We start from the raw sequence: 288358 nt of genomic DNA on the forward strand, positions 1-288358 counted from the left end.
GATCCAAGTGTTCATAAGAGTGAATGATATGTTTAGTGACTTCTAGAATATTAAGGTGGTTATCAAAATGATAATCTCACCCCGGAAGAGTATGTTTCTACCACAGAATTAGGAAGGGCATGACACAAGGTAGTATCCTGAACTTCAAGAACATTAAAAAGGTTCTAAGACACTATAAAGAAATGAATGGGGCAGTTGGCATGTTACTGATCCTTATCAAAAAAATTTTTGCTTAAATAAAAGAGTGGTACATCTACTTTTTTGCAACACTCTATAAAAGGAATAAGAAGAGACTCCGAGTTGAATCTGAAGCGTAAGTTCCTACAACTAGTAACCTCAGTTATCTAAGAGCAAAAATACTGATGTGTAGATCATGCAGATTGGACTGGAAATCCTCGCAGGTACATGTTGAAGTATTCAAACTTCAATTTATACGTTTCCCTCTGTTTTTAAGAAAATTTATCAAGATGAGATCAAAATGCAGGCTGTGGCATGGACAAGTGATTAACCTAACCTATGTGTGTTGTTATTAGTAATCGTTTATGAGCTTCGTAAAATCTGCATTAAAATTTACATGAGCTGCTTCGGAGCTCTTTTGGCAAAATTCATTTCATTGTTTTTGAACCTTAATTTTGCTAAGGGGTATATTAGAGTTGAAAATTGGACAAAATTTGATTAAAATATAAAAATCACAATAGCTGACAATATGTTGTAGTCATTTTTGACATTAAAACAGCAGCACTTATGATTAATCTCAAAATATTTTAGAATAAAATGCGATTCTTCTTCTGTATGCACCCATGGCTTATAAATGTGTTTGTACCACATATTACTTGTGGTTATTCAGTCCATGCTACCCATTGTGCTGCTTTAATGAGGGAGGAAAAAGTTTTAGACACATATCTCGCTCTATGGCTTTTAAAGCATTCCACATACCGAAAATGAAAGATATTAGTGTTTGCTTAGCAGAAAGTGCAAAGTGAAATTAGAATTTGGTAGAATTAGTAGAGTAATGTGCATTTGCTTGAGATTTAAAAGGAACCTTCATACGATGTTTGCGTTTTAATCACTCAAAATTAATTCAATATCAACTTGAGCACCAGAAATGTCTATAGATTTTCGATGTGTTGCGACGTCTACTTCCCGTAGATATCAGCTATTATTTATTCCTATTCAAAAAATAGTATTAATGAAACATTTATCTGTATATTAAGAATTAACAAACTATAGAATTGTTGAGGATATACTTTGAATTCTGCTAAAACAAAATATCTTTGCTGTCAGGTTAACCACCATGTACTGCAAATGAGTTTAAGGAATCTCATATCATTACAGCTTTTCATCTTTTGTTAACCAATGCAGTATAAGACATTGAGCCTACACTGTGTATTAAGGAAGTGTTATCACCTGAAGTACCATAAACTCCTGAATCTAGATCAACAAAAGCATTAATGTATTCTACAAATTATCTTAAAGTTACTCATCATTAAGTTTAGGAAACCTCTTTTTTTAAATAAGTTTTTTGACTTGCAAACAGCATCTTTATGTTGTATAATCAAGTCGAGTCGACCTATAGCTAATAATAATACTCCAATTTTGATCATTATAGGCAGAATATTTCTTGGGATGTCGTACTACATAGTTTTCCTTAGAATCTTGCAGCAATTCGCTTTCTTTTATTATTAATTCTGTTACTGCTAAAAGTGCTCTCACTCGAGTTGATTCCTCTGCTCCAATTATTATTTCAAGATATTTCATGTGAAATTTATACCAATATGCCTAAGATGTTTTGAAGTCTTTCTGGCCTTGATTTGAATCTATATAAATCGTCAACGATTAATGGAAATGGCTTCCTTAACATTGATACCTCTTTATTGATTTTGATTTTTGGACATTAAAAAATGGACTGGACAAAATTTAGTGTAAAACAATTGAAAAAAAATATTTTCTTCGATCATTGCAAAAAATCAGCAAAAATAGAATCTGTGAAAATAACATTGATACCCCTTTCCATATGAAATGGACTTAACAATCTTTAGTGAGACTATGGATTTGATAAAGAACGTTGAAATATTTTCTTTAATCATAGCATAGAATCTATGGAAATTGAAGTAATTAAAGGTGAGCATTTGGAGGTGATTATTGATAAGAAATACATACGTTAAACAAAATATTCCAATGAAATAAGAACAAGATGATTCGTTACAGCTTCTGAGGAGCAAACACATTTAGTTCAAGTTTTTTGAGAAAGATATTTTCCTGGAAACACTTATTAACTAAGTCCTACGCTGTAAATCGATATAAGTATCAAGGTAAATTATAAAAAGAAATTATAATGCTATTTAATACACTTTACAAAATGATCCCTATCGTCTACTCCATCTACCATATCCTGAGTTGACTTTTTACATTAACTTTGTCAAATGCATCATTCCCAGAGGATGGAAAGAAAGAGAGAGAGAGATGAAACATCGAATGGACTGGCTTTTTAGCATGTGCGGGCATTTTGAAAAGAGTTTCAGTATGAGAGGTTCTCGCTCTCTCTCTCTCTCTCTTCTTCTTTCACCGGGTCCACTTCAATTAGTTATAATGTGATTTGGCTCCGAGAAAAGACTTCGTTATGTTTTGATGAGGCTGACCATTCTTTTCGTCAAGGATACGTCGATAAAACCAGGACTGGACTAATCCATTTTATGGTTTACGATCTGAGTAATTTTTGAGAATTTGAAAATTTCGTCAAAGGTAGAAATGAATCAATTAGCAAAATTTCACAAGCCTATAAATAATTAATAAAATTTCAAATGTGTATCGGAACTAATTTAAAGATGAATGAATAGACAAAAAGGAGTTTCTTGGAGAAAAAAGCATTTCCGTAACATCTAACAGCTAGAATAGAAAGCAAACAATAAATTCGTTTCAACTTTTCTTATGCTAGCGCCCAGAATTCATCACTGCGGCACGCCGCTATATATATTCTTCATATGACTATTTTGGGAGTTGTCAAATCTAATATGGCTTGGTCCATATAACAGATTTTTCTATGTGGTGCTTCGTTCACTCTGCAATACAGAAACACGCAGAATGAAGCAGTTGCTTCGCTCGCTCACATTGAAACGATCGCAAATTACTAATAATATAGAGTTATGGAACCAAAAAATACGAAATTTACTACTAAAGCAATAACACTACCGTTACTTCTATAAAGGGAAATACATGGAAGATATGGGATGACATTGAGGGGTTATTTCTCAGGCTTCATAATTTAGCAATGATCAAACTTTTCATTTCAAAATTTGTCTCAAAAAAATTAATACATACTTGTTCTCTGTTAAAATAAAATGATGATTATTCTATAAAAATTTAATGAAGTAGTGTCTACTAAACATCGATATATAGTTCTTATAACGTAAAAGGAAGTGGACTTCTTAATAAAACACCACGCAGTCATCCCAAAGAGACACTTCTGTATGTTTGGTGGAGTATACTTGGAATTGTTCATTTGAATGTGCTGCAACCTGGACAAAATAATATTGAAAATGATATTGAAACGTATCCGGCCATGGCTAACAGAAAAAGCGTTATTTTGGATCACGACAATACCGTGTAAGACGAACCTTGGAAAAAATCAATTGTAGTTACAGATTTTCGTTTATTTTGATACCTACATTTTCTTATTGGTGAAAAATTGTCATCTCGAGATATTTAACTCAATTTAATCGATATTTATCGGTTTACCATTGGAAATTTGCACAAGATGTTGTTCATAATGAATATTGTCAACACGTTGACTGCCAACTATAAAATTTTATCCCACCGAGAAATTTTTTTCAAATAATACAACTAAGAAATCAACATTTTTTCAAAAACCTACATTTTGTGTACCTTTCAGTAGTAAATTTGTATTTAAATTAGTATTTTTAATAATTCAGTGCGGTTAAATAAAATTATGGAAATTACCTTGGTAGTCAACGTGTTAAAAAGTTGAACGTGCTGAAAATTTGTTCGTTTGAAATTAATTTAAGAGCGTGACATTACTTTTCGGTCTCCCTTTGTATATTAATCTGTATCGAAGCTGTATTAGAACACTATTTTTATACCAAAAAGCTAATACTGTAGCACAGATATTATTTTATATTTTTCTATCACCGCGTTACATTGAATTGTTAGACAAAGCAAATTAATACCTTCGGGAGATCGATAAAATATAACTAATAGCCATCGTGAATTATGGATAAGGTTCGTAGACAGACCATTTGAACTACGAACGAATATCCATGTGAACTACCGAGTGTTAGTCGAACAACTCCTCACGCAACTACAGTTTATAGTATCTATTTGGCAGGGGCAGTGCTTGAATTATTTTCCGATTCCAAATATAGTACTTTGAAAACGATTTTTTGCCATAAATAAGATGATAATAAACTTTCTTAGTTTGAATTATTAGCAACTAGAGAATACAATTTATTTTTTTTACATGTCATCTGCATTATGTTAACATACTCTTAATTTTAAGTTTTCTTTCAATAAATCCATAATATCCATAATAAGAGAATAGCGGCGACAACGAAGTGGGTCAAATGTAGAAATTACGAGATAATACAAATAACAAAACAAGGGCTTTTAATGAGAAAAATAAATTGAAAACTACTAAATTGGTATGGACATATCCTCAAAATGAAACCAGATCGACTTACAAGAAAAGTGATGGAAGTAAGAAGTACCAATAAGAGAAGAAAAGGTAGACCGAGATTATAAATAAAAGATAAGAAAGGAAAAGCTCTAATTGGAATAAAGAATATAGCAGAAGACGGGATAGATTGAAAACATTGGGTCAAAAGGAAGGTTAGTTATATCCTAGATACCAACCATTCTTTTTTTAATTACGTGACGATTGAATTTTTAATCAAACTATGCTTTTCATCGGCTCTATTGTTCGATCACATAGTGATTGACATTTCAACCTATCTCCGCACTTTATCAGCACTACTGATCACGTAATGATTGACATTTCTACCTTTCTCCGCTCTTTATCAGCACTTTTTTTGGCGTGGCTGAAAAAATCATATCCTAGATACCAACCTATCTTTATTTGAACATTTTATGATTAAATTTTCGATTAAACCACCCTCTTCATCAGAACTATTATTTCATCACGTAATTATTGACATTTCGGCCCAACTCCGCTCTTTATCAGCAGTATTATTTGATCACGTAATGATTGACATTTCCATCTATTTCTCTTTTTATCAAAACTACGATTTGATCACGTAATGATTGATATTTCGACCTAACTAGGCCCTTTATCAGCAGTATTATTTGATCACGTAATGATTGACATTTCGACCTAACTTCTCTTTTTATCAGAACAACTATTTGATCACGTAATGATTGATATTTCGACCTAACTTGGCCCTTTATCAGCAGTATTATTTGATCACGTAATGATTGACATTTTGACCTAACTAGGCCCTTTATCAGCAGTATTATTTGATCACGTAATGATTGACATTTCGACCTAACTTCTCTTTTTATCAGAACAACTATTTGATCACGTAATGATTGATATTTCGACCTAACTTGGCCCTTTATCAGCAGTATTATTTGATCACGTAATGATTGACATTTCGACCTAACTAGGCCCTTTATCAGCAGTATTATTTGATCACGTAATGATTGACATTTCGGCCCAACTCCGCTCTTTATCAGCAGTATTATATGATCACGTAATGATTGACATTTCCACCTATTTCTCTTTTTATCAAAACTACGATTTGATCACGTAATGATTGATATTTCGACCTAACTAGGTCCTTTATCAGCAGTATTATTTGATCACGTAATGATTGACATTTCGACCTAACTAGGCCCTTTATCAGCAGTATTATTTGATCACGTAATGATTGACATTTCGACCTAACTTCTCTTTTTATCAGAACTACGATTTGATCACGTAATTATTGTCATTTCGACCTAGCTTGGCCTTTTATCAACAGTACTATTTGATGACGTAATGATTTACATTTCGAACTATCTTCGCTCTTTATAAGTACTTTTTTGGCACAGTTTTAGGAATTAGATCCTAGATACCGAACGGTCGTTATTTGAACACGTGATGTTTTAAAACTTCGTATTTCTACATCTGTTTCTGGTAACCACAATATGTTTTCACTAAAGTTCATTCATTTTATGGTTATTTCATTTATTATCCAATATTAAATTGATGATCATAATATTTCTGGGAAGAGTACTTAAATTCGGTTTAAATAGAAGTTTGGAACTATATAAATCATTAAACAACACTAAAAAATATGCATGCAAGGTAAAATTTGAAAATTAAGTGCAGTAAAATCAAACTATTAATTTTAATTACGGTTTTAAATCACCATGTATCTCTAAATCAGTGAGGTTTCAATTTATATGCTAATAAGAAAGTAGCATGCTATGTTAGAGTTGAATTCCTTTTTCCAAAAACATTGAAACGTGTAGGAAATTAGAAATCAGTAATTTTATTGATAATAATTGTATTAATTGTAATGTGCTTGTATATAATTGAAACTATTTAAATTTACATTTATAGTAACTAATTATTTATACGAAAAATTATGTAGGGATCTTACATCACAAATCAACATACTTATAGTTGAACGATTCTAAAGCAAATGAATAAGAAACATAATATATACCCCTTAGTATACATCCCTCGGGACTGTTCAACGATAGCACAACTTTGTCAAAAGCCATGATAAAAGCTTACAGATCATGTAAACATAGAGGCCATTCAGTTCATTGACAACACCAAGAAAATAAAAAGTCAATTCAATAATTCAGTGCCCTTGTAAATCAAAGTATAGTGCATAGTGTTAATTCTATTAGAGTCTCAAAAACTACTACTTAGTGCCTAAAGAACTATTATTGAGTAAGACTCAATAATAGTAAGTCAAATGAACAGATTAAGTTTCGCAATATCATAAAAAGCTTACTAAGCTTCAATGTATAGAAAAAACCGGTCCACATGGTTTGAATTGGTTACTGGAAAGTCGAGGATCATTATCAAGCTTTTTTTAAGATCGCCTAAACGCGACCTTTCCAGATTTAGTCTCCTGATTCTAAAATACAGCTATGTTCTATATTTTCATGAGGTATCAAAATGAATCCTCTATATAGTTGTACAGTCTAGTACCACCTTAACGTGGAGTCGTTTTCCACCCTTTGTTTTTGTTTTGGCAATCTTAACTTCGAGTTTCGCTACACCTTTTGGAATTAACGCATCTTATTGACCAGCTATCCTTACTAGCTTTGAGTTAACCTCTACAGAGTGCCTTCTACTCTGCTTAGCTGTTTTCCATATAATAATGAATAACCGCTTCCTTAGTTAGGGTTATTGGAAAAGCTACACCTTGTTCCTAAGCTTTCCGTCATCATTAAACGTAGGTTATCGGTGGCTCTCTTGAGGGAACGTACATAAACCACGTAGCTCATTCAAGAGGAGTGGGGATAAGTTCAAATACTAAGCCACGTAACGGGGAAAGACGTGAGAGGAAAGCCACGTAATTTTGTTTTGATGAAATTTTGTTGAAGAAAATGATTTCATTTGGCACAAAAATGCTAATTTTTCAGGAACAATCGTGAAAACATTGTTTAAAATATAATAAACTGCTAATAAATTAATTTATTTGAGACGTACATAAATTTTTTGTTAGTTAAGTAATATTTACTAGTAGCTAGCTAGTGTTTATTGAAATTTAATAGATTGTATTTTATGAATTATCTATCAATGATTACTAAATATTCAATCGTACGATGTAGAAGATTGTTCATTAAGCGTAAACAAAACCAAGTAGTATCGGGCAGTGTAGAGGGGTCATGGAAAAGGCTACGTGCCGGGGGGACAGGTTCCAAAGGAACTATAATGAGTCTACGTGGTTTCTGGACGCTCCCTGTATGTTGCTGTTGCTGCTCTATTATGACCTTTGCGGTACTCAAAGAAGCTAGTTTTGATAGCTCCATAGTTTAGAACACGCCGACCCTAAAGTTATTATTGGTCTGACTAAGCCTATATGCCATTTTCGAAGTGATTTTTTGTCTACATTTCAGATCCGTATTCAGAATTGATCTATCACAACTAGATTAGAAAATATTTATTTTATATTTTATATATTTCTTGCCGTTGAGCTAGCATTGAACTTAATATTCAGTATAAAAATCGGGAACTCCAATTTGTAGTTGAAAGGCATATTTTCATTAATAAAAATTAGAAACTGAAACAGAGAAAGTATTTTTCTGCAATATTGAAATATGCAAATCGTTACAAAGTCGTACGCTTGAAATGCTGGAGGTTCAGTTGATTATTTCATTCAAGATCCTCACACTTGCAACTTTATCGGTTTTATTTATTGCGTGTAAGTTGTAATTCTATAAGACAAATGAGCTCCTGGCCCACCATCGCATGGGTGCTCTTTTCTATCTATCAGACTCCAAATTAGATTTTGTCTTATTCACTTTACCTAGCTTTGTTATTTTCATGTTGAAACTGCTCACAAATTATTGAATAAAATTTGAGGTTAGGAAATTGCTTTCTTTTGCTAATGGAATTTTTTTTGGTGGCAACTATAATGCAATGGCAAGACACTTGGTAGCTCTTGGTAGCCAGCCAACCTCAGTATGCAGAAATAAACGAGTAGAAACTTACTGTTCCTCACATAAGTAAGATCAAAGAATTGCTTTAAAACTTTTAGGCAGTATATTAAAAAATTGATATGATCTAAGTCATATTTTTGGTTGCAAAAAGCTATCTATACATTACGCTCTGAATGGATCAGTAGATCTTGTTTAGCAAGCTATAGAACCACGATGACGATAAACTGTAATGATGAGTTAGTTGCAATGGAATAGCTTCTAGGGGTAAACAAACATTTTATAGCCTCTGAATATGTAAAGCAGTTCGTGGTACATATTTTCAGTTGAAGAAATAATCTGTTGTTTTACATGGTACGTCTTTGGTAATCCCTATTTTAAATGAATGTTCCTGTATAAGACGCGGTCACTGCTGGATCCAGTACAAAACACAATCACAAAATGTCTTGTTGTGAAAATAATGGTGTATACAACGAGGTAATAAAACCAAAGAAATGAATTAAATTCTTTTTATTGTGAAATGCACACAGAATGAAAGTTCGTTATAGAAATATTTTTGAGCAAATCATTTTTGTGTATATAAAGGGAACCAAGGTGAGGAAGTTAGTTTATTACAGTTCAGGAAAGGATTTTGCTTTATTGCACACAATTTAAGTTTTAACGAAGTAAACATTGTATGAGAACGTAAGTTCCTTCGATAACAGAGGATACGACACAATATCTAATATTCATTAAATAACAATGATAATAACAACAATAATATATTCAAACAATTATTTTAAATAGAATAAAAAGCCAATTATTTCAAATAAAAGTGACATTTTATGTAGTTTGTTGCAAACAATCACAGTTCTAATGGAGTGAAATTTGTATCATAATGTGAGATTATTTAATATAAGAGGTTACGACATATACTGTACAGCAAAAAATCTATTATAAGGCCGAATCATACGGATCAACTCATAAGAAACTCATTCCTGACACAAATCACTAACAAATGTTGCAATGAGTAACAACGTTTGTACGCGTCAGTTTAAGAAACTCGACCTGTTGATACCTGTCAACCGCCTCTCAAAGGTTTCAATGGATGAGGGTAAATTTGTATTCAATCTGATCACAACACAAGTTTTTTACTTCAACAGGTTTGTAATTCGTCTTCATTTTATTTATTTTCACCCCTTTTTGATTTCTTGGATCTATATTTGTTATTTTTCTTCACGTGAAACGCAAGCATAAGAAGATAAACCCTTTAATACACTTAATTCGAGTGATGCCTGCCGTTTCGAGATGCCTGAGGATTTTGGTCTTGAGATTCTATAGGTTAAAGTGTTCGGGAAAGACGTGATTGGTAGCTGATTCCACAAGCTTGCATTTTTTCAAAGAATGGAGTCCCGATAAATTGACGTTCTGGGCTTCTACAGGCGAATTCTGTTTATGAGCTGTCTGTCGAGTAGGTTTTGCAAATACTACTCTAGATAGGCTTATGTTGGACAACTCGGGAGAGTATTTCCCGTGGTAGTCAGGTCAGCGTTGAAAAAAAGAATAAAGAAAGTGGATACAACTGAGTCTCATCAAAAATGAAATCGACTACGCTCTTATACACAATAATCGATCGTCTAAAGAGTTGTATTATTTCTTAAGACAAAACTCAGCTTTATTTAGTTTTAAAGGGCACACCTAGTGTGAAATTTTCAAAAAAAATCGATTCATATTTCGATAGGTTATACCTTTAAAAATAACATACTAAAATTTTAAATCGATATCTTAAATAGTTTTTGAGTTACAGACATTTAAAAGAGCAGCCGCTCGGCAATTGCTTGGCATTGGGTACGGGACATACCATCATTTTATCTTTTCTGAAACAGCATTTTTCGAATTTGCTGGAGTGATTACTCGGAGACAAATGATCCGATCGCTATCAATGACCCTCCAGTTTTTTGATCTGATCAAAAATCGAATTTTGGCAGACCAATAACGACCAAAATTTTGGGTAAAGTTTAACTATTTTTTTGTCAATTTTTGATTTTTTTGTTTGCCTGAGGGTCATCATACAGACAATATGTTTTAGTTTAACGAGAATTTTTTTTTGTTACGTTTTATTAACGGAGAAGGCTGCAATCACTCCTGCAGTGGAGGACCTTTATTGGCGCCGTCGGAGATCGCGTGTCATTTTAAAAGTATTTAATATTTTCTTTCAAAAATTTTACTATGTATTCTCAAAACATGTATAGATATATCTTCAAAATTTTGAAACGATTGATTCTCTAGTTTTTTTTTCAATTCCCAAAAATACCTGTGATATTAATCAATTTGATGAATATTTATCTGCTCACGTTATATGTGGGAATCTAATAAATGATAGGAACAAAGACAAAAAGTTGAGCTATACTGAAAATACTTAAATTCGTTTTCACACAAATTATCGAACATATTGATTGCATTTGATTTTTAAACTTTGATATAAGGTCGAATTATATAACAGGTTATATCTTACAGAAAAGTATTCATTTGATATTTGAATGAAATGGCAGTATTCGATATTGAATATCGAACCCTATAACAATAATTTTTCTAAATTTTGATATCCTGACATAAACATTCAATATTATTTCAATATTAATTTGAACAGATTTCCAAAAAACCAATATAATTTAAATGTCGATTCACAACATAGAATACGGAGTAGTTTTTGTAGAATTAGAATCTACTTGGGAGAAAGTTTGCACAAGAATTTGTTTCCAAGCGTCAGCTGTTGATAAGTTAGAATAGGGGTTTATATAACAAACAAATATTGTTCTGTTGTGGCTTGTTTACTGCTTATTTCTATTTGCTTATTGTTTGTTTATTTGGACTATCTCTCACTTGCGAAAAAAGAAAGAAAAATCTATCATAACGTCGTATAAAAATATCCGAATGGAGCGATGTTTCAGGAAAAAAAACGAAATTCTGGTGAATAGTTTAAAGAAATTAATTAGCTGCTCCAATTCTGGCTTCAAATATAAGTAGAATACAATCTCTATTAGATTATTATGGGAAGGAGCGCGAAAATCCCAGTTATCAGATATCAATCATATAACTGTTTTTCAAAGAAATATCAATTCAATTCATCTTTAAAAACAAACCTACTCCATGAAATTTCCGTTGGTTTTATGTTATGTATGTATGTTACATTTATTACAACAATTCGGTCATACCAACTCACCAATCTGACCATCTAAATTGAATTGAGTTGGATAACCTTCGATTTTTATCTTTTTCTTTGTATTATAATTTGACACAAATGTTTTTAAACAGATGTAGAGCCAACCTTCCCCTAAGTTGATTTTCATATTCCTACCTGTGCAATTCAAGCTATAATTATAGTACCAGAATCACGAAAGAAGTCTTTTTTATGTTCTCTTAGCCAAAAAATTGATTCAAAGAAGTCATTTTGAATAAGATCCGGTTTTTTGGTGAAAAATTGGCAAAACTGGGAAAAACGTCAACTTTTTCTTTGGAAAAAAATTGAGTCTGTAGAGATAAGTCTCAATCAATTGGTTGTGGTGGAAATTGACTGAAAAAGGGGAAAATTCATTCGTGATTAATTCGACATTCTGTGTCGTGTATTCTGAACACGATGAAAGGGTCAATGCTTGGTGCTAATAACCCCTTAGAAAGAGATGTTGACAGTAAACTAACGCAAACAGGTAATTAGTATCTAATCAATTTTTGGACTCGAGACTATGTGTATCGCCCAATCTGTAGTGAAATTATTCTTCTGGAAAATCTGCTTTTCAAATTCCGCTCTAACATTTCGATTATCACCTACGGGCAGCTGTTATTCTTGTCTTTCGGTTTTATAAATATAGAGTTTCAAGATTTTATACAGATCTTAGTGGTCAATCTACTGTTCCTCATCGATCAATCCATCTGCCAGTAAATAGAAACTAGCATAAATTAATGTGAATGAGCTTCATCTTGTTGGACATAGATGGGATCTTGTTCCAAAATCATCAATTGAATTTTGGCTATAAGCTTTTCAATTTATTCCGTAATAGTTGTATTATATCTAGTTGCTATATAATTTCGAGCTATATAAAGATTTTTGTTTTCTATATCTCATATTAGGAAGTTTTTATATGATTGGTTGGTTTATAACCTATAACTCAATTTCCAACTTAGTTTCTAACATTCAAAAGCATTAATGCTTTCGTGAAAAAGCTTTCCGTTTCATGTATATTATTATAATAACGTCGTAACCTCTATTATATAACAACCTCATGAGAAAAGGGCTTTTTTCCTTCTCTCTTTGCTCGGCTTTCCTAATTTGGACTGAGACTATTACGGAAAAATTTAATTGGGCTTTACGAGGACTTACAAAGATGGCGATTGCTTGTTTGAAATACCCACTTCATTATTTAACCTAAAAAATTATTTCGGAATTGTTTCTTCAGAAATTAAAACAAAAATTTAATTTGCTAGAATGTAAATTATTTGTGTAATTAACAGAGTTTTTTTACCTTTGGAATGAAAAATGATGTTTATTATACAAAAAATAGTGGATGAGTTTGAGAAATATTTACATTTTTCATCTACTTATTGTATTATTTTGTTATTTTTATTAATAAAATATGGAATGAATGTATTCTTTCGCCAAAATAGCAAAGTCGAGCAAAGGAAGAGCTGCGTTTCACATAAACCAGTACTATATATATTCAATAATCATATTTACATGTATTTGAAATGTCACGTTGCTCAACAACATGCAGCCATTTTTTAATAACTGGTGCTCATTGGTATGTTTTATACTCAATCATATAAAATAATATCTTTTCATGATTGTTCAGGTAGGTACATCAAATGTTATTATGCATATATTTCAGCTTATGCGTTCAATTTGAAATTGAGTTTCTGCAGTTTCTTTTCCACCTAATGAACTTGATCATTAGTCAAATCCCCAACGATAACGTTTCCAACTAAAACACTTGTATTTTCAAGAGCATGGGAAATACTCATAATTATGCTAATGCAAGTTCTTCGGAGGAATCAAATTCTATATCAAGGCCATTAAATCACAAAAACAAGATCTGAAACAAACCAAACCCTTTCAAAAATAACTAAAAAATCCTTGGAACTTCTCTCTGTATCTCCCAAAATTTATAAGTTGCTGTAATATTAAGGGAGTTCAATAACTGTTACTTCATAACTTGAAAAATTATTTTTATGCTCAATGATAAATTGAATAATGTATTTCATGCACATTTTCTGAACTAAATAAACTCGATTTTATAATGAAATTTTATAGAATATCACCTAGAGGAAAAACAAACATGACACACTATTACGATGACGATGAACTCAGCACGTTGCGTTGGGTTCCGAGGATGTTTATTCCATTTCTACAAAATCACGTATTTGCTTTGATGAAAATTGTCACTTGTGATCATTACACACCCGATTGAGAGCGTGCAAATAAAGTGTAGAAATAAAGGCGGAGAAAACCTTGCGAAAGCCAAAACTAGGCTATCAGCGGGAGAAGTATTTGCCACGGTTTTTGGGGGTTGGTATCCTACATACAAATTTCTTACATGAACTTTGGACCATCCTTGCAACCTATTATTAGTCTTGGATCAATTTAAGCTTCATAATAGACGCAGATGTAGGAAAACAACGTCAGATATCACAGAGCAGAAAATGCTGAAAATTAACTGAATAACATCATTCGACAAGTGGTTAATACTGAATTTGGAGGTTATTCTACTATTAGCTGCTGAATAACTGGAATAAAATTATGTGAAGATATCAATTACTATATTTTCCTCATTGAATAAAGGTCCAATAATAATTTTTTAAAGAAAATACCAACCAAATACACAATAAATGTAGGGTTCTTCTTCCTGTTTCGTAAGATATTCGTATCTGGTATGTTGCATTGCAAAATGAATTGGAAGGTTCTGCCATAAACGTTCAAAAATTATAAAGAGTGAGTTTTATGTATGGAGCGCCTCAATTATATCCGGAAAAATTTGTACGATTTTTATAAAATTTTATGTATAAGGGTCTGTGACACAACGATTTTCACATTGTTGTCAGATCTTTCCGTTTTCCGAAAAAATAATGAACTTTGATTAGAATGGATCACCCTATATATTTTGTGTTTATAGAAGTCTTTAAGATATACTCATTATTTTTCATATACTGTTTCCCTATACCTAAATGCCATAATTTGGGAGTTATATCTACAATAACAAATTTGACGTTTCAATAAATCATTATTGTTAAAAGTTTATTGAAATCACAATGGATCGTTCATCTGAAAAAGAAAGAATTGATATTTTAATATTAGGATATGGTGATAGGCGTAGAAGTCAAAAAGAAACGTGTAATATCTTTAATATATCAATAAATTTTACGTGATAATAAATTCCATCCATACTAAGTAACGTTGGTTCAAGAGTTTGCCGACTTAATAATGGAAAAATGATACAATCAAAACGATCCAAATTTTTTAAATGTCTTGCGATGAGGTCACTTTATATATTAATAGTAAGTCGGCATAAATGTAGATACTGGTCACGTAACAATCCTCGTGGTTTGTAAATCCCACACCCAATATCCCGAAAAACTGATATATGGACTGGAAAAATATTTGATCCCTTTTTCATTGAGGGTAACTTGAATAGTCCGGCGTATTTAGATTTATTTTAAAATTATTATTATAGTTGGCGCGGAAATTTCCTAATCCAAATAAGTATTTTCAATTACATTTTAAGAAAATTCATTATTAGATATAATAATATCCCAAACGACAATATATGGTGACAACAAGATGGTGCCCCACCTCATTACGCATATGTAGTGAGGCAATACCTAAATAAAGTGATCCCAGAAGGTGGATTGGAAGGCGTATTTTTATCGATTAGCACCCGAGATCACCCGACATGAATCCTATTTCCTGTAGGATCACCTAAAAAACATCGTTTATAAAACAAAGATATACCAATATTCAGGAATTGAAAGATAGGATTTCCACAGGGATAAAAAGAATTGAGCAGTCAGGGATGCTGCAAAAAAGTTTTAAAAATCGCATGGTTTGCTGTATTGAAGAAGATGGACAACATGAAAACATTTTGAGCAATTGCTGTAATAGCATTCACTGTATGTTTTCTAAAATATGTAGTTTTTCTACTTCACAAATGTGGATCTATTTCTAACATGACAGAAACATTTAAAGATTTGTCTTCAGTTGTTGTAGGTTTTCTGAGCCATTATTTGGATAGATATTTTCTTCCACCAGTTTCGTTAAACTGTTTTACTAATTTACTAACATTAACAAACGAGTTTATTCAATCGTAGCCATCTAAATGTACGATATTTATCAAACTTCGTTGGAGATACTCTAAATTTGATCCATTTGACATAACAGAGTTCATTATTTTGCCGGAAAAAGGAAAGATCTGATAACAATGTAGATACCACCATAACACCGGCTGTATCACAAGACCCATGTACACAAAAACTTATAAAAATCGTTCAAGCCGCTTCCGAGATAATTGAGGCGTTCCATACATACAACTTATTCTGTATATCTATCAAAAACACTACCAATATCTCTTTTTCTGTTAGCAACATTGACAAAATAATGATAATAGATACTATCAATTTCTGTTTAAAAATTATTTCAATGGTATTTTTATCTGAGGAGCTATAAGAAATTACCTGTACTAGTTGTATCTACTCAAGGTACTCAACGTGGTTTCAATGTAGTTAAGAAGAATGAAAAAATAAATCAATTATAGCGGAGCACAGCTTGATATTCATGGCGACATTTGTAAGACAACTGTATCGAGTTTCTATTAAAATAACTGAAAGCATGTTGTTGACTACAGTGAATATTCTAATTGAACTGAGAAAATTGGTATTTATCTCATAAACTTAACATTTTTACAGAAACGAACAAAATTCATATATTATTTTATTAAATATCAGTTCTACATTGATTGTTTTGCAAATAACTTGGAGTATCAGGGAATAACTTTTTTATATTTACACTTTAAAAAATTCACATTGAAAGGATTAGCCTGGTGAAACACATTCCTTAACAGTCACATGAACTGAACAGTACGTTTTAAAAATTGATCTTAAAAATGTATGTTTAACAATTATTTGGAGCTTCAATTGTCTCTGTTGTCGGCCAGTTAGTTCATACCTTTCATGGTTTTCTATGGTACTACTCCCAAATATTGAACACCACTACATTAAAAGAAATGATGATAGCAATTTCATTGTCTTTCGAAATCTCTTAATTCTGTATGTAAACTTCTGTAAACTTCTGATATAAACCAGCGAGAACTATGAAAAAATGGATATCAGAAACTTTAACTAAATTCTGTTATCGTCATTATTAATTTATCAAAAGTAGCAAACACCCAAATCCCAGAATTCTTGAACTGATTTGGTTTGGAACGAAAATAAAAAGTGAAAAAGTGCTTTGCACCAAACATACATGAAAGAAAAGTATAAATGTTGATATCTAGCATGAAATATTTCCATCAAATAAGACCATTATTTTTTATTTCATGAGGTTCAAGTGATATAGAAGAAGATAATGTAATAAAAACAATCAAAATATGCCAACAGATTCGTTATAATATAAATTTCTGATAATTTAATGCCTACTATTTAAAAACCAGATTTTATCACAATTCATTGCTTATACCATGGTGTTTGTTGTGTGTTACTCTTATAACAATTGATTTTTCAAGGTGAGTTTCTGCGCGAACATCTAATTGCAGTGTCGCGTCAAGTTTTTAAGAAACTCCGATACACATTTTTCCTCCCATTTAACAGCTAGTAAAATTTTTGTTTGGTACATATATTCACTCCTTGGATTTGACTGACAATCACGGCTTCTAATATGAATGACTTTAAATTGTCTCAGCCGATCAATTCATGCTCATTCAATCAAATTAATTTGTTGTTACTATTCCTTCTTCTAAAACGTAAACTGTTTGCCCACAAACTTCATTAACATTGCAAATAAATGTGTTATTATCAGAACCTCCTGTAGAAAAAATCAGACTTAGGTGTCATCGAAATTCTGAAAATTTTATCATAAATAACTAATTTGTTTGATTCAATTGTGTGTCAGAATCAGCAAGTAACTTCTGAGGATGCCAACCATACAAACAATAACTATTTTCGACGACGGCCTTAAGGCAGCTTGACATGGTGTAAAACAAAATATATTTGATAGAATGAAAAGAAAATGAAAAGTGAAATAAACAAGAAAAAAGTGGTCAATGAATATCTGTCAATAATGATATCAGCTGCTCCTCGTTTTTGGAGCCTGATAAACAGGTGGGTTGCATGAAACAATGAGCTGAGCTTAATCTGCGCATGATTTTGATCATGAAATATTGCGTCTTGCATTGCATTTTACGTTGTATTGCATCATGTCAAGCGGCTTTTCAAAAAATACTCAAACAATTTGTTTGATTTGATATAATTTTGGAAGTGACTAATATGAAGGAATGAGTTTTAACAATATTGTTCTGAAAATTTGTTAACAATATATTACATTTTCTAACACAACTAAGTTGAAATTATTTTTCTAAACGCCACCAGAAGAACCAACAACATTAGTGGATTAATAAATATGCTTCCAATAAAATAAAAATATATGCGAGAAAAATTTTTGCTACTGTCATTTAGTTACCGTTAATAATCTATTTATAATGAAATATGAATTAATTGACCATATTTACATAAATCAATATGTTGATTGGCATATTTCTACGGATTTAAGAATGAAATTAGAATCTGCAAAAAACATTCAAATATATGTTACTCCATGACGACCATGTTAACATTTTTTCTAATATTTCGCATTAATAGTCATCTGAAACAGCTTCACAATACTCATACAGGCTTGAGTATCCGCCATTCTTTCCACATTTTGCCCCTAAACGGTTATCGCATATTTTCAAACCTTGACAAACACTCTCATGGGCTTTAATAAGCCATAATGGACTATATTGAGAAAAGAAAGTTATACTGTTGCCAATATTTAATGTAAACAGGTTGTAGGCGAGTAGAGGACTCAACTTCTACTATCGTAGATTTCACAGATAACAAAATACTAGGAAGATCAACTGCGAGAATTGAGCACAGATGCATTTGTGTGGAGAGTCCAGTTCTCATGGAGATTATTCAGATTATTGGAGATCGAAGCGAAGGTGAAAGGGTGAGAATGGTCGTTTACAAAAGAAGTTGGCACTTTCCATATATAATTAGAGTTTGGTGAAACTATTTATTTAAGAAATAGAGCTCTCTCCGCTTATTAAATTTGAGTAACATTGCTGTCACTAGTTAAGCTGAAGCATTTAGAAAATCTAGCTCCGGAATGGTGTTCTGGCATCATGCCAACCATAGTTCAAATTTTGGAGGTCCTTTCATTATTTTCGAATATAAATAAACGTCATTCGAATAATTTATTGTGGCGATTTTCTTGTTATGTTAGTCTCAAAATTGTTTTCCTTATATCTTTCTCATTGATAAGGATCGCCCGATATTAATTTTGTAACTACAATATATTTTTTTCTTATTCTAATATGCCTTTTTATGTTTCTATATTGATAAATCGTCTAGATTTTAGTTTTCTCTTGATAGAAAATTAGTTCCGAAAAACAAGAAAAAATTGACGTTTCGACCTATTTCGGTCTTCATCAAAATATTATATTAATCAAAAGGTAATCTTTAATGTGAACATAAACATGAAAAATTTTTCTTCAGTTGTTAAATTTCAAAAATATGTAGCAGCTATCAATTAATTTATTCGTTAATTTTATTCAAATGTCTTGAAAGGCTACCTACTATAAAATATAGAATTATACTTTCCATTGACATGTTTTCTTGCGGTTTATAGACAATAATTTAAAAACACAAATGAAATTTGATGATTTAGCAATTATGATGAGAAATAGAATATATAATATTTATATAAAACAACAACATCGTTGAGCGATAGTCAAAGTATTAATTCCCATTTCACCTGATTAATGTTGTAAGCTTATGACGTTGGAAAAACAACTTCAACAATACAATCAAGTTCACGTAAATCTGTAGTTTGGTCTCAGTAGTGCCTTTTTCATTATGTACAATTTGAATTTATTACTAATATTTACACTTTTTTTCCTCACTCGTAGGTATCGCTGTACATGAATATAGAACTTCGTTGTTCTTGAAGATATCTCGCCTGCATTTCCATTGCTGCTGACAGGAATGTATGATGGAAAGAATAGGGGCTATAACTAGAGGGAATGTTAAGATGCGATGTGCCCCCAACATCTGTAAAAGAAATATGTTATTTAATCATTATAAGAAATTCTACTTATAATCTAAAAATACCCGAATTGTATTTTTACGAATTGTTAACCATTGAGTAGAACCGACCCTGGCCTTCAGATGTAGAATCATCCATTTATTCACCCAAACTACATAGACCTACATCATACATTAAAAATTGAAAATGTTCGAAAGTACAATTTAGAAAATATAAGTTCTGATTTCGCAACTCTAAATGCCTATAACTCAGAAACTAGGGGTTGTATGAGAAAAGAGAAATTTTTTTTATATCGCAGCATTATTTTCTAGTCAAATCCAGGAAAAGGGATAAATACTTTCATGAATTATATAAAGCATATTTTAAGCATTAAAATATCTGAATTTGATATTCTTTACTCTATAATGATCTTCTTCGAAAAATTCTATGATAAATGATAATTCTAGTTGTGTAGTTGTATAGTATCTATAGTTCTTTGATAAATATTTATAGAGAAAAAAATTATTTAAAATTCGAAAATTTCGTAGGTAGTTCAAACATTTCAGTAAGGCTGCCATATTTCGTAACATCATAGGTATAAAATAAACACTGAACAAAGTAAATACGACATATTATTAAACTTAAAAATTGAAAATGGTATATAAACCGTGTGAAAATACCACGACTGAAACACCTGGTGAATTCGAGTAAACAACAAAAAAGGTTTGAAAGTATTGGTTGTTTTGACAATCCTGCGATATTCAATTATTTTTGTTGCCAGGATCATTTTAATGTAAGTAAGATTCAAACTTATTTTAATATTTTATTATGCTTTCAATTTTTATTGGATTATGTAATAATGTGAGAACTTAACCTACAAAAGGTTTATTCATATAAATGTTTTATTTATACGTAACCAATAAATAAAAACTGTATTATAACATCACACGCTATGTTGCTAGCAACAATAAACTCATGATCCCAAGGACACAACTGCTCAATGTTTTATTAAACCTATGACAACACAACTCAAAACCAATGATAATCGTTCTCTTATGTAGTTGAAAATTTGAAATTTTTGCGATTTTTAAATGAATATTCAAATATTTAGATTATTTTTTCCGTTTGGTTGAAAATTTCACTTTTTGACATTATTTCATATCAACAACTTATAAAATAAATACTTTTTGAAAAATGGAAGTATCATAATTATTTCGAATATCTTGCACCTGGCACCTTCGCCATATCTAACAAAACGTTTATAATGAACTATTGGCGACACAATGAAAAAACACTTCAAGAAAAAATTTTCCCCTCAAATGTATTCCAACGACGCCTTAAAGGGGAGAATATTTCAAGAAATTCGCGAAATTGACAATCATATGATGAAAAACGTTAACCTAAGAAAAAACAAGTGAAAAAAATAATTCTTTAGGTATAATTGTTATTATGTTTCTTGTAAACTAGAATTTAAAAAAGAAGTGCTGAAAAAATGAAATGGTAACAGTTATTTAGAAAAGAATGAGAAAGTAGTTCTTAATTTATTGAGCGTCTTCATTCTAAAGTGGAATTTCTGGAACCATTGGCGAAATTAATACTGAATACACTACCACTACACCAACACTACACTATCTGACGCGCGTTTCGATAACCAAGATAATCGTCTTCAGAGATTGAAGCTAAACTAAAATCTAATAACTTGACATACCTGTTTTATACTTTATTTTCCACCAATAAACCTTCTTCCGCAAAAATTAATTTGCTTTTTTGCATTCATTCCTTGATTACTAATATATAGAGTGGGCTGTAAGCAATTGGCCCTTTGTCCCTATTTAAGCTACTCTTATATATTATTGGGCAATTCTAAGGATATAATACCAAATTTGCAAAAGAGTGGTATATATGAAATAAGTTATGGTGATTGTGACGGAAAGTATATTGGGCAGACTGAGAGATCCGTTATTGTCCGGTTTAAAGAGCACATGGGTCATTTGAAATATGGAAAGACCAGAAAATCAGGTATTAATAATATAAAATAGTTAAAAAATGTATTCAATAATAAATTATTGGATGCATTTGAAGCTAGATGTAAAGTAACTTAAATAGGGACAAACAGTCAATTCCTTACAGTCCACTCTATAATTTATATAATTTAGTAGTCAAGGAATGAATGTGAAGATTCCATTCCTGGCAAGAGTTTTTTCCCGCTGGAATAAATTTTCGCGGGAGACGGTTTATTGAAAAATATTGTATAAAACAGGTAAGTCAAGTCATTAGATTTTAAATAACTTAGTTATCGTAGCGCGCGTCAGACAGTGTAATTGTGAGTGTTGGTGTAGTGGTGGTGTAAACAGTTTATTCAGTCTCCATATTTCATCATCTTGTTTTACAATGCCCGAGGTTATATATTCTGTTGAACCTATTTTAAGCCTTGTTTTGTAAACCGAAACGTACAACATTATAAAATTATTATAGGAGCTACAATAAGCAGTTTATTGATAACCTTTATTCAAGCATATTCCTCTATAATCACTTCATGTCAAACTATGAACCATTGGCTTAACAGTAAATGTAAATTCAGTTTTAAATAGGAATTTATTCACTATAAACATATCATACACAAAAGAGCAATTCACTTCATTATCCCTTGATTATGTAACATGACTTATTGATCTATTGTTCTAATATTCTCTTCTATACGATCCCATCACAACATATAATAGCTAATTTGACGGAAGCATAACAAATTGGCTTACCTGCATTAATTAGCATTTACTATAACAAGCCAATTAATTAGTCAAATGCCTCAATTTGTTCAAAATCAGCAATCAATAATATGTAATACTGTAAGCCGTAATTTAATTTCATAGTTACTGAGTACTTTTTCATTGATCAATGTAAATGAAATAATATATTCATGATAAATTAGGGTGAAAAGGGTGAAAATGGAGAAAAATAAAGGTCCGAAAACAGGATATATGATTACTAAAAAGAATTTTAACAAAAAAATACAAATAAACATCCCTACAATGAAAAACGAAATCTTTATCTTCACATAAGGCTCGTTAAAAGAAAATTGAACATGATCTGGTGTATATTCAATGGAGCTGAACATCCAGAAGCGCTACAGATTGTAAACTGTGGGTAATAACCTTCAAGCGGAAAGCTTGTAAGGGAGAAGCTATTATACTATTAAAGGAAAGAAGTGAATCAAGCAGAAACTCAATAATCTATACAGATAGATAAACAGCCTTTGGAACAACAAAATCAAAAGTTGTTCCAAGGCACTATCCTGGATCGTGTCAATCAAGTAAGCTTCTGGCTACCGATGGAAATGTTGAGAGATACTATTGGGACAGGAATCAAAGCTAAACAAAAGGAGGAGGAACAATCTGGAAGACCATTAGAAAAGTCACTGGATATTGTACTTCTAAAACAAGATCTTCAGAAATGGAATGTAACTACAGACAACTATTGCAAAGAGTGTAATGGAGAAGAAGAGTAGATTGAGCATTTGCTCTGCTGGTGCCCTGTCATGGCGAAAAAAGTTCTAATGACGAGAAACAACAAGGAATATATTTCATTTGGAATGTTTGAAAAACATGGAAGTGTGCTCAGGTAGTTATATAATTAACTTAGTGAGCTACGATCATATACGAGGATGGTCCCAGAAGTACCTAACCTGACCTAGAGATTGCGGTAGTTACTTGATAAATACCACGAGAATTAACGTTTTTAGTAAATTTGTGAACATTGGTCATCGTTATGTGATATAATACTTATTTATGAATGACGTTGGACTGAAAAGGGAGTACCAACTCCAAAGAAAGCAATGACGGTTTCATCTGCAGGTAAGGTCACGTCGTCGGTTTTTTTGGGATGCGCGTGGGATAATTTTCATTGATTATCTTGAAACAGGAAAAACTAGGCTAAGAAGAAAGTGTTGTTTCGCCAATACAATGCATCAGCTCACACATCTATTATTAATGAATTGAATTGCTACTTCATGCACCTTATTCGCCAGATTTAGCTCTCTCGAATTATTTTCTGTTCCCAGACTTGAAAAAATGGGTATTTTGAACTTATTGAACCTCGCTAAAAAAAGTGTATGGAGCTAAAAGGAGATTACGTTGAAAAATAAACTATTTTTTTCCAAAATTTTTGTTTGTCCTTTGTTGGGTCAGGTATTTCTGGACCATCCTCGTATGTCGGGATTGCCCGAATCAAAAGTATATCCTATTATTCATTCATTTTCTCGATTTTCCTCGAATTAAATAAGGTTTGTCCAAGGCTATTGGAACAAATCTATCCAATTTCTGGCGATCAATCGATCGCTCAGCTCAAGAAACAAGTGAAATTGTCATAAATCCTGTCTTGAGAAAAAAAACTAACACTACTATCATCAACGTGAGTGCCATCGAAAAGTTTTTATTGACATAATCCCGATGTACCCCATGTGAGGTTATCACTGACTCTCTCATTGCCCATTAGCGAGATTGGACCCTCAATTCTCCTCACTCGAATACAGGATCGTACTAAGGATGATTATTAGAATATTTTTATTAAAGAACTGAATATACTGGATAATAGTAATATTTGGAAACTTAAATTATGGAAGAAACATATAAAAACAAAAGTCAAAAACAGAACAGTTTTTTAAGTAAATAGCGTTGTTAAAAAATGGCCAAAACCGCTTCTTCTGAGATAAACCTGTTGTAGGACTTGGAAGATTAGAAGTTTCCTTTTAGGACTACAAAACATCAGATCTCAGATCCTACTGACTATTTACGATGCTAAATTTAAATCAAGTATTGTGTATGTACCTAATATTTTAAAATATTTTGTTTTGTAAAATTAAAAATTCTTGGCGAAGTGGATGCTCAAATTTGCATCTAGTGATTTCGCTTAGTCTCAACATCCACTTGTCACCAAGTTTTTACTTCAGTAATATGATTATCGAGGTACGTCACGAAGAGTCAATTTGGGGAAACCAAAAAACTTCTTACTTAAACCAAGGTCGTCTAGATATCTTCACAAAAAAAAACATAAATCCACTTTTTTGACTATAACAAAAACTTTGTTTTAATTTTTGACTAAAATGCCACTAGCGTATGAACCTCCTCACCTATATGGTTTATTTCGTATTGGTATCTCTCGATATATGGCAATTATACGATAAAACATCGGGTCAGCTTAAAACTGCTTTATAGCCCAACAACAAAATACCGTCATATAATATGGTTTCGTGGCTTCAATTCCTCACCAGAAGGATCTTATATGGCTATAGTATAATATTTCCTCGTGAATCGATAAATCTAGATCTTCTAACAGAAACTGCGTTTTTGAAATCTATTGTGTTCAAACACAAATTCATTAAAAGTGAACAAATAAACTGTAAGTCAGATTTAACGTCAACTTTCGTATCAAATTTTAGCCAGATTCTACATAAACTTTCTATCACGTACTGGTCAGATTCTAGATCAGGTTCATCATCATCTTTATAAATAAAAATGTCGTCTAAAAAACTAATAGTCTATTGAATGTAACATGGTATCGATTATGATATACGTTCTAATACATAGAATAAAATTATTGCCAAGTCTTTTATAATTTCCGCGAGTTGATGGCTAATTTTTAATCTAGATAATTTGGTAGCAAATCATAGAAAGATGCTACGAACATGATATTGATCCAAATATAATAGCTATAGAGTTTTAAAGAAGCTTTTGATAAAAGAATAAAAGAAGCAATTAGTGAAATGAAAATAAACACTAAATTGTTCCATATGGCCATGATGACAATGCAAAAATCTTGTGCTCAAGTTGATATAGCCGGCAAACTTGGTGATCCTTTTGAAATAACATCTGTTGTTAAACAAGGAGATAGTCTTTCAAGTACACGCAGTATACTATACACATAATAGCTAGAAATAAAAAAAGATTTCTGGAACTTTTCAAAGATGTAGAAGGTAAATGCAAAGAGCTCGCCCTAGTTATTAATGAATTAGAACTGTATTTATAAAGATGTCCACATTAGAAGATTGTAGGACGGTGGAAGATTTGATAATAGATGATAAAACTTGTGTGAATTGATTGAAATATCTCGGAAAAAGTATTAACCAAGCACTGTCGTAGAAGAAAGGCTCTTGAGAAACAGATTAATGACAAAAAGAACGAAGTTGAAAATCTACAGGACTCTAGTAAGACCATAAATTATGGTAGATTGGGGGAATACTGGCGAATCCGAAATAATAGAGAAATCGATGAAATATTAGACAATGAAAACATCATCCGGTTCTTTAAGTCTCAGAGGCTGAAATGATTTAGTATGAATTGCAAAATACACAACAGTAGAAATAGAGGCAGACCCTTTTGGATGGATGGACCGATCAAGTTCACGAAGACGAAGACAATATATGTGAGACGATGGTGAAGTTTGGAGACGAATTGTCGCGGAAGATAAGGCTCACACCGATCTCTAGTGCCAATTTGTATGGTAATTTGGTAGAGCTTTGTTCTATTCACGAAGATTTAATAGAGAAAACTATTCACACAAAAAAACACAGTTGTTTCTTCAGTACTACCTACTTGAAGAGCAAATATTACGCACAGTTTTTTAGTATCAGAAAAATTTGGCCAGTTCGACTCTGACTACATTTCGAATCTAGTTTCCCTCTCATACCCACTCACCCAATCCACCATCCAGGACGAAAGAAATTGTTTCCTGTGAGCCTGGAAATGAATTAATGCATTCCAAACATCCATTATTAATCAATCTTAATGTAAATGGTTCCAACTAGAAGCTAATTGTAATTTCAAAATTGGTCCAACGTTCGCTCTTCCCTTCCAATAATAATGAACATAATGGAACATTGTTTTCCTAACGTTACGTGATATTTTAGCGATGTATGTTGTTGTGTTTTTCAAATAATTTTGAATTAATAATGAAAAGCCTTAGATAATCGACATCGACGATATTTATCTTAGAACCAAAACTATTAAGAAGTGGATAATTGATATTGACCGATAGGAGGATTAAAAATCATCATTTCAACTTCAATTTTATGGTCCCCGTCCATGATTAGATGAATTGAATATTAAAAAGCTATAAAGCAATCAGCCATCGTTGCAAAAGAGAATAATTCTAGCTGAAGTAATTTTAAAGAATACAGGGGAATACAAACAATCATTATCCCGTCCGATAACCGAACAGCACTGAAGTGGACAGACTTGCTGAAGTAAGAGCTGACAAAGGGTTCAAACCTTTAGTATTATCAGTTACAGAACAATAGAGAAAGTATTGGAAAATAAGGTAGATAGAGGTTAAAACAGTCACTGAGACAATTTACACGGATTGAGATAGGCAAAGACACTCCCGGGCAACTATAAACAGAAAAAATCTACTGAATGTATCAACCTAAGTGACAACAATCTACGAATACTAACAGAAGTCCTATCGGGGCACTGTCACTTCAATGAACACCTCAAGATGCTAGACAGCACTTTATTCCGGAGAGTAAACGTGCATCTATGGAAGAAGGAAGAAGTCGCGCCAGTTAAAGCGAATGTTACACTGTAAATGGAGAAGGTATTATGTACAGTAGTTTGGGAAATAAGAGCAGTAATTACGGTTGATTTTATTATTGAACAATGCGCAGTATTATAGTAACCGATGAAACCTGTCTACAGAGATATTTCAATTCATAAAACGATATTGTTACAAGCTAGGCTTACGAATTGAGTTTTGAAACACTTTCCTTATAATCCCGATTTGTCGCGATAAGATTATTATTTATTTGGTGCATTGAAAAAGGCATTTGGCAGACTGCGATTCGAAAACAATTCGGAGGATACGTGACAAGCCAAGATATTTTTACGAAAAAGGCATCCCAAAGCTTCCGGTAATGTGGTAAAAATGTGTAGAGTCGGACGGAGACTATCTTGAAAAACTGCGTAAAAACACAGCTTCGTAACGTAAAATTTTTTTATGGTAGAATTCCGATTTATCTTTGTATGTTACCGTTTAAAATTATTCTTTTCTGAACTAAAATTCCTGATGTTGTAACGTCACATATTATTATTATCACTCGCAATAGGAAAAATTTGTAAGGGTAGAATAGGTTTACTGCATTTTGCAGTACAAATTTCGTTGTTTCATGACAAAAAAAAAGATTTCGCATATTAAAACTTATTCATATTATGTACAATATTATTATTTGCGAATAAACCATTTCATCGAAAAATACTCCTCATTTTCATACCAATCCACATTTAAATGAAGACATCGGAGTGAAGGCATCACATCAAACCAACTTGTAACTGTAATGTAACGCGTAAAATGAGAGAAAGAAAAGCATAGCGAAAGTGGAGTAGAATTTTGTAGAAGAGCCGGCTGAGAGATAGATATCCGGAAGAATTCTACAGCATATCAGAGAGGCACTCAACTTAATGAAACGAGTAATCCGAGAGCAGCTCTCCCGCCTAATCCATCTCGATGCATTCCTTTACGTTTTAATATTCATCCCGAAACAGTTGAATCTTGTCAGCGGCGTTGCCACTAAATCTCGTTGTCTCTAACACGAACAAAGTCGTACTTTAATGGATCATCAAAGAAACGCTTAAGTTTAGAATCTTTAGTCAAGTAAACTGTCTCTATTAAGTTATTATATATAAATATGTGAACAAGAAATTGTGAATGTATTAGCTAGACACTGATAATAAATATTTTCTTTTATAAAGTGTACTCACAAAATAACGTAACTTTTATTTCAAATTTTTTTCATAGAAAATATTCGATAAAAGTGTTTAACAATGATTAAGGTCATCTGCAAGTCGATTAGAAGTATATAGCTACTCCAAAATTAGCTATTTATATAAATATTATAACATGTTTTTAGATAGCACACCATCTAGGCATCCACGCTGAGTCTCCTTGTATAATAAATATTCTGACCAATATTCATTCATCAGTTACGAAGTTTCGGTAGTTTGGATTTAACATTATCCGAAATTAGTTTATAATTAAATAATAGCTTTCAATTAAGTGTGTTTAGACATCAGATATTATTTCCCATTATCATTTGAAGAAGGTGTTAATTTTAATAAGGGATTTTCAAAATTAACGAAAGTCAAATTATGGAAACTGTAGTTCAGAGGATTGTAAACGTATCAAAAAATCCTTGAATGTTATGCAAAGTTTTGTACCAAGTCTTTCGGTAAGCGGCAACATAATGAGTTTAATTCTTGTAAAATTTATAATTGTAAAATAATCATGACGAATAAAGCAAAAAGTTGATGCAGATCCTCATTTTACCAATAACATGAATCCACGTTTATATTATTTGCCAAAATTGCATATATTTGAGTGGATGGAGGCGGCAACAAAGAACACAATTAAATTATTGGACCATTTTTTTTTTGTAGATCAATATGACCAAAGTATTTCCATTAATTTCGAAATGTAATATTTCTTGTAATCAATATTGCAGTTGGTAATAAATTTAATGACTTTTGGATTTAATAGGTCACTGAATTAGCAAATTTTAGTGTTTTTACTGAAATTAAGTTTTCCAAGAAAGTTGAATTTTGAGAAGCGACAAAAGAAATTTAGAAAACTCTTGACATCTTGTCAAATAACAAATCAGCATCATGTAAAGCCTTATAGGTGAAGATTTTTTCCAGTGGTGCATCTAATAGTGGGAACAACAAGTCTGTTGATGTATAGCTGCCTCGAAGGACTAGTTTAAAGGGAGGAAGGTTATAGTGTAATTAAAATTCAAGGTAATTATACAGACATCTCCTAAAAATGATAATAAAAAATATCTTGGAGAAATTTATGATTGGTAAGTTGGAGATAAATCTTAAATGGTTTTGTATTTTCTCTCCTATCCAAATAGAAATATTTTGAAATCACTATGAAACTTTGTAATGCTTCTGTAGTTAAAATTTCATCTACAATATCAAATTTAATAAAATTTCTCTGTTCCATTCACAATCCCTCAAATTCTGCATAAATATATAGAAGACTTTTGCAAGAATAGTAACAAATCTACTCATTTAATGTATTTAAGTATTTTTTGATCTGTCCACAATAAAATTGCCCATTGAAAAACCCAATTAACAATAAATAACACAAACGAAACATACGAGGTATATTAATAATAACCATAAGTCCGTCGAAGCTAGTTCTGGGTTGTACGGAGGATGTGAGAGCGTTCTAATGTGTCAGTGGATAAAAACGGCGGATTTCTTATTGACAAATGGCTAGGACATTATGAAGAATCCATCCTTCTCGTAGTAACACGAACGCAACATACGAGGTATGTTTTAGAAGTAACTACTGACACCATTACGGAATCATTTGATCGAGTCTACATCTGCTTGGGTGATTTTGAAATTCTCCCACCTATTGAGAATCCAGCCGACTGCGAAATGCGTTTTCTCAGTACCAAAGATTCAAAGCAACTGACAGTCATCGCCACACAAGTAATGTTTATGGTAAAAGCATTATGAGTGCTGGAATGATGCGAAAATAGGTTAGAACGATAATCAATCATTTCCAATTCGAAGATTTGATGGTAAATTGCAATATTTCATCCAAATCTGGACAATTATCTCTGCGATCTTTATGAAATCGTTGCATTGGTTATCAAATCAAGCATTTTTTGACGAAAGAAAGTTGTCGCACGATATGATAATTACCTTAATATTAATTGAAATCATGTGGAGAAGGAAAATATTTTTTATAACAATTCGAATGTTGTTTTTTATTTAAAAAATGTAAGTACTCGCTTTAAATGCACGCTTATTATCTCAAAGAATTAACTTGTCTACTTACACTGGTTTTTGATAAAAAAGAATGAAAAAAAAAGAAATTGTGAAAAAGTTAAGATAGAAAATGTATAATGAACACAACGTTTATAAGAAAAAACTAAAGAAACGGTATAAATCTATACTAATGCTTGCGGATAGATAAAAGTGACAACATTGCGGGTTTAATATTCATTTAAAAACAGTTGATTCTCGTCTCAGTCGGACTTGGTACTAAACGCCACCTAGACTCACATCCGGAAACAGCACTCACACTAACCACTCGTATGATAGAAGTGTTAATCTCGCTAAGATCGTATTAATAATTTCTCCTTCTTTTTTCACTTTACTGTTTCAATTTCGAGAAGTGGTAGAGTTTTATTTCCCAACCAACTTTTATATTTCCTTATGATATTAAAAAACATTTCAAGTTGCTGGGTACGTCAAAATTTTCATTTATTTAAAAGTAAAAGTCAGTATTCGTATCTAAATTGTACATAAAAATAAACTGAAACAACAATATACATATATTCTTATTACTATTTTCGTATCAACTATAAGAACTTTATATAATTTAAGCAGTCATCCTTTTACAATAAAAATCCTACATAACCACAAACTTCCTCTACCGCTCCTTTTATTTCTAACTTCAAGCTTAAAAGTCAACAGATGTTATTATCTCTAAAACCTTCAGCATAAACTCACACTGTGTCTCTTTCATTAAAACTTCCATTTCAAGAAATAACCATAAGTCCGTGGAAGCTAGCTCTGGGCTGTACGGAGGGTGTGAGAGCGTTACAATATGTCTAGTAGATAAAAACGGCAGATCTATTATTGACAAATGTGCTAGGACATTATGAAGAATCCAACCTTCTCGTACCTGCCGCATACGCGCATTTCTAGCACCTAACCGTTGACTGCTTACTTATAGAAGGGTCCCAACACTTTTGTCCTCATTAATTACACCTTGGATATCAAAAAAGAAAATGAGCATGATGTTCAATCTCAACTACGTGCTACTGCTCTATGTTGTAGAATTTCTGGACAGAACTTTCATAGCCAGTCACTACATTCCTCATACGATTCCGTTCGTTGTTTCAAATGCGCTCTTCTTCTTTTAATGCTTATCCATTAATGGATGTTCGCGACCACATTTTCCATGGCTTCTCTATCTCTAGCGGTATGGATCAATGTCTGAATATCTTGTATACCCGTCCACTGCCTTACGTTCCGCAACCATGACATCCTCTTTCGTCCCAATCCTCCCTTACCTTCAATCTTGCCCTCGACTATCAGCTGAAGGAATTGATATTTATGGCCTCGCATTATATGGCCAAAATATGCAATCTTTCGTTTCTTCACGATGTTAAAGAGTTCACGGTCTTTATTGATACGCCTGAGAATATCAATGGTATCTTCAGGATTCTACGATATACCCACATTTCGAATGACTCTAATTTGTTGATGTTTTTTACCTTGAGGGTACAACCCTCCATCCCGTAAAGAAGCACTGACCAAACGTAGCACCGCACAAGTCTCAGTCTAAGATCAAGATCAAAGTCGGTACATGTAAATACATTTTTAAATTTTATGAATGTACTTCGAGCGCTCAAGAAAATTAAACAACGTAACTTCTTTTGGTCGTTGGTTAACTTTTCTGGTACAAGCTTCCCGCACAAGTTACGTGCCATGAAATTATTGTGAAGAAAATATTAATATTGAGTTTGGCAGCTAACATTACAGCGGACTAACACTTGTAAACGGTAAAAACTGCAGTGTACACTATATTCAGTAGGTACACTAGTCTTCTTTCCCCGACTCATCACCTTCTCTAAGCCGTTTTGTTCATCCATATCCATGAGGAGTTGATAAACATACCTCTCCGTACATTTCTTTCAATTTTTACACGATTGAAGGCTACTTCTCCTCTGATTTTGTTAATATTTTCATCTTCGTTCATTTTCCTCTTCAAGGATTTTACTGACACGCGATCTAGTCAACTCACATAATTATTTAATTAATATTTCAAAAAATATTCATTTATCTTAACAGCCGTGACTCGAGTTCTCATTTCTCGCGATATTCTACTAGATTTCGTAGAATGTCGCGAGACAGGGGTGACTTCGAAACTTATACACATGTGAAACCATAAAATTGACATATTAGTAATCCAAGAATGTATATCATATTTTGTAAGATTATTTCTGTCAGAAAATCATGTTTTAAAAACTATTACGAAGAAGCGGGCAAAGCTGCAAGTGAAACTTTCCATCTGTATACATTTTTACTAATAAATTGCTTTTAGGTTTGCAATTAAAAATATAACCGACGTAGTTAACAGCTATTCACTTTCATTGTAACACAAGTAACGGAGATTAAATAACCAATTTAATGTATTTCTTCAATTATAATGTCTAAGCGAGGTTGCACACGTCGTATATAGCCCAACTAAGATCTAAACTACAGTCTTCAACTTATGAAATCCTCTTTATAAATAAGTTTTTGAAAATAAGCCTGGAAATTCAATATTTTTTCTTCGAAAACCGGTATTCAAAAATACTGAATATTTTTCTGTAACATTCCATTCCATATTAACATCGTGGTGAACAATTTTTTTCCTATAACGGACAAAACTATACGAGCCATTGATTTCGTCAGTCAGCGGAAGCGAGCTTCTACCGCCTCCACTGCACAGATTCTTCGAGATTTATGAATTGGCTTACCTAACAGTATCAATTCAAGCTACGTGCAGGACTCACAACGGCAACACTAGGAATTTTGAAATATCAGAAGCGTACTTTACAGCGTGAATTAATGGAGACGGGAATGTGCCTAATTAATTGGAAAAATCTTTGAATTCAGAATATTACACTTATTCTGTCCAGTTAATATAGTTTTCTTTCAATAATTGGTAAGATTTTCATAAAAAATATACTCAGTGACACTAGTCAAGAATCACACATAAATACCTTGATTTCTTAATCAGTCTTCTACAATAATTAAATGATTACTAAAAGAAATAATGTCATTAACATGTAATCCTATAAAAAATTGTGAATGTGGCAACCTTGTATCGGAATACAGGAAATACTTTTATCACCTTGATCAAAACGTCTTCGCCTTTACTTTACCTTCGCGCCAATGTCTATGGAAAATGGTACAAAGTGAACATCCTCCTTTCTATAGTACCCTCCAAATGTTATTTGGGATGCAAATCTCGTGAATGGGTTAACCACGACAAATCTTTCAGTCTAGCTTACTGGACAAGCACCATATCTCGATCAGAAATATATTGACGTACATCGTCTTTTTTATATAGAATCGTCAATTGTAACAAACGCCCAGCCGCTATACTGTTTTTGAATAATCAGAAGTGGTGATCAGTTATCATAAGCCATAATATCCCGAAGGATCGATTCAAATGTCCTTCAGTAGCAATCATATCGTCCTTTATGGTGGTGTGTTGCCGTTGCACTTGATCGAAACTCGTCAATGAATATGTTATTACGCAAGCCAATACTGGAGCTCTCTTTACTAGCTCAATCGTTGATAATATAAAAAACAAGGAACTGTAGAGTAGAAGATTTATTTTTGTTTCAAAATCATTGGTTGGCAAGTTGATTAATTAAACGACCTCGTTAAGCTGAATCTCCATATTTTTCGAATTTCTCTTACTTAATCTGCATCTGGAGGTGCTGAAGTGCCTATCACAAGGCGTCTTCTTTGTTGCTATGTTTCTTCATCTGCCCATACGAAAGCGTAGTACCAAATTGGTCTCGCAAAGCTGAAGTGCTTATGACATCTCTAATTTTTCATGTCTTGCTTCCTTTACCTGTATCTGACAAAGCTGAAGCTTTCGTTTCGTGCTTATTTTCCTCCATCTACCTGGCCCAACAAAGAAAACACAAAAATTTTGGAAAAAATAAATTCATTTTCCTTCAAGTTCAATACCCTTTCGTAGTGCCACGTTTAAACTCTGCTATCCAATATTTGACTGTTATTATGTCACATAACGGTGATCATGTTTTTCCATGTTTACAAATTCAATGAAAACGTTCACTGCCAAACAACGTGGCGTCTTCAAACTTGAAACATATAATGCATAGATTGTGTACTTTTTAATGCAGTGGTATCTTCCTAGCAACTACCGGCATCCCTAATCAGGCCAGGTACTTCTGGGACCATTCTCGTACAAAAGCGTGGTAACGCAAAGCTGAGGTGCTTATGACTTGGCATCATCTTATGCGTATGTCTTTATCTACATCTGCTGCACTCCTACATTAGTATAGGATAGACCATATCGATCAAGCATAGTTCTACTCCTGTCGAAAATACTACTTACAATTATTCTGACTTCTCGACACATTTTGTTACACTTAATACAGTAAACGAACTCAAAAAAACTAAAATCTGTAATATTCTACGTTACTTTCTTAAGAAAAGAAAAAAATATTTGCGGACTATTGTTAAAGATTGTCGATTTTTCGTTTTCTCTGTATCGTACATTCTTTTATTCTTATTTTCTTGTTTTAACCAATCTATACATTGATATTCCCAAGAAATTTTCATTAGCTTCATATTTTTTGGTACTTATAGTTGTCGTTATCATTTGTCAATCCAGTCCTCGACATATTAGAAGTTCTATTTTCATACCATGAACCATTTCTCTCAATTTCTTTTTTACCGAGTTTATCAACGAGAAACCCAAATTTAGAAAAAGGTATTTATATGAATATCACCTTTTATGCACTCTCTCAATGATATAACATTGTAGGGAATATAGGAGAGCGCCCTGGAGCGAGTTAAACGGTCCCTTCCACCGCCTTCGGGCTGCTTCTAAACCCCCGACATTAATTAGTCCTCAATGCGAGGGAGCCATGAAAGTTTACCAGTTAATTAGGAAGTCGCTACGTACCGCGGGCATTCGCAATTTGCTTTAATTCGCTTTCCGGGTGCGTTCCGAGCGATAGCATCGGGTTTGTCTTCTTCTAAGATTTAGTCTCTTCTTCTGAGAACGATAACTTATCGATAACACCTTAATTCAATGGAAATTTGTCGCCTTTGTTGCGACCCCGTCAACTGAATAGGCTAGATCGGTATAAAGTGCTGCTAAATGTTTGTAATCCATGTAATTAAGTTTCTATATAAATTTTTTTTTGAACTTTCTATGTATTTTCATGTTTCTATGTATTCAACTCAGTATCATTTGTATTTAGATGATACGTTTAGAGACATTCAATCAATTTCTAGTTGCTTTAACCGTCCAGGTGGTTTCCGATGCTGCAATTTCACTGTTGCCCCCGTTGTGTATTTTATTTTTAGCTAATGTAAGCAGCTTGAACTTTTCCAGTGAGCTTCTCCACCTCGTTTAAGTAGTTCGATATTTCTTTATTACTTTGACGAAGCTACCCAGCTTGGCCAATAAAACACTTGGAATCTCTCCTTTAAACCCATTTTTCAAGGTTTGTATGAGGATTCTCTATGGTAATGAGTTTCCTCGCTTCCTGGGTTAGTTTCGTTTTCACAAACAGTACCGTTCTGTCCTGTCCTATCGCATTTATTTGCAATAACCCTAACGCATCGAGAAATGATTCTAATCTATTCGTATCTCCATCATATTCGCTCGACACAATTTGCTAGCAAAATTGGAGAACTCCAAAGCACTCAAAGATATTTTCTCCACATTCTGCCTTCAAATATCTTTGTGTTGATTTGCTGGAAAATTGTAAAGTAGCGGGCAATGACAGTAATTCAAACGAATAATCATTTGGTCTTTTACTACCACCCTCCTCATACGTAAAATACCTGCACATCCAATGCCTGTATCAGATTCCTAAAAATTGAGAAAATATAAAAAATATTAACTTTATATCATATTTGCTGCGGTGTTTAAATTATTCGTTTCAGTATTCTCAATTTATTCCTTACCAAAATTAAAATTGTGAGGCATCTTCCTCTCTGAATATTTTATCAAATCATCTAAAATCAACCCTGTCTCATCATTCCAATTTCGAAACAGTATGTGACACCTATTAATTTGACACGACTGTTTCATTTCGTCCCGGCCTTTCCTCATATCCCTCGGCTTTAGTTTTCTGATTTCATTATTTTTTCATCGAGCTTATCCATCCGACAAGTTAGCAACATATATTTCCAAAATCTAGCCGTCAGAATATTAAATGTAACTGACACATTTAAATCATTCAAACATTGACATTGCATTACGAAACTAGAAAATATTTTCAACGTATATAATTAATTAGTAATCGTTTGAATTAACTGATTATATATTTTTTATAATCAAGCTACCATATTGATAATTTGCATAATTAATTACAGAAGCAGAACGAATCAAAAACAAATGTTTACAAACGGTGCGTTCAAAGGCTTTCGAAAACTAACCAACCATAAACAATTTCAAATAAATTTATATAATAAGGAATATTTTGAAATAAAAAATGTTTTCTAAAATTTGTTATAAAACTTTTCTTACAAAGAAAACGAAAAATTTTCACAATCAGCGAATTGTAAAGAGACCTATGAAACGATGCATATTTTAATTTATTTAATAAATTATAAAGAATACCAATGGAAAATGTACGGCGACCATAGGGTCATCGGTATGTTATTGGGATTGCAAGGTGGTTATACAAAATAATTGTTTTCTTTATTTGTGGTACAGTAGGGCGAAACATCATTATGTAAGAAAATAATGGCCAATTCGGAATGTACATTGAACAAGAGCTGTTGGTGGATCCCAACTACCCATCTACCCCATTTAGACATCAAATTGGGGCTCATGAAAAATTATGTGAAAAAAACCGTGTTGCTTTCCAGTATTTACAAAAAATCTTTCCAAACATTACAGAGGGAAAACTGAAAGAGGGTATATTTGTTGGCACGCGAATCCATTAAATTGTAAAGAGTTCTCAGTTTAAAAACCTTTTATCTGTTAATAAAAAATCTGCTTGTAAGTTATTCAAAATGTTTTTGAGAAATAAGAAATCATTGCCGATTTGATAATGTAACTCATTCCTGGCTTGTGGAGGTCTTGCAGATTTACAAAGTCCATCCAACTATTGTTAGATTCCTTTCAATAACGATGAAAAGATGGCGAACGAAACAACATCTTCAAATCGGTCCAAACTCCCTCAGTACTGACGAAATACCCATTCGTAGGGGAATATACCAGGGCGACTCCTTGAGTCTGTTGTGGTTCTGGCTTGCAATGAATTCCCTGTCTACCATGCTCAATAATACAAAGTACGGATTCAACATTAGAGCTAACAGAGGCACCAACTGTACCATTCCCCATCTTCTTTACATGAACGATATCAAGCTACAGGTAGCAAATAAGCGTCGAATCAATCATCTTCTCGATTTAACAAATCGATTCTCCACCGATATACATATGGAGATTGGACTGTCTAAGTGCAAGACTCTACATATCAAGAAATGTATCATGAACGGAAATGTGCATTTTTCCAACGGAGATATCGTATTGGCGATGAAAAACGGATAAACCTATAAATACCTTGGATTTCAGCAGGCTGAACCCCAAGCAGGCAAAAGCTAGAATCCAGAATCAATACACGAAAAGAATGAAGTCACTTATGAAGTCCGAATTAAATGCAGGCAACTTTAGTCCAGGCCATCATCACCTATACTACGCCTGCTTGAACGTATTCGTTTGGAATCCTGGAGTCGATAAAAACAGAGCTAGAGGTTGACACGAACAATGATGACAAAGAACAACAACAAGGCGGATAAGGATCTGACTTGAATATAGTATTGGACACCGAGAAGCTGGAGCAGTAGTCACGACACGCACTACACGGTAGACATCATTACAACCTCAACCAACCGCATTTTAACAAAGAGTCTTCAAACAGACGGCTTACTAGCGGCAATCTCTTTCCGAAGGCTTCATGATGGCTATCCAGGATCAAGATACTCAATCAAATATAGAAAATGCCAACAAACATCGGAGACCATTCAACATGTTAGCTAATACCGACTATCTACACCGGCATAACCAAGTATGTAACATCATCCGCCAGAAACTATCCAACAAGTACAAGTATATATAAGTACCAGCCGCAGAAGGTGCTCGAAAATGACAATTTTAGACTCTACTACGATAGCTCCATTATCACCGATGGACAAGTGACGAATAACTTGACTTCAGTCCTTCTTCTCGATGTAGCTACTGGCCAAATACGCGGATTTTAATCCTTTTGATACTTTGTATCCGGGATAGGTAAATAATGCCGGCTCTAAGCTGAGTAGTGCACGCGTTTTGAGTAAATCACACAGCAAAGTGGACAAGAGAAATTACAAGAATAAATGTCTTCATATTTGTACGTGAATCTTATTTTAAGTCAGATTTAATGAATCTTATAAACAACGTGCTAAGCTGAAGGTCCAGTTGACTTAAAAATCTATATTTGTGCAGAACATTCCTATTAAAAAATTTAACCAAGCGCCTATGATCAGAATATATATAAAAGAAGCGATCTGCTGTATACAATTTTGAATGTTTTGTGTTCTAAAAGAAAAACCTGAGCAAATTTCTAAAAACGACGTGCGCTTAATTAGCCACCAGTCAAACTTTAATTTTTCATCAAGTGTTTCGCAAATAACCGGGCGAATGGAGTTTAAAGGGGGTGGCGAAGAGTTCCTAGCATGTATAGATTGCGGATTTAGAGGCCTTAGAGGGAGTTTTCGTGTTAACTTTGATTAAATTGCAGCTGGTCGCTGCCGATGCGGGTCAGAAAATTGGTTTGGAATTTTTGAGATAGAATTCGTCGTTGAAAATTATACTGAAGATTTGATACATTGACACAAGTTTCTATTCAGAAAAAGAATCTTTGAAAAATGACAAAATCCCTAGAAAAATATTGTTCCTTTGAACTAGCATCAAATTTAATTTAATTTGGATAAATTTTTGGCAATAACCCGGAATATGAATATTACTCCACTATTTTCCTCATCAAAAAGCTAATAATTGTGTTCCAGAAGTATATTGGTGCTTGAATAAATGTGAAAAATAAATCGGCAAGTACGTGCTTGAAATTTCTGTATCGGGAAATTACATCTTTTATTATTGTACATATTCAAGGGTTGTTAAATAAAGATTTGTATTGTATTTGTACGTTTCATTCCAGATATGTAGAAAAAGTCAAAATCAGTACCTTTGATTGTATCATTAAATTTTAGCAAATTCTATAACAAAAGAGCCTACACAGAATTCATTTTACATTTTTGGCAATTTTGATTATTTTCTAGATTTCTAGTGCTTTAAGAAAGTAGAAACAGTTTTAACTACGTCTAACAAAAATGGAACAAAAAGGCTTTTCTTCAGTATCCACAGAAATTTCTTTTCTTTTTGTTCAAATCTATCAAAAAAGTGGGAAAATTTTCACCGAAAAATTCGGAGTCACTTATAGCGAATGGTTGAAGTTCTATATAATTTCCAAAGCTCTGAATCTAATAAAAAAATTACTCCTTGTAGTCCTAGAATTGATTTTCACTAAATCTGATCGATCAATAAAGCATCTTTAAAAACCTGCAGTGGCTTCTACAGCCCCCATCTTCAAATTTTCATGTTGCTACCATTAATATCGAATTTTTGTTATTTGAAAACTAGTCTTTTGCTTTGTTTTTCTTTTTTTTTTTGGATATGATCTTGTTTTAAAGCTACTACTCTTTCTCATTTCTGGGGTACAGCTCATCTAATAGCTTTATTTACATGATATATTCAATATTTTTAAAATTTCTGAATCTTCTGATAATGTCTTTGAATTTCACAAATTTGTCAATATCATTATTCTTCCGATGATTCCGTGAAGTTTACTTGTACGTATCACAGCGTAAAAAACAATAAAAGTCGATTGAAAGACGATAAATAGCAAGGGATAAATCTCCAATTGAAACATGGAGTAGAGATCGACCACGAAAGAAATGAACTAACAATCTAGAGCCAGGAAGAGAGAGCAGGCGTTAGACCCATTATGGAAGAAAGAAAAAAAAGTAGAAGAATTTTTGATAAACAGCAATCATTCACTTTTCATTCAGCACGAATAATAATTTTCTTAAACCGTTTTAATAGTTCTTCTCTCTACTTCAATTTGTTTTATGCCCTTGGAATCATCTCGTATAATCACCTCTATAATTTACCCCAAAAAAAAAATAATCTAAAACATCTCCTCATAGTTAATTAATTAACTCTAGTAATTATCACGAAACGAATGACCTTTTAAAATGTTCTCACGCACGAGTCCGTCTCTGATTACTACCTTATTTATAGTCACGATCTATATTGCTAATTAAAGTTCTCATTTTCAGCTATCAGAGCTGTCAGAATAGAAACAGTTATTACTTTGAGAAGATCCTCTCGCTTTTTGAACTCGTACTTCAGTTAATTGTCTTTCTCTTTAATTGGGAACACCATCTCATATTACTAGTGCCACCACATGATTTAAAGATGTTCAAAAATAACAGTATGACTTTCTTACTTTTAATACGATTCTACTTATTAATAAAAACATCAAGGGTGCTTTATTTTTTTAAGAAACACTTCGTCACATTAGTTTTTTTCATTTGAGAACGGTATAAATTTGAAAAATTTCTCTATCAAGATGTATATGTACAATACAGTTTGTCCTTTGCTTGTACTTGCTATACAGAATGGCTTTCGTTTATCAACATGTGTCTTTCTTCGTTATGAAACTATCGTATCTGTTTCCAGCCAGAAAATAATCCAATTTGTTCTAACTAGAGCATATTTAGATCCAAGTAACTACAGCTCAATTATTCTTATTGAATCTCTAGCGTTGATGTTATTATTACTTAGCTGGATCATATTTTTGACGTAGGTACATTACATATCAGCTGTTTCGTTTTAAGAATCAAAATCCGCTTCTGATCTACGGAAGAGGACATCATCAGCATTCTATTTTAATTAGTAACTGGCCCACGGCTAGAAGGGAGCCATTAGTACAGGACCGGAGGCTAGTTCTAACAAAAGCGACCAGTGTCTAAAATTGAGCGGTAGAAACAATATAAAGGGTTAAAATGAGTTCAACATGTCTAGCTTTTCCTTATAATATTTGTTTATTTTCCCTTTATACATGAAACAGTAGAGTTGGAGTCTTTTGTATTCGGTTAATACTTGAGGCTATATGAGTTCTATAATTTAGTTTCGTAGTTATAGCACGAAAAGGGAACATATGGTCATACTTTAGATTGAGATATTTTCGAAAACATTCACATTTTATAATAGGTATTTTGAATTATTAAAACAAACAATTCAATAATTCAAATTATAATTTGAAAAGTGAAAAACAACAACAATACGATTTAAAACAGTTTGTAAATGAATAAGGACAGAATTTTTATGACCCAAGAGGTTAACCTCAGAAATTTTATAATTAATTATAAATAATTAGGGTCAAAATTCCACTCCTCTTGTTTCATTGCCTCCGCCAGATGATACTCCAAACTACTGGTGTAGGTTGTGCAACCATGATGCCGTCACCTCTCTGGTCTCTGCTTACTATCCAATTTGCCTTGGAAGATCAAATGGAGAAGACAGTATTTGTCATAAATATGACTTCCTTCTCTTTTCCTAGTTTCTGCATAACTTTCATGTTGGTGCTCCGTCCAGGATTTTTTCAAAATCGATGTATCCACCTTTCGAAAGATTCCAGACAATTTAAAGTTACATCGATTGTGGTACAAGCCTCTACACCAAGTATGTAGCACCTGACTAGTCTGAAGTTCAGTTGTAAAGAAACATCTTTGCTGGTGTATACTTTCATCATGTCTTCAAACGCAGCTCGAGCTCTTTCTATCCGCGATTGTATTTTTGATGCCTGGTTCCATTTCGCGTTTACAGTGGTTCCAAGATATGTATGACCGTTTATCGTTAAACGTACTGGACTTGCTAATAATAATAATAAAATGTTTTGTTTTAGATGTATTCAAAGAAATATCATATTCTTTACTAGTTGCATATATTTTTTGCATAATATTTTGTAGCTCTTCAATGTTATTTCCTATAATTACTGTGTCGTCGGCATAACTAGTGCTGTTGATTGCTCCTCCGTTAATTGTGATCATGGTTCTGCCAGTGCTTTTCTAAATATTTCTTCGGAATAAAAGTTGATTAGGATAAATTTTTCGTGAAAGCTTTAGAGTAATCGATAAAGCATAGCATCTCTGGATGAGAGCTTGTAGGCTAAAGATGGCTTTCTTTGTACCTAGTGGGCTACGAAAACCAAACTGCGTTTCAGGTATGTTTATCACAACAAACCATAGATCAAACATCAGTTAAAACAATTGGTTAATTGAGGTGCATCGTTGCCAAAGTAGACCACGGTAGGTTGGTCAACTGTTTATACAATTATACATATATATATATATATATATATATACAACAATTATAATAAGAGAGCACAAATCAACAGACTAAGCTAGAAATCACTCTTCCACCCGACCTATTCTCCGGATTCAACTCCGAGTGTCTATTTCTTGTTTCCAAATCTTCATAACGTACAGATAATTCAGAAGATTTTAAAAATCATGATGAATCTTTTTTTGTGTAAAGTAATATAATAATTGGAGAAAGTATATACAATTCAAAGTTGCACATACTCAAAACTGAAATAAATTGTTATAAAAAGTCCTGTGTTACAGTCAAAAAGTCAGAGATTTTTGTTCTAGTACATCATCAGTACTAAAATCGGCACTGAATCGAATCTGATAAGCAAGTGTTTACATGCACCGCTTTACCTGATTATATCTGCCTTGTTAAGTCGAGCATTTTTGTTCACAAAACCAACGTCAATTAATTTCAAGTTATGGGAGAAGCTAAATGCCTTAGAACCTTGTAATTGCCGTGTTCCCTTTTCTTCTTGCTTTCAACAATCAGCGCACAAACAAATGAATGCCGCTCTTGTTTTTTGTACGAGTCTTCATTATTTCAAACAAACTTGGCTTAATGAGTTTATTAATTTACTTATTCTACATTGTTCCAATTGATTTGGAAATTTTCATATATTCAGAATGAAACATTAGCCACTAGATGATGAAGTAAGGGCATTAAATTATAATGAAGAATGAATCGACTATCGAAAATTCTATTTAGTCTTCTGTCGAATAAAAATGAGTGCTTAAACCCACAACTAATCTTCGGAATTCCACTGATATAACCGGTGGACGTTTTATATTGTTGAGCTCAAAATAAATTGTGACACGTGAGTGTGATTAGTTTTCTTTGCAATTGATTGGAACATAAACAGTATAATTAACACGTGTAATTGTTCATAAGTTGCGACATGCTTAACAAAGACAAGAGTGCACCAACTTACTTTACAAATTATATAGGGAAAAAGTATTATGCTACAACACACTTGGCCAGGAAGAAGTCCGTGAAAGCCGTTTGAAATATGTCATTGCGGGCATTGATAAGAAATGACTTCCCTAGTATCCAGTGAATTAAATGGTTGTTGGATAAATCTCCATAGTCCTTATGATTGTACCTTAATTACAATTTTTGTTTTCATAACATTTGGAAAACTTTTGAGACTATGACATTTTTTCAATTTTAGAGAAAAACACTACGCATTTGAAAAACTGGTGAATGAGCTAGGTGACACAAATCATTTCTACGATCGTTGTATATGTATTTGTAGTGTAAAAGCTTTATGTTTTTCCTTCCTGGAATCCTACAGGATACTACAGTATCCAATTTCCTGTCAAATAAATCCGAGGAAAAAAACACTCTTACTAACAGCAACAAGCTATCAGCTAGAAATTAATATTTGTAATCCATATTTGCAGCAAAAACATTTGGTTAAAATTAACAAACGGAAATTATTTCATTTTCATGCGCTGAATAATGGAAATCGTTCTATTTTTTTTTTATTCCTGGGTTTCCAATTAATTAATAGACTTCACATTTGGAAAATTCTACAAAATAAACAAAATAGTATTGCTTTAATTAAATGGTTCCAAACGATCTTGGATAGATCTGCATTTATACTGAAAATGACTTGTTGACATTTACCATGCAATGTAATCAATGTCGTTCTTTCAACATCAATTTCCTCGATGACGCACTCGAATTCAAAACTACAGACCAAAACCAGAGGCCGGTCATTGAATATCGTCGCAATTAGGGAAAGTAAACTGTCGAGGGCAAGGATACAAACACTAACGTCACCAAATTTTTTTAAGCAAGGGATATTTTAAGTCTTTAAATAAAACGTATGTCATAAGTAAAATGCGTGGTCTTTAAACAAACTTTCATTGATGTTTAACATCAAGATGTCACTAATAAAACGACCACTCACCTAGGAGTATCTCCTTATAGTTAATAAAAAAAAATTCTTCAATTAAACAAAAATTATTTATATCAAAGCTTTTGCCGAATGCATGCCGAAAAAGCTTTATCAAAAACCTGACTTATTCTGGATTCACGTTATTAGTAGAGGAATTTTTCATCCATATTATCTAATTTATAATCGATAGGATTAAATTTATTCTCTTAAATTTCCGATGTAGAAAACATCGACGTTCGACGTTGGCGTCGAGGCGACGTCACCGACTATCCTAGACCAGTCTGAGCAACGGCAATGGCAAGAGATGCAAATAATTTACATTAGCTTAATTGAACATTAGGTGAAATGAACATTTGGAGAGACCATTAGTGATGGGAAGGAAAACGTGATTAATTAGTTGGCTTCCAGGCACTGAAAAAGACCGTTTCATTTTCGAATAATATCATTATACCGTCCGGACGAGGTATCAGTAGTGAAGTAGGTACAAGGTTGATCGAAAACGATTTTAAATAGTGAGATTCGAATCATGAAAGATGTTGATAAATGATTTACTACCAATTCCTATTCTTGTTTGTTTAGTCTCACAAAAATATTAACTGAATTATAACGTTTTCACTGCTCACAGCTTGCGTCACTTTTGTTGTTATAAAACTACCCACTTCTTTTTGTAAATAATTTTCTTTATAAGATATTTTGTCATATTATTTTTGCGTAGACATATTTACATATTATATTTCATACCTCTTTTGTAGTTTTGTATGTACAGTTTAATTTGTCCTTTTGTTGAACTATTTTTATATAAACAAATTGAATGTTTGGTTTATTTTCTTTTGAGGTTAAGTCTTGGCCTACAAGACGCGAGCATTATTCAAAATTTGCCAGACTTGGTATAACTGGTTGCAGAATTATGTTGCTTCCCCTAAGAAGGTTCGAGCAGCATCTAGTTAACTGTTGACGAATTAAATTATTCGTGCAGTATTTTGTAAATTTTGCGGATATTGATTTTTGGTTGTTCAGTCCGTTGAAAGGTTGTTTTGATGAGTGATTTGTTAGCTGGTGTTTTTGAAATTGAGATATTGTTGCACCTGGCTAGATTGTCGTCATGACGTGTAACCCGATTTTGCTCAAGAAGTCTGCTGCTAACTTCATTCATATTTTCCTTTTGACTGTCAATCGAAGTGGAATTGTTCATTATGGATTTGATGAATTGATATCCAAGAAGAAGTAGATATAAGTTCCCTTCGTTAAAAAGGAAGGTAAGATCCTTTTTTATAAAAGTAGAAATAGTTACTGTCTTATGAACTAGGTTAGGCTCCAAATTATAGACGACCTTTTTTTATTGCATTCAGGAAATATTAAAAAATTTAGTCTTTAAATTGGCGAAATTTTTCACAGATTGTATTTTGTACATTTTTCTTTTTAATTTAATTAGGGACCTAGTTTTGGACATAGGACCTGTATTGGGGTTTTAATTTGGATTTAACGTCAAACTTTGACTCGTGGAACTACCAAGTCCGGGACGATTGACTGAATGAACTTCTTTGATACCTGACCGCATTCCAAGGATGTGGTCCTGTATGTATTCCCCTGATAAGTCTCATGTGTCGTTAAAGGTCAGATCAACTCTTATTAGTTTTTTTCGTAAAATTAATTTCATTATTTCCTTAAACCCAAAACTGATGAGTTTTGCGGGTAACTTTTAAACTGAGTGGCGCCTCATTTGGGATTTGAAAGCATTTCTGTACATATTAAACACAGCAAAATCTTGCAACGAACCCTGACAACACACATTAACATGATAAGCTTAGTCGGAGTCCAAAATTTGACCTTTTAGGTTACAAAATGTAAACAAAATAACCTATGAAATATTCAGGGTGCTCCTCACAAGAGCGGACACAGAGCAGAGGCGTATAGGGGAGCCCAAAATATGACGGAAAAAACTTTTTTACCTAAAAATACTAAATTTGGAAAAAAAATTCAATTACTACATAAACGGAGATTGTCAAATACTAAATAACAATAATTGACAACATGTGATACAAAAAAGCTGCACAATTAAATTATCCATTGTATTAAAATCAAATTTTTCAAATCAAGAGACAGATAAAAACTTAAATGGAATTTTAAGGTTAAGTCGCCCCTAATTAACCTCCCTTCGATCACCTTCTACTTTCTAGAACTTAATGCCCTTAACAGTTTAATATTTTGTACCAAATTTGGTATTCTCAAGTTATGGAGTTGAAAAGAAATTGATTGGTTTTCAATTTTTGACCAAAGTTAGAGACCCTCTGCTCTGCTGGTTTTTATGTGAAACACCCTGTATATTTATCGACTCTGTAACGGCAATCATGATTTGTTAAATGATGTCGAAGAACAGATAATTTCTTATTTCTAAGACCTTTTAGTATGTTTATGTTTCTAAATCGTCTTGATTTTAGGTCTCTTCTGATTTAAAAGGAATTTTTTCAAGACAGGTAAAAATTTGACGTTTCGACTACCTTCAGTCTTTATTCAAATATGTAGTCAAAATGTCAAATTTGTACCTGTGTCGAAAATATTAATTTTAAATCAGAAGAGACCTAAAACCAAGGCGATTTAGAAACAAGAGCAGATAATGTCTCCACGTCGTTTTACTTTTTCTAGTTCTCTTTTTCAGTCACATTTATGGTCTTTAAGTCCTCCAATGCATTATTTTTCCATTTCTATCATGACATTTTTGATTAATCGGAACTCTGTACAGCGAAATTTTTTAAAATATTTCTATTTCTAAGCGTTTCACGTATCAAAACGGCATTTGCTCTTTGCCAAGACATAATATTACCCACCGAATGTATTCTACAGTTACGTATTAATTCCTTGATCTTGTTAACGTGTTAACATTCTTCTATTTATCAATTTCTCATCGTTCCGCGATTAACGTCTATGGAAATGAATGATTTAGTTGCAAAATCCTCACTCAATCCGCATAAATGCCTCTATCTTTCCATTTATCAATCTATCGATCTATCTAATCAGTCTCATATACCCATTTTTTATCATAAGCCTCCCTTTCGATTCCCCATGTTTCCATTTCTTGGAAAAGTTATGTCTATTTGGGACCCTCCAATCCTCTAAACAACGCATCCTCTTTCTTTTTTTTTATTTCCACGGTTGCCAGTCTATTAATGTCTTAAATACGCCCTGTGAATTTCCATGTTAACTCCACCACCCATCTGTTTGTTTTGTTGTTCATATCTCACTTTAATTAGATCTACTAAAATATACTCAATCAAATCAAATATTTTATTGCCTTCCTGATATTTTTGAATAACAGACAAATAGGCATTTGCTTGATGTTTCCCGTTTTTCAATTTATAATCTCCAGCTTCCTTTATAGTTCAAATTTATCCTCTTCATTTATTCCAGGTCATCGCCATCTACTTTCTCCTCCCAAATTTCCTCTTAACTTGCTTCAGTAATTTAGTATCTGTCTTTCTGTACATTTCCAAACCAAACCAATTATCTGACTTTTTATCTTCCACTATGACATGTTTAGCTATTATTATTTTCTCTATTCTAGATATTCCCACTGCTCTACAAATCCATTTCCGTACCCTCTAACATCTTTATCTTCATATCGAGCGGCCACACTTCTAAACTGTATCATGTTATTCTTCGAAAAGGTATTATATCATCTTTTTTATTATCCCTATGTTCTTATACCAGATCCGTCGAACAACCTTTCTTCTATCCGTGTTTCGTTATTCGATTGCTTCATCTAATGATCCATTAATTTATAGTTTCAATCGTGTAGCTAGTTGCTGAATCCTCTGTGCATTATTCATATATCCGCACTCTGGTGACGTCTTTCAAATCAACCGCACCATTAAACTACCGGCTACTGCAGCATTAGATCACCACCATCAACACCGATCTTGAAAACATTCTGAAAAAGATTAAGCTGATTGAGTTTAATGCAGCAAAGACCCAGACTGCTAATTTTACACAAAAACTGGCACTGCAGCTCAAGATTAGATCTGTAGATGAAATTTCACCATCACCACACATTCGTTTATTGGACGTTGAGGCTGGAACCAATATGTCCTATCCATAGGACCACGTAGCCGATTTAGCTTATTCTCTATAAGCTCCAGATTCGTCCATCTTCAGAATATTGCTTACATATTTGGAGCTCGGTTCTCAAACATACTCTGAAGACGCTCGACTCAATACAAAAGACAGCAATACACTGAGTTCATTTGGTTCTATCATTTGCTCTTCCTGTTTAACCCGTCTCTAGTTCAGTGCTATTTCCATCGGGGTCTGTCTCTTCTTTTCCTTGGTTTCGGTTTCCCATATCTGCATCCATTTGTTGCGCATCTAATTATGTCGTTACCTAATTTAATCTAGTATCTTCACCCATAAAATAAATATACTTAATTTTTGTTATTTGACTTGTTGTTATATCTCATACGATTTTAACAATTTCTAGTTATTCTAAATCATATTTTACAATGTTTCTACTATCAACTTATTCGTACGTATGATCAACTTTCTGATGAATTAGATTCTATTTTGATAATTATAATTATATTCCGTAAAATGTTATTTCTCTCTCGAGTTGTATTTAATTTTCAGTTATTTTCCCGAGACACATTCTAATTAGACAGAACATGTGTGATATTTTGATGGGATAATGGAGAATGGAGAGAGAATAACATGGAGGTGCGGTGGAAGGGAAATCCCACAGTGGCTCTTGTATAAGCTTAATACCTATATAATTAATTTTCCTTTTATTAAATTTTAACCAGATGACGTCTCCTAATGAAATGAAAACACTCCGAGTAATTATATAAAAATAAAGTACTCAATCTTCTAATTCGGAAAGCGTCGGTTTTTGTGATAAGGCAGCTTAAATTAAAAATAGTTTCTCCGCATTCATTTCCAGTTTAATTCGCTTCATTTTTTATTTCATTATAAGGATTACGGTAAATTAGAGCTGATTTGTTTGTTTTTTAGTCAACGTACAGTTTAGAAATTAGTTTAGTCTCATTTAATTAATCTTCTTAATATTTAAAACTATCGATTCCGTAAACTTATTCCTCCAATTAAAGAACTTTTCCAAATAAAGGTTTCTTCGATTCGATTTGAGTTGATAACCCCTTTTAGGCTGTAATTTTAGATTTTATTTTTTTATGATTGCTGAAAATCATCTTAATTGTTATTGGAACCACAATTGTACTTAGTAGATAGTATGAAGAAGACCCAGTATACACTTAGGAATAAATATGAAGGTTTAGAAGCCATAAATAACACAATTAATTATCCAAACTTACAAACTTACTTACTGTAAGTTAATGTAGACAAACAGAAAAATAAATAAAAATGAACTACAATTAGTATATAGTCTTTTTTTATATGTATGAAAGAGTAATAAAATGATGGAGCATTCGTAATCCATAGGCGTATCACTTCTTTTAGTACACAGTTAAAATATTTTTTCAAGTTATACGTATTTTCATATGAAATAACATTTGTACGGATATAACGAATATATCGGGTGTAAACTTATATATTCACATTAACCGAAACTGGTAAGGTAAAAAGTCTAATTGTTTTTAAAATATTTCACTTTTCCAAAAGGTATGAAAAACATTGTGTCATACTGGTTATAGATTTGTTTAATTTCTTATTTCTTAGACCTTTTCATATATAAATACATCTGAATGTTCTTAATATTAGGTGTCGTCTATTTTAAAATTAGTTTTTTTAATAATTTTTGGAAGATAAAATTTTACATTTCGACTTTTCTTTAATGCTTTATCAAAATATGATATTGACACAGACAATTTGCGCATTTATATTAATCATTAGATCACTTAAGTCATGAATATCAAAATAAAAATAAAATCAAAATGGAAAATGTTCTAATAGGAAAAATTAATTTTTTCTCTAATCCTTACATCTTAAATATGTAGCAGTACTTGATCCAATTCAAATAATTTTTAGTTTTATAAGAATTTACAAAATAAATTTTCCTTAAATTATTTAGATCTTTTTTATCATTCATAGCTTTTTCGTTTTTTTGAATGTGAACCATTTCTAAAAACCCTCTTTGCCGTGTATTGGATTCTATTCCAATAATTTTTGTATCTTTATGATTGAATTTATATTTTTTGATATTTCAAGGTTCGTTAACGCAGTTTTATTTTTTTAATCTTGTTAATGACCTTTTAGTCTATTTTCTAAATATTGAGAGGTCAGCCCTATGTAGAAAGCGTCAGAATTAGTACAAGGCACTTGATATGTAATATTACTAATTGTGACTTAATATAAATGCGCAAATTGTCAGTGCCAATACCATATTGTGATAAAGACTTCAAGAAAAGTCGAAAAGTCAGATTTTATCTTCCAAAAATTATTAAAAAAACCAATTTTAAAATAGAAATGACCTAAAATCAAGAACATTTAGATGCATTTATACTGGTTATATACGTATAGGCTTCGACTCAGTTCAGGGTATAATCTCAAACCGTGACAAAAATGTCGAAAATTCTTTTCTATTTTCCTTAGAAGTTTTTCTTCACCAAGCGTACGAGGATAGTCCCAGAATCAATTGGCCTAGAGATGGAGGTAGTTGTTTGAAAAATACCACTGTATTAAAAAGTACACAATCTCTAGAGCATATGCTTCCAAGTTGATGAAGCTACGTAGTTTAGTATTTGTTTGGCAGCCATCAATAGTTAACGTTTTCAGTGAATTTGTAATTATGAAAAAAAATTGGTTATCGTTTGTGATACAATACATCCATTTGAAAGGAATTAACCCAACCAATATAAATGAGTAAAGGTAAATTGTTTACCTTAAGTTTCTGAAGACGATAACTTGGTTAAAGAAACGCGCGTCAGACAGTGTAATTTTGAGTGTTGGTGTAGTGGTAATGTCAACAGTATGTTCAGTATGTCACTTGGAAGTATAACTAGGTACTAAGAAAGAGGCGGTTATACTGAAAGACATAAAGAAATTGAGGTGGACAACCGCAAACTAAAATTAAGGGATATAGTAGACAATAAATGGTTTCTGTTGGACGAAATATCTTGATCAAACGCAAGTAATTTTGTTCATTGCTGTATTTGGGTATCTTTCACTGAACAAAACAATAATCAGTCATCGATCTTTTGCCGATTCCATAACTCTGAATGACTTTTACTGTTACATAGAAATAATTTTCTCATACGATCGCTCGTTTCTGAGTTATAGGCCTTCCAAATATATTTTCGAATTTATACATTCGCATATTATGAATTTTCAATGGATGATTACGTATGTCCATGAAGTCTATAATTAATAAATAATTGTACATTACTTGGGAGGCTCATTCCCAATGGTTAACAATCCGTAACTTTTACAGGGACAACCTGAACAGCCTAAAGATATCAAAAACGATTTTGTCAATAAATTTTTTAACAGAAAGGTACTCTTTGTTTAATTTATGGTTTAAGAGATACTCGTATGTAGATTTTTAGATCGTGTACATGTCAAGGAAACAGTTCGTCATAAAGAGACATTCTGAAGAAAATTATCATAAATTGTAATTATTTATTAAAAATACTTACAGGAGATGTTAAAACACAATCAAATATTTCTAATTGAGCTGCATAGTTTCGAACATCGTGTTACTTACACAAGGAAAAAATTGAAATGTAGGAAAATTTAGTTGGTTACAACTTATCAAATAAAAACAAAAAAAAAACTGTATTGAACGTTCGAATTGGGCTCTTTGAACTTATACGCACTTCCGGAGTCTAGGGAGAATATTTCCAGAGTATTCCAAGATCTGCTTAATAGCGTCACAATGGAAGTTTATTCTATAATTTCGTTCATTGTGTTTATACAAGCTGGAGCTCTTCCCCATTTCCTAAATGATGTAAAAAATAGGTCCATTTGCATGAGACCACCAAGTTTTCCCGAATATACTACAGGACTGTTGACGTCACACACTACCATTGTCAGGACAGGTCAGGGATCACTTTCCAAACACAGTTTTAATTGCGATGACGATCGAATATATGTTTAGTGATTTTCTTTGATAAATTTTACAAAAAAATACCTTCTGGCACAAAACATATATTACCATCTTATACAACAGTAAACGTTTCAAGTTAAATAACTTCAAAGAACACACACTACCTCACGAACTTTATTTGGACAGTGAACTATAACAATATGACGGCCGTGACGTCACGCTCCGATAGTCTATTAAATACATTGTATTAATTTTTTGATCGATAGGTATATGAAAAGCTTGGTATATGCGAAACCGGTAAACACACGGAACTAAATGATCGATAGACTATATCACAGCATTATTTTCACGTCATCTAATCGCTCTCAATTTTTTGCAACAAATCTCGGAACACCCTGTATAATACATTCAAGCTTTAATTTTTTTCATAACATTCTGTTACTTGCAATTAAAATGCGAGTCGCAGTCATGCTCTGTACATTATTGAACCTATTGAAATAAAAATGATGGTCAAATTCAAAGCATTGAATTTGGAATTGCACATAATAATTTTTGACCCTTTTTAACCCTGAAAATACAGCTCCAAAGATATAAACGTCAGACAAAGGAGGAAGACATTCGTGAAACTGTAGCCTAATTTTTTCTATTTCAGAGGAAAGAAAACCCTATTTTGGTAACGTGATAAAAATAATTTTCACAATTAGTAGTGGTTCTCTAAAATATACTGAAAACAATCATATTGAAATTCGTTATAGGTTGAAAATAATTAAATATAAGTGAAATGATATCCTTGAAAATAAAGTGGAATCAAAAACAATTCTCTTTGTAAGAGCCAATATGCCTGTAAATTCCAATTCCCAGATTGAATTTGTGAGCATTGAATAATTCAGTAAAGTCCGGTCGCAGAATGAAAGACATCGTCCGTCCGCCCCACACCTCTTCCTTTCTCTTTTCTGGCGAATTCCCCGACAATTTCTTACCCAATTTTCTTATTTCCAATTTGTTGTTTCATCTTGTCGAGTGCCCACTTTATGGATACGTTTGCGATTCGGTCGATCCCTTATTTTTATTATTATCATGATATAAATCTTATAACGTTAGACGTCACGGAATTTGAACTTTGTAAAAACATTTTTCTAATAATCCAGAAAGATGATCTATTCAACATTTTTAGACAAATATCTCATGCTTTATTGGTTATTCGGAATCGAATGGTCGTTATAAAAAATATAAGCTTGAATTTGATTTGAGCACGCAATAATTCATGAGATCCAATCACTTGATATAAGATTTTATAAGCAACAGATGATTTTATCAAAAAGTATTTACACAACACTACTCTTGATAGACTCATACATCGGAATTTTGGACAACAACATAAACAAAATATTTCATCAGCTTATAATGAATTTTTGGCTTAATTTCATCGCTTGGAAAGTAAATGGAAAATGTTTACAATTGGTTTGCATCATATCATCATCATCCTGGGTCATTCAGTGATGAATGTCGAGAAGATTGGCCACAATCGGTTGTCATTCCAAGAAACATCAATGCTGTGCGCAACGTGATTAAAGAAGAACGACGTGTGATTTACTAAGAGAAAGAGGATTCTCTTAGAATATTGTAGACTATAATACAATCGATAATGCATGGATATTTAGGTGTGACCTATACATTAGAAACGAGGCCAGAAACATCTGAAATGAAAAAACTCTTGAAGACCACAGCCACACCATTACACCGAGAAAAAAGCGAAAACGATCATGTGGCATACATATGGGTATCAAAGCGTGAGAAAAAAATAGCAAAACATAAATCTCCAATTGGAACACGGAGTAGAGGTCAAGAAATAAAAAGGTGGAGTGGTAACCTAGAGCCAGGATGAAGAAAGATATCAAAGAAGGAGCAGACTATGGTCCTGTCATGGGAAAAAGAAGAAAAAGATTTAGGTGTGAGAAATATATGTTTCTATTGGACTCAGCATGATAATAAAGCATGTTAATACTAAATATTTGAAGAAATAAGGACCTAATTAATGTCCCATATTCACCCAATTTAGCGCCCAATGACTTTTTTGTTTCCACTGTCAAACAAAAGATGTGCGGACAGCAATTTTCATTACCCCAAGAAGCTATTCAGGGTTTCCAAAACCATGCTCTTGCGATATTAGCTTCAGAGTCGAAAACTAGTTCATTTATGTTTCAGTTTTTGAATAAACTTGAAACGCAACCCTCACATCCATGCAATTATCTACGGTACAGAAAAATTTTCCGGATAACTGGAAATTAAATATGAATATAAATTCAATCTGCCGTCGTGAATTTCAATGAAACCTCCCAAAGAAGTAGAATAAACTCTCACTGGAAATCTACTCTACTGATAGAGATCTCTACTTATAAGAATCGAAATTTAATACTATCAAAACAAGAGGTTTCTGTCTAGCTTATGAGAATGACAATATTTCATGTCCATTATCTTTAGCTATCTTCATTTGTGGGTTGTCTCCTTTTTTAAGTATCTTAAGTACTTCCTTTGTCTTGCTGCTTTCCACTAATTTCACTAAAATCGGTCGGTCTAATCCATTTTTCGGCTTTCCAATTCTTATAATATCATCGATGTCCTATTCTACATCAAGCTTGATGTCTAACGCATTCATTTCTTGTCTAACTTTTTCTAATGTTTCTTCTCATTTCCTCTATCCTGTATTAGATGTTTTCTCTTCATTTCTCGCTGTAGACGAAATTTTGACGTTTTGCTTTTGCACTCCTCCCTTTAGTTCTGTATTTTCTTGGTTTGTTTTTTTCAACACATTGATTACTTCTTCCAGTTTCATCTATACTTTTATTAAGAATTTTGCCATGTTTTTTTCCACTTCAAGTTTATTATTGTTCACTAGTTTAAACAGGATATTCCAGCTCAACCGTTAAATTCGCATTCATTCAGTATTAAAAATCTTTTTTCACACAATTTGACAACGCCGAAAATATTAAAGCTAACCTTAAAATTATTATTTTAAATGCTTTATTGCACCGAAAGCGATAACGTAATTTAATTCCAAATTTGAGATTATTGTAAGAGAAAAACGTATGTATCACTTTGGTATCAAGTTTTTAACTAATATTACCTAGTGTTTTTTATAAAGAAATTTCATTTTTTCAAAGGACTTGTATAACGTTTACTTCCATGAATCGTAGTAACCTGCATGAACAAAAAACGAGGTCTCTAAAACCATTAACAAAGAAAATGAAAAAAGCTACCCACCATATATAACTTTGAAAAATTAATTAGTCATTAAATCGGCCACATTGTACGAAGCGGAGTTTTAAATATGAAAGTTAATTAGCTCGAGATTGATAGTACGATAGGCTTTGGCTTTTATAATCAGATATTCACCTGCATTCGTTTCAGAACCTCACAAAGCTTTTTCGCGTAGTATGGATTTCAATTAAGTATAACGTATAAATAAAAAAAAAGATGATAAAATTTAATGTAATAAAACGGGTGGATACATTCACATATTATATTTTGTACTTAGCTTTTATTGCGTTTGCTTCCTACATATTTCTCTTTCCGAATACCGAAAAAGATTTTTCACATATGTAATGAAAATATTCAATTTCCTTCTTTCAATTATCAATGAGTAATATAGACTCACAAATCCTTAGGGATAATATATCTAAACGCAACAATGATATTGAACTTTTGCATAAATCGACCATCCTCTTTTTGTATTTGACCTTGAGTATTTTCAGATAATTTGTATCAAGGTCTTTCCGTCGACATCGAAAAGCTACACAAATGGAATTCATTGTACCTTTAGCGTAGTAAGTTTGAGAATCCCTAATTTTGTGCTTCACAATTTTCCATGATAATTTGAAAAAAATAATTTGGTTGTAATCTGTGGAAGCTTATTTACAAGAAAGATACGTTCTAATTTCTCATAAAAACACATACTGTAATTGGGTTTGACCTTATACTTTTCAAAGATAAGCGTTTTCTACCTAAAATTAAATTTCTTCATCAACGAGTGTAAGTACAAGAATGTCCTTTTGGTATGTGGAAAATATCTATCGGTTTTCATTTTTAATATGATTTTGTCAAGTGGTGGTTTTTCATTCTTGACAAAATCTTTGTACAAGGATTTTTCTTCTTTAGAAACATCCAATGAATTGTGATCAGGCCTTTCTATTGGAGAAAAGGCCCTGATATAGATACAGGTGTGTTTACGTTTCGTGCGTTGTTTCTCTCTGTATTGAATATTTTTCTGTTGTAGATGTCACACATTAGGATTATTGAATTTACCTTTATATGGCTGAAATTAAGTCTTATCAAAAAATCGTTTTGGAAAATGAGAAATATACACTTCTCTGTCGTGGTGAGGGTCGCTATACTGAACTGACACAACAGAGGTGCTCTACCATCAAATATACAACAAAATTAGATTCTTTACACTGTTTGTGATTCCGCCACTCTAAACTATCACAGCTACAAAAATCTCAGATCCTCTCTAGTAAAACTTGTTCTCTGCAGGGCTGGAACTGGGGTGGTTTGTAGAGAGGTTTTAATATGGTATCCACTGGAATAATGAAGGCAAAACGAACCAAACACATTTTTGAAGAAAATGGTCTCTATTGTTGACCACTCGGTTGGTAAACGGGTTCACCAGGTTAAACGAAAACCTCGCGATATCAACGATAGTGATTCCTTCTCTTCCATTTCATTAAGCGAGTTTGTCTTTAAGCAAATATGACAATAGACTAATAGAAAATGAGCCAACTGTTACTAAATTCTTTCTCGTTATTACTCCACGAATTGTTAGAAGTTTTGGTTGCTGCGAATTTTGTATTGATCTTCTGGTTTCTTGATGACTCAAAAACGGTCGTACCAATTTAACTGAAAATTGATGGGGAGGTAGCTTGGAAATAGGAGAAGGACATGGGATATATTTATCCTGTTTCTATAAGACGTGACATGGTATAACAAAACGCAACTACAGAACAACGAAAAATTTGTAAATCAAAACATCAGTCTAGCCATCTATTTGATAAAAATGGTATAACAAAAGCAACTGACAGCTAAAGGTTATATTTTCTATTAGTTTTTATTAGATTATCGTGCCGATATTATTATTATTAATAATGCCGTTACCAAGACGATCTAATATTTCCAAATAAAACCGTAATGCAACAAGTTTTCGAAAATTTGCGAACGAAAGGACTGGAGAAGAACAAGAAATTGTACATGGAGAGCGCCCCATTAATAGGTCTCGACTTCGTGCTTCCCATTCACAAGAGCAAAGCAAAGCAGCCCTCAACTCGGTTGACAATATGAAATCGTCAAGCATACCTCAGAGATCAATAACAAGATAATTTTCGACGTAACAGAAGAAATTTATGAAGTGCTGATTTGAATCTACCAGCGTTTCGATTCGATTGCAGCACTGCATTCGCATTGGGCCAATATACGTTTTGGCGCATTACGTTTTCCTGAGAACGCGATTTTCACGACGATAAAGAAAGGACAATTCTAAGGTAGGTTCTCATTCCGAAGATCCCGATGATCCCAATCAATTTGAGTTCAAATGATTTCAATTCCCGATCCATCTTACATCCGCCATGACCATTAACAAATTTCAAGACCAATCTTTCAAGGTTTGTGGACTAAATATAGAAAATCCATGTTCCTCCCATGGTTAATAATATGGAGTATGTTCACGGGTCTGAGCACCATCTGCGTTTTTTGTTCTTGCCGATAATAAAACAAAAGATATCATCTATCACGAGGTCAAAGCAGAATCTTTTAAATACTTGATTTTTTTAATTTATATTTATTATTCTAATGAAAAATTGAGCTTAATAGAGTCCAATATCTGCTTATCTATTCTTTCTAAAGCAGAACAAGGTTCACCGGCTTAGCTAGTTTAAAATACATATCAAGATTCTTGCGTTGTTAATGTTGCCATGCAAACTTCTAATAACCAATAGAAAAATATATTAGTATATTCATTAAAATCCGAATAAACAATGCTAGTTAAAATTTTTCTTCAAGCAGGCAGCACAATAAAAAGTAAGAAAAAAATAGCGTTTCAAGGTAAATCGAGTTTAGCAGAGATTTGTGTCAATTAATAGTCTCATTTCCATCTAAGTTTGTACGTAAATTGGCTTCTAGTTTAAATTTATGGCCAAAATGGTCACATTAATTAGAACTGCAACGGTGTAGTGAACAGTGGCGGGACAGTTTTTTAAAATAATTGACTTCAAACTTTTCGTTTGAATTTCGCATGGTTTTCTATTCTATTTGACTAATTTAACCAAATTTCTAGAATTTTTAATCAATAATTTGTCAGTTTTTGTTTCTTATGTGAAACCAAACATATAATTGTAATTATTTGGTAAATAAAGGTGTGTCAGATCAAAAAATCCTTACATTTGTAGACATCTTAGCAAGTAAAGTAGACGCTGAGAATGGGTCCACTTCAAGTATAGAAAATCGTGAATGAAATTTTATGAATAAAATCAAGATCTAAAAAATCGTTTATGGTTCGTCACTTTGTAAACATATGATTAACCAGAGAATCAATTTACGATCACTGTCGGCGTGTTAGAACAGGTATTTTGATTTACAGAAAATCAGAATCAGGCCGAAAAGCAAAAATGAAGAGAGAAGTATTGGTTGAAGCGATTCACGGAGAAATGGGAAACGGTTTTCGAAAATTGGGCAGAAAATTCAAAATCTATAAGAAATATATAGAAAACATTCTAAAAGAACAGAATGTAATCCAGAAATCAAGAGAATCGGCATACAAGTATTCTAAGAAGCAACAAATTGATTAGAAATCAAAACTTTGAAGTCTCAGAGACAGCTATTTTCACCCGATAAAGGTTTGGCAATCATTATCGACCACGAGTTATATTTTACTTTTGAAACGGCAAGAAAGTAAATTCGAATTTGATAAGACATAAAATGTTGAACATGAAAGTGTTGGTATGGTTGACGATATCTTCTCGTAGTCGTTCTTCAGCAAACATTTGTCCTTCTGGAAATTCTGTAACTGCCAAAATATATGAAAAAGAGTATGTTAGATCCAGATACATGCAATTCATAAAGAAAAAGCATCCTGTGGGAAATTTTGCATTCTTGAGTTTTGGCCAGATATGTCAACTGCTCATTATTCGAAAGATGTTATGCAAGCTTTTGCAGAATTGAGTCTAGGAATGTTCCTAAATTGCCTTAACTGAGGTCAATTGAACGTTTTTGACGAAATTTGAAACAAAAGGATGTTTGGTTAGGAAGTAACTACACATGAAGAATTGAAAAAGAAAATTTTGAACAAACTCCGGCAAACGTATTTCATAATTTAATCCAACATTTATAAAATTGGGAAAGCGAGCCGATTGGTTGCTGATTTAGTAATATGAAAGGTGTGTAATTATAGTCTTGTAATCATTTTTTCAAAGAGTGCAAATAATTGAATAAAAACAAACAATTTATACATATTTTTTGTCCCTACACTCTGATGTAGCTTATTTTGATAAAGCATCTTTCACTAGCGAATAACTTTCACCGATAACATAGTTAGATAGGCGATGCGATGTAGTTTCCAATCATTTCTCGTATTCGCAATCTCGAAAAACCCATAAATTACGTCATTGAAATATTTTTTACTAGTTTATTAACTTTCAATCTTAATTTTAACGTCAATTCTGACATGTTTTATGGTTTAGTATTGTTCGATTAATACATCACATAAAAATTAGTACGTGATAAAAACGACTCCAGGTAATTAAGAGAATAATTTATTATATACAAGGTAGTAAGAAAATGATTCATAAGGCCAAATGAAAATAAATTGTTGAATACATTGAAGAGGTAGGGAACGCGCATAAGTGAGAAGTGGCCACAAATACTTCCGACGTGAAATCAATTCACGTGTTAGAGGATTATAATTTTATATTCTTCGTTTTCTCAACGACAAAAATACAATTTCTTCAATATATAAATTGCTCTCAATTTATTTTACCGAAAAAAAACACTGATGAGGAAGCAATAATAAATTGCGAAACAAAGTATCTATCACTTCCGATTATTTCACTACTCTGACTTAATTTGGAATGTTTTTATGCACCTATAAGGCAACTAACAAATTTCATGTTTAGTTTGTCATATTTCCATGGAAAATATCTCGAATTAGTTTACTAAAAACAAAGATAAGGAAGCAATAATAAATTGCAAAACAAAGTATCTATCACTTCCGATTATTTCACTACTCTGATTTCATTTCGAATGTATTTATGCACCTATAAGGCAACTAACAAATTTCATGTTTAGTTTGTCATATTTCCATGGAAAATATCTCGAATTAGTTTACTAAAAACAAAGATGAGGAAGCAATAATAAATTGCAAAACAAAGTACCTGTCACTTGCGATTATTTCACTACTCTGATTTCATTTCGAATGTTTTTATGCACCTATAATGCAACTAACAAATTTCATGTTTAGTTTGTCATATTTCCATGGAAAATATCTCGAATTAGTTTACTAAAAACAAAGATGAGGAAGCAATAATAAATTGCAAAACAAAGTACCTGTCACTTGCGATTATTTCACTACTCTGATTTCATTTCGAATGTTTTTATGCACCTATAATGCAACTAACAAATTTCATGTTTAGTTTGTCATATTTCTATGAAAAATATCTCGAATTAGTTTACTAAAAACAAAGATGAGGAAGCAATAATAAATTGCAAAACAAAGTATCTATCACTTCCGATTATTTCACTACTCTGATTTCATTTCGAATGTATTTATGCACCTATAAGGCAACTAACAAATTTCATGTTTAGTTTGTCATATTTCCATGGAAAATATCTCGAATTAGTTTACTAAAAACAAAGATGAGGAAGCAATAATAAATTGCAAAACAAAGTACCTGTCACTTGCGATTATTTCACTACTCTGATTTCATTTCGAATGTTTTTATGCACCTATAATGCAACTAACAAATTTCATGTTTAGTTTGTCATATTTCCATGGAAAATATCTCGAATTAGTTTACTAAAAACAAAGATGAGGAAGCAATAATAAATTGCAAAACAAAGTACCTGTCACTTGCGATTATTTCACTACTCTGATTTCATTTCGAATGTTTTTATGCACCTATAATGCAACTAACAAATTTCATGTTTAGTTTGTCATATTTCTATGAAAAATATCTCGAATTAGTTTACTAAAAACAAAGATGAGGAAGCAATAATAAATTGCAAAACAAAGTATCTATCACTTCCGATTATTTCACTACTCTGATTTCATTTCGAATGTATTTATGCACCTATAAGGCAACTAACAAATTTCATGTTTAGTTTGTCATATTTCTATGAAAAATATCTCGAATTAGTTTACTAAAAACAAAGATGAGGAAGCAATAATAAATTGCAAAACAAAGTATCTATCACTTGCGATTATTTCACTACTCTGATTTCATTTTGAATGTTTTTATGCACCTATAAGGCAACTAACAAATTTCATGTTTAGTTTGTTATATTTCTATGAAAAATATCTCGAATTAGTTTACTCAAAACACAGATGAGGAAGCAATAACAAATTGCAAAACAAAGTATCTATCACTTGCGATTATTTCACTACTCTGATTTCATTTCGAATGTTTTTATGCACCTATAAGGCAACTAACAAATTTCATGTTTAGTTTACCATATTTTTATAAAAAATATTAGCGATAGTTTAGTATTGTAACCTAACCTAACAATAGTGTTTTGTATAGTGAAATTAGTTAATTTGTTTATAGTTTAGCAAATATTATCAAATATATTTCCTCCGCCATATTCTAATTTATAGACTCAACATAAGATATAATTTATTGAGAAAGTTTTTCAATAAAAAATTATGAAAACCTAAACGCCCAAGAAAAGAAAATTTAATTAATCAATTAGCTTTGTGCAAGTGTTGGCTAGTCTTCTTTGAAATATGATTTCCATCAATCAAAAGTGTATAGGAATGACCACAACACAGATTAAATAATAACTTGGTCAAGACGCAAAAGGAAATTAACTTTTGACTTTGATGTAAGACCCTCAGTTCAGTTCAATATCCCTCTGACGATTTATAATGTCACTCTTTTCTAGAAATGGACGGAGAAAAAAGCAAGAGGGAAATAAAGTTATTATGGTTCGTTCGGATATAACTGCTTTTTGATCGAGAAAGAAGTTATTTGTAAAAAAAATATTGAAAATTCCAGGTTTATCGATTTTTGATATAAAAGAGAATATAATAAAATTCCCAAATAATTACAAAGTAATTTAATGATAATTTTATCCCCCATGTGAAGTTTAAACTTCAAACGGCAGTTTAAACTACGGATATTGACTTTTTCACGTTTTATAGATGACCAACTACGATTTAAACGTTACCGGCGATCCGGGGGTAATTTAAACTTCAGTTTAATGATAAAAAAGATGCACAGTGGGGTCGAATGGTCAAATAACGGAAAATATTCAATATTTCGATAACGGCTTAATACAGAAACCTCATTCGACTCGGAGCAAAAAAATAGTTCAAGTTAAACTATTTTTATTGAAATTTAAAAACTGATAAGGAATTGAAAGACTACAGGCAAGATAAAAATTTCTGAAATTTTCGTTATAGGTTGTTGCAACAAGTATTTGGAGTGTATATATGAATTAAATAATGCTTACATTCAAAAATTCAATGAAGCTTCAAAACCGGAGACTTTTGTCTGTGATAAAACTAAAGATTCAAAATCAAATGTTAGTAAATTTGAAAAAAACTCACGATTTCGAATTCAAGGAAATTATATTAACAGTTTCTTAGTTACATCACTGATTTACGGATAGTTTTTCATTGGTTGGGGTTTAATGTTCGTAATAAAAAGATCCGAAGTCTTCACTAGCTTGTGGCACACGTCTTCGTCGGTAGATATGCGAAACATTTTCCACAACATTCTGGTTTTGAAAATTGTGTTATCTTTATTCCTACTTTCTTGTGACTATTTCGACAATATTCCGGCTAGGAGAATCGATTTCCTCGCGGTTCCAGTACCATAAAACAAAATGTTATGCACCGTGGATGGCACGTAGTACCATGGATTTTTCTCAATAGCAATGTCTGTTTCTTCTGAGAAGAGCTGGAATTTTTTTAGATCATTGCATTTCTATTTATGATTTTCACTAGAAGTGTACTATGCAAGCCAATTGGGTGACCAAGATAGAGCAACAAACAAAGCCGTACTCTGACATTTTTTTTCTTTGCCTTCTTATGATCGTATAGGGAGATAAAAGCAGATGATTTTTGTTCTCATATGTTTACTTTAACACGTCTAATTTGAAAAGTGATCTTCCTCATTTTTGTTCTCAATGGTTATTCAAAATTCGTAATTTATAAAGTTATAAAGCGCTCTAATTTTTTGTTGCTCTGTGTGACTTATCAAAGAGTAGTTGACCAACGTAGAGGAGGGAAAAATTTCTTTCTCCCTTTTTTTACAATCATATATCACACATTTAGAGTAGTGTGTAATTAGGTCAAAGTTACATTATTCTGACAGTGGGCCTAAATTATTGGGAATACCTTTAAAATAGGGAAAAAATTCGGTTGTCCCTAGATCCTGTAGCTCAAATAGTGTCAGAATCACAAAGTAGATTATCGAAATCAGCCCTTTCAAGAATCGATTCGTCCCGCTCTAGCACCATTGTGCAATGTGAGTACAGGGTGAAAATAACAAAAAAGTTTTGTCCAAGATTTCCAGACCAGAAGATTTCCAAGTACTATTAAGTATCACAAACAGTTCAAAAAATCCTTAAAACCATAAAATGCATCTCTATTATATCCAAATACATGAAGAGTTACTTCAACGTGACTTTGTAAGATTTCGTGAATATATCAAATTTGATCGCCAGATAAATTTGTATGATTTGGTGCTTTTTGCAAATGAGTAAAGTTTTTATAAACATTGATGTGTCTCAATCTGCAATACCCAATAGAAATGGTCATTGAATCCTTGGGGTGGAATGATAGATGATCAGACGATAGGACCATCTTTGATGAAAGAGTACCTGAAGCGGTTTGTTAAAATTTTCTTCAAAATCACCTGCCAGTTTCATTAGTTCCATTTAAAATTTGAACGATGACGCCTCTTGATAATACTGCGTTTATACGAGATCATATCTATACTGTATTCGAAAAGACATAGACGGAAGAGGAGACCCAACTGATTGGTTAGCTGGGTTTTGATGGGTCTTTATAGAAAATGATGTTTATGAAAACTCCCTGGTTATTAGAGAGAATATAAAGGAGATAATCAGAGCTATGCAACACATTGTGTAGTTCGAATAACTTCATTTGATTTATTTTTCTTAATAACAGTTATTGATAACTTTTAAAATGACCTATATACCGCAGTTTGTTGTAATACTGGTACACCTTGTGTATAAAAATAAGGAGAGGTTTTAAAAAACTTGAGCAGTTTCAACATGTATGCGAATGGTTTAAATTGATAATTCGTTTTTTTGTATACTTAAATTTGAATTGCGATTAGTAAATATTTTTTTGTTTTGATCCTCACGTAGTTGATGATCAAGTTTGATAAAGAACGAAGTAAAATTTTTACACTTAATGCTTTTTATTGGAATAGGATGTAGTGGAAATCATTTATTCAAGAGAAGTTTTATAATATGAGAATTAGATACTCCACATTGTTTAAAAAAACAAAATGAAAATAACTGTTTCAGTTGTTGATATAAAAGGTAAGAAATTCCAAAAAAACAATTTTTCAATTTTGGAAATAGCGTTAATATCACAAAAGTTGGTTGATTTATTTCAATTTGAGCAAATGAAAATGGATTCCATCAAAAATTAACATTAATATAAAAGCCCCGCCAATTTCCTTAATGCATTTTGGATTTTCATTTCTCATCAAGCAAAGTAATCCCAGAATATTGCTTCCCTATATCAAACTTTACGCCCATTATAAAGCGTGGTTTGAAACTTCTTACAAACAGAGTTGGACAATTATTAGATGTTTGAAAATCTTCCTTAATAATAATTATAACTTCCTATTAGTTGTTTTGTCGTAATTGAAATAGTTTTAAGTTAGTTAATTTCTTAATTATCTTCAGATATAACATGAAATTTTTATTTATAACTAACATTCACAAGTCATTGAAAATTGAAATTTGCAAGACAGTTTCGGTCTATTTAACCTGTTGGATATGTAACCATGATTCAGCACAAAGTTCATCTTTATAACCGATAATACGAGATGCATCCAGAAGATTAATTTTATTATATTAGAAAAACAGAACTGACACTTTGAGCCACATATTTATTGACAACAAGTACGGCAATGTTTCAGATATTTTTCAAACAGAATTGAGACACTTGTATCGTGAGATCAACTTGCATATACCACTACCGCCTGTGAATAGAACCATCCAGTGACAGACATCTTCAGCAGAAAATGGTTGCTCATATCCGTAATCGTGAAGCAACAGTTCTTCAACACGCGCAGCCGCGCCAGCTAAATAAGATCATCATTGATGAGGACTTTGAGGAATTTCGAAAACTACCTCCACAAATTACGTAACATCTGTTAACTAATGATGTTTCGCCCATAACAGAGCTGACGATTGGCGCTACGTTTTATGCGTTCAAGAACTTTACTAGTAATCGAACCTTGTACACGTTGAGAAAAGGAATGCAATTTTAGACCATTCTCAGATTCCACAATGGACAATAAAAAGCATCAAATTCATCATCGTATCAACCATACGCTAATCAACGGACACTTTAGTGACATACTAAGTAAATACAAAAACTTTGTACATATTTACAAAGACGCATCCAAATCTCAATATATATATTCTTCATCTACTTCCTCTGCTGTTTCGTCAGATGCAACAATCACTTCAATCTCTTAGATTCCTTTGGTTATATCCAAAATCTTCAAAAAATTCACACCATAAATTTCTTGGGAATCAAAATTAAGCAGAAGCTGCAATATATACCAGATAAGAACCAAAAAATTGCATCTTGTTGGATCCCCTTACATACTTGAAGAAAAGGAAACGAAGAGGCAGATCTGGTCCCTAAGGAAACTGCAAATAGTGATATTGCGTGAAATTTCTAACTACTGAGAGAAAATGAATGATGAACGTCCACAAACAAGCTTCGAGAAGTGAGAGACTCCGTGAAACCATGATCAGTGCTACCGAAAAATTGTAGAGATACAGTTCCGTCTAGATGCTAAACCTAAACCTAAATGTGGCAACTGCAATTGTGGCAACTGGATCTTGTAACGCAGAAAAATAATGATCAGGTCTATCCCTCAGAACAGTATGTGCAATGATAGGACCAAAATGCAATATAACTAACCTCACACAAATAAAGTTAATTTAACAAATACCTGTAAATTAAATTCAGCATTCAAGTGTCTACCTAATTACCAGTATATGGTTGATGCGAATTTTGTGATAAAAAAATATCCTAAGTAAAAGAAGTTCAAGAAAATCAAACCATTTAAAAGAAGAGTCGGAATAAATTAGAGGCACAGACTGTTCACAACAAATACATTTTGTAAAAAATGAAACAGTAACAGTCTAAAGGAGCTCGTTTTAATTCAGAAATTGGCCGTTGTGCAACTGAAACATTTCGCTAATGAATAATTCAGATGTTAATATAATTTAAACATCAATTTAGAGAATGCTCCTTTTCTCTAATCCAAAGAAGTCTCCGATCAATTCAATTAACGTGATAAATATTTAATGCCCTTTTGGTGGTAAGAGAATCGGACAGGTACATTTATTCCAACAACAGTGATTCTAAGATGGAAGTGCACAATTAACATTAATATAAAAGCTCTGCCAATTTCCTTAATGCGTTTTGAATTTTCATTTTCCATCAAGTAAAGTGTATTGCTTTTCCAACGATATTTTATATCCACCATCAAGTAATGTTTCACATCGTAATATGGTTTTTTAATAATTAAAAATCAGTCGTGTAAATGCGGATTCGTCAAAAAGATAATAGTTTATAACGATGGTTTTTCTGACAGTTTTTGAAGACTGAAGCATTAAATTTAGATATTAAAATATGCTTCTATTATATGGTGATTTCTGTATAAGTTTGCCTAATTTTGGACTACTTTGATTACTAGAGCTTAGAGGTAATTCATAGGCAAATCAAACTTATAATTTTTGGATCAATTCAAATTGTACTTGTTATTTATTTTTCAAGCCAGGTCTATATATTCAGCTAACCAAGTTTCTTCTATATAAGCACTTCATATATACCATGTCTCACTTTCAGATTTATAGTAATTTTAACATATATGATTATAATAATACGAGGTGTGATTAAGAAGTGAATTGTCAATCCGATATATCAACTTTAAAGACTGTTTACGAGTGTTATGACAGATTTAAATCTGGAAATGAGTCAGTTGAAGACAAGGAACGGTGGGGACGTAATGAAAAACATTTAAAAACGTGTTTATTCAAATAGGCAAGTAACAATTCGAGAGCTTGAAAGAGTGGGAGATGCAAATTCAGCCAAATTAATTACCTGACCTACGGTTTAACAAAAGTTGTTTGAAACTCATTGGTTAATTCGGCCAAAGACTACCACAGGTACGTGAGTACAGACAGGCAGGTAAATATCCGAAAAGGGATAATAGTTTCCACTAGATCGGTATAGAATTTTTCACAATCTAAGAAAGTGACTAGCCTTCAGTTGATATGAGGTACAATAGAATAGACTCTGTCATTATACCTGGTCCTAACGACTATGAGCTATGAAAAATTCGATAGTGTCTTCATATTTGACTATTCCTGAAAGAAAATTGTGAATAATTCTATACGAAAAGACAATGGTGTACCAAAGTCAAGGGGGGATTTACCAGCAGGCTAAGGAGGCTGTAGCTTAAGGCGACAAATTACGTACAAACTTTTTTTATTTCGGCTAAAATAACAAAAAAAAATTGTTCACACGGAGAAGATGAAAGAAAAAGTAAAAAGAATGAATAGCTTATAGGCGGATTTGGTTTCTTTCAAGAAGACTTAATTCTCCGTACTCTTATGGAATGAATGGATACCAAAACTTGCCAACTTTATTGTCACTATCACGAAAACAGTTCCAGGAAACTGATTGTGATATTAATTGTTCCACTACAACTTACTCGTCGTACTCTATGTCTTATGGGGTTTTTATTCAAAAAAATCTAAACCAAATATACCCTTTATTGAAATAAAATAAATTTCATGGAAATCGAAGTTCTTTTAAAACCATAAGGAAAATTTCAGGTATTATGAAGTAACAGATCGGCTGTGGATAATGACCTCCCATAAACTTACTACTTTTGGGTCTTATCGAATTTTATATACGTTTCGGCAGCAAAGGCACTTTCTTAAATTGTAAGAATTCCTATACACCCTATTTTTATAAGTAAAAAGTAAACTCAAGAGGGTAATCCCTTGTACAACTCGAGTGGTGCTTGCCGAGCGGATATTTATCTTGAACTTCTGTAGGTTGTAGTGCTCGTAAAACATGTGCCTTGGTAGCTGATTCCACAGGATCACACTTCTCCAAAGACATGAGCCGCGTTAAATTAAAGTTCTGGGCAGCTACCTGTCGAGTAGGTATTGCAAATACTGCTCTAGGCGAGATTATGTCATACAAAATAGCATTTGTAATAGTAGTATCGGTAAAGCATAGTCAGGTCAGCGACCTTTCTTCTATGATCTAGGCTGTCCACCTTAATGGTCAACTCTGGATCGCCTATAAGTCGAACTGCTCTTTTCCATATTGAGTTGAGCATCCTCAGGGTACGTTTTGGAGCCGAGCTTTAATATTGCGAGCAATATTCCAAAGATGGATGAATCTGGGTTTTTTATGTTATCGTTGTATTTGTAAAAATTTTTGAAAATATAACATAATATATCTATCTGACAGTTGTATATTTTAATTTTTCCAACTCAATTATAGACAAGTTCATATAAAATAATAATTTTATTACTAAAAGATTGGTACAATTATGGTTACTTTTCGACATTATCACCGAATCACACTATGCAATTCACACTTGGCTGGAGCATCAATACTGGCGGACGTATTTACGTGGCTGTAGCACAACGCCGACTGACGCCTGAATGTCAACAATAGCGGAGTGTGTAGAGCGAGAGCCTCGCAGTCGCCTACCGCTTTCCTCTGCCCACGTTTTGGGAAACTTTGAGCGATGAAATAGATCTAAAAGTGGATCAATAGCTTTTTTTCCAACCTGACAGTGGGAGGTATTTCGAGTCTGTTTTGATTGGCGAGTTTTTTACCATATTAACCTCACTTACTAAATGCGACTTCTTAATTTTTCAAAAATTAAAAATGTGCTAACAGGAGAACCTTTTGACACAAATTCTGATATTGAGGAGACCGCGACAAATCAGATGAAAGCCATTTTGGAAGAAACCTTCCAATTATAGATCAATCTTTGATATTATTAATTTCATTTTGTTTCTAATAAAATCATTGATAGTATTTTTTGTTTTTACGTCCTATGTACTATTTATTTTAATGCAAATTTAATAGTATTGAGGAAATGGACATGGAAGGAAACGATAATTTCATAATTAACAATACTTTATTATTTACAAAAATAACAACAACATACCAAATGAAACTTGCGATCGGAAGTTTTCCTTCCCTTAATTCACAACTCGTATCGAACAATTACTTTTTACAATCCTTAATTTCAACTAACTTTTCACATATTTATACAATTTTAGTGAAACTTTAAGACAATCAGAATAATTTGATTTCGACTTTTTCGTTGTGATTGTACAAACGCCACTTCTTATGAATGTCTGCCAAAATAACAATAAGTTTGTTAGCACACAATGAAAAATGTTGTCCAAAACTCATGTAGTATAACAAAACTGGCAGAACTGGTAATTTGAATCATATTAAGGGCGTTATAATAACGAATCAAATAGTTTTGAGAAGATATGATGAAGGTGATTAAATTTGTTATATCAGAAACGATCTACTGCTAAATCTGTGTACATTTTTTAACAAATAAATACAAGCAAACGCTCCAACCAAAACAACAATTCTTGAGTATTTTTTTTTCACAGAATTGTGATAGTAAGATTCGAAATTAGGTTCCAAATAAGTTTTAAAACAGTTAATACGTGTAGTATGATATGGCGTACATAATCAAAAGCATTTATAAAATGAGAGAAAACGGGTTATGGTTTGGAAGATGTACATTGTTAATTAATTAGATGAAAATTGAAAGGAATACTTCTTATACCTTCTTTATACTTATAGACACTCCAATGTTTGTTCACAAAAACTTGATAATATTTGGAATGTAATGGACGATCCGTGGGCATTTCAACGTAATATCTTTCGTTTGTTTTGTTTTAAAAATCATTAATTGTATGAATACGAACGATGAGGAGTAGTATGATGGTAGAAGATCATGATTTATCCTTCAAATAAAGAAGTTTTCTACACCGTTTCTTATTCCTTACCCCTTCAAGCTCATGTTGCCACATGTAGCAACAAGCTCAAATTGATCTATATCCCAGATTGCCACTTGTGGCAACAAATGATATATTTAAAATAAACGTTGGAATAATAATATACCCTCGAATGAGATACCGCATCCATATTTTTCGCGGTCTGCAGTGTAAAATGTTATTTGCAACGGTGCAGTGCAGCAGTATTAGTTTTTTGTGCGTTTTACGTGAAGGGATGTCCGACGTGAGCGATGTTGAACCATTTGAGGATTCGGGATCCGAATATTTACCTAATGGTCCTGATACGGATAGCGAAAGCGACGACAGTTTATCGAGTATTTCAGAAGACGAAGATCATGTATCTACAATCATAGGAAATTTTACTGTTGTAGCAGATCCATTTTCGGTATGTTGATCTTTTCTATGTTTATTTTTTTATTTTATCTTTTATCTATTATTGTTTTAGGATAAAAGAGCTACAACAACAGTGCCTTTTTCTGGTGATTATGAAGGTGTTCACCCCGCAATCGAATTAGAGAACATGAAAGATCCGGTAAATTATTTGGAGGCATTTCTGTCTAGAAATATAATTCAGCATATATGTAATTGGACGAATGAACGTGCAGGAAGGTACCTCATAGAGATTGGTACTCAAAAAGTCTACGGTATAATTTGGAAGGATGTCACAGTTCCGGAGATGTATACTTTTCTTTCGTTGAATTTATATATGGGTCTATTGGAACAAAACCTTTTTGTTTTCTGGTCCAAATTTATTTGACTCCCAAATAATGAGTAGAAACAGGTTTTTCGCTATTCTAAAATTTTTAAGATTTAGCAATCCTCAAGCTTTCATACCAGGGAAACCCATGACCCGTTTGGTTATGTTTTTTGCTTGGGTCAAAGAAAATTGTATGAACCTTGTTGATCCTGGGGAAACTTTAGCAATAGACGAGTGTTTGGTATTATACAAAGGACGACTACATTTTAAACAAGTTCTTAAATCAAAACGAGCACGCTTTGGAATTAAAATGTTTTGCCTTTGTCCTAGCCCTGATTTGCGGGGATACACATATAATTTTGCCACTTATTTTGGAAAGGACGTATACAGTCCCTGGCCAAATTATTAGACGCACTGTATTTTTTAAATCACTTGATTAATGCAGTTCAGAGAATGGATTCCAAATGGAAAACCATTCACTTTCATGCAAGATGGAGCTCCCTGCCTCACTGCTCGATCTGTCAAAGCTTTTTTGGCAGAAGAAAATATCCCTCTATTGGATTGGCCGGGTAATAGACCCGATATGAATCCGATTGAAAATGTGTGGAAGCTAATGAAAAGAGAAGTAGCTAAGGATTGACTTTGACTTACATTATGTTTACTTTTCTGTAATATTTAATAAACATTTGATTTTCTAAATTAATGTTGTTTTGTTTTTGTTAAATTAATAGGTCATTCATTAGATAATATAAAAATAAAAAACAATGTAATTTAAAACAATAAAACGGTACAATATCACTCGGTAATTAATATAATAATATTAATCTTGCAGTGCGTCTAATAATTTGGCCAGGGACTGTATAATGTTGAGAATTTTCACGGATCAGAACATCTGTCACTGTCTGAAAGAATCGTGGTTTATCTGTTAAAGCAACTGTTAGATCAAGGTCTAGAAATAGATAAGTCTCTGAGACTAGCAGAGTTTTTGCTTGTAAAAAAAACTCATGTAACTGGTACCATAGTAGAAACTCCTCGAAATGGGTAAAAGAAAGTCTCACACGAAATTTAAATAAGTTCAACTAGAGTATTGAGAAAGAATATACATACAACACATCTTATCGCAAAAGACCGCTCAATTCTGTCGATATATTTCGCAAAAATCTGGAGGAAGACCCTGCCATGAACTAATCTTTATTTTACAGAGTAATTGTATTCAACAAAACAAATTGAGAAAGGCTAGTGACATTTTTCATCTTATATTTTCAATTACATATTAAAACGAGAAACATTTCCAAAATATATTGCAAAAGGCTCAGCTTTTAAAGCATCTAAATTGTGGTGAAGAATTGGAGCAAAAAATTCGGCATAACGGTTTTAAATTTAAACAAAATTTTAGTGGCGAATTTAATCTTTGAATTGGTTATGGTTTACCCAATGCATAGCCAACAATTGTGAATTTAATGGTTATTGTAAACGCTAATTTAATGTGAATATGATAAAATATTGTACTCATATTTTCATTTATAAAGACAATACTTTTTCAGATTAGACATATAGAGTAATCTGTAAAAAATGGTAAAAAACATGAGATTTTCCGCACTCTCTATACATGATTAGTTGATTTCGTACAATCTGGTATAAAATATATATATTTTTTGCTATTTGTAGCAAAGTTAAGGGGGTCATATTATATTGAAAACCTTCAAATGTGAAATTAACGATTTCTATTTGAAATTTTGCCAAAATCGTTGTCGATCTGATTGTCTTAAATATTTACCCAGATGGTACTCATGTCATCGAACATGTTGTCTTCTTAATTCGCATCCAGAACACTTTGAGCTCAATTTTCGAAAAATTTATTCGAAAAAAACAGAACGCATGATTGGGATAGTGTCTGAACCAAAGATTGGAAAGTCAAGGGAACGCTTCTTTTTTCGAAAAAATATTGCACGTCCCTGTATCGCCCGGCTACTACGGTTCAACTGAAAGAGAAAGAGAAAAAAACTTAATTTTGGATCAAAATAAATATAATGGTATAACGTAATATACAGTGCCAATTAGAAAAATATAATAAAGGTTTCAATTTCTTTTTTTTTTTGGAGTCGAGCAGTTGAGCTTTTGTGATTGATCGTCGCAACTTACCCCTGCGACCAATATTTCCATGTCTCGTCGAATTTTTGTAGTTACATATGTTGACGATGAAATAAAGATAAAAGCAGCACCCCACCCGTACTTTAATATAAAGTATTGTACACTATAATTGTACTCTATACTTTGTTAGAATAATGTACAAAAAAATATTTTATTTTAAACCTTCATGGAGAAATCGCTTCATCGAACCAACTTTATAGTTAGAGATGTACTTTTAAGTGGTTTGCACAACTACCAACTTCACAAGAATTGCAGCAAGTATTTAATAAAAGCGATGATAATTTTTTAAACTTGTATAAAGCGATTTCACTTCTACTGCTTATTCCTGCCACGTCTTCATTCACAAAAAGTCTTTTCTGTGATGAATAGCAAATGGCGAGACTAAAAAGAAACAGTGAATTTGATATAAGTTATTTGGTTGAGACACTAATTTAATACTAATTGAAAAAACCAACAAAAAATGTTGTATAAACATTATAATAAATAAAAATCAACGTATTTTATTTGATACCATTTACTTTTATTTCACCTATAACAACCAATGTACTTTAATTGCAGAAAAAAAGGTGACAACCCTATGAACGTTACTTCTGTTGCTTCAAGAACTGAAGACAAATACGAAGAAAACTTTGGGTACTAACAACTGTGTTATTTAGATATGTAATTCCTTTATCTTGCATTTATTATTTAATCATTTTGTCACACACACCTAAAATTCTGATCCGTATGAATTAAACGTAGTTTGAAACATGGTACGTTCCTTTTTTTAAAATATTTAATAATGGAAACTTTCCCATATTTAAATCTCTTTTGCCTGTCCGACCGTGGTGTTTTATGGTAACTATTGACACCGATGCTAGTTGAATCAGTCCCTCTCGTGGTGGTTTTTGTTAGCAAGCAGCAACCAGTGCAGTTTTGAGTTCGCGACGCTTTCCTGCTTTTACTTACAACTATAAGTCCGGGTTCATATGTAGATCTAAGTACTCTGTAGCTTTACTCGGCTCTAATATTTGTCGAAGCCATCGGTGATCCTTGTAGCACTCTTCTTCATTGGACCAGAGCCATTTTGTGATCAAAAGATGAAGATATTGGATATTGGATAAACTGGATCAAGAAAGCACTAACATTCAGTAAATGAGAGTTGTAAACAATGTCTGGAATTCGTGAATTATCATCTGCGAAATATGGTAAAGATTCCCGGAGATACCATTAGGGAAATATCAGCATCAGCATCAATAATGGCGTAAATATTTACGTGGCTGTAGCACAACGCCGACTGACGCCTGAATGTCAACAATAGCGGAGTGTCTAGTGCGAGAGCTTCGCTTTCTTCTGCACGAAGCGTTCGTACTTTGCTGTTGTGAAGCTGTCTATGGAAAAAGGCTGCGAGACTTTTGCTTGTTTTTTTTTTAAATGGAGTAAGTTGAAGAGTGTTTTCAGGAATATCTGGAAATCTCATGAGAATAATTGCGAAATATTTTTCAATTATATTATAGTTAGAATAAATAATCACGAATAACGTGTTAGTTCTAAATTTCGGTAATAAAACTAACCATGTTATTAATTGAGTAAAAGAAGCACATTAGTCGTCGGGTAATCGCTATGTGTGAAAAGAAGTCTGGGTTTAGTCAGTCGACGGGAGCGGCTACAACAAGCAACACAAGCTGAATTGAAGTCGACAAAACGCCCTATGAAAAGGTTAAGTAGTGACAGTCAATCACAAACGTTCGATTTTTTGCTGCAAACTTCGGATGCTAAAATGTGCCCGTCAGTGAAGCTTTTGTCATTTTATTTGTCAATCATCGAAATTTCTATATTTGATAATTGTAAATTACGCATTAGTTACAATATAAGATTTATTTGTAGTTTCACAAACTAAATAAAGTTATAACAATTAGTACAATTTACAAATAATCATTTAATTGGTTGAACGACCTTACAGCAGCATTACGTTTATCAAAAAAGAAATTTGAGGTCACTAATTATGAAATGAAAAAATATTTCATTTCCTGAACAACTAGCCTAATTCGTGAAATAATTAACAATTTTATTATGCAAGCTTGAAATTAATCTATTAATAGCCGCAAAATTTTTCTTACAACTTGTTCGGTTGATAGTCAATTGTAATGTTTTAATTAATTGTTTGGTCATTATGCGATAATTTCATTAGTCAACCGTGAAAATAAAATGTTTTTTGTCGGAAACAATCAAAATCAAGGTTTTGTAATTTGATAAACGTTCTTTGATGTGGAAAAATACCGAAATTTATTTACACAAGAAACGAATACATTAACTTTAACGTCGAGTGAAATTTAAGTCACTTCAACTATAGAGATTGAAAAAAATATGTTAATACATACAGTTGTGACTAAAAATATTAACTCATGCCACACCCTCGCAATCACAAATCACTGACGTAAAACCTGAACATGAAATGGCCCTCGTATTTTAACATCATTGAGATTATTTGATTCCTAAAAGTACCTACCGACTTTAATTTAACATTATTTTCTTAAACAATCAACTTTTGGATTGAACTTTTCGAAATGTACTTGTATACATGTGACTCGATCATCTCGGGACAATATAGTCAGTAAAAAAACCCTTTTTGTCCCAAAAGTCGAGTTAAATATGTAGCGGAAGAGTGAGAGTAACAGAGCTCGACGAGCAAAGTACATAATCTGGGCCCAAAGCCTATCGATGCGGCTGTTGAACGTAATTCTGTGGGTTTCATGAGCAATTAATACTTGCAGAATTAAATTTATAACCTAGAACAATACTTTAAACGAATTTGAATATCAGAGACACGAAGCGGGAGATTTTATGGCGGCTCTTCCGAAACTCCGGAGAAAGCTGGGGGATTGCCGGCGACGGCATAGTTCCTCGACAATGTTAATAGAAGGAAATGGGGCTATTTGGGTTTATTTCAAATTAATTTTAAAATTTGTAAGGACTTAAAAGGCGGCAATGAAAGTGCAGTCTTTGTTGATGTTTATTGTCGTTATTACCAATTTAAATTGCTAAATTTGCTGGATAGAAAATTATACAATTCAAGCACCATTTCAAAAAATAAGGAATCATCTTTTAATACTTAAAGTGTTTCCACAAAATTTGTAAATTGAATAGTTCTTTAATACTCAAAGCTCTAATTATATTGAAAAAATTCATTTCGAAACTTGTGTATTTATTTTTAAAAATTTCAAGGCAGAAAACGAAGAGAAAGATGAGTGAGATTCTTTTTAGGGTAAGATCAATTACTCGTTTTCTATTCATAACTCTAAATGTTTGTCCTAAAGTTACAGCCGTAGACCCAACTTTCATCTTCAATAACGATTTTGCCAATGAAATTTGGATCTGCATGTTCTAATTCGTAACCATTGTCTGCATATCAATACAAAGCGTGACCAATGGATCAAACCTAATTGTGGAATACTACAAGGTACTAAATAAAATACCTGGCGAAAGACCAGCTATGAATTTCTGGACATAGAGAATTCAGAGGCAATGAAGTAAACCTTGTGAAGCTGCGGAAAGGGGAAAAACACATCTCCAATCATATGACTGTACACAATCTCAAATTTCTTCAGCTAGGTACAGCGGCTTATCTGTATTATAAAGCTACACACCCTCTGTAACTACCAAGACCTTATCACCACACGGGGGAATGTAATTTGTCATTGGAGGCTTGTATTTAAGCCGGCGACATCCAGAGGAATGTCCAATCCTACTCTTTGGCGATCAAATGGACTGCAAAGGATTCACCTAGAATAATTAGGACTGGAAAGGCTTTCACAGTCTTAGTTATAGTGATAAACATCATTGGAAAGCTATTTATAATCAGTTATCATCAGTACCTACATGTAACAGTAAAAATTCGAATATTGAAGTGAAGATCTTATCACAAAATTGTACAAAACTACAGAATATTAAAATATTAAAATTAAACTTTTTTAAATATGAAGCTCCGACATGTTATTGCATTGGGAATAAAAATAAGACAGTGGTAAGATCGACAGTGATAGTGATAAGATAGACAGTGATTGGAAATCGTCCATTGAGTTACTTAGTATAGGTACACAGAACTAAGAATGGGTCAGAAGGATTTCAAAACTTTTCTTTGCTATTCAAACATATATCTGACAAAGGGCAGTTTAATGAAGGCTTTCACTTGCACCATACTTTAACTCTTAAAAACTGCCTTCATTTCTTTTCACCAGTTTGAGTTAATTGAGGCTTCCATTGAAAACTCCTAGTGCAGAACGTGAGGCTATATAATTCGATCAAATATAACAACGAGTTTTATAGTATATAAAATTTGTCTTTCTATTTAAAATAATAGAAACCAATGAGGGCATAATAAGTCATTTTGTTTAGATGCAAAATATTTCATTACTCCTACAATAGAATGTGATATAGTATTTCATTACGAAAGTAATTAAATTTGAAGACGACGGTGAACGTTTGTAGAAGATAAATATTGTGTATTCGATGTACTTTGCTGCTTTCAGTTTTATTGCAGTTTCAAAGACTTTTAAAGTAGAATTATAAGGGAATGTAATTGAACACTTCGGGCTATTACGTTGAACGTGTTTGTTAAAAATTCCAATTGAAATGATACACTGTAAATAGCTTCACCGAATCCTCCGATAAATACTGATTGCGATAGCCGATATTGATTAGAATGTTATATTTTGAAGCGCCTCGTACTTTGTTGTAACACATATACAATCGAATTGGCAATAACTCCATTCGAAACATCAGTTTTCTTTTAATCAAAACTCTTTATGGTTTCTAAGTATATCATATAACGGAATTTGTTATTGAATTATTGAAAATGCAATGTAATAATCGTTGGGAGTTTGATTGAATTATAAAAAATAATTAATCCCATGTAAATGGAAACAAACAATATTGTAACAGAATCGGTGCGCGCGCTTTTTTTTTTTCATTAATCATCAATAAATGATCAAGTGGGTTTAATTAACTTCGCTTCGTTCCCGATTTAATTAATAATTAAATCTTTCTATAGATAGTTAACAATTACCTTGTATTATATAGAGGAGCTTTGTGCCCCTTAATTAGACAGTTACGTTGTTCGAATCCAGAACAAGACTAAAAATGGCGAAAGACTATAAAATATAATGTACAAAGAGTGGCTCATTATGTCAGTAGACGGTATTTTAACAATGCCGTGTTGTAGGATTAACTGCATTGATATACCATTGATCCGTCGGTATACAGGATGGACTAGTTTTATTTGATAATTTGATTTAGACACTATAAAAACCATCTAAGCCGAAAATAAAATAAATGACAATAATTCTTATGTTAATTAACAATTTTGTTACATATCACAGGACACAGGACATATCCAACAAAGATGAATCCTCCAGCTTGGTTGTAGAGAAAATGGAGAAGGTACCGAAGTGGTGATTGACATGTCATCCGTGTTCGACAAGGTAACTCATGCCTTCACAAATACTAAGAAAGTATCTGCTACACACATGCAGCTTCTTAGCTTCGGAAATGATAAATTTGGCCAACACCAACAAAAAACTTTTATTGTGAATACTCTCAAATTTCAGTTACATACCAAAATCAATGTATGGAATACATGGTTTACATTGACTGTAACAAATAATGTGTAAAAGCCAGGACTAGAAACTAGAGATACAAGTGATGAACTAAACCGAAAAGAAACTAATGAAAAAGAGTTTCTCGAAATATTCGGATCCTTTTATCGCGAATTTGAAAGCTCAATCCAAGAAAAAAACCTCATAAACTGTCGTTTTTTTTTTTAATTCGAAATCGAAAATATATTTCTCTATTTTTGTTATTTGCGCACATATTTTCCTGTAAGGATACACTCTAATTCTGAACAATTTTGAGTAATTTTTTGTAGTGGGTTGGTGCCCCTGTTTCATTTTGACAGCTGACTGTGACGGAATTTTTTGTAACGACCTAACCTTAAAATGAATGGATGGTTTAATATATTGGAATTATTATGTATCATTCTGTGAAGAAGTAAATTCTGGTGGTGTGAATTGAAGTTTTTCAATCGTCTGCTTACAGGATAAATTTTTTTCTGACTTAAGCAAACTTTTAAATTTGAATAATATTTCCAAAGTCAACTGTCAAACATGAATCGGTGCTACCAACCGATCACCTTCATTCCGATGTAATTTCCCTAACAATTTTTCTATAACTAAATGATGTGAATGAAAGCCGAAACAAAGAAAATATAAGACACTGGTAACACAAGGCCCTTCCAGGATTCGTTCTTTTGGAATTTGTATCTTTTGCCGGAATAAAATGCCTCCTGTTACATCCCAAATTTGTACAACCTCGAATCCTTAGTTTTATTATTTACAAAATCGTCCAGTCATTTAGACTTCCTTAAATTTCTAATTGTGAGCATTATTTAATTTGGATGTACACTAAAAAAATTTGTGGCCACCACAAAACGACAGCCTATTTCGAAAATTTTTGGAATTTTTAATTTAATTAAGTCGGAATTTTTGGAAACCGTTGGTAACATTCCTACTGAATACACTGTTTAAGCCACCACTACACCAACACTCCCAATTAGACGCGCGTTTCGATAACCAAGTTATCGTCTTCGGAGACTGAAGGTAAAAGATAAGGAAAGGATTTTTATAGAGAATGTAGCTCTACTCAACAGTTATAATGATCTTTAGATAAGTTAATTAACCGTAATAGATTTAAGGAGTCTTAATGTGAAGCCACTTTCTTCCAAATTCAAAATAAAAAATAAGAAAATCTGCTCTGATACATACATTAAAACAATTGATGGATAACTCTAAGGATAAAATACTAGATTTCTAAAAGTATGGTATCTATGAAATATGCTGTAGTATATATAGAAGGTATGTTGGACAGACTAAGAAATTCTTTAATGTCCGATTTAAAGAACACGAAGCTCATTTAAAAAAATATAGACGGAGAAAAAATCGATTATTTCCGATCATGCTACCAATCATAATCTTTTAATAAATATAAGTGATATTAAATTGTTGAAAAATGTTCAATAGAGAGGTTTCCCCATTGAAACCTTCAGTCGCCAAAGACTATAACTTGATTATCGAAACGCGCCTTAAACGGTGTAATTGTGAGTGTTGATTTGTGTAAACAGTGTGTTCAGTATAATTTTTATCTTGTCGATCTTGTTCAAAATATCAATGACAACAGTTGAACTTCATGGTCCAAGTCCAATGAGATCTGTCCTGGATTCTATGTTAATCCGTTTTCGAGTTATGGGGGTTTTTCGACTTCTTGGTCATTCGTCCACAAATTTTTGATAAACAGTTTGGTTTCTGGGAAAAAGAATCAACAGCGTGACGGTAATGGTTTGTAAGACCAAATATTTAATACTGTACCCGAAAGTTTATCGGAGAGGACCAAAAGTACCTCATGCTTTTCTATAGGAAATAATCTTTGGAGCTATCTACTACTGTAATGAATAGAGCTATCCTATCATACTCGACTGAACAAATGTTTTTCTTCTTGGAACAGTCCAAGATAATAATACAGTTAAAGCAAACTAGGTGGCAACTATTAAATTACACCACGTCAATTCATCGAGGTAAAACTTCTTAAAACTATTTCGACAGATGGATGGAAATATAAAATATAGTTTTCGTAACCAGTCTCATTATTTAATAGCCAGACCTCGTATAGAAACTTTCTGAGAATCCCGTATTAATATATTTATTGTAGCATGTTTTACAATATTTCTACCGCAACATAATGAGAATTGAATTTTAGTAATTTAGGGACGAGCATCTTGTATTTCATAAATAAAATTTTTTCGATATCGTTATTTATATTACCAAAAAATATTCAGGAAGGAAACTGTGGGGAACGTTTTTTCTTGGCTGTTTGATAACATCCTATTCGCATATATCCAATTTACGGAAACAGAGATAAAATAAATTGCATAGGTCCCGTCAGACATTGGGAATTTGTTGAGTCCACCAAGTATACAATATCTTGAGAAACCCCAATTCATAGCGCAAGGAGAAATAAACGATTATTTTATAAATTATTTATAAAAGTTAATTTATACGAATAAGCAATTAAATGTATATATAAGTGTATTATATTCTATTATTATTCAATAATTACCCATAGTTTATGATATTAATAAAAAATTATAAGACTTCAACAAAACAGTATCATTCAAACGCAACTAAGAAATATACTTCTATATAAATTATTGATAACCCCTAAAAATTGGAATTACTGGAACCGTATGATATTCACACTATTATTTATAACCACTTCATCAACATCCATCGACCGTCAATTCAACTTCGGTATCTGAAGACGATAACTTTGGTATCGAAACGCGGTGAAGGGAAAATATTTCTTTGAACTGTGAAAAATTAATCAACTGGTAATATTTGTACATACACCAGCACAATTATACTAACGCGAGTTTCGACAACCAAATTATCGTCTTCAGAGACCGAATGAATATGAATTAATAGCTATGAACCTATCACCATTGATATCTGATTTATTTATAAATATAAGAAGATAAGTCTGTAATTCTAAGGATGAGACACCAGTTTGAGAATGATATTTTTGATAATTTTATCTCAGAATTAAATTCAAAATGTCCATTTATAAAATATCCTTATGAGAAAAGGCAATTATCATTTTGATGTATTTGGGAAAAACAGTGCTAATTTCAGATATATCTCGGTTGATTATTTCCATTAAATTCAACATAAAATGATTAGTTTCCATATACTCGATTTTTATACGTACAAGATGGAAAAGAATTGGATTTAGGAACTTAACGGAACTTAATAAGAAACATGAGTCTTGAGGTCTTGAGATTTGGAAAATTGATATTTACAAAATTAGCTGTAATGATCATATCGGAAAAATATATCGGGCAAACAAGGAGATCTGTTAAAATTCGGCGTCTTGAGCACTTGGGCTATTTAAAATATGGATGGCAGAAAAATCGAGTTTTGTCAATTGCTATAAGTACGATGTAAAATTCTTAAATTAAACAATATATTGTAGAATGCATTCTAAAGTTAGATGCAAGAACATTTTGAGCAGACACAACGGAATAATTCCTTGTATTCCAGCCCATACTTCGGTAAATAGGTATTAAATGTGAACTTTTTTACCAAAGTAGGTTTTTCTGTTTTTCTAGAGGAGGTTCTCTGCCAGGGTCAATTCAGTAAATTTTAATTTACCTTAAGACTCCGTATGCGATAACTTGGTTATGAAATACGCGCCAGACAGTGTAATTGTACGTATAAACTCACGTTAGATTCGGTATTTGGTTTGTGGAAGCTGTGGAAACTCATATCTTCAGGATCAAGAATGATTTTGGTACTTTTTACCTATTCCATTATTTCTAAGTGGTTGATGTTTCATTGCTCAGGATTTTTTAGCGCAACCATTCTATAGTCACTATCCAATACACCCCAAGGAAACTCGTAACAGTGAGATAAAGGCAATTAAAGCTAACGGTAAACTTTAGAAGCGATATTGGGCACATTGTGTTTACAATTGCCTCAACTCGCATATTCTAATCATTAATAGAGTAATAGAAGTAAAATATCAAATAATTTGATGTATTATTTAAAATCGGCGGTGAAATGGTCCACCATGTATCTATATAATTGAACTTTGATAATAGAAGAACCGAGCAACCGTTGATTCTTTTTAATCATCTAATTTCACAGGGAGATTTATTTTGTTGGGTTGTTTGTTGTATTTTCTGCATCCATACTTTAATTAAATAGATTTGCCAAGCGGAATATTACAAAGAATTTTTTGTTTGGCTTCATTTTCAGATCCAATTAATCGATTAATGTCTTAGCTAACGATTTGCTTGATTGTTTTTTAATTAATTAGTAGCTCATAACATTTACCTTTTTGAACGTTAACAAGACAATTAAGAAAAGAACAGAATTAAAAAAAATTAATTAAGTTACTCGTTTTGCTTTCCAATATTATATTATATTTGCGGAATAAAGAATGTTATAATGATAACGAAATTACAGAAGTTACAAAGGATAAGAATTGAGTTAAGCTAGTAAAATACTTTTCCAGAAAAGACTAGCAAAATTTTCAGTACCTCACAGAAGAATTTTGTGTAGTTGGCAGTTTTTAGTTCGAAGGATTTTAACCATGTGTGGGGAGGAAGAAGAGGACAAGTAATATCAAGGTTTCATCTTTTAAATGAAAGACAGAACCTGTAAATTGACTTCGCTTTGCACCAAAACAAAACTTTTTGCATAACAGTGTCATTTGTTGAAATATTTAAACCACTGGAATAAATTTTTTTTGAAAAGTAAATCAAATGAAACCTTCTGCTCTATACAAACTATATATATATAGACCAAATATTGCACCACCACCGAATGGTGAGGGTTTGTGTTGGTAGGCACCTTCGAGGGACAGATGTACCCAGTCCGTTTCGTAGTGAAATCAGAAAATATGAATCATAGGAATATTAGAAGCACCAAATCTCTATCATATTCTGTTTCTAAAGATACTAAAATGTGAGGAGGAAAGAGATGAAAAAAGTTTTATCTTTCAACTTCGATGATATGAAAAAAGTTGTACTTTTGGAATGCATTTGAAAATAAGGAGCAAAAACGCAATGGAAGAAAAAATTATCACGTTACGGTGATAGTTTGAAAAGAAAACAAGACATATACTGAAGTAGAGACTCAAAACAGATGAGATTTGTTGATAAATCTGCAACATTGGGACAGGGAATTTGATTTTAGCAAGAATAGCAAAAAAACAGTAGAGAGTGCAATGCAGCAGACTGTAAATTATTGGTACAAACAAATCATGAAATTGATGATAATTTGAAATTGACGTATAGCACTGTATTACACATTTTTCAATTATTGACATTTCCTTTTTTCCTTTTGGTTAGTCTTGTGATTGGAGTACGCATAATGATTAAATTTGTAATAATAGACTGACTTCGGATGATAAACTTTGATAGATATTATTGTAGACGAAGCTTTATTTGTTAGAGGAGACAATATTTAAGTAAGATTACAGATTAAAAGAAGAGATGACAAAAATATATTTATTCAAATACAACATGGGTAAATGAAGGATGTTTGGTTGGAAAAGTTTGGCAACATACGAGAGTTGTTACTTAAGTTTTGAAATGTGGCAAAACTGATGTGAATATGCCAAACTGATATGATGAACGCGTTGTCATACGAGTGCTGTTTGTGTTGTTTACAGAAACTTGAAACATTCATCTTGGTCAAAAAATGGAATTAAATCAAATTTTCGTGCAATGAGTTTCTATGAGATTCGACGTGAGTTGAACCAACTGTAGTGTGCAGATCAATTCGCGTCGACTTTGGGTGATGAAAAACCGAATTCAATAGTGGTCGGACCTCGCTACAGGATGAATTTCATAAAGATCGTCATAAATCTTCTATTGTGCCAGGAAATATAGATGCTGTGCGTAAACTGATATCGCAAGATCGTCATGTAACAAACCATGAGATTGAAGCATACTTGGATATTAGTTCCACTAGTATACATTTAATATTGCATGAACATTTAGCTGCATAATTTGAAAATCGCTCAAAAAAAGCTCGTGTCGATTCGTGCAAAGATACGCTGAGAAAATTCAATCTCAGTGCTTCAACAGATGTCATCGATCTATGTCTATGAACCAGAAACTAAACAAGAATCGACCGTATGGATTTTTCAAAATGGGCCAAATCCAACAAAACTTGTTGAGGTACGAAGCATTTCGAAGCAACTAGTCGCCTGTTTGCTCGGAATAACTGGACATATCGCCCCCGTTCCATTAGAGCATCGTGGAACGCTCAATTCTGAATGGTAAACGTTTTTGAACAATCAAAACATCGAATTGATGGAACATCCTCTGTACATTCATTGTTTGGTATTCAATGATTTCTTTCTATTTCCGAATATCTTGAATAAATTGCGAAGTCAACGTTTTTCTACATCTCATCTGAATCACCTCAATCAGAATGAAAAAAATGCTTCGACAATTGGTTCAAACGCATGCAAAAATTGATCTTAATGGAGAATATTTCGAGAAAAAAATAAACTCATATGCAATAATAAATATTTGTTTTTATTTATCTATCGGAAATCTTCCCTTAACCCTCGTAAGCTGGGTAGAAATACTTATCAGATTTGTTGATAGAGGCTTGTTAGCATACTTTTCTTACTAATGAACGGAGGTATAATTTGTATCGAGATAAAAAATCTGTGAAACTTTCTAGAAATAGAGTAAAATGATTCAGTTAAAATTGTATCTTTAATACAAAACGTTGGGAAGGAAAAGTAAAATTTAGAGATGAAGACTACATCGTCTTATATTTATTTATATTCAATAACTAATAAAAACTCATATTTAATAGTAGTTGTTAACAGTTTAAAAACAGATGATATTAAAAATACGACGTAGGAATTAAAATTCGTTTATTACCAGTTTATGTTGACAAAATTTTCTTTTCTGTATTTAGATAAGTATCCTTGTACTCTATATATAATTCAGTCACGGCGTTTCAAAATTAACCGTCTGTTATAAATTACCGAATACGAAAGTAACGCCTTCAGCGTAACAACCAGTCGCATCACATTAAGATTTAGATTTATTCTTAGCGAAAAATAAAATAAAATTCCTGGCAACTGAATTATTTCAAAAATTATTTATAATACTTTGACGCAAACTATATGTCCGCTGTTGAAATGCAACGCGAGGTCTTGTTATAAATGTGAGAAAAAATTCATACACGTGGCTTTTATTATAGTAAACACAGGTTTAATTACTGTTCTTTAGCGTACATATTTGTAACGGATCTTGATAATATTATTTTTACTTACATATTTATATAGCACCAGCCAACAAAATGTTTTTTTTTTTGAAAATGGGTTTCACTTAATCTATTTTCTATCAACGCTTGAACTCAGCCAACCCTTATCAAAGACTTGGCTGCTATCTATGAGGGCCGTTTTTTTTCAACCTTCGATAGAGAATAAATAAAAGACAAGTTCATATAAAACAATAATATTAAAAGGAATTGTGACATTTGTCATATTTGTGGATAAGCTTTTCAATATCCTCTTCAATGTAGCCTTACCATTCAATAGCGATAAAGTACAAAACAGACCTTGAAACTGAAAATTCCGTAGGCAAAGACAGTAATGGTGAATCTGGGATTATCTGTAACCATTCTATCAATTCAAAACACCATACACACGGCGGCATGTTTACATGACTGTAACACAACGCCGACTGACGCCTGAATGTCAACAATGGCGGAGTATGTAGTGCGAGAGCTTCGCAGTTACCTACAGCGCATGGCCGCTTTCTTATTACCCCCGTAGCTTCGGCATGGATCGATGTTTTTTCTTCAAAGAATTTATTTATATTTTCTACCACTGTTTAGTATCGTACCATTTTGCTAACGGAATTCAAAGTAAATATTGAAAATAAACTACTAATATAATTTTAAAACCCATAAGGACCTAAACTTGGTCACTCACGGTACTGCGGCGTCGTATCCAACTAAATCAAATGCAATTGGATCGTGTGTGGCCTTGCATCCAACTAAATCGTACGATTTGACTTCAGACAGAAAAGGCTGACTGCTGCAGTGCAGCAGTGTCGGTGGGATGAAAATTTTAGGTTAGGTTAGGTTATGTTTCTTTTAGTTTTATCTTTGGTTAAGCATAGAGCGAGAGACGCTAATAAAATTAAATCATTTTGATCTGACCGAAAGCAAAGATTATACTGCGACGCAGTATCGTGTGTGCCCTCGTTATTGTTTCAACCAAATTGTACGATCTCGTCGTTAATTCCTGTCGAACGACGCCGCAGTACTGTGTGTGGGCAGCTTAAAGATTCAGCTCTGAGTAATGCAAGTAACTTTTACATTGAAATTCTCCAAAGGTTATAGAAAAAAACCCTCAGAATTGTTGTCAAGGTCCCGTGGTACGTCCTTAATTCCATCAACTCAAGTCGTCTTAGAAGATTAAAACCAAATATAACTTATTAAAATATAAAAACTTATATATAAGTATAGCTCATGATCCATATTGTGTTCAAAACTTTCCATATTGATATAAAATGAAGATCCTTATTGAAGGATACTTCTCCATTGCTGTCTTTAATTAATATTTCAAGTACTTATCGTTCTATAAAGACAGAATCCATGAATTTAGTAGATTCAAATCACCACTAATAACTCGAACTTCCGATGAGGGTTACCAATATTTGGGTTAAGACTAACGCAATTCTTTTTTCTTCTCCAGAGGTGAAGAAGTGATAACCATAGGTGTAGAGGTGATGTTTCTTTTCCATTTAATTTTTTTTTTTATTTTTTATTTCACATGTTCCTATTTTTTGCTTGACTTCGTTGGTTAGCACTCAGGATTCACAACCATAGAAGACTAGTCTATATAAGGCTACATATAGGCTATAGATATTGTCTTATTAAGCCGATTGGCTACCTCTTCGTCAATTGTTCCATCTGGTCTTACAATTGTCCCTAGATACTTTAGCCTGTTAACGCTTTTCTTTTCTAGTTCTTGTATTTTCCCAATTATCTGATTTGTTTGGTATTTTCATTATTTCTGTCTCTTGTATGTTTATCGGCATTGCTCCATTTTATTACTCCCCTTCTGTATTCTATTTTGTAGCTCTTCTTTTGTGTTAGCGAATATTATGGCCGATTCATAAACTTTCTGTTTGCCGTTGACGTTTGTTGTTACAAAATTAAAAATATTGAAATGCATAAAAACATTCATGGTTGCCGTTTGACGTCGCAGTTTGCCGATAGGTCTGCCATTTATGGCTTTCAATATAAACGAATTCTACATTTTCCTGACGACCTTTCGTAGCAACTTCCTTAGCAATAGAATAAAGCCAATCACACCCGTTTACGTTTGTCTCAATCAAAAAAAAACTTAAACAAATATGCAAAAATATCACGACAACAAAAAGAATAACGAAATTTTTATGAATAGGGTGTAGAATTTACTACAAACGTCAAACGGCAAAGGGTAAGTCAAGTTAATGAATCAGTCTTTAGAAGGTCGTCCGCATACATTAGTTCGTTTATATTGATTGGTCTCAATCTGTTTTATCCTATGTGTGTTTCATTTCCTTCTTTGTCCACTGTTTCACCTATTCCGTCCATGACTAGAAGAAATAATAACGGGCTTAAAATGCCTCCTTGTCTCACTCCTTTATAAGTTAAAGATCTACTTGTCTTCCCGGTAACATTCTATGTTTTTCTTATATATATATTTTTAAATATGTCTATCAAATGTTTACTAACTTTTCTATTCCTGATATTCATTATACTGTCAATTTTTATAACAAAAATTAAGATAAATTAAAAAAAAACTCACCAGCATCAAAGAAGGCGTCATTTCAATCACGACTACGACGCGGTCGTCCCACCTTTCCTTTGCGTACCGTCGGCGTCGCTGCAGCGGTACTTTTGAGCAGTTTGTGCCAGTCCTGTTCGCATACTAGACTACCTGACAACATGTAGTATCTGAAAATTTATAAATAAACGTGAAACGATAAAAGTTTGTCGTTTTTTTTTTCTTATAATCCTATAAATATCAGATAAAGATCCAAAAAAATTTGATATTCAGTTGCGTTAACTCTTTCCACCACTTTTCCAAGTAATAACTTTCAGCGTTGGTCCAAGGTGAGCATCGCAGTTTCTTATTACGCATTTTTCATATTTAATTATCTACAAGGTCATTGCATGTATTTAAACATAGCATTTACATGTTACATATCACTTAATATATTAACGATTACATTGTAAAAAAATACCTAGAGAGAAGAAAAACGCATAAGGAATATATGAAAGGAAGCTATAACGACTATAATGATGTGAAGAAGAATATGTAAAAGAAAAGCAGGTTAAAAGTGGGTATACAACTAAGATGAATGTACATCATGATCGTAAGGCCATTAATAACTTGTGGAACAGTCGTCTTACAGAGACGAGGCAACAATTGGCCAAGATGCAGCTGCATTATCGGTACTTTGAAGACTTGACCAACAGCACATCTTCACATTGTCGTAGAAGGATGAACCATTGCGTCTACGGTTGCAATAGTTAAAGGCAGATTCAAAAAATGGAGAATTACAAGTTCTAGAGAATGGAAGAGCTTTTTAGTATTGTTGAATAACAAAAATAACTAGACAGAATATAAAAAATCAAAAACTTTTTTACAGATCCTTCCACAACCGCAATAATTAAGAATTGAATATTTTTAATCAAAGGAATTATTATTAGTATCTACCAAGCGGAAGTATATAAGATCTAGTGGAAGTACTGGAGATTTTTAGCATGTCAAGTAGCTATAAAAGCCGATTAACTCACAAATATTCTAGTCCAAGTTAATAGTGGAATATATAGAAACATTGCATTGGCGTTACATTACTGGTTTCCATGGACAACCTCCTAATGTATTTTAACCAAATTCTCAAAACTAGTCAACAAATATGAAGATAAAACAGTGGAAATTTTCGTAAACCCCTATGGGAGTTCATCTGGACCACTGTAAAAATTATTGCTCTAGATGAACTAGGCACAGAAAATAATGTTCTGAGTACATTTAGGTATACAATAGATCGAAAAGTCCAATAATACGACAATGGGTTCTCAGAGTTTCTTCTCCTGATCCAGTTCCCACCAAGGAGAAGCCATTTAAAAGTAGAACTTGGGAAAATTGTTAGATTAATGAGCTTGACCATTTTGAGATGTTACTAATTCTGCTTTTTTTTTCCATTTTCCTTTAATTTTTAGAGGATACGAAAGACAAATGAATCTGTCATCTTGGTTATGATTTAAAAATACGTGGTTATCGATATGAAAGATTCAGTTTTTGCTTATAAAGAAAGATGTCTGTCTGTTATCCAGATGTTTCTGGGTTGACCCATAATGTGATTTCTTGTAAGAAATTCTAACTAGACAAACTAATATAAGTTGTTGCTCGAGTTGATCGGCTTGCATCGTTCCAGTGTGTAAGCTACCTTACACTTGCAATTACCCCGTGTTTGTTTACAGAAGAATCATAGTTACATTTAACTGATTATTATGCTGCATATTAATTAGATCTATATATAACATTTTGAATGTTATGATAAGTATAAATAAATTACTTAATAAAAATATTGAATAAATAAATTAAAAGTGAATTTACCTGTCTCCGGGCATCAAGGGGCTGAGGCATTTGCTGCACATGAAGCATTTAAGGTGAAATACGTGCGGTGGAGCGCCGGGTTGTTGAAGGGACGGTCCCCCTGATCGCATCACAAGTTCGTTGGCTGGAATTGACTGCCCGCACGCCGAGCAGGCGCCCGTGTTGCCAAATATCCTGCGGGACCATTAAAGATACAATACATTAAACCTCTTTTGTCGAATTAAATTCAATATATAATATCAAATAATCTCACATGAAATTTCTCATTTAACTAGAATATTATCATAACTAATATAAAATATACAAGGTTTTGCTATAACAAGGTCTCGCTGAAAAAGAAAGCTTCCGAAATTATTCATCACAAGGTAGGCTGGAAAGTTCGTGATCTGACACTAAGATGGCGCTATCAGTATTAAATCCACATGATTTTTAGTTAACTCTAGCTTTTAAGAGACACGAGTAGATTTATTTTGTAAGTTATAGTACTTTGAATGAAGTGAATTTTGTTAGTTTGAAAAAATTGAAAAAGAGGAATTTCGAGTGACAATAAAACATTAATCACAAATGAACCGTAGAAAAGTGGAGGAATGAGAACCGAGGACGATGCATGAAGTGAACGTCTCAAAAAAACTGTCGAAAAGGGACACAAAATAATTCCAGATAACCGCGAAGTGAAGCTGAAACCCTGAAGATATCATGTTGGACAAATCGCGAATGAATATTTGAGAATGCGAAAACTCTGTTCAAAATGTGTCTTTCGACTTGATGATTTTGGGAGGTGTTCAATCGCAATGAACCCAAATTATCGGATCGATATATGATAATAGAAATGGTTCTAACATTTCATACCGGAGTCAAATTACTACTCAGTCTAGTGAACTGCACGTGATGAACCAACTCCGAAGCGTGGAAATACGCAAAAGTCAGCTGGCAGAATCATGGTATCAGTATTTTGAGGTGCGTATGTTATAATGGAATGTTATTGGAGCGTTATAAGGAAGAAATCGCGGAAAAACGGCCCCATTTGAAGAAGAAAGAAGTGCTGTATCAATAAGAGAATGCACCGGGTCACAAAATAGCTTGAATTGGGCTTCAATTTGTTCCATCTTATTCTCTAGATCTGCAACTCAGCAACTTTTCCCTATTCTTAGACCTCAAGAAGATGGTTTTTGGACAGAAATTTTACGCCAAGATATTATCGTTGCATTGCGCTTTAAGGTAACTACATTGAATACTAAAATCAAATTCTATCACCTTTTATTCAATGAAATACTTAGCAAATAAGAAATTTCACTGGCTGTAGGTATTAAAAAGTTCTTTCTGTCTTATTACTGCCAAAATCGTACTATTTTATCTGGCACATTCAAAATATTATTCAATCTGTAGTCAAATTCAAAATACGTAGAAATTCTAAGTAGAAATGAAGTATTCAGATATTCACTCATCATAAATAAATTTCTCATTACTTAAATAACCTCGCGTAATACTTGAGGCTGCCTATGTTCGACAGAACATTGTAAATTATTCAAATTTTGGCGAATTCGTTGGTTTTTTCCAAATCTAATCTTCACACGATTCTGGGAGTTCATAGTTCTTGGTGTGACAAACGAGACGTCAGTGCAGTGAATATATATTAGTTATATCTAGTAGATAATGTATTTTAAATATTAATAGAGTTTTAAGAGATTGTATAAACAAAGAACGTACACCATATATTCAAATTTATCCTACTACAACGTTCAACATTGAACAAAATAAGTAATAATGCATCGAAATATTGAAAATAACACTAGAAGAAACCACACAGAAATTAACAATGGCAAAACAAGTAGATATCACTCAAAACTAAGGTTATTATTATAAAACGAGATAAATATGATACGAATCATTTGACGTAGCGCACAGAAAGTTTTCAAAATGTACTGAAATGACCCAGAAGGTATTAAATGTCTCAACCATTACACTTCCAGGTTCTCATTGCAGATACTGATGATATTAATTGTTATTCATATATCTGCAAATTTACAGGGTTGTGCTAACAAATGTTTTATTTTGGTAGTTCAAAAATGTGGGGAGTACTTTTGAAGGTTTTCGGAAGTCGGATGTCAACACATCTTCTACAACAACTTACCGAAACCTCGTTAGAATAATAAAATCATATCATAAATTTTCAGTTTTGGGATTTAAAAATTTGAAAAATATATAAGAAACATATCGAAGAACGACAAACTGACTGGAGTAGAAAGGAGTTCCAAGGAAGTTACCGCCATGTTTCTTCCTAGGAAGTAACAGTTCAGTCCGTGAATTGGCTAACAAAGAGAAGCTTATTTGGCGAACAAAATGGTTCATAACAGCAATTCAAGATGGAATCATCTAGAACTAACAGTTGGATATTTGGAATTTCCGAGGAAAACCAATGAGTATATGGGTGATTCCGTTCTAACTGTGATATTCAATGTCCTGTATTGTTTTTTTGTACTAGTCATTAATTAATAATCAATTAATAAAAATTTTGTGTTAATTGAATAATTCTTAAGATATTTAAACATTATTTTTATACAATATAACTTGCCACTTAAAGAAAACTTATACTACATCACTTGAATGTCAGTACCGTGTCATGTCCATTCCTAGAATTTACCGATAAATTATTAATTTTTTTTGTCGTAACAAATGATTTAAACTAATTACCTTATAAATTCTAATGTTTATGATCAAACTGAGGAAAATTGATGCACTTGTTGTTTAATATCTTAAGTTACCATGTCAGTACCGTGGATAAATGAGTCAGTACCGTGGAACTCAAAATCCGACATTTGTATCTTGCTCGTGATACTTTGAAGTTGTAGTAAATTCCTCTTAGAGTTTTATTTTTACAGTAAAATAGATGAATAATATGCATAAAAAAGTTAGAAAAGTTAAATTTTAAAATCTTGAAATTTTGAATACAAAAAATCACAGTTAGAACGGAATCACCCATATCACTGCTAGTTGTAGTGAAATAACAGAAGCTGAATCTATAAACAGACACTGTATTACAAACAGAGAAGGCTGAAACAACTAAACTGACTAAATACACAGATTTTGTTGATTAGTAGCAAAACTCACTTTAGGGTTTTTAGAACGAGACTTAGATCACAGTTTCCGAACATCTACGCTGACTTTTCGGTGAAAATTTCAAATTTAAAGCATGATATAGAAGAACTTTTATTTTTATTTAGTTGTATAATAGATTGTAGATGTTTAATATTTTTTAGTGAGCAATTATCAAAGATTTACACCGTCTCACGGATTTTGTACTAAAGTTTAAAATTAATAAGTTAATTTTATGCTGAAATACCGAAAGTATAAAAACCGCAAACCTCAGTAACTTATCAATGACACTGCTCATGATAATCAATAATAGACAGCCATCTAAGGGTTATAATTAACTTCTGAAGTTCAAAAAAACCATAGACAAATCGAACAACCCTTACACTCATCGCATTTACCCACCGTTCTACCAGGTCTACCAGGGTAGAAAGGATCATAACAAATGGCTACGACCCGATTAACTCGATCACTTTCCGAACAATAATGAACGTGATCTGGATTATTTTCCGAGCATTCAAATCATAATCTGGTTAACACGATCATAGTTTCTGAAAAATCCCTATTATAATAAAATGCAATGCCATAAAATGCGAAAAACTCGTTATGGAAACTTGTAGAATCACAGAGGAATTCTCCATTTTCAAAGAATGATTAAAGCATGAAACTATGCATGGTACTTTAACCATTATTTGTGATTGGTTCCAAGCTCCGTGTAGAAATGGAACCATTGGTAAGAATGGAGTTTTATTAGAGCGAGCCTTATACAGTTTCGGTTTGTATTAGGGAAATAGAATTGAAAAATGCGTTGTTTCGTGTTTTTTAATACCTGAAACAAGTGGTGTTTTATTTCTAATTATGGTTGATTTAATGTATCGAACAAATGATTTGTTTTCGATAGGATTTTCCCGATATCAGAGTTCCTAATCAATCTACCTTTCTGTCCGTAGATAATCTAATTAACAAACGCAACTAATAATTTCCTGCGCACAACGCGACTATAATTGGATTCGTTAATCAGAAAGTGCCCGCGGGCGGTGAAGGGAACGGCGCAACGGCGGCGGCAAAGGCAGCAGCGGATAATCGCCCAGCATTTCCACAATATAAGATACTTCTAATTAAAGCAACAACGGATGATCGAACGCCTGTTTCACGAAACACACAACTTTGAATACGTTATGCTTTCGACGTTCTAATTACCACTTGATGGATTATTTATTAATACTTTGTTTTGTATACGCCGTTCTGCCGTTGGTTATAAAAGGGGATAACGAAGAGACGACAAGGAGGGTGGAATCGATACTAATTATAAGAAGGAATTTCAGTACTTTTCCGAAAAGGCACGTAACAGACAAGAAGTTTATTCTTAGAAAAATCAGTGTCTTTTACACTGTTCCAATAAATATTTAATGAAATATTTGGAATAAATACATCCACAAAATGAAAATTTAATCATACCACCGAAATAAAAAGTCCTATCCTATCCCAAACGTCAACTAAATTTTTTTATTGTTTAACAAAGTTGAATTTGTAAATATTAATCTGGTGGAAGGAACTACGATAAACGTTGTTCCGTCTTCCCAAAACTGTCAAAATTGAAGCCAAGGAAATCCCCATAGGATGTTTCGACTTACATGGATATCCGACTCAAGCCAGTTAGGCCGCGGGGTCAAACGACTGAGTCTGAGGTTGCGGAAACAACTGCCCCGACTTGGGACTATCTTCAGGTCGTTAAAAGGACATACCTTGAGACGAGGCAGCGACTCCCTTCTAGCTATAAAAGTCGACTTCTCATGACTCCGTTTGGAGTTCCATGACTTACGTAGGTCGCCTCGACAATCACCAAAACATCGTTCGTTTTGTTAAATTTGATAAATACCTATTAACTTATTTTGGAATTGGGAAATGTTATGATATACTTTCGTTTTGTAGGTAAAATTTTCCTCTGGTTTGACTAGACAAATATCCAATTTTGCATGTTTGCGAATTCTGTGTTTAGAGTTCTTAATGAGTGGAAAAATTTTACAATTAAAGGGTGTTCTATGAGTATTATAATTCATTATATGTTTCCTGAATTCCTTTTAAATTTTGAAATATTCTTTTCTTGGTCTGTGTTTATCACACACAGACCTTTATTATATTATATTAAATCTTACAAATTCTGTAAATATTTATTGACGAATTTTCTTTAAATATACGACTCACTTTATTCAACCACAATTGCCTAATTTTACATACAGTATTACTGATTGGCTAAGTCTGGTTTGCTAGATTCCCATATCTCAGAATAATGGATTTTTTTCACTGTTACTTCTGTTTAATTAGTATTAATAAGCCAAATTCGATTTTTTTTAATATAATAAAAACTGATTTCGAGTTTCGGTCTCTGAGCCTAGAAGTTGATTCTAAAAAACTTTTTCGAATATTTTTTTTCATATTTTCTTCAAAGAGGACAACACTTTCAAGGAATACTTAAATTATGTTAGACATCAATCTGTTGTAAACTTGTTTTAGTGTACTTTGTATAAAATAAACTGGTTATTTTGGATAACCACTTCTTTATCTTCTAACACTTGTATATCAATAAAAAAATTGTCACACGGTATTCGTTAGATTGAAAAAAATTCAATTACTTTTGTTTGTTTCCAATCTTCTCGTGTCAACAAAGTGTATTAGCATTTAGTAATAAATATTTAAACATAACAAAAAATAAAAGAAACATCACATATTTTGGATAAAACATTAATCAAATACCGTTTGGTTCTTTTTTTATAATATTTGTTTCATTGTTCGTTAGTGAGTGAATCCGCAATTTCGCGATACATTTTTTATTTGAATTTTGAAATACTTAAAACACCTGAAATCATTTTCAATATTTTTCAAGCACATACTTTGAATAAAAGTATTTTATTACTAATATTTTTTTTTATTAAAAAAACTCACTTTACCCAAAATATTCAATCAATATAAAGACTATTCTAATTTCTACTTAAATTAATGTTTTTTATACCGATACATAATTTTGAGGATTAAATTGATTCTTTTACATTTACACTAACATCATATGTTTAGGATACGCTATTTTTAAGATAAATGTATTTATGAGTTTTAATTACTTATAATAATCTTATTCAACCTTTACATTAGTGAATCTCAACCTTTTTCAATTTTAATTATCTTTTTTTTTTAAATAGAAATACGCTCTTAATAATAATTTGAACTTGGAAATGTCCTTAATTTATTTTTCCAAGCGTTTGACCAATTTTCGAAGTTTGTTTCTCTTTTCGAATGAATCTAAAAAGAAAATACATCGCTCCTAGTATCGAGATTCATTCACCACATAGTTTGATTTTTAAAATACGATCACCAAGTCATTTAATATTAAATCGGTGCTTTATGGTCACCTCGACCTTCTAGTTGATTAAAAAATCAATTATTTGGGCAGCCGAGTGAGAAATTGCATTCGCATCTTCTTTGACGTTTATCGAATTTTTCCAATGATCTTTTGATGGGAAATTCGGAATAACCCTCCACATTGTCTTGGTAGGAAGCACATTTTGTTCTTATTCCTACAAGACATTTAACAAAAGCGTGAATGACTCAAAGTTAGTTGTTAATATTTTGATCTTCTGATCGTAGTGAATGTATGTACACATTTTCATGAATATCGAAAACAACAATTCCAATTAGCTCTTTAGAGCTTTTTTGGCTTTCTTCTTTTGTATGAATTGGCACTTTATTTCAGGATAACAAGTGAAAAACCTCGGTCCTTATCATCCCTAAGAAATAACTGGACGGATTCGTAAAGAAATAACTCACCTTAATACACTTTTCCGTGCATTTAAAGCATTAGCTCCAAAATACATGTTTTGATGACAAACATCGCGCGTAGTATTAAATTCATGCACCACAAAGTTTGATTTTTGATATACGAACACCCAAGAAGTCATTTAGTATTAAAGCGGGGATTTATAATTGATTATACGTCATCTTGATCTTCTAGTTGATTAAAAGTTCAATGGTTTGAGCATCCAAGGAAGAAATTGCATTCGCATCTTCTTTCTCCAATAAGCTCTTGATAGAAAATCCCTCCACATTGTTTTGGTAGGGAACATATATTCTTACAAGACATTTGACAAAATCGTGAATGACTTAAAATTAGTTAATATTTTGATCTTCTGATCGTAGTGGATGTATGTACACATTCTCATGAATATCGAAAACAACAATCCCAATTAGGTGGTTCTTTAGAGGTTCTCTGACTAGTGAAAAACCTCGATCCTTATTATGGAATGGCGTAGACCTAGATTAATGAAATGAATGAAGAAAACGAGGAGTTGGGACTTGGAGGTGCAGAGTAGAATGATAGAGAGGGTTCGAGAACATTCTAAAACCGATTATTGGGTTAAATAAATCCAGGGAGTTTAATCGGGTGATCCAAGTAGCCATAATATTTCGTTTATCTCCAGATCATCTTAAAAACGAGACATTGTCCTTATTTTCGTGAAATCCGTGTCAATTCAAAACGAAAGTAAAAATTTTGATAGTTTGTTGGAACCAATGCTGTACGATAAAGTTTTCCGTGACTTTACCAAACGAAAACTACGTAAATCTGTTATATTAAAATTGTTATCTATTTAATATTCAGATATTTTTAATTATGTTTGTTTGAATATATTTAACAATAAAATACTATATAATTCCACATAATAAAGATATTGACATAAGATAAATTTTTTCGAGTATTTTTATCTTTTAATCATTATTACGCTCGACTTTACCTACGCTGCCCGTGGTCTTTATATCTAGAGTATCAACTTTTAATGAGCTCAAATTCATCTCTATAGAAAATAATTTTTTGCTCTCGTTGTATAATATATCTATAGGTACTCGAGAGCTAATGATCAGAGCAATTTGTGTGAAAACTTTGATAAATTATTAGTGGGAAGTTAACGAACGGCAGAAACGGAATGGCGGAGAGAATCAGGACCGGATCCAGATAATATCAAAAACACATTTCATACGTGTAAGGAATCTATGATAGGTAATCATAGGAAAACACAAAAAACAAATCTAGAATTAACTTGGTCTATTTGGTCCGTTCTGACTCCAAACTTCTTTTAGATATGTGCTGTTTGCAATTGATAAGCAGGCACTGTGGCAGTTAATGATCGTGTCGGAAGGCATTAGGTGTGAGATCAGTATATCCAATTCGCAGTCTTGAAATAGCCTTCTTGCTAAATGTTGGTGGTGAATCGGTTTTCCAGGTTCCAGATAACTCAGAAAGGATTCTGGTGTCTGTTCTTACCACGAGGAGTAGATTTTTTGTTTGGAGAACGTTTTCAGAGCGTTGGAGAACTGAAATATTCCGGTTGAAAGGTTTAACGTTGATATTTTTAGGTACACGATCTATAAGTTCGGTGCCAGTGATGCCAATAGGTAAAGAGAACCAGAGAATATTAACAGACCTGTGTTGACTGTACTAGACGGTAACGGCAGATGCTTTGGACGAATTTAATAGAGGAAAAGGGGTTTGTATATATTGCTATGCTCTTTTAGGGGTAAGGAGTCATTTGAAAAATGCCAAAAATTCATAAAACTTACAATGCTCATCTAAAAAAATGTAAAAACAAATTATTATGTTTTTATTTTGAAAAAATAAAAAATCCAATTTGTCAGAGTTATGACGTCAATATTTTTTAAATAGGTATACTAATTCAAGTAGAGACCATTTGAGAAAAAAATCCGTGAAAATTACCTAGTCAAAATCGTAATTACTAAATAAAATATCAGTAATACCTTTTGAAGTAACTGAGCAGTCTATTAAAGCAAAACGATTTTTTACAGGAAGTTTTCAATAATCGGCAGAGTGATAGGACACATTTCAAGTGAAATTCTCTAAATTGACTAACGTAATTGGTTACCGTAGACTTTTTAGATTTTTCCACAGAAAAAAATCGAGAGGGGGAAGATCAGATGACCTAACTAACCATTCTCTTCTTTCTACGAACTTTTCTTCAAACCGGTTAACCAGAAATCTTCGAACATGAAGACCATCATGTGGTGGTGAAGCATCTTATTGGAACCAAATTCTGGGATGTAAGTTTTCCCTATTATTTGGTTCCTCAAATGCTAAGTTCCGGAAGCACAACTATACGAAGATGTTCCAAATAACTCTGTATCAAACATTAATTTTTTGTGGAACCTGATCGTTTGTGTCGATTCACTTCAAGGTTTCAAAAATTCCTATCATATCCTGAGAGTTCGTGAATAAGTTGAATTTTTCATCGATGCAGTTTTTCTTTCTTTAAAAACTTAACTACAAGCGACTGATTAACATTTTGTTGTGATGCTATTTCTGATTTTATTATACATTTAAAATAAAATGTTGAAAATCCTTCCACTCTGTATACGAATTTTCGAAGACATTGTGGCACGTGGATGTATGTCCAAGACGGAGGTGGTTGAACGAATCGCCAGCAGTGTGTTGCCACGTTGCCGGTTCCCCAATTTGCATTTACTGGATTGTTAATGTAAAGTGGTTGCATTAATCAAGACTGCCGACCGCAGAGAAGGGGTGGGGTGGTCTGGTCGGGCCAATGTCGGCCGAACGTTATTAAAATGCTAGTACACGATGGCTAATTAATTTTATGCAACGCCACACTTGAATGGCTCTCATAATGAATATACTCAGTTTTTATGACGGTTTTATTCCATCAAACCAAAGTTATAAGGGTGTAGAGTACTTGCTCTACGGTGTTGTCATGTTGCAAAATTATATTTTTACTTAACTAAATATATTTTTCAATATAATACAACAAATTAAAGAATCTAATGGAACTTTTGTAATAATTATGGTATAAGTTGAAAAAACGAGTTCAGTTTATAAAATTAATGTATACAATACACGAGTTCATAGGGTTTGATCCTTTTCAGTCACTTGCTAGATGCATAAAAATAGTACAATATTCAAATACAATAGCTAATTGAATGACTTTAATTAATTTATGTTCGTTACATAAGATAAACCTAATTCCGGATAGATTTTATTTGAAAGCTATCCGAAAAAGCGAACAAAAGCTGTCAGTGAAAGACATGAAAGACATCAATCTAATTGATGTAAAAACAACATAAAACTGATTGGATTTCTTTAAATCCATCTAAATTAATTAAAATCGGTTAATAATTAATGGTAATTTTCCAGATGGAAGGAAAGTTTGTTATCAAAACAAACGCTGTCATTTACAAATAACGTAACTTACATCGTGAAAATAATAAATTAGGAAAAGAAGGAATCAATTAAATTAGATATATTACTGAGACAGAAAAAATAAGTAAATCGTTTTTATGTCCTAAAAGTAATGTCAGGGACACGACTGCAAATCTGAGAACGATTAGCCCGGTTAAAACTGGTAGGGGGAGGATTGAGCAAAACATCCTGCCGCTCCGAAGGCTTTGAGCATCCGAAGAATGAGGACGAATATATCTGTGATCTTGTGCAAGTAAAAACTCAGCGCTCCCAAGAAAAAATGGGATCAAGTGTTCCGTAGGAAACTTGGTAAAACCGGGACTGAGACTATTTCTAAGAATAAATTAACTTATAGAAAAGATGCCTTTCAGATCAGCAAGTATTTGGATGGCCCGAAACATGCCAAAGATGTAAAACGTGGACCTCGCCAGGAGCCCATCACAACCGACAATGTTATGCGAGTGAGAGAACTGATCGATTCAAAACGAAAATGAACTGGAGATGTGTTTATATTACAGTCATGTAATATGCAAAAGTTCTGGGCTACAGTTATATTAGAAACAAACTTGCCAAGAAAATCTTGTCACACGCAAAGTAACTCATTTACAGAAGAGGCCAAACTAGTATATTTAAATATGAGCGAGAAATCAAAAAGCAGACAAAAAGCTTTGCAAGAAAACCAAGGTGAAAATCATACTTATATAACTTTTTCACAACGGCGGATGAGTCAATTCAAACGAATGAAACTCTTCCGAACAGACATCGTACAAAGTTTCAGTTTATACTGTGACAATACTCCAGCCCCCGTTGCCATTATCTCTAGCTATCTGGTAAAAGCAGAATCAATGATCTTTAGGTCCTCTTATCTCCGCAGTTTCCTCCACTTATTTTTGTTTCCACTTTATGCAACACACATTGAAGGCAAGCATTTCGGGAGCGTAGAAAGAATCAAACCTTGGCAATGAAGGATATTCCGGAGGATGTCTACTGCAATGCATTCGAGGGTTGGAAGACTTGCTGGAAACAAGATATTGACTCTTTTGAACTTTTAAATGGATGAACTTGCTTATATTTTTAACAGACCCTCTATATAAAGTAAATAGAGAGGGCTGTCATTCTTATTTCAACCCTTGTTCTATACACATTTCGTTAGATGTACATAGATAAACGTCACGTTTTTCATGTAAACCCTTTTAGACATTTAGAAATCGGTTTTCAATAACATACTTAAGTCTGAATCTGAACTGTAAACTTGATAAATCTGTACTACTTTTGTTCTCAACAATTACAAATTAATAAGATCTGTACCATCTGTACCGTTCAATAGAATGATCCCAGTTTACAATTATCCTACCAGGCTAGAGCGACCAATTACCACGCGGTTGTACAAATTTTGAAATCATAACAAGTATCAGAAAAGGGTGGGATAAAAAAGACAATGATACCTTCAGTCCAGGGATACCTTCCACATTTTTCTATGAATGGGTTAGTGTAGAAGCTAGTAATAATAAATTAATCAATGTATACACATTTAATTGACTACCTATAGAAAACTGAAAATGCTATACCTGTATATAATTACTCAAATTCTTTCTACAACTCTTCATTTTTCTACCCCTGCCTTTGATCACCAATTCTAGAAATTATTTATTTATCTAAATGCCCATGACGATGGGGGTGCATGGCACAGGACGACAATTGCAGATTGCCCATTTTGCTAAAAGGCTTAAGTACCTTCAAGTAGTAGTACTAACACAAAAACCTCCAAAAATTAGTCTCCTTCGGAAGGTACCTTACTGAATTTCTATCACATCAATTTGTGAAAACTCAAGAAACTTCTCAAACGCTCAAATTATTTCTACAACTCTTCATTTTCGTTCCCAAGGTCAACGTAGCTTCAAGATTCTTTTGGAATGATCAATATTGTTAGATTGAATGTATAAGTTAGTATTTATACATACTGTAATGTGTCATGACGCTGGTCCCTGTATTTTTCTTCAATTAAAGATAATGTAGATTGATGTTAATAACTCACCTGCTTGAAATAATGAGAAATTTATAGCAGTCTACAAATTGTGGAATTAATTATTAATTTATGCATGAGGTAAATGGAAAATTACCGATTATTTCATAACAAACTTGTGAAGTTAGTATGAGAAAATCTCTAGTAAGTGTATAATTAATGAAAATTTGTTCAATTGACCGAAAATTGTTAACAAAAATTCAAAACCAATGAAAAATTCCAAGTTCTTTGATTCTATTGTTGTTGTCTGTTGATGTCTATTTCTGATACTTTCTGTATCAACACATACTTTGGGCCGAGCTTCAGACCCGAAAGAAATATTGTAATTATATTCCTGAAAAATAAGGCTACTTATTATTCACGGCAAGAGTTATAACGACATTTGATACCAATATCGATGTTTAACAATGTCTACAATCCTTTTCAATATTGCATTAGAAGTTATCAAAGATGCTGGTTCAAGAGGTTTGATAATAACAATTCTAATTTTAGCACACGATATGATGATAATTCAAAAAAAATATGAAAGGGACCTTCAAAAAATTGATGATTGAATCTAAGATAAATCAACTGAAAATAAAAACGATTGTTCTATCCAGAACATGACGTTCAACCAGAGAAAAAGAATACGAAGTTTTTCGAAAAATGAGATAATGACGTAACCTCAATGTAGAGAGATTTAGAGCTTTTTTCAAATACTACTATGGGTGCGGGGTTGTTGTTTCATCACTGGAATATATACACTTATTTTTCTATCAATGTTCAAATTTCTTAAGCACCATTTAAATGTAACACCATTATCTTTTATTTACTACCCTTAACGTTTTATTCTCCGCTTCTTCTTTAATATTCAGATAGCTTCATATATCATAGGCAATTTTCGTTTAGAACAATCTTGAGTACTATTCTCGGCTATAACTGTTAAAATACATGAACAGAAGGACGGCGAATTATCTGGACTGTTGGCGAAATTTCAAAATTTCTAACCTCAAAACTAATAGTCGTCAAGAAATCTTTATCGCACCTTAATCGCACATGCAGCTCGCATGTGATACAATTCGCACCAATTAATGTTTTTGAAACGTAACGAGTGCGAAATACACTTTCCAACGAGTTGTGTACACTATTTTTTCTACGTAAGAAATTCTTCAAAAAAACGTATTTATTAAATAAGAAAGTGAATTAAACAATATCACACATCTTTTGAAAAGTATATAAATACGTGTGATGAAAAATAATAGTAGAGATGACAAAAACGAAAAGAATGATTATGGAACCAATAGAACAGTGAATTTTTTGTAACTATATTAGATATTTAACAAGAACTAAATAATTATTAATAATTTTGTTTTACTTTTTTTTCTGAGAAGTTGAATGTAAAGTTATTACAACAATTACTAAATTGCAGTGGATTTTGTAATGTTGCATTATTGGTGGTATCTATAACATATGTGTTTATTGCCTCTTGTTGCTGTAGAGATGAATTACACAAACTTGCATTGTTTTTCGGTTGTGCAGTATCAGTATGTTGTTCAATGTTCAACTTCTTTGTTTAATTTGCTTGTGTTGCACCTCAAAAAATCATATTGTCTACTTCTTCAGTCTTCTTTAATTTGGCCTTTTGCCTTTCGGCACCCAGCCAGATTCATATTGTATTCGCGTTCGAGACAATATATAACATAAGAAAAAGAAGCATTTCAATGTTATTTTTTAGTACATGTGTGGAATAAGCTACTTTCTTAGATAAAAATGACTGTGGAATCTATCATTTTCATAAGCTGTCGTAGGGAAAATATATAAAGCAAAGATATGACCAGTTGTAGTTGCAGACTACAGAGCAAAACCAAGTGAATGAAGAGCGTGAATTTTAAGAAAGTAGACACATTAAAATATCGGGGAAAAGGCTAAAATGAACAAATTATTTGTATTTGAATTCATTATCAATCAATTATATTTTTATTGTCATGATGACCTGAATTATAGTTTGAATATCTTGAGGAAGAAGTTGGTATTTTATATCTTGGTGTTTTTTCACCGGACAACGTACCGTGTTTTTCGCCGGATTCGAGGTGGTGTATGATTTATAATGGATGTGTGTACATGCACCGGACATATTGTTCGCCGGACCGATGTCCGGTGCATGTACACGCATCCATTATAAAGCAAACACCATCGCTAATCCGGCAAAAAACAACAATCCGTTGTCCGGTGAAAAAAACGTCTACAAGAACTCTAAGGTATTACGTTCTTTAAAGATTATGTAATTCAATTCTCGTCGTGGTAATAACCGAGAGAGTAGTAGTTTTAAGTGAAGATCTGAGCCTTTTTCGAGTTATAAAAAAGAAACACCTGATATAACAAAACTTGCCCCATGAAAATATTTTTTATCTATCGAAGAAAGAGGAAAAAGTTACTGAAATTCAAATAGTATGATCCCATTCACTCAAAAATATAAAATATTACTCTCGACATTATTTATTTCCATTTATTTCTTCTTATTTTATAAAAATCCCTTGAGGATTCGTTTAAAGGACCGCTAAACCAAGGTCGTAACTAGACAGAGGCCGGAAAGAGAAAAGGGAAATGTCGTGCACCGCCTGTAGTCGATTACACGAATACTGATTTAAATGCAAATTTAAAATGTCTTTCAATTTATAATCTTATTTCTGTTAAAATTACCCCATTATGAAGGTTGATAGCAGCGTCATCTTACGACCGACACAGTTGTAATGCGAAATAGATGGAAAGAGATAAATGGCGATGTAGTTTACTTAACGAAAAAAACTAATAAAAACGTCATTGTAATTTAAATTATACAGCGTGTAATGAAGGAATTTTACAATATATACGTAATGCGATCCATGAATCCGTAGCCTTAGTTTTTTAACGCAATCGCCTTAGTAAGTAAGAGTCCTGTTGTATTCGATTGTTAATCAAAAGTATACCCTCACAGTCCATAAATATTGTAGCCATCACTTTTTTGGTGGTTCTTGTGACATTTGCGTTTTTTGGCTTCGTCGCCCTTTACAATTGATCAAATTATACTTTCTTGGTCTTTTCTACAAAGCTCTAAAAATCGCTGACAAAATTCTACTCGACGCCGTTTCTGTTCATGTAGGATTCTTAGAACCCTTGTTTTGGAAGTGCCGGTCAGTGCGGAAATTTCTTTTCTTTTTAGGCGCCGGACCTTAAAACAATTTACTTCCACTAATTCAATGTTTTCTGGAGTAGTCACCGTTACACTGATGAATCTCGTTCCCAGCTTAGACCAATTTTTAATTGTTGAAAATGATTGACACAAGTCACCATTCTGTTTTTGATTTCGGTTTTTATTGAAACTTTGTGTAAAGCTTGTTTTTGAAACTTGTCACTGATGCGTGCATAAAGACCGCAGTATTTACTATATGAGGTCAAGATATTCATAATTCATTCAAGAAATTCATAATTCTAAAAGTATCGCAATTTCTACCAGGAATATTTTTAAGTGGATCATTTCTAAAACGATGACGTGGGGGAGTTATAATTTACTTATTAACTCAATATGTAGTCGGAATTTTTGGTTTCTTACTCGTATTCTACATTTCAAAAGTATTCTTACCTTTATCACAATCATATTATTATTAATAGCTAAAAAGTTCCGAAATATTTTTATTCGAGGTTGAAGGTGACAAAAATATTTTTTTTTGATTTTTTAACTAAAAGTTTATTAATAAATTGAATCCTAAAACTATGTTTACTAAGAACCACCGTTTATGAGATATAAGGATTCTAAAAGTTGAAAAATGTAGGAGACAGGAGAAAGAACTGGAGGCTAGATCTGGTGAATACGAAGAGTGCTCAACCAATTCGTGAATTTAAGTCATGGCGATCACCGAATTGTGAGAAGGTGAGTTATCAGAAGGAAGAGCACTTTGTTGTTCTTTAAATGTTGTCGATTCTTCGCGGTATTGACCGTATTTTTTGGTTTCAAAAATGTAGTAGTGGATGAAGGTTCCGTCTACAGTTAGGAACCAACGTGAAAAATGTTTGTTCAAATGCGTTATTGGTCAAAGTTAACAAACGTGGCACACAACGCGCCGATGGTTTAATTATGAGAGTACATGTCAGCAGAAACATTCAGTTCCTACCAGTCAATAGAAAGAGTTTTGGAAGAGAATTTTTTTGGACCACTCGAATACGTCTAGAATCGTAGTGTTTAAGATCCATTAAATTGAAGTAATAACAATTTATTCTATAAACGTAGTTGAGATAATGATGTTTGTTTTCTTTGTTTATTTAATTGTTCATTATGCATATTTGTTAGGTAACGTTTTTCTCATACCTGAGCAGCAGTCACATGCATTTGAGCTTTGGTAAACTTATTAAGGCCCGATGAATAATAATTTCATAAATTCGTACTGATAGGATCCCCGGGATAAGGAAAAAATTGAAATGTAGAGAAATTTAGTTGGTTAGTCTACAACTTATCAAATAAGAACAAAAAAAAGCTGTAATAAATGTTCGAAGTGTGTATTTCGTACTTCTTCACATTTACGGAGTCTACTGGAATGAAGAGCATTCTAAAATTCTGCCTTATAGATTAGATGGTTTTCGATAGTATGTAGTACAAATATTTATTTATTTATACATTAGTTTTCCAAGAGATGTTTGATTTTTTTTCAGAATGTCTCTTTGTGGCGAACGGTTTCCTTGGCATTTACAACGATCTAAAAATCTAAATTTCTCCTAAACTATACATTTTATCGAGATTTTTTCTATCTTTATATTGTACAGGATGTCCCTGTAAAAGTCACGGATTGTTAACCATTGGACATACTAAATCACCCATTAAAAATTCATAAGGTTCGAATGTATAATTTAGAAAATATAATATAAATATAAATTCGAGTTCAAAATGTTCTATGACGTTGTCAGATGCCTAATTGACACTTTTTCCTGTAGCTGCAGTTTTTATTGTTCAGATTTCGTACACTCATGCACTATCCATGCATTCATGATAATTTTGTCAGCAAAAGGTAGAGGGCCCTAATAAAAATTTTCTTGGTTCTACAGGCTGGGGATTTTAACAATGGGCTTGCTCCTCATTTCAAGGAAAAAAACTTTGAAATGCAAAGAAGACTAATGGAAATTTTACAAAATGATACAGATGGTATGATAATTTCGTTTCCATAATTTTCTAAACATTGTTTCATATTTATGAAACTTATGTGTCCAATGAACTTATGTTACTTATTAAATCAAATTTCAACGGATTTATTACATATGACGAAAGATTTCTAAACTTATAATTTGACCTACTCTGCTATAACATTTTGTAATGTAAAAACAAGTTTTAATTTAAACGATAGTTCTACCCTTGCGCCCTTATATGTGTACGCCTCTGAAACACTCAACGACAATGTCGTTTACCTTGAGAATTGGTATCTACTCGTTATTTACCTGAGAAATAAGTGCAGCATATTTACGGAATTTGATTAAATTGTTTGAATCAAGAAAAATGGTTCCTTAACGAGGATGATGCCCTATATTTCTGTAAAAAATATTTTAATGGGGCTGAAAAAGACAACAAATTTATGTGAAAAAATAAAAGACGCATTTTATTATACCGTATAGATGTTATATATTCAAATTTTATAAAATTATAGAAGAGAAAGAGAGAATTCTACAAAAAGAAACTACACGAGGATGCTCCCAGAAGTACCTGCCCCATCAAAGAAAACACAAGAATTTTGGAAATTTGGAATTTATTTTCCAACGTACTCTCCTTTTAGCTTCATACACTTTACCCAACGATGTTCAATAAGTTCGATACCCTTTTTATAATAAGAATCGTCAAGCTTGTCAAAATAGCCATTAACTGCAGAAGCACCTCTTCATTGTTGTAAAATTTTTGATATATGCGATGTACAGCACTTTTTAAAATTCCTACTATGTCTGCTAGCTCGCGCACTTTCAGTCGGCGATCATCCAGTACTTCTTTGTGGATTTTCTTCAACATCTTTGGAGTCGTCACCTCATTTGGCCGACAACAACGATGCTCGTCGAGCTGCCTCATTTAGTCACTGCTAACCAATATTTTAGAATTGATAATGAATGAACAGTCTCACTCAGAGTAGAATCTAGTTTAAGAACTAGAAAGTTCTCTATTGATGACCGGATAGAGCGTGTACTTTCTAATACAATGATATTTTTCAATCAACTAATGCCATCTCTAGGTCAAACCATATACTTCTGGGACCATCCTCATAGATGAAATACGAGTACAAGATGGAAGAAATGACCAAAAAAACTCTAAGCTTTAAATAGAGGAGTAGGAGGATGTAGAGACGGATTTGCGTTGACAAAAATAATTTCGAAAGTTCTTTCTTACACTAATATTAACTAAACCTAACGACAACCTGAACGGTACATGAAAAACTTGTCACGCTTCCAACAGTAGCTTAACATTAAGTTTTTACGAAATATTAAGGATTTTTCCCAAATATTAGGGTCAAATTTTCCAGTGGAATAAATCGTAAATAGTGAGTCGGTAGTTTGAAAATACGCGACAAAGCTTCATCGGTCCTCTTTAGGCAGTCAATTGGGCCGTCGATGTATTCGGGCTATAATCAGCGCTTTGTGCATTATGTGTCGACTCCTTGGAGATGTTACCTACGTAGGCCCGCACGAACTTTCGCTAACGATGCGGTGCTCTGAAAATTTCGCTTAAATTGTTTGACGACTTCAACATGTTGCCATATCAATGTTGGAAATTGACGAAATGGTAGTTTGTAAATTTTTCATGAAACATTTCCATCTATTTTAATATCGATATTTCCTTGCTTATTTTTGTCCACAGAAACATGTAGGGTAAGTTTTTTCTAACCATCTTACAATTACTATCAATCTCAAGTCCCGCTCTACTGATTCAATCTTCTTAGACCGGATTCTTTCTTTGTCTCTTCTTTTAATACATCTCCCTTCTTTTTTCTCTGTATTCATAATACATAAGTTTCCTATTCTTATTTTGGTCAATTTTTATTCAAAATGTCATTGTTCCTTATTTGTCCTGTTATTGTTATCGCCGATTCTCCAATTCAGAATCCGCTTACGCAATTCTCGAAGTTGGAGGATGACTCTGAACTACCAAAAAATCCAAGATGTCGTTTTTAAATAACAGCACCAGAACCAAATACTTCTTTCACAAGATTTCCGACCGATACTTTGAGGAGAACACATCGAAATTAACAGGGAAGTACTCCATTCGAGAGCATTGAATCTTAAGATACTTTACCAACAACACCAGATGTCATAAGTCCGATTTCAAGCCGTCGAAATGACCGACATGCTCGATACGTAACTACAAACTACCAATGCGAGCAACGCTCTTGTGAAAAACACGCTCCTCGCTATCTGGTGAAACAGACGGTTCTTTTCCGCTACGTACCAAGAACTGCCTGATAGCTAACTTATTATCCACGTTAATTCCTCTATAATTATAAAATAATTTCAACATCCCATCTCACCACTCGTTTTATTCGTATTATAGAGAACTTGTTTATCAGCCAATTGACCGATGATAGGCAATAAAGCAGCCGCTTTTCTATTAATTTACTTAATATAGAAACAAAAATATCGCAGCCCAAACAGTGCGGAGGAAAAAATCATTTATTAGAGCAACCCAAAATCATTCACATGCCACCAGATAGTCATATCCATTTCATTCATTCATTGTATCATATATGACTATTCAGCTTTCATTCGTTTTTAAACTCTTATTCTTTACGTTTCTCATTACATACTGTAGATCTAAATTGAGCAGTGCCGTTGAGGAGCATCGCCCAATCTTCATCCTCAGTTACATTATCTTTTTCGTCTTCTTATTTTGTTGTTGTTCCAAGTTGACCTTGGTTGGCATTCCTTGGTATATCAGTTCATTTGTTTATATATATATATATATATATATATATATATATATATATATATATATATATATATTGCGTTTTTTCTTGTACCCTTCACCGTTTTGGTTGCTTATACCTCTACCAAGTCGGTTGGTTGTTCAATCAGCTCACTTATTTTCTAGTTCGAATGAAACAAGTTCATTGGGAAAGAAGTGCTATGATTAAATAGACAATTATATCAAACACAGACTTATATATATATATATATATATATATATATATATATATATATATATATATATATATATACAGGAAAATTAGCTGGGATCAATGACTTTTCTTTGCTGAACTTTTTGGTTTTGGTTATTCTACTAAGATTTCTTCAATGGGTTACAATGTACATTTGATTGATATTAATCATTCTTCTATTAATGGACAGCAACGTTAATTGGCTAAAAATTTGTGAAACTTTTTCAATCAGTTTTTATCCTTCACCTTTCAACATTTTTCTCTATTCTCCTTACATGTTTCGAGAAAATAAAGCTGACCGAACATGTTTAATTAATAAATTTAGATATCAAAATTTCGACAAAAGTCTTTTTGTACAGTTTAAATGGATCATATTGACACGTGGCAACGCTGTACTGCTTAAAATGAGACTAAAGAAGTCGAGATACAATCAGAGTCGAAGAATGAAGCTCCATCCGATCCGATATTGGTAACAAGACGAGAGTTGTTGCCTGTTCAATTGAATCAATCATATTGGAAAACAGCCCCAATCCTTCTTTTTAGTGTTCACCTTTTGATTAGATAGGGTTGGCGCTTTTCGCAAATTTAAGAGCGAGAGTTAAATTATTATGTATATTCTAGTACTTTTTGATATACGGGATGGAATTGAATTAGTTAAAGTGAAAATATTCGTTTAAACATTCATATGTATATAATTATATACATAATAGGAAAGCTCATTACAATGATTCGAATATTTATTGTGCTTTCGAGTTATAGAGGATTTCGAGTTAAGTGACAACTGGTTTCGAGTTAGGGAGGGGGCGACCTAAAAGGAAAAAATCAAATACATACACATATCAATTCAAATTACGTAGATAATAAACATATTTATTCCAAATATTTATTGAATTTTTTTGCTTTAAATAAGCTTGTTCTTCATCTATAGCATTGTCTAGAGTACAGAGAGCAACAAATTCTTTAATGGAAACCAAATGGGTGCATGTTACATAATTTAGATCTGTGTCATCTTCATTATTCCATTCTTGAGATACTGAATTAAGAATCTCTTCGTTCATGTAATAAAGTCCTCGAAACATAACCCACACGCTACTGTTCCCATGCTTGAGGAGGTTTTAGAGAAATATTCTCAGTGAGCAAGAGAGTTTTTTATGGTAGTAGCAGTCGCCAAGCTTTATCAGTCATTCGCATTGCTTGCAATACATCTATGTGAGAGTATTTCTTTTCTTTCATATTTAGCAACATATTCCTAGCAATTTTTGATGATTCCCTGATCCATCGATTGCAAAATGTGATGTTTGGAGATAAAAACTCGACTTTTTTTGATTTCATTGATGGTACATTATCGTTGAGTGCCGTGCAATTATCAAGATCTTTCTTCTTTCTTTAGTAATTTGTCGAGTTTCGGAAGATTCCAGAACACATCCATGCTTTAGTATTCGTTTCATATTTTAATGGTAGCGATTTACATTTTGAGATACATAAGTAAAGGTGCTTCACTTGAAGCACGTTTGAAGCAAGTTAAATTGTTAAACTTTCCTTGCTATGCTTTCCACCAAGGCATCCATCATCTCTGAAAGTTTTATCAAGTAGACATTTGAAAAATAGGCCCATTTCATCTGCATTGAAGATGTTTTTAGGCTCGCACTTTCCCCACAAACTTTTTTGACAACAGGGCCATGCCTACGCTTAAACTTTTCCAGCTATCCATATCGAATAAATGTCAGGCTTTAATAAGCACTCTTCCAAGCACGATGACCACTTTTAACTTTTTTTTATTATATCTTCTTCATTCTTTATGATTGTCGAAAGAGTACTTAACGTTACACCAAATTGTTCCGCGACATCTTTCATTTTTTCACTAATCTTCACTGCTTCGAGCACATGCAATTTATCAGCAAGATTCAAGGTTGTTAATTTACGTTTCACACCGATTGCTTATCAATTTCTTCACGTGGAGGTCAAAATTGATATGAATTGCCGTAAATTCTCACTCAGCTGTAAATTCAATTACCATTTCATAGAATTGATAATATAAATGAGATACTTATGTACGGTAACAATTTTATATTTGAGATACAGAGGTCCAAGTTTATTAATTCGAGTTATGTTAAGAAAATCTCTTCGGAAACAGCTTGTAGGGACTCACTAATTACTTCCGACTTATAGAGAGTTAAAATTTCGAGCTTTTTGTACTTGAAGGAAAAGGGGGGGAAATATTTTCCGAGTTTGGAAGGTTTTCGACTTATCTAGATTCGACTTACGGGGGTTCTACTATAATTGATTAATTGACATCATCTTTAATACATTTATCATTTGTTTCAGAAGGTACAAGTAGTTCCATTACATACTGTCAAGTTACTACATCTTTAATTAGGTTTTTGCGATTGGAGTAAATGTTTGATAGAAATAAAATAGGCATTCGTATCTTTATACAAATCTTTGATATTCTTAATGTAAAAAAACGTGCATTGCTCTTAATGTGGATTATTGTTTTAACATTTATCAGTAGAAGTCTTTGAATTCTCTTGGATAGAAAATCTTCTAACATAGGAACTATAGGAAAAACTTTTAGAAGTCTGAAATTAATTAAGAATCACCATATCATGAAATTTAAAATAGAATTGAATGATAATAGATCCCTTTGTAATTTGTTTTCGCTTTAATTGGCAGATCATATAATTGATTTCACCTCTAGAAATCTATATCTATTCCTCAATTGTTAAGAATATTGACATTCTATTCATGCCTCATACAAAATCTTTACTATTGTTGAAAACACACTCCAATATCCGCAAAAATTCCCCGACCACTGGCGACACAGCAGATGGGTCGACGGGTTTCCTGAATTGCTGCCTAACTCGATTCCAGCCATCACGTCTCCCCGTTCGCCGCCTCCGGTCTCAATCAATAGCCACATCGCGGTAACTTTTGAGGAATAGGGCGATATTGTGGGAGTTGAGGGAACCAATTACATGCCCACTTTCCTTCTAACACCGTTTGCATATATTTGCCCGAGAAGGCGACAAAAGCCTTTCTTTATATCCGTATTTTTGATATTCTTTCATGTTTCTAGAAAGATTTAACGACAATATAAGTACTATCATAATGTGTTCATACTACAGGGTGAATAATAACTTTTGTAAACGGTAGCAGCTACATTACAATAATTCTTAGCCATCACTCGCCATCTATTTCGATGGTATTAGAATTACACTTAATATTAACAATATCCAAGTGTGAATTTATTTAAATTATGAGTTAAAAACGTGCTCAACTAGTGATAAAACAAACACGTTGTAGGAGAAGCGAAGAGATCTAAAACCAAGCTCACTTTCACTCGTTGGGTATTTTATTGGAGATTCTGGAGTAGATAAAACCCTAAATTAGAACACCAAAGACATTTACTTTTCTCAAAAAGCGACGGATTGAGTGGAGATATCTTCAAAGGGTATAATTTGTATGTAAATTTGATGCCGCTTAGAGGAGATATTCCATGGCCTCCTCGCAGCCCAGACCTGTTTCGAGCTTATTTCTTTCTGTGGTTTTCCAATGCTCGAGTCTATGTTAATATACTTTAATTAAAATAGTCGATTCGTCAAAGGGTTACATACCCGGAGAATGTTGATTATTTCAAATAAAAACTTTCTTTGATTAGTATGTGTTTTCTGTTTATTCATGATAATAACAAAAGTGCAGTGTATAAATTATAAAAATCCTGCAAGCCGTTTAGGGATAATTGAGATATTCCATAATAAAAACTCACACTAAGAGCGTACAAATAAAGTAATGTACAACGAAAAACAAAGTAAAACATGTAACATAAACCCTCATTATAAATAATTTATAATATTAGTAACTTATTTGAGTATCATTACAGAGTTTTTGCACGTAATAAAATTATAAAAGGATGCAACTTGTGTCGACCCACATGTCCTTCGATGAATAAATGATGATAATGATGTTGTAATTAACTAACAACTCCACTAATGTGTAAATGATTTGTCTGATAATTAAGGACAATGTCGCAAAAAGATTAGGACCCTATTAAACCCTTGTTCAAGTATAATAGAACTCATATCATAGGTATTAACTCATTTGTATGGTAAAATGGATAACTAATTTCCTTGAATATCTTTATCGATACCGGATCCTCACCCCTGTGAAGTTATCTACGGATTTCTACCACGAAAAAATGTCCGGGCTTAGATTTCAAAACGAATGATACTCATCAGCGCTCGAACGTACACTATGAATTTTTTAAACTTTATCAAAATACTTAAATCGCAATTTTTTGTTAATATATTACTTATTGAGTATTCTTCGCAATAGTTGTAGAAAATTTTATTTAGATTTCAAAACGAACGATGCGCATCAGCGTTCAATTATTAAGTTTATGAATTTTTTGGCGTTCAGTTCATTTCATCTTTTTAGAATGATCATTACCAAAATAAAAATTAATACAAACGACATTGTAGGCATTGTTTGTTTTACAATCGAAGCGATCAAGTTTGCTAATAAATTCATTAATTAGAAAGACAAAACTTTATCCCTGATAACCCTGTTTAGTATAATAACGAATGTTTTCAATGTGAAGACGTATTTCACAAATGTACTTTGTATACAGTATACAAATCCTCTTCTTATCCAACATAGTGACCGAATAATGAAAAGCATCTGCCCGAACAAGATAAGAGACTGATCCGAAGCTAGCAACAGACCGTATGGAATGAAATAGTGGTAGATAAGCACACGCGCTGTCAAACATCCGTCCAATTAGCGGAGAGTTTGGGAATTTATTACAGAAGCACGTTAAAATAGGCCGCGGTGTTTACTTTATTAGTGATGTTTATTGCTGTTAAGGACCTGCGCGCACCAGATAATTGCAACGAAGAAAAGGACCGACTGACGACGATGGGATCCAATTAGGGGGTTCTCATTAACGTTGTCGTTTCTGTTTTTGCAGATGCGGTAACGGCTACCAAAGCGGAAATCGTCAAAATAGATGAATATCTCGAAATAATCAGAGAGTTGTGCATAATAAATTACATATTTATGCTCAATCATTTGATTATGTGAAAAATTTTGTTTATTCTACACAATACGAATAAAAACATAATAAAAAACAATAATATCGTATTTGATACAAGTGATTTGCAAAAGAAAATACGAGATGTAGCCTTAGACCTTACTCTTTAATCTTCCGACCAAAAGGAAAGTGGCAATTTTTCAAAAATCGATCCCATTCCATGCATTCCTATTTTTTTTGAGTTCCAATTATCAAAAGAGGAAATTACATTACTTCATAACGTTACAAAACATTCTATTTGATAGGCATACATTTTTATTATATCCTCTTTCCCTATAATGTTTCAAACGAACTCTCCATTGTTTAAAACAGTATTTGAAGCCTTCTGTTAGCTACATCAGGATGCGTGTTTCCATTTTCAAAGCTTCAATTGATTGTAGACTTCAACTCTCAGGAAAACTCATCGCTTTATCTTGATGAATAGCCCACCATTCGGGTCATTATTCTTCCACGAAGTGAAAATCTCTACGTCTTCTGTCAGCTACATCAGGATGCGTACTTTCATTTTCAAAGCTTGAAAAGAGTGAAATTCCTGTATTGTTGAGATATTATTGGAAACAAAAGTTTAAAGCAGCCGTGACAGCAAGGAAAATATGTGAAACTGATGGGGAAGAAACAGATAATGAGCAAACGGCACGGTGTTGGTTTAATCCTGTTAATACTGTGGATTTGACACTAGCAAAGGTTATCCACCAGCAAGGTTACAAAGAAAACAAACCTAGTACCAGTACTCGCCCATTATTCAAGCAAAACGTCGAGTACAGGTGTTTAAACAGCTCCTTGCCATGGCGTAAGATCAGGGTTTTATTAGACGCCATGACAATAGATTTATCTAAATGACCCGAACATTGAAAATCAGTGGTTAAATAAAAGACATGTATACCAGAACCCGTCGCAAAAAATTACGAGTCTTGCTATGTATTGAAAATCATTCCTGATGGTGGTTGACCTATAATTGCCGAAGAACTTGGTGGTATTGAGCTGTTACCACATCCAGCGATAATTTGAATATCAAAGTTTTCTTTTTGTGAATTTACTTAACAAAGTAAACATTGGAAATGTACATTATTCATGAGACACCCTCTGTTTTATAGTTTGATCTTTAGAAACCAATTGAAAGTACACATTCCTGTGAATATAAAAGTATCATCATTGCTTTGAATTATGATGCGAATGAAGGATGCAGCTAAACTGATTTTTTCACGATAGCAATGTATTTGTTATAGAAGGTTTAACGGTAACTGCTCAGTCACTGTATTTCTGTACACTAGGTACATATCAATCTAAATTATTCTTATGTAGATGTATTTTAGGGTCTCACGCATAAACTTCGACTCAAAGAATATATTTAGTTTGCTTAATCTGTGGTACGGGGGATGATCGGTGTTTAGATTAATATTTTAGCATTAATTTCACTCATTCCAAAAAGTAGAATGACTAGCTGACAATGCGTGTAATGCTCTGAAGTTTCTTGGTCTCTTACACTTTAAGAGAATGTGAACTAAAGTTTTATTCTCTACGTAGCAGAATTAGCATGCTGTATTCTTGCGGTCACGGCCGAATGCCAGGAGTATTCCAATTTTCAACTGCTTGTGAAACATATTAACAAAAAATCTATGATTTGGGAAATCGACACGTTTTTAGGAAATATCCTCCTCTCCAACGATCTTTTATACGATTGTTTCAACCATTTATCGTTTCCCAGTCATAAATTCTAGACTCATTCCCAAGTTTTTTTTCGTCTCCATCATTTTTCAGCCTTTCTAACATGTTTTACAAGTTTCTGAATATGACTTTGCCTTGTTTTAGTCAAAACACGAGTAATTTTTAGTTTTTATCGATAATAATCATAAAATTGTGTTAAATGTTAATGATAAAAATTTGTAACATGTTTCTATACATTTTTTCGTGTTTATGAATTCATATTATTAAAATTATCCACTGTTTTTAAACGAGCTTGAATAACTTATTGGTTTAATTTCAGATTTAAATTAGTTCATAAATAAAACATTACACGGCAAAAAAGTCACATATTTCGAAAGAACTAAAAATGTAAACACTATTACCCATGCGTGGTTTCAGTTAGTACTAATTGGTTCATTCATATGTGCATTATCTACTATGTCTAGACACCATAATTCAGGATATATTTAACAGCTGAACATTAATTGGAAATGCATGAATTTATTGTTTATTAAAATCGTTTTTAAAACTCTCAAAAGGGTCGAAATACAACATCTCACACAGATGGAATAAATAAAATATTATCAGCAAATAAAAGCGGCATATCGTCAGTTACAAGACACTATCCTAAGCAAACAGACGTTAGCAGTGGTACAAGACAATGAAAATGTCCCCAACATCGAGCGAGATTCTCTCCGTGGGGAGGCAAAAATCGCGTTAGCGTAACAGTCCCACTTCTGAAGCTGGCTTGGCGCAGTCAATAGGATTTCCTTGCGATCGGCAGAAATTAGGTCGAAATTCGCGTCGTTCCCTGTTGCTTCACCATGTTTATGAAAAATTCCCGACGATTATTTTTCAAGGAGAATCTTAACGTTCAGCAAGTGTTCGTGAAAAAGATTCCCACGTTGTAATTTTATTCACGCCGTGGTTATTTCAAGAACGTTTAAGGTCTATTAAAGCTGTTTTCTTCAGGAAAACTTGAATAAAAATGATTGTGTACTCGAAATTCGACGCTTGTTTTTTATCTTTACGGCGGGAGATTATTCGAGACTCAGTGGAGTTTCCCTTTTAAACGAAGTCGAGGACTTCACAGCAATTATTTATTGTGGCTCTAAAAAGGAAGGTATGTTACTAAGATTTATACATTTATGACCTTATATATTTATAATTATACAATTTTATATCATAATTCGTAGAAATAAAATTTATTGGAATTGAATTATTAATATTAAATTGAATACGTACCATTCTAATAACTTTTTGATCGAAAAATTGTGTAGTGCATTTTCAGGAATCTACTTAAATTCTCGCAATGGTTTTTTTGACTGAATGCGGGTACTAGAACTTTGTTTTTAGAGAAAAAATTATATGACTCAAGTCAAAAATTCGTGTGATGATCTTAGTTAATAGTCTTTCAGCCTACAAATCAATGTTTCCTGAATGAAAAAAATAGAATCTGGGAAAAGACTATTGAGGAGAGCCTCTTCAATCAGCTCTTCGTCGATTGTGAAGTGTTTCGAGGTAACCACTAGGGCAGTTTCCACGCGTTGCCATTTGTTGTGATCCATCAGCATTCTGGGGACCCACCTTAGCACATCCTAAGCGGTCTCTCAAAATAGTGTGAATGCAGGACTTGCTGACATCAGGAATCATCGCGTTGAGGTCCCGAACCGTCACCTTTCGATCTTTCAACATTGCTTCGTTCACTTTCGTAATCAGTTCGAAAACGATGGCCGGCCAGAGCGTTGTTTGTCATTGACGTTTGTACTGCCGCATTTGAATTCTCCGCACCATTTGCGCACACGTTGCACTTTTTAATTGTTAACTAAGTAGCTTCAGGAAAGAACTTATTTTTTATTTCTTTCTAGAATTTCGTAGAACTCAGGCCAATTTTATTCACATAATATTAAATTTAAAATGTTCTACTCCCAAAAGAAGTTAATTTACAAGTTTTCTACAATTTTTAATAAAAATTTTATCGTTTTTCATTTCAGCTATTCAGACATTTTATCTGAAAAATACTAAAATAGAATGACTAATAGAATTTGTATCTGTTAGATACAAAAAGTGTGTTGATTTACAATCGAAGGACACTTGCAATATAGTGTATGTCTATATAACCGTTCTTTTAAAGAAAAAAGCTTTATTCCAATACGTACATCATTTTTGGTTCGAGATAAGAGATGCATAATACGTAAACCAGTTTCGGTATTCTTGGTTCCCTTCAGTAAAATGTATCTGAACGAAACATAACTTGAATCGGGCACTTTTTACTTAATTAACACCGTAAAGAAACTCCATTACAAAGTTCGTTAATCTTAATAAGTGGTTTAATGGCTTTTTGTAACTTAAGTATAGTTAGTCATTCAAGAAGACTTATTCTTAAAAGAATCCCATTATCGACCCCATTGTGAGACCATTTGCAATAAACTATCGAGAAACCACTTTCAATTGTTCTGGCTGCTAACCCCATTAAAACTTTGTTATTCCAAAATTGCATCTCTGCAAATGATAGCAATCATGTGATTCAGAAACAAAGACCAACGAGATATATTATAACATTTCATACACTGTAAAAAATATTTATATATGTCTTTCATTGCAATTTATGAGCCATAAACCCAATTGACACTAAACATACACACTCCTAATCATCTAAGGATATAAAATATCGATTTATTCACGTAAAAGAGATTTGATGCGGATCATAAAGGACATTTTCATTTACAGCGTAATCTGTAGTTTAACATCCCTGTTTACTGTTAACTGTAAAGTTTAATGAGAAGATTAAGTTATTCGTTACAAGATGTTTAAAGAGTAATTCACGAAATACACTACATGTAAACAAAAAATAGAACAATCTGTGTTTCAGTATTATCTCCCTGTTCAATTTGTTTTGTTTTATATTGATGAAAGTACCCGATTTTTCATTTTATTTTCATGTCCTGGGTATTGTACCAAAAATAATCTTTTTTAAGACTAAATCCTCTCAGTACCCCGTTCAATCTCCTTTTGGAATTATCTCATTTTTAGAACAATTGTATTAACAAATTTTCTTGTTTCTTAATTCAGGATTCATCTGTTTGTACTGGTCAGTTCTTGAATAGAGGAAATCCGTAGTCGGTGGTAATATTAACTCCAGTTCTTTTTGATATAACATCTCTAGAGAGCGAAAGAAGTTAGTTGATATTTATAAATCTTCCAATTTTGATTAGAACAATCTTTTAACGTGTAGATCTAGGTTTTGTTGAGCGTAGATACGTGATTGTAGAATCCCTACATTTGTAGTAAACAGAACAAAAGCAGATAGACCGATATTGTTAAATCGCGACTTATCAATCAAGGTGCAATGTCTTAATTAGATTAGATCTTACTTTTATAGATTATCAATGCCAATAGTTTGTACAATTTACAAAATTTTAAACATGCCTACCGACTTTTCATAATTTTAGATTGATATACATAATTTCGTTGTAAATTCCGAAAATATTTAATCGTGTAGACTTTTATCTCTATCGAAAAACAATAAGAGACATAAATCTCGAATAAAGAGCCTACATTCAAAATTTGAATAGTCCCTGAGAGAGAGATAGACTGCTATTTGGATGGCACGAGATAATGGCATAAATATTGATAATGAGCGCCGTGCGGGTGCGTTTCTCCCCTCTCTGCTAGTTCACCCTCAGGCACTTCGGTCGGTGAGTCCGCCGACGACGGTCGGCGAAGGTTTGGGAGTCCAAAAAGAGAAACTAGAGATGTTGAAACAGGCAATATTTTGGAACTAATACGTCGAACAATGTTGAGAGTGAGTTTTGAACACGTAATGTGAAATAGTTGAATTGCTAAGAAACAAATTTATTTTTATGAAGTAGAATTCATTTCAATCTTATAACTTTGAAGGATGCGATTAGGCTTATTCTGTCAATTCAACAACTAACATCATCTATAATTTCATACCCTATTACACTCGTGGTTAAAAATAACGCACCATCGCAATAAAACCAAATTTTCTTAAAAATAAAACTTGCATCCTAAGCTCAAGCTCAAGCTCATTTAAATTTTTAGGTGATGGATATCGACAACGAATGTGGCGTTTTAAAATGTCCCAGACATGCTCGACAGGATATGGACTTCTTGGTGGCCAGTCCAGGGTATGAATTCCTACTTCGTTTAGGTAATTCAGAACATCTGCTGCAAAGTGTGGTCTAGCATTATCATGCATTAAACGAAAATCATCACCAATAAATGGTCCAAACAGAACGACGTGATTTTCAAGAATGTCAGTTATGTATCTTGCTTCGTCAAGGGCGGGTCTGGACTGATTTTTGTCTCATCAGCACCAATTTTCTAAATCTAATCTAATTCAAATCTAAATGTTGCCTTGCACATCTTAGTCTAGCAACACGATGCTGCCTGGTTAGCAAATGTGCCTGGAGAGCTCTTCTGCTGTGTAGTCCAGCATTCTGAGGGTGTCGTCTTATTGATCTATCAGAGATATTTACATTTCGGACTTCTCGTAAAAGTCTGTTGAGCTCGACACTTCTCATTGACCGATTTCTTAATGAATTTAATTGCAAAAAACGGTCATCTCGAGGAGTTAAAACTGATGGACGTCCTTGTCCAGGCCTCCTAGAATGTGAACCGGTTTCTCGAAATCTTTGCATCGATCTGCCAATGGTTGTGTGGTGTACGCCAAACAGATTTGCCACTTCACGGTAACTTTGTCCCTGTCCAACTAACTCCGTTATTCTTTCAGCTTCGCGTTCACTTAACTGCTTAACTATATTCTTTTCTTGGTTAACTAGTCTCGACTTTAACACACCTTGATTGACTCATATTACTGCTGTCCACAAGTTGGTACAACAATAGAATGAAAGATACATAAAATTAAAATTTTATTTGCTGATAAGAAATTTTGCTACATTTTATCGCTAACATTAAAGATACTTTTTGTGAAAAAAGAAACCCAAAATAAATAGAAGAAGAAATAAAGGGTGGTGCTTTATTTATGGAATTTTTAATATATTATTAAGTAGGGATTGAGAAAATGATTATTACGTTAGTTCCATGATAAAATTTAGTTGCATATCAATTTTTGCGGTGCCCGTCTGAAGACTTTCTGTTTATAAAATTCCTCAAGTTATCGAAACGAATATAATCAAAGATAACCAAAAATGACAAAGATTACCAACTTTTCCCCGAGAATTGGCTGCAAAATTAAATCAGAAAACCAATTTCAAAAGATACTTATTTGGGAGAACATAAAATGGGATATGGAAAAATTTTAAGATTTCGCTTTATTTTAAGCAAAGTAAAAACAAAAACGATGATTTTTATGGACAAAAGAGCATCAACTGTGTTCAACAGTTATCTGGAGTCATGAATACAAGTTTAAGGTGTATGTTGGCAACAAACGACGTTCCATGAAACTTTTATTCATGAAGAAGTTTAAGTTTCTGGAATCTGTGTTTTGATCGTACTAAATGTCCTCGAAGGAGGAGAGAATATATCCTTTTCATTGCATTGCATCGCATCATATATGCAGGAAATGAATATGCCTGTTTTGAGTTGACTTTCAAGTAGCTCTCTTCTTTTCTCTATGAACCAGTTTGGCATCAGGAGAAAAACATACTTTGGAATTCGGCAGTTTGCATAATTTCAAAATAAATGTTGAAGTTGAATAAATTTAGAATAATTATTAACCAGATTACTGAGATAAGCAGCAGTGGAAGCCACCAGACTCATGAAAAGTACTATACAAGCAGCACTAGAAGTACCCCTAAGCCCGCAGCTTATAGAATTCTTCATAAAAGTTATAGTCTCAAAAGACAACAATCTTTGGAGGCGAAATAATCTACAGACATACCATTATCCTGCAGAAAATGGTTGGAAAATAATAAAGGGTTTATAAGCTCCCAACATAACTTGGTAATAATAAATGAAACAGGGGCAGGTATTTGTTCAAAAGTTGTACAAACTTAGTACTGGATTTAATATCTTTCAAGCGAAAATTTACGGAATAGAGAAGATTGTTAAACTTTTAAGGAGAAAAGGTGATTCAAATAAGAGCCTTAAAAGCAACAAAATAAAAAATAATCTGGATTCGTGACACTAAAGTAAACCTCTATTGTCCACCTGAACAATATGTATCAAAAGGGAATTACCTACAGTACAAGTACCAATCGAATTACCAAACATCAGGATATGAGGCCAAATATAAGTACTTTCATGATATAAAGAGCAATTTGGCTAAGGTTCAATGAAGAGAGAAACGTCAAGATGAGAAGATTAACGTCAATCTAGAAGACCGATAAAGTACAATGGACATTGTACACTCCAGAAATGGATGATTGACAACGAACAACTATTGGAAAGAGTGTAATAAAGAATAATAAACTATCGAGCATCTGCTCTACGGGTGCTCTGCCTTGACGGAAAAATGCTGAGGGACCCGTAGATTTCCCCAAAGAAATAGCAGAATTAGATAAAGGAAAAGTAAAAAACTTCATTCTGGATTACTGGATGATTCTGGAAAAAAGTTTTGTTACATCAACTACCTTTCAAATTGAATAAATCACAACTAAGGCGAAAAAGGAACATTGTGTTCTACTTCAGGTTCTTCTGAAACTAACTTTACGGTTTTTCGAAAAAAAGTACAACATATCTAGCTGCCGCTTTGACATTTTTGATATTATAGCTTTTGTACTTATCTAATTATAATAGGAAAGTAAACAATGAGATTCTTCTTCAACTTTCGAGTATTTTACGTTACATTTTAAACGGAGTTGGCGTGCAGATACAGGAGCCGATTGCAACCAATGACTTGGCTGCCGGGTTGCCGGATTTCCATGTTTTTGGTTTTGATTCCAGATTTCAGGGATTTCGCGTTACGTATTTCCGTATTGCACTAATAAGGTATTTGGAAAGTTGGTATATACTTATATCCCAAAAATATATTTTTGTTAAAATTGCGGGGGGGTTTCAACACCCAAATCCCCCCTTTGGGTGCGCTATTGGAAACATAACATCAGAGTTAGGTTCACAACTTTTTTCTGAATGTATTATTACAAAACCAAAAATAAATTTCATTCATCATTGTATAAAATTGATAACCAAGCCAATATCCAACATTGAGTATTTGAGATACAAAATTAATTGGTTTCTATTAATTGTTGAACAATGTAAAATTGTTTCCAGTCTTTTATCAGCCTCCGTATACGATTTTTGTATTTTTTTTCTTCTTATTTTTGCCACATAAATTTTGGCTTGGTCTTGGTCAATAATTGAAATTAAAATTTCTTGATCCCATCTCTACGAGAAAGGGGTTTGTTCTCTCTCACTCGGGTATAACTGGATGGATCGATACAAGTCGCGGCGTGTATAGAGAACTTATGCTAATAAATTAGACGGTTCTAAACAGAGACCGCAATGCAGATCGATGCATTATCACACGCCACGAAAAAGGCCTAATCACCCTCTCAGTCTATAACCTCGTCTACACACAAACAACTTTTTCTTTGAATACTTTCAACATAAACATCCGGAAAGACAATATCGAACGCTATTTGTTGGAATGATTACCAAGCAAATTTAACAAATTTTTTCGCTCTCAAATCAACCACGTATTTAAATATTTAATTTTTCAAAATTAATTATATCCATCATTTGATTTAGAGAACATCGGAGAATGAAAAATCAAACTATTCACAAAGAGATTTGATTTTGCAGAGCAGCAAAAAAATATTCGAATATTTATAAAGAAGAAATTTGAAAATCTACATAATTTCATAAAGTGGAAACATATATTTGGTTTCCTAATGGTCTTTGTCATATTTACAATATGTCTGAATTATCCAAGGGTTTATATATTTTACTGAATACATATTTAGAGAACTTTATTTGATATCATAATATATTCCTTCGATTTAACAATTAATGAAACTACTGATGTACTGATAATGAACGGATCTACATCTTATCTTTACACAAATCATTAACAACTCTAGCAAACAAAACCAGTTCTCAATGAAACAAAGAATATCAATATAATTTCAATACCTCAAATCACTCAAGTACCACGAAGACGTATGCAGATTTTTAGATGATTATGTTGGAGAAAAGAAAAAGGATTTTGCTGACAGTAATTCATATTACTTCGAACTAGATTATAATGAATAACTGATCCAATATTTTTAGATCTTTGATTGTGCCATTTTTGTATCTCTTTATATCTTACTATATATCAAAATTCATATTAAATTGCACTGAAATTTGTACTATTTATCTCACTAGAAGTGAAAAATATCTTTGTACCCGGAATAAATGATGATTATTATGAAATTTCGACTAGGTTTTAACGTGCAAATTATGAAATAAATGTTTATTAAAAAGTTTCAATAAGCAAAAATGTACGAAAACCGAGTCGATCTAGTCTGAAGGTTATAACCTTATAACTCATCATCCCCTCACGAAGAAACGACGGTGAGGAAATAACAAATCTAATCACAACCTAAAAAAAATTCGTAACATAATATTTCGTTACCAGCTACCAGTTTAAAATTGAAATATTATAATTACCTTTTTCATTCTTCACTGTGATTGAGTTGTTAAATAAAATAAAAAAAATTATATTAAAATCTCCTTCCAACAATTACTGTAACAAACTAAAATTCAATTCGCCATTCCAAACAAATAACCGTACTACCAACTGTCAAAAACTAATGCGAGTATTACCAAAAATATACCTACTTATCGACTGTTGGTAATACTGCGAGAAAATGATAATTTTCCATGGGACAAATATTGAGTTAACATTAGACAAGTATTTATAACTAGTGATCCTAAATTTCGATTGTTTGTTGTATTTACAATCGAAAAGTCATAGACCCAAAAAGATTTTTCAAAAACTTCTTCATAAAAACTTTAAGTAATGTTTTAATCTGGATATTGGGACATAGTAAGGGAATGATTTTCAGAGTACTATAATTTTTTATTTCTCGCAAATGCCCGTACAATCCCAAAGTTATTACCAACATTTTCAGCCTCGATGTCAATTAGATATATCCTAAAAACTGCTAGAACAGTATATCAAGATTTCATGAGGATTACCAATACACAAGTAAAGCGTGAATAGTTTTTTCTTCTTTTTATATAGGATAAACTGGGTTTGTGTGTTTGTATCAAAATGAATTTATTGAAAGCCTCTAAGTTCCGAAACTAAGACGAAATTTTCGGTAGACCAAGAATCACAGAAAAATAGTTTCCATCACTGTGGAAATACACAGAATGAGAACTGAAAAATCAAGTTTTATGACGAGGGTGCCATAATGAAGACTATGCCTAGTAGTTTCATTCTCGTACCCTCACCATAAAACGTGATTTTCTGCTTCGAAAATGAGCCCTTATAAAAGCAGTACTCTACTTGATCTCTACAGATCACTTCTTTTCAAAGTCAAAACATTACAGCACAGTGATAGGAATTATTTTCATGTGATCCCGGAACTGTCAATTTACAGAAAAATTTTAGTGACTGTGTAAAGTTGTTTCGCCCGTACGTTGTACTGGTATTTGTGTCCAAATCTTCGTTTGCCTGTTGGCCTGGAACCCAGGGTATGGAAATTGTGTTGGACACTGTCTTTAGAGGCGAGTAAATGACAATACCATTAAGTGCTTTTTTATATCCAGAGAAAAGGGTTGAGTTTGCATATTGATTTGAAAAAATTTGCAAACAAATTATTTTTTATCTGATACTACCTGAATATTTTAAATTAATGAAACAGTTTTATTGGTGTATTTCTGAACGGTGTTCGTTATAATAAACCATAAGTTTATTTCCAGTGTTTTATTAGTGGCCATTACACGCAAATCGACGGTCAGTTACAGCGATAACGTCGGCTACCAGATGGTGGATAAGTGAAATAATGCGGCTAAAACGTGAAATTAGTTCATGCCCGGTTATTTTCGACATTCATCTTTTTCGATAATATTTACCGAAAAACATAAAGCATAAAGATCAATATTTAAAGGTGGTTCCATGCTATAATATTACAATGTTATTTGTATTGAAAATTGTACAATAAAAGGCACTCGCAATCTTTAAAAATAAACGTTCAGTCTTCGACATTCGACAAAGATATATCATCAATATGTTCACCATTTATTTAAGAAATATTGTGGAAGTTTTTATATATTCTCTTACCCTCTGTGCAATATACGAATTGCACGAATTTTTTCACGATACTTGAATATAACCACCCATAACATTGTTCGAATTTTTTTTTCTATTTTTTTTATTTTATATCTTTTTTCCACGTTTAAACTGAGAACTATACGAATTATGGCAACACTGACATTGCCAAGTTTAATAATCTTTAATGGTGAACATACTGAGAACGTGTTGTCACACGAGTGATATTTGAGTTGTTTAGAGATACTTGAAACATTAATTTGGGTCAAAAAATGGAATTTAAACGCAATAATTTTCTATGACTTTCTATGACCACCGTGTTTCGCTGCTTTTCCGAATTCAATAGTGGTCGCACTTCACTACAGGGTCAATTTCGTCCAGAATCGGCCAAAAAATATCGATGCTCTGCGTAACTGATATTGTCATGTGACATACCTTGAGATTGAGGTATCCTTGGGCATTAGTTCAACTCGTAAACGTTCAATATTGCATGAAAATTTGTTCGCGTTGGATACCGCATAATTTGACAATCGCTCGAAAAAATCTCGTGTCCATTGGTTCAAAGAAATGCTGAAAAAATTCCATTTTGGTACTTTTGAAATCGTGATAGGCGACGAATCATGGATATATAGATATGAATCCGAAATTAAACAAGAATCGACTGTCTGGGTCTTTGAAGACGAGCCAAATCCAACAAAAGTTGTTGGAAACTTCAAATCAAATTCCATTAGAGCAACGTACAAAGGTCATTTCTAAATGGTAGACCAATATTTGTTTGTAAGAAGGGTTAGAAAAAACGTTTTTGAACAGCCAGAACATCGAATTGATGTAATCCTCCGTACAGTCTTTGTTGGACATCCAATGATTCCTTTTTATTCCTGCAGATCAAAAATAAATGTTTTTACACCTGAAGAAGCGGCTGATGCGTTCAAATCACATGTTATGGAGGTACTTCAATTGGAATGGAAAAAATTGGTTCAAACGCATGTAAAAGTGAATTGATATTAATGGAGAAAATTTTGAAAAACAATAAAACCATATCTAATAATATATATTTGTCTATTTCAAAACTTAAGTAGCAACTCTCCTAGTTGAAGATATTTGACTCTCATACCATGATGTATATAATTTAGTCACTTCCGAACTACAAATTAAAAGATTATCTGTTAAAATATCCATCCATATCGATCCAAAAGCCATTTGTAATAGTTTTTAACTCAAGATAGACAAGACGAAAGAATTTTCTTGCATGTGCAGTATTAACGAATGGATCCATAAGATCCAATCCACGAAAAATTCAAGATACAACCTTCAGCAGATAAGATCATGCTAACCGTTGTTTTTGAGTAGAATTTTAGTAGCTTACATGCAAAGTATTTTTATTTAGAAATTGATGATCTAGATACGAAGCTAAACATTCGTTTATTGTTTGCTTTTATTACTTTTCACATAAATATTTAAAAAGTTTCAGCTTCTGTAAAGTATACGTATTTAATATAGTTACCAAAGCATTATTTTGATTAATAACAATCTACTCTTGGACAACTGGGTGCTGGGAGATAAGGTGATTAATAAAATCCGCCAATGCTCACATGTAGGCGTCAGTCGGCGTTGTGCTACAGCCACGTAAACATGTCCGCCATGGTGCTGCAGAAATATATCGGAAAATGAGTATTGTGTATGGGGAAAACTTCATGAGTGATGGGATTGTACGTGAATGGTGTCGAAAGTTTAAAGATGGCCGTAATGATGATGGGGACCAAGGACGCAAATCTGTCGTTTCAGATGACCCGGTTCAATGAGTTGACAGAATAGTTAAGGAAAACCGCAGATTCACCGTTACTGCTTTGTCTACGAAATTTCCAGAAGTTTCAAGGTATGTTTTGTACTCTACTTGAAGCTTGTCCACAAATATGACAAATGTCTCAATCTCTTTGGTGATTATGTCTAAAATTAATTGTAAGTATACCAATCTTTTGTTAATAAAATTATTGTTTTATATGAACTTGTCTTTTATTTATAGCCTATCGAAGATTGGGAAAAAAACGGTTATCGTAACTAGCCAAAAAACTAGTCATAAGGATATAAAGTATTCTTGAAGTTAATTTACTCCCTGGGTGCAAACCTATTTGACACTTGTTGAGACAGTCCCGGCAACAGATTCAGGAAGCTGCCTACACTGTATCTATGTAAGGTTTTAAAGAAACCTCTTAGCTTAGCAGAAAAAACCGAGGTGAAGACCAAAGATAGCGAGGCGTATAACTGTCTAATTGAGCTATTTCTATTTCTAAAAGATTCTTCTTAAACAAATCAATTCACCATCTCCAACGCTAAAAGCAGACTAATGGAACACCAATGGACATGTTTTTTTTTAAATGAACTCCGACAAAGATATAATTCATTTAATTCCAACAAATTTTTGGCGTTTTAATTAACGTCAAAAAGAAATAACAACCATTATTAACGAAACTAATTTAATTTTCAATTAATATTAATACACAAGCTTCAAGTATCATATGATTCACCATTTTTAATTAAATTCATATTTATGTTGAAATAACTGGTTGGGTTGCTATGTCATAATTCATTATGTATCTTGTACTAGACAGAGTTTTGACCTTGTGCAAAACAGTGTGGTTCAGTTGAAACCACTCTTTATAAAAATGATGTTGTGAGGTAAGAAAGTTTTATTAAAATAAAATGAAAAAGTGCTATTAGAATCGTAGGTGAAAAGTTATATTGGTTGTTTTTCGTTTTGATATTATTACCGAAAAGCTATTATGTAAATTAAATACTAATTGTGGCTATAATTATAAGACGGATACGAACGAGCCTGAGGATATTTACCACACTGTTTATACCTTCATAATCACACTGTCTGGCGCATGTTTCTATAACCAAATTATCGTCTTCAGAAACTGAAGAAAAATTAAGTTTATCTACTAGTTTCTTCTAGCGTGAACATTGAGTTTAGTATAAATATCATCAATCGTTCGGGAAAATTCAACTTAGAACTTGAAGATCCATAAGATAACTGATAAACTTATAAAAATTTGAGAATGGTGGGAATATATACAAGAATATGGATATTAGATATTAAAAGAAACGAAGATAATAAAGATGAATAAACCCAGATGAAAATAGAAATAGGAGACGGTCTATAAACAAGGACCAACATATAACTTAGAAAAGGGAAAACAGCTAAAGTAGAAAAATAGAAAAATATTGTAAAAATGATTAAATAACAACTGAATATATACCAAATATGAAAAGGACAAGTTGTGGTAAAATAGAAGATTTCTACTGTGGTGGTCTACTATTGGTGATAACGCAAGTTTTTCTAAAAAAAAGAAAAAACTTCGAGAAAAAATTTACCATATAAATTCTAGACTCAATGTTCATCCACCATCTTCGGCTTCGAAAAGAACCAACTGCTAAAAAAAAGAAGGAATCTTTACAACAAATGAAGAAATGGAAGAATAGCAATCAGATTTTTAAATGGACATACAACCAAGCGATATACATGTTCGCCGAAGACAAATAGAGAGGACATTCCACGGATTTCATGCATATATCTGACACGCAAAAAAGAATATACAAAGTCATTTAATCAGGTCAGTAACAGATAGATATTGTATGGTATTGAAGCTATTATCAAAATATATAAAAATGATAGGCAAAGCAGAATTAAACAGAATCGAATACAGGGAATGACCAAGTAAACATTAAAAGTCCAGAAACATGGTAATAACGAAGGTAGGAGGAAATATCTCCACTAAGAAAGAGAAACTATGATGAAATGAGAAGGAACCTTCAACAGGAAATGGAAAATGTCGGTGGTGAAAAGGGATATAATAAAGGATGTGGTATTCTGCTGGAGTCACTCAGCTTCTTATACTCAAACTTGCTATCACTTCCTCGTAACCTAAGACCATGGTATCCAATCCTTTGGGGAAGCAGGTTCACAAATAAGGTTCAGAATACCCGATTTTAACTTAATCATATGAGAATTATATAGAATATACGCATCGGGAGCTTTAAGAAAGCCAGAAGAGGAGTTGGGTGATTCTAATGTGAACAAATAAGAACACACTTCAAAGCAAACAAAGATACAGGCAAGCAAAAGTTATCAATTACTGATAACGTAGGACATAAAAAGCATTGTAAGTATGTAACTATGTTAAGCATAGAATTCCTGTTATTATTTTCATGTATAACCGATTGCTTCTTTATGAAACAATTCAAAATGTGAATTGAAACATGTCATGAGAAAGTTATGATGCACTCGTCGAAAAAACAAAATGATTCTGAATTAGATTCTTGACGAATTTCTAAAACTAATAGAAAAGTTGAAAAATGTTATTCTTTACGTGCTCTATCCCGTACGTCTATTGATTTCACATAAATATCGAAATAGATTTCAGTGTTCTCTGCTTTTATGTATAAACGAGCACAAATAATAGAAAAAGAGACTCGGAAAGGAACATCCTGTTAACCAGAAAAGCAGTCACGTGCCAGCAACTGCGTTCGTTCGAGAATGACAGACGTGAACATAATTTGACAGCAAATAAGAACAGGGGGATGAAAATGATTGCTAGGGGAAGAAACGATTAGGTAATCTAATAGAAAATGTCATGTCACAACGAGGTGTTAGTGGCTAACGGCGGAGCCTCAATTCTAAAACCTCATGCCTTAAGCCGACATTTTGTGAGAAATAAATTTTAACGATGACTAAATCAAAATTTACTCGAGCGTTTTTTTTTTCTCTTGTTGTCTCTTCTCCTCCTGTTTTTATACTGGTTTGATTTTTACGGATAAAAATAATAAAAAACATCGCGGATTTACTAGGATTTAGATCTTATTTGTATTCTTAGAATTTTTAATATAAACTATTTTACATAGAAAATAAAACACCCAGTATAGATGAGTTTGTTATAACAATTTTTTCTATACACGTGTCTTAGGATTAGTCAACTAATCTATCAGAATTTATAAAAAAAAATTAAAATTTAGAATAAAACGGAAAACGTTTGAACTCGACGATAATTTATACCTCATTTTAGGCAAATTTTAGCTCATTTCAATGTTCCGATAGATCCTGTGGAGGATGGGTCTTTTTCCAATGTATTCAGGTGTGTGCTATGGGTGAAAAGATCAACTAATATATGGTCTCAAGGCAACGAAACAACTACATATGGTAAATAGTCAAATAAGGTAGTAAGTAACTCTGATGAATACCAAAAGTGAATTACAAAATTTCGACAGTGTGTTGCAAATGTCTGGCCAAAGAAAATTAAGCTTCTTGCTGTTTTTCTCGCCATTTTAAGGCCATCATAAATGCCCAAGAAGAATAAAATTCTGTAATTTTTAATTTGGTACATCATATCGTGTTAATAAATTTTCTGTTATATTAATTATAAAAACTGTTGGTTGATTATTATTTATATACGAGGTCTGGCTATTAAATAACGATACTGCGCGCCTAGAGGGCGCCCTAGATGGGCGGGTGTTTTTTCTCGTGCTGAAAACCATGTGTGAGGAAAACAGAAGCAATGTATCAATCCGAAATTTTTCGTTAAATCGAAAAAAACTCCGACTGAGTGCTATAAATTGTTGCAAGAGGTCGATGGGGACAATTCTCTATCTCGTGCGCGCGTTTTTGAGTAGTGTAAACGCTTCAATGAGGGCCGAGAGAGTAAATCAAAATTCAAGGCAATATTTTACGACATTAACGGTATCGTGATTACTGAATGGGTTCCAGAGGGTCAGAAAGTGACCACCAGACTTACTATTTGTCAGTTTTGGCAACCCTGCGAGAACGAGTTCGTACACAACGCCCTCAGTTGTGGAAGAACAACTCCCTATCTGTGAAGCAATATTTGACCAGTAACCGCACTCCAGTATTCGAACAACCCGCCGTACTCACCAGATCTGGCAACGTGTGACTTTTTTTGTTTCCGACAATAAAATCTACTTTGAAAAGTTTAAGTCTATGGAAGCGGTGAAGCAAAAAACGGCAGAGCTCCTAAAGGCTTTCACTAAAGAAGACATCCAGCACTGCTTCGATCAATGGAAAAAATGTATGGAAAGGTGTGTGGCGAGGGGAGGGGAGTATATTGAAGGAGAGCATTCGAATGTAGAATAATTTTTATAATAAAACCTTTTTTCGTAACCAGTCTCGTTATTTAATAGCCAGACCTTGTAAGATGCATTTACTAACTGTAGTTTGAGTCGTTTTTAAATAGATTTGACGATTTTATTAAAAAATTCTTCAACGTATTTTAGGCCTAAGGACTGTAGTTTCCAACTTGTCATTCTTGAGATGTTGATGTCCATGTATCCATCCATCGTTTTGGAGGTCTTCTTAAAGGTCGTCGTGTCCTTGGTTTACCGTCTCGTGCGATCTTTGCTAATCTTTCTATGGACATTCTGTCCTCGTGTTCGTTCCAAAAAATTCACTAAAAGGTAATTTTCTTATTTCCAATTAATTGCAATAGACTCTTTGTTATAGATTGAATGATATATTTTATCTGGTAAAGAGCCAAAATTCGCCGAAAGCTTCATTGGTACTGTACGGAGGTTGACGAAACTTAAATATTGCTGGACAAGTATTCATTTTGGAGCTGACACTCATGCACCAAAGACATTGGGGAAATGTATAAAATACACAATCTATTGCACATTATTTTTCACACCTTTGGCTCTCAGCAAATATTTCATTTTTCTTACTTGTAAGTTATTCTCTATCAATATCAGCGGCAGAACTTCCAAACCTCATGTAGCTGAAGAGAAGATCTGACAAAACCACATGGTGATTTAGTGAAAACTTCACAAAGACCAAACGCTGGCCACTCACTATATTTTTCTCAGTACTCAATCGTTGAGAAATGAATGCAATGATTTTATTTATGTACCATAATGGCATATAATCAGCACTGGAGAAACCATAGATTCTGAGGTATTCTCATAAGTGCATACATGGTTAATTTAATGAATGTAGAATCCCCAAACATCAAAGATCGAGTACGTTTGTGGAGTACCCATATGCTTAACGCACGTTTGTTCTTATGTAGAAATTATAGTGATTGTAGGACCTAAAATAATGTTTAGTGATGCTTGTTTTACCTTTGTTTTTTTATCTCATTAGGTTCTTCTATCCACGTGGTTCACGAAAGGTTAAATGTATCGAACTTTCACTAGTATGCAAATAGAAAGTCCAATACACTGTATTGTATATCCACTGGGTGCTCGAGGAAAATGTTGGCCGGCATTTTTAGTTATATACTTCAAAAACAGTTTGATGATTTTGCACACTCATTTCCGACGATATTTGAATATATCTCTTTGTTAGCAGACACGTAGGATGCTCCTGGTATCTGCTATTGTTAAGAGAATATTTTGCGCACAGACCACGAAAGATCTTTAATCGGTACAAGATACCAGTTACCTCATATTTATAAAGATAAATAATTTTGTGATTTTTGTAATCAACTTTTGTCAATAACTGACAATTTATTTTACTGTCTTCTTCGTTTATCATCGAACATGGCATTTATTAACTTTATATTCTTGCTATTTCGTCGCCCAACTGTTGGCGTATTATTTTGGAACCCCGTATTAGATCGACCGTCTGGTGCATGTTGAATCAAATCCCACTGACGGCACAGATTACTTTCTATTTCGTTACCTCCATTACCGAGCGACAAGTTTTAGCCATATTAACTTGGAGAAATACGTTTGAATCAAATATTACGGGATTTCGGTGTGCAGCACGCCTGAATTACTAGCGCACTGTCACCGGCCACCCATTTATAATTGTTTAGTAGGAAACCAGATTTGTTGGCCGACGAGGCGATAGCTGAACGTCGATACCCGATAAAAATGATTAAGGTTTGATGGGGAGAAATTAAAACCGTGTGAGATATTGGTACGTGTATACGTTTCATGATTTGTTCCGCAAAATTAGATTTGTACGATTTTTTGAGATATTGTACAAGTTTCATAATAAGTGTGATGTTCAATAAACTAATGCTTGTTGAAAGATTTTTACTATAATCGTTGGAGGCTATCCAGATATTGATTTCAACGGATTCATTTCAACAGGAGTCCATATTCAACTGATAGTTATTTCAACACTTGGAAACAAACATTTTAATATACAAAATAACTTAAAATCAAGACCAAGCCCAACGTAAACTGAATAGAAAATGTTTGTGGGATGTGAGGAAAAATCGATATACTCGTAGCAGACGATGTAGTATTAATAGCAATAAATGAAAATATAAATATCAAAAATTGTAGTGGAAAAAGAGGGCATGCAATCCAAGCCTCAACTAACGAGTTCTAGTTGGACTTGTCAGAAGCCCTGGTGGAAATTTGTAAAATCGGAAGTTCCCATATTGTATTAGGAGTGGCTGTAAAAACTGGAAAACAGAGAATGAGAAAATAAGCCTCACTGAAGAAGACAAAACAATAAAAAAGTCATTGAGTACCTCGGGCAACAGACCTTCTACTGTTTCGAATGAGTAAATGGAAAGGCCAAAGTAAGACGATAATAATTAGGGGCATATCCAAGATTAAAGTTCAAAAAAGTATATTCAAAGAATAAACAATGATATAAATTTTATATGAAAATAAAAACTAGATAATGGCCAGCATTGAATAAAATTCCTTGAAACATTCTTCTGAAGCCTTGTGGAGCAAAAAAGTTGCCAAAAAAACAAAAATGGATAAATTTCATGTAAGAGAATTAAGTATGTGAACTTTATACTTTAAGATATGAAGATTTATGATTATATTTATATACGGAATAGAGCACGAAAACAATTCCAATATAATACAAAGGAAAAACTGACCTGACTTGGTATCGAATCTTATATTGCTTCAGTGGAAATAAATATCTTCCACAAATGAATAAGTTGCTGATAACTTACCGTTTTTTCTCTATAAATCAATCTCGAAATGTTTTTTTTCATCATTATTCATTTTGCAATGAAAAAATTACGTTTTCTCAAGTTCCTTTCTATATTTTTCAATGTTAAATTTTACTTCAACACCCACAAATCAAAATGAATCCGTTATATTCAGAACGGCCAACAATAACGAAGCCACACCTATGAGTATAAAATAATTACAAATAGGTTGACGGTCCAATTCTTCGTTCCGGATACGATAAATAATATATATACGAGCGTCATTTTTAAGGCTATTAAATATGATTTACTGCGTGAAATAAATAATGTTCCGAACTGGCGAAAAAATGTTCATATGTCAAATATCCTTAATCTAAACAAGACAAATGACAAGAACTTTTTTCATATATAGCCACCCACACCATCGTATCACCTAGAAAGTGGGTGAAATATTGTATAAAAGCAGTGCTGTAACGAACAGAAGCGTTGTAATCCCCTCGGTGGATGGAATAGGGCGTTGAAGCAGGAACTGAGGATTCGAAACTTGAAATTGGAGATATTCTTGAAATTAGAAAAAATACAATGAGAGAAAAATTGATATAATTCCCCATATTGAGCTTTAGACGTTACCACTACAAATCTTGATTCATAAAATGATAAATCAATCGGCTTTCTAGAAACTATTTGAATATTCAAATGGTACCTTTGTCTCAAACTACATCGGAACATAAAGATGTGAGTGTGTAGAAAACTAGTGTGAGAAAGTTACTTTCTATCGAGTCATATACGTTATTTTGTCTACGAGCAAAGATGAATTATACTAATCCTTGTAAATAAACTAATGCATAGTGTATATGTAAAACAACAGAAGGTTCTGTGACAGCTAGTAGAAGCGTAACGAAGCCTGTCAAATTAATCACTTGGTGTATCCTACGAGATGGAAGTAACCTCGAGACGTTGAGAAAAAGAAGAATTTGAGCATCCACCGTAGTGCGGCAAATGCTGAGGCTGTTACGTTGGAATTTCTGAAACTGTTGGTAATATTCATACTGAATACACTGTTTACACCTGAAGACGGTAACTTGTTTATCGAAACGCGCGTCAGAGAGTGTAATCGTGAGTGTTGGTGTAGGGTGTTGCTATTCAAGACCTTCCACATTGTTGGCAGTAGCAGATACCTACTTTGAGGATCTTTAGGCACAAGTTTATCATGCAAATTTATGTTTACTGTATTTTTCTGCACCGTGGAGATCATATTACCCCATATACTACCATAATAAATAATAAAATAGTGTGATTTTGAGGCCAATGTTGTGAAATGAAAATTCGAAAAGATTCTCGTTAGGAACATTGCGTTCAATTTTCTTGCTTTTCAATTAATTAAACTCTTTTTATACCCTTATCTGACACTGTTTTACCGGGTTATTCGAATAATGAGAAGAGTGAGTTTAATGATATTTATTTTGCCACAAAATCATAATGTTTGGCGGGAATATAATTTAAACAAACTCCTACGTTAGATATCAAAAAAATTGGGATGTATTACCAAAAGCGATGAGCTCCATGTCCAGCAGAACATCAGCTTGGTTAGGCAAGCAATGAATACCACAGACCTCAGCGCAACTATTAAACTGTTGAACAAGACAAAAATTCAAGAGATCTGGAGCTCTGCCAGAAGAAGATTCGAAGCGCTGAGGTGGAACATCCAGTGAAGATAATCACATAGTTTTATGGTAACGAATGTAGTATACTTTAAATAAATACCTACGTTCGAAATCTATAACATTAAATTTTAAGTATTGCCAAGAACCGTAAGTTCCAAGTCTAGTAGAGCAGCAGCCTGGGGCAAGCAGTGAAAGCCACTCGGTACAAGAAAGTTGAATCAGAAAAATCTCATCGAAAATCATTGAAAAAGAGTTTTGAAGAGCTGCGGGAGGACTTATCCACATCCAGCAAAGATAATCATATAGTTTTGCGGTAAAAAATTGAATATAATTTAAATGAATACCTACGTTCCAAAGTCTAGCATAGCAGCAGCCTAGGAGAGTAGAAAACGTCACTTGATACGATAGCACCCAGTATATCTAGCGTGAGTTGAACTAGAAGAAGCATTGGAAATTATTAAAGAAACAGGAAAAGATTTGAAGATCTGAGTAACAATCCTAACATTCAGTAAGTAAATATAATTAGATAGTATTGCCGTAAAATTGGAGTGTAATTTGAATAAGTGCCTACTGGCCAATTTTAAAATATTGAGATATATTTCCAAGTCTAGTAGATTAGTATCCTGAGCGAATGCCACGTTGAAGACTCAGAAGATTCTAAGAGCTAAAGACCCATCATAACAGCCAATTGAGCTTCTGAGTAACCTTAATGTCAAATAAATGAAGTAGTTACTTTGTCTATCAGAAAAGTTTCTAAAATTCGGGTATACTTATTTCAAAATGAAATTTTCAGTGTACGAAACTTTCTTAATTCGCCCTTTATCTCATATAACAGTCAGGCGTCTATTCGTATTTGGTGGTTCCCGGACTTTGCTATATTGCACCTTCGGATTATCCCTAACGGTGTCAACGGCCACCATTTATTATTGTTTCGGCGAAAACTCAATTTGTTAGGCGAAGCACGAACGCGTCCATCCCGTATGTCGTGGCGCGATGCCTCGATGTCTGATAAAAATAATTGAATTTTGATGGTTATGCATTAATCAGATACAGATGTGTCGTCCACTTATCGCAATGTTATAGATTCTTTCAAGTTATTGCAGAAATTCTATATAAAATTCACAGTTTAGTAACAAAAATAAAATGGAATGCAGTTACCAATAGTTATTACTGAATAATTAAAAAAAATTAACCACGGCCGATGATCAGTATGAAATTTTCAGGATTTACTAACATGGCCATAAAAAACGTAGAAAAAAAATATCCAAACCGTACCAACCCTGGAACAATCCCCAATCATCCCCCCACTTATTCAGCTGTAAGGAAATATTTAAATAAAAATAACCAAGGCCGATGATCAATATGAAATTTTCAGGATTTACTAACAAAGCCATAAAAGGCGTAAAACAAAAAATATCGAGGCCATACCACTCTCGGAACAGCCTCTAATCATCAATTAACCAAATCCAAAAAAATTAACAACGGCCGAGAATGGGGCTCAAAGGAAATCAGTGATGTCAATTTATGTCACATATTTGCTTTATCTGATTTTGAAACATCCCCCCACTCACGCAGCAGTAAGCAAATAATTTAAAAAAATGAACCAAGGCCGAGGACCAATCTGAAATTTTCAGGATTTACTAAACAATGGCATAAAAAACGCAGAAAAAAATATCCAGACCGTACCACCCACGGAACATCCCCTAATCATCACTTAACTCTTGCAGTTGCTGGGTAATAATTAAATAAAAATTAACAACGGCCGAGGATGGGGCTAAAAAGAAATCAGTGATGTCTATTTATGTCACATCTTTGCTTGTTACTGCTTTTGTAACAAAAATCGAGACACCACCAATTTTATTAGGTTTAACAGGGTGGTTCTTCACAACTAAGTAAAAATTTCTGGAACCTTTGGCGATATTCATACTGAACACCACCAGTACACCAACACTCACAATTACACTGTCTGAGGCGCGTTTCGATAACAAAGTTATCGTCTTCAGAGACTGAATGTAAACAGTCCAATGCTCATAGTTTGGCAGCGTAGTTTTGGTTTTGTTACCAGTAAATGTTTTTAATGACCAGAAAGGACTTTATAAGGAACCTACTATTTTTTCAACACACCATTGAAAAACTTACCTCATATAATCCTGTTTGCACAATATCATTCCTCCTTTCGTGAAACACGACGCTCCTAGATCAGCTAACATCGCGGCACAACACGTACACTTAAGACAACTATTGTGCCAATATCGGTCCAACGCGTGTAATAAAAATCTTTCGACTATTTTTCCACCACAACCCGCGCAAACTTTCACTGTGTTGTTGTTATTATTGTTATTAGTATTGTTGTTGTTATTGTTGTTCGTTAAAGAAGGATTGTGATGGGGGATATGTGGTCCGTCGGATGGGGGTCCGGCACTGGTAAACGCCGGGTGTTGGTGGTGTGTATGTGGGTGCTGATCGTGGGGGCCTCCACTGTGACCTGCGAAAAACATTATAATATAAAAATTCCCGGTTAAAGACAATATAAGATAGATTTTAACTCACCTATTGTTCCAATAGGATGTCCATTCGTCGCATGCATCCTAGCATGCGGCGGTGGTCCTCCTGGACCAGGATGTCCGTGGTAATTATTATTATCAGGAGAAGGAGGATGCGGAGATGTTAGTTCCGGTCCTCCATAAGGATGATAATGAGGATTCATTGAAGCAAGAGCGCTGGCTGCCAGTTTGACGGATGGAGCGCTGTACGCAGCGCGTACTACTACTAACAAACAATAACTTTCTGGTTCCTTAGACTAGATTCGAGTGACGATTACCCGACTGTAGGCAGCTACTTTAACTTCTCTAAACTCTGAAACAATGAAACGAACTATAAATGATGTGTTATTATATAATTTTAGTATGAAACGCATCAGTTGTTCTGACTAGCACGATTATTATAAATTTTGGTTCGTAATATCACTTATCTAATTGTATATTTACATTGTTGTCAAATCTTTCGTGTTTATTTGAAAAATAGGAAAGGTTGAATCGATGCCAATATTCCGTAATTGATTACCATTTAATGTAAGCTGCGAGTGCCTAACTTTCTATCCACAAATGGATAAGAACATAATGGTAACTAGCAAAACATCGTAAAAAAACAGGACTATTGATTTAACTCTAAAAGTTAGTGTTTTGAAAGATATAATTTATAGGATTGTTAAAAATCAACTTCTCCATATCCAAACTGTACTAGTACTCCTACCAGCAAGTCGCTAATCGCGGGTAATAAATTCCGTAGTCTATTTTTAGTACAGATGGAATAGGAGTAAACCCGAAATTAAATTGGGCGCTTCTGATTTTCTAGATTATCAAAGGTTTTCGGTTGGTTATTGAATAATCCTAGCAATTCTTAACATAATTATAAGCACGGGTTTTCGAAATTTTCAACAGCGAATAACTCGAAAACTAAGAGGAATTCGAAAAAACTGCCTGAACAAAAAATGTAGAGCACAAAATTTTCTACAAAAAAGGTCTTCAGTCATTTTTTCGATGGATCCACTATTTCTGAGTAAATCACCCTCAACGCCGAAAGCCGTAGCATCCGCTCGCACATTCCCGCCAGTGCGAATCCAAGTCAATTTATGTTCCAGGCACAAATGGAAACTGCTCCAACCCTTGGAAAATTGTCGAAAATTGAGATGAAGAGGAATATTGGCCACATAAGCACTTGCAGTATCAATGGATATATTTCATCACTCGTCATATAAACAAGCAAATCCAACGAGAAATTTGTCGTATTATTATCAATATTTTCACGTATATAGCACACATCAACTACTTCTTGGTTTCAAATGAACTAACTTTCAAAAAACGCGATCGTTTTCGGTCAATATTCACAGACTTCTTAATAGTTTCTCTTTCACAAAAATGTGGAGCTTAGAATCTCAGCTTCGAGTTTATACAAGAACATTCTCAGGATGGTGTATCTTTATTCTTGCAATTTTAAAAATGCACAGAACGTTCCAGAATGTCCCGTTTTTCCGTAAATATGTCCTTAAATATCCAAGATTGAGTTTCTACGAAAATTCGAAATTTTGTATTTGTAAAAGCGCGTTACACAAAATCGATTGCGAACCCCTTATTACAGTTCTGTTCATTTGTATTATGGGAACATTCAAAATGATAATCAAAAAAATTTTGAGGTTAGCAACAAATACCTGGGATACTTTTTGGTACTCTACATTTTTTGATACGGCAGTTTTTTTCAAATTCCTCATAGTTTTCGAGTTTTTTGCAGTTTTTGCTCAAACTCGACTAATTTGCCTGTACTATTTTATGTACGAGTACTAAAATCTAATTGCTTATGGAAATCTTCACGTTCATGTAAAATATTATTACAGAATAATCTAAATATTTCCTAAAATTTTCATAAATACGAGGTCTGGTTACTAAATAACGAGACTGCGCACCTAGAAAGCGCCCTAGACGGGCGGGTGTTTTTTCCTCGTGCCGAAAACCAAGTGTAACGAGAAACAGAAGTAACGTATCAATCTCAAATTTCTCGTTAAATTGAAAAAAATTCCGACTGAGTGCTATAAATTGTTGCAAGAGGCCTATGTGATCAGTTCTCTATCTCGTGCACGTGTTTTTGAGTGGTGTAAGCGCTTTAGTGAGGGCCAAGAGAGCACTGAAGATGACCAGCGTCCAGGTCGCCCTGAGACTGTTTCAACTTCGGAAAAAATGACCAACATCAACCAAATTTTGCGTGCAGATCGTCGATGAGCATCCGGATGATTGCCGAAGCTGTGAATCCCGATAAAGAAACGGTTGGAAAAATTTTACACGAGGAATTACTCATGACAAAAGTCGGTGCGAAAAATCTGACTCCCGACCAAAAGCTCTTGCGTCAACGGGTCTGCTCAGATTTCCTTGAAAGGAAAAAACTGCAGAGCTCCTTAAGGCTTTCCATTTAGTCCAAGTTGTGTCCTCTTCATCTTCATTTAATGATTACAAACATTAATACTTAATTGTTTCAAATCATTTATGTAAAAGTGTTGATGACACAGTGGAATAAGTTAGTAGTATTTCGAATAGAAGATCATTTGTAACGAAAACCTTGAAGATAAGTGCATGCGTTCTTCTTTAAAGAATTTCTTCTTGCCACGGTTCAGATGATAAAGATTACCTTGAAATAAGTCCTGGAAACGTTTAAAAGAAACAGGTTTTCGCTGGAAAAAGCAAATATTTTAACTGCTTGCTAAACTGTACCATCAATTCTCCCGAAAAAGATATTTAATAATAAAATATAAAATCAGCATGCGCATGAGATACGATTCCATTGACAGGAAGTCTTTACTGCTAGCTATTCGGGTAAACACTAACATCTGCTGCACTAACTATAACATACCAGTTTATAACCTCTAAACGTTAAAGTCTAGGTCCCTTCTATTTCTTGTAACTTTAGGTTCTGCTGGTATAAAGAACTGAGAGAATATTGACCACCTTGTGTACTTGAAATTGATCAATGTAACATTTAATTTTGAATTGATGTGATAGTTCAAATTTTAGAGCGTCTATAATCAGCACACCTGTATAATAAAATTTCAAGATATTTCAGCCCGAAGTTACAATTCAAATTCGTACAAGATGCCATGAAATTTGTTATAGTACTGATCAAAAATGATAATGACCCTTAATAACCATAGTAAACTTTCAGGTAAAGAATGCTATCAACTCTTTACAATCTATCTCTGTGGATCAAATGGAATTGATAAAAACCGGGTCTGGGAATTCTTTAGCATAAATTATGACATTTAATAAGTGTATAGTCGCATAAGAGGCTTCGGGTGCTTTCAAACATGAAATCATCTCAAATATGCATACAGGTGTTTGCTTTCATAGCTTTAGGTGTTTTGAGGGACTACAAATTTTTAGAGGATTCTTTTGATACATGATTCTGTTTATTGCGAACGAAACCATTTATTTCTTCATATCTCAGTGTTGATTGGAGAAAATTATTTACTTGATTTATATTCATGATCTTCCAAATATAATTTATATCCACATAATATACAAGATGTACTCGATAAACATCTCAAAGTTTCAGTTGTATATAAAACTCGTTCGTCATTGATGAATTTCTCTTTGGATTTAATCACAAGAAAAGTCGAAATTTCATGGAAAGTATGTCTCAAATAGGTTAGCTTCATATTATGGGAATAGAAGAGCTCTCCGAAAACGATGTATGAAAATATGAAAGCGAAAGAAGATAATTTCGTCGAATGTGTCACAGTCGATTATTGTTATTCACAAGATAAGTGACAAAAATTATGAGAAAGTAAATTTTTATCTCATTAGATATCACTACTATTCAACATGTCTTATGAATTATAATTTGATCATGTTTGGTAGCTCTACTATAGTCCAAGATGACCCTTATAATCCAACCTGGAAGAGCTAGAATCAACCACGGATGTATTCAGATTTTAAAAGGAAACAAAAATTCTTTCAAATTTATCTAATAGTTACGTAAATATAAGTTACACTTGATTAATTATATAATTTATTACTATTTAACACTTACATGTGATCTTACGTATCATAAGACTTTTGTTTTTTTTTTGGGTAATTTATTTTTGATGTTTATAATCCCAAATTCTTGTCCTCACCTTATGATCCAATTTAGTATAGATTGGAACTTCCGATTGATCAATTTTTTTAACATAGAGTTAAGTTTGGAATGCGAATCGATAAAAATATTATAAAAAGACTGGGTAAACAGTTGAAACACATGAAAAATTAAATAGCAGGAATTAAAATTAGACTTAGAAATATAACTTAGACGTACTTTTCAAATAGAACTTTTGCTTTTTCACCCTATGTATGTGCATTCTCATCACAATAAACTGTAACTCACTGAAATGGTGTATTCCTATGGTGGAAAATATTGTGAACCATCGTAAATATTTACACTCGATTGGTTTTGACAAAAATGAATCTAGTATATTGGAAACAATTTCTTTAGTTCATATTCTTGATTCTCTTTTAACGAATATTTTGGAAAAATCGACTCAAGTTGCAAGGTCGCGGTCAAAAGTCTCTGCCAATAAATCTGTAGCCTCAATCCTTTTTTTGATTTCAGCATCTATTAGCCATTAGTCTTAGCTGTGCTCTATGTGTTTATTTAGTTAGTTTTTGGCAAAGAAAAATTATCAAACGGAGAGGAATCTTAAACAATGAAAAATGGTTATAATTAACAGTAAAGGAAATACAAGCTATCAATAATTAGTTTTCCCTCCTAATAACTGCTTCCAATGAAAATATCATGGATCGAATGAGTTTCTTCACTAGATCTTGTTTGATGCCATTCCATTCTTAAGTGAGTGCCGTTTTGTGGTTTGATTTCGAAGCTGGTGCAGGATTTCTAGCCAAAACTTTTCTTTCAAGTCCCATAAATGTTCCATAGGATTTATATCCGCTACGCGCTGGCTAATCTATGGTGGCAACTTCGACATCCTATAAATACTGCCGTACGAAACGTTCATTGTCCTAAATTAGGAAGAATTTTTCGTAGGGAACAACGTCATCCCCAAAAATTTCTTCTATGTATCGGTTCGAAGTTAATCCCCCCGCTCCATCACCAGTTTCAATAATTTCATTGAAATGTTTGTCCAAACCTTCCAGGAACCCTTCTAAAAGCCACGTTTTATGCAATACTTCAGTGGACTCGTCCTCTTCTATCGCTAACATGCAGAGACACGCTGGTTTCGTCTATGAAGAGAACGATGTCCCATTGTTTGTCAGTCCAGTTTACTTGGTCTCTGACAAATCTTATACGAACGACTCAGTATTTTGGGGTTAATTTTGGACCAGTAGCCGGCCTTTTTGGCTCAATGTTACCTTTTTCGGAGCTCATATTGGACTTGAACACCAGTGAGAGCCTGATTTCTAAGCGATGTGCTGAGAACGGATCTCTCTCGGATGTGTTTTGACAGCCAAAATATTTTCTCAGTTATTTTATTAAGAATATTTCCAATTTTTTCCAAATTTTAGAATTTGTCACCACGATAATCGCCATTCAAGAGTTAAGAAGCGATAGCAATATTAAGTGAAGCTATTAATGCCTGCGTTGGGGTTCTAATATCATAGGCCAATTCTTCATTAAGGGAAAATCTATTGGGAGTGCAATATTTAGATGTGAATAACAGGTACTTATTTTAAAAATTTATTCATTTAATTTTTAAACTTATTTGTTGTGATTTCTTTCAGTTAATATTGTTAGAAATAAAGCTCCATGAAACAGGTAGTGCAAAATTGACATTTTTGCCTAAAATCAAGTTTTTTGCTCAATTTGGTCACAAAAAATAGGAGAAAATGCTAATTTATTGTTAAATAGTGGCTGAGTAGTGAAAATAAATAGTTAACCAAGCACTAGAAATAGCTGAAAATAACAGCATTTTTGGCATTAGATTGAGCCAAAAAAATCGATTTTTTAGAAACCAATTAGCAACAAATTTTACCCATTTTTATTTTCTATCCCTTTTGCACCTCCACTCAGTTTATTTTGGATCCCATATTTACTAATTATCGTTTTATTATGCCTGATAGACACGATATCTTCGCATGAGTTTGGATACTGCTCGCCTTTACTCGCCTCGCTTCCTTATCACTTCGCTCCGTGTGCGGTATTTCGGACTTAAGTCAAAAGAATGTAAATTAAATCTAGAGTATGGATGGTAAGAACCATAATTTTAAGGTGTTTGTGATTATTTGCTTGTGTAGATTCATAATGTATGAAAGTGGAGCTTCACCATAGTGAATTGGTAGGTCTTTGAGTAGATTACCATTTTACAATTCCATTAGGATTTGTTTGGTGATAACTAGAATTCCGGACTCTGCATATTTTTGGCGTAAAAATATGTTTAAAATACGTTGTACACAAAAAGATAATAAACTTCTTAAAGAATTATTGTAGTCAGTTATTTAAGGATAATAAAATAAATGGTAAATTATTTTGATTATTTTATTTATGAGAAATTGCATAAAACCAAGAAGATGTAGTAGCTAAAACCTAAATATTATAATTGAAGATGTTATAAAAACGAGTATTTACAACAAAACTAAACACATCCCACTTGTATCTAATTAAGAAAATCACCGGGTATCTCTCCCATAAAATAAATTGATTTAAACCAATTTCTGTAGAAGTTATATAGGTATATTTCGTTATCCTACGTCGTAAATTTGCTCGTAAAATCTCACGGATCGTTCGTGCACCTTTTTCGCAACGAGGCAAATTAAAAAATGGCCGGCGAACAGAAGAAATAATACCTGTATAACTCAATAATAACACCATCTGATTGTTCGAAAATGTACCATTTTCTGCGGGATAATTGGTGTGAAGCCCCGAGATTCTCCATCTTACGACGCATGATTATGATTTATCACTAAACGTATATTTTTGATTATTTTTCTACTAATTCGTTTTGTACTAATTTAGAGGAAGCTTTTTTTTGTTGCTTCTGAGTGTTTTGTGATTAATGTGAACGTAATTACTGGGTATATCTAAAAACATATGTTTACTTTACAAACGAATTTCGAAAATATACGATAGTTGTCACAAATTAACTAAGATTGTTGAGATTATGTATTCAATTACGAGTTTCCCTGGTTTATTTCAATATAGAATAGCAGAAACAGAAAACAGTTTGTAGATTAGACTAAAACACTGTATGAAGCTCCCATTACGAGGTCTGACTATTGAATAACGAGACTGGGCGACTATCATCAACCAAACTCTGCGTGCAGATTGTCGAATCAGCATTCGGATGATTGCCGAGACTGTAAACACCGATAAAGAAACGGTTAGAAAAATTTTAAACTATGAATCACACATGACAAAAGTCCGTGCCAAAAATCTGACTCCTGACCAAAACCTCTTGCGTCAAAGATTCTGCTCAGATTTCCGTAAAAGGTTAGAAAAAAATCTGCTTTGAAAGGGACCCGGTTTGGGTCGATAGAAGCGGTAAAGCAAAAAAAGGCAGAGCTCCTAAAGGCTCTTACCAAAGAAGACTTCCAGCACTGCTTCGATCAATGGAAAAAACGTATGGAAAGGTGTGTGGCGAGGGGTAGTACATCGAAGGGGAGCATTCGATTGCAGAATAATTTTTATAATAAAAGCCTTTTTCGTAACCAGTCTCGTTATTTAATAGCCAGACCTCGAATTTCCAACATTAAGTCGTCGGAGGTGAAAAATGGGGATAGACAATCCTAAGCGAAGAGCTAAAATGTTTACTTGACTTCTTCTATCAATATAGGCAGATAATATTTTAAGAAGCTCAGCGACTGTTACTTGCAAAAACTTGTATATTCGTTATTCAGTATGACAAGCCGAGACTTGCCGTTGCCGCGCCGGCCGCCGTCCCGACAGCAACGCTTGCTGAGACGTGCAAATTGATACGACTTGAGGTGTAATCAGTGATTGCCAGTGTCGCAAAATTGAGTACCTACCTGCCTATTTGCTATGGATTTAGGCAAAAGCGCGTTTCCCTCGTCATATCCTGTCGACAAAAGTTTTAGTGCTGTTACAGTTATTAACAAAACAAAAGGAGCATTTTGAATGGGAAGTTGGATAGAGTCGCTTTTTCTATTGGCGAATTTTTCTTTTTTGATATCCACTCACAGCACAATCTATTTGTTTATTTGATTTATTATAGTATAATTAACTTTTTTAACTTTTTTCTGAAACTGTAAATTCGTCGTTGGATCTCAGCCACAACGCAAGTTTCCATAGATAGATCTAATATTCACTTTTTTTCGAGAGTTGGAAATTGGTAGTAATCTAACTGCAGGAGGGTCCACCTGATCCAGCAACATTTTGAAAGTGGTCTATGAAACAAATGATTTAGACGAAAAGATATTCGTCATAACGTTTTTTTAAAATTATAAAACTACGTACATTTTATAGTTTTACGTTTTACAAAAAGTGTATTAGGAAAACATTTCGTAGTTCATGATAACCAATCATTTATATTTCGAGGTTTCTTCTATTATTTCTACCTGCTCAAAAATTGAAACCCACAATTATTACTTATTTCACAAAATCTTACTGGACTTAATAATACCCTGCCCTCAATATCCAACATTTCGAAGAATATCCCTTTTGTTTCCATTCCAGACGCCATAATCTTAGACAGGGGGCGGGTAAGTGCCTATTTTAAAGCCGCCACAAAGGTTTAAATTACCATTTAGTACTAGTAATTAAATGGAAACAACAACAAGAGATCAATATCGTAGTACCGTGTCTGAGATCGGTGATATTTTCAAAGAACCGCCTTAGGGATTCTCTTGTGAATCTTATCGTGTATAAATTATGAGCGTTTTTTTTTAACGTTTTAATATCTTGACTAAGTACATTTAAAATGATTTATTATTATTTATTGAATGCAAGTCCTACAGAGTGACCAGACACATAGATTAAAACTTTACAAATCAGTTATTACTTCACGTAATCTAATGTAATATTTATTTATAGTGGTGGGGTGAATTCATAAGCACTATCTCTCATAAACTTAATTTATTCAAACACTTCACACTACACTTATCTAACTTATCACTAATACTTATTCAAATTCTTCGGTTACTTTCTATTTTGTTCTGTTCTCCATGATTATTTATTATAAACTAAGTGCAATAAATAAACTCGTTTGTATATACAAACTAATTCCTCAAAAATTCTATAAAATAAAGGAACAAAACAAATAAATAAATAAGACCTTTATAGAAATTAGTTCAAAAGAAACAATGCAAACAAATCTCCACCTAAGATAAAAACACCAAACGATTTCCGGATGTATCAAACGCGCCGCGGTTTCGCCGAATTTTAGTATTTCACTACAATCAGACAGGACCGGCTCCAAAGCGCATATTGCAGACTTGTTCGTAACAATAATATTAAAAGGTAGATCTAATATTCTTGACTTCAATCTTCTCCGATTTCTTCCGGTCCTTTGCTATTTTTTCCACCCGACTATTCCTATCTATCTGCATCCTTGAGATCTTGCAGCCATTTTTTCTCCTCTTTTTCCCACCTTGTCCTCCCTCTAACGTTATTCTTACAATTTTCTGTTATAGTATTCTAATCATTTTGCTCTTTGTGCTCAACGATTTGTGCTATTTTCTGATTCTTATGTATCAGTTTTCTCTGTTTGTTCATCTGCCTTCTGCGATCACGACACCCTCATATATTTTCTTTATTATTTTCCATATTTTTGGCACATACAGATTTGATGTATCGACAATTGCTTCATTGTGACTGCTCTTAAAAAGTTTTTGCTCTAAGAATTTTTGATAGCAATCCTACTGCTCTCTGAACTTCGAGAATAGATAATCTAATATAACAACTTCTTCGAATTTTAATACTTTACTCTTTGCTATCCATTTACTTCGTTTGCTTTGATTTATTTGTAATCCATTTTTTTGTTCATTAAAAAATTTGCTGGAAATCTTCTCTAATTCTCTTTTCTATCTTTTCATTAACACTGTTTATGAAAAGGCGTCAAAGACAAAGCCGCATTCGCAGAATTTTAAAGTTCCATTATAACCGGACAGACCGGCGCCACGGACCTAGTCGTCGATAAGTTCGTAACAATATTAAATAGATTCGTAGAAAGAAGATCGCCTTGTCTTAGTCCTTTTTCCACTATAAATGCATCCGATAAATAGTGTCACATTTAATTTATGTTGGTATTGGTTAGGGTTATATCTCAATTTTTTAGGCATTCCCACTACTATATTTTGTATATTCAGTCATAAGCCTATTTAAAATCAATAAAAGAAGATGCAGTCATACTTTTGAATCTAAGTTATTGTTCTGTCTCTCTCTATAGTTTTCGAACCTGGTCTTATCCCTTTTTTATCCAAATTTTAGCACTTTGATAATGTTATCTTAGAAAAAGATGCAAATTAATAAACAATAGGACGATATTTTTGATTGAGTGCGCCTGATCAACACATTCTACGAGTCTCCAAAAGGAAACGCGATATTTCGAACACAAGACAAAGGACGTGACGGCGTGAATATAGAACACATCGAGAGTGTGGATGACTAGCATTCCTCTCGCCTCTGAAAGAGAGAGAGAGAGAGAGTTTCGTAGGGATGTTTCTATTTGGTTAATTTCTGGAATGGTCCTGATGTAGGAAAACTGTTCCTCTACAGGGCTGTAATCGTGGTGGTTGTATGGAAGAGTTGCTTTTAGTATGTCATCGCGTGAGGAATACAAAAAATTTAAAAGTACTGAGGACGAAAAGTGGTTCGAACCAGACAGTTTTTTGAAGAGGGTAATGGATTTTTTTATTGTAAGTAACCGGGTATAGCTGCGCCTGCGTTGGTAGGTTTGGTTCAGGAAACAACTTCATACAGAATCTTTGAACATTTTCATATATAAATGACTACTTTCTACGTATAAAAAGAGTATGACAGCTTGAGAAAGGACAGTTTTGTATTCTAATAATGAGAATACTACTAATAAATATAACTTCTCATTCGGCGATCGAAATATTTCAATAAGTCTTAACTATGGTATGAAAATTTTCTGGTTAAGAGTGAATTTTATGACAATTTTTGTATTTGGTACACTGACCACCAAAAAATCTACGATATTTGAAATTTGCTTTACGATAAGCACCCACAACTTTCATTATTAAAGCAACCGAAAATAAATTATGATTAAAACGATTGAATTATTATGAAATCTCTTACGTTTGTTGCCAGATATTGCTCATCGGTAGCTTCGTTTATGAAATTGAGTAGTTCTGGTGTAAAGTTTTCAGTTTTTATTCTCAGGCTTTAGTATAAAATCAGCTATTAACGCTAAGAAAACAGCCATGAAATTCGGTTTGTTCTAGTAACAAATAGCGAACGCACGTGTTCGGATTTGAAATGTTCATTATAATGATTCAAATGTATATTAATTTCCATATGAAATTACTATTATTATTATTATTATTAACGCGGTCTCAAGGAAATAACTCGAACGTATTTAAATAATTTATAGTTAATTTGAAAAAAAAAACGAGTAAACAAATAACTGAAGAAATATAATAACATATTAATCATTTTCACTGTCTTGTTAAAATGTATCGTAGTAAGTGAATTAGTAATTATAATCATGAGTTTATAAGCAAATGATATAAACAACAAAATTTTGTAAATGGTCTAATAAATTTTCTTGTCTAGTTCAAGCTTAATAATATATCCGTGAGTATCTCTGCAGATCTTACATTTTATTCCACAGTTTTCCAATTATTTTCTCAACAATTCTTTGTCTGAAAGATTTGTGTTGATACGTTTTATTTGGATACGAACGCGGATTACGAAACTATGTTTACCAAATTTCAACAACCCGCCGCTACCAAATGGTTCGACAGTGTAGAAGACCGAGAAATTCTTAAGAACGAGCTCTGTTACCGACGCGCCGTGTTCTGGACGATCGGTATCTGTATCAACTAACGAAAATATGGAATCTGGCGCTGGCGTTAGTTGCGCAGCCGAAGAAATCCGCAGTGGGGCTATCGGGATAACTTCAAATATACAATCGTTCTCCAGGACTCCTCCACGCACCTCACGAGGATTATTTCAATCGCAAAGTATTGCGAGTGGTACCTCGAATGCAGTCAGGATGATCCGCAGTTCCAGCATTCCTCAAATATTTATTAAAGATCGTTTATACGAGAACCGATGTTTATAATGAGATGCATGATACTAGAAGAGATAGATCTGGCAACATTGCAATTTAATATATCACCATCCTTGAGTAGAAAGCTCTATTACAGAGTAAATAGCATGAATTAGTAAAAAGAACATATCGTACAACTGTGTTTCATAGATTTTGAAACAAGAGTTAAACAAAAAGTATTAAATATGTTCAAAACAACAAAAGGGCGAACTATATTCAGCCCATTATTATTTGCCATTTTGTTAGATGAAGAAATAGAAAGACAAAAGCTCAAAAAACTGAAAAACGTAAGACATCAAAGTTTCGGGGTTACTATAAGCAGATGACAGAGTAGAAAAAGAGGAAATTTTCAAGTTAAAAGCTAGACGAACTAGAAATTGAACAGGTCAAAAGTTTTAAATACCTTTGCACGACTTTAACAGAAAATGTGAGCTATGATCTACTACTTGGAAGTCGGTTTTAAAAAAACAGCATTAGGAGATGGAAAGTCTGATATAGAGACGATGAATATCCAAGACGCAACTATCAAGACATTGTGGGAGCTCTTTCAATTTTTCATTATAGATATGGGAAAAAATTGTTACTCGTTGAGTGCCACCCAAGCTCAACGATTCCCAAAATTTTACACGGTAAAGCCAATGTAGATCTACAATAAAAGAGAACATAGAACTCTGATCGAACTGTTGGAAATATAAATTAGATAAAAGGAAAAAGACAAATAGATCTTCATAATTTAGGTAAGGTTTTTGCACTCCATTGAATTAAATATCCATTTTTTTGGTTCATTAACTGTTTTGCTAATATAAGGTATATAAGATGTTATTTCTATTATTTACATTTACACCGTACCTTATTTCAACACTCTATTCTCATTGATTGGTTATTGGTTGTCATTTCATATTCATTCTTAGTTAATTATCTCGTTATATTCTATCCATGCCAACCGGATAAAAATTGTTTTAGATGAAACGCCCATGGTAACTGAACAAATTAAAAATATATTCAAACTAAAGAAACTGTTAATAGCCTTCCATAGACTGGTTGTGATAGAACCGATACTGATCTATCATTCATTCTCGTTCTCATTAAAAAATTATATTGTAAGTTTCGTTATCTCGAAACTTAATTTATTTTCCATGTTTTATTTACACTCATTATTAATTCAAACACTTTACAGGTGGAAAGGAACGCGCATTATCTAAATCAAATCTAAAAATTATTATAAACGAAGTCACTTTTTCACTGCGTGAAAAATTCTGATATTACAGCACGAGAAAAGAAATTCTCGAATAGGTAACGTTTAAAATAATTCAAAGTGGCCTTGGATCTATAATTGAAGGTCAGTTGCTACGAAATGTTCGTTTGTGAGTACCCACACGGCTAATAGTTAATCAATTGGTTTATCTTTTGGTTGCCTGATTCTTATTTTGGTAAATTCGAATAAACTTCCGAAAACGCCAATAGGAAAGGTTTTAGAACAAACAAAGGGGCAACAGATGCAAACTTAATCATAATTAGACAAAAAAGCGCAAGAGAAGGCCTGTTTTATAGATCTTGACAAAGCATTCGACAGAATCAATATTAAAGACATGGAAAATCCTGAAAAACATAGAGGTATAGAGGAAAAACTAATAAACGGAGTAACGGCTTCACATAAATGGATGGGAAGCAATGATTTATAATAAGCCCATTATTATTTACCATAATGTTAGATGAAGGAATAAAAAGAAAAGGCAGTAAACAGTAAAAAGTCGGAAAATGGAATAGTAATGATGGCAGACATATACAGTGACAGTCTACAGATAATGAATATAATAATAAACGAACACAAAATTAAGACGATGATAATAAGTCAAAAGGAGAGGACAAAATTACGAGAATTAAATATAGATCAGTTCAAAAGTTTTAAATACCTCTTGGCATGGCAATAACACCAAATGGAAGAGTGGAACAAAAAACGAGACGAGAGACATGAAGCAGCTGTAAGATTATACCATAGAAATAAAGAAGGAAATATATAAAAAAGTACATATGGATCAGAGACATGGACACACAGAAACAAAAAAGCAAACTACATAATGACGAAATGAGATTTTCAAGAAACGTAGAGAATGAATCAAGATACGCCAAAATAACATTATAAGAGAAAATTTCAATTAAGAATCGATTCAAAACATGTTATGGCCATGTTATAAGAATGAGAGCAGAATATGGAGCACGAACTTATAGAAAAAGAAAGGAAGTCAGAAGAGAAGCTGGACAGAAGAGGAGAAGAGGGAGGCCAATAATGAAATAGTTGGACACAGGATGGTGCTCAAAGTTAAGGGATAGAATGCCATAAAGATCCATCGTTGAGGAGGCTAAGGTCCACACAGGGCTCTAGTACCTCGTGGTAGAGTATGAAATATGTTCAAAATTATTTGTTTCGCGTTTTAATTGAAAATTTAGCGACTCTAAATTAAAGTGAAAATTCTAAATCGTCTGTAAGCGAGAAACATGAACATCTAGTGATAAAATCATAACACATATCATAACAGCCCCTGGCAAAGGGTGCAAAAGCAATAACTAAATCTAAAGCTTTGTTAGATGATCTGATTTCCAATCATATTAACCATACAATAACAAACTCCTTGCTTTCTATTCACAGTATTATCTTCGTCGTAACAAAGTCGCTGGAATGATTTTCAATCGGAGATAACTTCACATTTAGACTGGGGATTTTCGTACTGACTTTTGTAGTGTTTCGCAAATTTAATTTTAAAAATGATTAACATCCTACGAACATATGCAATTAATTATTCTGGCAATCATGAAACACTATCTATTACCAGAGATATTATCTTTATTTCGTTACACAATATCAAATTTAATATATTAATAATACATGTGAACCATATGTTCGCTATCTCCAGTGAACATATTTAATTGTTTGGTGATCTTAATGAAAACGCCATATTATTAATCTTCATTAGAGCTAAATATGGAACCAAATAACGAACAATAATTACACTAGTTCCCTCGATCTAGACTTCTCAATATTACAAACTCGGCAGACGGGAATCGTTATTAAGACAGTATATTATTAACGTACAGGAAATGATACCAAAATGTATCTAAAAATAAATGCCGTCGCCAAATTGGTATTCGAAATAAGTGAAATCTTTCCAGAACTATTGAGAAATGTTAACTATTTTAAGTAGGTTACCTCATTCTTTTCCTTGTGATGTGTTACTGTGATAGTTTGATATTAGAAAATATTCGAAACATGAAATATATATTTAGTTGTATGAATCATGATGAATTTTAGTTGGTACATAGATTCAATAGGAGCGGAAAGCGGAGAAATGAGTAAAATTAGCAAAAAAATAACTGAAGTATGAAAATATAAGGCACTTCGGTATATAATGGACAGCTGATACGAATGCATGAGGTTTAATAGGAAAATATCCAGTTTTAGTAACACGTAATCAAGCTCTACATCAAGACAATGCTAAAGCACATACTACCAAAATTGCGCGAAAGATATAAACAAACTTGGCGATATCAAACTCCTACGATATCCAGCATTTAGTCCGGACCTAGCACCGTCAGATTTCTAGCTGTTCAGATCCATGGCGAATTCTAGCGTGAGAAAACTTGGAATCTAAAGAAGCTGTTGCTATACACTACTAACGGAAAGTTACCCAACAAACTTTTCGTTTACTTTTTTGAAATGTGATAAATAAACACCTTGATTTGATCTATAACGAAAATGCTATGTTAGTTTACGAAGTGTATACGATGATGTCTTCGACTTTCCTTCTTATCCCCGCGTACTGTTTGTGAAAAACAAAATAAAATCGGCATCCGAATCACATTTGGTACGTATCTGGTATGCAACGAGAAGTTGTTATAAAAATATAAGTACCAAGTTTTACTGTCGGAGATGCCATCACTAGTTTTGAAAAAACTGATACAGAAAACGCACTGCGAGGCCCCGTGTACCTTCTGAAGCAGAGGATAAGTCCCTAATCATCATGTCCAAAATAAACAGGAAGTTACAGCACAGATATAAGTGAGTGTAGTGAAGGAATACTTACAAAAAACTGGCCTAAATGGCAGAATTTCTACAAAGAAACCACTCTTGCGACGCAGACAGTAGTAAACTGGTAACAAGTCCTGTGGACTGATGTGTCCAAATACGAAATGTTTGGGCAAAAGCGAAGAATTTAGGTTTTTCGCGGATCTTCAGAAAAAAAGCATCACGATGCTATAACTCCAATTGTTGAACATGAAGTAAGGGATCTGTATAGAATTGAAGGAACCCCGGACAGAAATGGTAACCATTACATATCAAAAACGCATATTAACCCTTATGGGATGCGTATAATTGGCTGTGAGTATGCGTTTGAGCAAGATAATGACACAAAGCACAAATCTAAGCTTCATCTCAATTATTTAAAAAATAAAGAAGATAATGGTGAGTTAGAAATAATGAAATAGCCCCCACAATCTCCGGATCTAAATATCTAAATCCAATAGAATCACTATGGGATGAGCAGGATCAGAAAGTGGATCCCCACTTCTTTGGATGATCTTTGGAATAATATACGAAAAAGTGTGTTAGAAAAATTTATAAAATCAACGTGTAGTTACAAAATTAGTGGCGCTCAGAGGTGGTTCTTTGATGAAAAGAAAGAGTAGCAGTATAAAATAAAAGAAACCAAATATGTTGATGGTTTTAATCGAAATTTTTTCAAAATAAAACTAGTTTCAACTAGATTTAGTTTACTTTTAATAATCGTTTTAATAAATGTTCATCTTGAGATCTCGATTCGAGGAATGTTTGCAGCGCGATGGTGTACACCTGGATGAAGTTCTTTTTAAGAAATAATTTCCCAGATGTGTATTTCAAATGAAATAAAAAATTGTATTTGGATTATATTTAGTTTTTTTATTATTTTTTTGAATTCGCAAAACTTTCTGGCCCACCCTGTACCTCATATTTTGGAATTCTTTCATCTTATTGTTCATATTATTAATGATGTATGGACTATAATTAATTACGGTCCAGAAAAATATGAGGAAACTTTGGCATTACACTCAAATAAAAATAATACGTAAAATAAAGTTTTGTAAACATTATATAAGCATTTTAGGATGAATTTAATTGTTTCATTAAATGGTTTTAGATGTACATCCAGTTGTATTTTTGTGAATGAAATGAATAAATTTTTTTTTTTTTGAAAACAATTTCCCGTTGTAAAAAAATATATAATTCGCGTTACTTCATGAAAGTACTGTATTCATCGCCTCAACGATAGTCTGTGAATCAAATTTATATTTTAATTGTAATCATTTGCGAGTTACGCTACTCAAATATTACCGAGAAGGTAAATTAACTTCAAAATATTAAAACGAAAGTAAACAAACAAAATGTTAACCATCCATTTTATTAATTAAAAATGTATGATTGAAAAATGTATAACGAGGTATTAGATTGGGTCGTTGCTACGCCGCAATTTTAGGCAGGTGTTTTTAATTTTGATATTTAACCGCACATCCTACACTCATGGATGTTTTCGACCAATTATTTACTAATGATCTCAAAATAATTACGGCAATCTTCTCTGCATCTCTCAGCTAATTAGCTCGAATATAATATTAACTTTGTTAATTAGTAGAGGATTTTTTGGGAGGTGGATCTAATTTGAGATTGGCTTAATTAGAACTCTCTAGAGATCAGTTTATTTTCCAAGAAAAATAAAATTAATTACTTATTTGTGCCAGGTTTTCTTTCTATTACAAAATCTTACTTTTTGTCTGTTGCCGCGAATGGTTAATAAATAATATGCACTTACAACTTGTTTTTATAAAATCCCGTCTCAAAATTTTTTAAATAGCTCGAGGTACTTTGTCTTTGATTTTTATCATTTAACGTATATCGAACCTCTGCTCAAATAGTGTCATGAGTCAAAAAATTAGACAAATCTCTTTCATTGTACTATTGGTGCTAGAAAACTAATCTCGAATATTACGTAGATAGTTACTAGGTCGAAGTCGAAATGGAATAGGGAGAAATAGAAGAAGCAACGAAGGACGTGACTTAGAAACAGCTAGGGAAGGAAACACAGAGAATAAAAACCATTGAGGGAAAAAATGGGGCAAGAGGCAAAGGAAAAACGTAAGAAAAATTTGCAGAATTAAGAAACAAGAAATAGGTGGAGGCAATGTTTTGATGAACTGCTAAATTAAAAAAATAGAGAAAAACGGAGAAACTAAATCGGGCGAATAAGAGAGGAACAGAGCCACCGAAGCCCTATAGTGGAAGCACCAACGGAAGGAGATAAAGGTGGTAGTAAACAATATTAAAAATAATAAAAGTGTCGGGAATTAGTAGAATATAGAAGTAGAACTATGGAGAAGAGGTTCTGCAGAACCGGATATTCAACAAAATGAACAAAATCTAGGAACTAGAAGAGATGCCAAGCCAAGCAATGGGGCAAAGCAATTATTTGCCCCATACATAACAAAGGAGATAGAGCTGACTGAGGTAATTACAGGTACATTACCTTACTGGATGTTGTCTATGAAGTGCCAGTTTCTATGGCGTTACCATAGCAACGAACAATAATTTATTAGAAGTGTCAGTGTAAAGTTTGACGTCAACAAAGTAAACCAGAGTTAAGCTTAATACCCTTGGTGATCAATGTTCTTCGTATGCGACCATGAAAAATTGGACTGCAAGCTTCAAAACAGGTAAATTTTCCATTGAAGATGATGACCGATCGGAAAGGCCAGTTTCTGTGTCAGTCTCCAAAAATATCGATGCAATTCATGACCTGATTTTATCAGACCGTCGAATTGGGCTAAAACGGATATCTGAAGCACGGAATATTTCATACGAAGGCATTCATCATATAGTTCACGTCAATTTGGACATGAGAAAAATTGCTGCAAAATGGATCCCCAAATGTTTGAATGATGATCAAAAGCGTGCAAAGGTAGAAGCATCGCGTTCGATCTGTGCTCGATTTCAAAACGATGTAGACTTCTTAAACCGAATTGTTACTATGGATGAGACTTGGGTACATTTCTACGATCCAGAAACAAAGCAACAATCGATGGAATGGCGACATTCTGGTTCTCCAAGACCTAAGAAGTTTCGTGTCCAAAAATCTGCTGGAAAAGTTCTTTCTTGAGTTTTTGGGATTGCCATGGAGTAATCATGATTGATTTTTTGGATAAGGGTAGAACAATAACTGGAGATTACTATTTGACATTACTGACCACTCTACGGGAAAAAAATTAAAGAGAAAAGACGCGGAAAGCTATCCAAAGGTGTTTTGTTGTTGCAGGACAACGCCCCTGCACACAAATCTCATGTCCCAAAATCCAGAATTCGTTCCTTGGGATTTCTATCACCTTGGACTGTCAAGGTTGTTGATTTACTCCAGAAGTGGGCGTTCGGGAAGCGGTTCAAAAGTGATCTCAAAGCGAACCGAAAATCATCTACTAGGAACCCATACAGAAGCTTCTAGCACCACTGGAAAAACTGCACTAGATGGATATTATATTAAGAAGGAAAGTTATATTCCATATATGGACGAAAACTTTCTACTAAGAAGGAATTGGGAAGGTTGTGGCTCGCTGGAACAAGTGGATTACTGAAGAAGGCGACTACCAATTTGTCACCATGCAGAGGTCCAATGAATAACATATCTTTCAACATTCTGGAAAATTTGAACATCCAGTAGCTATTTTATGAAACGTTCTCTATTTGGTACATATATAAGAATGAGACAAAGCTAACGCCTACGATTATTAAGAATTAATATTTGTTTCGTACAACGCCGTTATATCAAGGTTAACGACATCTAATAACATACAACTACGTTCAATATGATCATCTGATAATTAAAGACCGAATAATTATGACAACAGGTTTGAATCGGTATGAGATTTTCAAAAATGAAATTTAAATTAATATAACAGCAGGATATGAAGATTTAATGGCAGTGGTGCCAAGACATTATTTCGATAAGTTAGACGGTTAAATATATAAACTTGGTGCTTACTCAAATTAAAAATTCTAATGTCGACAGATCACAAAAGCTATAAACTAATTAGAATTCCATTCATTAATGAAAGGCATTTATACTACCTAAGAATTAATTAATTTCAATTATTAAAAAAACCGGATACGAATAATTATCAATGGAGTGATAAATTCTTCAAAAGTTTTTTATTATCATTCATAAAATCCTCTGCTTATCTCATGATATTATAAGCTAAGGCAATGAAATGTCAGAATACAAAATTTTGCATCGAGTAAAAGCCGAAATCAAATAGCTGTAGAATCGCGACAAATTATATGATAATAGGAAATACTCAGAAAGAGGCAGATAATTATATATGATTCATGTCAACAAGAGACGGAAAAATTAGTTTGATTATCTAGTAATAGGAGAAAAGGAAATAGAAGAATAAGTGCTGATTAACCATAGGAACAGAAAATTTGGAAACTTCTGATCAATGAGGGAATCAAAGTACGTGTCAAGGGAAACTGAAATAAGATACGAAGATAAATCTGCGGATGAAAATACTCAGGGGAGGGCTGCTGTAGATGATGAACAAATAAGGAATTTGAGAAGCTTTATGAGAAAATCTAGAGTAAGTATGCTTATTAGACAACAAAAATTGAAGCGGCTTGAAAATATTAAGAGAATACATGGAGATGGAATAGATGGGATGCTAAAAATGGTACTGCAAAAACAAACGATAGAAAAAAAACAAAGAAAGGCCAAGGAGAAGATAATATGACTGTACAATAGATCTAATAAGTTGTAACATTTAGAATTTAACAGAAAAAGATTAAATAATTCTAAACAGATGGTAATAAATTCTGTTTTCCTCCAAAGGATAACATAAATTAGACGCTGCCATAAAATTTGACGCTACGTCCATCCACTGGTAATGGAAAGAAGTTCTATAGTTTAGCTATTTATTTATTACACCGTTTTTGTTAATTTAGCGAACCACAAAATCAGCTGAAATAGTAATATTACCTGTGTACATGTCTTCCTGTAAATAGGTGATAACGTTAATCCTTCTCTAGTGGTGTGAGTGTGGTATTAAAAGGTAGCAGGTAGCGTTTAATATATAGTAGAGCTTGAGAACAAACGATTTTTGATTCAAAATGCTAAACTGCTTTTCTAATTTCTCTAGAATTGTTATTCTTGACTTATACCGACACGTCCAGTAAAAATAATCCATTTCAGAGGAAATATATCTGCAGCAGATCGGTATTTCCTGTCTCTTCAGAAGTAAATACTTATCTTAGTTATGGAAGCGAGCTGAAGTTTTAATATTTTTTCCATAGAAAAGTATAGGCTTCTTCAAAACTAATAAGTAATGTCTCTGTTAAGAGATCGGATTTTTCAATGTAAATTCAGTCAGTTTTAAAAGACAAAACGCTTTTATGGACGCGTGTCTTAAGTTCGAGGAGAAAATGTAAGATTATAATAAATGTATGATTAAATTTTTTATAGAAATACAAAAAAATAGTAATGGCCGCTGTAAAACGTTGTCCAACCGCGCGTGCCTAAGCTTTAGAAGCAGCGTAGCTTGGCTAGAGACAATTAAGGTGTCGTTCGAGATGTTGTCGCCTCAATGTGCGACGTACCATTCCAACACTCAAGTTGATACAGTCCCCCTTGGGTTAGTGTAAAGAAATAGGTAGTAGAGAAGTAGATATGTCGGTTTTTCCTCTAACGTGCTACAGATATATTGGAAAGTATTAGGTTGCATGCAGCTAAGAAACTAAAAGTATTATAAATTAAAGACAATTTGGAATTTCATGGGTCAGTCGGGTGGAGAAAGAATATTGTCTTATTGAATATGTTGAAGGATGAAAAAGGGCGTGATTGGAGGTGTGTCTGTATAATGTATTTTGAAATGCCTTAGCACATGGTCGAAAAAAAAACGTATCTACAAATGACGGAAATGATGGAAATTAAGGTTTGTTTATGATTACATCAGTTTCTGAAAACCAATGATGTTCTTTCAATATGAAGCATATTTTTATCTAATTTTTATTTAAAATTGTGTCACTGAATACTAAAAATGAAGCACTAAAAGTGTTTTATCTATTGCATGACAACATCGACGAAGTTTATATTATTATTATATAAGTTTGTTATTATACTGAAAAGTCCCGTTTTCCATTCAATTCCTGAAGCAACACGATTCTGCGATTAGGTCTAAAAATAAAAATATATGAATTTCCGTTTGGAGGGTTGCAGATCTTAGAACACACTCTGCCTTTTAAAATTGTCCATTGAATCTATAAATGACCACTCTTACCACTTTAGACACCCACGGCACTTTAGTATACTTACGACTTGTCTTTCGTAAAAGTTTCTGAGTGCCGTAATGGTTACAGGAAAATACTATGAAATATCGACATTTATCTAAAGATAAATGCAGAAAAAGTTCATATTACATTTGGCTGAATCTTGTCTTACTTTCAGGTACTAAAGGTTTTAATCCGCCAAATTGAAAATTTTCCTATTAAAAATTGTGGAGGATAAGAGTCGAATTAGATGAAGTTATTGAAAAGAAAAACTCAAAGTATTCACTTCATATAACCTCAAAAGTGATTAAAAACGTTATTTTTCTTAATTATTCCAAAAGTTTCACATAATTTACGTTGGTTCATGAATAAAATGCCCATAACACACCCATTATAAATGAAGCATGTTAAAAAGTCATCCATTTTATAATAGTTTTCTAAATTGCAACAAGAATTAATATTGATCTCTATAAATACAACCCAGTCGGTTAAACATTCCACCCCCGAAATATTACCCAATTAAATCAGGCAAGTTCAACCCCTTGAAACCAATATCCAATTTTCTATTTCAATCGATCACAACCAACTTTAAAAAGCAATTACCACCCTCTTTCCTAATGTAATTACGGATCCCTTCTGCAAAAAAATCCCCTATTTGATAAAATAATCAACCCGCGCACCCTTCTTCTATCATAGGAACGGAATAGCTCACAATAATTCTCTTTCATTTCCTCTTCCATGGGGGATTTGTCAATACGGGTAAACGAATATTTGCGTACTTGAATTATCGCATGTTAAAAAGAAAATGTGACTCAACAATTAGATTAGAATGAATTTTAGTCCAGCAACAAGAAGAAACTGAAGAAAGACCAGAAGGACATTGTCACCTACAAAGTTCAATCGTTTAAGAAAAATGTATAAGGAAAAAACTGATAACAGAAAGTAAAATAATCGTGTTAGAAGATAAAGTACTAAAAGGAAAGAAAAATCATGGAAATATGTTGGAAGATATTCAAGAAGAATGGTTCGAGTTGTGATTTAAAATCAAGCAAAATATTGAGAGGCTTGGAAAACAAGACAAAGTAAAGACATAAGAATAGGAAATAGAAAAAGGAAAAATACCTGGTCATGTTAGAAGATAAAGAACTAATAGGAGAGGAAAATCATGGAAATATGTTGGAAGAAATTCAAGAAGAATTGTTCAAGTTGTGATTTAAAATCGAGCAAAACCTTAAGAGGCTTGGGAAACAGGACAAAGTGAAGACATAAGAATAGGAAAAAGAAAAAGGAAAAATACCTGGTCATGTCACAAGATAAAGAACTAATAGGAGAGGAAAATCATGGAAATATGTTGGAAGAAATTCAAGAAGAATTGTTCAAGTTGTGATTTAAAATCGAGCAAAACCTTAAGAGGCTTGGGAAACAGGACAAAGTGAAGACATAAGAATAGGAAAAAGAAAAAGGAAAAATACCTGGTCATGTCACAAGATAAAGAACTAATAGGAGAGGAAAATCATGGAAATATGTTGGAAGAAATTCAAGAAGAATTGTTCAAGTTGTGATTTAAAATCGAGCAAAACCTTAAGAGGCTTGGGAAACAGGACAAAGTGAAGACATAAGAATAGGAAATAGAAAAATTAAAAATACCTGGTCATGTTAGAAGATAAAGAACTAATAGGAGAGGAAAATCATGGAAATATGTTGGAAGAAATTCAAGAAGAATTGTTCAAGTTGTGATTTAAAATCGAGCAAAACCTTAAGAGGCTTGGGAAACAGGACAAAGTGAAGACATAAGAATAGGAAATAGAAAAATTAAAAATACCTGGTCATGTTAGAAGATAAAAAACTAATAGGAGAGGAAAATCATGGAAATATGTTGGAAGAAATTCAAGAAGAATTGTTCAAGTTGTGATTTAAAACTAAGCAAATCATTGAGGGTTAACAATAATGTACGCAATAGGAACAAACTTTATGATAAAATAAATTGAAGATCCAGTGAAGATCTGATAGCAGGAAAACACAATGATAAAGATTTAGGACTTATCAAACTAAATTAAGTGGGGAAAAGATAGTGAAAAATATTTTGGCACAGAGGGAAGACCCGGAAGGAGACAGGGACGCTTCAATTTGAAATTCAGTTTAAAAAAACAAAAATGGAGATATATTAGAAAATGAGGATAGTAAACACCATTAAAGAAAAACAAATACAAAGGTATGGACACATTAAAAGAATAGAAAAACGCCAGGATACAAGGAAAGTTACAGAATGGAGACCAAACGAGAGAAGATTACCTGGAAGAACAAAAAATAGATGGGAAGATCAAATTGTGCATGATATGCAGAATCTGGAAGTACGTGACTGGAACAAACACATGCAGGACAAAAAGAAACGGTAAACAATAGTCGATGCTTCAAAAATATGAGATGTAATTGGATAGGGATAAAATAAGGGATGGTTATCCACAAAAATACAGGGTCAAAATAGCTCAATTGAGCGAATACAATTCTCAATAGAATGTATAGCTTTGTATATATAAATTTGTAAATCTGTGAACAGTCGAGTAATCTTATAAGTAGAGAAAGTAGTATTAGAACAAAACAAAAGGAAAATCATGAAAGAAGTGTAGAAAGAGATTCAAAAAGAATGGTTCTCGTTGTAATTTGAAATTGATATGAGCAAACTTTCGAGAGAGATTAGTATAGGGAATGGAAAAAAATACCCGGGCATAAGAGGTTATTCATAAAAAGTAAATAGTATTAAACCAAATAAAAGCACAAAAAGATAGAGAAGTTCATTCTAATGGAACATAGAAGAAGATAACTCGAGGAGTAACACAAAATAAAAAAAATTCTGGACACAATTAAGATCGAAAAGAGAAAGTGCAGAAGGAAAACGAATTGATAAATATTAGACAAACTGAATGGTGAAAATATAGTAAAAAAAATTAAAGAACAAAGAATGAAGTGTTTAGTTTGGAAGCAAGGACCAGAAGTATTATTAAATATTACAAGGACAGGGAAGAAAACAAAGCTTGAAAGATATAGATTATAATGAGTAGAAAAATACAATAATGAAGTTAGGATTGACAATGATCCACGTTAAATGGATTTAGACACCGGCACAAATTTACATAAGTTATTAGTTATATTAGATGTTTCATTTAATTTGTAGGGGCAAATCAAGAGAAAACTTGTTAATTCAAAATATCAATGGTTACATAAACTTGTTTTTTTACTTGTAACAACTTTTTTCATTCTAACCTCACAAAATGTATCATTTTAATCGATACAAATAATTCTATTACTCATCATGAGTATTATTATTAAAAATCAAAATATTCTCATCCTTATTGTATATCTTTCACCCTTATAAAATAACTTCAACATCCACCACTGCGATCTTCCCCTCATGCGGCAGGATTTGATTGCGACACGCTATAGTAATATTGCTTATAATAAAATAACGGACTATTTGGAACATTCAATCATATGGAACATATGGATATGGGGTGGATTAAGTTTTTGATTTGAATATGCACGATCGGGAGTGGAGCGGCGTGTGAATACAGATTTTGAGGTGGTGGATATATTAATAAAGGGTTGAATGTCGCGGTTAAATACTGCCAATCAAAAAATTTAATTACCGAAATTAATTAAATCTAGACACTCGCGATTACTATCATCAATTTGTGGTTCAAATATTTGGTACTTACTAAGTTCGGTATTTAGATTTATCATATTGTTGATTTATTGATAATAATTGTAAATATTCGATGACGGGTAGCCAATAGTAAACCTGCAGCTAACAATAAACTGCAAAAGATATCCATAAACATAAGGAAAAGATATGAAGAAATAGTTAATGCAGTAGAATAAATCATTCACCACAATTCAATTTACACGAGGTGAAACCAAATACTTATCAATATGATTTGAATTAAAACGTTTAGCACCTTTTGTACTAAAATGAAAAATTTATAAAAATTCATTCCACTTCTTGTCATTTTAAGGAACAAAAAAGAAAACGGATTATTTATAACAAAAATACTGAAGATAGCAGCACTGGACTCAGAAGAAGTTCTGCAGAAGTAACAATAGAAGCAGTCCTAAATCTGCAATCTATAGAATTATTCATAAAAAGTGTAGTTTTAAGAGGCTCACTTCGTTTGTAAAAAAAAAACCTTTGGAGGTAAAAATATTATGGATAACTATCCAGATAATCGGTAAATTGGACTAAGAAGAAAAGATCTATTCGCTCAGGATACAGACTATGGACTATATGATCACAAAGAAAGAAGAAAAGTGAATGGCTGGAATGAAAAATTCATCATGAAGGAAGGAAGTCCCAAACGTCACAGATGGCAGAGCAGAAAGAAAACTGGATGTAAAATCTTTCAAGCGGAAATTTATGGAATAGGAAAGACTACCAGACAGTTAACGGAAAATGGAGTATCGAGCAGAATTACAAAAATCTACACTAGCTAGCTAGAGAGCCTTAAAAACGAAGTCAAATGTGGTAATAAGATGTCGCGATGCGATGTAATTCATAGCACTTAAGTAAGCCTCTATTGTTTATCTAGACACTATAAAATGGAAGGAAGCTCTAAAGCAAAAAGGAATAATGCAAAATAGATAACCAGATTACCTTTCCAGTCTCTTGTTCTACCTCTAGCCATCTTACAATATCGTCCACGCAAATTTGTCTTGTGTCCTCATTCCTTAGGATATTCAGTAGAGAGTATAAGTTTTTTGTGGTTATTGTTTCTCAAGCAAATGACATGACTAATCTCTCACGGATAAATTCTCAAGTTGGTCTCAACTTACAAATGCTTATTTCTCTAGTTGATGTCGCTTAGAAATCCCATATTAGCCTGTGTTCCCTAACACTTCACTTCTTGTGTTAGGTTTTCTATTATTGTTAATGTTGAAGCCGAAGTGCTTGAAGCTCATATATTGATTCACTGACTGATCATATATAAACAATTCGCAACTTTGGTTCCTTAGATTTTAAAGAATTCATTCTCCTAAGAAGATATATCCAGATTGGATCTCTTTGCTACTCGCTTGAATTGTTAATTCATCTTCGTTTTTAACTATCACTACAATGTCGTAAGTTTAATAGCCTAAGGTTTTGACTTATCTCGTTCATGATCAAATTGATTTTGTCTTTGATTAGTATTGAGCTAAGACAAAGAAGTTGTTTTATACAAATGGTATGGAAAGATTGTAGAAGCACTGCTCCGAAGCTCGCTGTTTTTTTAGAAAATGTGACCTAATGAGATTCGATCCACCAAGTGCTACTACCGATGAAATTGAAGGAAGAAGCTATTAGCATAAAAATCAAATCTACGAGGATATATTGAAAAATTATTACTGAACATATTCTCCTCTTAATAGATACATTTTTTACAGCGAACCTGCAACGTCTCCAGACCTTTCAAAAAAATGTTTCTTCTTGCTCTGCAAACCAGACCTCCACAGCTTTTATTACCTCCTCGTTGAAAGAAAATTTACGATCTTTTAAACTTTTTTTCAGTTGAGGAAAGAGATGATAGTCGGACGGAGCCAAATCTGGTGAATAAAGGGGGTGTTCTAGTAATTCAAACCTAAATCATGAATTTTTTGCATGGCAACATGAGATTTGTGTGCAGGGGCGTTGTCCTGCAACAACAAAACGCCTTTGGATAGCTTTCCGCGTCTTTTCTCTTTAATTTTTTCCCGTAGAGTAGTCAGTAATGTCGAATAGTAATTTCCAGTTATTGTTCTACCCTTATCTAAAAAAGCAATCATGATTAATACATGGCAATCCCAAAAAACTGAATCAAGAACTTTTCCAGCAGATTTTTGGACACGAAACTTCTTAGGTCTTGAAGAACCAAAGTGTCGCCATTCTATCGATTGTTGCTTTGTTTCGAGATCGTAGAAATGTACCCAATTCTCATTCATAGTAACAATTCGGCTTAAGAAGTGTAGATAGTTTTCAAATCGAATGCACAGATCGAACGCGATGCTTCTACCCTTGCACACTTTTTTCTCACGCCCAAATTGACGTGAACTATATGATGAACGCATCCATATGAAATATTCAGTGCTTCAGATATCCGTTTTAGCCCAATTCGACGGTCTGATAGAATCATGTCATGTACTGCATCGATATTTTCAAGGACTCACACAGAAACTGGCCTTTCCGATCGGTCATCATCTTCAATGGAAAATTTACCTCTTTTGAAGCTTGCAGTCCAATTTTTCATGGTCGCATACGAAGAACATTGGTCACCAAGGGTATTAAGCTTAACTCTGGTTTACTTTTTTGACGTCAAACTTTACACTTACACTTCTAATAAGTTATTGTTCGTTGCTATGGTAACGCAATATTTTGTTTATGCATGGAGCTGGTCTAACTAGATATTAATCATCCTCGGAAACATCAGGATATATGGTCATAAGGAATCGATTGCTTTTTATTGTTGTCACAAGGGTCCATAACTGGGAAATGGATACGGACAACCACTGCAGAGAGTGTAACAGAGAAGAAGAAACAACAAACTAGATTATCTCGAAGATATAGCAGAATTAGAAATAGAAAAAGTAAAAACTTCTATTTTAAAGATTCTTGAGAACAAGCTATTAAAAAGAAAAAGATAGGTAGATGGTTAGGTGATAAACTAAGTTTTAAGATTATGCAAAATAAACGGCATCAGGCTACCGAGTGAACCAATCTAGTTCTAGCCTAACCTATAAAAAGCTGACACTAATACCCATAATATAAACAGATATTTTTTTCAAGATTTCCTTTCAGTCATACGGGATAATTTCATATCGATAACTTATATTATTATTATATATGTATATAGTATTTTCATTGAACCAAATTCAGATGCTTAGTAATTTCAGTTTAATATTCTCTTTATCAAAGTAATTTCGTGTTTACCGTCATTGAGGTATGAAATTATTGGTGAACATTTTAGATATTCACCAATCATGAGAAACTGAATATAAAGATGGATTGAATAGTGACACAAACGAACGGTATTGTAAAAGATTACTTTGAAGGATTACCCGGGTCGAAAAATATAGGTACTAAGTACTAGAAAACGAAAAAACAAACACAAGCACCTGCATGTAAGAGGTCCGACCCGTTAAGCATTTACCTTGGGACAAAGTTCACGAATAGATACTAAACGGCACATTCTGCTATCCCTTGTCATTCCGACAAATCCCCATCGTTTTTCGCGATACTGTTTTCACGCCTGGTCTCCTAAATTAAGATGCAAATGAGTAAAAAACAAGAATTGGTACGCAATTGGAATGGAAGTAAATTTCGAGGTGACAAACTTTCTGATTAACCTCGCGTTACATATTTTTCTTCGAAAGAAAAAACAGGTTTATATAAAGACAACATAAGTAAAGATAAGGGTAATTGCAAATGTCTGAACCTTCTGAAAACAACCATACCAATCACAAGCATCAATCAAATAAAGGTAGTTGAATTTTCATTTAAAATTTGGGCAACCCTTAGGATATGGTAACCCATTATATGACATGAGATTATTTGTATTTGTATAGTGTAAAAGTTAAAATGATGATATCATCATTTCCGTTAATCAGAAGATTGGACGTAGAGAATTTAACAACTCTTGAGGCATTAGAAAGTATTATACAAGAAAGACTAATGGAAAAGGTACAGATAATACCAACTCAAAAATAAGTGCTTCTTTTCGTTGAGTTTAAAAATGATTAATATACAAAAAAATAACATCATAACACGTTATTGGATACACCTACCCTACGTCATGTAGTTTTGACAACGTTTATAAGATTTCTAGAATTGCGTGTAACTTTATACGAGAACGTATTTATAAACATTCATTAATAGCAAGTACATGTTATTAAAAAAACATTAACATTTCATGCCAACTGAATTGAAAAGTATGCGTGACTACCACATGAGATTCTATTCTGTTTTTTTCCTTTTTTTAATTCCGTATTTTAGATGCACATAATTATCGATAAACATAAATCAACTGAAAATAATTACGAGAAGGATATACGCTTTTTATCGAATTCAATCACGCATAATTGAATGAAGATGATGTAGCGTTTGATGATCTTCAACTGTTACTTTTACCTCAACGCCTACCTAAAAGTATTTATCAGCAGAAAAAGTTAGAGGACAGATCGCTTATTCGAAGGTACGAATATTGGAGATGTACTAGTCTGAATACCACGAGGAATAGACTTATGTGCAACAGAATGTTCAGAGACGGAATCATCAAAGAAGAACCGTCCCTAAATAATAACCAAACCTGAGACATGCCATAGAATAATGCATCGAAAAAGTTTACTTTAATACTAAGCTGTAGGGGGCCCTAACACCATACAAGAAATGATGTATGGTATACGTATGGATCTACAGTAGCAGATAGAACTGGAATAGGAATGTACTGGCCCCGTACCAAACACCCTGAAAGTCTAGGCATCTCACCTAACATTTTTCAAGCAGAAATTTATGCAATTGAAAAATGTGTCCAGTTTAATCTAGAGAGTAACTATTGCAAACAGCAAATCATCGTACTGTCCGATAGCCAAGCAGCCATTAGAGTTTTAAGCTCCAATATCATAAAATCCAAACTCGTTTGGGATTACCTAAAAAAACGTGACTTGAACCCTTCTGTGGTATCTGCTACAGAACAATAGAAAAAACATGGGAAAAAAAGGTAGATGGGAGCAAAATCAATTATTGGGACTCTCCCGGGAAACTATAACGAAAGATCTGCTGAGTGTATCAACCTAAATATAGTCTATAGGGACACTGTCGCCTCAACATACACCTGAAGACGCTAGACTTAGAAGATAATGCGGCGTGCAGATTCTGTTGCACTGAGGACGAAACCTCTATGTATATTCTCTCGTATGAAACACTACTTTGTGGAAAGCCTTTTTATTTGTTTGTTTTCTTTCTAGAATCGAATTGTCAAGAAATTCTTTTTGTATAAATAGTTTGTTTATCACCGAAAAAGTCCGTGATTAATAATTGAATGTTATCGGATCGAAATAGTAAAAAGTAATCGGTCAATTTGAATAAATTAAATAAGTATTTTTCGATAATTATCTTAAGTAGAATAAGAGTAGTTCAGTTTTTAGTGCATAGTTCATTCTTTCTAATATAAGTGCTTAAATTTATTAGATAAGTAAGAATGTTTTGTATGAATTTACCCCAACGTTGAAAAACAAGTTGAATAAATACAAGAAAAACATTACACTATAGACAGAGATTTTAGTGTTTTTTTTCAGCGCTTTGAAGCTTATCGCACTTAGATTTAACGCTGCATTATAATTTAAAATGTCGCTCCAGTCGAAATTATACCACATTTGACGCTCTAAGCCAGCATCGAGAGTCAACATGGAATTGCACCTTTAACAGGAACGTGCAAAGGTATTTAATCACTTATTTAAAAACCATAAAAGAGGTGAACAAGAACAGAACAGTCTTAAAGGCGATTATTTCAATATTGAATATAAAAAAGCGGAGAAATGTCTAGTCACTGCCAATATGACGTGCTTTTGAAAACTATAAGTGCGAATAAACAGTTTGAAAAAGGATTCGACCATGTACGACAACTTGGACGTCTTTCTAGTCCGTATCCTTGAAAATTCGATGTTGGTATGTTAAATTAAAGACTCAAATTATGATTTATCTTAGACTAGCTATATAATTAGTTTTAAAATCTCAGAGACGAACGTCACCGTGGACCCTGCCTACCTTTTCTGTGAGTATTATTTACCATCTTTGTCCAATAATCCCGACAGTTTCTGACAGAAAAGGAGAATTAATTCGAGTTATTTTAATTAGTGTCATGAAGAATTGCGAGCCGTGCCACCGTCAGACCTTTATTGGTTCTTCTCGGAATTAATTTCGAACAAATATGAAAGTAGAGCGAATTGCTAGACGAAGGAAAAAACTTTGATGTTACAAGGATTGATTTTTAACGACATTGATTTTTGCATTGATTGAATTTTGTGTCAAAAATAAATGTAGTTTGAAAAAACTGAAAAACACGCTTTTAAAGAATATCAAACTAAAAAGTTGTAAATAATTTTTAAAACAAACTTAAAACAATAATGAATGAATGTAGGAGAAATAAGAAACACTTTTTAATTTCATACGCTATGAAATCCTTTTTTTTTCGTGTTTTTTTACTATATTTTCCACTTTTTTGTTCGATTTATTTCCAAAAAAAATAAAAGTTCTACTCATGGGTATTGTAAATCTCCAACAGAGAATGCATGAATGTGCATAATAAAATTTGAAGTGTTAATTCTGAAGTAATACTGATGCAGGTAGTAAATCTCCAACAGAGGGCAGATAGTTGTAAAATTTTGGTTCGATGTAAAAAGAAGAAAATATGCAGTGATACTTTCTAAAAATTTTAACCCACGGCCGGCGAATCCGGAGGTTGACTTCTTAGCCCGCTCGGCTAACGAGCGCAATTAAAGTGGTGGGATACACTAACAATGATACGTTACAAAGGACAATTAGAAACAAACCCACATCCAAGTGAAGCTAATAATAGTGAGTGTAATCATTTATGAAATATACTTTTATTAGTAGAATTAATATTTATTGCAATAAATAGAATGCAAATAGGGGATATGTTGTGACTTGAACTTGGAAACCGTAAATAACGCCGCTGCAACGTTTTTATGGCCTCATAATATTTTTAAGGAAGTTTTTTCCCAGATCAATCTCAATCTACTATATATCATTCTGTTTTTTATACATATACTGTAGTCGGAAATCATTTATTTTGTCTCAACCTTGGTTTTGAAATGTGAGATTTTATCTTTTTGTTTTGTTCATACTAACAGTAATAATTATTTCAAATATACTGCTCCAATTAAGTTGTTTTCGTTTCTTCGCTTATAAGGACTGCCATGAATTTTGTTCACTTGCCTTTGACCTGGTCAATTCCTCCATAATAACGCAGAGTTGTACTCTAATAAATGACATAGGCGCAGCTTATTTGTTTTATATTGAAAGTAATATAATTTGTGTGATGAAAGTTTTCCAATTTACTATGCCACAAATAGTGATTTTAATCAAAGAGTTTTTCGCATTGCTCGATGTCACTGCAAATGTTGTTTTAATTATAAATAATGATTGTTTTAATATAATGGAGCCGCAGAAAAATAATTCCTGATGATATTTCACTTAAGCCGCGGTAAATTAGAAGACTGCAATTCGCGAGGAAGTGATGCTGCTTCACAAGACATTGTGACAAAAGTTAAGGGGAAATTTGAAGGATTATTCTTGATTACCAATGAGTACGATGCTGGATTTATATTTTTAAACGATTGGACACGCTGTGTAAATTTTGCAAATTACCGCACTTTTCTAACCTTCATAATAGAGCTGATATAAATTTTTGAAAGTGGAATATGTTTACTCAGCCTTTATTTCTTCTTGGAATGCGCCAGCACCGATTTAGTTTCGCCCACCAAGCTTCGACAGTATCTTTTGTAACGATATCGAAGCCTAAATCGACAAAGATTCGTTTTAAATATTGTATTGTATCAAAATGTACCAACACTAACATTACTACACCAAATAAAGTATTTTTAAGTATACCTAAGAGAGAAAAATCACGGAAAAAACGGTGATGCGATGAAAAGGAACAATAAAAGGAATACCATATTTGTTTTACCTTTAACACTTGGTATCTAAATTAAGAGGTTTCGTGCACATAAAATCTTTTTGTTTTTGCCCCATTCTATCGATCTTTCTGTTCATCTGGTGTATGTCACGGATTTTAACAGTCGTAAAATCGTTATTTGTGGCAAATTAAACAGCCCTTGCAAGGGAATCTATTTGGGGCAAGTTGTATGAAGAACAAATCATCTCTTTCGTCAAAATAGCACTTTAGCCAGTAGCCTTTTGTCAAACGGGCCGGCCGCTCTCCTGCACAATCGGCGCTGATGACATATTACCTATTTGGAAGAGATCTCGTTGAAAATTGCATGTGTTTTTTCAAATTTATTATGGATATTACCGCAAGTTAAAAACTATAGTTTATCTACGACTAACCGTCAGATGGAGTATCCAGAAAAAGAACAAACAGAACCTTTTGAATGGTTAAAAGCAACCAAGTATAAGGCACAGAGGGGTAAATGGTTGGGACATTTAGGTACAATGAAAGAAGATGGATTGGTAAAACAAGTAGGTAATAAAAGTGGGAAAGAGACCAAGAAAAAAATGTTTGGAAAAAGTTGGAAGAGATTTGAGAAAAGGGGGAGTGAGGTAGTGACAAAATGAGGCAAAAATAGAAAAAAAAAAATGGAAAACAAGAGTAAAAGTTCTCGAAACGTGAAGATAATTCGCAAAGCTTCGTTTACCTTTCAGCCTCCTTCAAAGTTATAGGTATAAAAAGGTTATGTACAGTCAAATTTACTAACCTAAACTAACATAACCTAAAATCCTCCAAGTGTGTGAGCGGGCGGCAGCAAGCGTTACCTCTGTCTTGTGACCAACGCGAGAAAAATAAGCAATTTTACTTCTGCAGAGATGAGCCTTACCAAACAAAGGATCAGGTTAATATAGAAAGGAATATTTATGATCTTTATTTTTTGTTTTTCTCTCTAAAATTAATATGTTCTGAGATATTTAGTGAAATTGTTAAAAATTAAAAGGGGATTGGGAGACAAGCAAAGCAAGCCAAAATTCATCTTCATCTTTTCGGATTCTTTCACAAGCAATTTGTGATTCAGTGATTTCCCAGCTCGTTTTAAAACTTGTTATTTGAATAAAAGCAATTACTCAATAGTTTAGTCCCCTAATAATTTACTACCGAACTTTAAAAGTCTAATAAAGTCATTGAAAGAAATATTTCGAAGAGGGGACTATTTTAATGTCTTTGTTCGACCATTTTCCCAAAGATACAGGGTGCTCGCTACCGCTTGTAAATTTTTATCTCAACAATATATTCACTAATGAAATTTTCTTGATTTACGACATATTCATATTTTATAACCGGTCTCTAAAAGTTATATAGTTTTATAGATATATATGTAGGTATTGTCCTAATTTAATTCGAAGCCACCTGCGGGTTCTTTTCAATATTCAACAGTGGTCTGGTAACAGTTGGGGGTCAAAAATGTAAGGGTTGGTGTTTTAAGAACTGATGTATTTAATTTATTAGCCGAAGAAAACGTCTCGGAAGAATTCGTGAAACAGGATACGACTAGAAAGGTCGCTTGTCGCAGAGAGTACAGATTGACCATAAAATTTGTCGGCTCTTTGTAATTCGTGTCATCAGCCTCGGAGCGAACCATTCATGTGTGAGGTTTACCAACGAAATTTCTTCAAATATTCCCTTGTATCGTATTTTAGAAAATACTTGGATTACAATTTTTTACATCAACAATTAGAATTTCCTTAAGTATCTTACTTTTTAAACCCTTTTATATTTTTTTGTATACTAATTGTTTTGATTTTATATCTTTTGATTTGAAATAAATTTTAAAGCAGGTGAAAAATTGATTTTTCTATCTATTTCTTCATCAAAATATGACTCGACATTGACTTGCAAAATTATATTAATCATTCGAATTTTTTCAATAAATATATTAGTATAAGTCGTCCAGGACATTATCAAAATATTTCACTAAACTAAAATTTAAAACATCCAAAACTAAAGAAATAATATTATGTATCAATTACCTTGTAATGATTATCACGCTGTTTACATAGGACAGACATCTCAGTATTTAGAAAATAGATTAAAAGGTCATAATGACGAAATATTGAAAAAACATACATTCAAATTCAAAAAAAGGGAATTTTTGAAAGTGGTTAACATACATAGGAAGGAGAGTAAGTCAGTTGTTACAACCTCGAGTTTTTTACTTAGATTCAGCACATACATGTATACATAATTTATTTTTTCTGCTTTTTCCTAAAAAAATTGTTTTAGAACTGATTCCGATTAAATAGATAAAGTAAAAGTAAAAAAATTGAAGTACTCTCGACATGCAGTATACAAATTTTTGTTTTTTGAACTTTTCCTGTTGTTCTGACAAGAACAACAAGTTTGTTCAATCTACATTTTTATAATATAGTTTCATTTAAAATGTGATTCTATTACACGTTGTAAATTATCATTTTTCACTTATTGATGTGTTACCCCGAATTTTAGTGTTCCTAATTTAAAAACTGGTTATAATTACCTTCAAGCAAGCAATTGGTTGCCTAGGTTGTGCCATTACCAAACAGGCGGAGCTTACTAACTTTCTCAAACAAGTTTATAATCCACGTGTAACAAATACTAGTTTTATTTGAAACGTACCGTTAAGATCGTAAAGTAAAGTTACACCTTAGATAATAAGAAGGTAATAATGTTATATGGTAATGTTTATTATAGGTATTAATTAATCTGTAAATTAAATATGTGTCCATCAATTTGTGTTCATCAACTTCAGTTTCATTATATAATCAACTTCAATCGAAATTTCGATTGTATTTGTATTATATTTCAAATCAGAGTTATAAAAAGAAGTTCCAATGATATTGTTCATAATTCACAATTAATCAATTAACTGAATTCAAATAACAATATTTTATACAGAGCGCAACTAAACTCATTTGAAATGTTTATCATACTCATATTTATATATGGAAAATGAGAAGTAGTTTCATATTCCAAAAGAGTAATTTTATAGTAAACGATCTGCAATATGAAAGTGAAAAGGAAATAGAGTTGTCCAACATAACACAATTCCCCAATTGATAGAAGATAGAAGATACCATACACGCAAAATACACTAGATGATACAGTGTGAAAAGATCAGAACTAGATGCCAAATGAATCCACTACATTATAAAATTAAAATCGCTGAAGTAAAAACAACAATGAGAATTGATCTTGGCATTAGGCAAGGACCTGATTTTGGCTTAATCACTAGTAAGGTGATGCAAGAATTAACAATGTAAATTCTGATTCTATCAACGGCAGTGCTGCGATCCCAGTTCCGAACTTGCGCGGCAATTACCTTGATTCAAGCAGAAGAAATTTATTCACGCCATTTTAAGATCGCTGCTGTCAACGCGTTCTTTATGATCTCAGCCTTAATTGTGTAAAATTTGATCTGTGATTCGTTTTCTAAATGCAAAGAAAGTTAAACCAAGTGAGAAGCTTAAGCTAAACCGTAAGTTTGTAATTAGTACTCTTGCTATGAAATTTTTGCAAATCTTACGATTACAAATTCATGAAATTGAAACTGAAAAACTGAAATTTCGAAAACTTTGTCTACAGGAATTTGGATCATCCTCCGTACAGTCCGGACATCGACCCTAGCTAGTTTCATCTCTCACTATTACACCTAAAACCTTTCCTTGGTGGTCAAAACTTAAAAATTTAACCAGCTAAAAGGAGATGTTCCTACATGGTTGAAAGCAATAAATATTTTTTCAGTATTTGTACACGGGTTTTTTTTTATAACCGCACGGAAATTACTTTGTAGATATATCTCGTATATAATATTTTTGTTCAATGCAATAATTCACATTAACTATCACCACAACCCCTAAAAGTTATCTCCAAATCAAGGGAAAAATTAGATTTAGCCACATAGCTTGCTTCTCAAGGTATTTGTACTAAATTGTACGAGGGTGGTTCGAATATAAACCGGAATTTTTGAATAACACACGAAATTTTTTTTGTCTTGAAAGTGGTTGTTGCGCTGGATGTTACACTGATTTGTTAATAAGCGTAGAAAACAGCCGCGACCGATATAACCTCGCTTTTTAGTGTAGTAATAGCGATGATAGTTGGATGTACCAGAGTCTGTTGCATTGTTATTGGTTTTTTGGTGAAAGATAATGTAAAATCCGCGAGAATTTATTGCGAATTACTTGAATAATTTGGTGATCAATGCCTCTCAAAGACTTCGAGTATATGAATAGTGTTCCGATTCACGAAAAGACCGAGAAGTGGTGGCAAAGTTACTATATATGCGGCACCACAGAAAAAATTTACCGATTAGAATATCAGCGTAGTAAAAAGCTTTACTTTGAGAGACGCGATGCAGACGCGATAGGAATGAAGAATAATAATAATTGACATTCATGTCAATAACTAGAAGCATCGACGTTTTAGAACTCTTATCAGCTTTCTGTATATTCTTGCAATGTTTTGGTATGGTTGAATTAAATTTGATGAGACATCAAGTCATTGACACCTTGGTACAGGGTAATAATCACTTTATCGAGCCATTGAAACCCTCTAACATCAACAATAAATCAAATATAAATACTAAAGCTTCAATTCTTTATGTTTCAATCCAGGAAATCAATGTTTCGATGCTTCCTCATACTCCTGTATTATATTTTTTAGTCTTGTAATATTTATATTCAAGTGAAACATTATACATTTTGATGACCGCCGATTCTGTCGCCGACATTGAGGATTTTTAATAAAAACTGTTTCGGATTCAAGTTGTTACATTTCAAAGAAAGTAGCATCACCTGTTGTCACCAAATGATAATTTTCAGGGAGTAATAAACTAGGAAAAATATAAATCACCTTTCCCGCGACACTAACGTTCAATTGCAACTATTAAATTGATAAATGGCTTTAAAGGTAATGATGAATTGTAGTTTTATTTAAATGGTTGGTGATGCGAACACTTTATTTGTTAGTATAATGTTGATAAATCGTTTGCGGCCGATAAAAGTACATTCACACTAGACTTGGACGTAAAATTTTGAATGCCCAGCAACGTCTTCTTCTTGTAGTTAAGTTTTTATCATTTGTTGACATATGCTAATCTCATTTAACTGTCTATCAACGATTACATTAATAATACAGACTGGCAGGTACTTCACGCCATGATGGTAATTCTATTTTGAAAAATGCTTAGACTCAACGACTGTGACATGAGCTTCGTAAATTAAATTCAAAGAATTAAATAACATAGGATGCAATGGAATAAATAAAATACTTGAAGAAGAACCGTGATGATATCAAACTAAAATTCACGACGCGGAAAATATACAGCGGCGTCGAAAAGTCTTTTCCTGATGATGAATGATTTTTATTTAAACAATTCTTATATAAAAGCTATTCAATCGTAAGAGGACTACTTATTGCTTGTAACTAAGATCAATTCTGCAAGACCAAGGCCAGTCTCGTCTTTTAAGACGAGCTAAATCTAAAACAAGTTGGGCGAGAACGAAGTAACTATAGAAGCGAAAGTGATAATCATCTCACAATTCAGCTCAAACAATTTTAACTAACCAAAAGATTGGGTTAATTGGCTCCTAAACCTTGACACCCAATGAGACCTTTTTCTTCTCTCACATTCAAAACACAATGTTGGTTCAAGGGTATAGCAACGTATCAACATTTTATTGGAGAATATTTTGAAAAAAATAAAACAACGAGATTGGAAATATGGATAAAACCGCCGTTCCTATATAAAAAATGATTAATTAAAGAAAAATCATCTCCAAAAATAGGTGTGATCTTCCTGGTTGTAAAGAGAAACACTTTTCCAAATGTATCTACAGAAATAGTCAACATTATATAAAAAGGGGCAAATTTGAAACGGAGTTCTGGTGTACAGACACGCCATCTTGTTCTAATATTTGGTAGAAGTTTACTAGATCTAAACGAATTTGTATATACCTCAACTAATTGCACAATAGAACGTTCAAAAAAGAAATAAATTAGAAGACTATTAAGTTTTTTGATGGTCTCACCACTAGAAGACTTCAGATAAATATTTTATCATCCCTTGGTCTTCAATTTTTCTTCAGAATTCTTTAATAAAGATTAGGAAAGATATGTAAATATAAAGGGTGCTTCTACATTAATGCGACAAAATTCAGGAAATGATTGCTCGTATGAGTTTAAGATGGGTCTGTCCTATAACATAATATCCCACCCCATCCCTTACCGAGATATCAAACTCAAAAGGTGGGGACTAAAATTGAGTATTAATGCTTAAAATTTTGGAATTTTCGTTCACTCGCAAAGGACTAACTACGGGGACGTTCTCAATATTCCTGTTACATTATATGGGGGAGCAATTACCAACCCTTAATTAATTTCATATCAAAACTTTTTTCAAGGTAAATTTTTAGTAAATAAAATTCTAACTTAAAATACTTGTTCTATTTAAAAATATTTTTCATTGTTGAATTTTTCCACAAACCAATAGATTCAGAGAAAAAAAATAACCACCAGAATTCAAAATTTATGCTAATAGATGCTTTTAGCCAAAATACAGAAACGTAGCCTACTGTTTTACACTCTATTTGAATACGATCCCTCAAATCACTGATATCAACTATTGGTTTCGTGTAAACTAATGATTTAAGGTAACCTCATAAAAAAATCGCATGGATTCAACTCTGGAGATCGATGAGGCCAATGTTGGAGCCTAGCAAACCGTCTGATGTGTTCTGAAGCACCATTTGATATTTACTGCGATGTCTTCAAGTAGTTCAGGGAGATCATTTTCGAAAAAACTGATGTAAGGAATTCCATTCCAATGGCTGAGGCTGAAAATATAACCCAATTAAGTTATTCCTTACAATACCCAGAAGTTTACTGAAAAAACTTTTTTAAAATAGTTACTCTATAATCTCATGGGGATTTCCGTCTACCCATACGTGATAATTGTGGAGGTGGTTGTTTCTAGCACAAGATTTATTAAAAAAATTATGAATTATATTATTTTTTTTCTCTGCGGCTATTGGATTTGGGAGAAAATTTGACAATAAAAAATATTTTTAATTAAGACAAGAATTTAACGTTATAATTTTACTTTATAAAAACTTCATCTTGAAAACAAGTTTTGATATGTAAGAAAGTAGGGGTTGCTAATTCCACCCTTGTTTTTAGCATTACTAAAATTTCAAAAAAGCCGTGAGCAGCAGAGCTCCATCACAAAATTCGAATTTTTTGTACTGAATACTCGGCGATAGACTCGGTGGTCTCGAATCCTCTTGTTCAATTCCAATTGACAACAAAGAAAAAATTGTCATAATGATAAGAAATTTCGAAAATGGGAAGTAAAAAAAATCACCCTAGCAACGATCATACTCGTATTATTCATTAAATAGGAGGCGGTTCAGTTCAACAATCACAACGATCAAAATGATTTCGGGCGTTTTGTGCTAGAAGAACTGAAGAAGAAAACTTTGAACTTGAGAAAGACAATTCTTCAACATCACCCCTACTTGCATGCGAAGTTCGAAAATAAGAAAATATAACAAAAATGACCATAAAATGGAGAGAGGTGGAGATAGAAAGTTTCGACCTTAGACAGGAAATCATCTCGCAACTAATTGAACCTTCATGTGAAATTTCATTTTTCAGTCGCTTTTCGTTTGACCTGCAGAGGTGAGCAAAGGTCAAAAACCACTTTTTTTGCACTGCGACCTTTCGAAATATTCATTTGTTTTCAACCAAACTCTAATAACATCAATCCGCCGCCAAAAAAGCCATGTTTGCTAATTTTGAACCAAATCGGACCCATAGCAATTGCTCGAGAGACGAAAATAAGAATTGTAGCTTAAACAGATATATAAATATATATATAAACTACAGACATTCGAAAAACCATCATAATCGTGTTCAGAAGGTCTCAAAACATGGGAAAAATGATGTGCCCTCCATTTTTTGAAACATTCGACTAAAAACAAAATAAGATCTCAATTATATCACAATCTTTTAAGAGTGATATCTCGGAAAGGGGTGGGCTGATGATATTTTGTTATGAGAAAGTCTCTTAATGCCATACAAGCAACCACCTCCAGAATTTTGTCGCATAAATTTGGAAACAACCTGTATGAATATCACTCAATGTTTTCAAGTATTAATTGACTTGATATCTTATTGTGACTGAGATAATGACAGTATATCGAAATTATCAATGTACAGTAGCCTTATGAAGATCTTGAAATATCTTCTATAATTTTGAGGATTATTTGAAAATCAATAACCCATTCCTTAATGAGTTGAATAGGTATTTGAACCAAAATGTAAACTTATTTGATATGAACGCAACCGTTCTTATCATTTGACAAACTTCCGTTAAAGTGTGATACAATATTATCAAGAAAATATTTTGTTTACTTTCTATATGTATAAATTTCAAATAAAATCTGAATTCTTATAATTATTATGCCGGTTCTATTGTAGTCGGTGAGGTGCGAGGAGCGCACTTGCATCTAGCGCACAGGTACATTTAGAAAACATTTCGAGCATCTAGCGCACAGCTACATTTAGAAAACATTTCGTTCATCGAGCGCACAGGTACATTCAAAAAACATTTCGTTCATCGAGCGCACAGGTACATTCAAAAAACATTTCGTACATCGAGCGCACAGGCACATTTAGAAAACATTTAGTGCATCTAGCGCACAGGCACATTTATAAAACATTTCGAGCATCTAGCATCATTAGTGTTTCTGTTGTATCTAGAATCGATTAAATTCTTGATTGAAACATCTCTAACCTGCCATATGTCTTCTGTTAGATCTCTACCCTGCCATATTTCTTCTGTTAGATCTCTATCTTTATCTACGTCGTCTCTCCAGCTTTTCCGTGGTCTTCCTCTTCTCTTTTTCCTTGTGGTATCTACTTTAGTACCCGTTTAGGTATTCTGTTGTCTGACATTCTTTGTTTTGTTCTTTATCTCTCTTATTCTATCGTTTCTTGTCCTGTCCCTCCTGCATTCACCTGCTGACCTTACCCTGTAGTCCATTTCGGTCGTCATTAGCATTTTTTGTGTTGATTGTTTTATCTGCCACACGTCGCTGCCAAAACTTCTTGTTACATATTCGTTGTTTGTTAGCTTTTAATATTATTTGTTGACTTAATATTCCATTCATCATAGATATACCTTATCTGTTCTGTATATTTCTTTTTTTGATTGCTGTGCCACGTGTTACATCTTGTGTTATTTTCATTCGAAAGTATTATTTGTATTCTTTGGAATACTTTATTATACAAGTCGATGTCTTGTGTCTATTATATTCTCGATTGAGGGTAACTCATTTCCAACGATTATTTTATTGTTGACTAACACTTATTTAATTTTTTTTTGATTGAGTGTTTGAAAATCATTTCGGTACACTAATTAAAAGCAGGCGAAATAAAAAATTATTGAACAATTTATATATCTTGCATGAGAAAAACAAAATTATATTTTGAGAAGGTTTGTACCACTCAGTGCAAATATAAAATTTTTCTAATATATAATAATTTTTCAATGTTTTAAGCAATTTTATACAACTTAACACGCGTTAAGTAGTGTGCTTATTTTTTCAATTATTAATAGCTTAATATAAACGTCGCTGCATTCCCAATATACATATAAGTACGTTATTATAATTATTTCAGGATGCTGCGAATCTCTCACTAAGTAAAATAAACTAGAAGCAAGCACTCTAATAAAGAATATACATTATAAGAGTTTTATCTATCATTAAAAACGAGTATATACTATATAAATACCTTTTATAAAAGCGATTTTAACTAGCTCCTCACCACTAAACTCAAATATTTATTCTCAAAGGGCGATTTTATAGTTTTACGCTTATTTATATAGTCAGTTTTTTCAGGTTATTTTATGTGGAAGCATAATTTCATTCATGTTGATTTTTTACTTAAATATAAATTTAAACTGATTAGTAAAAATGTTTTTATTTATATATAAACTCAGTATTAACGTTTGATAGTGTAAGAAAACGATTTTTTTCAATTGAAATGTTGGTTTTCTATTATCTCATTTGAAAAGTCTTCAATAAAGTGAAAATATGATTAAACGTTTTTAGATAATAATTTTACAATAAACGAATTGCAATATTAAATTAATTAATACATAATACTTTTGAGTCCAGGGGCCTATTAACAAAAAGCAAATCGTCGAAGATATTCTTATGTGGTGCCAAGTAAACGCAAGCACAAGATCTGGTAAATCTCGGACTTGCAGTGTTATGTTCTTGTTCTTGTAGAGTCCAGTCTTGGTTTTGGTCTTGCACCAAAACTGTTGCAAGTCTTGCAATTTTTTGGTAGATTTGTTTTGGAGACAACCTGTCAAATAATAAGTACTCCAACGACACATTTTTAACATGTAAATGAATTTGGAAAAGGATATACTGGAAAAAAATTTGTTGTCAGTGTGATATTAATACATTTAATAAATAACAGTTAATTGAGGCGTTATTGTCTCTATTTATGGAAATTTCATTTTCTTAAATATGGTTATAAATGAACTTATAAACGAATCGAGTATTTGACTTTTTCCTCACACATATGATATACAGGAAAAAAAATAACGTAGAAGATTAATTTTTAGTTGTATGGGTAGGCATAAAAATCGTTAATTCGTTTATTTTATAGGATATGGTAAGCCACAATTAATTACTTACAATAATAGAACTTATGTCAATATGTCAATCTATGTATTCAACATTAAACCACTAAATACTGACTTTTAATTACATTTGAAAAGTTTTATAAACAAAGGCATACACAAGAACAAAAAACTGCAAGAACCTTGATTGATTGATTGAAAAAAAATCTCTCGAAGTTTGTGTCTAATTTTATTTGCTGAAAAAACTCTCTTGATCTTGCTGATTTCGAAAACTCACCACCAATGCTAGCTTTACAATAAGATGTCTTGAATTACTGTCTAAAATCGGTAAAATAAATTTGTTTTCACTTGTTATCACCTGGAAATTCAACAACTAAATAGACACTTGCAGATCGGCTGTGTTTTTGATCGGTGACTGACAAATCGGCAATGCTTGCTTGAATGTCGATTGTCGACGAAATAGGAAAGAAATTGTTGCTCAACGTAGCATCAAATAAATATTTGCCGACTCTGCAGGTGACACCAAGAGACAAAAAATAGGTTTTTTTTGTAATTTTTGCTGATTTTGCTGTGCTAGTTTAATAAAGTTCCCAAAGCTGGTCTTGGTTGACTGTTCATGGAAAACCAACACCAAATCAGTCTTATAATTTGTATAGATTTTGTGATTCAGATACTTTAAATAGCCTTATAGAGTTGTTACATCTGAAGATCTTGGGAGCACTATGGTAGTTATCGTCTACCAATCCAGCTCCCAGAAAAACACCGGTTCAAATGTTGTAACACGATCTCATAAAATAGCACATATAGAAACAAGGATTGGTTCAATTTTTGTTCGCGTAAAATTGCAGAGATAAAAGATAAATACCAATATTTGTGTTATTAATTATTCTCCTTCAAACATTGACTTTCTTCAGACATTCAGCGAGGATTATTCTTAGTGCAGTATCTGAGATAATGACGACATGATATATAATTATTAAAACGTGGATTGTGACTATAGAAATCCTGCAAAATATCACCAAACTGTATACTGCAATCGGGACCGTCACCATAGATTTCTTGATGTAACTGAATCAGAATACGTAATACCGATCGTTGAAATTTGGCATCAAGTATTATGAAGATTATCTTAATATAACATAAATTTTCACCTTAAGACGTTGAAAAGTTTGTCTAATCTGAATTTTGTGCCAATTTTACTGACCATTCGTTGGGTGATACCTGTTGCTAAGTTTGTATCCTCATCCTAAGGAAATTGAAATTTATATGCGTTGGGTTTCACTTGAAGTATTTACTATTTTTCTTGAAACTGTGTTCAAAATAATGAAATATTTCATAATATAGACGCGCTCTTTACGTATAATTTGTCAAATTAATTGTATAAAAGCTCTATCAAAGTAGCAATGTCAAATATGCAAAATTTGTAGCATTTTTATTGCTATTTAGTTGCTGAAACCGCGATTTTGTTGCTTATTCTTTAGGCTCATTTGAACATTGTTCAATGTATCAAATAAATTTTTTCATCACATTCCATTTAACAAGCCAAATTCAAGCTAGCATGTACTCAAAAAAATGTTGCTGATCGGAAAAATCAGCCGATTTTTAGTTTCCATTTTGTTGCTTAGTCTTTAGGCTCATTTGAACATTGTTCAATGTATCAAATAAATTTCTTCAGTACCTTCCATTTAACAAGACAAGTTCAAGCTAGCATGTACTCAAAAAATTGTTGCTGATCGGGAAAATCAGCCGATTTTTAGTTTCCATTTTGTTGCTTAGTCTTTAGGCTCATTTGAACATTGTTCAATGTATCAAATAAATTTCTTCAGTACCTTCCATTTAACAAGCCAAATTCAAGCTAGCATGTACTCAAAAAATTGTTGCTGATCGGGAAAATCAGCCGATTTTTAGTTTCCATTTTGTTGCTTAGTCTTTAGGCTCATTTGAACATTGTTCAATGTATCAAATAAATTTCTTCAGTACCTTCCATTTAACAAGACAAGTTCAAGCTAGCATGTACTCAAAAAAATGTTGCTGATCGGAAAAATCGGCCGATTTTTAGTTTCCATTTTGTTGCTTAGTCTTTAGGCTCATTTGAATATTGTTCAATGTATCAAATAAATTTCTTCAGTACCTTCCATTTAACAAGACAAGTTCAAGCTAGCATGTACTCAAAAAATTGTTTCTGGTCGGAAAAATCGGCCGATTTTTCGTTTCCATTTTGTTAACTGCTTAACAACAAAATCGTTTTCAGCAACTAAATAGCAACAAAAAAGCTACAAATTTTGCATACCTATATGTTTTATATGATTTTTGCTAATTTTACGCTGCTACCTTGATAGAGCTTTGTATAAATTCATCGTTTTATATTTAGATAGATTCAAACATGAAAAGGTATAAAAGTCAAGCAACTATAGATAAGAAATTAGTTAACCTGTTTCGTAAATAATACTAATAGTAAATTCCATAAAGTACTTTGCAGAATATGTAATTTTTTTTAAATAGTTAGCTCCACTCGAAGATCGACAACTTTTTATTGATAAATTATTCAAAAATAAAATTATGTAATGTTGCAGACTTGAAAATAGGGAAATATTTCAAAGAAACTATACATCTACTCATTGTACACATTCAATTGATTTATTTTCGAGCTGTCACTGATCCGAAGCCCATCAACAGAGATGAATATTTGTCAAGTGGATTGTTGAACATCAACAAGTATCCGTTTTTTCGATCGAAAAGTAAGTTTCGTACCATTATTTGGTGATGATTTCGAGCAGAAATTAGACAGACAATTCATATTTCTGATCCGCAAAATCAACAGCATGTTAATACAATAAGATGTTTCCGATATTTAATCATGTGAGCCCGCACCATATCTTAATATCCCACATGGCACGGTCGCCATATAATGGTTCACTATAACTACTCGCGTTCACAGAAAACAGGTAAAAGTAATCAAACATGTCTTGGTTACTATAATCTATAATAATCTCTTTTTCAAAATCTTTTCATTTTTATAAGTTTAAAACAGAATCTATATATCGTATTCTGATGTGTCTTCGTCCCAGGTATTATTAGGTAATGATAACATTTTTATCATTAAAACAAAATAACCTGACAGGATATTGTCAAAATGTATGTATCAACAAAATAATTATGTAATAAATAATAGTTAAATGGATAGTAAAAGATATAATGGTGAAAAATTATAAATTTTCATTGCAGTACGGGTCATACAGGAAATTTTAGACACGCGGCAACACCGCCTTCTAGAACATTCTCGCACTTGTTCCCGCTATTATTTTCAAGGTTTTAAAAAGACCAGAAATCAAAAGATTATTATCGAGCTTTGGTTAATTGTTTTAGCCAATTTAGGATTTAGAAGGCAAACTTCGTCCTGGTCGCCCGTCTACTGCAGATACCTGAGATATTGAAGCTGTTAGAAAACTGGTGAAGGAATATGATCTACACTTGGAGAACAAAAAAGAGTTATCGCTGACCGATTATCATAAAATGTGTACTGGAAATTTTCTGTGGAACTAAATAACGGCGGCGTTCAAAAACATGTTTGCGAGGGATTCACTAGTATCGTAAAAATGCTGCAAGAATTACCAATTATTTTCATCCGAGGCTATTTAATATTGACGGAGAGGAATTGATATTCGAAGAAAGTTGTACCTCCCTAACCAATCTGAAAAGAATTCTCTTAAGACCTATAATAGTCCACCATTTAGGAGAAATATGGAAGTGGAATTCTATCTATTATATATTTTGACGAAACGTGCTATAAAATAGAAGACACCGAATGATATTAATTGACGATGGAACGAAAAAAGATTGCACTCCATACTAGCAAAAAAGCACACCAGCTGACGATCTTATATCTCTTTGCAATTCCTACCTAACCTAACATACTATTTAGTCAACCCCGTGGAACACACGTGGTATGTGTTAAAGTACAGAATATTTTAACACTAAGGAGGAAAAAAAAATTATGTTAGAAGTACGCCTCTGCTCACATTTACAATTACAGAAATAATTGACTTTTTGTAAATGTCGAAATTTCTTGGAAGAAACAACCCAAAACCTCCATTTTGAACATTCCATTATCAACATAGACATAATCTAAAAGTTTATGGTCTCTTTTCCTTTTTTCCAAATTGTTACCGAAATGCAACGTGAGATGAAATTGAAAATAAATTCTGTTTTACTGTATATCTTTTACTCAGTATTTTATTTATTGCCAGCAATAGAAATAAATCACATATTTTTATCAAAGTGGCAACAGCATGGTTGTTACTAAAAAAACAAACAAAGCATTTCATTTTAAAATCAATCCATAATAAAGTGCATAAATGTACAAAACAAACGTCCAAGTAAACAAAAAACAATTACACTCAGCATTTTCTAACCTTATTCATCTTTAAATAGTTTTTACTTTTTATAATTTACCGTAAAATCAATGAGTTTATTCCGCATAACCCTAACCTAATATATTAGGTAAGTAACTATGTCATACGTATTTGTAATATGTTTATTTTTCGTTATCTTGTATAAACATTGATGAAATGTAGATATCAATTAAATTTTTATTATTTTATCCAAATTTAGTCGGAAAAATGTGTTTTAATACAACCTAAATATCAAGGTCTACCAAAATTGATTTTTACCTCATTGAAACTTATATATCTACAAATTTTTTAAACTACATAATTAGTAAAATCAGTTTCTAGAACTGTATAATAAAGTAACAGTGATAACTTTCTTTAACAAATATTTTCATAAATAAATCCATCTTGGAAATATCACAAAAAGCGTCTATAATTACTGAAAGAAAATATCGAAATCTAGACAACGGTTGCACAGAGAACATCAATAGCATTAAATCCAGTTTCACAATATGGAATATTATATACTGTTACATTTAATTCATAATAAATATCTGTTGCGTTGGATGAATCTGGTTATATTTAACGTAGTTATATCTAATAGTTGAAAAAACCTACCTGCTCACAAAAAATCCTCATAATCCATAGTCTGTCATAAATCTAAATTGAAAATCATGGCACGCACTTGAAAAAACACAAAAATCAACAAAAACAATCACCAAATAACACTTAAATAAAAACTATTAACACTTCGTGGTCTAGACAAACACAAAAGAATAAACAGTCGGTATGAAGATTAGATAGTAATCAGTTAAAAACACGTTTTGTAGTTTAGATACGAAAACTCCGAGTAGCTGACTTCGCGTAGAATGTTAGCTCTACTCTAACTGAACGACGTTCATGGACTGAAACCGAATTCAGTGGATTTCTCGTCGAGACTCTAAAAGTTGGCGTAGGGAGAGATTCAGTGGCGTGCGCCGTTGGTTTCGGGCGAAAAGAGATGGGGAGGAGACTCAAGGTCCTCCGGATGCAGGTCTGTGCTGATAAATAGATTAAGTGTGTTTACGCTTCGAAAACGAAACGTTGCAAATACTTTGAGGACATGGCTTTAGTCGAGACTGTTTGTTTTAACATATATGAACTGTATTTTCAATTACTTTTTAGTAATAGGTAAATATTTCATTTTAATTAACCACAAGCTTACTTATCCAAAGAAAAGACTTCTTTAATTCGAAGTAATGATTTTTTTTTTTGGAATACTTGTAGATTTAGAGTAAAAAGAAAACTTATTTATTTGTATCCCACAATCCAATATTTTTTTCATAATATATGATTCAGCATTTTAAAGTGTTTGATTACATTAAAATTATTGCTCTAATTCTTTCTTTTTTGAATACAATCATTATGTTTTCAATACATAAGAACATAGGTAATTTAATGAAGTAGATATCAGCTACCTGAGTTATATAAACAAATAATAAACCTGTCTTCAATTTAGTTATGAAATTTATTTAAAAAAAAATAATAATAAAACCATATAAATGTTGTTTCTATTTATATGCTCTATAAATTAAAATTAAAGTTGGTGAATGAACGTTGATGTCATTCATCCTTCTAGAACACACACACATTCGGAACAAATATTTAAATTGAATTGAAAATGTGATAAAACTCATTATTTCACGTTCTTAAAAAGATTTTCTCAAATAATTTGCTTCTCTAGAAGGTCTAATGTGAGTTTTCTAATGTAATAAACTAAGTGGCGCGTGTCGAAACTCTAGGAACAGCGTAGCTCCGCAGAGATCTAGGCCAGAGGTGTCAAACTCAATTTTGCAGAGGGCCATACATTAAATTTTGAATTCGTAGGTGGGCCAGATTGAAAATAAAACGAAATGATCTGAATTATTTTATTTAATAAATTATGTAAGCATATAATATACGGTTGTTAAAAATCATATCAAAGTTATAAAAGATGGTAGGTAATTATGTTGAACTCGAGGATCCAGATACCTGACTTCTCTTGTTTTTTAAAAGCTCATTGATGTCAGGTATCATATTCGTTGTAGTTATTTTAAGAATTGATTGGACATGTTCATTCGTTAGTCTTGTTTTAAGCGATGTTTGTTCTTATTTATTTTTATAACGGAAAAAGTCTGCTCACAAACATGCTGAAAATGCGCGCTGCGTGCTTTTTTAATTCCGGGTAATTATCCAAACTCTTGAAATATTGTGTATAAAATGTAAGAGCGTTGATCTCATTAAATTTTTCTTTCAAAATACTGTCCGATTGAAGATCTAACAATTCAATTTGCAAATGAACTGGTGCCTGTGAAGCTTCAAAATTGAATGGATTGTTGAAAATTGGGAATTCCATTTCATTTTGTGAAATTCTTCAAAACGATTATTGAATTCCGCAATCAAATTTTGCAGAAATTGAGAATATTCATCCAATTTTTTTGGTTTACTGTGCCAATGATTTTAAATGAGGAAAATGGTCCAAAGTTTGATGTCCCACAGCCCCAACTTTGTTGTCTAGTTTAGACGCGAAGGGCGTGGAAGATTCTATCGTTCTCGACAAAAATAATAGGATATTTCTCCTTGCTGCTAAAAGATGGCGATACTGTCTTTCACTCTCGCTTGTCTAGGCACGCGCTGCCCTTGAAATTACTTATAAACATCCGTAGACTTGACATGATTCTTCTTTCTGTGACACATCTTCTGCGATCGCGGGCCTTAATGATACGGCCCAGGGGTCGGAAGCGGCCCACGGGCCGTATCTTTGACATGACTGATCTAGGCGTTCGAGGAATGCTCGTTTCGCTGTCTAGAGTCAGAATGAATTTATCCACGATCCAAGACTTCTCGCTTATGTTCTTGTAAATGTGTTGGTTTTTCCTGAAACGTGTACCAGATATATGCTATTAGTTCACAGAAATGTGTACCTGTATTAGGCATTTTAAATTGGAAGACACATGGCGTGGTCGCCACAATATAGTTGTGATTACACATTAAAGTAAGTGATCCCTTGATGTCTGAAGTAGTCGCTTGTAACTTTTCGCGGATTCGTTTGGTTTCAATTCAAATATCTATATTGATACGGGGCTTGTCGCCACATGTACAAACCATCTTCACTTCATTTTAGTTACTTTTTGACCTATTTCTATTACTTTGGTTCTTATTTCTGACGTAAACTGTCGTTGAACATCATCTTCTCGATCGCCTCCAACTCCGTGCTTTTCTTAGTCTGAGTCACCGTCTCCAGGCCGCTAAACATATATTTTATTCTATGAGATTTATTTTTAAAAGATTTTATTTACCCATTACAGTATCTTTTGCAGTGTATGCAATCGATATGGTAACTAGATTTATTTATTGTTTTGATTTTAGGTGTTTTCTAATTGAAAATCTTCAAATATCTAAGTAAAAATATAAATAAAATAGATCTATTTCACTACCACTACATCAAAATTCACAATTACCCGGTTTGACTACCGTTTTGAAAACAAGGTTATCATCCTCAGAAGCCAGACAGTTTACCATCGGTCTCTGAAGACGATAATTTGATTATCGAAACGCGCGACAGTTTAATTGTGAAAGTTAGTCCCAGGAATTCCAATGTAATAATAAGGATTTATTGATTCAATAATTTTTCAAGTTAAATGGAAGGAATGTTGTTTGACATCTACCGTCATCAATTATTTGTCAAACCTGATTTATGATCATGTCATAGGAATTTTTTACAAACGTGAACAAATCTTATTTAGTAATTTCTTTAACGACATATTAACCATGCTAATTTACAAAGTCATATAATTTGAAAATGAGTTTAATGAATAGTCTCTCTAACAATGTATTATATTAAACTTTTTACAGTTGTAATTAGTGATTGTGTGAATTATATGCAAGTCTTTTTACGTTGATAATCAAACTACGACTTAGTAATTAAATTATTAAATATGTATGTTTATAACAAATTAGCTTCACTCTAGCATCATGGACGTATTCCTTTTGTCTCACACCTCTCCTTAATTACTTTTAGTAATTTGAGTTTCATGTGTGGAAAGGATAACATAGTTATATAATGGCGGTCATTAGATAGCGAAAATATTATCACTTTGTAAAACCATAATCGTCTAACAAACATATATAAATAGCCCATAATTAAGAAATACCCAGAGCTATATTTTACATAACAAGCGAAGATAATTTCAGTCAAATTAAATACAAAGATGATTTTGTTGATTTAAAGATTTATTTGTAACTATTTGTAACAACTAGAGTGGAATTTACATAGCACTTCTTGATGAAATTTACTCGTAGAGCTAAAAAATCTTTGTCACAAGAAGTTGTTGAGACTATTTTTTATTTTTGTTCAATGAATATTACATAACAGTAAAATCATACTGGAGAATAACTTTTTAATTTCATAGCTAAAACAATTGTCTGGAATATTATAAAATTGTGACTTAGCAAGTTTTAACCCTTCCTCAGTATCACTGTCGCTTAAATCAATTAGTCTATGTTACATATATTGGTTTTCGACTCTTTTTACTTGATTTATGTCATTTGTCCAATTCTCTGTGCGACTGTTTGAACATTTTTTCATTATCAGTTCCAGAACAGAGAAAGAATTTTCATTTGAAGTGTTGTTATTTCTTGTCTGCCTTTTTACTTTGGGTCATATTGAGTCGTTTGGATTTACAACAATAGTAAAGGGGTAATCTTAATCATTTTTCTTGGCCATTTCGTCCACAGTATATTTTTTTGAAATATTTCTGTTTCTAAAACCACTATGATTTGCTTCTTTGTATAATACACTTCGAAATATAAATCTTGTTCAAGTATAAACTCCTGTATGCCATTCCTCCTCGTGCTTTCGTTTTACATAATTTGTCCTACCTTTACAAACAGTGTCATGGCTGTCAAACCATGTTTAATCCAAGAAGTAGTTTACGACTCCTTTCCATTACTATTTGCCTTTCATCCACTGCTTTATTTCTAAAACCATGTTTTTTTACAAAATCTGTTCAAAACAAACCTCAAGGATATATTTCCGTTCCAGTTTTGCATGAATACCTTGAAGATTTGGGATTATGTACAGTTTAGGAATTGCAATTCCAAACTTTTTGTCTAATGCTGTTCCTTATCTATACTTTAAAATGATTCACTGATTCTGAAAATTAAATATTGTAATACCGACCTGGTCAAATTGTTTATTGCTAATTTTGAAGTGGGGCATCTCTTTTATCTTTTTGTGAGATATACAACTTTAAAATAATATATTAATATAAATCCAAATATTTGGCTCCAAGCAATTGTGAGCTTGTATAGAATTGAGGATCACTCAAAAACTTCGTTTAACGTCTGTATTTCATATAATACGAAGAAAAGAAAACGGTTTGTATAATAACTGAAGGGACGAACTATGAACTTCCTTCTAAGAAAATGGCATGTTCTAAATATTTTGTTACGAGTTGAAGCTAGAACTGTTACTCTTCATACTTCCGAAATGTAATATTGGGAATGCAAAATTTATTGTAGATAGAGCGGTAAACTCAAAACTTTAATTTCATATTTTAAAAATTCCAAGCTAGATTTACAATTCTGTACAGTTAGACCCTGTTATTGAAGAGCAGTTGAAGATTTATTATGATAATAAATGTCTATTGTATTGAATATTTATTTTGCTTACCGATATTTGAATAAACTGTTTTTACTAGACAATTATTTATTACCTCTTTTGTTATTTAAGGTGCTTAAAAGAATTTTATTGCTAAAATTCTGGGTGAAGGTTATAAATATTACCATGAATTGAATTCAAGGCAGGTACATATAGTTTGTATCCAAATTAGACGAAATTTGTACCTGCCTGTAATGATCTAAGTATCCACAAAAACTTGTGTCAAAACATCTTTGAATGATCAAACTTATAAAGAATAAAGAAATTAAAGAAAAATTTTCCAGTATTCTAAAATATAAAACACAATATTGGAAATAATGTTATGTTTATAGGATTATTGTGATGCTTTTTACATAGGACAAACGTGTCAATATGAAGTGAATAGATTAAGAAGTCATCTATACGATATAAAAATAGTACTACATTATCATACTATGATATAACAATAACAAACATACAATTGATTATAAAAATTTCCAAATTCTTTAAACAAAGTCAAATACAAAAAAGGAAATGGTTTATAAACTTATATAAGGGATACTATCCATAATAGAAAAGTTCCAATCGTATGTACTTAACACTGTGATAGTAGCGATTCAACTGCAGTCAGAACTTACCATTTAGGTATTTATAATGCAGTGTTGCCGGCTCTGGGATCTCTAGTTTCGTGGTATCTCAAAATATACAGAGAAGCTCTGCCGAATTACGAATTTTATCGTCATATATGATCTATTTATTCAAATATCAGTGTTGTTGATGTCAGGTTAAATTTTGACAGATGGAAATTAGGTCGAAAAGTTAAAAATCTTACTAGGTATATAATACTAATAACTATTTGAGGAAATTTATTCGAAATAAATATCAAAGAATTATCAAATGAGCATTATATAACCGATTGCCCCAAGTAACGAACAAATTAAAATTATTACTCGTATAAGAGAAATCAAGAGACATGAAAAGTGAAGTCACGAATCACATCAGTACCGATTATGAGAGTAACTTAATTTTTTCATAAGAGAAACGGTAACTCACTTAGAAGTCATACATTCTACTAGTTTCGTCAATTAACATTCCACAAATATATTTTATTGGGTGAAAAACACGAAATTATTAACGTTATTAATAAGTTTTTAATTTTTAATATCGAATAATTTTAACAAGCTATATGAGGTCAAATCTATACGAAGTCTATGTACATGTAAAAGTCTTTGATTTAACCCACGCAGAGTTTCAAGTGGTGTCATCTTGAAATCTTGAAATTAAAACTCAAAGTTGTTTTTAGTCAAATTCAACATCCAACATCCACTCAGTCAGGGACGAAACTAAATTGTCTTCATTAAACTATACATTCTTGAACGAATCTCCACAAAAGGGACCCATTAAATCACATTTATCAACGTCAATCAAAAAAGAAAAAAAAAGAAAAATGTAAAAATCCATCAGCTATTGCCTTCAAATAAAACTAATTGGACCTCGGCAATTTTTTTAACAAAAGTTCTTGATTCCACTCATAATTGTGAAATTGTTGCATATAGGGCATTCATTATCAGAGCATTTATAAAAGGGCTCTACTTGCAGGTTGACTATCCACTTCTCTATACCTTTAGGACCGATTGTGTGTTTCTGTGAGGTCGTTTCTCTCCCTCCGTTGGTGTTCCCTACACAGGGTAGGATTAAGTTGAGCGCTGAACACTAATACTTATCCAATTTTCATGAATCTCGCTGTACGATTGCAAAAAACGGCCTTACGCAAATTTAAATTTCAAAATATGTAATCGAATCGATAACACGAGTTTATCAAAATTATATGAACTATCACGATCGGTTGTTGCTTAAAATTATCAATATCAAGAGACAGTTGAATTTTACGGTAGTCAGATTTTGTGAACCAGAAAATCATAGCTTTTTTCTAGGAAGGCACTCACCATGACTTCACTATCTGAAGCTTTAATGTTGTTCACAATCGACAATTACCTGATATTTTTAGTAAGAAACGAATTACAAACTACATTGAATAAAATATTTTTTTATTTCTTGAAGTACGAACTTAAACAAAACGAAGGTCAGGTACCAACAATTTGTAATCACAGTTAGCAATACCACATTTAAAGTAATGTAACACATTACAGTAACAATTAATATATGTCATAATCAGCGGAAGGATTAAATTGTCATGTATTAAGTCTTCCAAAGAAAGAGAGCCAAATAAGGGTTGATAAAAAAACCCCAGATTGCGCATTGGTCTATGGGCCGATGTACGAGGCATATTTTTTAAGTTTTGGAATTAAAAAAAGAAGTGCAAAGATATCGCAATAATTTTATTTTTACATGAAAGCCTGTACCTTAATCTACTTTTCTACATAATTTCCGTGAACTTTGAGGCACTTGTCATAACGTGGCACCAGTTTTTGAATACCCTCCTCATAAAATTCTGCCGCCTGACTTCTTGTTAACCACTGTATCACAACTGTTATCGTCTTGAAGACGCGCTGACCGCCCATTCAAGAGCAGGAACAAATGGTGGTCGCTGGGCGCCAGATCAGGGCTGTAGGGAGGATGATATGGAGTTTCCCATTGGAAAGATTTGATCAGATCTTTGGTCCGATTAGCCATATGCAGCAAAACGATACCCTTACTCAACTTGCCACGTCTTTTGTTCTGGATTGCACTACGCAGATTGTTCAATGTCTCACAAAAAGACGCTGCATTGATTGTCTCATTACGAGGCTGAAACTCCACTAGCAATACTCCTTTTCTATCCCAAAAAACTATGCACATGATTTTCCGGGCAGAAATTGTTTGCTAAAACTTCACTTTTTTGGATGATGATCACTCATAATGTTTTGTCCGTTAACTTCACAGATCTCACGATGAATATCGATCGGTTTTACGCCTGTAGCACTAAGAAATCGTAAACAGCCCGTACTTCACAATCGGCGGGACTCACGATTGTCGGAGGCATCTTAAACACTCAGTAAACAACGTACACAAAGAATCAGACTGTAATGGCGTCAGTGCGTAGACAAGAGCTGCTTAACGGTTGAACACAGCTGCATATGATAAACCAAGACGTGATATTATGAGCTAATGCCATGAAAAAATGTAGAAGGTGTAGGTATGTTGGTATTTCCTAAAACGTGTACCAGGTATATAGGGAAGGATTAAGTTAATTGCTTATTATCAGGACAATAAAGAGAATATAAGAAAGCGTGACTTCGAACTTCCAAATGGGGATAGCTTGGAATTCCTGGTGTCGATTTTATTGAAAAAGATCTTTGGGGAAATGTGTACCTGTATAATGTATTTTTATATACGAGAGCTCATGTCCTATTGGACATATTGGACAATGTATTCCACACATTTAGCACCTCTTGCGGCCTCTTCAATATGAACAAAAACTTTGTAAGATATGTGTATTAGAACTAGAATCTTTTTTTTTGTTTCCATTCAATTTGAACTTTTTCATTTATAAAATAAAACTCATATCACAAACAGCTGTTATTCATTAAAATCGTTGTTAGGATTTATATCGAACTATCAACTGTATAATTTCATATTTATAAAGTCCTGCACTGGATTTACCAGCCCTATTGGGATGCCATCCCGCTCGTTAGAGTTAGAGTCCCAACTTACACAATTCACAAATTGCTTTTCGATATCCAGACAGCATCAAAGTACCAGTGGTGTAACTAAAAGCTGCTTAAAACGCGATAAAAAATTTTATTTGAAACACTTACGAGTAATGCATTAGGATATCTTATGGTTACTTTAAAAATGTGTGCAAAAATTGTTTCTAGAAACCTCACATTTGAACAACAAGAAGCTCGTAAAAAATTTTGTATTCACAGTTTGAATGCGAGTGAAAATGACTCAAACTTATTAGAAAAGGAAAAAGATTTGAGTATGTTGAGATTGTGTAAGAAAAACCGATGCGCGTCCTTGAGGCCAGTTCCTTAACATCATACGTTTGTTTATAGTGTCTTGTCTTGTTTTCTATCAATTTCTGCTTTGGAAAATATACAAAGAAAATGTTCACAACCATTCCGAATTACCAATATCAAAAAGGCTACACGATTACCAAAGAATACTATGTTGAGTTATTGGACGGACTGTGTTAGGCAGTCAAAGGAAACCTGACATAGTTTTGAACATTGGCTGCTTCATGATAATGCATCAGTATATCATCGACTCTTGTTCTGCAATATTTAGTTATGTAGTTCATTGCTTGTTTATCAAGTTGCGTCCATTGCACTGCGATTAATGCACAATCTTCAACTGATAGCTCCTTGATTTTACCTATTTCAAAACTTACAAGTCTGAATTTGGGGGAACGAAAACAATTTATGCACGAACTTCATGTAAAGATGTCTTGGTTCAAAAAGTATAAATCACCGCACGTTCTTGCGTCTCACAGGGATAAATGGAACTAAACTACAATCATAAACACCTAAAATCATAAAACAAGAAATAATTCGCAGTTTAAGAATAATATCAGTCGATATTTACAAGTTTTAACTCGCACAAGCACGCGCTCGTATGAAGAAAACAACACGACACTATTACTTCTTGTTTGTAAGACACCGTTTCTTTGCTTAACAATATGAAATAGAAAAGTGTAGTATTTGGAAACATATGAATGGATTATGGGGTGAGCAAAGCTTTTGACCGTTAGTGTATATTCCTGTTGATAGGGCATCTAAAGAATTGTTAATTGTACTCATAAAAGGCGATGACGAAGCGGACACACTCTTTTAGCAACGCGGGATCGGCAGATATGGATGGATGGACTCCGTTCTTCTCTTATCCAACAACTGCTTCAGCTAAATAGGCGCGAAATCGGACTAGTGACCGGATTTCTAACCGGACATTGCCATCTAAGACGTCACCTTCACACTATGGGCAACACGGATGATCCGGAGTGCCGCTGGTGCATAAAGAAGGACGAAACTGCAGACCACGTTATCTGTGAGTGCCCTGCACTCACACGGACGTTGTTTAAAAACCTGGGCAAAGGGTTCAAGCCAAAGCGCCTGATCGGCTCCTCAAAGGACATAGGACTTTGGTAACTTTAGATGGGGCACGATGGGCCTATCTGAAGACCTATGTGCTCAACGGCTTCAAAGGCCGCGACACCAATGAACTATGAACTATGAATTGTACTCATACTCTGAAGAGAACATGCATCTTATAGTAATCTAAACTTCAATAATCCAATCAGTATTTATAATGTATTTTTTTGGCATTTAAGGACCAAGAAGGTCATCATCATCATCATCTATCAGCCATCTTCCATCCACTGCTGGATATAGGCCTCCTCTAGTTTAAACCATCTATCTCTATCTTGAGCTGTATGTATCCAATTTCCTACAATTTTCTTTACATCGTCACTCCATCTTGTTGGCGGCCTGCCTCTACTTCTCTTATCCATTCTTGGCCTCCACTCCAATATTCTTTTCGTCCATCTATTATCCGTCATTCGGGCTACATGGCCTGCCCATTTCCATTTCTTTTGGGCTATAATTTCAATAATGTCCTTAACGTTTGTTCTTCTTCTTATGTTCTCATTTGTAATTCTATCCCTTCTCGTAATTCCCAATATTGCCCTTTCCATTGCCCGTTGCGCCACTCTCATCTTTCCTGCAGTTTGTCTCGTGAGGGTAAGCGTCTCTGCCCCATAGGACATCACAGGTATAACACACTGCTCATATACTTTTCTCTTTAGGCTTATTGGTAAGTCTGATTTCAAGGTACTACTCAACTTGCCAAAAGCTATCCATCCTAACTGTATTCGACGCTTTATCTCACACGTTTGGTTATCTCTTCCTATCCTCACTTCATGGCCTAGATATTTATAGTCATATACTTGCGCTATCGCACCTCCATCGATAATTATGTTATCATTTGTTACCAGATTTGTCATAAATTTGGTTTTGTCTAAATTTATTTCTAGACCAATATTCATTGTGGTTCTTTTCAAATCCGTGGCCATCTGCCGAGCGTCTTGTATATTGTCGGTGATTATGACGATATCGTCTGCGAAACGCAGGTGGATTTTCACCTTGGCGTGGTGAGAGGGCTCAGTAACTTTCAATATCCAGGGAGCGATGCCGGCGGTAGCATAGCTACTGGTAGGGCCACCCTTGCCGGTAAGGTCTCGAAGAGATGAAAGTGAAGCTAAGGAAACCCACAACGGTGAGGCGTCTGACCCAGAGTGGGCGGCTTCAAACAGCGTCTGTATCTCCATGTTAGGAGCGGCTGAAATACACACTCGCCAACACGCAATGGCAAGCGTGGCGTTTTATTTGCCAAAAAACCCTCAAAGTTATGTCGAGTTTTAAAACAATTACCAAGAAGGTACTACTAATTTATTTTGAAATGGATAAGTTGAAGAACTTGGAGAAGAATGACGAAAATTATTTTTTTTCCTTCAAATGTTTTTTTGCTACTTTTTATTTTGCATTCGTTTATACTTCGGTTAGCACCTGGTTCAAATATAATCTAATATCTGTATAATTATTTCCCTGGTACACGGTACTTCCTGTGAAAATCACTGAACCAAAAGAAATACTGAAACAGCACTATTTTTGTATTTTTCGGTGCGGAAATATGATTAAGAATCTATCGTTATCGTTTGATAAATAGCTCGTGCATGACTACATCAAAAAATTAATTATGTATCAGGTTGAATAAAAACAATAAATTATTTTCTGATTTTAATATATATTATTATTAATTGTAATACAGATTTTGTGAATAAAATGTGCCCTGTATTATGCAAAATTTGAAAATAAAACATTGATTCCAACTCCCATTTGAAATAAACAATATGAGGCCATTCCATCGAATCAACAATGTCCACTTATTGTATCAAATATGGACTCAAATAGGATCTTCTTCTTTCTTGCCAAAAATCAATTTTATTTATCAATCTAATCTCCTCCAAGAGCAATACAATCTCAATACAATAACTTCTCGATACCATGCTTGTAGAAGGATTTGTCTTTTGCCTCAAAACAGACTTCAGTTTCAGCAAATGCTTCTTTATTTGAGCTTAATTCCTTACCGGTGAGCATTTCTTCAAGATTGCGAACAGCCAGTAGTCAATGTAGGCCAGATCTGGAGTATACGGTGGATGACGAAGCAATTCGAAGTATAATTCATTCAATTTAACCATCGTTGCCATAGACTTGTGAATCGGCGCATTGCCTTGATGAAACAGTGTTTTTTTCTTCGACATTTAGGGTCGTTTTTTCTTGAATTGGCATTCAAACGATCCAACAACTCTATGTAGTATTCGCTATCCCCCTTTTGGAGATAGTCAATGTTCAATATTCCACGCGCATCCCAAAACACTGGAGCCATAACCATCCCAGCTGACTATTGTGCCTTTGGACGCTTCGGACGTGATTTACCGGCTGCAGTCCACTCAGATGATGAGCGTTTTGATTCCTGAGGAAAGTGATGGATCCATGTTTCATCCATTGTCACATATCGTCGCAAAGTATATGATTTATTACGTGTAACATGGACAAACACTGCTCTGAATCATCAACACGTTGTTGTTTTTTGAAAAAAGCTTTCTCATGGTCAAATGTTCATGCATAACTATAAACACACTGTCTTCTGATATCTTTACGGTCTCAGCTATCGCACGCAATTTCAATTTAGGATTAAATATAAACAATTTTTTGATTTGTTTGATGTTTTCTGGACTTACCACCTCAATTGGACCACCAGAACGTTCACCATCATTGGTGTCTGTACGACTACGTTCTAATTAGATTGCTTGAAATTCGTGCACTCGCAAAGAGTATATTTTGAATATTCCTGTCTTATTATACGGGGATGAAATAAGCAGCTCTCACTTCAATTCATATCAAAATTTGTTTTCAAGATGAACTTTTATGAAATATGAAAAAAAAACGCTTTAATTTATTATTTTTTTAATCAATTGAGTGCAAAACAGTAAAGATGTGAAATGTAATACGATTCCTTGCCCGTTAAGAAAAAAAATCAATTCTAGTCACCGCCCTTTAAGGGTGATATCTCGGAAAGGGGTGGGCTGAGGAAATTTATAGGAAAGACCCATCCTAATTTCTTACTTTCTGAATTATGTCGCGTGAATTTAGAAACACTCTGTATATGTAGATACATGGATGTGAAGAAAATTCTGTCATATTGGAACTATTACTTTCTAATCATTAGCTGACAAATCCGCTATTGAGTAAAGTCACAATTCATTGCCACTAACGTATAATGTGATTATGGAATTCGTGGATGTAATATGTGAATAAATAATTGAAGAATATTAGAATGATTATTTACTCTATTTTCTCACATTTTATCAAAAGTTATTTCCCGAAAAAATTTATTGTGTAACCTCGATTTTTACTGATTGATTCCTCCACATCGTTTATTAGGTTTTGTTTTTGCAAAACTACTTCGAAATATTTAAAAACAAAATAAAGTATCAACACATACATCCTGTATACGAAGAACAATGATAGAAAAATTCACATTCGAAGAAATTGAAGTAAATCTTGACCGTTACATTGGATAGAATAATGGAACGTTTGTGATACATATACGCATATTGAGGTACCGTATTATTTGTTCTCACGGTATAGGTACCTATATACTATTATTCTATGGTCCAGGTGGAAGGATACCATACAATGATATGAATGAATGGGTGGGTGGGTGTTTAGCGATATGGAACTGAACAGGTACCTAGACGGTAACTTGCTTCGTGAGAACGAAAGATTATTTGTTACATTTATGTGATAACGAATTGTGTTTATTTAAATCAGATCGTGGTGATAAAAATGTGTTAATGGTTTTAAATAGTGAACGTTATTGAGATAGTTATATACAGAGTGACACTGTTAAGTCAGGAATATGTCTTGATCGCAAGCATGTGAATGCGTCAGTCGGATGGCCAAAATTTTACTGGAAACAATCTAGTTAATTTTAGTTTAAATATCAGTCAATTCGGCTGGGCGATTTCAGCACTTTTACCTTTTCGTTTTCTGTGTTGAATCTAACCTTCTTGTTGACTCATTATTTTTGCAGCTATTATAGTGAATAAATTCTCGTTAGTAGTAGCCATGACGCAATGCCAAACATGTCACAAGCTCCCTTAAAAGGAACTTTTTGATGACGTTGAATTAGGTTGAATGGATTAGATCTGGTATATAGTTTGCCTAATTCAAGAAAATTTCTAAATTATACGTATTTCTTCGTGCAATGCAAAGGCTACAAATTTCAGTGGTTGAGTTGTGTTTTCGAGAATGAAATAGATCCAGACTAAAATAGATTTCTCCATTTCCAATTCTTTCGCTGTCTCCCGTAAGGCCATAGAGTGAAATATAGTATTGTCAAATGCTCTTCTCATATCAATGAAAATCCCAGAGCTATTACTTCATAATTATACCCGACTGATATGTTTGTTGAAGCTTGTGTACTTATACCTCTTTTAATAAATATTTGATGTCTCCCTAAAACCTTCTATTGATTTTTAACATAAATCTTGTAAAGATATGACCACGTTGACTATCCCACAGACCCCTAGCAATAAAACGGAATTGGAACACCAAAATATACAATGATAACTATAAAAAATGTAGATTAGACAAAAATAAAGGTAATAGGAATGAGAAATCCAAAAATATGTATATAGATATTGGGGTATCATATTCAGATCCCACGAAGGGCTTGATTGTCTCCGCCTTATCTAGCTTATTAGCTATTCCATCTCCCTTTACTCCATAATCCATTGTAGGGTATTTATTTTTCTAATTTTTCCAGTCAATCCCGAATGAGGTTGGATTTTACTATATTGGAGCTTGAAGCTTTAATAGCTGCTTGGCCATTGGATAGGATGATGATTTCCCGTTTATAATAATTCCTCTCTAGATTAAACTGGACACATTTTTCAATTGCATAGATTGTTGGTTCTGGGCTCGTACACGCCTATTCCAGTTCCGTCTGCTGTTTTAGATCGATCTGTATACCTTTTAATGGCATTTCTGTTCATTTCTTGTATGTTATTATAGTCCAACTTATTTCTTCAGTAAATTAGTAAAAAGCTAAACTGGAGGTTGTCCTATTTACCACTACTATTAAGTGGAGAAACTAACTAATAGAATAACGAACGAAGACATCAGAAGATTATGAGAAGAAAACTAATAATTAGATATTGACGTATGTAGTCAGTTATAAAAATCACCTATAAAATTGATGAGATTGATCATTCAAAAAACGAGGCGAATAAGTAATTGGGGTAGGTATAATAAAAACGATAGTGGAATAAATGGGAAAAAGAAGACCCCACTTATCTGATGCTTGAAAAGGTAAAAGTAAATGAGAAGATGAGTTATTATATTTAATATTAATTAAAGCGGTCGCGAAATGGTGAAAATGAAATCTGAACCTCATACTTCATCTGTTTCATCGAATTGATACAAATTTCAATAAAATATTAATTATATAGTTGTGAAGAGGTATACAATTACGTCGACTATGAGAGCAAAAATGAGAAGTACAACGCAAAATAATTGGAACTTTTTTCATCAGCTATCGTCCAAATAAAAGCAACCAAATTAGGTTTCTCATTAAGTTTCACAATTTTAATTATTGAAACTAATTGGTAATTTAGTATTCCACAATATTTTTTGTCATTTATCTCTCCACTAATTAAGAGTGTACATTCAAGGCTGAATTAATTCTAAAAAAATTCAACTAGATTTACAACTTGCTGTAGTAATTGACAGTCAAGAGTTAGTTATTAACTGAAATAATAATTGATTTAAAAACAATTTTCAACCGTGGCGTTTATTCGATGAATATCATTAATTATTATTATAAATAATGTGGTGTAATTAGATGATTTAATTTCGTTAGTTAACATGGAATAGGGAAGGAATGAGATTATGTAATTTATTGATAAAGTATGACGGAAATAGATAATAATGGAGATTTTTAAGACGTCTTCGATTTCTTACCTCCATTCTTTTAGTTATCTACGTCCTCTTTCCAGCTTCTTCGTACTCTTCCTCTTCTCGTCCACTATTGGACCTGTATAGGTTTTCTGTAGTCTGACTATCTAACCATACCAGATTTGTTAGTCGGTTTTGATATCATCGACTAAGGTATGTCTGTTTTCCATTATCTCCCTTATACTGTCATTTCTTACGTTATCCCTACTGGATTTGCCCGCTGGTCTTCTCCAGAAGTCTCATGAGATGTATGTGTATATTTATAAATCAGGATGCTTCGACCCAAAGGTTCTATTGCATCCTCTTTCCCTGCTCAGCATTTACAACCGATCTATTAATGTCATTCCTTTTAGAAAGTTTACGATATCGGACCTACCGAAGATCTTCATTTTCTATTTCATACAAATGTGATACTCTGGAGTTTCGAAGCTTCTTCGAGAGAATGTAGTTTCGTTTTCTACGTAGCAGAAGCTGCACCTTGCATCTTGAGGTGTCTTTTGAGGCGCCAATGCTTCGGCAAGGATCTTGTTAATATTCGTAAATTGTTTTTACTTAGTTTGATATATATATATTGACACGTTTTTTTATAACCAAGTGGTCGTCTTCAGAGCCTCCAGACAACTCACGAAACTGCAACTTAGGATGCTGCATTTTAGCTATTAATCCCATACCAGCAAAGTAAATAGACACACAGAAATTATTTATATTCCATAGATATATCCACTTCAAGATACATACCCAAAATATCCTTTAGATTAGAAACGTTTTGTAATTTTCTCATAATTCGGCGAAGTTATGAATTTACTTAGTGCGGTCCATGCGTTCTTAAGCTAACATAGAAAGAAAGGTCATATATAAAGAACTGTGATTTCTCAATATATTCTTTCTGTTTAATTTGATTATTGCTGTTAAATCTTCTTCTCAACTCGACTTTCAGTTTTGGGAACGAAAAATAGTCGAACGGAGCCAAATCAGGACTATATGGTGGGTGTTAAATTTCTGTGAAACCACCCTTATTCGTGTACAGTATCCTTGGAACGAGGAGCAATGTGGACTGGAGCATTAATATGAAGGAAGCGCAAAACTCGGTATATTTTGCCTCTCTTTTTGTGGATAACTTTTTGACACAACTACCTTAGTATTCGATTTCTTGAACGCTCGCAATCCCAAAATATTGTAGCAATCACTTTTTTGGTACTTTCCGTGACCTTTTTCGAATGTGCTCTCATGGTAGATTATAATTTCATCACCAGTTGCAATTGATAGGATTAGATTTTCTTGCCCCTCGCGGCAAGGCTCTAAAAATTGTTAACGACGTTGTGCTCGACGCTGTTTTTTTATTTTTAACTAATTTTAGTCATGTTTAAATGTTCATGTAGGATCCTTAGAGCACTTGTTTTGGAAATGCCGTTCTGTTCTGTAATTTCTTTTATCACCGCCACGGGACTTCTCGCATGTGTTTTCATTGTTGCCAATTTGAGACATTTTTCAACAGAATGAGTGACCGTTCAAGCTCTATTATAATAAAATGGATCGAAGCAGCAATTTGAAAGTTTGCTTAACGCTTATTGAGACTTGTCACTGCGCGTGCATGAAGATTTTTGCGGACGCCCTCTATGAGGTCCAGAGCTTCGAGTGTACTAAGTCTTTGCAGCTGTCGGACTTACTTTTCTGATTCTTTATATACATTATGTTATTAACATTTTATCTGATTCTATTTCTGCTCATTAGTACTATTCAAGTTAGTTTATTTGTTAACTTTAACGTGTATGTTACATATAATATTATCAAAATGTTTGGTAAACAACATTCTTATCAATATTAAACAAGTCTATCAATTTGTATAAAAATATACTAAAAATTTTAAGCTGCGCATTAGTATTTACGTTGACAATGAATTATAGTATTCTATTTAAATTTAAACATCTGTGCTCATCCGAAAACCGGGCAACGAACCATTGCGAACCAAATATGCTAATATTATCAAAAACTTGTACTCTTACACTTATTTGCTCGCTTTCGTCGGATGAGATGCAATGGCGGAGAACAAAATGAACAGGCTGTGGTCGGCGTGTAACACCTGAAACGCGAAACAACTGAACAGGCTATTCGCATTCACTTGTCGACCGGCTGACTAGATCAACATAAGAAAATAACTCCAAAATTGTGTTCTTATTGTCTCTCTAAAGAAAAGTAGGAGAATTTGTAGTCAATATACGGTTTTAAAAGAAGTTTGTGAGTAATAAGAAAAAATAGTTAACTATCAGTATAAATATTATATCTGATGTTTGATATTGAAAAGTTGCTATTTATGTACTTTTCAAGATTTCAGACGATTAGAATCTTTTATGTTCGATTGGGCGTGCGCCAACTCGTAATTTCAATACCAGTCATAAAATTTCTGTTACAATGTGCGAACTCGTGATCGTGGTTGTCATGAAGATTAGACAACTCGTGACGGCATATTATGTAGCTCGGGATTTCAATTATGGAATGAGCAACAAATTGAATAAATATTTATAGTGTATTTCAGTGAAAAATATTTCACATTCTAACTACATAATAGAACGCATGGAAAAACATTACATTTTGTATCTATAATAGACACAAATTCATATTCTATTAATTCACTTGACTAACCTAACGTAACCTAACGTTATCTAACGTAACCTAACCTAAACTAACCTAACGTAAACTTACTTTACCTAACGTAATCTAATGTAACCTAACGTCGATTAGACAGAATAAAATTGATGGATTTGCATTAAATCCACCTAAAAGTCAAGACTTTTTTGTGAGTCATCCATGCAAAATGATTAGTAGTTTTGGAATAATTTCTTTTAAATGACCAATCTTTGGATAAACAATGGTGATATCCAGATGAAGTCCGGTATTTGTGAAAAAACATTACACCATTTGTTTATTCATGGAAATTTGAGTTTATACACTACGCCATAAAAAAATATTTCAATGCAAGCCAATGGTATCAATATTCGGTACATAAAATAATGGAAAAATGCTGTGTACAAATTTTTACTGTCACACGACATGTTGAATTATTGTTTCTTGATGACGGTTTGCGTTCATATGCTGCTATTAGTCAACTATAACTTTATAAAAAGTGATGCAACCTGAGTTGAGTAATTTTTTACGTGATTAATGTGCTGTTCAAGTAGCACGCCGCTATGACATGAACCAATCCACTATCTTCAGAACCCTGACACGGTGCAGAGAGGCTGGTACGAACCAAATAAGATCTGGACAAGGACGTTACACATTGACAAATAATATTTAATATCAATAGCTGAGAATACTAAGCAAGAATTTATTCATCGATGCAACAATTCAAGACGTAATAGCGTGGAATGTTGGCAAAACGCAGTACCACCATACTATATAAAGCTGGTCCTCTTCTAGGCGTTAACATCTTCAGTTTTGCATCAAAATTGAGATAATAGAAATTGGAGAAATGCTGATGGAGTTGGCTGTTATAGTAGAAGAGTATGTAGACATCCTGGTAAGCTATAAATGCTAAAAATAATATTGTAAAAAATGTTAGTTATAGAGTGTGTGTCTTTTCGTAACGGATGGAATTAGTTTCGGGGCTTCTGGACGAACGTTTGAAAGCCAACCGCCACTGACACATGTTTTAGAACCTCAGTTTAGTAAAATCTAGGAAGGTGCTAAATTAGGTTCAAAAATAGACAATCTTTAAATTGGCCAGCGCGATGTTCAGCAGTCTAGAGATTTACAGCAATCACCTAGAGATCTAGATGAACTCTCATCCAATTATTCAGACTAATCGAAATATAGAATCAAATGGATCATGTCCTACACCTGAAAAAATAGAAAGCTATCAGGATTAAGTAAGTAAGTAAGTATGGACCAAGTTGCAATCAGAAACTTTAGTTCAAGTATGTTTTACTTCTTTTTTGTCCATCCAGTATTTTCTTTTCTAAGGCATACAAAGATGGCGTTTAATATAATTATAAGCTTCTATGTCAAATTATTTTCTTTGTAGATTTTTCCATTTTATCAAATACGCGTTGGCGCTTCTGGATGTCTTATCAATCAACTATTTTGAACAGACGCGAAATACGACTGGTTATTGGTCTTTTAAACACAGTCATCTAAGATTCAATCTACATTTTATGGACAATGGAAGCTTCGAAATGACGTTGGCGCATGGAAGAGAAAGAACCTGGATTCACGTTTTCGAAAATGCCAAGCACTCACAGGTGTGAGTGACGTTAAAAGTTTCATAAGAAGGTTTGTCAAACAAATATTTTGAACAATATTAATCAACTCAATTTGTTGTTCCCATTGAATGTCAACTTCGAGGAATCGTTTGATATAAGAAAGATTATTTTAACGATGATTTTGAATCGCTATATTCATAAAAGAAATTTAGTTGTCATAGATGATCTTTTCTAAAATATGATGACGATATCAGGATTATTTAAGAATTCAATTTAATAAATATTTTTGTATTTCAGCAAAGCCTACGCTTCCAAGAATTTCAAGAAGTCATATGTAAAATACAAACATTACATTTATGTACAAGTAAATACTTTATAGACTTATCTGGCATCGTCGTGAAAAAGTATAACAAAAGTTCTTTGTGTTTCCAAAGTAAGAAACACGGTTTGTGTGTTCAAGACTTTTGTATTTTATCATTTTTTTCAAGCCATAGCTCAAATATTTGTTTGAGAATAACAAATCATAAAATGAAGTCGTAGCATTCGATGATATAACCAATTGTTTCAAATTGAGCAATCCGATGTATTATTAAACAAGAATGGAATGAAAACCTAGATGGTTTTCAACGAAAGTACTAATTAATTTTTATAATTTATTCGATTTATTGGTACATAAACAGACTTCATTGTTTTATATTCATGTTAAATATACCGAATTCTGTTACAAAATGAGCTGTATCCGACAGAAGAAGAATCACATCTATGTTTTAAACGGCGTTGTTTGAAGTGAAATAACTTTTAGGGTTCTCTCTTTTGGAAAGCATTCCCTGTAATTTACCCCCATTTACCCAAAAAATATAATAAAACGCACCAAAATATGATATTCACGAGGTTCTAACAGAAAACATTGATAATTGTTACTAATTTATATATCGTTGTTGTCTATTTTTCAACGTAGTGTCGTTTTTCTCCACACACTATCGAAGACAGCTTTTGTATTCCTAAGTGGAAGAGCTTTTGCCACCTTTGGCTTGACGTGCTAATCGCAGGGGGCTAAGTCCGGGCTATAAAAAGGATAGATTTTAAAGATTTCTTCAAAAGCTCGCAGGGGCAAGCGTTGTCGCGATTCTGGATTTCTCGCCAGAGTTTGTTCAATGTTTCACAATTTATTGTCATCCCAGATTGCATGAAATCGAAAAATCCCCTTACGATCCCAAAATACAGTCGCCATAACCTTCCCTGTCGACTGGGTTTATTTGAATTTCTTTGGTGACGTTAAACCAGAGTGACACCACTGAGAAAATTGTTGTTTAATTTCATCTACTATGACGACAACAATTTCTTCCTGTTTCCTACTCCCTCAGATTGTTGACCGCCAATCATAATCCGGGGGCCCAACAAGAACTCACCTCGCGATAACCCAACTTTTCTGTTAAAGTTCTTTCAATTGTGACATCGAAAGCTTCAAGTATGCGTTTAAACACTGATCCTTCGATCTTTGAACAGCAGTCCGTAGATGTTTTTGACAATCGGCGGTATTCCACACCGCTCTTCATCGTGCGACCTTCAGCAAAAGCCCTGCATCCTTTGCTTACGTGCGAACAGCCACTAAATGCGTTCAAATTTTTGTTCCATTAATCTGAATATAATTTCTACTTCTTATAAGCGAGCGTTTGCATTGGATAATGGAACAAGTCGAGCAAAACAATATTACCTTGTGGTAGAATGATGATTGAGGTTATAAAATTATGAGTTAATCTTGATTTCTTGAGATACGAGTTCTCCCTTTAGTCCCCATTCGTATTATGGGAAAGATATTTTTAGAATTACTGAAATCTGTGAGTTTTACTATTATGTTTTATATTTTTTTCATTCATATCAATAACATCTGTTTTCAATAAGTGTAATTAGTACAGACCGAATTGCAAGGACGTCCCTCACCTTGTTTATATAATTGAAACAGCCATGGTTCGATACAAATGGAATTTCTTTCGTTAAAGCAATCAACTGAATAACTGAACTCTAATAGTAGTTCTGTCCACGCACGGCACACGCCTGATCTTCGTCACGCACAAACGAACGCTGAAACAAAACGACAAATACACGCACGACACATACACCAATAAAAATAACTTTATATCTTACATAGAAAAAATTGGGAGCTTTATTTGAAAACATATTTTAGCTTTATTTAGTGCACATTTGGAAAATTTACTGGCGGAAAGTACTTGCTTGACGATTTGTGTTTTCATAGTAGTGAAATGGAAATCGTCTCAAGAGCTGTAGCACGTGCTGTTTTCAAAGTTATTGTTGCAAATGGAATTGCTAATAATTGTATAAAAACTTTAGAATGAAAAAAAAATGGACTTTGAGTTAGAGATTGGGTCAGAATTACTGTCAAAGAAGACATCAATTGAATATCCCGAAATTTTATGATATTATCTGTGAAAAAGTTTCTGAAACTTTTAAAATTGGTTCAACCTGGACTCACATATTTAGAAACGTGGATGAGAAGTCTTATTTAGCTTCGAATAAAATAAGAAGTAACTTGACACTTTATAATTTTTGGTATAAATTCAAAAATAAAATTATTTGATTTCCATTTTACACAGTTTAGGGATCGTAAGTATTTTCCGCCAGTGAATTCGCAAAATGTAAGGGAAAAGGTCCATTTCAAATATTGGTATTCATACATTCATTTTTTTTCTCATAATCTTAAAGATTTAAGGTTACTAACTTTATTCAAACACAAGTCTGATTCTGGATCAGTTTAAGGACCAGTAGCAAGGGCACTTTTGAAATTATTCAATTCTAAAGTATTAGTAACATTTCGCGAAGCACCACCAATCATTTTTGATTGCAAATCCTAGGAACAACCAAGTGAATCATATTGAAATGAAGAACCTGATATCCAGGAGGAAAGTCGCGTACAATTACGGAACATTCTAAAAGGATATTAGCATAAAAGCTATTCCAAGTGCATGCAAGACGAAGGAAAGAGAAAATATCGATGGAAGGCCTTCAAAAATTATTGATAGACCTTTAGCAACTTACCATCATCTCTTACAGCTACTGATGTTGGCAGCATTAGGAGAAAAATTTATAACAGTGCCCAAGAAGTGCTCAAATTCACAGCAACGCATATAAATATATATAAATAAAGATAAACAATTTTTCACTTTCCAGTAAATATGCCCTCAAATTATTGCGGAATACGGGAAAACATGACATCGATTTGAATACAATTGGCAACTGATTGTGCATTTTTTTTGTATTGTAAAATATTGAGCCCTAAACTAATTCTGATCGTGGGGTAGATAGGTAAAGGTCGTGCTCCGTATTCCTAAGTGGATAGCCGTGCAACGACCTTCCTGAAATTGGAGAAACGCGCTTACGAATTGGGCAAACTGAGTCAAAGATGAATAGGGAAGGAGGAGCCAGAATATTTAATTTTTTAAAAAAGTCTCTGAAGTGAGCCCTACTGTTTAATCTGAGTAAATATCTAACAGCTCTCTTTTGTAGTTTTGAAGATTCTCTCAAATTGAGACGCACCACACGTACCCCTGAAGAGAAGGGCATATCGGAGATGCGACTCATCAAGGGCATAATAAACTTTTAAGGAAGTGGATAAGTTCAGTTCTCTGGAAACTGCTCTCAGCGCAAAACAGGAGGAAATAATATTTCAAACAATGGTCCACAACAAGCCCTAAAACTCTATTTTTATTAACGTGAGACAGAGGATACTAAAATAGTACCATGATTTAAGGGTGATTAGGTTACTAGATATGATCCTATGAAGGTGAGATCATGATTCCTCCAAGAGAAACTAGTGTCGTTTGCAAATAGACATATTTCAACACTGATGTCTAGATAGGACGGAACGTTCTCATTTTGTGCACAGTTCTTACAGTTTTTCACTATTAACGGACTCCAAAATGGCTATTATGTCGTACTAGCTTTTTGTTTGCTACCAAGTAAGACAAAAATTATTATAAAATATGCTTATACGTATTAAATTGCAATATTTATAAAAAGTATGATCTTACTTTTGATCCACGGAAAATTTTCGTTTAATTAAGGGGAATTTGGCCAGATGTAGCGGTTGCCTAGTTCATTTAGATCGAAAATTCTATCGAAAGATTCTGATTATGAATCGAAGACCGAAATAGGAATCTGGCTCAAAAACACACTTACTTGAATCCAGATGAGGTGGAGGACTATTTCATTTTTGATTTTATGGCATATCAAGTAGACTTTTGTATAAATTTTAAAACTATTTGCTAGAGAATTGTTGCGAATCATTTGTCGAATTCATACTTAATGTAAAAATACAAACTGGCTTTTGAATAATACGCTGGTCAAAATAAATTAAATGAATCCTTAAATTCCGACAACCAATTTACATATCGGATTAGTGGAGCAGGTGATCTTGGCGACGAGTGTATTACCACAGTTAAACGAAAATAAATACAAATAAGACCAAAAAATAGAGTAAATTAAAAAATATGTCATCACAATTATAACCGCTATAAATCAAATTTAATATAAATCGTAATTTTTTGTTTGGATAACTAAAGTATATAATATATTCAAATACATTCTAAAATTGTGATTTTAATCAAAAACAGTGTTTCATTGAACCTCCAGAACTTTTCCAATTTTAAGAAATAAATAAAAACGTCATTTCATATTGAGCAAAAGGACATTAAAAGTTTTTCCGTGTACGTAGCTATACAAGAAAAACATACAATAACTCAACTCACGTACGCAACGTACACGTTAACTACACTAATAATTAGGCACGTTTCGTAGATTGTTTATTGGTATAACGCTACGTAACGTATCGTTGTCGTTCGTTAGGCTAGGAATGCCAAATCAGCCAAATATATATATATACAGGACGTCCCGCATAAAAACCGACACATAGGAGGTTATCTAACTTTAAAATTTTGCAGAAACCCAACTCAGTAGGAGAAATGTTCATTCGGATGTGTTTTTGGTCAAAAGTGAGTAATAGCAGTACTGTTTTATAAATCAATTTGCAATAAAAAAAATACCTAAAATCAAGAACGTTTTCTAAAAAAAACATAAACAGTTGTAAAATGTATGAAATAAAAAAAATGTTTCACGGTACCATACCAATCGTTTCCTCAACGCTCTATCCTATCACCATCCGGCCCAACTTAACTCTGTTATTGATACACTTGTATCACGATCCGTCTCTTTGTCTGACGAATCCAGTCGAGCATCTGAGATCAATTTTTTGAGACAAACATCTATTTGGAATGGTTAAAACATGTCCCAAATTTCTAGGAGTGTTAGCAAACTTTCATCTCCAGCTCTTCCACTGGTTTTAAAGATCAACTGAGGGTATCCCGTTCTTACATCAAAGGTGTAACAGTAATTTGCAGAATCTTCAGGAACTCTTCCACCTAATCAGATCCGTCATAGACAAAATATCCAATGAACATCATGGAGTGTATGAAATCCCCTGCTCAGATTGCCCTGTTTCGATATTAGCCAGACAAATCGACATATTTCCGTCAGAGCCATGGAACACTTGATGTCTGTCACTAATTCCGATATTTCATCTACCCTTGCCCAACATCGTGTCAATACCGGACACACAATCTATTTCAATAGAATCAAAACTATCGTCTAGGATTATTCGAAATAGAGAAACGTCCAAACTGTCTGAACGAATGCGATGATAGCCAGAGATTGCTGGCAACTTGGAAACACCTTCTTCACCCATTTCGCTACAATACTACTCCGGCAAACAACAACAGCCCGAGAAGCCGATCTCCACACATTTATTACCCCTTCCGCCAAAAATATACTTCCTACACGACCAAAGCTTCAAAATAGTTCCCATATAATTACAAGGTCCAGGCGACTAACTCCCCAGTTAACTCAATACCAACAGTGAGTGTGTTAGTGTCGACAGTGTTTTTAATGGCAATATTATTTTTATTTTCGATTTTAATCATTTTACATTTTTGTTTCAGCTTTCCATTTCCTCGGTGAAATTTCAAGGAGTAGGCAGATTGAGACCTTGAAATCAACCAGGAAAAAGGGGTGATTCGTTGCGTGGAGTAGGCAGATTGAGGCCTTGAAATCAACCAGGAAAAACAGGTGATTCGTTGCGTGGAGTAGGCAGATTTAGGCCTTGAAATCAACCAGGAAAAAGGGATGATTCGTTGCGTGGAGTGGCAGATTGAGGTCTTGAAATCAACCAGGAAAAAGGGGTGATTCGTTGCGTGGAGTAGGCAGATTGAGGCCTTGGAATCAACCAGGAAAAAGGGTTGATTTGTTGCGCGGAGTTGGCAGATTGAAGCCTAGAAATCAACCAGGAAAAAGAGGTGATTCGTTGCGCAGAGTAGGCACATTGAGGCCTTGAAATCAACCAGGGAAAAGAGATGATTCATTGCGTGGAGTAGGCACATTGAGCCTTGAAATCAACTAGGAAAAAGAGGTGATTCGTTGCGTGGAGTAGGCACATTGAGGCCTTGAAATCAACTAGGAAAAAGGGTTAATTTGTTGCGCAGAGTTGGCAGATTGAGGCCTAGAAATCAACCAGGAAAAAGGGGTGATTCATTGCGTGGAGTAGGCACCTTGAGGCCTAGAAATCAACCAGGAAAAAGGGATGATTCGTTGCGTAGAGTAGTTGTTCTGTCGCGTACAGCCAGTTGAAGGGTCGTCTCCTTTTTTTTTCCGTTTGTCTTTTCCATTAATGTTGAGGTGCCTTTTCGTGTAGGGGCTGGAAGCTCCGCAGTTTTCCTTGGAGGTTTGGTTCCGTCAGTGGGACATCTATATGTTATTTTGATTTCTCTTTTGTGTTTAATTTTTCAGTCATCATTATACCACCAAGTAGCCTTGTATATGAAGAATTTTTACTTCTGATCATCTGTTTTTTATAACCTCGTATATAAATGTGCACAGTTTCTTCAATTTTATCCTATCTGTTGAAGTAAGAAGTGATTCCAAATCATCTGAATGGCCCTGGAATTTAACAAAATAGTTTTTTATACTCGTATAAATTGGACAAACTAAAACTACATGTTCAAGGGTTTCCGGTAGTTAGTTTACTACAAATTGATCATATCAAGGTAATAATTATTTTGTGAGTAATATTATTTACATACACATACAGCACATCGGAATTAGCGGTTCGAAGTTGTGCGAAGACCGTTTCAATATATAAAGGGGAGGCTCCCTGTAGATAAGTGTTTGCTTCATCTCGTTTTTGCAAAAGGTGTGTACAAAAGGATACTTACAAGTATTTTAATTATGTCCTGAAGAGTTTTTCTGGCCCCGGCTATTTTGTTATTTGTCGATAAACATTTAAACCAACCGAAAGTTTCATTTTCAGGATAATATTTTAGTTTTTTTTAATAAATTAACAAATATAACATTTTTAGTAACTGTCCCAAAATATATATCTATAGTAAAACTTTGAATACTCACTCATTGTACTTTATTTAATTATCAAAATGAATGGATCGAGCTTTTTACATTATTTTTTTGTTAAAAATAAGACTGGTTTTTCCCACTTCGCATCATATTCTTTCAAAATATTAAAGACTATATAGATTGTCAACAATTCTTCTTAAGCTATAAGAAAATTGAGTTTAAAATAAGGTACACGCTCAATAACTAAATTCTGTTGTCTATCCTTCTTCAAACAATGCATTCAATTTCAAGGAAATAAAATTAGAAAAGTCGAAACAAAAATTTTAATTTAAATAGACAATTAAACATGCTCTTTTCTCAATAAAACGAAAAGTACAAAAAGCAACCTCGCAAGTGTTTGGCTGGCAATCCGTAATTCTAAGGCAAATATAATTCTCCTTCATTAAAGCGATTTTTATTCAAGAAAATGTGCAGAAATACACTGTTACATTATACTGTAGCAATCCTAATTTGCAAGTATACGAGGTCTGGCTATTAAATAACGAGACTGGTTACGAAAAAGGGTTTTATTATAAAAATTATTCTACATTCGAATGCTGCCCTTCAATGTAATCCCCTCCCCTAGCCTCACACTTGAAATCTTCTTTGGTGAGTGCCTTTAGGAGCTCTGCCGTTTTTTGCTTTACCGCTTCCATTGACTCAAATCGGGTCCCTTTCAAAGAATATCTTTTTCTAAACTTTCAAGGAAATCTGAGCAGACCCGTTGACGCAAGAGCTTTTGGTCAGGAGTCAGATTTTTTGGCACCAGCTTCGCACAGACTTTTATCATGTGTAATACCTCTTGTAAAATTTTTCTAGCCGTTTCTTCATCGGCGTTTACAGACTCGGTAATCATCCGAATGCTCATTCGACGATCTGCACACACAAATTAGTTAATTTTGGTCACTGTTTCAATTCAATCGGTTTTTTTTCCAATACAATGACAAATTTGAGAATGATTCATTACTCATGTTTTTACTCACACATGGTGAGAAAAAAACACGTTCTTTTCAAACCGCTACTGTACAAATACTATAATAGTGACGGAAACGTTTTTTGGGACGTTCATAGACAAGATATCTAGATACCCAACCCACTACTCGGTTTTTAACTCATCTTTCTAGGGCACACTCTAGGCGCGAAGTCTTGTTATTTAATAGTCAGACCTCGTATTGTCGTTGTAGACAAGCGGATGAATTAGTAATTTCAAAATTCTCATCGTATTTTATTGTTTTGCTATATCATTATCTGTTTCGAACGCTGAAACCTAAAGGAGTAGTATGTAAGTAAAAATAAGCTACTTGCTCTGAGTCTAAACTAGAGTTACAAATAAACAAACCCATATTCAAGGTGAAGCTAATATAAGCGAGGTAATGTCCAATGTTTCTTTCAACTTCTCCGATTTTTTCATTGTAGTTTTCGAAATTTATATTTCCTCAATCTTTTGGTATCTCTTAATACTCCTCCTTATTTTTTCGTTATTCTTCGAGGTGTATGAGTCTAATGGTATTTGCGTCAAACATTCTCCTTTATTTTAGATGCTAGACCTATTGTCATATTGATTATACCTCCACTACAAGGGATGTTTCTTTCTACCCGCTTTTTTGTACGTATGATATCTACTTCCACAATAACTTCCAAATTAAGTCAACAACCACCAACAACATGAAACTTCTCGGGTAATTTAAGATTTCGAAGATACTTCAAGATTGGAAGTAATATCTTAAAGAGAAAAGAATTAAAAATAAAAGAATGAGCTTATAGCCTTAAGGGACAAATTAAAACTAAGCTGCAAGGAAATCAATTAAGAAAGTAATTAATTCCTCGCAAACGCTTACACAAAAACTAATTTCATTGTAGGGCACAAAACATAATTAAATGTTTTGTTTTGAGTATAAAAATTCATCCTCTGGCTTTTCCTGTTTCTAAATGATTCTCTTTTTCACGAAACAATCATATCATTTAACTCAACTTTTGTGAATTATTTCGATGAGAGTCGGTGCTGCAGTCATTTTGCTCTATTTATAGTTTAAATAGACCAAACTTTCGACTATTTAGATTTCTATTCCAAAACTATTTATTAGTATAGTTATTTTATTATTATTAAATGCTTTTCGATTATAGATTTAGATATGCGATAACTTTACCATTCGAAAAAAAAAATTAATTTCCTTGGAATTCAAATTGTACTCATTGGAATTTAATACCAATGTTCCAATAATGATGAGATAATTACAGCAATAGCATACATGAATTGCGACAGATTTTTGCAATTTTTAGCTGTGTTTATTCACTTGACATTTGTTGGCTTGTTTTAATGCTGTTATAGCTTTCGAAACATGTCAAAACAAGAAAGCAATGGTATATTCCTCTATGACCCAGATGTCAAAGTAAGATCACGTATAGAACAAGCTATATTTCTAAAGGTGAAAAACCTTTTATGTAACGCAACCTTCAACTTAAACTTAAGATATCGTTTTGTAAAGGTGTACGTGTACTCGGTTCTCTTGTATGGAGCAGAAACATGAACATTAAAAGTGGATACCATGAACAAACTCGAGGATTTTGATAGACTACTAAAAATATCATGAACTCAACATAAACCTAACGATGAAGTGCTTAGACGTATGGGAAAGGATATTATGATATAGTGAAATTAATAATAGAAGGAAAAATCGAAGGAAAACGTGGACCTGGTCGCAGACAACATTCATGATTAAAAACATAAGCGATTAGACTGGTATGAACACATTATCTTTAATTCGCACCACTCAGGACCGAAATAAGTATGCCGAAATTGTTGCCAACCGTCATTAGATGGAGATGGCTCCTGAAGAACAAATGTTTGTGGCTACGTGTCATTTATCAAAGATAGCATGAAGGGTTCAAGGAAAACAATATTCTATTGTTAGAATGAATCAATTAGGACGAGACTGTATGGTAGAAAATGAAAAAGGACGTATCGGCATCTCCTACAGGATGAGTGGAAGAATTTAAAATCATTTTTCCATAAATAAGACGTGGATTCACGATACAAAGATATGAATAGCTTGTAAATACAATGCCAAGAAGAACCACTTAATTAACAAAAGTTATGAAACTCAATAATAAAGTTTCGTGAATGTTTATTTATATACAATTATAATTTTTGATTATAATTGTAATTTTTAGCCAAATTCATGATGAACAATAATATATGAATAAATAGTTATTTTACTCTATAAAAGTATGTTAATTCCTCGTAAACATGAGCATTTTTTACTCATTTGAATCATGGCTCAATAAGCTACGTTCTTATTGCTACACTAATTTTTCTTTTCATATAGTACATGTTACAGAGACAGAATTTTTTGTGTATATTAGAACATTAAAAATGCAGAAAGGAAGACGCCGCACAAGAACCGGTTTGAGGTCGGTAGCGATGCAGAGATGCAAGAAAGTATGACGACGAAGAGTGAGGATAGAATTCAGAACCGAACGATCAGACACATTGTATAATGTCCACGTGGGAGTGCATACAACACACAACACCGGTTCGACGACGCGTGAAAGATCAAGTATAAAAACTTCAGTCTATAGTTTGAATGAATAATGGAAATTCGAAAAATTTCATTAATTTGATCAGTTGGACTTTTTTTGATAATGTATTACTTATAAGAAATATTGTAGATTATTAAGTCAAATTATGGTACCGGGAGATGCAATTTTAGCAACTAACAACATTGCGAAGATTTTTTTTCCAAAATTGAACCATTGAATCCAAAAATCTTTTAATTTATATAACTACAAAAGTATTTGTGTTTGTTATATGAGTTGTATTATCATTAATATTCACTACTTGACAAAAAATATTTTTCTATACATTCATTTCACTGATTCCAGATCCTGTGTGTTAGATATATATATAGAGCTCATAGTAAATTAATTAAAAAACTTCTTTTGAATTTCCACAATTAATAACCAACAGCAATCTGTTCATAGCTATTTTCCTTAACATCATTTTTCAATTACATCTTGGAAAACATCTAAAGGCCAGTCTAGAAAATGGATTTTTAACGACGGCGACATTTCATGTATATAGACTAAGCTTCCGGGCTAAATAAAAAAACATTACAAAAGGATTATGACGTTTGCGATAAGCACTAACATTAACATCTGACTAATGGAGATTCTATTGATTCAATCTTTAAATAAATCTATATCTCTCATTACAATTGATTGATCTGCTGATTGAATATGGAGTTTTTAAGGTACTTGAAAATACTTTTTCTCTTTATCTTTATATTCACAGTCTCTTAGATCTGTAGTAGAAATTGAAAATGTAATGGATATGATCTTAATTTGGCACTATTTTTGTATATATTGTATTTTTGTACTTTTTGAAAAATCCTTTCATATTAGAAAGACAAAATCACTTGATAATTTAGTACGCGCCGTATTATTACCTTTAGTACGAGTTCGCTGAGTGATTCACCGACATCATTTAGTAGAAAAAGTTTTATATTGCACCAGATTTAACAATAAATAATTATCATTAGTAATATTCGAAACAATTCTATTTACTTGGTAGGTATTTACTTGCTTAGTTCTGCAGGTTGATGTTTTCTGGATATCAAGAAGCTCTTTCTTACCAAAATTTTCAGCTTTTTTGGAAAGATCTCAATTTGAAATAAAACCTGATCAATTATGAAACTTCTTTTAAGTTAACCCGCAGTTGCAGAGTTACCAATTTAATATCGAATGTTTCCAATTGTGAGTGAAAAAAACACGTTTTCAAATTTTTCGCGAATAACTAAAAAACTACGTATTTTATTAAAAAATTTTAACAAAGAAAATTATATATTATATATTTTGGGGAGAATACTCGAATCGATGGGCTTAACTTCAAATAAAGGAGAGGAAGTTAATTTTACGTACATAATGCTAATAAAGTTTTTGTGTAGTACTCAAAAAGATATTTAAAATGAGCACTTATAAATAAATTCGACCAAAATTGAAGAAGTTACAGTCAATAATAAATTGGTCGCTCATATTTTTTAAAGAAAAATGAGCAGTTACAGCTGTACCATTTCCAACAGAATTAAAATTAAACTTAGACTTTTCACAATTAGATTTATTTTAGTGTTTTTGTTAGTATACGGTCCTGAAGTTACCGGTTTAAAATACGTATTTTTTGAAAAATGTAAAAGTTGAAAATGTATCTTTTATTTTTCAAAAAAAATTATATAATAACTCTGAAACTATGAAAGATACGTGAAACAATATATAAACCAAAAATGTACCTTTTTCTCCAACGAATATTTTAGTTTTTTTTTATTTCTTTAACTTGGAAAATAAAGGAAATATTGCCGTTTAAAGTATCCACTTTGGTGGAATAATAACCTGTCTCGAGCCCTTCGGCCCTTTCCTTTTAAGAAATAAATGGCTCTAAATATTTTTCATTTACATTAGTTTATAGCTCTCGAAATTTCCTTTAAAATGCTTTTATATAGGATACCATAGCTTCAAAATTCATCGAGTTATGGTTAAAAAATTGCAAAATGACATTTTGCATAAGAGTAGGCTTATTCTGCAGTTCCACTTGTGGAACATGCTGCGGAGAAATGTTTACCAACACAACTACAAAATAAAAATTTGAATTTTGAAATTTAAAATAGATATATTTTTATCCACAACAAAAATTTTGGTAACTATCTTGATTAGGTTACACCTCTCCGATTTCGTTAAAATTTTAGTATGTTATAGAGAAAATTATGCTGAAAAATTTGATGTATATATTTAGGGCGCGGTGGTTTTTAATAGTTAAAACTGAAGTCATTTGGTAAACAATAAAGAAATGTTTATTTTAACTTCCAAGCATCGTTGAAGAATTCCAATACAGGGGTGGTTTTTATGGGCTGAAAGGAAAAAATACTTTTATTACCTTCAAAATCGCTTTTATTTTAAAGAATTCCACAAATTAATTATATCAAATCTTCAAAAAGTAATTTTTTGTCATTATTTTTTGCATAGAGGTTGTTTTTAAGAGTTACAAAGGGGTTGTAAACATCAAATTTACAATAAAATACGTTCGAGAACATGAAACACTATTTAATGTTTGCGCTTGAATAAGATTTTTACCAGTAAAATGATTAAAACTTAAATTTTTTTCACTTAGAGGTAGTTTTTATCCCTAAATGTAAAAGGCGTCGATCGGACCTATGTCACTTTTGATATTGAGCCTCGATATTCTAAATTTTCATGCAAATCCGTTCAGTTTCAAAAAATTCGGAGGTTACACCTGATTTTGAGCTTCCCTGTCTGTACTATAGGTCAAAAACATGCTTTTTCCTAAATTTGCCCTTCTTAAACCAATAAAATATTTCATATTTTATTTTTAACAGTGTAAACGTAATTCAATTATGTATAATAAGAACTGATATTTTCCCTGGTTGTGGTATAACAGCCGAACAGCGGGCCACCACACTCTGTGTACACAGGTCTTTACCTCGGAATGTGGTCGGCGAACCTAAAGTTGCAAATCGAACACGTAAAGTTTCAACGATTACTCGAACCTCACAAAAATATTCCGAGAACAAAATGGCAACACACTGCCGGTGTCTTTCTTATAGTATCGCTACAGGTGATAGTGTCACGATCCAGGAAAGTTAAATGAACCGATTCCTGTAACTCATAATAAATAATTTATACTTGTAATAAATATTTTTAAACCTCTAATTCAACAATTACAATGATTTCTTCTTGAGTAACTATTTATGTTCAATCAGCTGAGGTAATAACCCGTAGTGAAATCCCGGGGACACATTTTATTATAAAACTTACGTAGGTAACATCACTTTACACTAAACAGTTACCCTTCAGAAACATTTACACAGCAAGAGGGGTCGATTCGTCTCTCAGTTGATCTTTGAATTTTTTTTTATATACTCTTTGTTAGGGTATTCATGGAATGATTGTTTTTTTCGAAGGACTAATTGAATTGTCTTATTTCGTACACTTCTGAAATATAACAAGCTTCATCATCAAATCAAATACGAGAATTGGCTATTAAGTTTTCTGCGGTTTCCTGGTAACCTGGTTCACCAACCAAATGCCCGACGATACGGAATAATGCAGCTGCAGCTGTACCCAGCCGCTCCCGTTTATTTTTTTTTAAATAATCACAAAACATAGAACTTTCCAAAATCATACAAAAAAAACGCACAAACATAAAAATCCTCAAGCCGAGAAGAATCGTTTCTACTTACTTAAGCCCTCTTTTCGTTTTCTTCTGGCCAAAGATCGTTCGATTTTCCTCCTTTCCAATCAGGTCAGCAAATACACTCCCAGGCAACCTTCACAACACCAGCCCTAAAGAGGAGCAATTCCTGTATCAGGGCCAACTTCAGCAAACCTTCCCCGTATAACAAATTTCACTTATTCTAGCTAAAAATTATCCAATGAATCTCTCTTTCGAATGCGATATCCACCGGACAATAGACAAATCAGTGTAGCCGTAAAATGGTCAACGAAAAAATAGACCAACGGATTATTGTGGTATTTCACATGAATCTTGGAAAAACTGCAACTGAAACTTACAATTTATTGAAAAAAGTATATGGCAATGAATTTTTGTCAAGTTCACGTGTTTTTATGGGGTTTAAGCGTTCTCAAGATGGTCCAGAAAGTGTTAAAAATGATTCAGGTTCGGATCGAATGAAAATATCGTAAAAGTTGGTAATCTTGTTCGAACTGAGCGTCGGCTTGACATGAAAATGTTATCATGCGAAAAGTGTGTGTAAATTTGATTTCAAAAAATTCTCACATTTGAACAACATTAAGAGAAAAAAGATTTTAGACTGTTGAAGCTTTGAACGAAGAAGCGATACTCGTCCTGAAAGAACTGACTTCTTACACTGTTTCGAACAATGAAAGTAACACAAGTCGGCTTAATTTGTATTTTTGTCTCTAGGATAGTTTTTAGTTTCATCATCTGTAAGATCATCTGTAAGATCATCTATAAGATCATCTGTAAGATCATCAGTAAGATAATCTGTAAGATCATCTGTAAGATCATCTGTAAGATCATCTGTAAGATCATCAGTAAGATAATCTGTAAGATCATCTGTAAGATCATCTGTAAGATCATGTTTGCATGGATTATATTTGATTATATTTATATGGTTCGTTTGAATTTTGAATGCGAGTGAACTTTTGATTGCGATTAAGTAATCGCAGCACCCACCTTGCAGATAGCTTTTTAATATGTAACCGTTCATCTTACGTACTTCTATCGTACGATGACTTAGTGCAAAGAAAACAAATTTTATATACTAAAGTATTTACAGTAAATAAATATCTCGGACGTTAAACAAATCATTTTATTTAATGAAACGATTTCGAGATAATATTTATGTAACATTTCCTTTGTGTTTTCGTTGTTTTTCAAAGAAAAAAGTTCTTTCCTATCCTAACTTAGACTTTTCAAATGTAACCTCAAACACTCTTCGATAACACCGTCTTATATATATAATGTTCTAACTAAATTACACACAGTTCACCTTAAAGATGATGATTACCTTTAATCTTATCTTGTAAAAAGTAAAGAAAAAGATCTTTTATTTCAACAAGATTTAATATATAAGTATCTTTTGTAATTGCCGCTATTCTTTATCATTCATTCAATCTAAAATTTTTATGTAAAATTGAGGGTATCATTTTTCATTTTTTGACCATCAATCGGACAAAAACTTTGTGACTTATGACAATGATTCATCATAAAAAAGATTGTGAATAGTTTCGAACCGTTTTTCAATTATTGTTTCGGCAGCTACTGTGATCCCTTTGTTTGGCACTGAGTAATGGAGCCGGCAGTTTGTTTAATAAAAGTAAATGAACCCCAAAAAAGAACCTTCGTAACGGTTGAGACGTGGCAACGTGGCGGGTTCGAGGCAGGTAGAAAAAATATCGGAGCCGTACACAACTCAAGAGACAGCTATTGTGCCAAATAAGAGTTTTGATGTAGGTCATTGAGTTGACGGTGCAGATAATACAGCGTGATTTCAAATATACCATAAATTCAACATCAAAATTCATTATAACAATATATTCGTCAACTTGTATGTGATAAACTAGAGTTTGTTTGAATTATTTATCAAATATTCAAATCAGATGGTTTTAGAAAGATTTATGTTTATACAACCATTAACTATTACGTATAAGATGTGAAAAAAATAGTAAAAAAGCTCTTAAATTATTAAAAAAAACTAATTTTGAAACAGAACAGCCCTAAAATCAAGAAGATTTAGAAATATAAACATAAAATCATTTTTTCATTCGTTTTCAGTTTCTTTTAGATCAAGAACTATCAATTAATTCATCTTTTCTTGGTCTATCCCATATATAACTTTTTAGTGCACTCTTGAATCTTTTTAATGTATTTCTGGTAGGTTTTTATACGATACAGTCCATAAGTACCAATAACTTCTCTGTCCCATGTTCATTCTCATGAGGGGTGAAACATACCTTTGTTTATTCCTAGTTTAATAGCCATGTGTTAATCCTTGTAATTTATATCTGTATAAATATTGTCTTAAATTGACGTGCAAATAATATATTTAACGGGTATCTAATACTCTACCTTCGATGTAAAGTTTATCAGGGGGATACTTGTTATTCTTGTTTAAAAGTAATTTCAAAAATTTATTTTGCGAAGCTTGTAGTCCATTATAGTGTGTTTCCGAAACACCTTCCTAACCTATGATTCCAAAGCTTAAAGGTGTTTCCACTAAACTTTAATAAATCATAATTCTCTATTTAATATTTAAGAATTTGGCAATTTTTTTAAAACTATATTGGATGTTTCTTAATTTTTTTGTTAAGTAATCCACATGAGTCCGATCTAACATTATTCCCAAATATTTAACTCCAATTGTTGGTTTTATTGTGAGAGAATTTGGTATTGTTGTATCAAAATTTGGAAGAGCTGGCTCGAGGCTTTCGAATGGAAGATAAATTGTTGTTTTGAAATCATTTATAATAATCTATAGTCCAACCAAGTTTTAATTTTTACAATCTCTTTATATTTTCAATTCCAATTCTACCAAAAATATTTTATTCGTGTAAATAGTGAAAAACAATGGGCCCAATACTGTTCCATGATACATTCCACAGATCTTTTGTTATGCATATCGTATATTTTGACCTGTTGTCTTCGATTTTTTAGATAACTTTCAAAAAAACTATATGCCGGACCTATTATTCCTATGTACTCTAATGTTTCTAATAAAATAGAATGATGGATGGTGTCGAAAGCATTTGCCAAATCAAGAAATATTCCTATTACTGGTTTATCTTCATCTAAGCATTCGTAAATGATGTTTGTTAATAAATGAATTGTATCTTGAGTTGACTCATGATTTATAAACCCAAATTGGGAGTTTGAAAGTAAATTACGATTTTCCAAGAATTTATTCACTCTAGTTTCCACAATCTTTTCTAATACTTTGACTTGGCTTGTTATCAGTGATAATTTTTCACATTACTCTTGTCTCCAGATTTAAAAATTGGTATTACAACATTCTTTTTGAATGCTTTTGGAAATTGCCCTATTTCGAGTGAACCGTTTCAATTTTCAGCATTTCAGCATTGATATTATCATATTCAGGTTTTTTTTTTGGATTCCAAGTCTTAATTATTTGTTTTACCTCATTATCAGTCGCTGGATACAAATATAAAGAGTGGCAATTAACAATCTTCTTTTCTTTATAGTTACGTGGTTAATTAATAGTATTAATGTTGTAGTAGTGAAATTTTCCACGAAAATAGGAGAAAAACCGATGTATACTCTATTTACAATTGAGAGTAATTCATAGACTAACATGATTTCAAACTGTATTATATTTGTGGGTTGTCTCTAAGGTTGCCAACATTTTTTTAGGGAAATAGAGTATTTTTCAAATTAACCCACGAAAAAATATAGTAGTACACATCTAAAAAATATGACATTTTTTGGAAAAAAATTTTAAAATAGACAAAGATATATTTTTACTTATTTATTTTTATGAACAATTCTTGCCTTTTTAACAATATTTTGTCTGAAATACTACTACTTTCCATAACTAGAGTTTGTTATTTAAATTCAGGAACAAATTATATTTAATAGAAAATTTTGACATAGTGTCAGCGCCTCCAGTTAGTATAGAGATCAGTGGGAACCAAAGACAAAAAGTCTGGACTTAATTTGGTAGACTTAATAATGTATGTGGTAGATCTCATTCTGGCTATGTGGTTTATCATTGTACTTATTGGAAGATAACCCGCTTTCGGTTAACTAAACCTGGATATTTCTTCGATAAAACTTTCATAACTCCACCAGATATATATCAAGACTTCGTGAATCGACCTGTCTTCGCGACGGGTTCTGGTAATTGACCTTTCTCTAACCACTGATTTTCCATGTTCAGGTTATTTAGCTAAATCCAATGCGTCTAATAGAACGATCATCTTTCGGTAAGACAAGGAGGTGACTACACACCTCTACTCGAAGTTTCGCTGGAATTCCGGTAAATTCAACAACTTTTAAAGATTTTACCTAATAATTTTGAATCGCGTTGTATTTTATCTTGTATCTTTAGAAGTTATTACTTATAACACACCCTTATATATGATTCAATTTTTGTGTATTTGACATAATTTAGTATAATTTTTTTAACAGAGTTTCTCTCTTTTGTCTAGCATATTTTTTTAAAACCATGATATACAGCTGTCATGGTAATTCTTTGCTTCAATTAGTTTTAGTGTCCAGCCACATCTTTTTATAAGAATACTCAAACAAATCTTTCTTATAACATCCTAACATCCCTATTCATTTATTTAATTACGTTGTTGTATTAATTTCCAGTTACGATAAATGACTAAATGAAAGGGTCGGTTTCAAAAGTAACGTTGAAGAACATTTCCAAAAAGTATTGTATGGGCAGTCTGCTATTTATATATTTATACTTGCTGTTTTTGTAATATTTGACCCCGCTTTCACTAAAATATTTTATTTTTTTTATTGTTTATACGAGGATTGTCCATAAAATATCGTTTACAAGGAGCTCCGGAAGCTAGGAACGATATTACCGAGACTGGTGTGAAGCTTGGTTCCCTTTCTTCCAGTTCCTGCTCCAGCGAGCTATCTATACCTAATGGTCATTCTTGTCTTAGTAACCGTGAAAGAACGAGCTTTCATTTGATTCTCACGCCAGTTGTGAATTACAATCTGTGATTCGTTTTTTGTTCGTTCCTCCGATGGACATTCTTATGAGGCGTATGAGTGTGCAAGATTTGCGCCGAATGGTGCACAGAATTCAAAGGCGGATATATAAATTTGGATGGAATACTGTCTCACACCCCCCTTACAACCCAGACTTAGACCCCAGTGATCACCATCTCTTCCCTGAATTAAAGAGACCCTTGGTAGCGACGCATTTGACAACCGACGAAGAGCAGAATGGAGTAATCTTACATTATTTTATGGACAACACTCTTATAAACTGTTAGACATATTTCTTTTCAAACTGCGCAGATTTCGTTTCATGAATTTCTATTTTCCAGATCTTCACATTATCTAGGGTATTATTCAAATAGTTTGGAATGCTGTAGAGGTAGAAATAAATATTTACGCAATTTATAGAAATTTAGAGAGATGCAGCTACATTGGGTTCCTATATTCACCAATAATGTGAATATTGCAAACAGCTGGAATTTGTCGAAGCCCGCCAGGTTGATATTTGACGAGGGTGAGACAAGGCCTGACCCTTAAGGCAACCTATTCTTCACAGTAGCCACAGCATCAAGTTCGTCAACTTATCTATGCAGAGCATCAGTTTTACAAGTGGTCACCTTCTATAAACGTCTCCGAAAACTTCTACCTCTTCTTCATTTGTGGTATATCCTACAGCGACGATCTAACTTAACGGGACAACGAGCCCCAATTTGTGACTGTCTTTATTGGCCTTCTTCGTCAATAAAACTGTTTTGTAATGATACTATACTTAAATAAAAGGTATCTTGGAAATACTGTTAGTTTTTCTTCAGTCCCAATTGATTTTTCAGCATTACAATCTTCACAATAAATAAGAGGTTAGATCATTTTGTGATACATATTTGTCAAATTCTACTCTATTGTGACGAAAGTATAGAGAGGAAATTATTTTAAAAACATGCTTATCACACACTTGATAGACTGCTTTCCAATAGGCTGTACGATAAAGAATTTTCATCGATGTTGTCCTGTGCTGTGCTGCGCTTCGCTGCCGAGAGCGCGCCACATAAATCAACATGCATTTAATCTTATAGATGACGTCAAAAACATAACCTCGAAATGAGAAACTTTCTCCTATGTGCTGAACACTTCTGATTATTTGAAAATATATAATTCTCTTAGCAGATCTAATCTAATTTTCAATAAAACCTTAGAATAAATTGAGAAGCTCAGACAATTCAATTCATGTCGCAATAAAAATAATAGCAATTCTTAATTCAGAAAGATAAAAACGAATTTCATTTCCATTTTCAATTTCCGTTTTTAAATGACAAAAAATACTCGGATGATTATTATTTTCCTCGTCTATCCCTACTTTAACTGAATGTCCGATTTGTTTGCAAATCCCCGCAGCCCCACCGCATCGACAATATAGCTGCTCGCAGACAATTCACTTGGAAGTATAAGGAACAGGTGGTTCGTGGGGAAAAGAAAGGTTAAGACTCAGTTAATGGAAAAATGAGGCCGTTTCTTATCCGATACGAGCCTCCTTTCGGTTAATAAAGCGAGAATTAATCGAAGAACGTGTAATAGGCGGCGATTCTCTCGCTTTCTTTATCTAATCAACTTTTATTTTGGTAAAGATGCTGTTCACCTCAAGTCTGGAAGGTTTTTTCAAGGTAGAAAAAGATAGGTGTGAACGAAGAGATATTTTAACTTAATAAAGAAAATTGAGAAGCGGTAAACTAATGGAGCTTTAGTAGTTTTATAATTCTGCTAATGTAGCTTTTTATTTGCCGTATGTTAAAAGTCTTTAAATATGACATACAACCGCAAAAACCAAACGTAATGCTTTTCTTTCGGATATTATAGAATGAATTTCATTTTCTACCAGGTAATTTATGGAAGTAATACCATAAACGAACTATTCACTTAATAGAAATTATTTATCAGATACTACGAATGAAGTTTTTAGAAAATGTGCCGTTGCAAGTGACTTTTTTAAGAGAAGACTTTATCAATACACCAATCAATATTGCATCAGCAACAACTGACCGCAAATCTCACCTGGAACAACTACTGTCCATTCGAAATGAAAGAAAAAATAATACTTTTTGTGTGCGGTTCATAGGCCCGCTCTGGGCTCTAACTAAATGTTACCTAAAACTTTGAGACAGTAAGCATTGACAGACGATCAGGAGTGGCTGTAAAGCATGGAACCGAAGTCGACTATAACAAAGACAAATCTTCTATACATCTATCTGACCGAATGCGTGCATCAAGGAGGGTGCATCGAGCGCACATGTGCAGGTATAAAGACTATATCTTCAATCACTGTATTTAGCGATAGCATTCTTAGAAAAATCCAGGCCAAGATCGACGGTGAGCTCACCGAACCAATCCCCGTGGAAAGAGGAATACGACAGGGCGATTCACTGAGTCCACTCGTTTTCAACATAATTATGGATGAAATAATAAAGCAAGTACGCAGATTGAACGGATACAAAATGAGTGACCGCAATATTACAATCCTGTGCTATACATGCTGACGATGTTGTGCTGGTTGCAGAAAACGAAGACGACCTCCAAAGGCTGCTATATCGCTTTAATTGCACAGCAATATCTCCTCCAAAATAAAAAGCCTGATAACAGCAAAAATATCCCTTAGATGCAAGCTGGTCGTAGACGACAAAATAATCCAGCAGGAAATGAAATTCAAATATCTGGGTATGGAACTATCCGAATATGGTGATATTGAGACAGAGGTAAGGCAGCAAACAATGAAAGCAGCAAGAGCAGCCGGATGTCTGAACGACACTATATGGAAAAACAAATACATAAGTATTGAGGCAAGTCAAGAACCTGTAATCAGACCCGCAGAAACCCGATCCGATACAGCAAAAACAAAAAGGCTCCTGGAAACAAGCGAAATGAAAGTCCTACGAAAAATTACTGGAAAAACGCTCCTAGACAGGGAACGTAGCGACGACATAAGGCAAAAATACAAAGTGGAAAATATTAACGAATTGGTACTGAGCAGAAAGCGCGAATGGGACATAAGTAGGATGAGCGATGAAAGAATAGTAAGGATAGCACGAGACAACTCACCACTAGGGAGAAGAAGGAAAGCTACGAAAATGATGGAGTGATAATCTTACGATCAATTGAGGCGATAGGCATGCTGCGAAGAATGATCAGGCAATCTGCCTAAAATGGAGTACGAAGAACTAGAAGAAGATTCTTAGAAAAAATAATTTTTGCTATCAATTTTTGTTCAATAGTTTATATAATATTGAACATTTGTTCATTTTGGAAAATTTAGATGTTGCTGGTTTTTCGTTTTGCCTTTGATGTGGTATAGGAAAATTGCTATTCCCCATATTCTTCATAAAAGAAGAAGTAAAAAACTTACTGAAGGAATAAACTATGGATGTTGGTGATCAAGAAACGCATAAACCAAAAAACCCATTGCCTAGTGAAGAAAGAAGGTCTAAGTGAAAAGGTGAGAAGAGATGGTGTAGAATATAGTAAAAAATCTAATTTTGAAATCCAAAGTAAAAAAAGTGATTACTTTAATAATTTAGATTGTAACAATAATTTTTTAATGTTGTATTTATATTGTAATATGTTTTTCGTCATGTTTTTTATACCTTTAAAAGCAAAATTAACAAAAACAGGTACAGGGAATGTGAGGTAGCATAATTTAAAAGATTCAATCAAATATTAAAACTAAAACAAAATCAAATGAACCAAGTATAGGGTAATGTTTCAAAGACCCAAGACGGTCCAACCAAACTGTAGAATACATTTAAATACGGTGCCTTGGGCCGTGGAGGAGTAAAATATGTGCGGTCTATAGGATCGCTCTGGGTTGTGGGGATAGTTCAGTTGGGGGCCTATGGACCTAACCACGTGTTAAATATGGGCCCCTAAAAAACTTTAATGCCTAAAAAATTTGTAAGATTGAAAGATTGGTATTCTAAATAAAAAGAAAACTTAAATAAAAAATGTAGACGGGAAAACTTTTAAACCATATTTTAAAACTACACCATAAAATTCAATTAGTCGCCAGCTTCACATGCTGGATACTTTAAATAGGGTGTGCCATCTCTTTCAGTCTGATTTCTTTACAAATAAGACAATATCTTGCTTTGCACATTGACTTCATCATTAAGTTTAAGAATGCCGTTCCGTAAAATCGATCTAAGAGAGATCCCTGGTGCACACATGTTGCTTATCCTATTTTTATTTATATGTTTTTGAAATAATTTTGAATATACTGAATCTTGTGCCTTCCTCTACCAAGTTACTGAGTATATCTGATGACCTCCACTGTCATCCAGTCCTAGCGCCTTCTTATTTCACCCCATTAACTGTGGTAATAATCATTTTAGTATTTTTTTTCATTCTTTGTTTCTTTTTACATGATTATAATTCTTTAAAGTATTTTATACATCAATATATTATGAAAAATCGGTTATAACTTGAAATAAATCAAAAAACGAACCTCATCAGAATTTAAAGGCAAATAAATATTGTATTGGCTGGTACTAGATTTAAATATTAAGAATCTAGAAACAAACATGTTTGAATTTTGTTTATTGAATGAAATTTAATTACTTTTCGCTTCTCTTATTTCAACTTCTTAAATACTTATAATAATCGAATAATCTGGTTCAGTAGAATAATATTTCTTTACTAGAATCAAATATAAGAATCGGCAAAATACCATCTGTGTGCAATTTCGAAGAAAAACACCTTTCTACCAATAATAGAACAGAACCTACTATTATATTTATTAACAAACAACCTACCTCGAAAGGACCCTAACGTAACCTATCCCATTACATTGTACAGACTCACTCACTAATGGTTCTCCTTTATTTGAACAACACTTAAATGTTGAATACCAACGAACCAAGTTTTAGGTATAAACTCGTTTCTTACAATGAGTCTACGTTTACACAATTTCTCGAAGATGTTTCTTGTGATTTCATCATTTGATATCCATTTTTAATTGAGACGAGATAATAATTTTTATTTGAGTACTTCTTAGTACTACTTATAATAATTGAAACTACATATATCTGCAGCAATCTTGATTTGTTAATTTCAATTGATGAATGAATCGTCGTTTTAATATTCAATCAACCATTTTGAGTTTCACAAAACTCGACGATTGAATATAGAAATCTTTATCAATTATTAATACACTCGTTAACCAAACCAAATCTCTTCACACTTTGACATAATAAATAGGAAATCAAGTCAGAGTAGTCGATCGAGAAGTGTATAATTTCACGATTGCTGTTTGAGTGGGCCTTGTGCCAACTCGTGATTCTAATACCCGCCATAAAATTTTAACTTTTGTTACAATGTGCCAACTCGTGATCGTGATTGACATGAAGATTAGACAACTCTTGACGGAAAATTATGCAGCTCAGGATTTTAATTATGAAACTACCCTAGCCTAAACATCCTACTACTCAGCAGCACCAAAGAGTTTTGCCACTTTTATGTAATTTCTGTTTTTTAAATTTGAAATCATTTATTACGAGCAATTTGTTTCCCCGTTGACTTAGAATAAAATCTACCATTATTAACTTCAAATTTATTTTAATTGCACAAAAGGAAACACAAGAAGATCTGTTTTTGCTTACAAGCTTCATTTTCGTTTTCTTCTGACCAAAATCTATCTTCAGAAATATTTAGGCAAACACAACCCCAGACCTGCAGAGGTGCAGGGCCTACTCCAACAATCCCCCCTACTTATTCTACCAAACTTTAACCAACGAATCTCTTTCTCTCTTCTTCTCTCTGAGTTCACAGAAATTTTGATTCAATTCATATAAATATTGGTGACGAAAGATCTCCGCTGTTTGGATGATATTAACATTTGTTTTTATGTCATGTTCTAGTTTTTCGATATCATATCAATCAGAGGAACTGCAACCCCTAACACTCATCCTGCACACTTCGTCGATTGTCGGTGTTGCAGGTTTTCTGCGGTTTCCCTGTAACCTGGTGAACCGGTTCTCCAACCAAATGACCGACGATAGGGAATAATGCAACAGCAGCTATACCCGAGTGCTCCCTTTTAAATTTAAAATGAACAAAAAAAGATAAAACTTTGAAAAAATCAAAAAAAAAAACGAGAAGAGCCGTTTTTGCTTACAAGCTTCATTTTAGCCACAATATACCTTCAGAAATAGTTAGGCAAACGCAACCACCATAACCCCAGCCCTGCAGAGGAGCTATTCCTATATCAGGGTCTACTCCAACAAACCTCTCTCCTTATCCTACCAAACTTTAACCAACGAATCTCTTTCTCTCTTCTTCTCTCTGAGTTTACAGAAATTTTTAATCAATTCATATAAATATTGGTGACGAATGATCTCCGTTTCGATATCTCTATGTATATTATTCCGTCTACTGTGAAAATTAACTATTCAAAACTGTTCACTTTATATATTCTTTTTCCTTTCATTATTAAATCTTCCCCATGTTTCTCTTTTTTGTTTTACTACCACTTTGTGATCGATATTGTTTTTGAACAATCCTTATACTAATTTAAAACGTTGCTTTTAGAGTTATCGAGTGTCATCTGCACAGTAAAATTTCCAACTCATTAAAATTTCTGTTCAAATGGCAAAGTTAAAAGCCATATAATCATGTAGGTATACGTCATTTCATTAAGATAACGGATAGTGGTAAACGACCGCCATGTTAATAATGCGTACATTAACATTCATAACTAATTTAATACATTATTATGTTTTCCCCTCGGGTTATTATAAAAAAATTATGAAATATACCAGTTCAGTATTTAACTAGAGCTCTAAAAAATCTATCAACGTGTTGACTTAACAAGAAGTCCTACTGTATAAATGAATAGCGCTGGAAAACATTGTTAGCCAAAAAACAGTGTGATCATGACCATATTGGACGAAAAAAACTGTTTTTGCTTTCTTGGGAGCACGTTTTGACCGAATTTTTGTTTCTTGCATATAATCGTGTACCCATGGACGAAGTGTTTCCACAATACTATTTTTCACGATTTATTTAATTATTTTTCCACATAATCAAACTACGACAACTGTTTTTTATGAGTATGAAAACTAATCTGTCAGATTTATATAACATTTTGAAAGATGTTATCAGAAACTATTAATATAATCAAAATACCAACAGCAAGAATTGATCCGGGGTAAAATATTATAAATGACGTATGTTTTAGAATTACCTCAATAAGATATCAAAAGTTTAGCTCTTTCAATCTATTGGTAACTTTTTTTTCAGTGTACAAAAAATTCCGCAATTTAATTGAAACGTGTAAACGTGTATTTATTAGTCGTTAACCTCCGATTGTAGTGCCATTGAGATATAGAACATCCACCCGCACAAATACAAAAGTGGTCGAGATCGAGAAGAAAAAAATAAATGCTCACCCTTGGAATTTGACCCACGATTCTCAAGCTCGTCAACTCGTTGGAGTTGAGCTGACAGACAGTCGCATTCAATGCATTTCACTCCCTTAATTGGCTACACGCTGTTTCTTTTTGTGTAGAATTTTTAATAAGGGACTATTCTTCGACGATTTTTGGCTGGTTGTAATTTAATAGTGTACCGAACTCGTGACTAATCTGCTTTTTGTGCGCGTCTAATGGCCAATTAAGTTTATTTTTAGGAATACTTTTTTTGGATTACCAAAAAAGAAAAACCATAATTTCCATAATGACACTATAAGCACATTTTTTATTTATTTAATCCTAAGACAGATTACCGTAAGATGTATATTTCTTTGGGGGTTATGGAATATACTTTTTTCTCTATGTCTTTCTAACTTTCGTTTAATGTTTTTTCCCTCATTCTTTTCCCTTCCACTCAACTGCTTCATTTATATTTTCAATCCATGTTTTTCTTCATCTTTTCTAAAACATTTACCTGCCATTCGAAAGATCTTCTTGGTTTTATGTTGTTAGTCCTTCAAATTGACTTCAACATTATTTCTTATTCTTTTTTCCATTCATTTTACTGATACAATTGCTAGTGTTACATGTTGGTAGTTTAATTCCTAGGTTCCCATCGTATGCTTTTATTTTCTGATACATTCTCTCATATAGTCATTCTGTTTTTTCATTTATTCTTCTTTCATCCATATATTTCATCACTTAAGCAGATGTCTATTCCTGGTGCTTTTCCCAGCTTTAGTGTGTTAATTGCTTCGACTATTTCTTCTTTTCTTATCTTCTAGAAACCTTTATTGAAACTTATTTCTTATCTTTTATCTTCCTTCGTGATTATATTTGCACTCTTACCTTTTATATTAATCATATATTCATTTTTCTTATTCATTATTAGTCCAAAAGCTATCCATGATTTTTCTTCAGCTTCTTATACTTTATTTTTCACTTTTTTTCTTATTTTTTTATTTTTTCATGATTTTTTTTGTAATTAAGGATTTCATCCATCATTCTCTTCATCATTTTTAACTTCCTTATTTTATCCATCCACCAAACTGTCATCTTCTACTTTTGTTAGGTACATGTACATATTTTTTTCAATAAAAGATTTTGATACTAGTTCTATATTAATAAATGAGATTTTTTATACAAAATATTATTAACATTTTGACCTACTTTTAGTCATTATCAAAATGACTTTTCGTCGTTATCAAAGAAAAATTCTATAATATTTATTGATTAAATAATGGGCCAGAACTAGATTAAAAATATAATAATCTTAAATTAATAAAAAGATAAGCGGTTTTTCATTTGAAAACTTGAATTTTTTCTCTTCTGCTCTCGTCTTTCTTTATCAATCTATTGCTTCAGCTCTCTCCTAGTTATGCGTCTCTTTTATTATTTATCAGTTCAGGAATGCTTCTAATTTAATTCTAATTTAAACATTATCGGAATTCCAATGATTCACTGACCAAGTTGTTGGTGAAAATATAATGATGAAACTTTCGTTACTCGAAAGATTTCTTTGAACTACATAAATCTCTGTACTCAATTCTCGATGGAAATGGAACATACCTTATCTTAACCTCCATAGTTATTGAGATTTAGAACATTCCTTCCTTGCATCGAATGTTTGGGAGTAGAAATTTTCAACATATCCAAACGATGTATCTTCGCCAAGGAAAGGAATATCTAGGCTGGATCCTTGATCAATTTGGAAAAAACCAAAAAACCATCGTCTAAGTTCTTTGCTTCAAGTTCAGAATCATGAAGAAGTTATGAAGATGCTGTATAAACTTCTAGTAGACTATGGTGAAGACGAAATTTTGTCAAACATTAAAAGAGGCAAAAGCTTGACGTTACATTAACAAAGACAATTATGAACACGAAACTTTGCCGAACTTCAAATGGTTAAGCCGGTAAAACTCGATGCGTGAAAAGTTTGCGCCTCTATCTCACCTAAAGAAATGAAAGAGCGGCAAAAAAGTGATGAACAGCTCACAACAATCATACATTATTTTAAGATAAACTGGATGATACTGGGAACTTTGTTTTTGATACAAAACACGTAGCATTCACGTGCAACAGGACAAGAAGTATATGTAGTTGTATAACAAGATTTCCAGCTTCGTTCCAATGTTGGGTAGGTCAAGAAAACCGACTTTCCATAGTTAACGTTCCAATGTCAACGTGCGTTGGAGGTAAAACATTCGTCGGATGACATACACACTACAACCACACGATTCGTTCAATTATACCAACGTTGGAATCATTGGACCCGTTTAAGACGTTTAGGAGAATGATAAAATCGGGCTTTTGTCTAATATATTGATATTTGTACCTACAAGTTGACACAATATCCTTCTTACCAATGAATTTTAGATAAAATGTCGAGAAATTTTTTATTTAAAAGTTACGCGATAACGATTTGGATTTAAAAGTGTTGTTGATCGTTGTCATAGAAACTTTTGACTTTGAATATAACAACGCTTATTATTAAAGTAACAAAATACTAATGAAAGTGGTAGTCCCATCAAAATTCCTATTTCTCCCCTTGACATTACCTAAAAATCCAACGCACACATGTCGTACAACAGAAACTCATCCATTTTAATTAACTCAGGAAACATGAAACACGTTTAATTTGTTTGTATCACAAATGACTCATTATTATTAACCTGATACGCTCTCTAGAAACTTATCAACGCTTCTAGTACAGTTCATTTCAAGAAGAAAATTGAATATTGTTGGTATTAGGAATATACATAAACTATTAATATACAAATTTCTATGTTAAATGAGGTGTGTTCAAATATATCAAAATACATGATTTCTAAATTTCATCTCTGAAATAATTCGAAGAAAAAAAACTACTTTCCTGGCTAATGCCTCGACGAATATTGAATTACATCACCTCTATAGAGCGTGATGTCAATGGACCTTATTGTCGATATGCATATTCCCATTGGCTCGCAATTGCAAGGAGAGGTTTGTAGCTACTGACTAGTTTCGACGTTATTACTTCTCATCAGAATGGTATAACAAACTCACGTTCGGGTTGGAAACCAGAACTAAAGACAACGTCAAAGAGCGTCGCTATTTGGTTCATGTAATTAAATATTTCCCAGCGAACGCTTCAATTCCAATTCCGAACCGCCAGTCAGGTAGAAATCCAGTGTAGTAGCCGATAATGTAGATTTCCAATATTAATATAGTATATACACTACCGGTCAAAAGTTTTTACCGACCCCATAATCCATTCATCAAATCTCAAAATAATACACTTACTAATTTTTGTTTCATATCGTCAAGCGAAGATCTAAACGATGCCTAACAAACCAAACTTTGTCGGTGAGTGAGAGAGGTTAAAACTTGCAAATATCGCCTGATTTTTTATTATTCTTCAACTGTAAATTAATTCTTCGGTGATAATGATTGTAGTTTAGTCCTATTGAGCCATGTGATTTATACTTTTTGCACCAAGAAATCTGTTCGTATATGAATTGTTTTCGTTCTCGCAAATTCAGACTTGTAAGTTTTAAAATGGGTAACACCAAGAAAATATCGGTGGAAACTTGTCCATTAATCCCAAAAGTAGCCATATCATTGCCACATAATTAAAAATACCTCGAACTACAACGTGAAAAAATATGAATCCACCAGGATCTTTGACGAAAGAAACGTCGAAAAACCTCAACCGCAGAAGATAGACGTATAATATTGATCAATAAATGTGATCGACGACTCACGAGTCCAGAGATAGCAGCTCACATCAATAAATCTAAGGATGTGCCTTTGAGCACTTGTACAGTAAAAGGGAGATTGAGAGAAGCAGGTCTTTTTGGAAGGGTCGCAGTGAAGCAACCTCTTTTAAGACGCCAAAGTTTGATGCTTAAGGGTCTAAGAGAAGATAGTTTGTGCGTAGGTCAAACGAAGAACGGATGTTAGTCCATGGAAGAGGCTTTTGAAGAAAAAAAGGTTACAGGTATTGAAGAAAAGTCCCAAGCATTTCTCGAAACTGGACGGGGAAGTCAGAAAACAGCGTTCTATTTCTATTTCGCATCTTTGGTATATCCTGACCATTAGTTTATATAGTTATAGGATGTGACTATTTGAATTGGGAGCCTCAAAGTTTTTTTTGTTAGGTAACAAATACCAGACATGCTCAGTTTTGTTTTTATTACGAACAATCACATTTTATCATAAGTACGCCTGGATGATGCCAATGTTTGTTTTTAAATAGCAGAAATATGCGAATTTTGTCAATTATGTCAATTATTATCAATAATGAGATTGATGCTGTGAAAATTATTTAACATAAAATTTCTCCAGGTTGTGTAGCAATTCTGGAAGTCATTGAAGAATCAGTTCAGAAGCGTTCTTTTTATGAAGTCGGGAAAAGGAAGAAATAATTAACAAACTTAAAAATGGTATACAAAAATTTCTCTAGGTCACTTTCATAACATCAATTTTCATTTAGAAGTTTATGAAATCCGACATGCATTTACATCGTTTACTTGACGACCCCGTATTTTCTACTATATTCTCTTTTATTTATATTGGTGACGTTTATTCTGAGAACAGTTAGATCTAATAATGTGTATTTGAAGTTAATTAAAATTATGTATTCCTTAAATAAAAATACATTTTTTTTAAAAACAAAAACGTTATTTTAATTAAAGATATTAAATCGCCCTCCCGCTAGACTAAAGCTTGGATAACATATGTTAGATGCTATTTATAAACGAGGACGATGAGCTACTCATATTTAATTAATTTGTTGCAAAATAAATCTTCACACTCCAGGCGTTATTATAATCAATAATATGCTTTCACATGCGACTTTCTCACTCAACATATTTCATTGATTACCCAACTTTTAATGAATGTAATTATTTGATTGAATATTGAAAAAAAAAACAACAATTTCCGATCTGCGTTTTTGAAATATACAAGGTATAAATTCATGCGACAAAATTCAAGAGGTGATTGCTGGTATGAAAGTAAGAACGGTCCTTTTCATAACAAAAATGTCTCAGCCTTTCTGAGATATCACCCTTAAAAGGTTAAATCCTCGTGATTTCTGCTCACACTCTACACGACACCCATAGTTGATATTAACGATTTGAATAATAGTTTTCAAATAACGTGTGACACCATGAAGAAATACACCTCAAATCTTTGAGCAAGGACGACAATCCATGACGTTTTGTTACAGTATTTATTTCACAATTTTACCGTTTTCTACTCAAATTATCAAAGAAATTGTGAATTATGGCGTTTATTTTTTGTCTCTGCAGCTATTGGTTTTGGAAAATTATTTATATAAGTAAAAGGTTTTTATTAAAGCAAGGATTTTAATTTATAATTTCATTTCATAAAACTTTTGATATGAAATAAAGTAAGGGTTGGTAATTTCACCCCGGTATAATGTAACAGGAATATTGAAAAAATACCCGTGGTTTGTGTTTTGCGAGTGCAAAAAAATTGCAGAATTTCAAATTTCTAACTTTACTGAAATTAAAAACTAAAATAAGAATTCAATTTTGGTCACCTCTTCTTTTCAGGAGTAATATCTCGGAAAAAAGTGGGCTGAAGGAATTTTGTTATAGGAAAGACCCACCACGAGCAATCACGTCCTGCATTTTTTCGCATGAATTCAGAAACACGTTCTATATAATCATTTCGTTGCAAGGAATTGATTATTTGGTCTTGCTTAAGCTAAATTGTCGGAATATTTCTTGAAATAAACGATTGCTATATTTGTTTACAGTGCTGTAAACTTGTGTGTAGGGGTATTAAGCAAACTAGCGTTAAAAATAACAAGTACTGTGGAAAAGGTTTCAGTTCGAAATATTCCAAGTCAACAAGACGGTTCGCCATCTACAGTGGTATTCTATCCAGTTCTGAAACTCATTATCCAAAACTCTTCAATCTTCATCAAATAAAAATAGGTCCATCTTTGATAATGATTGCAAATACCTAGCAGATATCATGAGTCTCAAAAAGAAATTTGAAAATCAATGAATAACACAAAATAAAAATGAAATTTTTAAACTTTAAACATTAGCTTTGAGACACGATTATCGAATTTGAAATAGCTATAAAGTACTAGAGAGCAGGTACGCAGCAACGTGGGGTGTCCAGGGTGTGTTGTAAATAAGTGGACACCTTCTTTTAGGGTATCCACCCAATTTTTCCTTGAAACAAAATGACTTATTTTAAAATTAAATTGCGTATACTCAAAACGTACTTACGAAGTATCATGAGTGAAAAAATAATTTAGCAATATGCCGCGTCCATAAACACATATTAGATTCCTTATATTTCGTAGCACTAGCTCAAGTATTTATAAATGAAAAACAGTTTTTGATAAATTTGGAAATAAGTTAAATTAAAATGAAGTCCAATTCAATACCTTTCATAAAATATAGCGACGTTCAACAAGCCCATAGCTTTTTTTTCAGTCATTACAAAGAATTGACTGGACAACCCGTTTGAAAGTTTAGTTGCTGCGCCCCTGCTAGTGAGTTTAAAATGCCAACACTATAAAATTTGCTCAACTTCTTTATTACTCACTTTATAATCTCACAATTGATTCATAATTTTTTTTTATTTAAAATAATAGGTGAAGTGACATCTGCAGTAGTGTGAATCGCACCGTCAGTATATATTGAAATGTCCGAGGCAGGGACAATAATCTAAAACATAACTACCGTGCAGTGTCATTCGCATGCTTCTAACTCATAAAACATAGCGTGAATCGCCATATACAAATCTACAATAAAATTTGAATAATTGCTCGAATTTATGTGATGTTCCTCCAGTTTTATATATATTTCGCAGCCTTTTTCTGTGTCGGGCGGGCTTAACTCAAATTCACTCCATCATTCAGATCCATAACTACAGTACAATTAATCCATATCGGTTTTTGCAGATCGAATTAATTATATTTACATAATTCTTTCCAACCGATTGGTTTTTACGGTGTCGTATCACCGTTCCTTGTAGACTGCTATGGGAGGAAACAAGCAGTAAATTCAAGTCTTTAACTAACAAACAAATTCAAGTCTGGAACAGAAAATAATCCGAGGGACCTAAATAGGAATTAAAACTTTAATTCATTAATTTTGGTCATTGCAGTGAGTTGGATTGAGGAAACAACACTTTCTTTTTCGCTCAAAGGCTGCAATATGTTAGCATAATACTCGCCGTTAATAGTTATTTCCTTTTCAAGATAGTCAATCAAAATTTTCACCCGCGTATTCCAAAAGACCAACGCTACGATCTTGCCTATAGTTGGAACGGTCTTTGCCTTCTTTGGAGCCGGTTCTCCCTTTTCAGTCCATTGTTTTAATTGTTCTTTGGTTTCGGGTGTGAAGTGATGGACCCGCGTTTCATTCATGGTTATTGCCAAACATACGATGGAAATATCTGCCAACGCGGCACCCATTTTGCGTACAGCTTTCTCATGTTAATAAGCGATGTAACGCACTTTTTGAAATTCCTACCTGTCGACTAGCTCCCGTACTTCCCATCGACGATCATCCAATACCGCTTTGTTGATTTTCTTCACTATTTCTGGAGTCGTCACCTCATCTGGTCGACCATTGCGATGCTGGTCTTCGCAGGTCGTTCGGCCTCATTTAAACTCTGCTACCCAATATTCTACTGTTGATAACGAAGGATCAGTCTCACCTAGATTAGAATTTAGTTCAGTTTTCATTTTGGTTGGGCTAACGCCTTTCAAATTAGAGTATTGTATCACATACGATGACTAATTTTTTCCATGTTTACAAGTTCGCTGAAAATGTTCACTATTGATGGCTGCCAAACGCATACTTTCTAATTCAGTGATATTTTTTAAGCGACTACCGCAATCTCTAGGACAGGACAGGTACTTCTGGGACCATCTTCGGGGTCAAGTATAGATTCAAGAATACTTTTTATGTATTTCTTTTCATTCTCTCCGTTGTCTGTTTGTGGGTCAATTCGGAATCTCGCAAAATAATTTTGACTTATGAGGTACTACCCTTTCAAACTTGATCTACTTACTTAAAATGGACGTTTTAGTTTCTAAAATTTTTATTAAGAAGCTCATTTTTGTCAAATCTATTAACTGAAACAAGCACTATAATTTTTAAATGAAAAGATGGAAATTCAAAATTTTGCAGTTAAATATCAAGCATTTTACATTTGATAATTTATCGTTGAGGTTAATTTTACAATGTGGCGAATTTAATTCATCTATCCAATGAATTCAACGAACTACTGATCAATCATCAATACATACAGGAAGATGAAGAAGTAAAAGAATACACAGAGCATAACGAAAGACAGGAACTAACAAAAAGCTTTTGACAAACTTTTGAAAACAATCAAAAGTCTATTCGCCAACAACAAGGATCAGGAAAAACCATTTAGAATTTCAAATCTTTATAATAAAAGATGAACTAAGACAGGGATGGTACTTAATTCTCCGTTGTTTATAACAGTTATGGATTATAGCCACAAAAAGATAAACCAAAGAAGTTAGAATGAAATATCATACTTAAACTCAGTAGAATCTCCATCTACTGTAAGGAATTCAGATGCTTAGACATGAGAAAAGATAGAGAAGGAATAGTCGACGCGGTAATATATGAAAGAATGGCTGTAGCACAACGCCGACTGATGCCTACAACGAGGGCCCGGTTTCTTCTGCCCGCGTAGCATCTACACGGAGCAATCGGAAGTTGAAAAAAAAGAACGGCCCTCGTAGTTCTTTATGTGATCTATTATGTAGTTCTTATTTTTTAATTCCTGTGCCAATTAATGAAATGAAAAAATTCACAATGTTTTTTCATCATGCCTCGTATGTTGCGTCTATGTCGGTAATTATCTCAAAACTTACCACAATGTTGTGATGTAATTTACGATCAAGATGTCCGAAGAAAGTTGTTGGTCTTTAGTTGTCCAGTTCACCTGACCGAAGTTCTATAAACTTGAGAAGAAAGACCACAGAACGTAGAAAGTACAGAACAAGTTTAAAGCGCTTGACCCCTGTTACACAGTACGATTCCAACGACACGCGTCATAAATTTTTTCCGAAAAGTCAACATCCATAACAAATTACTTCCAAATAATAACAATGGAGCTAAAGTTTTATTGTGTTTCACACTCTCGGCGCAACGCGAGACATTTCTTTCTTAAGGTGTACAAGAATTTGTTGTTCGAAAATGAACATTTTTATTGATCGTAAAATATGCGACTCCAAGTTGAATATCTTAGTTATGATAATTTTTTTTTATCCACAACCGTCAACAAGGATTTAACAATAGTTATTCCAATTAAATTTAATGGCCGATGCAATTAATAGAAAGGCATTCGTTTTTAAATGATGAGAAACTCGGTATCATTGGTCACGTAACCGATTGCATAAGTTTAAAATTATTTATGGTCATCTTTAAAATGTTTTATACACAATAATTAGCTCAGAAGTTTTATACCTAGTTTTCTACTGAAGGCAATACCATATTCATTGGTAAAATATTAAAAAAATAATTTCACGTTTTTTAAATAATATATACTAACAATATTTATATGCAAAAACTTAAAAAAATATTTTAAATATCAATTAGAAAGTGCAACCCCTTTTGTGAGGGGTTGAAATTTCTATTTTTAGAAACCAACAGGAATCACCCTTCATGGCCGAATCCCATCGTCCTTGATACCGAGTTTCCGTTGTTCTAATATCTTGGTGGAACTTTTCACCCTGCTCATCATTGACAACTCACAAATTTTCGCGAAAAACAGATGGTAATGGAGGGAATGAATTTTCAATGACATTCGAGCCCCAAGGGATTTCTAGGCATCTAGAAGTTCATCAACTAACTGTTGGTACTTTGGATCCATATGGTTGCCCAAAAATCCCCTCACTACACTAACAAATGCCTTCCATGCTCCAAGCTCTTGTCTGGTGAGGTTTTCTTCAAAATTGTCATCGTCCAGCAATTTTCTTACTTGTGGCCCAATAAAAATACTTTCCTTTAATTTGGCATCACTCAACTGGGGAAAGCCTTCTCTAAGGTATAATAATCCATCACCTTCTTTATCCATAGTCTTCACAAAGCTTTTCATTAATCCAAGTTTAATGTGAAGGACATTTTTGGGATCTACAAAGGGTATAAGCTTAACATTTTGATATCCCGGTTGAAACTCACTTCTTGCTATGTGTTGATCTACTGCCCGACTCTCCGTAGATAAAGATAACAGAAACGTTTCGTAAACCCTCCCTGAAGTCCCATTAAAATTCCAATCACCTTCAGGTCCTCACATATCCGTCACTTATACTTGTTGTAGTTAATTTTGTCTAAAAGCAAGCGAATACTTTCATAAGTTTCTTTCATCTTCACAAAGTGATCAACTGGTATAGATGGATTTAAATTTCCATTGTGTAGTAACACTGCTTTTAAACTGTATTTAGACGAGTCAATAAATAGGCGCCACTCACTGGAATTATGCTCAATATCAAGTTCCTTCATTAGACCATCAATATCCGTTCAGGCACACAATGAATTTTCCATACTGTAGAATGCGAAAAATGTAGCATTTCTTTTTCTAAGGGTCGTAATTTTCGTTCCATTCCTTGAGACGGGAATCAAGGAGTTCAGACTGTTGCTTTGATAACTCCAAATGACGTGCTAAATCATTCAACTCACTTTGAACAATCAAATGTGGCTCGGTGGAACTGGTACTTGGAGTAAAAATAGGGTCGGTGCATTGTTCTTTGGAGCTTCCTGATGATACGTTGTCTTCAGTATCTTCTAAAACAATATTTTGGGAATCGGCGCAATCGGTACAGGTCGTATAGCAGAGGGAAAATTTGGATACTCGATCTGGTGCTTTCCTTCCTTAGAATAATCATCAGTTTTTGTTAGACAAAAATAGCAGTCGTCAAAATGGTTAGTAGATTCCCGCCATACCATTGGAAATGCAAAACGCAGCACACGGGGGGGCTCACCGCTTGTCTTGGTCTCCTATTAAAGTAGCAAAATATTTGAAATGGGCTTTTTCAACATTTTCGGCTTGCGATTTCACCATAAATTCTCCAAAAATATAGCAAAATTTGTCAGGGGAAGTTTTGCAACTGCGTTTGGCTCGACATTTTCGTCTTTATAATCACTTTTTTCACTATGAACAGAGAACCACTTACTATGAAACTCAACAGAATACTAATTTTTAATGTTATTTTTAAGTTTATTATTATGAATAATATAGTTTCGGCCATAAAATTTACCGATATTATCCGCCCCTTTATAAAATTACCTACCTGCTAATGTACATAGAGGTAATTAAGCTATTGAAAAGTGGTACGTGTTAGGGCTTAATAAATATTTTATTATTTATTTAACTAGTCTCTTATTTTTAGTTACTGCAAAAAGTTATTCTAAAATGGTGCTAAATATCATTATACACGTATTGTGGTAGAGAAATTTTGGAAACTCGTTTAGTCATTTTAATATTATCACCACGGTTTTATAAAAATGATTTTGTACACGTATATTATTTTCTACATATTTTCGTTACTCCATTAGAAGATGAATTTTCGAAGCTGCTTGTTTTTGAATTTGTTTAATATAAGTTTTGGAAGTCGTAAAAACTTTTGTAATTTCAGATTCGTTCAAATGTGTCGAAAAGTATAATAAAACCAAAGCAGAATAAAGTAATATCGAAAGTGTCGTAAAACGTTGGAATCTTTCTTCTATTTAATTTCAGTTATGAAAATATATATTAATACTTCATCAAATCTTATAAATTTGTAATATAAATCATGAAACTTGAATGTGATTGCACGAGAATAGTTTAATTATTGTAGAATCATGCCCATATTTTCAAAACTATCAGAAATACCATCAAGTTAGTTTATTTTTAGAATTAGGCGACTAATACAAAAATGAAAGATCAAATTATTCCCTTTATACTTTTTTCCTTAAATTAAAGATGATTACAAACAACGGGTGAGCTCCGAAGTACAAATCGTAGGAGAAAAATATATAAAGAGCCATATGCAGTAAAAAATGAAATTAAACATCTAAAAAATGACTAAGCAGCAGAACCAGTGTGATAAATGCAAAAATACTAACTCAAAAGCTATATTCTTCTCTGTCTCATCTGAGCCAACGTTATATATACCAGAAGAAAATGGCCTTTATAATATTGATAAAAAAAAAGACAAAAAAATCAGAGTGTAACAAAGATAGAGGCCTATCTGTGACTATTACCATAATTAGAACCTATGAAAGAATAATTGAAGATATTATTGAAACGGAATAGAACACTAAGAAGAGGAGGAACCATGTGACTTTCGTGCGAGAGGATCTTGCACACACAATGTTTTCTGCCTAAAACAAGTCATGGAGAAAAAACTAGGAAGAAATAGATCAGCAAATCTATTATTCATTGACACACAGAAAGCTTACGATAACGTACCCATTACGAAATTAAAGGAACTAATACAAGTTATTACTATAAATCATACCCTTGTTGATTACATTGATTATAAAATATTTACCTTTATATTATCATCATAAAATTATTTGATTTGATGAACTGGAAGTAAAAATAATAATTCCTCAAGTCACAAGTCAAATGAACATAACCTAAAAACAGGAATTGGTCTTTTTCTATCTTTAGATAGCTGTCATAATTTTGACAGATTTGATCAAATGGACAGCTGACCCGACCTATCCCAACCTTGACCCTATCTATACCTCACACTATTTTGATTTATTTTAGTCAAAGTTGGTAACCATGTTCATATTAATTTAGTTAAGTTGTCAGGCGATAAGCACTTTTTGATATGTTCACGCGACAACGAAAAAGCAAAATGAAATGACGACAGGCAAACGTGTTCCAATTTGTAATTTCAAGAATTGTTGAGTATTGTATCAAACGATTCAAAGGTATGTTCATTTCGTATCAATTTAAGATTCATTTTTGTATTCAAATCTTGTCGCCACATGCCAAAACTTTGTTCATTAATTTTCTTTCACAGAATTGTAAGAATTGTAAACAAACAAATAACTGCCTTTTATATAAAGTCCTGAATATTTTTCTCATTAAAAATGTAAAAGTTACATACTGATTTTTGTGTACATTGATAGGTACCTTTTGAAACTGTTCAATAAACTGAACATTTTTTCAACTTTCGACTTTATCATTTCCTAAACCCACTGAAAATAACAATATGTACTTCTCCTATATGGACAGTTTTTACGGGAAAAAAGTCTCTACGTTACGGTGCCGATAGTTTTCATTTTCTCTCTCGTTCGGGACATTTTATCTATACTGCGCATGCTTCATGCGCGCAAAAGATGCGCAGAACTAACTGAAGCGCCCGGAGGAAAGAGAGAACGATACATTATTTGTTTCACTTAGTCGGAACACCTTCCACTTATAGAAACTTCCAGCTTTAAATATGTGAATATACTTTTCAATGTTATATATGAGGATAAAATTCGAACAAATTCATCTATTTCCTTGAAGTATTTGAGGTCTGTTCAAATTCCAGAAACTAAGGAGTCAATTTGAAATTTTTTAAAATTAGTTAAATGTAAAATTTATATTTTGTGAGTGTAGTTCTGTTCTCTTAGAGATATATTCGCAACTCACGTCAGTAATCATTGATAACACGGAAATTTATTCCTCCCACCAAGTTTGTACAATTGCACTGGACTCTCAGGAAAGAATAACATGCAAACTGGTCACAACAAACGGAAACGAAATATTTTCATTACATCTGTCCTCTCATCCCATAGGAATCATATATCATTAGGTAAATTCTTCCCGGGCAAACAGTACACAGCCGTAATTGTATTTAAATACCAACCAAATATATTAAATGTATAAATTAGGGTTCCTCACAATAGAGCCACCCCTCTAGCTACGAAATTAGGGGGTTAAATTTATCACCTGACCCCTACGTTAGGTCATGAGCGTAACTGCAATCGCTGTGCTATGTAATAAATTAACGTACAAACAGGAAGTTTCGAAGTTAGTGAGGACGAAAAAACTTTTGTTACCTGCCGACAATGTTGTTTGTTAAAATTTAATTTGATTTTCTCATTCCTAACTTATTTATTCAAACTATTACTAATTTCCATGGCTGCTGTAGTGAAGTAAACAGCCACAACTTTATTTATTCAGAACCCAACGACACCATCTATATATTGATGACTCTTGACCTCTAAGGAGTCCATATATATGAATCATTTGCTCCGTCTCCGTAGTTTTTAATACAGTTTAATTGCGAATTACCAATACCAATTTAATCTAACCTTTCACCCTAACCTTAAATTCATTACTTTCATTACAACTACTCTGAGTTTCTTACAATCACATAACTACACTACAATCACATGTTGTCTACAGTTGGATCGGCTCATCTTACGCACATAAGAATGGCCAAGTTATCCTGTTTTTAGCCCCAATCAGTCAATTCAAGTTTCAAGTGCTTCCAGCTACCCTAAATAAGCACCTCTCTTCGGGTTCACAAATTTGCCTGCGTCTAGAATGCTGTGATTCACAGTCTTCGCACTCCAATGTATGTAGCCTACACAGCGGTGAGAATTTTAGTGCCTGGAGCCACGTGTTTGGTGATCAGAGTGCTACTATAACAATTATTATCTAGACACAATCGATAATCGATAGCCCCCATTTGTGTTAACAATACTAAGAATATAATTGCCATTTTGTGCCCCACGATCTCAGCTTCAAGCCTAGCTTAGTCGAACATTCTAATCACTACACCACTGAGGTCCCCAAGAGCTGACTCGTTAAAAATTATATTTGGTTAGCAGTGAATCAGATCTGGTTTGCATTCGAGTGGACTTGGGGTCAAAGAGAGTACATACCCCAACTTTTCATCAAAAAAAATTCACGAAACTAAGAGGACCGAGCCAATGAGGCATAAAATTGGAATTTTTGTAAGCCAAGGTCCACTTAAAAGTGGTCGATATTAGAACCGTGAAATTTTTTACAATCATTTATATCTGTTGAATGTTCCACGGAAAAACTGAATTTGCTTTTCTACAATATTCCATGCGCATCCCCAACTACTAAAGCCATAACCTTGCTAGCTGTCTATGATGCCTTTGGAAGCTTCGGTCGTGGTTCACCAGTTGCAGTCTACCCAGATGATGTTGGTTTTTATTTCGGAGTGAAGTGATGGGTCCATGTTTCATCCATAGTCACATATCGACGCAAAAAATCTGATTTATTACGTGTATACATGGCCAAACACTGCTCTAAATTATCAACACGGTGTTTTTTTTGATCGTCTGTAAGTAAACGTGGCATCCATTTTGAAAAAGGCTTTCTCATGGTCAAATGTTCATGCGTAACCACCTTAATTGGACGACCAGAATGTTCACTATCATCGGTGTCCGTACGGCCAAATTTGAATTCAGTAAACCAATAACAAATGGTTCTTTTTGTTGGACAAAGTCCAGATAAAACTTTCGAAGCCATTGCTAAGCTTGAACAGTATTTTTTTTCACCGAGAAGTAATGATAAATTAACACACAAAATTGTTTTGAATCTCTTCTTTGAAAATAACTAAGCTTCACTTAGAAGGCTGTCAATTTTTTCTGACTAATCTAAATTTTATGGAATTTCGCACATAGTCTTTTGAAAGCTGGTACATATTAAACCTCATATGGATTTGAAAATGGCAGCGCCATCTATGGGTCAGTCACATGACTTATTGAATTATGTTAGGCTTGGTTGCTAATCATTGTTCTACTTCAAAGCCGAATTTATTTATCGTTTCCGGTTGGTAATATTCTTTTTAAGTATTTTTTTTTAGTTATCATTATAAGTCCTGATACTTTTTTTGTGATTAAAGCGAAGTAATTTATTTTAATTTTATTATATCAGTCTTTTTATATCTAATTACTCTTCAAGTTATCTCAGCAATAAATCGAATATAAAGAAAGAATTTTCATACAAATTAATAAATATATGCATGTTTTTTATAATTCGACAAATAATTTAAATATTTTGCTTTCGAAATTGCTTACTTCCGGCGTACGCCAATGTCGACTTCCCTATTTTATTATTCAATTTTCGTCTGCATTCTGTAATATTCAATTTAGTCATATTGTGTGCTTGAATTGCTTCTATTTATATGGATATATTGAAATTGTACAGCTCAATTAATACACATACGTGCGAGAGAGGAGTGTTCAGTCCAATGAATTTGGAATAAGCACATTCGCGTAGAAAACAGAAGCCCGACAAAAAATACAAACTGTATGTTATAGCATAGGAAAAGATTAGGCCAGTATACTATGAATTTCGCGGTTCTCCCATGCTTTTCAATAGAACATCAGGATAAATATAATAAGTGAAAGAAATGAGACATCTTTTAAAATTTTCTGCTGCTGCTGCTTATCCAATTATGCCCATTCAATCCCTATTTCCTAAATTTCAAGATTTCCCTTTCTATTTTCTATTTAAAATCCATAATCTCTTTTCATTTCTTCAAAATATCAAAAAATTTCAGAATAATTATTAATTAGTTAAATGGTCTTATAAGGAACCTAGGGGGCTTCATTTTTTGAAATAGAGAGGTACACACATATACTGCATAAGAGCCGACCCAGAGCAGATGGTATTCTAGAATAAAAGGCCTCAAAGGAAGCCCCAAAATTTTGCCATCCTTTACCTCAAAACTACCACATCAAATTTGGAAATTTTTAATTCGGTTCTTTCACTAATTAAATTGTTACAATTTTTTTTAAATGAGTTTAAGAAGTGGAGGTTCCTTAACCGCTTGGTTCCTCACAAAAAAACATTTTCTAATCTTGAAAGACGGTCTTTACAGTGTTAGTTGAGAATTTCCTGTTCAAATGACTGAGCAAGATGAAGAGGTTATACTAAATGCCTCTCATACGGTGTACGAAAACTGGGGTGCAAGGACATTTTGAGCCCTATTACTTCTCAGGGATACATCGTCATATTTTAGGTTCCCCTGTACGTTTCTGGTCAGTTTTTATACGGGACACCCTGTATAATAAAGCAATCTAAAGTTACTTATGTCATTTGTAGAATGAAGAAGTTCAACTGGGTATTTTGTCAGAAGAAATTACATCTGATCGACCACCAAAACTTGATTTTGGATTCCAAAAGGTGAAAAAAGTTTTTGAAAGAGACCAAAATAAGGTTGGGTTGTCAACATAGGTCAGAATGAAATACATCTTCTGTACCGGCCTATTATGTTGAAGATGAAAATATGTCTGAAAAGGTAGAACTGAAATAATAATTTTTCATCGAAATTTTTCACATCGTCTGAGCTGAGGTTTTAAATAGATGAATTTTTCCAAAGATATGAGGGGCTTCTCTGATTTGATACCAATTAATAGTTTTATCCAGTTTATACAAAACCTATTACATCCTAGAAAATAACAGTTACTTTTATTTAGTTAAATTCCCACATTGACATTATAGGTATCGAACTAGCAGACCAATAGATATAATTGCTTCTACATATACCATCACCAATCCAAACTATTTATAAAGTTCAAAATATCACTTTTAAAAGAAAACCAGAGTAACACGGCAGCTGAATTTGAATATGGCATACGATACCATAACCATAACCAAGTAACTTTGTGGCGACCACGCCAGATGACCTGGCATTTAAAAATACTTTCACACATTTCTCCGACCAAATTTCCTCAATCCTTGAATAACCGATATCCAACCCTGAAAATTCCAATTAACCTTTTTAATATCTTAATAGCATATAATTGAACCAATCCTCTATATACCTGGTATTTTTTGGGAAAACCAATACTTTCTACCTACTCATTGTTCCATAATTACACGAACCCACGCGAGGCGCTTGGAGTCGAGACGAAATTCATTCTGTTTCGAGACAGCGAAGCGATCAGATCTCAAGCGCCGAGATCTCGGCGATGCTATGTTGTTTCCAGAGACTTAGCCCGCGCGACGTTTTTTAATATTTTGTATACATAGTTTTCTGATGTAATATAGTAAGTTTAAGCTACCAAAATTTCTGCTTTCAGGTCTCTCGAGTTAAAATTCAACTGAAAGAAGATCAAGCATTAACCACTCAAAACTCGAATTTGGTTATCTAATTTGTTCTTCTCCTTGTATTCATTTGTACCAGCTGTAGCACATCTATCTATCTATCTATCTATCTATCAAGCACATTTTAATTGAATGACACGGATATTCCGACTATAGATAGCAGTTGCAGCTTAAGTCTAACTACAAAGACATCCTAAACTTCGCAACTGAACAAAATGATAAAGAAACTCGAGTGTTCGTCTTGTTTAGAGTATTAGCAATGACCCCGAATCCTAATTTGAAAGCTTGAGCCTCTTTACTCTTCCCTGAAATTGAAATATGTTATTAAAGGATATTAGTTTGAAACTCTAATCGGCATTCAGAAGACAGTAACCGATAAGTTAAAACTCAAAACAGTTGGGAGGCTTCTAGTGGTACTACCAAGAATTGGAGCAATCTCTCAACTTATATAACTATCAAAAGGTGCTATTTTCAAAGAAAAAATTTGGAACTTTGGTAATTAGAAATCAGTCTTATTACTTTTCGCACTTCGTTGAAATATCTGATCAAATAAGAAAGTGATTTTATTGAATAACGAGACATTTTGTTATGGAAATTTATTTATTATCATCTTCAATATATATCCCTCCCCTCCTCTAACCCCACATAGCATCATTCGAATTGTTCGAAACAATGCAAGAAGTCTTTCACTGTCAGTTATTTCAGGACAGGCGGTTCAACAGATTCAAATCTTGTTTCTTCTAATGCTTATTTGATCCGCATTCAATATATTTGCGATCTTTGTGTTTTCATGTAAAATTTGTGGCGTATATTCGTTCCTTGTCAATTCATATAGATTCAGCAATCGCACGAATACTTAACCGAAGATCAGAGCAAACAGGATTACCGACTTTTCATCAGCTTTGGCGTAGGCGACCCGAACGTGAATCATCAAACATCTCGGCCATCTTGAAAATACTTAAGCATGTGGTCGTGATAAATATTCATTACTATTCACTTTTTTCAATAAATTATAAGTTTCAGTTGCAGTTTTTCCAAGTTGCATGTGAAATCTTAAAGCAATCCATTCCTTTTTCTCCCGTCTATCATTTTTACAGCAAAACGAAAAAACAACGGCTATACTGGTTTGTCTACAGCCTACAGACTTGTCAGATATCACATTCGAAAGAGTAGGCTTCAGACGAAAAACTGAGGTGGCTAACCTTTGACGCATGCGAGAAAGAAAGGAAAAGAAATTAATGGAAAAGTTTAAATAACGTGACAAACAAAATATATATGTAAAGAGAAAAATGTATTGGCTATTATATCAAAATCATAGTTCCTCTCTGGTTGGTGATTCCTTTAATTAAACCTCCAATGGAATCTATCTTCTTGTTACGATTTATTGTAATTATTCTCTAATGAGACTCCACGTTTTTTCTTGATTAAACAACACTGATTACATTACCAGTTTCCTCACTATTCAATTAATTGCTAGTTTAATTTGAATATTCTGGTTTCCAAAAACAAAAACAAAAATCATATATAATGCAGTTAGTGTCTTAAGTACGTTTTTATCTCTAGCAACACGACACTCACTAGTGATAACAAAATCGAAAGGCAATACAATTTAATTTTATTTCTTCATTAAAATCAATAGACTCGTCACTGAAGTCACTTGAAATGCAAATTAAGACTGTAGGTATCACATCCTTACATCCATCCAGAGAAAGATGTGAAGGACACAGTGGTGTCTCGAATATAATTAAAGTGACTATACTTTAAATCGAAATTCAGTAATTTTAATTTCTATTAGGTTCATGCTTAATGATAGTCATTCCATTTTAATGAAAATCATGAACTATATTACTGATGTAATCACATATTTAGGCAACTTAACGGAAGAGCGATGATTTGAAATAATTCAGCAGCAAAATAAATCATTCAATACCAAATTTTTCAAAATTTTGTATCGACAGCAGTATAAAAATGATTATCAGACAAAAGAAAATGTCGGTTACAGCATATCAAGAAAATACAAAATATAAAACATTCAAAGTATAGTAAGGATGCATCGACATTTTTTTATTTAATGCATCGAAACTTATCCTTATAAACTTGATCCCTATAAAACGTTAAAAATCAATCAAAGTCAGTTTTCAAAACATGTACTCTTATTCAGAATCTAGCATAAGATCAAAAAAATTGAACAATATGATTTCTAAAGATCATCAGCCTTTCTCAATAGTTGAAAATGAAGGTTTCAAAAATTTTTTGAAGGCTGATGGTCCTCAATATTAAATACCAGGCAGAGACGATGGTTGGACAATAAATAAGGGGCTGTTTTAGAAACTTTCAAAACGAAATTGTGTGCGATAGAAGACACAACCTTTTTTGTTTCATAGACCACTTTCAAAATTTTGATGGGTCCGGTGGACCCTCTATATTAACAATTTTCAAATCTCGAAAAAAACTGAAGATAAGATCTATCTATGAAAACTTGCGATATGACTGGGTTTAAACGACGAATTTACAGTTTTCGAAAAAAGAGCCACAATTGATTTCTTGCTAGGGTGAATTATTTGATAATAAAATCAACTAAATCATATTGGTTGAAGAAATCAAACCATCATTTTAGTTCTTCACTATCGAAATAAAATAAATTTTCATTGACCCCCATTTACGATTGTGCACCCCCATTTTTTGTTGTAGGCCCAACGTAGATCCCCGTCGAGTCTCCCGTGGACCCCTGGTGGTCCACCTTGACCACTTTGGTAATCACGGACCTAGATAATAGATATTTGGTCTGATACGTTAAATATGAAAAGTTTTATAGGTTCATTTTGGCATAGATTTTGAGCTCATTTCAGTTACTGTAGGCTTATAAATCTTTGTGGAAGATATATCACCATATATTTCTGAAATGCCTTTAAGAATTCGTGCTTTTTTAATATCTAAACCATTTACATATCTAACTTATAGAAAAACAATCGATGTATAGAAAATATCGATGTATATATGTATATCGATATTACATCGATACGACTATAAGATGCATTAAATGGAAAAAAACTCGATGTTTTTTTTTTCAGTGTCCATCACTGACTCATTATCTACCTTTAATCTTGTCACATTTGCTGGTTTTTCAGTTATAAAAGGTGCTCGACTATTGATCGTTGTTATTTTGGTCATAAATTTAAACGTGTCATGACGGCGAATTCTTGGCACTCCTTGGTTATTTAACACCTGCTCTTGGTTACATTTGTTCCTATTGTAATAGGTTCCCGTAATTTTTGAAAGGTATAAGAAAGTACTCATTAAGACTGACGAAGTTATGTTTGTAATATAATAGACTTTCTCAACAGAAGTTCCATTCTCATATTATTATTAATTATTAATATTCACTTATTTCATTGACGCCAATTTTCTAAGCAACATTTCTGGATAATGCCACTGTTAGAGATGACATAAATTAAAAAGAAAATAAATTGTGATTAACAAAGACAGTTTACGCGAAATTATGTTTATATAAAAACGTATAGGTTTATTTGAAAATTAAAAAGGACTTTATCCAAAAATAAACTTATTGAACATCAAGTTAATCCAATTAATCCCATATTGACTGAAACTCCACCCTATTCTCAGCTAAACTGCCTGAACGGGGTATCCTGATTCAAAATATTTGGTTAGATCGAAATCGAAATTGGAAGCTGGCATACTCATATCAACTTATCTTTTTCAAACATTTACTGATTAACCAAGCACGGTAGAGACGCGCGTTATCCTAAAATGACTGTACCAGATGTTAAAATAGTCATAGAACCTCTAACCACAAGAACCAAGTAAGTAAAACTCTCAGAATTTATACCAGACTACAATATAATTGAGCCTCATCGATAGCTCATTCTTACATAAATGTTGCATTGGGCAAATATTTTTCCTTATTTCTTCAGATTCAAATCTGCACTTGGTCTTCTAGTGTAGTTGCCGATTTGAATGAACTACTGAAGAGTCTTTGAACAGCAAGAATGCCTTAGACTTGAAACCTTTGTCGAATAATATTGATTACAACTATCTGCAATTAAAAATTTCTAACTTGAATCGTTTTATAGGTACGAAGGTTCTAATTTTCAATTACCAAGTGTGTAAGTCTAATATTCTGGTAGTATTAACTATACTGATACACCACTGAGAAGGTAGAAAGGAACATTACTGCCAACCACTCAGATTTGTATTTAAATCCTTAATGAACTAACTTAAACGTGAGTGTGTTAATAGTATTAACGTGAGTTACTTTCAGAATTCTTTCTGTCACTTCGTGAGAAGAGAAGATTGACTTTATCTTATTAATACTACATTATTGACCAGTGGACTTTTATAAACCGGAAAAATAAAATAGCTGGAAGTAAATCGATAGTTTTTAAATTGTTTCTTTAATGATCTATCAATCATCGTCTTGAATTATAACCGTTAAAATAAGGTGTAAATTAGATTCAGATTTTTGTTATCAAACTTCTATTTTAAACTAATTGATTGTTAATACTAAAATGAACAGGGTACCTATCGGAACTTTTGTGGAATTTGTGGAGAAAGTTTTTTATTTCCACCGCTAAGGAAATAAAAACTAGAAGACAAATTCGACCTACTTGAGAATTTGATTGACCTCTTTAAATCGAAAAATATCAACAGTAAGTAATTAATATTTTCAACAATCAGTCAGACAAGTTTCAGCTTCTTAAATTGTCGAAATATGGATAAAATGAAATGATAATAATAATTGTAATAAACACAACAAGACCGATGTTAATATTGAAGGTGTCGTTGAAGAGGTACGTAGTGCACTCCATGAGTTCTTGGCCTCATATAACAACCTTCTAATAGAAAACCCTCATAAAAATATTTATGCACGCGTCAGTGACAAGTCTTAACAAGCTTTATACAAAGTTTCAGCTTGGTACTTCCATCCATTTCATTATAGGAGAGCTCGATTAACCAAAATGTCTCAAATTGAGTCTTGTGCTGTTATAAAATTTTTGACTAGAGAAGGATTAGTACCAATACAAATCAAAACAGAATGAGGATTGTTTACGGAAACTTTTGTTCATAATTTTCAACAATTAGAATTGGCGAAAATCTTCACGAATTTTTCACATGACCAAAGGTAAAAACAAAACAAATTGCAGCATATACCGGTATTTCCAAAACAAGTGTTCTAGGAATGTACATGAGCAAATATGACAAGAATTAGTGGTCGAATTCTCAGCGCAGTGCAAAAGCAGTACCGAGCAGAGAGAGTCCCTTCTAAAAAAAGCAAAGGCCAGGAAAAGCAACAAAAAAGTGTTTTGAAACTGCGAGGACATCCTTTTGATTGACCTCAAGGAATCAAATATAACCATGAACACTGGTTACTGGCTTCATCACAATGCTCAAGTCCACACTGCTTCGCTTTATAACATCCACCATATATTCTTGATTTGACTCGATCCGCCTAGAGAGAGCTTATTCAGATTTTCTGGATAGTGTGTGGAAATAAAAGGAGAACATAATTCATGACGTTTATTTCCATGTTAAGTTAATACCTCATGGACTGGCCAAAGTATCAAACTAGTAATATCTGGCTGTACGATCCCTGTTTCAGTAAAGTTGCCCCAAACTATATCTTTCAAATGAATTTACCGATATCAAATTCATTTGAAAACTATCTTATAACATGTGAAGTATCTTATGAAATAATAAAAAAAGTTTAGTTTTTAGTACCTAACAAAACCAAATACAATCAAATTAGCCCCTTTTCGACTAATTGGTGTGAAAGTTTTCCAAACTTCTTGGAAGCAGATCCGCAGATCTGATACGTTTCTTAAGGAGTTGATCTAAACTTTCTCTTCAAGTTATGACGCAAAGTATTCATCATTTGTTTATAGATTCTAAGAAGGCTTGTGACACAATCGATAGAGATAAATTATATATTGCCTAGAACTTACTGGAAATTCCGAAAAAATTGTAGAGCTAGCAAAATGATATCAGATAATTCATCAATTAGAACAACGACGAATTTTGTAATCAGAAAGATTATAACAGGAAGATCCATTATCAAGTGAGACTTTTATTATAGCCTTAAAGACAGAAAGAGATAAAGAACAGAGTTTATTGCTATAAGCAGCAATACTTGTATATGCAGACAATTTAGTTTTGTTAACCATAACAAATAATGTAATGGAAAGAGTATTCTGTTGACTGGAAGAGACTGCAAAGAATTATTGACTAAGAGACAAGAGACAACCAAGTATATGTTATTAAGCCAGAATGTGATTGGTAGAAAAAAAAAATAATAGAGATTAAATCGTCGAGAAAATCTCAGAGATTAATAACTATATAATTTTCGATGCACAGAAGTGCTGCTTTGATTCGAGCAGCGTGTCGATACGATTGTATCATTGATTGCTCTGGCGCAAGTTTTCCGGAGAAAAACCAGAGTTGTGCTGCCTTAATGGGAAAGTGAAATTGCCATTATCAACTCCGCAACTTGAACCATTGCTTCGTGGCGAAACGACTGAATAAAGAAATTTTCTAACAAAAATTCAAAAAATACACAATGGCTGCTTTTTAATGACATAATTTGTGGCAGATATTATCGAAGATCGAGGATTTGATACGATATTAGATGTTACACTTCAAAACACCAACCAAAACTGTGCAAGGGAACGTGTTTGATGGTAAGTAAATTGATGAACAATGTGATTTGAGCGACCATACTCAAAGGAAAGTGGAAGGAAAATTCAAAGGTGACGAAGTTCTAATTTCCTAACCGATTTGCCGCTTGAGTTTCAAGGACTCAATTTCTGATCCATCTTACATTCCACATGACCATGAACAAATCACAGGCAACTTTTGAAAATTTGGGGTCTGATTCCTGTTTTCCGAATGGTCAATTATATGTGGCATTGGAAGACATTGTGAGAAAAGCGGAATTACAGAATAAAAACATTATAACATACGTAGCATACGCAGATGATGTAACTATCATACCAAATGGACAGAAGGAATTAATAAAGGCGATCAACAAATTAGAATAAGAAGCAAGCAATTACAGACTGGAAATAAATGCAGAGGAAACAAAATGTATGAAAATAGGGGACAAAAAACACGAGACAGGATAAAGGAAAGGTTACAACAAGGCTATCAGGCCTATGGAAGAAACAAGAACCTATTAAAAAACAAAAATATACCCAAACAAAATAAAATGAAAATGTACAAAATCCTAATAAGACCAGTAATCACGTATTAGATGGAAACAGTAATCAACAAAAGGGAAGAAGAAGAAGAGAAAAATAATGGGAACTAGAACAGGTACAAAGACAACACAGGAGGAAGAAAAGAGAGAGAAGGCCAAAGAGAAGGTGGATATAAGAGCACTTAATATAGACAACTGGATGGCAAAATTCCGGAACCAATATAAATGGAAAATAATAACAAAAGCAGCCAAGACAAACGATAAATTAAAAAGGAAAACAAAAATAGATAACAAGGAGTAATGGACCTCAAAAAAGGCGATATGGCGATAGCCATAATCCAAAGGATCGAAAGGCTTGATGATGATGTTGATGATGATGTTCTTACGCTTGATAATAAAACAAAAAATGTCATCGGTTATCTTGATGAAGAGAGTAAACTATGCCCCAAGATAGTTGACTTAAAAAGAATCATTGAAATAATAAATTTTTTTATTTATATTAATTTATTATCCTAATAGAAAAATGAGTGAATAAAATCCAAAATTTACACATTTATAGCTTTATAGCTAAGGCGAAAAAAAGGGTTATCTAGTATTTATATAAGACAAACGAGTAGAATAATTTGAAATTAACAATGTTTCTCGTGATAACTACATTTTTATAAGGTAGAAAAATTTCTCTTTGTACAATTTATGCAAACTATAAAAGTCTTGAAATACTGAAAAGGAGATAACAGTTCCAACTCATTTTGGATGATTACTTTTTATAACACATACCGTTATTTCAACCGTTCTAAAACGTAGTCAACTTGAGCTACGTATTTTAACTGGGCTATAAAAACAGTTGACTGAATGCGGCTGACACGTTTACAACCAATATCGAATGAGGAAAACACTATGAAGACAGCTGAACTTCATTAAATTGGCTTCAATGTGTAAAAAAAAACTAGAAGAAATGTAACGTGTAGGAGAAAATTGTCTGTTCACAGTACAATATAAATGTTGTAAAACAGGTGAAGCTGTGTAAGATCTTTTGGTTTAATTTTCCTTAAGAACTGTGATTTGTTCCGTTTCAATACGAACAATGAAACCCCATAATAATTCTAAACAATAAGAATAAAACCATATCTTAGTATTCAAATTGAATTTTTCACTTAATGCGCAATAAATGAATGATATAATTGGTGTAACAATTTACAATGATGGGAAATTGGAGAATAAATGACATAACAACACCATAGTTCATTTAAAAAATGCGGTTTTTTAGAGAAACGTTAATACAAGGGAGTAAGTTAGTTAGTCTACTACTACTACTAATTGGAAAACCGGAATGACGCCTCGGTAGCTGCCTTGTTCTTGTCTAGTGTTTTAAAAAAACTTGGTTGTTGTGTATTTAGCTAAGATTTTAACTGCATCACCTTCTCTTTTCTCAGAGCTGAGTTCAGCGGAAAATCTTTTTCAATTCCACTGTGAACTGTGAACTGAAATGACGCTCAACATTTCCTTCCTTTCCAACAGAGACACTCACATTTCAAAGTAAACACACATATTTATCTTTAAATTGCATAAAAAAGCTTTTTGCTTGAACTAGCCATAGTAAAAATGAGCAAGGAAAGAGCTTAAACGTGTACGAGTGAATTAAGCACATACGGCACAGACATAACCTCACTCTGGCTTCAGGCGGGACAAACAAAAAACGAAATGACTAATCGGCTGCAGTGTCCCAGACACTCAGTGTTGCCAACCCGATCGACTGTTTGGCGACCACTGTTCTAATAATTGATTGAAACATCCGCTACGGAGTATTCACAATTTTTTGATTCACGTCCCCAATGAGATTCGATCTACCAACCAATAATGAACGACGACTTCCCAAAGCATTGATGTATCGAAGCTATTTTACATTTAAAACTTCATTCGAAATGGACTCATATTAATGATTTATTTCAAATAGATTTAATTTAAAATAGTATTAGAGTGTAACAAATATGCAAAATTACACATTTGCCGGTCAAAGTTGAACCCGCGACAATTTGACAGCAAGGACACGACCTAACCACGCGACCGTGAACGTCGTTTCTTATATATCGTTGAACGACAAAGTTATTAAACAGTCGATGGAAATTCGAATCAAACTAATGTTCTTAATAAAATTAAATCAATTATACTACACTAATTGTATTAATAACATAATTGATTTATAATAAAATTATGAGTCTTCTTTGTTTTTAGATGTTTCCTAATACAAATAAAAATTAAGTTTATTTATTCACGTGGCATTTGTGATGTTTTGACTGAATCATATATTGACATCAGGAGTGAGAAAATGTAGGAAATTTCGAGGGAATAGTTTAAAAATTTGTTTAGAAAATTCCAATAAAACATTTAATCAGAAAAACTAATAATGATAGTTAAATAAACTATGATAAAAAGTATTAATTCGATAGTTATTTCACAGAAATATGTGATATATGGGTGATTCCGTTCTAACTGTGATATTCAATGTCCTGTATTGTTTTTTTGTACTAGTCATTAATTAATAATCAATTAATAAAAATTTTGTGTTAATTGAATAATTCTTAAGATATTTAAACATTATTTTTATACAATATAACTTGCCACTTAAAGAAAACTTATACTACATCACTTGAATGTCAGTACCGTGTCATGTCCATTCCTAGAATTTACCGATAAATTATTAATTTTTTTTGTCGTAACAAATGATTTAAACTAATTACCTTATAAATTCTAATGTTTATGATCAAACTGAGGAAAATTGATGCACTTGTTGTTTAATATCTTAAGTTACCATGTCAGTACCGTGTCATGTCCATTCCTAGAATTTACCGATAAATTATTAATTTTTTTTGTCGTAACAAATGATTTAAACTAATTACCTTATAAATTCTAATGTTTATGATCAAACTGAGGAAAATTGATGCACTTGTTGTTTAATATCTTAAGTTACCATGTCAGTACCGTGTCATGTCCATTCCTAGAATTTACCGATAAATTATTAATTTTTTTTGTCGTAACAAATGATTTAAACTAATTACCTTATAAATTCTAATGTTTATGATCAAACTGAGGAAAATTGATGCACTTGTTGTTTAATATCTTAAGTTACCATGTCAGTACCGTGGATAAATGAGTCAGTACCGTGGAACTCAAAATCCGACATTTGTGTCTTGCTCGTGATACTTTGAAGTTGTAGTAAATTCCTCTTAGAGTTTTATTTTTACAGTAAAATAGATGAATAATATGCATAAAAAAGTTAGAAAAGTTAAATTTTAAAATCTTGAAATTTTGAATACAAAAAATCACAGTTAGAACGGAATCACCCATATAAAGAACAAAATAGGCGTCACATCTTTATGTAAATAGTCCCATACTTTTTGAAGGTTTTGAATAATAATAATTTAATAATATCTATGCCTTTTCCGTCAAGGTATTATCCTAAAATATACGTGTATATGAATTAATCTGTAATTTCTGTGAAACAGATTTCAAATTCATCTAAAGTTCAGTATACGATCCTCTCACCTCCCACATCTCTAATCTCGTTGTAGCAGAAAACAATTACCCTAAAACAATCGCTTCAAATAACGAACAACCGAAAACAAAAGAAGTAATCAAACCATATTTAAATTTTAAATGTCTTAATTTAAACTGTACAGTAAACATTTTCAAGTTAATTGCTTTAGTCCACCTGCGGCAATTAATATTAATTAATCTTTAAAAAAATTGCCATGGGAGATAATTTCTAGAGGGATTAAAGTTGAATTGAACCGGAGTGAAGACGAGGTACGTGTCCATATTATTTTTTGATTGTATAGAATTAAAAAATCAACTTTTATTGAATTAGCACCTCAAATTTTTCGGATACATCAAATTACTCGTAACCAATTGTATCAATTTATTTTTCTTCAGTAAAATCTTTCCAAGAAATTTTATAAAAAACCAAAAAGAACGTAGCGTACACTGATTTTTGTGAGTTATCCTTCATGAGAAATCATTTATATCCTATCCGACTCCCCACTGAACTTCACGCATTTATTGCCGGACAATATCTCATTACTGATCCCCCCCTCTCACTCTCTGAAACTCATTTTTGTCATGACGACGCGTCCGACCAACCGGAGATAAAAATTTCGCTATGTTGCCAATACGGATAATATATATTAGATATAAAGGTAGTTACACCATAGAAGAATTAAATTGATAAAAAAGTCAAGAAAGAAACTATAGAAGCAAAAAAGAAAGCATGTGTGCAATAATGAAGACAATATCAGAATCTTTTGGTTAGAAATCGGAGCAAAGAGAGGAAGAAAAAGAAAGAAAATAGGAAGAATAGGAGATTAAACAAACAAAATTCACTGGAAACGTTCACTATTGATGGCTGACAAACAAATAATAAACAACGTGGCGTGCTATATAAATTGTATACTTTCTACTAGAGTGGTATTTTTTGAAGCAGCTACCGCTATCTCTAGGTCAGGCCAGGTACTTCTGGAACCAGACTCGTAGAAAGAAAAATAGAACATATTACATTCATCGATTTGAAAGCTGCATTCGACTCAATAGATGAACAATTGTAGGGGATATTATCAAGAAAATAGGATTACCTAGCAAACCGAATATATGAAAACGTAAGAGGGAAAGTTTAAATGGATTGAAGAAGATCGAAGCAGTTTGGGATGGAGATAGTAGTAAAACAAAGAGATAATCTTAGTCCTCTACTATATATACTTGTCATCGATAGAATGATGAAAACAATTAAAATATAATTGGCTGAAGAAACCTGGAACCGGTAAAAATAGACGGATTCGTATATACAGAGCATACAGTAATCATAGCAGATACATTTGAGAAAATAGAAGAGAAAGTGGACAACAGAATACTTGAGAATGGAAGTAGATATCAATGAATGTGAAAGGATGGTAATATATCAAAAAAGTGACCGCTTTTGAATAACTGGGAGTCATAGGAAACGGGAAAATAGATATAGATATAGCGAATAGAGTGAAAAAAGCAAGTCAAGTATACTATGTTCTCAATAAGATAATTTTCGGAAAAAGAAATAGTAGAAAACGATTAAAGTGAAACTTGGGTAATGAACAAGAAAATGCAAAAAGAAAGAAATACCATAAAACCTAATGAGAAAAGTAGCAGAAGCAAGAAGATACAAAAAAAAGAAGAAAAAGAAAACCCAGGAAAACTTTGGCTAGAAAAAGTAGCACAATAACGGGGGAGATAGGAGAAAACAATTCAGCAGATAAATGAGATAGCAAAGGAGTGAAAATGGATGAAAGGAGAATAGAAACTGGAATCCCAATACTCTGATTTTCAAAAGGACGTAAAGAGTTCTAGAGAAGAAGAAGATAATACAACTACCTTTTTAGAATAACTAAAACTGGGAACATTACTTGATGATTGGTGAAATCCATGTCTTTTTTCTCCAAAATTCCCTCAATTTCTTTTAATAGTTTGCTGTAGCTCCACGTGTAGTTTCTTTCTTATATTGACAACATCTTTGTTGATTTCGTTAATACATATCTTCCTCTACTTCCGTTTCTCATTCCGGCGTCCAATCATTCTTCCTCATTTATTCTCTGTATGCTTCGTTTCTTATGAAGTCTAATCGAGTCTCATTCTTTGAGTGTATCTTTTCATACATCTGTTATTTTTTCATCTCCCACGCGGTCATGCCATAACTATCTTATTTTCTCAACATATTCAATAGCATTCTTACTCATGTTCATATGTCTACGTATCTCATTGTCAATTATTCTGTTGTCTCATGATTCTTCGTGTCTGTCCCAGTCTATTTTTGTTTTTTATTTGCATTGTGGCGTCCTTTGTGATGATATTTGAATAAATCTACCTGTTTAATTTGCACGTTTTTATCTTCATCTAAGTTGTTTAATCTTAAATGTGTCATCGCTAGATTTTCTGTTTTTTAAACGTTTATTTCAAGACATACTTTTCCATACTCGTCGTTCATTTCTTACTAAAATGCTCATTTCTTGTTGTGTGTATTAATATTTAAGAGAAATTTTACTCCAATTTTTTAAGAAGACCTTAAGTGATTCTATTTTCAAACTAATATCCTATTTTTTTTCCTGTTATAGTCCTTGGTTAATCTTTCTTTATCATGACTGATTTGTTTTTTATCGAGTAAACCGAAAGGCTTGGCAACAAAGCCCTTCAAGTCAAACGTATACTCAAACAGACACAATCGCAATCAGGAATGATGTGGTGTGGCAACGGTGTCGTCATAATGACTTCCATTCACACGTTCTACAATTCTTCATTTGCGTATTTCACTTGTCATTTGGGGTGTATTGTCATCGGCTCGCCGAGACTGGTTGCCCTGATGATGGGCTGTTCGCACGCCATCCCATGGTCTACTCTAATTCTGCGGACAGAATACTTTTTGCAGGGTGGCTATGTAGGCCTCGTTACGGGGCCATTATGTCATTAGGAGGATATAGTGAAGGGAATTGTATAGGGGTGCATATACGGGTGTCTCGGATTAGCAATATTTGGAGTGCGATTACAAATAGAAGTGGGTCTCGCCGTTAATATAACTTCAAGAATTAAACACTTAAATAATGACGTATCAAGAAAAATTAAGGTATTTAATATTATCGATAAAAATGTTATGTATCATCATAATTTCATATTTTGTGATTAATAATTTCTGTATTTGTGAACAATAAGAGAAACAGATACCTTAATTATACAAGTCTAATTGTTTCTTAAATATCATTTCAATCATCATCTCAATCGAAGGTCGCTGTGAATTTTATCAAATGGAAAATAGTGAAGTGAAGTGAAGTTAATTTGGTCAGATCAGGGACCAAATACCAAGTAAAGGTATATTCAATTTGAGCCTGTGCAGGTCACATATTCAACCAAACAAACCAGAACCAACCCATCCATATGTGCTGCGACCAACGACAAACTTTCGAAGCACTCGTGGAGGTCTTCGAAAGCTGTCGACGAATAACTATGTCAAGCTTGTGTGGTTCCTTGGATTTTCTGAATAGGTGGTTGGAAATCACAGTCCTGTTACATATCAAAAGGTAATGAGGGAGAGTTCCATCAAACTTTAAAGAAACCAGCTAAGGCTGATCAGAAGATTGATTACTAACTTCCAAGATGCGGAGAAAACGAGGAAATTCCATTTCACGGTTTCTTCAGTTGCGATTTCCACCGGTGTGTTCAGAAGATATCCTGAGATTAAGCATCAAACTCAAGGACGCAAATCAAGTCCATCTATATTTCAATCTTCGTAATTATCCCATACAGCGCCTGTTGATAATGGCTGAAATGCTAAGTGAATTTATTTCTCCGCCTTGATAAGAGCTTAATTAAATTGGTTATTTGAACGAATGGATTTAACGAACGAATTTGGACTTAACTTGTTCAGCTGCTGATAAAGACTTGTATGGTATGATAATCGAAAAAGTTAGTAGTAGTAGGTAGCTATTTCGACATAACAATCCACAATATTACGGAGTTTCATAGATTAAAAACTCAAAAAAATGAGTTACTAACATGTATATCTTCAATAAATTTTCACATGAAAGTTTTTTAATCAAACAGTTCAATATATAATCTTGGAAGAAGACTTTTATCTAATAGTTCCTAGCGTAAATGCGGTAATCGAATGATTCCATATCATCTCAGAACCTTGAGGTGTCTGCCTTTAGGATAAACGTATTTCACTTTCCAAAGAAATATAAATAGCTCAGAAAAATTTAGATGGCGCGTCTGTTAAGAAAGTCCACCACGTGGAATCTTACTTTGTGTATGGTGCGATCAGATAATAGAGATAATGTCGAAGAAAGGAAGAACGAATAAAAAGAAGTGGATTAAAGACTATTAGGGCGAGGAAACAAACATTGCTGGAAGTAAGGAAGAAATAAGAAAGAAATGATTGGGAAGTTAACGTGAATTGACAAAAATTCTCGCATACGTTAACTTTGTAATCGAAATGCGCGCCAGACAGTGTAATTGTTAGTGTTTGTGTAGTAATAGTGTAAACAGTGTATTCAGTATAAATATAGCCAACGGTTCCAAAAATTCCAATTTAGTTACTATCCTCAATCGTCGTTTTGTGGACTACTTCCAATTTTGTTGATTAGGACTTCTATTTCCTTCTGTTGTTGGTTATTTTTGAAGGTTTTTCTCGTGTTAAGTTTATCTGCTGCAGTTCTTCCTCTTAGCTCTTTTCCACTTTGTGCAGGTCTGCCTTTTCTTCCTTTGCCTGATGTATTATAATTCCATGATCATCAAGTATATTTTTTTTCCTTCAATTATGTTTCTGTTGAAGAACGATTGAAATTTCTATAACATCTTTTTTTATATTTCCAAGTTCCTGCCTAAGTATAACAGAATAGATTTTTTCTGATTCTTCCTGTCGGTGAAGAAATCGAAGATGGTGTTTTCGTAGTAATACCAATTGTCTTTGGCTTGTAATTGGTGAGATAATGTGAAAATTATGATGAATGTCAAAGATACAGGCCCACGGGCCGCTTCCGATGTGTCACAGAAAGACGAATCATGTTTTTTAGAGCTTTTGAATACGGATGTTTTAAATACTCGTACTCTCAAGTCTACGGATGTTTATAAGTAATTTCAAGGGCAGCGCGTGCCTAGACAAGCAAGAGAGAAATATAGTATCGTCATAACCATATAAAACAAGTGCGTCGGCGCGACGTGAGTCAGTTGAGTCGAGTAATCAAAGCGATACGGTTGGAAAAGGATTTTAATTGTACTGCGAAGTAATGATTGTGAAGGTGCATTTGTTTGTGTCGTGTACGTGCGATATCCATAATTGTTACGATTTTAGCATAATGTCGCATAACGTCAAGTTGATTTTTAATTTTTTTTTAATTTAGTCATGTTATGTACGTCACTGTATTGAAATAAACATTAAAGAGAGAAATTAACAAAAAAATTGTTGGCCTGGTACAACGGCGAAGGCGCATAATTGGTGGGCGCAATACAAGATTAATTTGTGGCAGCGACGGAGTAAATAGGGTCCATAATCTTAATTAAAAAGTAAATGAGTTTTTACCATCGTAATAATAGCGAAACCTTATTTATTTTGTATACACAAAATTTAATTAATAATTACAGTTGGAAATAACGCCGCCTTCAGATAATATGGTTTAAGAATATTATAAAATTTATACATTGGCGCACATAATTATAGTTAATTTAAAAAAAATCGAGTTGTAATAGTCGAATTTTTGTGATATAAGATTAAATATCTCTTGTGGATAAATTTTAAATACATTATGTGACCAGAAGCACCAATATATGGTTAAGATCAAGCTTGGAGGCGACTCTATGTATATAGTTTGATAATTATCTTGAAAAAGTATGCATAATAAACGAAATTCTCTCAATACTATTAAAAACAAGTGACCCAAGTTTCCACAATATCTTCTTGTCCTCAATAAACGAAGCAAGGATAGAAAAGCCTTGGAATATGCTTTAAAGAAGCTGAAATGAGAAAGCAGAGTAGTAGGTTTGGACAATTCTTACAAAGCTGATGATTACTAAATGATATCAGTGACTGATACATATACATCGAGAATATATCAGAGAATTGTAATGTTCCTCTTTTATTTTTATTACCCCACACCTGACACCAATGTAATTCTTCTTATTTATTTAAACGGTTTTTATCAGTGGGGTTCATATAGACACTAACACTATTCACTATCCACTAAACAATGCTCTAACACTTATCACTAAACGCTTATATAATTCTTAACATACTAATTTATTTAAACACACCGCTTACTTTACTATCCCGTGGTGTTCGGGATGAATCAGATTATTTACTGACTACTTAGGCTTCTAGAGACTTTAATCATAAAAAAATAAGAACGCCTTCTTTCTTCAATAAAAACGGCCACTACACATTGTAAATTAGTTGTCAACACAATATAAAGAAATTACGGTGGAATATAAAAATAATGTAAAATAATGTAAATGGTCCGTCCGGGAATTTCACCCGGCGCATCCTCTAAACATCAGATTAAAACAACATAATAGAACAGGACCGGCTTCATGGTCTACGTCAGTGGACGAATTCGTAACAGTATGTAAACCTGAGTCATAGAATGGGATATAAGAAGAAAAGAAAAGTCGGCATAAATTGGAATTCGTATGTAGTAATAAAATATGAGTTTTGCGTTCTTCCAGTGAAGATAAATGATTTGAAGACAAAGAAAGTATTGAATCACGCAAAGTGCGATAAAGAAAATAATGTGTAGTGTAAGTTTACAGCACCGTATTGAAAATATTTGGTTGGAAGGAAGCCTCAATATGGAAGATATGCAACAGGTGTAGGAACATTATTCACTATACTATTTAGCTCGATGCCCATATTAAACTCGTGCTCATGATCTTGTAGAGATATATGTCACTTCTTTCTTTCACCTTTTCATTATATTATATGATTAAATGTTACAAAATTCAAACAAGCTTTTTTATTAGTTTTAATTCGAAGTATATATGTAACCTTACCATTATATCCTTGTAGAATTGCCATGATTGCAAATAAGAAAATAGTTTCAGTTGATTTTCACCAACTTCATACGATGAGACTAAGTCAAAATTTTCGACACCTCGCTCTTTTTATAATTATAATTTATTTTGACTTAGAGGCTTGACCTCATCTTCATTCTAAATCAAAAATTACACCCAGAAATATAAAATGAAGCATTATTTAGATAGTTTTTATCCACTTTGTGTAGCTATATTATTTTTCGTGTTTACTTAGTGACTGTGAAATAATCTCTACCTTCTCTGAAAGTTTAAAAGGATCATACACATGAATACAAAATTCATCAACCTCTTTTTCAAATTCTACAAAATAAATATCATTCTCCAGCAACCCAGTTTATCGGGACGGAGTAACGTATTGTAATGGAAGAAAATCCACCTACGCCACCCCTGGGAACTCGTCCACAAATCGATCGAGAGCATAATTAAGCGTCAAATGCAATTTGGTATATTTGACAGCTAATTAAAAATCCGATATCACGGGAAAATTATTACCATTGCTTAACTCCTCTTTCTAATAAGATTAATTGGTTTTTGTGTGGGTAAGGCTTGCTCTGTTCTAGGACACAATTATATCTTTCGGTTGTTTTACCACATAATTATACCGTTAGTGTCAACAAGTAGAGCGCGGTGGCTACTAAAAATAACATTTTTCAATTACTGAAATAAATTGAATATATCGTATTCACTATTATACTTTCAGGATCATTGAAATATTGCCAGTTCGAAGTTGTAAAGTTACAAGCTTACAATTTAGATTCCACCAAGACTCATCGAGTTTTTAGTTATTACGTAACATTCTAAATCCCGTACAGAACGTATCTACTTTATTCAATTCTATGAAGAAGTAATAATTTGTTGTGTTTGTAAACGAACATCAGCGTTTCTTGTTTCAACTAGTCAATCGTCAGCTGTGTCTCTAGATCCAGCCCGCCCTTCCCAAAATGCTTCATTCGAAGAACTACACCTTCCACTAAGTCTCCCATAATCTCTTTAGATGAGGACATCAGTATTTTATGCTGCTAGCTTCCCTTCTTTCTTCCATGGGTAAAAGTTTTCGGCTACCCTCTTCTTTTCTTCCTTGCAATTCACTAAATTCCTTTTTTTTTTTCTTCGGTTTTGACGTTTGCGTTGGGTGTGTCCTTAAAGAGAGGAAACAATTGTTAAAGCTGTCCGTATTTCTCATATTGGCAGGGTCTTCAATAGGAGGTCCTTCTCCTTATCTTTATTGCTCGTCGTGATCCAGCCTCGATGTCTGAGACAGTCTTTTGTCGTGCAGTCCCTTTCACTCAGAGCTTTGGTAGGTCCTACGCTATTCAGATCTTTTTCTCGCGATTCCGTTCATAGTTTCTATCTTTTGTTGTTGAAATTCTCGGTAGATTCACCAAATGGCGTATATTGCTGGGATCTGGATGATTTTTTGATGGCCTTCTAGCTTATTACGACAACAGAAACATTACAGCATTTCTACAGTTTTGAAAATCATCCTAGATATAATAAGTTTTACCTAATCTTGCCAGATGCAACCTTAAATTTAATGCATTAATCAACTTATATTTACAACTTGTAATGAAAACATTATCCAGGATGTTCTTAACAACTTAAGTCCAACTAAGCGCTTCTTACTTACTGAGGACAAAAAACTTAGCTTTAAGAATGCCTATTTTCCGAAGTAAAAGTTGAAAATAATATTTAATATGCGTTTTACATGAAAATTGAGGGTGTCAATTCCAAGCTCAGAGTCTAAGCTTTCCGATAGCTTGATTATAAATAGATAATGTAATTGGGATACAGCTGCGACTTCAAAAAACTTCGTTGCGAAATTAAAAATTCTGTTGTTCCGGAGGCATTTTTACAAAATCTCAAGGACATTGTACATAAATATTTCTTTTCCACGTAGAGATTATCTCAAAAGATAATCACAAGATGGATAATCTTGGATCCTTTTTTCCGTAGCCAACCATTTCTTATTTAAAACTAATAAAAAAATTGTTTTACGGTGTCGTTTCCAAAAAAATTTGATTTCAAAATGAACCCTACGCCTTGAAAAACACAGTGTACTTCGGTGCTTGTCTCTATGATGATTTTCAACGAAGTTATTTCCCGTACCGTACATTTGTATAGGATATTTTATAAACTTCAATTATATATGTATAGTTTCTTTCTAAGTTGTACTGAGTGTGTTAGTTTACAGCATACTACAAACAAATCGCACCTCTGAATATTTATTGCCTCTGCTTCCTGTACTATTATCGTGGAATTGTCTACTTAATACTAATTAATGAGTCACAAGATAGATGAAATAATTTTGGATCGTTTTCTTTGTAGCCAACCATTCCTTACTTAAAACCAATAAAAAAATAGTTTTATGGTGTTGTTTCCAAAAAACTTTGTTTGGAAAATATGCCCCACGCTTTGAAAAACACAGTGTACATCGGTGCTTGTCTCTATGATGATTTTCAACGAAGTTTTTTCCCGTACCGTACATTTGTATAGGATATTTTATAAACTTCAATTATATATGTATAGTTTCTTTCTAAGTTGTACTGAGTGTGTTAGTTTACAGCATACTACAAACAAATCGCACCTCTGAATATTTATTGCCTCTGCTTCCTGTACTATTATCGTGGAATTGTCTACTTAATACTAATTAATGAGTCACAAGATGGATGAAATAATTTTGGATCGTTTTCTTTGTAGCCAACCATTCCTTACTTAAAACCAATAAAAAAATAGTTTTATGGTGTTGTTTCCAAAAAACTTTGTTTGGAAAATATGCCCCACGCTTTGAAAAACACAGTGTACATCGGTGCTTGTCTCTATGATGATTTTCAACGAAGTTTTTTCCCGTACCGTACATTTGTATAGGATATTTTATAAACTTCAATTATATATGTATAGTTTCTTTCTAAGTTGTACTGAGTGTGTTAGTTTACAGCATACTACAAACAAATCGCACCTCTGAATATTTATTGCCTCTGCTTCCTGTACTATTATCGTGGAATTGTCTACTTAATACTAATTAATGAGTCACAAGATGGATGAAATAATTTTGGATCCTTTTCGTTGTAGCCAACCATTCCTTACTTAAAACCAATAAAAAAATAGTTTTATGGTGTTGTTTCCAAAAAACTTTGTTTGGAAAATGTGCCCTACGCTTTGAAAAACACAGTGTACATCGGTGCTTGTCTCTATGATGATTTTCAACGAAGTTTTTTCCCGTACCGTACATTTGTATAGGATATTTTATAAACTTCAATTATATATGTATAGTTTCTTTCTAAGTTGTACTGAGTGTGTTAGTTTACAGCATACTACAAACAAATCGCACCTCTGAATATTTATTGCCTCTGCTTCCTGTACTATTATCGTGGAATTGTCTACTTAATACTAATTAATGAGTCACAAGATAGATGAAATAATTTTGGATCGTTTTCTTTGTAGCCAACCATTCCTTACTTAAAACCAATAAAAAAATAGTTTTATGGTGTTGTTTCCAAAAAACTTTGTTTGGAAAATATGCCCCACGCTTTGAAAAACACAGTGTACATCGGTGCTTGTCTCTATGATGATTTTCAACGAAGTTTTTTCCCGTACCGTACATTTGTATAGGATATTTTATAAACTTCAATTATATATGTATAGTTTCTTTCTAAGTTGTACTGAGTGTGTTAGTTTACAGCATACTACAAACAAATCGCACCTCTGAATATTTATTGCCTCTGCTTCCTGTACTATTATCGTGGAATTGTCTACTTAATACTAATTAATGAGTCACAAGATAGATGAAATAATTTTGGATCGTTTTCTTTGTAGCCAACCATTCCTTACTTAAAACCAATAAAAAAATAGTTTTATGGTGTTGTTTCCAAAAAACTTTGTTTGGAAAATATGCCCCACGCTTTGAAAAACACAGTGTACATCGGTGCTTGTCTCTATGATGATTTTCAACGAAGTTTTTTCCCGTACCGTACATTTGTATAGGATATTTTATAAACTTCAATTATATATGTATAGTTTCTTTCTAAGTTGTACTGAGTGTGTTAGTTTACAGCATACTACAAACAAATCGCACCTCTGAATATTTATTGCCTCTGCTTCCTGTACTATTATCGTGGAATTGTCTACTTAATACTAATTAATGAGTCACAAGATGGATGAAATAATTTTGGATCGTTTTCTTTGTAGCCAACCATTCCTTACTTAAAACCAATAAAAAAATAGTTTTATGGTGTTGTTTCCAAAAAACTTTGTTTGGAAAATATGCCCCACGCTTTGAAAAACACAGTGTACATCGGTGCTTGTCTCTATGATGATTTTCAACGAAGTTTTTTCCCGTACCGTACATTTGTATAGGATATTTTATAAACTTCAATTATATATGTATAGTTTCTTTCTAAGTTGTACTGAGTGTGTTAGTTTACAGCATACTACAAACAAATCGCACCTCTGAATATTTATTGCCTCTGCTTCCTGTACTATTATCGTGGAATTGTCTACTTAATACTAATTAATGAGTCACAAGATGGATGAAATAATTTTGGATCCTTTTCGTTGTAGCCAACCATTCCTTACTTAAAACCAATAAAAAAATAGTTTTATGGTGTTGTTTCCAAAAAACTTTGTTTGGAAAATGTGCCCTACGCTTTGAAAAACACAGTGTACATCGGTGCTTGTCTCTATGATGATTTTCAACGAAGTTTTTTCCCGTACCGTACATTTGTATAGGATATTTTATAAACTTCAATTATATATGTATAGTTTCTTTCTAAGTTGTACTGAGTGTGTTAGTTTACAGCATACTACAAACAAATCGCACCTCTGAATATTTATTGCCTCTGCTTCCTGTACTATTATCGTGGAATTGTCTACTTAATACTAATTAATGAGTCACAAGATGGATGAAATAATTTTGGATCCTTTTCGTTGTAGCCAACCATTCCTTAATTAAAACCAATAAAAAAATAGTTTTATGGTGTTGTTTCCAAAAAACTTTGTTTGGAAAATGTGCCCTACGCTTTGAAAAACACTGTGTACTTCGGTGCTTGTCTCTATGATGATTTTCAACGAAGTTTTTTCCCGTACCGTACATTTGTATAGGATATTTTATAAACTTCAATTATATATGTATAGTTTCTTTCTAGTTGTACTGAGTTGTACTGAGTGTGTTAGTTTACAGCATACTACAAACAAATCGCACCTCTGAATATTTATTGCCTCTGTTTCCTGTACTATTATCGTGGAATTGTCTACTTAATACTAATTCGTAGATAAAACGAAACGGGGACGATAATATGACATTTTCGAATTAGTTGGGAATGTTAATTACACAGTGCACAGTCTATTGACATAACATAAAATGAAGTTTATGAGTAAAATGGTTTAAGCTTCCACAACAACAATTTTAGCAGAAAACCTCGCATATTATCGTATTTAACTAATCCTTGTTTTAGTATTATAATACCAATGTGAAATAAACAAATTAAATTTATTCAGTGGAACTCGGCAACACTGTGTTAATTTGCCTAACGAAGTTGTTCTGACAAAACCCCTCTCCAGAAGACTAAAGATGTAGATTGTTTATTGAAATAACATTACCAGTAAGCGAAACGTTAACTTTAGATGCAACGTATGCTGATGAACTGGTGTCGTTTAACACGCAGTATATTCAGAGCTCGACAAGTAATTTACATTTCTGTATTATTGAGAATGTATACCTGTATAGATAGTAGGAACTAGAATCGTGGATCGAAGTATATAATTTCTTCATAAAGCATGAAAACAATTACATATAGAGAGCAAGCAGCTCGTCTGGGACGCGAAGAGTATAATTTATAAGACGTAAACGTTTTCTCCTCGCATCTCTGGGACTATGATCTATATTTGAAATGATTCTTCATGGCATAATTGAGATAATAATAAATTAGACAATTAAAAATGGAAATGTAATCAAAGTAATGAAAGAGTGAAAGCAATAATCACAACACTTGGAATATGTGGGTACTACTTATGAAATATAAAAAAAGAATTTGCTCCCATATACAAGTGTTGCTGCTTAAGATTTGAGATATGTCAACACTGATATGAATATGTCGAATCTGAAATTTCCATCGTACAGTTTGACATTTTTAATGGTGAACGTACTCAAAACGTGTTTAAGTTATTTACAGATACTTCAAACATTCATTTGGTCAAAAAATTGAATTGATTCGCAAACCAAAAGCACCATTTTGGGCCTAGTTTTGCGAATTCAATCGTGGTTGCACTTCGCTACAGGATGAATTTCGCGAGGCTCGTCCAAAATCGGCTGATGTGCCAGAAAACATTGATCCTGTGCGTACACTCATATTGCAATGACATCATGTGACATACCGTGATATTGAGGCATACTTGAGCATTAGTTACACTTGTATACATTCAATGCTGCATGAATATTTGGCTGTCAAAAAGATTTGTTAGCGTTGGATACCGCATAATTTGAAAATCGCTCATTGTCGATTGGTGCAAAGAAATGCTCAAGAAATTCAATCGTGGTGCTTCAAAAGAATCATCGATCTATGCGTATGAACCATAAAATAATCAACAATCGACTGTACAACAATGGTACACCAGCATTTGCCAGAAGTGTACGAAACAATCAGGAAAACGTTTTTAAAGTGTCGAAACATCGAATTGATCGATTACCCGCCGATGATTTCTTCTTATTACCACAGATCAAAAATTAATTGGGAGGTTAACGTTTGTCTACACCTGAAGAAGCGGTTAATGCGTTCAAATCACATGTTTTGAAGTCAACTCAGTCAGAATGTAAAAAATGCTTCGACAGTTAGTTCAAATGCATGCAAAAAGTGTATTGATTTTAATTGAAAATTGAAAAGCCATATCCAATTATAAATATTTGTTTTTATTCGTCTACCTCAAAACTCAAGTAACAACCCCAGTATATAATGGACCTTACTTTTTACAAAACAGTTTAATATTGAAAAAAATCGTAGATGTTGATTAAATCTGAATCCTTTCTCTAAATACATTTCTAATAATGTGACACATTTGGTATAATTTCGATTTAAAAATGAAACTTTAGGTTACTGATATATAATAAATACAACATTAGATAGGACTGGTTCTGTATCTCACTCTGTATTATTTATAATTAAACTAGGTAGGATTGGGTTGAAGTTTCCGTTACGTTCCATTTTTGTTGTAAACTTTTCTGGTTTCCTATTGTTTTTGAGTCAACTTTATTGAGATTTATCAAGAGTATTACCTGGAATTTACGAGTAGTACCTAATCCACATTGCAAAGTTAGAAAATACAAAAATTGAAACCTAGATTTTCTAAATCTTTCAAATTGCATTCAACTATACAATAGAGAAATTAATTTTTAAAATTTCCGGAAGCCTTAATTTATAAACTTCTATATAACATAATAATGGACACTTGCAATTGGTTAATATTCTACCCCCAATATTGTAGAATCACTAGTTGTCTAATCTTCATGACAACCACGATCACGAGCTGTCACATTGTAACCGAAGTCAAAATTTTATGGCAGTTATTAAAATCATGACTTAGCGCTTGTTCCTTGTATCTTAGTATGTATTGTTATAATCATAGATAAAGTATAGTATTCAATTAGCAGTGATAGTCATAACTCACTTGATGATATGCAAATTCCATTTGTGTAAATAATGACCTACATTACCTACCGGTCGTTAAAGGGTTAACAGTTATCTATCTAGATAAAGATCAAAATTGGATCGAATCATTAAAAATAAAATAAAAACAATTTAATGCGACTTAAAATAAGAGCTTTTATTCGAAAAAACTATTATTAAAAATTCTATGAATTGTTTAATTGGAAAAATACTTAAAACAAACATTTCTTCCAATACTAGATTAACTGTTACATGTATATCGTAGACAATTGAAAGATAATTGAATAGTTTTGAAAACTTTAGTATGCACATTCCAAGTATTTAATGCTTAATCAAGTGAAATTTATATCCACGTCAAAAATAACGCAGCAATAGCTTTATAATAAAGTCCATATATTCCAACATTAAGTACTACAAAAGGCGCCATTATTGATTTGATTTATGTCTGAAATTCAATTCGAACGGTGAGAAAAATCCCCTGCATATTTAAAGTAATAATTTATGGATACCATAAATTAATTATGCATTAACATTACCATTTATTTCAATTGATAAAACAGTGGATAGTGAAATTAACATCAATAAATGGTTCGTACATATTTATATATTCACAAACGAACGGAGGACTCTTTTTTTGTTTATGTCGTAGCTAAAACTCGTGATGTGATAATGGAAAACCTCGCTGTTGAAAAACTCCTCAATCAAAGTTCTTCTTAGATTGTGAGGTCAAAACTCTTCATGCCTTTAGTTTTACTCACCCGATTTAGTACCTTTAAACTTTTAGCTTCAAAATGCTCTAGAAAATAATCATTTTGACATCATTCCAACCACGAAACAACAGACGAAGGCCATGGAGTTAATGTTGCCAATCAAGAGCAATATTTTGAATAGTTTTTTGTATCATTCATAAATTCTGAATACTTACAAACTTTTCCATGAAAAACACTGTTTATAAATTTCTTATAAAAGATTTGAACCAAAATATCGTGTTTTCCTTTTTCTTAATTTATTATATGATTTACAATTCGATTCATTTGTCGAAAAAAATGTTATGATAATGATTAGAATGTTTGATACTAAGAAAACGTATGTGTCCCAAAATCTGATTGAAGGAATACAAATCGTAAACGGTCCATTCAGATTTCATCCCTCATTGACCACAGATGCATTTCATACTAACCACATCTGAGACCCTTTGCGGGTTGTTGGAGACAATCGGACAATGTCTTCGGGGCTGGTCCACAAACAATTAGCATTCTGGAGGTGAGCCGCAAGGCAAACAACATCCATCGGGAAACACCCGACTATTCGGTTAAATGATTTCGACGACGGACCAGCGGTTACCCATTGTCATTAAATTACGGTATCATCCTAACTTTATTAATAGGCCAGTATTATTCAAATGTCTATAATAAGTTACTCACTTTAATATCTCATGAGAGTTTCATTTCACCAAATTTTCCATATTTTGTACAAAAATTTCGTTTTCGGTTTCTTTGGTAGTCATTCGACTCTTATTTAACTGTTTTAATCATCTCTGTTATTGTTCCTTCTAGTTTCGTTATTTGTTTTGTCTCTTCCACGTTCTTTTCTCCGACATACTTCTCAGGTGTTTTATCTCAATTATGTTCATTGTAGTTTATCCTTTTCAATGTATTATTTTCACTTCTTTGCTCAGTTTGGTTTTGCTTAGTATTTAGTATTTAGTAGTATCTCGTTGATTTATTGACCATTGACGAACAAATGGATAGATACGAGATATTTGTAGTTTTTGCATGCTATTAGTTAAAAAAACATAAGAGAATTGCTTTACCTCCAAAGTACGAGATATACAAACCATCATGGGTAAAGTCTAAAGTCTCAACGTTTACTCAGAACAAAGATTCTCTTTCATATCTTCTATTAACCAAAAAAGAGTAAACTACCGAATTAAAAAGAAGACGTTAAACCATATGAGCTCGATGGTGTTTGTTGCCTTTTTGTCTAGTCGATCATTCACAAAAATATAATAAGTCTTAAGGAATTATTTCGAAACTTTCATTATTTTTCGTACAGAGCACTGTACAGTGTTTTTGCCATGCAAAGTTTGACTAGTTTATGTGTTCCAATCGATATTTAGATCGCGAAACAAAATTCATCCATTTCGATTTGAACACAATATGTATACTCTATTCCTTTCCTTTCTTTCTTTCTCATTTTTCTTCTTATGTGAGTGACTTACAATTTAGGATACATTCTGTATTGGTTTGTTCCGATATCATAAAATCTGACATTACGAAGCCAATTGGTCCAAACTAACACACAGAAAATATTTGGTTATCGAAACGAGTGCCAGACAGTGTAAATGTGAGTGGTAGTAAACAGTCAATTATATAGAGTGATAAAAAATTTGATCCACCACTAGAAATTCCATTTCCCTCCATGATTAAACGACCAGTCATGTATCACTGTGCACGGTCCCTGGAAGAAACTGTTATTCAGCTGAGAACTCCTCTTAATATTTTCAAACCAGCCCGACGTATCGATGGGCCTCCTCTATTTCTAAGGACATTTTTTTCGAGCTCCACTCAATAATTCTTTTGGTCCTCCGAGTGTTTGTTCTTCTGCCCGCCCAAAACCATTTCAAACCTGTTATTCTAGCTACCGCAACTGTTCAACTAGTCTCCTTGCGAAATGTTTTATTGGTCACTGTATCCTTCAGAGATAAACCTAGTAACGCTCGTTCCTTTCTTCGCTGCATTACCTGGATTTTGGCTAGAGTTTCAGCACCGTATGTTAGCACCGGTACAATGCCTTGTTAGAACATCTTTTTCTTCGAGTTAACCAAATGCTGCCCGTTCTTAACATCTCTTTCTGCTTATTTTACTGGTCTGGTTCTCTCTTAATGCGGAATTGGTGTTCCAGGTATTTGTAGGAGCTTACTCATTCTATATTTCACTTAAGGTTTGTAATGTATTCAGTTTTGTATTTATTCATCTTCAACCTAACTCTGTTTTACCGATACTACAACGGCAGGAGCTCTTCCGGTATGTCCAACGTGATCTCAGCTAGATCAGCATCTGCAAGACCTATGTGATAAGTAGACGTGGTTCATGAACATCGAGTTCCTCGGCAGACGCCCAGAACGTGACTTTATCGGGACTCTTTTCTTTAGCGCATATCTTTTCCGAACTCTACAACGGAGAAAAGTTCAAGATCCATATCCAGGTGCAGGTACAACTTGAACTGATCGAGTTTAATAGGGTTTAACGTTTGTGCTTGCTTCTTAGATAAAAGAAAAACTACTTCTGACATCGTCGACACGGTCTGCTATTATAAAATGTCATCGGGGAATCTTCTAGCAAAGTAATGTACAGTTTTGTCTGTCTGTCTGTTTTATGATTGCTATATACCTGTAGTCTATTTTACAGTTGACCACAGTCGTCAGAATTTTGGGTTGGTTTACAAACAGTCTACAAACACCAGAATGATTAGTTTGTTATATTCTACGCTTTTATCCATGAGGGTTATGTTGACATCTAAATGATTGTTTGTACCATACCATCTTCTGACCCCTGCTTGTTCTCGGTGCTGATAAAGATCTAATTTAAAACTTATCCTGTTCGAAATAATACGCATAACAACTTATCCTTATGGAAAAGCAAACTTTGATACAGTTGGTTAAGTTCGTTATATCATTATTATTATTTGGTCTTATTGGGAAAGTGATATTCCTTTTTTTAAGCAAGTATTAAGTCATTTCTCTTGGTGGAGAGAAAGGCCAACGCACTTTATAGCTTCGATAATCAAACAGTCATCATGACGTGACTTCTTTTTTCCATACTACTAATTTCAGTTTTTATTTCATCTTAAGCAGCATATGGTAGATCTTCAGAATTCTGATTTAAAATCACTGGAATTAGTTCTACTGGTTGTAACATGGTACTGTGACATTGTTGTTTTTATACAGTGTAACATAAAACTCTCGATTTTTGGTTCTTAGGATCTTCTTTATCCTGTTTTTGTTTCTCTATTTTTTTCAATAATCGTAGATATTTCATTTGTATCTTTCTACATATTTTCTTATTATATAATTCTTTGGATATTTATTTATCCAACAAACACATTTCACGAAGTTGAAATGTGTTTGTAGGGTGTGTAAGTAGCGTTATCTTGTCATCATCATTTTGTATTGGCGCTCAGTTTGTTTTGTTGTATTCTTTGTTTAAGTTGTATTAAACTTTATAATTACATATGGAAAAGAATTTAGTTAAGTTAAATGTACTGGCCTATGTAAACTATGTCATAGTTACCGAATTCCAGTAGATGGGTCCGGATTCGTGTCCGGGCCCAGGATGTAGATGCACTTCCGGACAGGCATTGGCTAGCCGACGACGATATGATGATGATTCTGCCTTTAGCGAACTTTGTTATTAGTTTTCGGACTGGAAAGTTTTTGTTTTGAATCTCGTAATGAGTTCTTGAGCGGTACGAAATTTACTCAAGTGGGTTAAAACAATTTCACTTAGAACGGTTTTATTATAAATTCAAATTGCTTTTAAACCATGTTACCAATAACAAAGGCTGCTAGGTGGAGTGAATATTTACTATAAACACATTATTCAATATTTTTTCAATTATACATGCTTCATTTCATAATTTTCTTAAAAAAAGTATCAAAAAGACGTTTCAATACTTCAGCGATTACATTTATTTGGAAATGCAAATGAACCGAGAAAGCTGAATTTTTTTATTGCGTTGAGAAGGCCTTGAAATTGTCGAGTCCGATTTTCTTCAAGATATCTTCAAGATCTTCAAGATATCAATAAAAAAAGTCAAAAACTTTGGCAGTGAATTTCTTTTTTTGTCATATTTTTGTCGTTATATCCAAAATTTTTATTTCATCATTTCCACTAATAAAACATTCTTCAGCACGGCTTTAAGTCGGTAGGTAAGTCCGAGTTCAGGTAATCATTTCCATATATTTTTCACCATTTTGAGAGTCCTGGCTAAAGAAGCCGGGGGAAAAGATGTTGAGAAGCTCTAAACATCATCATCTACGTTGTTGTCGCCGTCGTTAAATAGAGTGTCGATGGTGATGTTGTATATTTATCCACTAAAAAGAAGACATATAACCCCCTCCCACTTTTCTTTACATTCACAGAAAATAAGTTTTGGAAGCTTAGGTGAAAGATCATTGGCAC

General features: G+C 33.0%; 1 protein-coding gene across 2 annotated transcripts; it reads right to left on the reverse strand.

Annotated features, from left to right (window-relative positions):
* Positions 1–16423: 16423 nt before the first annotated feature.
* LOC130899996 (LIM domain transcription factor LMO4-B-like) lies at positions 16424–192543 on the reverse strand. Of its 2 annotated transcripts, none has more exons than XM_057810278.1 (6): positions 192220–192543; positions 142323–142628; positions 141912–142257; positions 91745–91918; positions 89927–90075; positions 16424–19962 (listed from the first exon to the last, which is right to left on the reverse strand). In XM_057810278.1, exons 2-5 carry the CDS (start codon positions 142477–142479, stop codon positions 89949–89951), a joined length of 804 nt encoding a protein of 267 aa, XP_057666261.1. In that variant the 5' UTR covers positions 142480–142628; positions 192220–192543; the 3' UTR covers positions 16424–19962; positions 89927–89948. The 2 variants fall into 2 exon arrangements, with proteins under 2 accessions (XP_057666261.1, XP_057666260.1); XM_057810277.1 differs by lacking the exon at positions 16424–19962 and adding an exon at positions 70733–74334.
* Between the last annotated feature and the right edge of the window lie 95815 nt (positions 192544–288358).

Source organism: Diorhabda carinulata, chromosome 12 (genome assembly GCF_026250575.1).
Source record: "Diorhabda carinulata isolate Delta chromosome 12, icDioCari1.1, whole genome shotgun sequence".
NCBI classification, from domain to species: Eukaryota; Metazoa; Arthropoda; class Insecta; order Coleoptera; family Chrysomelidae; genus Diorhabda; species Diorhabda carinulata.

Bases quoted from the DNA above. Each gene is read 5' to 3' on its own strand.
- LOC130899996 (XM_057810278.1), bottom strand. From the start codon at position 142,479: ATGAATCCTCATTATCATCCTTATGGAGGACCGGAACTAACATCTCCG. The intron at 142,258-142,322 runs GTGAGTTAAAAT...TGTTTTTCGCAG, and splicing joins ACATCCTATTGGAACAATAG to GTCACAGTGGAGGCCCCCAC. The intron at 90,076-91,744 runs GTAAATTCACTT...ATAAATTTTCAG, and splicing joins CCCTTGATGCCCGGAGACAG to ATACTACATGTTGTCAGGTA.